Genomic DNA, 288358 nt, shown 5'->3' with positions numbered 1-288358 from the left:
CGGAAGTAAATCTGGGAAGGCTTCACTGTAAGGATTAGTTTTGTTTTGTTTCTGTTTGGGGTTTCTTTTTTTTTTTTTTTTGCAGATGCATACGAGTTCACAGGTAGGAAGAAGTGGAGGGATACTTTCTAGAAGTATGCAAAGCAAAACCAGCATAACACATTTGGGAAATGAAAACATAGGAGAATCTAGCTGGGTGCAGTGGCTCACACCTGTAATCCCAGCATTCTGGGAGGCCGAGGCGGGCAGATTGCTTGAGGCCAGGAGTTTGAGACTAGCCTGGGCAACGTGGCAAAACCTCATCTCTACCACAAAAGTACAAAAAATTAGCTGGGCATGGTGGCACACGCCTGTAATCCCAGCTACTTGAGAGGCTAAGGTAGAAGATCGCTTGAACCCAGGAGGCAAAGGTTGCAGTGAGCAGAGATCCCACCACTACAGTCTAGCCTGGGTGACAGAGCGAGACCCTGTGACACAAAAAAGAAAAGAAAATATAGGAGAATGAGGCCAGTCGTGGTGACTCATACCTGTAATCCCAGCACTTTGGAAGGCTGAGGCAGGCGGATCACTTGAGGCCAGGAGTTCGAGACCAGCCTGGCCAACATGGAGAATTCTTGTCTCTACTAAAAATACAGAAATTAGCTGGGCATGGTGGCAGGTGCCTGTAATCCCAGATACTCAGAAGGCTGAAGCACAGGAATCGTTTGAACCGGGGAGGCAGAGATTGAAGTGAGCTGAGATCGCACCCCTGCACTCCAGCCTGGGCGACTGTCTCAAAAAAAAAAAAAGAAAGAAAGAAAAGAAAAGAAAAAGAAAGAAAGTAAAAGAAAATATAGGAGAATGAAATCAGAATACGAAGGGTATAATATGACATGTCCTTTGATATTGCAGACCATTGGTCTGCTAACTACAACCAGTTTTATAAATAAAGCTTTACTAGAACACAGCCATGCCATTCGTTTACATATTGCCTATGGCTGCTTTCACACTACAGTGACACAGCTGAGTAGTTACAGTAGAGACCCTTGACCACAAAGCCCAGAGTATTTACCATCTGGTCCTTTACAGAAAAAGTTTGCCAACCCTTGAAATAATGCAGAACAACATAATGGTTGTAAGAGAGAGCACAAAGGCATAAATCCCTGTTCGCCCTCTTTTCCCTACACTGTGCCATTCATTCATGGCGTCAAACATATCGTACATATTGGGCAACTTCTATCCATTAAAAAAGATTACCTAATTTCTGTAGAAAAATATGGTTTCTTCATAAGAGTTGCTTGAGATTTTCAAGGATCTTTCCATGTAAGTCCTGAATGATAAACACAAGGGTTTCTGTTTGTTTATTTAAAGTACAGGCAGAAGTCTCCCTATGTTACCCAGGCTGATAGGCATCAGCCACCACACCCAACCCACAAGTTGGTCTTAATTACCTTTATTCTTGTTTTCTTTTTTCTTTTTCTTTTTTTTTTTTTGTGATAGAGGTGACAGCTTGCTGGCAGCCCTCACAGCCCTTGCTCGCTCTCGGCGCCTCCTCGGCCTTGGTGCCCACTCTGGCGGCGCTTGAGAAGTCCTTCAGCCCGCCGCTGCACTGTGGGAGCCCCTTTCTGGGCTGGCCAAGGCCGGAGCCGGCTCCCTCAGCTTGCGGAGAGGGGTGGAGGGAGAGGCGCGGGCGGGAACCCGGGCTGCGCGCCGCGCTTACTGGCCACCGCGAGTTCTGGGTGGGCGTGGACTCGGCAGGCCCTGCACTGGGAGCCACTCGGAGTGGCCGGCCGGCCCCGCCGGCCCCGGGCAGTGAGGGGCTTAGCACCTGGGCCAGCAGCTGCTGTGCTCGACTTCTTGCCGGGCCTTAGCTGCCTCCTCGCGGGGCAGGGCTCAGGACCTGCAGCCCACCAAGCCTGAGCCTCCCCCCACCCCGCCATGGGCTCCTGCGCGGCCCGAGCCTCCCTGACAAGCTCCGCCCCCTGCTTCACGGCGCCCAGTCCCATCGACCACCCAAGGGCTGAGGAGTGCAGGCTCATGGAGCGGGACTGGCAGGCAGCTCCACCTGCGGCCCCAGTGCGGGAACCACTGGGTGAAGCCAGCTGGGCTCCTGAGTCTGGTGGGGACTTGGAGAATCTTTATGTCTAGCTAAGGGATTGTAAATACACCAATTGGCATTCTGTATCTAGCTCAAGGTTTGTAAACACACCAATCAGCACCCTGTGTCTAGCTCAGGGTTTGTGAATGCACCAATCGACACTCTGTATCTAGCTACTCTGGTGGGGACTTGGAGAACCTTTGTGTCTAGCTCAGGGCTTGTAAATGCACCAATCAGTGCCCTGTCAAAACAGACCACTCTGCTCTCTGTAAAATGGATCAATCAGCAGGATGTGGGTGGGGGCAGATAAGAGAATAAAAGCAGGCTGCCCGAGCCAGCAGTGGGAACCCGCTAGGGTCCTCTTCCACGCTGTGGAAGCTTTGTTCTTTCACTCTTTGCAATAAATCTTGCTGCTGCTCACTCTTTGGGTCCACACTGCCTTTATGAGCTGTAACACTCACCACAAAGGTCTGCAGCTTCACTCCTGAAGCCAGCGAGACCACGAACCCACCAGAAGGAAGAAACTCCGAACACATCCGAACATCAGAAGGAACAAACTCTGGACACGCTTCCTTTAAGAACTGAACACTCACCGCGGTGGTCCGCGGCTTCATTCTTGAAGTCAGTGAGACCAAGAACCCACCAATTCCAGACACAATACAGTCTCTGTCACCCAGGCTGAAACTCAGTGGCATGATTACTGCACACTGCAGCCTCGAACTCCCCAGGCTCAGATGATCCTCCCACCTCAGCCTCCCAAGTAGCTGGGACTACAGGCATGTGCCACTAAGCCCACTTAATTGCAACTTTTTGTAGAGATAGGGTTTTGCCACTTTGCCCAGGTTGGTCTTGAACTCCTGGACTCAAGCAGTCTGCCCACCTCAACCTCCCAAAGTGCTGGGATTACAGTAATGAGCCACTGCGCCCTAATTATCTTCATTCTTAATCTGACTGGGGCCTCTGTGGATTCTAAATATTCGAAGTCTTTTTGTTTCAAATCAATCCAACTTTGGTCTTTAGCTCAATATCAGTTATCAGTAAATAAGAAATATTTTAAAACACAGTTTTCTCTGGACATTAAAAATATCATATTTTGCTACACGAAGCTTATTCCAAAGTTCTTATAATAATTGTTAAAAAGCCAAATGACCAGGCTAGGTGTGGTGGCTCACATCTGTAATCCCAGCACTTTGGGAGGCTGAGGCAGGAGGAATGTTTGAGTTCAGGAGTCAAAGAACAGCCTAGGCAACATAGCGAGACCCTGTCTCAACAAATAAACTTTTTAAAAATTAGCCGGGCGTGGTCGTGCATGACTGTAATCCCAGCTACTCAGGAGGCTGAAGTGGAAAGGATCACTTGAGCCCAGGAGGTTGAGGCTTCAGTGAGCCGTGTTCGTGCCATTGCACTCCAGCCTGGGTGACAGAGCAAGATCCCGTCTCAAAAAAAAAAAAGAAAAACTAAAAGACCAATTGACAGAAACAAGTATTTAAGTTCTCATTTATAATAATCCTTTTATAGTTCATTTCTTTTTTAAATTATTTTTTGTCTTCTTTCCTTTTGTAGTTTATAAGTGTGTTAATTATTTACACACATGTGTGAGCTGTGCCTCCCTCAAACCTTGTTATGATGTCTACATATTTATTTATCACATCAGACACCTGTGTGATAGGTGTCTATCACATCAGACACCTGTCTGATGTGATAAATAAATAATAAATTCTCAGCCGGGTGAGGTGGCTCATGCCTATAATTCCAGAACTTTGGGAGGCCGAGGCCAGTGGATCACCTAAGGTCAGTTCAAGAGCAGCCTGGCCAACATGGCAAAACCCCGTCTCTACTAAAAATATAAAAAAATTAGCTGGGCGTAGTGGCAGGCACCTGTAATCCCAGCTACTTGGGAGGCTAGGGCAAGAGAATTACTTGCAGCCGGGAGACAGAGGTTGCACTGAGCTGAGATCATGCCATTACACTCCAGCCTGGGTGACAGAGCGAGACTTTGTCTTAAATTAATTAATTCTCATTTATTGTTTCAATTTAATAAATAATTGAATAATAGCTAATATTAAATAAGTGTCTGTGTGCCAAGTCCTGAGCAAAGCACTTTATGAAGATTATTTTATGTTATCCTCACAGTAACCCCATGTGGTAGGTCTTATTAGCATTTCCATTTTTCATAGTCTGTCTGCATTAGGGCTTATGTATTCAGATCAATAAACATTTCTAGTGCACATGTTATGTGCAAGGCACTGTCCTAGGCATTTTGTAAAGACTGCAACAAAAGTGATGATATCACAAGATAGTAAAGAGTTATGAGATATCACAGGAGAAATACAATTGCCTTGGTAGCTCCAAGACAGGAGTGACCACATCTCTAAGGGAATCTGGAAGGCTTCACTAATCAGATGATAATACATTTGGGCTTTAAAACCAAGGAAGCATCTCTCCTTTCTTCCCTTCTCCATGCAAACCACAGGGGCTCTGCCACCGGCCTTTAACAGAGACACTGCTGCAGCAGAATGCTGCCCACACAACTCACAAAAAAAAAAAAAAAAAGACCACACAAAAAAAAAGACCACACACACACACACACACAAAAAAAAAAACTTGCACAGGAATCAGCAGAATTTTCCAAGGTCCCATCCAAACCACTATGTACATATGCATAATCTGAGTATCAGAATTCCCTTTCTTCTGTTGATCACCCTTTTGTTTTGTTTTGTTGAGACAGAAACTCTGTTGTCTAAGCTGGAGTGCAGTGGCGTGATCTTGGCTCTCTGCAACCTCTGCCTCCTGGGTTCAAGTGATTCCCGTGCCCCAGCCTTTTGAGTAGCTGGGATTACAGGCACATGCCACTACATCCGGCTAATTTTTGTATTTTTAGTAGAGACGGGGTTTCTCCATCTTGACCAGGCTGGTCTTGAACTTCTAGGCTCAAGCGAGCCTCCTGCCTCAGTCTCCCAAAGTGCTGGGATTATAGGCGTGAGCCACGTCGCCCCACCTGATCACCGTTTTCTTTTTGTGGCCATTAGAAGCTACCAATGAGACAACTCAGAAGATGTCATGTTCAGAGAGCTAATTAGAATGAACTTTGCTACTCTTTGACTTACTTGAAGAAGCCTACCTTGGGCAAGAAGTTTCGGAGAATGGGAAATGATTCCATGAGCAACATGTCAGAATTTCCTCTAACTCCATTCGTGTCTCTTCCTGGGCATGATCAACTCACAGGGAAGTAAAACAAAGGCTGATCCGGTAATAGTGGGCATTGAGAAGTCTGTAATGAAAGTATTCTCTCCTCATCCTCATCACTTAGGGAGACCGTATGGTCTAATGGAGCGATCAGTAAACTCAAAATAGAAAGATTTGAGACCAAGTTAGCCATTAAATTATCATAAGACTCACCTAAGTTAATCCTGCAGTTTCTTCCTCTGTAAAATGGGTGGGGAGTGAGGTACATGATCTCTGAGATTCCCTTGTGGTTTTAACATTCTCTGACTAGGTTACTTTGCATTCTAGACAGGCTTGTTCTCTTTTTTTTTTTTTTTTTTCTCGAGATGGAGTTTTGCTCTTGTCACCCCGGCGGAAGTGCAATGGCATGATCTTGGCTCACTGCAACCTCCACCTCCCGGGTTCAAGTGATTCTCCTGCCTCAGCCTCCTGAGTAGCTGGGATTACAGGTGCCCGCCACCATACCCGGCAATATTTTTTTTTCTTTTGTATTTTTGGTAGAGACGGGGTTTCACCATATTGGCCAGGCTGCTCTCGAACTCCTGACCTCATGTGATCCGCCGCCTCAGCCTCGCAAAGTGCTGGAATTATAGGCGTGAGCCACTGCCCCATGCTAGACATGCTTATTCTCTTATGCTACCCATCAGGTTGGCTTCCCTCTGTACAGTGGAAGAAATTCTTAGAAAGGCAGAAGTTAGATTTTAGGTCAAAGTCTTTAGTAAAGATTAGATTTTTCTCTCTGTGGTCTAAGATAAGACAAGTACCACCTCTCAATTTGACAGGGACAAATTGACTTTCTCCATGATGACCTCAAATCAAACTCATAATGTGCTTATCAGGTGCCAGATAATGACGCCTACTGCAAGCTACCCAAGCCTCTCCTTGTTTATTCACAGGTTACTTTCCTAAATGAGGCCTTCCCTGGCCACCCTATCTAACAATACATGCCCAGAGGCCCTAGCCTCACCTTGGCTTTATTTTTCTCTTGAACACTTGTCATCATGTAACATATGATATATTTTATTTTATTTATTTATTTATTTTTTTTTTTTTAGATGGAGTTTTGCTCTTGTTGCCCAGGCTGGAGTGCAATGGCATGATCTCGGCTCACCGCAACCTCCGTCTCCTGGGTTCAAGTGATTTTCCTGCCTCAGCCTCCCAAGTACCTGGGATTACAGGCATGCGCCACCACACCCGGCTAATTCTGTATTTTTTTTAGTACAGACGAGGTTTCACCATGTTGGTCAGGCTGGTCTGACTCCTGACCTCAAGGGATCCGCCTGCCTTGGCCTTCCAAAGTGCTGGAATTATAGGCATGAGCCACCGCGCTGGGCCAATAATTGCTATTTTTAAGAGTAGCACAAAAGCTGGGCACGGTGGCTCACGCCTGTAATCCCAGCAGTTTGGGCGGCCAAGGCAGGCGGATCGTCTGAGGTCAGGAGTTGGAGATCAGCCTGACCAACATGGAGAAATCCCATCTCTACTAAAAATACAAAAATAGCCAGGCATTGTGGCACATGCTTATAATCCGAGCTACTCAGGAGGCTGAGGCAGGAGAATCACTTGAACCTGGGAGGCAGAAGTTGTGGTGAGCCGAGATCGCGCCATTGCCCTCTAGCCTGGGCAACAAGATCAAAACTCCATCTCAAAAAAAAAAAAAAAGAGTAGCACATATTAGGCTATCTGGCTGGCTTCGTGTCCACTTAGCCTCATCCCAACTGACACTATATTTTCTCTTTTGTTGTGAGACAGTCTTGCTCTGTCTTGACCAGGCTGGAGGACAGTGGCACAATCTCGGCTCACTGCAGCCTCTGCCTCCTGGTTTCAGGTGATTCTCCTGTCTCAGCCTCCCGAGTAGCTGGGATTACAGGCGTGTACCACCACACCTGGCTAATTTTGTATTTTTAGTAGAGATGGGGGGGTTCCACGATGTTGGCCAGGCTGGTCTCGAACTCCTGATCTCAAGTGATCCAACTGCCTTGGCCTCCCAAAGTGCTGGGATTACAGGCTTGAGCCAGCACGCCTGGCCTTATTTTTTCTTTTCATGGAAACAGGCTCTCACTATGTTGCCCAGGCTGCTCTCCTGGGCTCCTGGGCTCAAGTGATCCTCCTGACTCAGCCTTCCAAGTAGCTGGGACTACACATGGGTGTCACCATGCCTGACTCCAAGTGTCACTATTCTACTCCAAGCTGACATCTTCTGTTACCTGACATTTTGCCACAGTTTCTTAACTACTCTCCTTTCTTCCCCACCTCCTCACAATCTATTCTCTATATTGCATCCAGAATGGTTTTTCTAAATCATAGATATAATCTAACTTTTTAAAATGGGCTTCCTGAGTCCCTGTTGTCTTAAGGATAAAGATCAAATTTTTGGCCAGGCATGGTGGCTCACACCTGTAACCCCAGCACTTTGGCGGGCCAAATTGGGCAGATCACCTGAGGTTAGGAGTTTGAGACCAGCCTGGCCAACATGGTGAAACTCAGTCTCTACTAAAATACAAAAATTAGCTGGGCATGGTGGCGGGCACCCGTAATCCCACCTACTAGGGAGGCTGAGGCAGGACAATCACTTGAACCCAGGAGGCAGAGGTTTCAGTGAGCCGAGATCATGCCACTGTACTCCAGCCTGGGCGACAGAGCAAGACTCCCTCTCAAAAAAAAAAAAAAAAAAAGTACAAAAAATTTATTGGGGGCCAGGTGCAGTGGCTCACACCTGTAATCCCAGCACATTGGGAGGCGGGCAATCCCTTGAGACCAGGAGTTCAAGATCAGCCTGGCCAACATGGCGAAACCTCATCTCTACTAAAAATACAAAAATTAGCCCAGTGTGGTGGTATGCACCTGTAATCCCAGCTACTCAGGAGGCTGAGGCATAAGAATCACTTGAACCTGGGAGGCAGAGGTTGTAGTGAGCTGAGATTGTGCCACTGTACTCCAGCCTGGGGACAAAGGGTCAATAATTAATAAATAAATAAATAAATAAATAAATAAAATGTACTGGAGAGTAACACCTGTGAAGAAAATGGAGAAGAAGCCAGATAGGCAGAAGGAGATGTCAGGCTGAGATGTGCACCTGACATTCTCTCTGCCAGCTCATCAGGGAGAATGAAGCAAAGAAGGCCCATTAAAGGAACCCCACCTTGGGGAAGAACACTGGACCACATAGGCCTTTTGTTTAGTCATTGTCTGGAAACCATTCCAAAAGTTTGACCCCAACTCCAAAGCTGAGGCTGGCTCTGACCAAGTCCACCACTGGAGCTATCAGAGAATGGAACTCCACCCCTGGCAGCTGGATGACCAGCCTTTTCTTGAAGATGTATCTGAGCAGCACCTGTCAGAGTCTACCACACCAATGAAGCTATACAGAAGGGTTTGCCTGGGGCTTTGAAAGCAGTATCAAAAGATGGGTTCCAAAAATAGTTTGAGCACTGACAGCATCATTGCATTAAGTAAGCTTCTCCCAAGATAATCATTTTTGAGGAAAGGGTACTTATTTGAATACATTGGCCTGGCCCATTTGATTTTCAAAATTTAAGCCATATTACTTCAGAATCATTACTGCTACGTGTACAAGATGTTGAATTCTTTTTTCATTTTATCAACAGAAATTACTAGAATTCCTGAATGGACCATTTTTGACCTAATATTTGTGAGGCTTATAAGGTCTTTTTCTTTTTAGTTATTTCTGCACAGAAATTTTTAACATCTTGCATAAAAATAGGAATAGGTAAATTTTTATCATAATATGCTAATATAATCTAATTTGAATTCATGCCAACCAGACTGTGCAAAACATAGATTATTTAATGGTAATAGTTTGATAAACGAGTAGAATAAAGTGGCTGGGCACGATAGCTCACGTCTGTAATCTCAGCACTTTGGGAGGCCTAGGCGAGTGGATCACCTGAGGTCAGTTCAAGACCAGCCCGGCCAACATGGTGAAACGCTGTGCTGTCTCTACTAAAAATACAAAAATTAACCGGGTGTGGTGGCGCATGCCTGTAGCTCCAGCTGCTCAGGAGGCTGAGGCAGGATAATCGCTTGAACCCAGGAGGCAGAGGTTGCAGTAAGTAGAGATTGTGCCATTGCACTCCAGCCTGAGCAAGAGAGCAAGCCTCCATCTCAAAAAAAAAAAAGAGAGATTTACTAGAAAATTCAAGCATTTTTGTTTTTGGCATTTTATGTATATATTCGACTTGGTAACTGAAAATGTAAAAATAAGGGTTAGCTGGGCACAGAGGCTCACACCTGTAATCCTAACACTTTGGGAGGCCAAGGCATGAGGATAGCTTGAGCCCCGGAGTTCAAGGCTGCAGTGAGCTAGGATTGCACCACTGCCCTACAGCCTCGGTGACAGTGCAAGACCTTATCTCTGTTTGTTTGTTGTTTATTTTTGTTTTTTTGTTTTATTTTTTAAAAGCCAATAACATCTAAAATAAGTTTTGCTAAATTTTTGGAAACTGTAGGCAATAGAAATAACCACAAATATTTCAGAAAATCAATATTCTTTTTTATTTTTTTTGAGACGGAGTCTCACTCTGTTGTCAAGCTGAAGTGCAGTGGTGCGATCTTGGCTCACCACAACCAGGTTCAAGCCATTCTCCCACCTCAGCCTCCCGGGTAGCTGGGACTAGTGCGCCACCACACCCAGCTAATTTTTGTATTTTTAGTAGAGACATGATTTCATCATGTTGGCCAAGATGGTCTCGATCTCTTGACCTCGTGATCTACCCGCCTCGGCCTCCCAAAGTGCTGGGATTACAGGCATTAGCCACTGCGCTTGGCAGAAAAATCAATATTCTAAGTGAGTTGTTTCATGGGACCTACATTAGAAGATTCCATTTTAAACATTTTGTGTGGAAACACTATGTTCATATTAAGTTAACAGTTTCAATAACCTTTAAAACTTATATAGCAAAATAGTTTAACTATTGCCAGAATTTTATTTCCACATCATTAAGTATTTTGCAGTTTCCCTCCTAAATTAATTATCTTTGTAATTTGTTTAGTCCTTTTTTTAAAATTTTTTAATTCTTGGCTTTTTCTACTCCCTATACACATTCTCAAACCTCATTTTCTTTTTTAATTGAGACAGGGTCTCGCTCTGTCACCCAGGCTAGAGCACAGTGGTGCAACCATGGCTCACTTACAGCCTCAACATCCCAGGCTCAAGCAATCCTCCCAAGCAGCTGGGACTACAGGTCCATGCCACCATGCCCAGCTAATTGTTTTTATTTTTTGTAGAGACAAGGTCTCACTATGTTGCCCAGGCTGGTCTCAAGCAATCCTCTTGTTTCAGCCTCCCAAAGTGTTGGGATTACAGGTGTGAGCCGCTGCACCAGATCTCAAACCTTATTTCTAAAAGAATAGATTCTACATCTTCCCTCACAAGAAAAGGGTTCTGTGGCTTGTCTATATTTGTCTTGGTTGGTTTGTTTTTTGTAGAGGTGGGGTCTCACTATGTTGACCAGGCTGATCTTGAACTCCTGAACTCAAGAGATCCTCCTGCTTCAGCCTCCCAGAGTGCTAGGATTATAGGCACGAGCCACTACATCTGTAATCCATCTATATTTGGAAAACAAAAATTGTCTAGGGGAGATGAGCAAAATTGATTAAGCCAAACAAGCATGTGCTGAACCTGACTCTATACAGAACTCTGAGGTATGGAATACCCGGATGCACAGACTAGCATCTGGCCTCTAGCAGCTTGCAATTTAGTGAAGGAGAGAAAGACACATATGAAACTTAAAATACACCTTTATAGAAAACTGAAAATGCCTGTGGTATAAACATGAGCCTATCAGAAAAAAGAAGAGGAGATTTTAACTTTAAATATGGGCCTTTTAAAATAAATGGCCCATGCAGTGGCTCACACCTATAATCCCAGCACTTTGGGAGGCCGAGGTGGGAGGATCACCTGAGGTCAGGAGTTCGAGACCAGCCTGGCCAACGTGGCAAAACCCCATCTCTACTAAAAAAACAAAAAATAGCAAGGCATGCTGGCAGGTGCCTGTAATCCCAGCTACTCAGGAGGCTGAGGCAGAAGAATCGCTTGAACCCGGGAGGCAGAGGTTGCAGTGAGCCGAGATCGCGCCGTTGCACTCCAGCCTGGGCAACAAGAGCAAAACTCCATCTCAAAAAATAAATAAATAAAATAAAAATAAAATAAATGGCCCTAAATTACAAAAAATAGAAAACAGATGACTTTTGAAGGTGTGGTTGCAAAATGAATCTTATTATCATCATCATCACCATCTTCATCATCAAAAAATGATCACTATGTGGCTATCAGTCCATGATTATTTTACAAGGTTCCCTGGGTTTTTCCCTGATTATTTTACAACCCCTGCAGAGGTTGCAGTGAGCAGTTGTTCACACTTTTGGAAGTCCTAGGCCTCAGAAGTCATATCATCTCTTTCAGATGTGTAAATTCACTCTAGATTAGCACATTTCAAATAGTTCTCCACATAATGGTTAACCTCCTTCTAAAGCTGTGGTTCCTGTCTCAGGAGAACATTATTCATTCAATCACCATTTACTGAAAGCCTACATGGTGTCAGGCCCTCAAGAAAAAAAGTCATATCAATTCTCAGGGAGTTCTTCTTTTCTTCCACAGTACAAAGCCCAGTTTGCAATTAAATGTGTTTGTGGCCAGGCATGGTGGCTCACGCCTGTAATCGCAGCACTCTGGAAGGCCAAGGTGGGTGGATCACCTAATGTCAGGAGTTTGAGGCCAGCCTGACCAACATGGTGAAACCCCGTCTCTACTAAAAATACAAAAATTAGCCAGGCGTGGTGGTACATGTCTGTAATCTCAGCTACTCAGAGGGCTGAGGCCGGAGAATCACTTGAACCCGGGAGGCGGAGGTTGCAGTGAGCCAAAATCGCGCCATTGCACTCCAGTCTGGACAACAAGAGCAAAACTCCACCTCAAAAATTAATTAATTAATTAACTAAAACAAATATGTGTTTGTGGAGTGATTATTTATTTGAAGTCTGCCTCCCTCATCACACTGTAACTACCTTGAGGCAATATACTAACTTACAGTACTGTGAAATCATACTGCCTGGGTTCAAACCCTAGCTTTGCCACTTACTTGCTCTGTGACTTTGGACAAGTTACTCAGCCTCTCAGCACTTCAGTTTCTTTTTTTTTTTTTTTTTCTTTTTTATTGATCATTCTTGGGTGTTTCTCGCAGAGGGGGATTTGGCAGGGTCACAGGACAATAGTGGAGGGAAGGTCAGCAGATAAACAAGTGAACAAAGTTCTCTGGTTTTCCTAGGCAGAGGACCCTGCGGCCTTCCGCAGTGTTTGTGTCCCTGGGTACTTGAGATTAAGGAGTGGTGATGACTCTTAACGAACATGCTGCCTTCAAGCATCTGTTTAACAAAGCACATCTTGCACCGCCCTTAATCCATTCAACCCTGAGTGGATACAGCACATGTTTCAGAGAGCACAGGGTTGGGGGTAAGGTCACAGATCAACAGGATCCCAAGGCAGAAGAATTTTTCTTAGTACAGAACAAAATGAAAAGTCTCCCATGTCTACCTCTTTCTACACAGACACAGCAACCATCCGATTTCTCAATCTTTTCCCCACCTTTCCCCCCTTTCTATTCCACAAAACCGCCATTGTCTTCATGGCCCGTTCTCAATGAGCTGTTGAGTACACCTCCCAGATGGGGTGGTGGCCGGGCAGAGGAGCTCCTCACTTCCCAGTAGGGGCGGCCGGGCAGAGGCGCCCCTCACCTCCCGGACGGGGCGGCTGGCCGGGCGGGGGGCTGACCCCCCCCACCTCCCTCCCGGACAGGGCGGCTGGCCGGGCAGAGGGGCTCCTCACTTCCCAGTAGGGGCGGCCGGGCAGAGGCGCCCCTCACTTCCCCGACGGGGCGGCTGGCCCGGCGGGGGGCTGACCCCCCCACCTCCCTCCCGGAGGGGGCGGCAGGCCGGGCAGAGGGGCTCCTCACTTCCCGGTAGGGGCGGCCGGGCAGAGGCGCCCCTCACCTCCCGGACAGGGCGGCTGGCCGGGCGGGGGGCTGATCCCCCCACCTCCCTCCCGGACGGGGCGGCTGGCCGGGCGGGGGGCTGACCCCCCCACCTCCCTCCCGGGCGGGGCGGCTGGCCGGGCGGGGGGCTGACCCCCCACCTCCCTCCCGGACGGGGCGGCTGGCCGGGCGGGGGGCTGACCCCCCCACCTCCCTCCCGGACGGGGCGGCTGGCCAGGCAGAGGGGCTCCTCACTTCCCAGAAGGGGCGGCCGGGCAGAGGTGCCCCTCACCTCCCGGATGGGGCGGCTGGCCAGGCGGGGGGCTGACCCCCCCACCTCCCTCCCGGACGGGGCGGCTGGCCGGGCCGGGGGCTGACCCCCCCACCTCCCTCCCAGACAGAGCGGCTGGCCGGGCAGAGGGGCTCCTCACTTCCCAGTAGGGGCGGCCGGGCAGAGGCGCCCCCCCCACCTCCTGGACAGGGCGGCTGGCCGGGCAGGGGGCTGATCCCCCCACCTCCCTCCCGGACGAGGCGGCTGGCCAGGCGGGGGGCTGATCCCCCCACCTCCCTCCCGGACGGGGCGGCTGGCCGGGCGGGGGGCTGACCCCCCCCACCTCCCTCCCGGATGGGGCGGCTGGCCGGGAGGGGGGCTGACCCCCCCACCTCCCTCCCAGAGGGGGCGGCTGGCCGGGCAGAGGGGCTCCTCACTTCCCAGTAGGGGCGGCCAGGCAGAGGCACCCCTCGCCTCCCGGACGGGGCGGCTGGCCAGGCGGGGGGCTGACCCCCCCACCTCCCTCCCGGACGAGGCGGCTGGCCGGGCAGAGGGGCTCCTCACTTCCCGGTAGGGGCGGCCGGGCAGAGGTGCCCCTCACCTCCCGGACGGGGCGGCTGGCCGGGCGGGGGGCTGACCCCCCCACCTCCCTCCCAGACGAGGAGGGAGGACGCTCCTCACTTCTCAGACGGGGTGGCTGCCGGGCGGAGGGGCTCCTCACTTCTCAGACGGGGCGGTTGCCAGGCAGAGGGTCTCCTCACTTCTCAGACAGGGCGGCCAGGCAGAGACACTCCTCACATCCCGGACGGGGCGGCAGGGCAGAGGTGCTCCCCACATCTCAGACGATGGGCGGCCGGGCAGAGACGCTCCTCACTTCCCAGATGTGATGGCGGCCGGGAAGAGGCGCTCCTCACTTCCTAGATGGGATGGCGGCCGGGCAGAGACGCTCCTCACTTTCCAGACTGGGCAGCCAGGCAGAGGGGCTCCTCACATCCCAGACGATGGGCAGTCAGGCGGAGACGCTCCTCACTTCCCAGACGGGGTGGCTGCCAGGCAGAGGCTGCAATCTCGGCACTTAGGGAGGCCAAGGCAGGTGGCTGGGAGGTGGTTGTAGCGAGCCGAGATCACGCCACTGCACTCCAGCCTGGGCGCCATTGAGCACTGAGTTAACGAGACTCCGTCTGCAATCCCGGCACCTCGGGAGGCCGAGGCTGGCGGATCACTCGCGGTTAGGAGCTGGAGACCAGCCCAGCCGACACATCGAAACCCCGTCTCCACCAAAAAAATACGAAAACCAGTCAGGCGTGGCGGCGCACGCCTGCAATCGCAGGCACTCGGCAGGCTGAGGCAGGAGAATCGGGCAGGGAGGTTGCAGTGAGCTGAGATGGCAGCAGTACCGTCCAGCTTCGGCTCGGCATCAGAGGGAGACCGTGGAAAGAGGGGAGAGGGGAGAGGGGAGAGGGGGGAGGGGGGAGGGGGGAGGGGGAGGGGAGAGGGGAGAGGGGAGAGGGAGCTCTATCTACCACACAGTCCTTCTCTGAATCCTTCTCTGGAGCCCTTCTCTGGAGCCCTTCTGGAGTCCTTCTCTCAGCACTTCAGTTTCATCATCTGCAAAGTGATACTAGTACCTACCTCTTAGGGTAATTGCAAGGTTTAAACAAAATATGATCCATGGCCGAGCGCGGTGGCTCACGCCTGTAATCCCAGCACTTTGGGAGGCCGAAGCAGGTGGATCACCTGAGGTCAGGAATTCGAGACCAGCCTAGCCAACATGGTGAAACCCTGTCTCTACTGAAAATACAAAAAGTTAGCCAGGGGTGGTAGCAGGCACCTGTAATCCCAGCTACTCAGGAGGCTGAGGCAGGAGAATCACTTGAACCTGGGAGGCAGAGGTTGCAGTGAGCCAAGGTCTCGCCATTGCACTCCAGCCTGGGCAACAAGAGTGAAACTCTGTGTAAAAAAAAAAAAAAAAAAAAAAAAAAGGCTGGGCGCGGTGGCTCACAGCTGTGATCCTGGCACTTTGGGAGGCCGAGGCAGATGGATCATGAGGTCAGGAGTCCGAGGCCAGCCCGGCCAAGATGGTGAAACCCCGTCTCTACAAAAGATACAAAAATTAGCTCGGCGTGGTGGCTGGCGCCTGTAATCCCAGCTACTCAGAAGGCTGAGGCAGGAGAATCGCTTGAACCCAGGAGGCGGAGGTTGCAGTGAGCAGAGATCGCACCACTGCACTCTAGCCTGGGCAACAGAGCAAGACTCTGTCTCAAAAAAAAAAAACAAAAAAAAAAAAAAAAAAAGAAAACCCCATAAAGCCCTTAGTGTAGTGCCTGCCATATAGAAATGCTTAATAAAAGGTATTTTTAGGGCAGGAAGCTTTCATCTTTGCTTACTAGTATAGTCCTTGTGACTGGCACCCACAGGTGCTAAATGTTCATTTTGGTCACGTAAGAGGACATAGAGTAGCTACAGAAATCACTGTCAAATTCCTTAATTCAGTCAACCAAAATTTGAGTGCTTACTATATGCCAGGCACTGTTCCAGGCACTGGGGGTACAGCAGTCAATAAAACAGTCAAAGATCCCCGTTCTTGTGGAGCTTATAATATAATGGAAGAAAGGCCACAAACATAATGTATATATTAGGTTGGTGCAAAAGTAGTAGCAGTTTCTGCCATTAAAATTTGCAAAAAACAGCCAGGCATGGTGGCTCACACCTGCAATCCCAGTACTTTGGGAGGCCAAGGTGGGTGGATCACCTGAGGTCAGAGTTCGAGACCAGCCTGGCCAAAATGGTGAAACCCCATCTCTACTAAGAATACAAAAATTAGCTGGGTGTGGTGATACACCCCTGTAATCCCAGCTAGTTGGGAGGCTGAGGCAGGAGAATCGCTTGAACCTGGGAGGAGGAGGTTGCAGTGAGCTGAGATCACGCCACTGCTCTCCAGCCTGGATGACAGAGTGAGACCCCCATCTCAAAAAAAAAAAAAATTGCAAAAACTGCAATTACTTTTGTACCAACCTAATAGAAAAGCTATAGTTGGCTGGGCACAGTGGCTCATGCCTATAATCCCAACACTTTGGGAGGCCAAGGCAGATGGATGGCCTGAGCTCAGGAGTTCAAGACCAGCCTGGGCAACATGGTGAAACCCTGTCTCTACCAAAAATACAAAAAAATTGATGGCACACACCTGTAATCCCAGCTATTTGGGAGGCGGGAGCATGAGAATCTCTTGAATCCAAGAGGCAGAGGTTGCAGTGAGCCAAGATTGCCCCACTGCACTCCAGTTTGAGCAACAGAGCAACTCTGTCTCAAAAAAAAGAAAGAATTAGCCAGGCATGGTCGCACCTGTAGTCCCAATTACCGGGGAGGTTGAAGTGGGAGTATTGCTCGAGCCTGGGAGGTGGAGGTTGCAGTGAGCTGACATTGTGCCACCACACTCCATACTGGATGACTCTGTCTCAGAAAAAAGAAAGAAAGAAAGAAAGAAAGAAATGCGCCAGGCACAGTGGCTCACACCTGTAATCCCAGCACTTTAGGAGGCTGAGGCAGGCGGATCACAAGGTCAGCAGTTCAAGACCAACCTGGCCAACATGGTGAAACCCCGTCTCTACCAAAAATACAAAAATTAGCTGGGTATGGTGGTACGCGCCTGTAATCCCAGCTACTCAGGAGACTTGAGGCAGGAGAATCACTTGAATCCGAGAGGGGGAAGTTGCAGTGAGCTGAGATCGCACTGCTGCACTCCAGCCTGGGCAACAGAGGGAGAAATAAATGGTACAGTTGTTTCTTGTTTTGTTTCGTTTTGTTTTTGGAGTCAGAGTCTTGCTCTGTTACTGAGGCTGGAGCGCAGTGGTGTGATTATAGCTCACCGAAGCCTCAAACTCTGAGGCTCAAGCAATGCTCCTACCGCAGCCTCCCAAAGTACAGAATTACAGGCATGAGCCACAGTGCCCAGTAAAATGCTATAGAATGTTTGACAGTGACAGATGCTAAAGGACAAAACAGCATAGGGTAAGGAGGATTGGAAGTGTAGGGGAATGGCTTGCAAGTTTAAATAGGGTGGTAAGGGTAAACCTCCTTGACAAGGTGCTATCTGAGCAAAGAGTTAAAGGAGGTGAAAGAGCAAATCATGCAATCATCTAGGTAGGGAATAGCCAACGCAAGGGACCTGGAGCAGGAGGATGTCCAGCCAAAGAGCAGCCAAGGGGACAGTGGCTTGAATAAGAAAGATGGCAAGGCGTACAAGATGAGATGAGAGAGTTAAAGGTAGGGTGAAGGAGAGGCAAAAATCAAGTAGGTCCCTGTAGATACAGACCATTGTGAAAGCCTTGGCTTTTACTAGGTGAAATGGGAGCCCCTGCTGAGCAGAAGAATGACATGTTCTGTCATATATAGAGATGCAGATATATAGATGTATATTTAAGAATCCATTCAGTTGTTTTCCTGATAATAAATTGGTAAGGAAAGGAGACCAGTTAGGCAACTATTATTTAAAATAAAAATGTTTAAAAAACAGATGGAAGATGATGGTAATATGTACCAGAGATGATGGTAAGTACTCAGATTCCAGGTGTATTTGGAAGGTAGAGTCATCAGGATGTCCTGACAGATTAGTGTGAGTTATAAGGGGAAGAGAATGAGAAGGACGTCACCGACTGAAAGGATGAGGTTGGCATCAACCCAAGTAGAGAAGTCTGTGAGTGGACAGAATTGAGGTGGGGAGGAGTGGGTGGTCCTGAGATCAGTTTTGGGCATGTGAAGTGGGGGCTATTAGATATTCAAGTAGAGAAGCTGAGCAGGCATTTTGCAGTAGAGAAGCTAAGCAGGCATTTTGCAGTATACAGGAGAGTTCACGTGGAACTTGTAAAAGTGGAGGGAAAGATGGAGGAAAAAATAAAATCGTGAATGTTATAGGATATGAGCAAAATGCTACCAGAGCTCAGAATAATAAATGAACTCTGCCAAGGAGGGATGAGGGAGCTTTAAGATCTTGCAGAATGAGCAGGATTCCTGAGTGAAGAAGGGAGAAAGGGCGTTCCTGAAAGAGGGAAGAGCCAGGAGTCAGGAAGGGGACAGGGAATGGTGAGAAGCTTCCATGGTTGAAGCCTCGACAAAGGAAGGCAGCAAGGGCCAGGGAGAAGATATGAGTGAAGATTTTAGCCAGATTATAAAGGGATAAACCAAGTTAAGGGAGGAAAAAAATGTCAAAAAACTAACATGAAGATCTATGTTCCTGGTGCTCTGTTTTTTGCTTTATATGTCATTTAATTTTCGTTGTTTATGATCATTTAAAATAACACTTCAGACCAGGCACTGTGGCTGACGCCTGTAATCCCAGCCCTTTGGGAGGCTGAGGCAGGAGGATCAATTGAGCCCAGGAGTTTGAGGCCAGCCTGGGCAGCATAGAAAGACCCTGTCTCTTAAAAAAAAAAAAATAGGCAGGCACCGTGGCACATACTTATAGTCCCAGCTACTCAGGAGGCTGAGGTGGGAGGATCACTTGAGCCCAGGAGCTCAAAGCTGGAGTAAGCCATGTTCATGCCACTGCACTCCAGCCTGGGCAAAAAGTAAGACCCCTCTCAAAAATAAATAGATAAAATAAAATAATGCTTCAGTTCTTCCTGATAAAAAACAATGAAAGAAAAAAATTAAAATAATGCTAAGGATTGACATTTCTAATGAAATCAAATATCCAAGAGGGCAAACAATTTTATTCACTCCTGATTTGGTGAATTTTCGCCCATAACTTAAATATAAGAACAAACATTCTTTACCACTCAGCTCATTTGTCCTTCTATAGTAAAAGTAGAAAAGAGGTTTTCTTGAAAGGAGATTAAAAAAAAAAAAGAAAAGAAAAAACATGGTCGCAGACACCTGTAATCCCAGCTGCTCGGGGGCTGAGGCAGAGAATTGCTTGAACCCAGGAGGCGGAGGTTGCAGTGAGCCAAGATTGCGCCACTGCACTCCAGCCTGGGCGACCGAGTGAGACTCCATCTCAAAAAAAAAAAAAGAAAGAAAGAAAGAAAAAAAGGAGAAAAGCAGTCTATAGTAGGCCACCTCTGTGAGTCGGTCAGAATTCTCTCAGGGTTGTCTTTCTTGAAGGAGAAAATCACATAGAGGAGGAATTAGAGGAAGGCTGTCTTTTAGATTTTTCTACCATTAATTTATTCAGCTGATGTTTATTTTATTGAGGGCCCTTTACTGCTAGGTATTATTGAAAGTATTCATACAAATGCAAAGAAGAAAAAGTCTGCATGCATGAGGCAAATTTAATATTCTTCAACGCTATGAGTATGCAAAATGATCCATTCAAAGGCTGGAAATCCAAAGCCAGGCACGATGGTTTACGCCTGTAATCCCAACTACTCCTGAGGCTGAGACACAGGAATCTCTGGAACCCAGGAGGCAGAGGTTGCAGTGAGCCGAGGGAGACTCCATCTCAAAAAAAAAAAAAAAAATTAACTTAAAAAATAAATAAATAAAACAAAGCCTAGAAATCCGAGCATTCCCAAGGGTTAGTTAGAAATAAGTGATCTGTTTTTTTAAAAAAATCTATTTTGTAGCCCGGCGCGGTGGCTCACGCCTGTAATCCCAGCACTTTGGGAGGCTGAAGCGGGTGGACCACGAGGTCAGGAGATCGAGACCATCCTGCCTAACATGATGAAACCCCGTCTCTACTAAAAATACAAAAAATTAGCCGGGCGTGGCGGCATGCGCCTGTAGTACCAGCTACTAGGGAGGCTGAGGCAGGAGAATCGCTTGAACCTGGGAGGCGGAGGTTGCAGTGAGCCAAGATCGCGCCACTGCACTCTAGCCTGGGAGACAGAGCGAGACTCCGTCTCAAATAATAATAAATAATAATAATAATAATAAACATTAAAATTAAAAATCTATTTTGTTTGTTCATTAGTCCCATTTAAAATTACCCAGTGCAGAATGTGAACCACCTAGTCAATTTGACTGCTTTCCTGAGCATCAAACGAAATCAAGACAGAAGATAATTCTCATAAAAATTCCCTCCCTAGGGAACTCCCGGAAAGAAATTGTCAGAACATGAGTTTTCTAGTTAAAAGGAAACAATGTTGCAACTAACTCAAATCAATAAATGACTACCTCCATCATCCCTGTAGCCACGTGTGTGGAAATATGCTGGCAGCACAGCCAGTATTTGTGCTAACATTAGCACACTCAAGGAAAATCAAACTGTGCTCCTTAAGGCTGTCAGGCCCTCTTAAAAGCTTTCCCCTCCCACCATCTCTTAGATGAGACTGACATCTATGCAGAGTAATGGAAGAACACAAAGTCCTTTTTCATCTCCAAGGACTATGGCTAATAATGGCTACTCCCCAGATAATTGTATATAGTATCTGCCTAGATTAACAAACAGGAGATTGAGTAAAATCGAGGAAATCCAGTAGATGACACAGCCAACCTTTCCGGAATCAGGATCTTTTACACTTAGTGTTCCCTCTGCCTGAAACACAGTTTTCCCCACATATTTACATAGCCAGCTGCTTCTCACTGAAGCTCCCTGGTGGGGCCTTCCCTGACCACTCCTTCTAAAGCAAGATCCACACGCCCCCAGACTCTCTGCCTTCCACAGTGATGTAACCACCCATCTGATAATAACCACACGCTTCTAAAAATCTTGATTCTTTCTTTTTGCTCTCTATCCCACTTGAATATAAATCCCACGAGAGCAAGCACCTAGTTTGTCTAGTTCCCTGCTGCAGGACCAGGTCTCAGATAGTGCCTGGCAGGAGGTGGGTGCCCAGTAAATATTTGTGATCTAATGAGCAAATGCAGGACCTGAGTAACCCGAGGCAGCGGGCCTACAGTGCCTGAAGTCTGAAGACCATTTCTCAATTGCTTCTTTTTTTTTTTTTTTTTGAGACGGAGTTTTGCTCTTGCTGCCCAGGCTGGAGTGCAATGGCGCAATCTCAGCTCACTGCAACCTCTGCCTCCCGGGTTCAAGCGATTCTCCTGCCTCAACCTCTCAAAGAGCTGGAATTACAGGTGCCCACAACCACACCTGGCTAATTTTTTTGTGTCTTTAGTAGAGACGGGGCTTCACCATGTTGGCCAGGCTGATCTCAAACTCCTGCCTCAGCCTCCCAAAGTGCTGGGATTACTGGCGTGAGCCACCGCGCCCGGCTGCTCCATTTCAATGGGTTAAATCCCCCATAAGCAAGTTAAAAGCAAGTATTGTGGCAATTAACTAGAGAATTCAGATGCAAAAAAAAAAAAAAAACCACTTCGACCTCAAATATCTGTTTCAAGAGAACGTTAATCTTTCAGTTCCTTAAATTCTTGACTTTACTTTGTATGTGTAAATCTGGCTAGAAGCAGCTTCTTTTCTACTGACAGTGAGCAAAAGATTTTTTTCTCCTTCCTCAATAATTGGGGAATTTTCAAGGCCGGGTGTGGTGGCTCACACCTGTAATCCCAGCACTTTGGGAAGCCAAGGCGGGCAGATCACTTGAGGTCAGGAATTCGAGACCAGCCTGGCCAACATGGCGAAACCCTGTCTCTACTAAAAATACAAAAAATTAGCCAGGCGTGGTGGCACGTGCCTGTAGTCCCAGCTACTCAGGAGGCTGAGGCAGGAGAATCGCTTGAAGCCAGGAGGCAAAGGTTGCAGTGAGCCGAGATCACTCCACTGCACTCTAGCCTGGGCAACAGAGTGAGACCCTGTCTCAAAAAAATAAAGTAAAACAATAATAATAATAAACATTGAATGTAAAGAGAAAAAAAAAGAGCAGGAAAGAGAGAGAACCAAAAATGTAAAAATTAATCCTATCTGAATCCATTAGCTGAGTTTCCCTAAAAGTGCTAGTGTCCTTACGAGAGGTGTACAATAAACATAACATCATGAGATGTAGTATTCACCTTGAAACTCAACTTTAAATACTTCCTGAAAGAGCTTCTTTCTTTATGACGTCCCAGAATCTTAGAAATAAGGCATTTGATCAAAAGAAGGCATTATAGACTCCAAGTTCCAATGGCTTAGGGGTACCATAGGAAAACAATGTGTCAAGCCTCTGCAGGACAATAGGGTCCTGCTGGCCACAGGTGATGTAATTTAGCTTCAATAGCCTTTGCAGATCCGAGGCCCACGGGAGAACACTGGCCGGCAGCCCATGTGTGAGCATGCGGGCTTTTCCTCTTGAATATATTGCATGATTATGGAACAGTCCCTGGAGGATTGAGACTTTATAAACAACAAAAATAATTTTGACAGCTGGCGACAGAAATAATCACTTCTCTTTGTATTTCATTAGTATCAATGTCCACTTTGTTTGTTAATGTTCTTTCAAAACAGAAAATCTGCATGACTCAACTCAGCAAGTATATGTTATACTTTTTTCTCTGGTTAGCAACTGACTATTCAGAGTTTGAAGGTGGAAAAGATGGTCACAGTTGTCTCAAAAATACTCCACTTTCCCAGATGGAAGAAATTTGGAAAAATTCAACAGAATGTCAAAATGTTTATAAGAAGTCTGAGATGAGAGAACTTTGTGACACAGAACAGATAGACAAAATAAACAAATGCAGTCCTTTGCCACCTCTTAGGTCTCATTACAAACCCCCTGAGTCCCTGAACTGTGTGCCTGAATTTTCTCAACCAGGGAGAGAGTGGAGGTGAACCAAAAACTAACACCAAAAATGTAAGGAAAACCTCATCCTGACTGAGATCTAACCTGCTGCCTCCAGCTGTTGGGTTTCCAGGGACCTCTGCATCAGCTTGCCAAATGTTGAACTGTAAGTGCCCAGGTGGCAGGAAATAGAAGCACTGTAACTTGCTTTGCAGAGTAAAACACTGACATATGTGACTATTTGACAAATAGAACTTGGTGAGTGAAGGACACATCATGGCTGAGATGATATATTTTAAGGTATATTTGAAAGATGACAACCCAGTTAACAAATAACAGAAATACAATTTTTAGGCTACCACTAGTCAAACTATTTCTTCTTTTTTGGACAGGGTCTCACTCTGCCGCCCAGGCTGGAGTGCAGTGGCGTGATCTCTGCTCACTGCAAGCTCTGCCTCCCGGGTTCACGCCATTCTTCTGCCTCAGCCTCCTGAGTAGCTAGGACTACAGGCACCTGCCCACACGCTCGGCTAATTTTTTTTTTTTTTGTATTTTTAGTAGAGACGGGGTTTCACCGTGTTTCGATCTCCTGACCTCGTGATCCACCCATCTCTGCCTCCCAAACTGCTGGGATTACAGGCGTGAGCCACTGCGCCCTGCCTAGTCAAATTATTTCTAAGAGTACGGTTTTAAAGAAGCAGAGATGAGCTTTTAGGCCAGGCGCAGTGGCTCACATCTATAATCCCAGCATTTTGAGAGGCCGAGGTGGGTGGATCACTTGAGCCCAGGAGTTCAAGACCAGGCTGGGCAACATCATGGTAAAACCCCGTCTCTACCAAAAATACAAAAAAAAAAAACACCACAAAAAAAATTAGCCAGGCATGATGGTGCACGCCTGCAGGAGAATGGCTTGAAACCGGGAGGTGGAGATTGCAGTGAGCCGAGATCGTGCCACTGCACTCCAGCCTGGGCAACAGAGCAAGACCCTGTCTCAAAAAAAAAAAAAAAAAAAAAAAAAGCAGAGATGAGCTTTTAAATTACAGATTAAAAAATTAGGCCACATCTGTATAGTGGCTCACACCTGTAATTCCGCACTTTGGGAGGCCATTGTGAGAAGATCGCTTGAGGCCAGGAGTTGGAGACCAGCCTGGGCAACATGGTAAATCCTGACCCTACACAAAAATTTTTAAACATGTAAAAATTAGCCAGGCATGGTGGCACATGCCTATAGTCCCAGCTACTCAGGAGACTGAAGTTGCAGTGAGCCATGATCCCACCATTGCACTCCAGCATGGGCGTCAGAGCAAGACCTTGTCTCAAAAAAAATTAAAATAAAATAAAAGTTCACCTTGGTTATCTCAATTTAATTTTTTTCTTTGTACAGGTATCTGGTTAATTTAAGTTGTGATCTTCCTGAGAAACAAATCGAAGTCAGTGCAGACCAGCATTGTCCAACAAACAGAACTTTCTGGCATGATGGAATAGCCCATAGCTGCACTGTCCCCTCATGTGGCTATTTGAGCACTTGAAATGTGTCTAGTGTGACAGAGAAACTCAGGTTTTAATCTTAATTTAAATTTGTTTAAATAGCCACATGTATTTAGTGGCTACCATACTGGACAGTGCATGTCTAGACCAGTGGTTCACAATTGAGGGCAATTTTTAGTCCTCAAAAGCAGTCCTCAAGGGGTCAGAGTCGTGTTGCAGGAGTAAGGGGAATCACAGCCTGTCTTCAGCTGGTGGACAACCCCTCCAGCCATCCAAGCTCCCGTTTTCCCACTACACATGGGCCTACCTGTGTAGACCTGTGTAATTTAAATTTTAATTTAAATTTTTAAGAGAAAGAAACCTATATAGATCTATTAGTTTCTCGTGTTTTCTTTCTTTCTTTTTCTTTCTTCTCTCTTTCTTTCTCTCTCTTCCCTCCTCCTTTCCTTTCCTTTCCTCTTTTCTTTTCTTTCTGACAGGGCCTCGCTCTGTCACCCAGGCCAAGTGCAGTAGTGTGACCACCGCTCACTGCAGCCTCAACCTCCTGGGCTCAAGTGATCCTCCCACCTTAGCCTCCGAGTAGTGGGGACTACAGGCATAAGCCACTGCACCAGATTATTTTATTTTTATTTTTTTGTAGAGACAGAGTCTCACTATGTTGCCCAAGCTGGTCTCGAACTCCTGGATGCAAGCAATCTGCCAGCCTTGACTTCCCAAGGTGCTGGGGTTACAGGCTATTTTTACTGTCTCTTTTAGGGCAGTGAAATTACTTTGTTAGTATATGATGTTATACAGGTGGATACCTGTCACATTTGTCCAAACCCACAGAATGTACACCACCAAGAGTGAACCCTGGTATAACCTATGTTTGCGTAATAATGATGCATCAATGTTGGTTCATCAATTGATTAAAAGGCTTTTTTTTTTTTAAGAGCAGCTTTAGGTTCACAGCAAAATTGAGTAAGTACAGAGATTTCTCATATACCTTTTTCCCTCACACCTGCACAGCTTTCCCATTATTAATATCCCCCACCAGAGTGGTACATTTGTTACAATCAATGAACCAACATTGAGGCATCATTATTACGCAAACATAGTTTATACCAGTGTTCACTCTTGGTGTTGTACATTCTGTGGGTTTGGACAAATGTAACAGGTATCCACCTGTATAGCATCATACGCAGTAGTTTCACTGCCCTAAAAGTCCTCTGTGTTTCACCTTTCTTGTGTTCTTAAAAATCCAAATGAACCTCTCACTGTTATCCTGCTCAAGAAAAAAACAGGGCAAAGTTACAATGAATCTAAAATGATATCTAGCTTTCAATTTCAAAGAGCTGTTGAATAAGATTAATGAGTGAATAAACTTAGTTTTCCTTTCGTTACTCAGGGGAAAAGTCTGGTATTTAAGGCTATTTGTAGTTAGACTCAAATTTCCTTCCTCTAATCTTCTCTGCACCAGCCTATCTTAGCTAAATTGATGCTGCTTCAGCACATTTTATTCTTCCATGTCCCTTTATTTTCTCTATTTTTATTTTTGTAGACAGGGTCTCACTCTGTTGCCCAGGTTGGGGTGCAGTGATCTTAGCTCACTGCAGCCTTGAACTCTTGGGCTCAAGTGATCCTCCCACCTAGGCCTCTTGAGCAGCTAGGACTACAGGTGCACACCACCACACCCAGCTAATTTTTTATTTTATTTTATTTTTTTATAGAGATGGGTCCTGCTATGTTGCCCAGGCTGGTCTCAAACTCCTGGCCTCAAGTGATCACCCCACCTTGGCCTCTCAAAGCACTGGGTTTCAGGCATGAGCCACCATGCCTGGCCTCCTTTATGCTTCTTCTTTTTTTTTTTTGAGGTGGAGTTTTGCTCTTGTTGCCCCAGGCTAGAGTGCAATGGCATGATCTCGGCTCACCGCAACCTCCACCTCTCGGGTTCAAGCGATTCTCCTGCCTCAGCCTCCCGAGTAGCTGGGATTACAGGCATGTGCCACCACGCCTGGCTAATTTTGTATTTTTAGTAGAAACGGGGTTTCTCCTTGTTGGTCAGGCTGGTCTCGAACTGCTCACCTCAGGTGATCCACCCATCTCGGCCTCCCAATGAGCTGGGATTACAGGCGTGAGCCACAGCACCGGGCCCTGGCTTCCTTTATGCTTCTTTAGACTACTTCTCACCTGAATGCTCTCCATTCTTCCCTCCTCCCCACTCATTTATCTTTTAAGAGCCCGTTGTGTCCAGCCTCACCTAGGAAGCTGCTACTGATTCCTCCAATCCACAGTGATGCCCCTCCCTGTGTTCTCTGAACTCTCACTGTTCCATCATTTGGTTCCAGTTTATAAACTAGTTTTTACTGCTAGTTAAATTTTCATATGTGTAAGTCTTGTTTCTCCAGCTGAATTGTAAACATCTAAAACACAGGGGCTCTGTTCTCCTCTCAAAGGAGGTCACAGTTTCATGCAAAGAGATGTAGCTCACTAAATTCTTGGCACTTTTGACTAAATGGCATCTACCTGAGTCCATGGTATTTCCACTATAAGAAAAGTAGGAAAGCGGCTGGGCAGAGGCTCATGCCTGTAATCCCAGCACGTTGGGAGGCCGAGGCAGGCGGATCACTTGAGCCTAGGAGTTCAAGACCAGCCTGGCCAATATGGCAAGACCCCATCTCTACTGAAAACACAAAAAAATTAGCCAGGCATGGTGGCAGGCACCTGTAATCCCAGCTAATTCGGAGCCTGAGGCAGGAGAATCATTTGAACACAGGAGGCAGAGGTTGCTGTGAGCCGAGATCGCACCACTGCACTCCAGCCTGGGTGACAGAGCAAGACTGTCTCAAAAAAAAAAAAGAAAGAAAAGAAAAGTAAGTAACCTGGACAAGTGCAGTGGTGTACACCTGTCCTCCTAGCTCCTCAGGATGCTGAAGTAGAAGAATTGCCTGAGACCAGGAATTCGAGTACAGCCTAGGGAACATAGCAAGACCCCCATCTCTTAAAAAAAGAAAAAAGAAAAAAAAGGTAGATAAGCACAGGAGACCATGAAGACCATCCCTTTATGCTTCAGCTGAACTCGAACAGAGCCAAAAAGCTGGATCACATCAATTCACTATGGCTAATCCAGACTTATCTCCAAACAAAGCTTCCCAACTGAGATCTAAACACACTAATTCTAGCTTCACTAGGTGATTAAATGACCTACAGCTACCCAGGCTAGCCTTCCCTCAACAACACATCCAGCTGGTTTACCATGTTCTACAAACAGATTATTGGAACTGTATATGGAGGACAAATGATCAGCACTAGGGCAAATTTCCTCTGACACCAACCTGCCCTGACAAGCTTTAATGAAAGCCAGCTCTTGGTTGTTCTAGAAAATAAGTACTTTTATACTATTTTACACTATTTTTGTACAAACAAATATATATATATATATATATTTTAGATGGAGTTTCGCTCTTGTTGCACAGGCTGGAGTGCAGTGGCACAATCTCGGCAACCTCCACCTTCCAGGTTCAAGCGATTCTCCTGCCTCACCCTCCTGAGTAGCTGGGATTACAGGCATCCGACACCACACCCAGCTAATTTTTTTGTATTTTTAGTAGAGACAGGGTATTGTCATGTTGGCCAGGCCGGTCTCGAACTCCTGGCCTCAGGTGATCTGTCCACCTTGGCCTCCCAAAGTGTTGGGATTACAGGCGTGAGCCACCACAACATGCCACAAATATATTTTTGGTATAATCTCTCATGAAGCTCTATAGATGTGGAAACAATTGTAACATAAAAGGATTCAATTGAAGAAGGTGTTTGTTTAATGAGAACCTGTCTTGGTTGACATAAGGCCACTTTCTGCTTAAAAGCTGTTTTAGTGCAGTTGTGAGAAACCCCCTCTTCTTGTTCAAGCCCATTCCTTAGAAGAAAAGAAAATATGGTTGGTGATCATTAGCCAGTTTTATTTTATTTACTAAGATAGGATTTATAGCTTTCAAGTAAAACTAAACTCCTGTGCACTACCCACAATTACCTTGTGACAGAGAATAAGGATGCCAAGCTTCGCTGTAAAAGCTGGACTCTTTCAAGACAGTGAAAATTCCTGGACACCACTGGCTCTAATGACTGAAAAGAGATGTCTAAATCACAGTTCATTACTGAATATAACAGTTGCATAACAGAAGGTAGCGTTTGAAAAATAAATTATCATAAAACAACAGAAAAAGGAAGATTGGGGCACATGTTCTCAGGATCTCCTGAGGGCTGTGTCATGGGCCATCGTCACTCATATTTGGCTTAGAATAAATTTCTTCAAATATTTTACAGAGTTTGACTCTTTTCATAGACAACTTTAATAATCATTAGTAAAGATAATTTTGTTATTAATAAAATTTTTTAAATCTTCAAAACAATGTAGACATTTAGTCACTTTATTAGTCAGATAGGTCAAGTACTGTATTTACTAAATATTTTAAGGCCATAAACTATTACTTCTGTAATATTTCTAATAATTGTTTGGCTTGTTTATGAACTTATATTTTAGAGCCATGAGATTTTAGGCTCTAAACCAGGGGTGTCCAATCTTTTGGCTTCCCTGGGCCACACTGGAAGAAGAATTGTCTTGAGCCACACATAAAATACACTAACGATAGGTGATGAGCTAAAAAAAAAAAAAAAAAAATTTGCAAAAAAACTCATAAAATTTTAAGAAAGTTTATGAATTTGTGTTGGGCCGCATTCAAAGCCATCCTGGGCCGCATGTGGCACACGCTCTAAACACATGGCTGTGATAAGGCCTGGGGACATATAAGATCTTACCTGGCCCAGCTGTGCCTCCTGGCTGTACTAAAAAAAGTCTGATATTATCTCTACAGCTTTGTCCTTTGTCCTGGGCTCCACATCTAATAGATAATCACAATTACTTACTTCCTAGGTTTTCACTAAAAATAAGGATTACTGGCCAGGCATGGTGGCTCATGCCTGTAATCCCAGCACTTTGGCAAGCCAAGGCAGGCAGATCACTTGAGGTCAAGAGTTTGAGAACAGCCTGGTCAACATGGCAAAACCCCCTCTACTAAAAATACAAAAATTAGCTGGGCGTGAATGACACGTGCCTGTAATCCCAGCTACTTGGGAGGCTGAGGCACGAGAATTGCTTGAGCCCGGGAGGCAGAGGTTGCAGTGAGCCAAGATCGCACCACTGCACTCCAGCCTGGGCAACAGAGTGAAACCCTGTCTCAAATAAGTAAATAAAGGTGTTTGCTTTTTTAAAAAAGAAAAAGAACTATTATCTTCAAATGGCATTAAGATAACTAGATAATTCGGTGGATAGGAGAAAAGACAATGATTTATCTTACTATGAAAAATCAGACACCAAAATAGGATACTTAAAATAGTTTTAAATCCTTAAAAATTAGCAGAAAACCAAGCTGGGCACAGTGGCTCACACCTGTAATCCCAGCACTTTGGGAGGACAAGACGGGCAGATCACCTGATGTCAGGAGTTTGAGAACAATCTGACCAACATAGTGAAACTCTGTTTCTACCGAAAATACAAAATTAGCCAGACATAGTGGTGGGCGCCTGTAATCCCAGTTACTGGGGAGGCTGAGGCAGGAGAATTGCTTTAACCTGGGAGGCAGAGGTTGCAGTGAACTGAGGTCATGCCACTGCACTCCAGCCTGGGCAATAGTGCAAGACTCTGTCTAAAAAAAGAAAAAATTAGCAGAAAACCAAACACATATGATGATAATAAGTTCCTCGGATCTGATGAAATAGAAGAAAATAGAAATGACAGAAAATGAAATCAAATAAAATATTTAAATTTCTAGATAATAAAAAGTTCAAGATTAGAAGAAAATCAGATAAATCTCAAAACAAGGAGTGTTATCAATATCTCATCTTAATGTTTAAGAATAATAAATGTCCACTTTGGGAGGCCGAGGCAGGTGGATCACTTGAGGTCAGGAGTTCGAGACCAGCCTGGCCAACATGGTGAAACCCTGTCTCTACTAAAACTACAAAAATTAGCTGGGTGTGGTGGCAGGCACCAGGCTTTGAGACTCCATCTCAAAAAAAAAAAAAAAGAATAACAAATGGCCAGACATGGTGGCTCATGCCTGTAATCTCAGCACTTTGGGAAGCCAAGGTGGGTGGATCATTTGAGCTCAGGAGTTTGAGACCATCCTGGGCAACATGGCAAAACCTCGTCTCTACAGAAAATACAAAAATGAGCTGGGTGTGGTGGCATTCGCCTGTAGTCCCAGCTACTCAGAAGGTTGACATGAGAGGGTGGCTTGAGCCTGATAGGCAGAGGTTGCAGTGAGCTGAGATCTCACCACTGCACTCAAGCCTGAGCAACAAAGACAGACCCTGTCTCAAGATAAAATAAAATGAAATTTAAAAAGAGTAACAAATAAGAGTTAGCTATTGAGGAGGCTGAGGTGGGAACCTCACTTGAGCTCAAGAGTTTAAGGCTGTAGCTGGGCGTGGTGGTTCATGCCTGTAATTCCAGCACTTTGTGGGGTTGAGGCAGGTGGAACACCTGAGGTCAGGAGTTTGAGACAAGCCTGACCAATATGGTGAAACTCTGTCTCTACTAAAAATACAAAAATTAGCTGGGCGTGGTGGGGGGCGCCTGTAGTCCCAGCTACTTGGGAGGCTGAGGCAGAAGAATTGCATGAACCCGGGAGGCTGAGGTTGCAGTGAGCCAAGATCCTGCCACTGCACTCCAGTCTGGGTGACAGCGCAAGACTCCATCTCAAAACAAAACAAAACAACAACAACAACAACAACAAAAAAGAGTTTAAGGCTGTGGTGTGTTATGATTGTGCTTATAAATATTCACTGCAAGCTAGTCTGGGCAACATAGCAAGGCTCTGTCTTTTTTTTTTTTTTTTTTTTGAGACAAAGTCTCACTCTGTCACCCAGGCTGAAGTGCAGTGGCTCCATCTCAGCTCACCGCAACCTCTGCTTCCCGGGCTCAAGAGATTCTCATGTCTCAGCCTCCTGAGTAGCTGGGATTACAGGCACCCACCAACATGCCCGACTAATTTTTGTATTTTTAGTAGAGATGAGGTTTCACCATGTTGGCCAGAAAGGTCTCCATCTGTTGACCTCGTGATCCGCCCACCTTGAACTCCCAAAGTGCTGGGATTACAGGCATAAGCCAGTGCACCCAGCCTATTTATTTATTTTTGAGACAGGATCTTGCTCTGTCAACCAGGCTGGATGGAGGGCAGTGGTGCAATCATGGCTCACCGCAGCCTCAATTTCTGGGCTTAAGTGATCCTCCTGCCTCAGCCTTCCAGGTAGCTGGGACTATAGGCATGCACCATCATTCCTAGCTAATTTTTTATTCTTTATTTTTGTAGAGATGAGGGTCTTGCTTTGTTGCCTGGGCTGGTCTCCACTTCCTGGCCTCAAGTGATCCTCTACCTGGCCTCCTAAAATGCCGGGATTATAGGCCTGAGCCACCAGGCCCACCGTGCCCTACTTTAAATTTAAATAGCTAATGGCTATCGTATTGGACAGTACACATTTAAAGAATTTTTATTCATTGCTAGATTGAGTACTTGTTATCTTTTCACACTTGAGCTTCTCATCTCCAGAACTAAAAAAATTATCTTTATTAAACATATACATATTAAAACAACCTCACTGGCCGGGCACAATGGCTCATGTCTGTAATTTTAGCACTTTGGGAGGCCAAGGCAGGTGGATCCCTTGAGCCCAGGGAGTTTAAGACCAGCCTGGGCAACAGAGGGAGACCCTGTCTCTACAAAAAGGTATTTTTATTTTTTAATTTTTATTTATTTATTTATTTATTTTGAGATGGAGTTTCCCTCTTGTTGCCCAGGCTGGAGTGCAGTGGCGCTATCTCAGCTCACCGCAACCTCTGCCTCCCAGGTTCAAGTGTTCTCCTGCTTCAGCCTCCCGAGTAGCTGGTATTACAGGCATGTGCCACCACGCCCAGCTAATTTTGTATTTTTAGTAGAGACAGGGTTTCTCTATGGTGGTCAGGCTTATCTCAAACTCCCGACCTCAGGTGATCCGCCTGCCTCGGCCTCCCAAAGTGCTGGGATTACAGGCATGAGCCACTGTGCCCAGCCCCAAAAAATCACTTTTAAAAAAATTAGCTGAACACAATGGCACGTGCCTGTAGTCGCTGCTACTCAGGAAGCTGAGGTGGGAGGATGACTTGAGCCTCGGAGGGGTGAGGCTGCACTGAACCACGATTGTGCCACTGCACTCCAGCCTGGGTGACAGAGTGAGACCCTGTCTCAAAAAAAAAAAAAAAAAAAAAAAGGTAGGACTTATCTGTCATACCCATTACTCACAGCACTTGGCACAGTGATAAACACACCAGAGGCTGGGCACAGTGGCTCACACCTGTAATCCCTGCACTTTGGGAGGCCAAGGCAGGCAGATCACTTGAGGTCAGGAGTTCAAGACCAGCCTGGCCAACATGGCAAAACCCTGTCTCTACTAAAAATACAAAAATTAGCCGGGACTGGTGGTGCGTGCCTGTAATCCCAGCTACTCGGGAGGCTGAGCCAGGAGAATTGATTGCTTGAACCCGGGAGGCGGAGGTTGCAGTGAGCCGAGATTGTCCATTGTACTCCAGCCTGGGAGACAGAGCAAGACTCTGTCTCACAAAAACAACAACAACAACAACAAAACAAACAAACAAAAAACAACAAAAAAACCCACAGGAGACACTCTACAGAATACTTATGGGATCAATTGGTTCTTTAAAAAAAACAAATTATTGGCCAGGTGCAGTGGCTCACGCCTGTAATCCCAGCACTTTGGGAGGCTGAGGCGGGTGGATCACCTGAGGTCGGGAGTTCAAGACCAGCCTGACCAACATGGAGAAACCCCATCTCCACTAAAAACACAAAATTAGCTGGGGTGGTGGCACACGCCTATAATCCCAGCTACTCAGGAGGCTGAGGCAGGAGAATCGCTTGAACCCAGGAGGCAGAGGTTGCGGTGAGCTGAGATCGTGCCATTGCACTCCAGCCTGGGCAACAACAGTGAAACTCCATCTCAAAAATAAAAAAATTATTTACAGCTGGGCATGCTGGTTTATGCCTATAATTCTAGCACTTTGGAAGTCCAAGGTGGGAGGAATACTTGAGGCCGGGAGTTCAAGACCAACCTGGCCAAAATAGTGAGATCCCCTCTCTATTAAAAAAAAAAATTCTGTTTATAAAAAGAAAAAAAAATTTTTTTTTCAGAGACAGGGTTTCACACTGTTGACCAGGCTGGAGTGCAGTAGCGCAATCATGGATCACTGCAGCCTCAATCTCCTGGGCTCAAGCAATCCTCCCATCAGCCTCTGGAGTAGCTGGGACTACAGGCATGGACCAGTATGCCTAATTAATTTTTTTTTGGAGACAGCATCTTGCTCTGTTGCCCAGGCTGCAGTGCAGTGGCATGACCTCAGTTCAATGTAATCTCTGCCTCCTGGGTTCAAGCAATTCTCCTGGCTCAGCCTCTCAAATAGCTGGGACTACAGGTGCCCACCACCACACCTGGCTAATTTTTATATTTTTAGTAGAGATGGGGGTTTCACCATCTTGGCCAGGCTGGTCTCGAACTCCTGACCTTAAGTGATCTGCCCACTTCAGCCTCCAACAGTGTTGGATTACAGGCATGAGCCACCATGACTGGCCTTTTTAAAAATTTTGTGTAGAGACAGGATCTCACTGTCACCCAGGTTGGTCTCAAACTCCTGGGCTCAAGCAGTCTTCCCACCTTGGCCTCCCAGAGTGCTAGGACTGCAAGCATGAGCCATAGTGCCCTGTGAAAAAACATGTTTTGAAGTATTTCACTGCTAGTATTAATTGATGCATCACTGAAATATGGCTCCTTAGTTGCCTAGTTAGCATCAAAGTAATATAAAATGACTTTATTTATTTATTTATTTATTTATTTATTAAGACTGAGTTTCACTCTTGTTGCCCAGGCTGGAGTGCAATGGTGGCGTGATCTTGGCTCATTGCAACCTCTGCCTCCCGGGTTCAAGTGATTCTTCTGCCTCAGCCTCCTGAGTAGCTGGGATTACAGGCACCCTCCACCATGCCCAGCTAATTTTTGTATTTTTAGTAGAGTTGGAATTTCACCATGTTGGCCAAGCTAGTCTCGAACTCCTGACATTGTGATCCACCCGCCTTGGCCTCCCAAAGTGCTAGGATTACAGGCGTGAGCCACTGCGCCCGGTCAGAAAAGTGACTTTATAGTCAAGAGATGCAGGAAAACCTAGACATTTTCTCACACATCTACCGCAATGCCTGTTGCAGGAGTTAAAGAATAATTCCCACTTTTTAAAAGTCAAGGGTACAACACATGAGTTGTCATTATGATTTTAGTCTGTAGGCAAAGCTATGAAGGCAGATTTTTACTGGGTACAGACTGCTGGGGATGTCCGACTAAGTCAGAGTACTCTTTATAATATTGTTATTATTACTGATAACTATGAGAGTGAATGTTTCTTGATCATTGTTCTATGCCAGACATAGTTACACAAGTGTTAAATCGAGTAATTTTCACGGCTTCACAATATTCCTGTAAGGTAAGTACAGCTAGAGCACCCCTAATCCAAAAATCCAAAATGCACCCAAATTTGAAACTTTCTTTTTTGAGACAGAGTGTTGCTCTTGTCGCCCAGGCTGAAGTGCAATGGCTGGATTTCGGCTCACTGCAACCTCTGCCTCCTGGGTTCAAGCAATTCTCCTGCCTCAACCTCCCAAGTAGCTGGGATTACAGGTGCCTGCCACCATGCCCAGCTAATTTTTTTTTTTTTTTTTTTTTTTTTTGAGATAGAGTTTCGCTCTTGTTGTCCAGGCTGGAGTACAATGCTGAGATCTCGGCTCACTGCAACCTCCACCTCCCAGGTTCAAGTGATTCTCCTGCCTCAGCCTCCTGAGTAGCTGGGACTACAGGCATGCGCCACCATGCCCAGCTATTTTGTATTTTTAGTAGAGACGGGGTTTCTCCATGTTGGCCAGGCTGGTCTCGAATTCCGGACCTCAGGTGATCTGCATGCTGTGGCCTCCCAAAGTGCTGGAATAACAGGTGTAAGCCACCGCGTCCAGCCTAATTTTTGTATTTTTAGTAGAGATGGGGTTTCACCATGTTGGCCAGGCTGGTCTCAAACTCCTAACTTCAAGTGATCCACCCGCCTTGACCTCCCAAAGTGCTAGGATTACAGGCGTGAGCCACCATGCCTGGCCAAATTTGAAACTTTTTGAGTGCCAGTGTCATGCTACAAGTGGAAAATTCTACAACTGACTTCATGTGATGAGGTTGTAGTCAAAACACAGACAAAACTTTGTTTAATGAATAAAATTATTTAAAATATTGCATAAAATTATTTTCAGGCTATGTGTATAAGGTATATATGAAACATAACTACGCTTTGTGTTTAGACTTTAATCTTGTCCCCAAGATATTTCATTTTATATATATATATACACACAAATATTCCAAAACTTTTTTAAAAATCTGAAATCTGAAACACTTCTGGTCCAAAGCATTTCAGATAAAGACTACTTAACCTGTATTGCTATTATGTCATTTTACACATGAGGAAAGAGAAGCTCAGAGATGCTAAGCAATTTACCTGAGACCACACAGCTAGTAATCAGGCAGTCTGGTTCTAGGGCCAGAGCTTCACATTCTGAAAAGCACAACATTTGAGAGAGAATGGGGCACAGAGGAAGCTGAAAGCAGAGATAAAGCTTGACCTACCCTCAATTTCCTCAGAATTTTGTTTAGGACAGAATTTTTAGCTATGATTTATTCCCTCAGGGTCAGCCCTAAGATAGATAAAGCCATGTGATGAGAGGAAGTCAGGTCTTTCCAGAATGTGCTATAGGTTTTTTGTTTGTTTTTGTTTTCTTGAGACAGGGTCTCACTCTGTCTCCCTGGCTGGAGTACATTGGTGCCATCATGGCTCACTGCAGCCTCAGCCTCCCGAGCTCAAGCAATCCTGCCACCTCAGCCTTCTGAGTAGCTGGGACCACAGACATGCACCATCATGCCCAACTAATTTCTGTATTTTCTGTAAAGATGGGGTTTCACCATGTTGCCCAGGCTGGTCTTGAACTCCTGGGCTCAAGTGATCTGCCTGCCTCAGCCTCCCAAAGTGTTGGGATTACAGGCATGAGCCACTCCATCCAGCCTTATATTTTTTATTAATAACAGTGTTTTTGCTGGTGGAAGTATTGGTTGAGTATCTCTTACCTGAAATGCTTGGGACCAGGAGTGTTTCAAAATTTTTGGATTTATTTCAGATTTTGGAATATTTGCATTATATACTTACTAGTTAAGCATTCCTAATCTGAAAATCTGAAATCCAAAATTCTCCAATGAGCATTTCCTTTGAGTGTCAAGTTGGCACTTACAAAGTTTCGGATTTTGGAGCATTTCGGATTTTTTATTTTTGGATTACAGATGCTCAACCTATAGCAGTAAATGACCCAAAGGAGAAGATTCTAATTCCATTTCTCAACCCATAGTCCCCCCAGCAGATACAGCAGGAAAAAGACAAAATGAACTAAATGTTTAAGTAGCAAACATATAGTCATTTCAGTTGGGGATGGAAATTCCATGTGTAGGAAGCTTAACTGAAGCAAAGTTGAAGGTAGCAGTTCATAACACTCTTTACTACTGTAACTGCTCAACTTCATATAATAATAACCAGAAAACTTGCCAAATGAATCAGATTTCTGGATATTTTTCCTTCTCTTTATTTCATTTTTCTTTTCTTGTTTTTTGAGACAGAGTCTCGCTCTGTCGCCTAGGCTGGAGTGCAGCGGCACGATCTCGGCTCACTGCAACCTCCGACTCCCTGGTTCAAGCGATTCTCCTACCTCAGCCTCCTGAGTAGCTGGGACTACAGGCGTGCACCACCACGCCCAGCTAATTTTTGTATTTTTAGTAGAGACAGGGTTTCACCATGTTGGCCAGGATGGTCTCTATCTCCTGACCTTGTGATCCGCTCACCTAGGCCTCCCAAAGTGCTGGGATTACAGGCGTAAGCCACCGTGCCCAGCCTTCATTTTTATTTTCTACTCCTAAACATGAAATCCACCCTGAAGTGTTTAAGACAATCAGGTGAATTCATTCATCTGCTCTAAATTTTTCACTTAAAATCATACCAATTTTGGCCAGGTGTGATGGCTCATGCCTGTAATCCCAGCACTTTGAGAGGCTGAGGCAGGAGGATCACCTGAGCCCAGGACTTCAAGACCAGCCTAGGCAACATAGTGACACCCCATCTCTACAAAAAAATTAAAAATTAGCTGAGCATGATGGTGCTGCCTATGGTTTCAGCTACTCAGAGGGCTGAGGTGGGAGGATCACTTGAGCCGAGGAAGTCGAGGCTGCAGTGAGCCATGATCTCGCCACTGCACTCCAGCCTGAGTGACAAACTGGGAACTTGTCTGAAAAAACAAAACAAACAAAAACCCAGGTTTTCCCAAACCACAAATGAGATCAGTTCAAATTTCAGCACAACTGTGTATGAGGTGCTATGCATTCAAGAGGCTGCAAAGAATTACAAGCCATGGACCCTTTGCTCCTGAAATTCACAAATAGCACAGGCTTTCTTAAGGAATTCAATTTTAAATATACAAGAATAAATAAGAATACAAAAGAATAACAAAATGGCACATTATATACTTCATTGCTAGATGAGAGGCACAGACAATAAAGTTGACAAAACAGTAATGAAGTATATTAAATAATTTAATCAAAAGCAGCTCATGTATTTGTGAATCAGAGATTTAGCTCTGAAAACAATTACTGGGGAAAAGCCTCATGACTCAGAGAGTAAAGTCAGGTTTGAAACCAATAGACTGTGGCTTTTGCTAACTTCTAGATGGTGCCGAACCTATCACTTAGTCTCACTGTGTTTCTATTTCTTGATCTGAAGACTGAGCTCAGTAGGTTAAGCCAGCCTATATAGACACTGAAAAATAATTTATGTATTAGAAAGACAGAAAAAGGCTTTTCTAACATTAAAGAAAAAAATTGACACTATGCCATGAGTTCAAGTGATTCAAAACAGGATGCGGAAATTAAACTCCATGAAAAAATAAAAATTAGTAACTATGAAAGACCCCAAACTGGCTACTATGTTAGCCACTGTGCCCAGCCGACTGATAGCGTTTCATAAAGCAATCCAAGTAAGAGTCAGTTCACTACTCCAATGAGATAATCCTTTTATTTTACATTAAATCTTTTTAAAATTAGTTAAGCACCCAGGCATTATCTAGATTGTAGAGCTTACTAGAAAGCTACTTTTTTTTCTTCTGTCACTCAATTAAAAAAATGGAAGAGAAAATTCATCGAAGTAATTATGAATCTAAGTGGGCAGGGTTTCGGTTACTCTCTTTAGTCCTTTCTATCACTTGAGAAAATAATGTATCCTTTGTAGCTTGTAACTTTCTCAAGGACCTCTAGTAAGGGTCCTGGAAATAGGTACCTAACATCAAATGATGCCTTAATAGACACCAAGTATTGAGACAGATTGAGATTTTCCTCAATGAGTACAAGGAATTGTCACAATTTAAATTTATTTTCAGCCAAACCGACTTAGGAATGCATTATGTTTTTCAGGGACACTGGAATGTCAACTAAACAGTGTTATCTGACATAGTCAGGTCAAGGCAAATTATCTGCTTGGTCTAGGGGCATCCTAACCATCAACTCCCAGGTCCTTAATAACCGAGTTCAACTGAGTCCTTTTCTTGTTTCCTCTAAGCAACCAGTAGAAGCCTATATAATTCTCATCTTATAAAAGAATTCATTTAAAGGCGGTTTGAAAGTTAATGGTTAAACCCATTGTTTGTGGTTCCATGAATATAGGTCACAATAGTAACAAGCCTTTAGACAGAAAGTACATAAAGAGGTAGTGAACAGTTCAGGACCTTATTACAACATGTCTATCAAGCCCAAAGGGGCAAACAATGTGTCTGATTGATTTTTTTTAAAGGGGGGAATCTCACAGACAGCTCAGCTCTCATTATTCCACTAGCCTCTAAACCTTGCCCCAAATTAAGACTGGAAGTTGAAGCAAAAGCTTTCTTGATTCAACTCCCCAGGACAAAAGTCACAGTTACATTCAAGGTTCTCATCCTTCCTCCCATAGGTTCAGCTGCTTGAGATCTAGAAATGTCGATGTGTAAATTATCCCAAGGATGGGTAGACTTAGGGAGAATAAAACAAGACCCACCTACTGTGCCCCCAGCAACACAATTCTATATTTATTTATTTATTTGATTTTTTTGTTTGTTTGTTTTGAGACCAAGTTCGCTCTGTAGCTCAGGCTGGAGTGCAGTGGCATGATCTCAGCTCACCGCGACCTCTGCCTCCCTGGTTCAAGTGATTCTCCTGCCTCAGCCTCCAGAGTAGCTGGGATCATAGGTGCATACCACTGTACCTGGCTAATTTCTTGTATTCTTAGTAGAGATAGGGTTTCACTATGTTGGCCAGGCTGGTCTTGAACTCCCAACCCCGGGTAATCCCCCCACCTCAGCCTCCCAAATTGCTAGGATTATAGGCGTGAACCACCGCGCCCAGTGGAAAAATATTTTTTTTTAGAGACAGGGTCTTGCTGTGTTGCTCAGGCTGGAGTACATGGTTATTTGCAGGTGTAATCATAGCTCACTGTAGCTTCAAACTCCTGGGCTCAAGCAATCCTCCCATCTCAGCCTCCTAAGTAGCTGGGACTACAGGTGCCCACCACCACCCTCAGCTAATTTTAAGAATTGTTTTGTAGAGATCAGGTGTGGTGGCTCACTCCTGTAATCCCAGCACTTTGGGAGGCCGAGGTGGGTGGATCACGTGAGGTCAGGAGCTGGAGACCAGCCTGGCCAACATGGTGAAACCCCATCTCTACAAAAATACAAAAAGCAGAGCGTGGTGGTGGACACCTGTAATCTCAGCTACTCAGGAGGCTGAGGCAGGAGAATCGCTTAAACCCAGGGGGCAGAGGTTGCAGTGAGTCGAGATCGTGCCACTGCACTCCAGCCTGGGCAACAGAGCGAGACTGTCTCAAAAAAAAAAAAAAAATTGTTTTGAGAGATTGGGTCCCACTATGTTGCCCAGGATAGTCTCAAACTCCTGTCCTCAAGTGATCACCCTGCCTCGTATGCACTCACACAACTGTGCCTGGCTATATATTTTAAAAGAGATTAAATCCTCTCAAGTTTACTCATTTTAATCATATTTTAAATTTTAAATCATATTTTAAATTTTTATTTATCTTTTCAGTTAACCATTAATCAAAGGGAATCATTCACATTTAAAGAAACAGTATAGGCCAGGTGTGGTGGTGCATGCCTGTAATTCTAGCACTTCGGGAGGCCTAGGTGGGCAGATCACTTGAGGCCAGGAGCTTGAGACCAGCCTGGTCAGCATGGTAAAACCTCATCTCTACTAAAAATACAAAAATTAGCCAGGTGTGGTGGCACATGCTTGTAATCTCAGCTACTCCAGAGGCTGAGGAACAAGAATCACTTGAGCCTGGGAGGCAGAGGTTGCAGTAAGCCAAGATCAAACCACTGCACTCCAGCCTGGGCGACAGAGCAAGACTCTCTCAAAAACAAACAAACAAACAAAAAAATAAGAATCAGTGTAACAAATATTTAGATAGGGATATGTTCATAGGACTAGATGCAAGTTATATTTTTAAATATAGTAGACTGATCACTCAGCTTATGCTCCGACTAGCTGTGTCTAAACCAGCCCAGCCTGCGAGATGTTAATCGAATGCACAGTTACTGAGCACCTCTTGTATGACACATACTGAATGTAGTCCTGAGGACAGGAAGAGCAAGGGTTAGTTATGTGGTTATGTGGGAGACAACAATATGATGATACAAGCCACTATTGTATTACCAATGGGCTTCAGAGAATCCAAATGGCTGGTATTGAGTGACTTTAGGTGTAATATTAGTTTGGGAAATAAAATTACAGCATCAGGATCAGGCGTGGTGGTTTGAGCCTGTGATCCCAGCACTTTGGGAAGCCAAGGTGGGAGAATCACTTGATCCCAGAAGTTCAAGACCAGCCTGAGCAACATAGTGAGACCCCATGTGTACAAAAAACACCAAAATTAGCTGAGTGTGGTGGTGCACGCCTGTAGTCCCAAGTACTCTGGAGGCTAAGGTAGGAGGATTGCTCGAGCTGGGAGGTTGAAGCTGCAGTGAGCCAAGATCGCACCACTGCACTCAAACCTGGGTGACAGAGCAAGACCCTGTCTCAAAATCAAATAAATAAGTCTGGGCAAAAAAGCGAGACTCTGTCTAAAAAAAAAAAAAAAAAAAAAAAAAAAATTCTTCAAACACAGAGATCCTTACTGTGATGCTTTGTGGTGGTGATAAACTATAAGGATTGATGGTCAGGTGAGGGTAATGCTCTCAAAGATGCTCCTGTGGCATGAGTGCATCTTGGTTTCCATTTTGCTTACAGCATCTTGCACAAATTAGAGTACTTGGGCCAGGCACAGTGGCTTATGCCTGTAATCCCAGCACTTTGGAAGGCCGACGCGGGCAGATCACCTGAGGTCAGGAGTTCAAGACCAGCCTGGCCAACTTAGTAGAGACAGGGTTTAGCTCTGTCTCTACTAAAATACAAAAAAATAATCCGGGTGTGGTGGTGGGTGCCTGTAATCCCAGCTAATCGGGAGGCTGAGGCAGGAGAATCACTTGAACCTGGGAGGCAGAGGTTGCGGTGAGCCGAGATTGCTGCCATTGCACTCCAGCCTGGGCGACAAGAGCAAAATTCTGTCTCAAAAAAAAAAAAAAAAAAAAAAATTAGCTAGGCGTGGTGGCAGGCGCCTGTAATTCCACCTACTAGGGAGGCTGAGGCAGGAGAATCACTTGAACCCAGGAGGCGGAGGTTGCAGTGAGCCGAGATCACTCCATTGCACTCCAGCCTGGGCAACAAGAGCGAAACTCTGTCTCAAAAATAATAAATAAATAAATAAACCCAGAAACATGTGGAGGAGGAAAGTCAGGGAGCTATTGATATTTTGTCAAAAATATGAGAGAATAGTAGAGAGATTTAAAAAAATTGAGAATTATTTTTTTGTCCTGGATTATACTTTCTAGCCTTTCGTTTTAAAATAAATCAGAAATAATAATTTTATGAGCAATTTTAATTAAGCCTAATACACTTTTCTGTTTCTAAAATTACAAGAATGCTTTGATCTTAAAAAATTTTATACTACTATACCTATTTTTCTTTTTTTAAATTTATTTATTTATTTATTTATTTATTTATTTATTTATTTATTTATTTTGAGACGGAGTCTCACTCTGTCACCAGGCTGGAGTGCAGTGGCACGATCTTGGCTCACTGCAACATCTGCCTCCCGGGTTCAAGCGATTCTCCTGCCTTAGCCTCCCGAGTACCTGGGACCACAGGTGTCCACCACAACACCCAGCTAATTTTTGTATTTTTAGTAGAGATGGGGTTTCAGCATGTTGGTCAGGATGGTCTCCATCTCTTGACCTCATGATCTGCCCGCCTCGGCCTCCCAAAATGCTGGGATTACAGGCATGAGCCACCACGCCCAGCCTTTTATTTATTTTTTTTGAGACAGAGTCTCACTCTGTCACCCAGGCTGGAGTACAGTGGCACAATTTCGGCTCATTGCAGCTTCCCTTCCCGGGTTTAAGCAATTCTTGTGCCTCAGCCTCCTGAGTAGCTGGAATTACAGCAGTGCACTCCCTCACCCAGCTAATTTTTGTATTTTTAGTAGAGATGGGGTTTCCCCGTGTTGGCCAGGCTGCTCTCAAACTCCTGGCTCCAAGTGATCCAGCCACCTTGGCCTTGCAAATTGCTGGGATTATAGGCATGAGCCACTGCACCCAGCCCTATGCCCATTTTTCTAAAATGCTAGGGTTTTTCTTTTTATGCACAATGGTATTTTTAGTAGAGACGGTGGCTTAAAAATTCTGGATATTTTATCTGTCAGTTTTTTGACTACTCAGGTCAAACTCAAGATATTGTAGAGATTGAAACCCAGGCAGGCTGGGAGCAGTGGCTCATGCTTGTAATCCTAGGACTTTGGGAGGCTGAGATGGGGGGATCACTTGAGCCCAGGAGTTCGAGACTAGCCTGGGCAACATGGTAAAACCTCATCTCTATAAAAAAAATGCAAAAACTAGCCAGTCGTGGTGGCACACACCTGTAGTCCCAGCTACTCAGGAGACAGAGGTGGGAGGATTCATTGAGCCCAGGAGATCAAGGCTGTATGCAGTGAGCCATGTTCTTGCCACCGCACTCTGGCCTGGGCAACACAGTCTCAAGGAAAAGAAAGGAAGAAAGAAAGAAATAAAAGAAAAAAGGAAGGAAGGAAGGGAGGGACGGAGGGAGGGAGGGAGGAAGGAAGGAAGGAAGGAAGGAGGGAAGGAAGGAAGGAAGGGAAAAGAAAAAACCACAGGCAGCTGGATGTGCCATGTGATGGGCTTTCTTTCTCTTCTGGACAGGCAACAAAAATTGGGACCAACTTGGCCGTATCTCAGGGAGAAAATGGGCCTTGTTGTTAGCCAGTCCCAAATGCCAAAAGATTCATTCAGGTCCTGAAGACATAGGGCAGACACAATGGTCTTCTCTTTTCTGTGGTTTCTCTTAACAATAGAAAAAGAAAAAGAAGAAATCTTAAACCTGGTGCAACTAAATGGAAAACCTTGCAAATCTCCTGATAAAATGATTTGGGGACTCTGGGACAATGAAGATCTCTTTAACAAATCATAGTGGACTTTCCCAAAAGCCTGATACTCAGCAATATCTTGAACAAGATTTTAGAAGATTTGAGGCAGAGATACAAACATGTTTCCACTAAGAGAAACGTTGAGCTGTTTAAATGTGTTGTTGCTGCAAGAGAATTTTGTTTTAATGTGACAGTTTTAGCAAAAAAGATTTGATGGGAGCTGTTTGCTCTTTGAAAGCCATTAGGGGAGAATCTACACCTGCTGGTTTTCAGAGATGAAACGGCAAGAAATAACCAAGTTCTTAACATTAAGCCAGTGTAAAAACTCAGCCAAATCAATTTCAGGGTACGAGCTTTTCCTGCAGTATGGTGAAGGCAAGCCTTCTCCGGGAGGCGACGCCTTTGGAGAGGCCTACCCAGATGCCGGGGCAGAGATAGCTGAGGATGGCCATTCCCCTGTGAGGTCATCACCCACTCAATCTCAGCTCTGTTGTTGATTTGTTACTCTGACTTTTACAACATCACCACTCATGCCTGAGTTTTTCTACTCATTAAGTGGAGGTAATAATATTTGTCTTTTCTGCCTAGTACAATGAGGAGTATAAGCAAATGGAAGGGAGGTTTTGAAATCCTGGCAATCTAAAGGATATTCTTCAGGCTCCCTAGAACACATCTGAGTAGAAAATGTGTAAAATATACATAAACCAAATCAAGTCATCCAGAGCAACATTAGGTAAGATTTTCATTCCCAAATTAAAAATAGAAAAGAAAAGCAATGATAAAAATTAAACACTAGCTATTTTGCAAAGTTACAAAACTGTAAAATTCCAAGAGAGTATATTAAATGTTTTTAACACATGTATGTGGGGGGGCACATGCTAGCCATAGAGACAGATCTTAAGGTAAGCCAAGAAGAGGAAAATATTTAATGTAGATTACAAGAGCTATAAAGAAAAATTCTCTAAAGTTATAAAGCATAAAACATTTTATTTTGGATGTAGAAAAGTATTAAATATTCCATAAAGGGCTTTAGAATCATTTTTCTCTATTATCCTTTCAGAGATCTGATAAGGCAGATTTATAACTGCAATCAGTTACACATAAGGTAACTCAAGTTGAATACAGGAAAAAATATCATTGTGAAAAGAATTCAAACAAGCTTTTGAATTCTATTTCTCAGTCTCTGGGTATAACAAATGAAATTTACTTTCAATCTTGCCAATTTATTGCAAATTCAAATAAGAGACTAGATATTTAGAACCCGGTTTAGAAATGATTTTAAACACTATTTTTTAAGAAGCTTCACTTGAAGCAAATTATATGTAATGAAGTATTTTGAAAGTGTTAACACAATAGCAATTACCATAAAACTTTAAAAGTTGTCAGCACAATAGGTCTCTTGTGCCTCTTAGTGACTTTAGGACTAACACAGATCATTGTAGCAATTCAAAATTGTCCAACTTGGTGTGGCACGGTGGCTCACGCCTGTAATCCTAGCACTTTGGGAGGCCAAAGCAGGCAGATCACTTGAGGCCAGGAGTTCAAGTGCAGCCTGGGCAACATGGCAAAACACTGTCTCTACTAAAACTACGAAAATTAGCCAGGCATAGTGGCATGTGTCTGCAGTCCCAGCTGTTTGGGAGGCTGAGGTGGGAGGATCGCTTGAAACCAGGAGCTGGAAGTTGCAGTGAGACCAGATAGTGCCATTGCACTCCAGCCTGGGTGACAGAGTGAGACGCTGTCTCAAAAATAAAAAAAAATTGTCCAGCCATCTTCTAGAACAATGACAGCTATCAAACTGAGGATTAAGATGAGGTACAAAGTACTTTGAATCCCTAAATTGGGCCAACTTTTGATAATGCTTTTACTGATGTCAGATAAGATGCATACAAAACACCTCATTTGTTATCAAACTACTTTGAAACCCACTCTTTAGGAAAATAACTTTAGTCTCCTAAGTCGTTTCACATGTGCAAGCATTTCCTGCAGACTGGTTGCCTTTCACCTTCCACTTTTACACTTAGACAAATCTCACATGCCTTCACTGATCAAATAATTAATGGATGGGTACTTTCTATAGAAAATATAACTTCAGGCCGGGCAAGCCGGGTGCAGTGGCTCACCCCTGTAATCCTAGCACTTTGGGAGGCCAAGGCAGGTGGATCACGAGGTCAGGAGTTCGAGACCAGCCTGGTCAACATGGTGAAATCTCATCTCTACTAAAAATACAAAAATTAGCCAGGCATGGTGGCATGCGCCTGTAGTCCCAGCTACTCGGGAGGCTGAGGCAAGAGAATCACTTGAACCTGGGGGGTGGAGTTTGTGGTTAGCTGAGATCATGCCACTGCACTCCCACCTGGGCAACAGAGCGAGATTCCATTTAAAAAAAAAAAAAAAAGAAAAGAGAAAGAAAATAAAACTTCAGGCTGGGCTCAGTGGCTCACATCTGTAATCCCAGCACTTTGGGAGGCTGAGGCGGGTGGATCACGAGATCAGGAGTTCGAGACCAGTGTGACCAACACGGTGAAACCCCATCTTTACTAAAAATACAAAAATGAGTCAGATGTCATGGCATGGACCTGTAATCCCAACTACTTAGGAGGCTGAGGCAGGAGAATCGCTTGAACCCGGGATGGAGAGGTTGCAGTGAGCCGAGGTAGCACCACTGCACTCCAGCCTGAGCGACAGAGCGAGACTCCATCTCAAAAAAAAAAAAGAAAAAGAAAATATAACTTCAGTGTTTGTAGATGAGAGATACATGTATAGCCCAGAGTACATGAGGATGCCTACTATGCTTTGCCAACCACACCTACTTCTCACAAGCTGAGGCCAAGTCTGTGAAGTCAGTGACAATCTCCAGACTCTAAAAAAAAATCCCAGTATACACTGTCCTCCATCACCAGCCCACTCTCTATATTTCATTTTATGCTGTATCAACTTGATATCAAGACAAGAACTGCAAAATGGTCTTTACCAAAATTGTCTTTTCCACAATTCTTCCCAAGCAAATATTAGGGTTTTTTTTCCTATTAAAACATATGTAGGTTTAAAATAAATAAACTATTGCTTAAATCAACTTCAATCAATAGTTTTCTGGCTCTAGTAAAAAAAACGTTCACCTTAGGATACATAAGTAGTGTGCAAACAATGGGGAGAAAGTAATGACTAACATTCACTGATACTATGTGCTAGGCTTTTGATAAAATTAACTCGCTTGATCCTCACAACTCTAGGACATAGGTACAATTACTATCCTTATTTTGCAAAGAAATTGAGGCACGGAGCAGTTAAGTAACTTGCCCAAGGTCATTCAACAAAGCTTAGCTTAAATCAATGCAGCAGCCCTCCAGAGCCAGCCTCCTGAACCCAGGCACTATTTGTACACACACACACAGAGAGAGAGAGAGAGAGAGAGAGTTCTTCAACTCCAAACTAGCACTCTCTTTTCTGTTTGATACTGGGAATGTAACTTCTTTGTGGACATGCAGGGGACAATGTGATCTAAACACACAAAACACAAGTAGAGACAAAGTTAATTAATATATACTATAGGGCTGAGTGCAGCGGCTCATGCCTATAATCCCAGCACTTCGAGAAGCCGAGGCAGGAAGATCTCTTGAGCCCAGGAAGTAGCGACTGCAGTGAGTTATGACTACACCACTGCACTCCAGGCTGGGTGATGGAGTGAGACCCCTGTCTCTAAAAAGATATAGATATAGGGCTGAGCATCATGGTTCATGCCTAAATACCAGCATTTTGGGAGGCCAAGATGGGAGGATTGCTTGAGGTCAGGAGTTCAAGACCAGCCTGGTCAACATAGCAAGAGCCCCATCTCTAAAAAAATTAAATTAAATTAAATTAAAATACAGACATAGATATAGAATAACCCCAGCATTTCCTTGGTCATGAGGAACTGGCCATTTTCTCCTAGAGCAAATGTGTTTGGTTCCTTGACAGATTCCCTCATAATCTCTCCTTACTACACAGTCTTAGATTATTGAGAAGAAAACACCAGAGGGGGTGTTTACAGTCCAGTGCTCTGATTAAAGATGGGTTTATATGGCTATATGCTAATGACATATGGATGACACATCACAGCTGATGGGTCGTAATGGAGCACTCAGAACTTCGGCATCTCATTTAATCATCACCACCATCCGTCCAGTGAGCTCAGCATTATTATACTTGGTGTACAGACAGGCCATATTGTCCAGTACACAGAAAAACTGGGATTCCTATCTTCTACCTCCAAAGTGGGTTCTTCCCCTCACCACAGGACCTACTGCGACAGAAAACGAAAAACCAAAACCATGTAACCAAACAACTTGGAGCATCTGTTCTGCCCATGTTTTTAATCTGTCCACATATTCCTCTTCTGAATTCCATGAAAAATGACTGGTTTTCAATTCATTTGGAAGTTAGCTATATATGGCCTTGGTATACCACCTCTTTTATTGCAACTTAATTTGCATATGGGTATATTATTCCCCTTTCAGTAATAAGTAACACACCATTCCTCACTTGGCTTTGTCCTGTTTTCACCCATCCCACAAGACTCAGGTCTTGCATTACTTACTCCCAGAAGGCTTCCTTGCCTCATCCCCACCTTGAATTTGTGTTTGGTGCACTTCCTGGGCCTCCACAGCCGCCTGAGTTCATCCTCATAAGGCCAGGCACAGTGGTTCATGCCTGTAATCCCAGCACTTTGGGAGGCCAAGATGGGTCGATCATTTGAGCACAGGAGTTTGAGACCAGCCTGGCCAACATGGCAAAACTCATGTTTGTTTGTTTGTTTGTTTTGTAAAGAATATTTTTACAGTCCTTTTTTGATATCAAGTTGACACAGCATAAAATGAAATATAGAGAGTGGTCTGGTGAAGGAGGACAGTGTATCTTGGGATTTTTTTTGGGGGGTGCCTTGGGGAGTGTCACTGATTTCGCAGACTTGGCCTCAACTTGTGACAGAAACCCGTCTCTACTAAAAATACAAAAAGTAGCTGGATGTGGTGGCACACGCCTGTAGTCCCAGCTACTTGGGAGGCTGAAGTAGGAGATCACTTGAACCTGGGAGGTTGAGGTCACAGTGAGCCGTGATCACTCAACCGTACTCCAGCCTGGGTGACAGAACAAGACTCTGTCTCAAAAACAAAATAGGCTGGGTGTGGTGGCTAAGACCTGTAATCCAAGCACTTTGGGAGGCCGAGGTGGGCGGATCACTTGAGGTCAGGAGTTTGAGACCAGCCTGGTGAACATGATGACACCCCGTATCTACTAAAAATACAAAAACTAGCCAGGCATGGTGGCACAAGCCTATAATCCCAGCTACTCTGGAGGCTGACGTGGGAGAATCGCTTGAACCTGGGAGATGGAGGTTGCAGTGAGCCGAGATCGCACCACTGCACTCCCGCCTGGGCGACAGAGCAAGGCTCCATCTCAAAAGATAAAAATAAAAACCGTAAAATGACAACAATAAAAAAAACCCCACTGCACTGATTTCACTTGCCTCCTGTTTTCCCCAGAAGGGAAAGTCCTTACCTTTCTCCCGGAAGGCTTTTATTTCTGAACCTCCAGTGCCCTACACAGTGCATGCCATGAAGCAAACGCCTAAGTATGTTCCTGTAATCAGGTAATAAATAACCATGTGAGAGTCCAGAGCTGCAGGCTCCACTCCTGGCTCTGTGACCACATGTGGGCTTTTCAGTGAGGCCCTACACACCTCTGGTTATCAGGTTCTTTAACTCTAAATCAAGGAGGCTGAACTGAAACTATGATGACCCTTTCAGCTCCAAAGTCCCACTGCTCTGTCATTCTGATTCTTTGTGTCTCCCACAAAATCTAGGACAACTGTGGAAGGACACAGTAGGTTCTCAATGAATGTCTATTCATTTGACTGTAGTAATCCTGGATAGTGGATGATAGACTTAAAAAAAAAAAACCAGCCCAACGCTAAAATTTTCTGTAGCTGCTGGGAGTCCAGCTAGATATTCTGGATAACAGACACAGTGGGGACCAAATACCCTGAGAGCAAGGAAGTAAGATGTGACTGCAGATTTGCTTTTGTTGCAGTTTGAGTTTTTTGTTTTTTGTTTTTTGTTTTGAGATGGAGTCTCTCTCTGTCACCCAGGCTGGAGTGTAATGGTGCAATCTTGGCTCACTGCAACCTCTGCCTCCCAGGCTCAAGGAATTCTCCTGCCTCAGCCTCCGGAGTAGCTGGGATTACAGAGATGCCCCACCGTGCCCAGCTAATTTTAGTATTTTTAGTAGAGATGGGTTTTCACCATGTTCCCCAGGCTGGTCTTGAACTCCTGACCTTACGTTATCCACCCACCACTGCCTCCCAAAGTGCTGGGATTACAGGTGTGAGCCACTGCACCCAGCCTAATAATTTTAAAAATATGGCCCAAAGGCTTCAGATTTATGGCAATCAATCTTAGGTAACTTATTTGGATATGCACTTTGTTCAAGTAAGTGAGCGAACACACAAAAAAAGTTGGAGAGGGATAGAAAATGAGAGGAGAAAAGAGGAGAAAGGATTCAAAGTTGCAAACTTTAAGACAAATCAATCAGAAAGTAGATATCAACACTGCAGAAGGATTTTCCATTTTACACAAGGAATACAAGCTTGCATTGAACAGTAAATAGGATGTTTTTATTTTGCTAAATTTGGCTTACATCTAAATTTTTAAAAACAAATCCATCAAATAAAGCAAAGTATGTATTTGATTACATTTGCAAAAGTTTATCTGAATCATTTCCAGTTGTTGAAATAGCTACCATGAGTCCCATGCCATAGCTCCATTGTATTGCTAGATCACTTAAAAATTGAGGTTGACCTTTTGTGTGTTTTGAGGGGTATTTTATTTATTTATTTTTTCAATTTGACCATCATTTTATTTATTTATCTTTTTTTTTTTTTTTTTTTTTGAGATAGGGTCTTGCTCTGTCACCCAGGTTGGAGTGCAGTGGCACAATTATAGCTCACTGCAGCCCCAAACTCCTGGGCTCAAGCAATCCTCCTGCCTCAGCCTCCTGGGTAGTTGGTACTACAGGCATGTGCCACCATACCTGGCTAATTAAAAAAAATTTTTTTTTTAGATATGGGGTCTCTTTATACCACCCAGGCTGGTCTCAAACTCCTGGCTTTAAGCAATCCTCATGCCTCAACCTCCCAAGGTAGTGGAATTACAGGTGTGAGCCACTGCTGTCTACCTATTTTTTTATCTTTAAAAATGTATATTAAAAAATTTTAATAAATATGAGACACTTCACAAATTTGTGTGTCATCCTTGCACAGGCGCCATGCTAATCTGCTCTGTATTGTTCCAGCTTTTAGTATATGAGAACTATTTTTTTTTTGTTTTTCTGAGACAGTCTCACTTCACCACCCAGGCTGGTGTGCAGTGGTAGAATCTTGGCTCATTGCAACCTCCACCTCCCGAGTTCAAGTGATTCTCATGCCTCAGCCTCCCAAGTAGCTGGAATTACGGGTGTGCACCACCACACCTGGCTAATTTTTGTATTTTTAGTAGAGATGGGGTTTCGCGATGTTGGCCAGGCTGGTCTTGAACTCCTGACCTCAAAAGATCCACTCTCCTTGGCCTCCCAAAGTGCTGAGATTACAGGCATAAGCCACCACACCTGGCCTGAGCACTATTTTTTAATTGATACATATTAGAGATTCATATTTCGGAGTACATGGGATAACTTGATACATTTACACAATCAAATCAGGATAATTGGGATATTCATCACCTTAACTAGGAGCATTCAAGTTATTCTCTTCTAGCTATTTTAATTATTCTATCCTGGCCAGGTGTGATGGCTCACCCCTGTTATCCCAGCACTTTGAGAGGCCGAGGGGGCAGATCACTTGAGCCCAGGAGTTTGAGACCAGCCTGGGCAACATGGTGAAACTCCTCTACAAAAAAATACAGAAATTAGCCAGGCTTGGTGGTGCACACCTGTAGTCCCAGCTATTTGGGAGGCTGAGGCTGGAAAATTGCTTGAGTGCAGCAAGTTGAGGCTGCAGTGAGGCCTGATTGTGCCACTGGACTGCAGCCTGCGTGACAGAGGGAGACCCTGTCTCAAACAGAAACAAAAACAAACATAAAATGTGCAGTCAATTAATGTTAACTGTAGTTACTCTACTGATCTATCAAACACCAGGTCTTATTTCTTTTAAGTGTGTATTTGTACCCATTAATCGACCTCTCTTCATCCCCCTATCCCTGCTACCCTTCCCAGCCTCTGGTAACCACCAATCTACTCTCTATCTTTATAAGAGCTACTTTTTTAGCTCCCTTGTATGAGTGAGAACATGAGCTATTTGTCTCCCTATGCCTGCCTTATTTCACTTAACATAATGACCTCTAGTTCCATCCATGTTGCTGCAAATAACACAACTTCACTCTTTTTTTTTTTTTTGAGATGGAGTCTCGCTCTGTCACCCAGGCTGGAGTGCAGTGGTGTGATCTCCGCTCACGGCAACCTCAGCCTCCTGGGTTCAAGCAATTCTCCCACCTCAGCCTCCCGAGTAGCTGGAATTACAGGTGCCCACCACTACGCCCGGCTAATTTTTGTATTTTTAGTAGAGACAGGGTTTCTCCATGTTGGCCAGGCTGGTCTCGAACTCTTGACCTCAGGCAATCTGCCCACCTCAGCCTCCCAAAGTGCTGGGATTACAGGCATGAGCCACCACACACGGCCAACTTCACTCTTTTTAATGGCTGGATAATATTCCATTGCGTATATAGGCCATATTTTGTTCATTCATCCATTGATGAACAGACCTTTTCTAATTAAACATTTTTAGAGTATAAGAATAAAGGCTGGGCACGGTGGCTCATGCCTGTAATCCCAGCACTTTGGGAGGCCGAGGCGGGCAGATCACAAGGTCAGGAGATTGAGACCATCCTGGATAACACAGTGAAACCCCGTCTCTACTAAAAATACAAAACAAAATTAGCTGGGTGTGGTGGCGGGCGCCTGTAGTCCCAGCTACTCGGGAGGCTGAGGCAGCAGAATGGTGTGAACCCGGGAGGAGGAGCTTGCAGTGAGCCGAGATTGTACCACTGCACTCCAACCTAGGTGGCAGAGCCAGACTCCATCTCAAAAAAAAAAAAAAAAAAAAAAAGAATATAAGAATAAAAGACCTAATTATGTGTTTAAAGGTATTCTAGAAAAACAGTGACTTGCACATTCAAATATAATTATCATTGCCTCTAAGATTATTTATTGTCACAGTAGAAAGTCCCCCGTAACATACACACACACACAAATAATGTATGATTTCTAGCTCTATGTTTGTCAGTGGTGTTAACTGAAGTCTTGCTTGAATTTTCTATTTAAACTTAGAGAATGTTGTTAAACACAAAACAATCATTAAAAAAAACTAGTAAGAAAACTAATGGTCAAAGAATTATTTAACATGCTCGTATAGTATAACATTCTTTACTAGAGTTAAGTGAAATAACTTGTTAAGGCAAAAGCTTATCAAAGTGGCATCTTTGACAGGCTCAAGCTTCCTAAAAGAAGCCATAGGGAATAGTGGCTAGGGGCAAAAAATAAATAATGGAGTCTCCGTTTCTTCCACTTACGATCTCTTCACAATCTCTCTGTGCCTCAATTTTTTTTTTTTTTTTTTTTTTTTTTTTTTTTTTTTTTTTTTGAGACAGGGTCTTGCTCTGTTGCCTAGGCTGGAGTGCAGTGGCATGATCTCAGCTCACCACAGTCTCTGTCTCCTGGGTTCAAGCGATTCTCATGCCTCAGCCTCCCTAATAGCTGGGACCACAGGCACGCACCACCATGCTCGGCTAATTTTTGTATTTTTAGTAGAGATGGGGTTTCACAATGTTGGCCAGGTTGGTCTCAAACTCTTGACCTCAAGTGATCTGCCCACCTCGGCCTCCCAAAGTGCTGGGATTACAGGCGTAAGCGACTATGACTGGCTGTTCCTCAGTTCTTCCTTCATTTTTAAAATGGGAGTGATGATAATAGTAGTACCTCACAGTGTTGTTGAACAAATTAGTTAATATAAAGTGTGTAGGACAGCGTCAGGTCCCCAGTAATTCCTATTTAAATGTTTGCTTTTTTTTTTTTTTTTTTTGAGACAGAGTCTCACTCTGTCTCCCAAGCTGGTGTGCAATGGTACGATCCTGACTCACTGCAACCTCCGCCTCCTGGGTTCAAGTGATTCTCCTGTCTCAGCCTCCTGAGTAGCTTGGACTACAGGCGCACACCACCACGCCCAGCTAATTTTTTTATTTTTAGTAGAGACAGGGTTTCACCGTGCTGGCCAGGATGGTCTCGATCTCCTGACCTCGTGATCCACCCGCCTCAGCCTCCCAAAGTGCTGGGATTATAGGCGTGAGCCACCATACCCAGCCACCAATTTTGTTTCCTTTCTGCAATTTCTCTGTGCATTATGACAATGACTGCCCAGGTCATTATGGTGCCCTGGTCAGTTGGTGGCAGTTTTTACAGCTTCTGTATTGCTGGCATAAAATCCTAGGGAAATACAGGCTTTCTAAGCTTTTTGTATGACTTCAGGTTTATTTCTGGTTACCAGGGCTTTCGCCTGTTGTACATCATATTTTAACACAGTTGGTTAAGAAATGGTGGTTCGTTGATAGGTGTGAACTCAAGCTAACCCACCTCAATGATCCACATACATTTCTCTTGCCTCATTGCATGTAAGCCTCCTTTCTGCCTCAGGATGTTAAGTCCTCCACAAACAGACTGTCCCATTCCAACTCTGCAAACTCTGTCCTGCCTACTTATGTGAAATTAATGATTGCTAAAATGTCATAGGTGTTACCGAGGGCAAGAGAAAAATATTTAAGGGACATGGCACACAGTATTGATTGCTTACCCCAACCTATTCTCTTTCTTCCTTGCCAACAGACACCCAATTTTCCCTCTCTAGAAAAGTAACCCTATAAGGCCAGGCAGGCGTGGTGGCTCATGCCTGTAATCCCAGCACCTTGGGAGGCTGGGGGGGGGGGGTGGATCATCTGAGGTCAGGAGTTCGAGACCAGCCTGACCAATGTGGTCTAACCCCTCTACTAAAAATACAAAAATTATCTAGGCATAGTGGCGTGTGCCTGTAGTCCCAGCTACTCACGAGGCTGAGACAGGAGAACAGCTTGAACCCACGAGGCGGAAGCTGCAGTGAGCCAAGATTGCACCACTGCACTCCAGCCTGGGCAACAAAGCAAGACTCCGTCACAAAAAAAAAAAAAAAAAAAGGAAAAAAAAATGGAAAAGGAAAAGAAAAAGAAAAGTAACCCTATAGTGAGCTCAGCTCAGGGATAAGTCCTGTATATTCTAATGGCCATTCCATTCCCCTTCCCAGTGACTGGTTTATGGGGTGAGCATGTGACTAGTATCTCATCAATGACATAGAGAGGAACCTGGCTGGGCGTGGTGACTCACCGCTGTAATCCTAACACTTTGGGAGGCCAAGGCAGGTGGATCACTTGAGGTCAGGAGTTTGAAACCAGCCTGGCCAACATGGTGAAACCCCAACTCTCCTAAAAATACAAAAAAATCAGCCAGGCATGGTGGCAGACACCTGTAATCCCAGCTACTCAGGAGTCTGAGGCAGGAGAATTGCTTGAACCTGGGAGGCAGAGGTTGCAATGAGCTGAGATTGCGCCACTGCACTCTAGCCTGGGTGACAGAGCGAGCCTCCATCTCAAAAAAAAAAAAAAAGGAATCTTCCAGGGGGTTTATTTGGAGTATTTCTTTTCTGGACTGAAAAAAGAGGGCCAGACACGGTGGCTCATGCCTGTAATCCCAGCACTTTGGGAGACTGAGGTGAGTGGATCACAAGGTCAGGAGATCAAGACCATCCTGGCCAACATGGTGAAACCCCACCTCTACTAAAATACAAAAAAATTAGTTGGGCATGGTGGTGCATGCCTGTAGACCCAGCTACTCAGGAGGCTGAGACAGGGGAATCGTTTGAACCTGGGAGGCGGAGGTTGCAGTGAGCCGAGATTGTGCCATTGCACTCCAGCCTGGTGACAGAGCAAGACTCTGTCTCAAAAAAAAAAAAAAAGAAAGAAAGAAAAAAAGAAAAAGATAAAACAGAATACCGAATACCCTAATTTCTTGCATTGGATATTGTTTTTGTTGTTGTTGTTCCAATGTGATTCCTAGAATTGCTGCAGCCACTCCGCAACAACGAAAGCTATCAGAGGATAAGTCAACATGTTGACAACGGCAGCGACAGAAAGAAATAGGGTCCTGATGAGGTCACTGAGCCATGGATTAAGCAGCACTGGGGCTGCCCCACTTTTGAACCTCTTATTGAGTGAGGGAGAGTATATTTTTCTTATTGTTGAAGACAGTTGTCTGGGCTTTCTGTTACTTGAAACTTAAGAAAACCAAGGGCGACTGAGCAGAGTGGTTCATGAGGATAATTGCAGCACTTTGGGAGGCAGAGGCAGGCAGATCGTCTGAGTTCAAGAGATTGAGACCAGCCTGGGGAACATGGTGAAACTCGATCTCTACAAAAAAATACAAAAATTAGTCAGACATGGTGGTGCGCGCCTGTAGCCCAGCTACTAGGCAGGCTGAGGTGGGAGGATTACCTGAACTCAGAGGTTGAGCCAAGATTGCACCACTGCACTCCAAACTGGGCAACAGGAGTGAGGCCCTGTCTCAAAAAGAAAACCAAAACAAAATTGATGTCTTCAAGAGGAAAATAACCTAATGATATGCCTGCAGAGTAAGACAGAGAGAGAACATGAGCTGCTTAATGATGGATTCAAGATATATATTTTTTTAAAATTTAAATATACATTTTAAACTAAAAAATTTTAACAAAAAAAGAGAAGGAGTTTCATCATGTTGCCCAGGCTGGTCTAGAATTTCTGAGCTCAAGCAATCGGCCTGCTCCAGCCCCCCAGAGTGATAGGATTACAGGTGTGTGCCACCACACCTGGCCAGATTCAGGATATATTTTAATCTATTGGGGTTTTTGTGTGTGTGTGTGTGTGTTTCTTTTAATTTTTAAAATATGGAACGCTTCATGAAGTTGTATGTCATCCTTGCGCAGGAGCCATGCTGATCTTCTCTGTATTGTTCCAATTTTGGTATATGTGCTGCTGGAGTGAGCACTTAATCTATTGTTTTAATTGAAAAAATAACCTGTCCAGGCGAGGTGGCTCACACTTGTAATCTCAGCACTTTGGGAGGCTGAGGTAGGCGGATCATTTGAGATTGGGAGTTCAACACCAGTCTGGCCAACATGGTGAAACCCCGTTTCTACTAAAAATGCAAAAAGTAGCTGGGTGTGATGGCATGCACCTGTAATCCCAGCTACTTGGGAGGTTGAGGTGAGAGGATTGCTTAAGCCCAGGAGTTCAAGGCTGTAGTGGGCTATGATTCTGCCACTGCACTCCAGCCTGGGCGACAGAGTGAGACTCCATCAAAAAGAAAGGAAAGAAAAGGAAGAAAGGAAGAAAGAAAGGAAGAAACGGAAAGGAAAGGAAGGAAGGAAGGAAGAAAGAGAGGAGGAGAGGGAGGGAAGGAGGGAGGGAAGAAAGAGAGAAGGAATAACCTGCCCGGGCACAGTGGCTCACGCCTGTAATCTCAGAACTTTGGGAGGCCGAGGTGGGCGGATTACCTAAGATCAGGAGTTTGAAACTAGCCTGGCCAACATGGTGAAACCCCCGTCTCTACTAAAAATACAGAAACTAGCCAGGCATGGTGGCAGGCACCTGTAATCCCAACTACTCAGGAGGCTGAGGCAGGAGAATTGCTTCAATCCCAAAGGCGGAGATTGCACCATTGCACTCCAGCCTGAGTGACAAGAGCAAAACTCCATCTCAGAAAAAAGAAAGAGAGAGAGAGAGAGAAAGAAAGAAAGAAAGAATAACCTCTCCTTTTACTTACATAAAGGCTGATTTTTAAAAATAATCTCTCAATAAACTGTGTAAAGAATATTTAGTGCTGCACTGAATACAAAACTGAGGACTTTATTCAAAGATGGTGTAGACCAAAGTCACATTAATTTTTTTGTTAAATGCCTCTAATTCATCAGATAGCCAAATCAGAAGTCAAATCTGGCATCCATCCTTTATCATAAAGGCATGGAGCTTACCTTAGGCGTTACTATGAAAAGAAATTCAGTGTCAATTGTTCGAATAACTAGCCCATTAACTGACACCCCAAATCTGATACAATGATTAGCTGCAGACAAGCCTAACTAACCGCAGTACTGAGACTGGATTTGGGAAAGAATGCAAAAGTGTGTTTACTTTTAATGAACTAACTAAAGGGAAAGCATTCCTTAAACCTCCCTCCAGTTGGGCAACCACTTTATAAAAATTAAAATTTCATCATATCAGAACAAAGAAATGCAGAATCAGGGCCAGCAAGAATGTGCAGTTATTTGTCATTCTGCTCTAATTCCTCTACCAAAATGGACTACTCATGGCCATTTTACTAGAACTGTGATTAGAAAGCTTGGGCATCTCAGTTAAAAAGTGCACATTAGCCAGGTGCAGTGGCTCTCACCTGTAATCCCAGCAATTTGGGAGGCCAAGGCAAGAGGATAACTTGAGGCCAGGGGTTCAAGACCAGCCTGGGCAACATAGTGAGACCCCCCCCAAATCTGTACAAAAATAAAAAAAAATTAGCCAGATGTGTTGTTTGCTTGCTTGTAGTAGGAGGCTGAGGCAAGAGGATTGCTCGAGGCCAGGAATTCGAGGCTGCAGTGAGCTGTGATCATGCTACTGCACTCCAGTCTGGGTAACAAAGTGAGACCTTGCCTCTAAAAAAGAAAAAAGAAAAAGCTCATGTCTTTAAAGTAGTTTGCTCCTGGCAGTCTAGGTTGTGGTTCTCTTGAAGCCTATACATTTGGGATTGTACAAAATATATTCTCAAGCATTTTAACTTTTAGCCTGTCAACTGTTGGAGTTTCAGGATTCACATCTCTTATTTAAAAATAAAATAGGTTTCAGTGTTGTCATGTACCTGGTTAATGTCACCTGCCTGTTTAATGGACACTGTACTTCCTTTCCACCATTTATTATAGAAAATCCCACCCCTTGTCCCCTGTGTCTACTGATTGTCCTCAATTTTCTGTTCACTGATGATTCAGAAGCAAAGAGATGATGGATGTAACTCTCAGACAGCCTAAGCCTCACAACTGGGGAGGAAAAAGGGCATGACCACTTCATATCTTTAGCTTGGTACACAGAAACCAGGTTCTTTCTACTGACTCTCAAAGGACGTTCTGACCTTTTTGATTTGGTTTCCTACTACAGGATTTGTCTAAGATCACCGTATAGTACTACAAGAATGTCAATAACCATCTGCCAAACTATAAAAGGAGAAAATACTAGGAGCCAAACTGGCTATGTAATTTACCATGGTGAGTGACAGGACACACTGACCTTATTTGACAAACCCTGAAGCCAGATCTGGTCCCAGCTCAATAAAGAAGAGAGTACAGCAGAGTGATGAGCACTTGAGCTCTAGGACTAGATAGACCCATGAATCTCAGCCCCAGTCCCTCCTAGCCAGTGGACCTTGGGGAAATAATTTAATTTAAAACTCTTTGCTTTTCTTGTCCCTTTTTTTTTTTTCTGAGACGGAGTCTCACTCTGTCACCTAGGCTAGGGTGCAGTAGCACAATCATAGCTCACTACAGCTCGAACTCCTGGGCTCAAGCAATTCTCCCAACCACAGCCTCCTGAGTAGCTGGGCCTACAGGTGTGCACCACCACACCTGGCTAATTTTTGTATTTTTAATAGAGACAGGGTTTCACCATGTTGGCTAGGCTGGTCTCAAACTCCTGACCTCAAATGATCTGCCTGCCTTGGCCTCCCAAAGTACTGGGATTACAGGTGTGAACCAGCATGCTCAGCCTAAAATTTCTTTAATAGAGAGGAGCTCTCTCTCTGTTGCCCAGGCTGGTCTCAAACTTCTGGGCTCAAGTGATCCTCCTGCCTCAGTTTCCCAAAGTGCTAGGATTAGAGACATGAGCCATCCAACCCAGCCACGGTAACTGTTTTAAACAGCGGGATATAAAACAATATACACAATATGTTATAGTTTTGTCTATATTTAATTTAGGGTTTTGCTTTTGTTTTTTGTTTTGAGACAACATCTCACTCTGTCACCTAGGCTAGAATGCAGTGGAGAGAACAGGGCTCACTGCAGCCTCAACCTCCCAGGCTCAAAAAATCTTCCTGCCTTACGCCCCTGCCTAGCTGGGACCACAGGTTCATGCCATCACACCTGGTTAACTTTTTTAGTTTTTGTAGAGATGGGGTCTCATTTTGCTGTTCAGGCTGCTCTTGAATTCCTGGGTTCAAGTGGTCGTCCTGCTTTGGCCTCCCAAAGTGCTGGAATTACACGACCAGCCAATATTTAAATATTTAAATACATAGATATCTCCTAGAAGAAAATACTTTAAAACATGATCTCAGAATGTCAGGATTACAGGTGATTCATGTATCTTTCCTTTTGCTTGTCCACTAAATTGTTTTAATCTCTTTTTTTGCATACAGACTTTTATATAAATGCATAAATGTGATCATAAATTTATACTTTATTTTCTCCTTTTTTGCTTGATTCTTTCACTCATATAGTTGCTTGATTGCTCATGCAACAATAAATTATTCCCATGAATACTTCACTTTTTTTCCTTCTAGAATATGAATCCTGATGTTTCACTCTTTTTTTTGTTCCAACACAAGGTCTCAATGTCCCCCAGGCTGGAGTACAGTGGCATAATCACTGTACTCACTGTAGCTCACTGTAGCCTCGAACTCTTGGGCTCAAGTGATCCTCCCACCTCAGCCTCCCAAAGTGCTGAGATTACAGACATGAGGCACTGTACTCGGCCTATTATTCTTTTTTTTTTTTTTTAAGTGGCATTCAAAATGAAAAATATCTGGCCAGGCATGGTGGCTCACACCTGTAATCCGAGCACTTTCGGAGGCTAAGGCAGGTGGATCACCTGAGGTCAAAAGTTCGAGACCAGCCTGCCCAACATGGTGAAACCCTGTCTCTACTAAAAATACAAAAAAATTAGCTGGTTGTGGTGGCAAGAGCCTGTAATCCTAGTTACTCGGGAGGCTGAGGCAGGACAATCATTTGAACCTGGGAGGCAGAGGTTGCAGTGAGCTGAAATCGTGCCATTGCCCTCCAGCCTGGGCAACAAGAGGGAGACCCCGTCTCAAAAAGAAAAAAAAAAGAAAATGAATGAGTTTCATTTGGGGCATTATGCATATGTTTACTGAAGGACATATATAAGGACACAGTGCATTACCAACTCTGTTTACAGTTCTTTGAGTTTCTCCAGTGTATACCAGCAATATTAATATTGATAGCAAATGTATTGGCTGCCATGTTCCAGGCATACATATCATTAAATTCACAAAATAATTTGTCAAGCATTATAATAGCATTTCAAGCAATATAATAGCATTGAAGTCAGACATGGATTTGAGTCCAGCTCTATCAATCATATACCATCTGTGTAGCATTGGTCAAATTACTTAAAATTTTCAAGCATTAATTTTTCTCATATATAAAATAGAGGTAAATAAATTTTTTTAAACTAAGTGATAGAACGTATGTAAAGCACTTAAAAGAGCGTCTGGCATAATTATGTGCTCAATAAGTGTAGAAATGGCCAGGCACAGTGGCTCATACCTGTAATTTTAGCACTTTGGGAGGCTGAGATGGGAGGATCACTTGAGGTCAGGAGTTCGAGACCAGCCTGGGCAACATAGTGAGACCCTCATCTCTATTTTTGAAAAAGGCAAAAAGAAAAAATGAAGATAAAAAAGTGTGGAAATAATATGTGAGTGTACAGATGTAAAGAAGGCTTGAAAATGTAGTCAAAAATCACATTTCTATTTACAGAGCTGTTCCATTTCTAATGTATCCTAATATTAGTATAAGTAAAATAAAGTTTTAAGATCATTTAGTATGATCTTAAAGCTTGAGATTATACTAAATGGTCTTAAAGCAAAAAGGCACATTTTTTTTTTTTTTTTTTTTGAGACAGAGTTTCACTCGTTTCCCAGGCTGGAGTGCAATGGCACGATCTTGGCTCACTGCAACCTCTGCCTCCCGGGTTCAAGCGATTCTCCTGCCTCAGACTGCCAAGTAGCTGGGATTACAGGCATGTGCCACCACGCCCAGCTAATTTTGTACTTTTAGTAGAGATGAGTTTTCTCCATGTTGGTCAGGCTGGTCTCAAACTCCCGACTCAGGTGATCTGCCCGCCTCGGCCTCCCAAAGTGCTAGGATTACAGGCATGAGCCACCACATAAGCCTCTTTTTAAAAAAATTATTAGGTAAATATAGAAAAACTGGATAGGTCGTGACCTTCTGAAAAATGCAAACGGATCAGGAAAATCTAAAATGCTAAAATTTAGTATCAAAATAATGCTTGAGGGTATAAGTTGTCAGATTCATGGAAATAAATAAGGTAGAAAGTGAGCCTATATTTTTGAAACTCTTTTTGGTTTTACAATTTCATATAGTATAAAGTGACCTTTTTAAGTATCCTCAGTGTCTTTTAATTAACTCTTTCTTTCTTTTTCTTTTCTTTTTTTTTTTTTTTGAGATGCTTTGTCACCCAGGCTGGAGTGCAGTGACCACATCCGCCTCCTGTGTTCAAGCAATTCTCGTGCCTCAGCCTCCCAAATGGCTGGGATTATAGGTGCACGCCACCACACCTAGCTAATTTTTGTATTTTTAGTAGAGCCAGGGTTTCACCATGTAAAACGCTGGCACACACCTGTGCCACACACCTGTAGATCTGTGATTAGTCAAAATAGCATAAATGCAGATATGTTATATGTTCTATTATATTTAAGAAAGAAAGGATAAAACCAAAAAGGAAAGAGTTAATTGGCTGGGCGTGTTGGCTCACGCCTGTTATCCAGCACTTTGGGAGCCGAGGCCGGTGGATTACTTGAGGTCAAGAGTTTGAGACCAGCCTGGCCAACATGGTGTGTGCCACCATATAGCTAATTTTGTTTATTTTTTATAGAGATGAGGTCTCATTATGTTGTTCAGGCTGGTCTTGAACTTTTGGGCTCAAGTTATTCTCCTGCCTAAGCCTCCCAAAGTGCTGGGATTACAGGTGTGAGCCATCATGCCCAGATACATTTTTTTTATTAAAAATAATATTATTTGTATTTTCTTATTTCGCAAAAGACTGAGAGGGCAAAAAAAAAGTCGATTAAAATCACTGAAACATAAATCAAAATTGAGTTATATAGCCCCATGTAAGTTTCACCCATATGAAATATTTCACTCTAGAGGAAAATCTATTATTTGAATGATTGTTTTATTTATGTAGTCTGCCAGACTATTAGGTAATATATAACATCCAATTTCATGAATTAAGAGTGCCTGAGATGGCTGGGTGTGGTGGCTCATGCCTGTAATCCCAGCACTTTGGGAGGCCAAGGCAGGTGGATAACCTGAGGTCAGGAGTTTGAGACCAGCTTGGCCAACATGGCAAAACCCTATCTCTACGAAAAATACAAAAATTAGCCGGGTATGGTGACATGTGCCTGCAGTCCCAGCTACTTGGGAAACTGAGGCAGGGGAATAGGTTGAACCCAGGAGATGGAGGTTGCAGTGAGCCGAGATTGTGCGGCTGCACTGTAGCCTGGACAACAGAACAAGACTTTGTCTCAAAAAAAAAAAAAAAAAAAAGCTTGAGATCTGTAGCTTTGTGTTTTAATAATAATTATGCTGTGATTCCTAGGGAAATCACTTTGGATATGCTACAGTTTCCTCTTTTAAAAACAATTTAGATCATTTAGTTGTTTGCTTAAATGTCTTTAAAGGCCTTAAATTGAAACAAAATGATATTGAGTTTATTTCTTGTACTCTAAATAAAGATATGAACTATGAGCCATCAGACACAGATCATAGATTGTGATAAACGTGGGGAACTCAGCACAAGCCTACAAGAGAGTAAAGTCTTAAACATTCAATTGCCAAAAGATTGACTAAGGCTCTGTTTAATTATTAGTGTTATAAAAAGTGAGTAATATTTACCTGGCCATAATCATATTGTGTAAAAGTCACTTATCTTTCCTGCCAGGTGCCACATTTCTCACAGTTATTTAAAAGAATGAGAAGAAATCTTTACTCAGTCACTCCTTTCCAAAATGTACCGTTCCATCATCTTATATAATTTGGCAGAGGAGAGGATTATTAAGAAAGTTGATAAAAAATAAAAAGTGCCAACCCTAGCTCAGGTTCTGTACAAAATCAGTGACAAATGCCTATGTTAGCAAAGGGTACAAGCAAAAATGCACTATTAAGCAATGGTTTGGCAGTAACTAACTGGTTCAGTACTTATAAGACTTCTGTTAAAAACTCCTCCATATCTGATGCAATCAGTCTATTTGAATGATGAAAATTTTAAGGTGTTTGTTGTTAATAAACCCATATTATAAACATACTGAAAGGGCCTTTCTAGTTTGTTCATGCAAGGGGTTAATGATAAATCCAATTTTGCAGGAATATCAATTCCTAATAGATATGTCATAATGTCTTGGAATAGTGTTGTCAGGAAGTTTACAGTGACTGTAATTCATTAACTAAACTTTAACATCATCATGCAATATGGGTTCAGGTGACATTGTTGAATACTTTTTGGATTTTGGCAAAGATGCCTTAGAGTCATTAGTTATCTGTCAATAATTTACGAATCCTTTCTGAAATCTGTTAGCAAATATTTTTTATCATTATAAACATATTCTTGTAAATGTGAGTCATTATAAGTATTCCATTTTGTGGTATCGAATGAGTTCAATGGGGTAGTGAAGGTGTTTAAAACAGAATGTTGTAACGGAAAATGCCCACACTTGCCAAATGGAAAGGGTCAGATGATACCTTGATTGAGAAAAAATAAATACAAAAACTGAGGGTGTGATTTGTTTTGTGTCCTCCCCCCAGCATGGCCAGAACATAAATTGCTTGTTAACTGTCACTGAGGCTGAGTCCCAAGCATCTGTTATTTGTACCACATGTGAACATTACTCTAGCCTCACTTTCAGAAAAATATGTTCATTTCTCACAAAGTACTGAGTACGTATTTCTATTCAATCAGCCTGATGGATAAGCTTCAAAGGACCAAAGTAACTCATTAATATAATGTTTCCTCAACAAGCCAGTGAGTTTTGTAGGAAAGCAAGAGAGTGACAAATCGCAAATAGTGTCTTTTAAAGATTCTGTTAGGAGTTATTAGGCAAGCTGGTAATACTACCACCCCCAATTTTTTGTACATTCTTAAAAATAATTATGTCTGATTAGAGGCAGACAGTATAGCATGAAATTCAATCTTTGTGCTGTTACATGCTTTGTTAACCATGTACAATAAGGATGAGAAAAAAAGCAAATCACTTTATTTTTGGATTTATTATTATTAATAATTATTTATTCCTTATTCCTCATTATTTATTATTTCATTTATTATTTAAGAGATAGAGTGTCACTATATTGCGCAGGCTGGTCTCAAACTCGTGCCCTCAAGTGATCCTCTTGCTTCAGCCTTTCAAAGTGCTAGGATTTCAGGTGTTAAGCCACCGTGCCCAGCCACAAATCACTTTATGATGCTGTTTAATTATATGAATCCTATGAGGTCTTCTATAAGGTCTCTAATAGTGTATGTGACTAGGATAGAACTGGTGTCAGAAACAAAACCCAAAAACAGAAACTTTAGTATGTCTTCTAAAATTCCACTAAGGAAGATGTGTCTTTCACTTAAGATCCCAAGTCACAAAGCCCATAATCACTTTTTTTTTTTTTTTTTTGAGATGGAGTGTCACTTTGTCACCCAGGCTGGAGTGCAGTGGCACGATCTTGGCTCACTGCAACCTCTGTCTCCTGGGTTCAAGCAATTCTCCTGCCTCAGCCTCCGGAGTAGCTGGGATTACAGGCGTGTACCACCTTGCCCGGTTAATTTTTTGTATTTTTAGTAGAGACAGGGTTTCACCATGTTGGCCAGGCTGGTCTTGAACTCCTGATGTCAAGTGATCCACCTGCCTCAGCCTCCCAAAGTGCTGGGATTACAGGTGTGAGCCACTGCGCCCAACCTCCATATTCACTTTTGATGACACGTTGAGTACTTTCTTTCTCTGACATGATACTGAGTACTTTATTTCTCATTTACATCTTACCACAAAAACTACTGGATTTCATCATTTTTGTCATTTTTACTTATGAGGAATTCAAGCCTTAAAAAAGCCAAGCATTACTTTGCCACCAAGAAGGAGGCAAAGTACAAATGGAAGCCCTGAGCTTTCTGACCTCAAATCCTAGGCTCTTAACCACCCTGTTACCCTGCCTTCATTCTTACCATGATCTCATAATTTGTGCTTATATAGGCTGCATTCAGCAACCCAAACTGACTGGTTTCCTCAGGAAAACTGTTAGAGCTACAACCAGTGCATTAAGAGGATCCGATGGACTATGTAATTTTATGGACTGAATGATATGAAAGGCCTCAGGAAATGTGTATCCAACACTTTGGCAGGTGTAAAAGAAGACCTACATATTTCAAAGCAGTTACAGATGCAAAATACGTCCATAGAAATATATGTTCCATATACTTGGAAGGCCAAGGCAGGAGGATCGCTTGAGCCCAGGAGTTCGACACCAGCCTGGGCAACATGGTGATATACTGTCCCTACAAAAAAATACAAAAATTAGCTGGGCCTCATGGCTCACACCTGTAATCCCAGCACTCTGGGAGGTCGAGGTGGGTGGATCACCTGAGGTCAGGAGTTTGAGACCATCCTGGCCAACATGGTGAAACTCCATCTTTACTAAAAATACAAAAATTAGCTGGGCGTGATGGTGGGTGCCTGTAATCCCAGCTACTTGGGAGGCTGACATAGAAGAATCACTTGAACCCGGGAGGTGGAGGTTGCAGTGAACCGAGATCGTGCCACTGCACTCCAGCCTGGGCGACAGAGTGAGACCTTGTCAAGAAAGAAAGAAGAAAGAAAAGAGAAAGAAGGAAAGAAGGAAAGGAAGGAAGAAAGGAAGGAAGGAAGGAGAGGGGAAGGGAGGGGAGGGGCGAGGGGAGGGGCGAGGGGAGGGGAGGAGGGGAGGGGAGAGGAGAAGAGAGGAGAGGAGAGGAGAGGGAGAAAAAGAGAGAGAGAGAGAAAGCGAGAGAGAGAGAAGATGGGGAAGGCCCCTTCTGGGTTTCCATCTAAAATCAAAGAAGAAATCATTGGTTTCAATAATAATATTTTAAAATCCACCCTATGATTTTTTTTTCTTTAAAAGAAAAATATCAATCTAAGAAAATAATACCTAACATGGTGTTAATGAAAAGTAGGTTGGATTGGTTATGTGTACATAAGAACTTAAAGCTCAAAGGAAAAACAGCACATATACCAGCATGTTGACCTGGCTCTGCTGACAGCCAGGATTACCAGTTATTTCACTTGGTGTGTACCAGTGCTACTTGGAAACTACCCACCTTCCATGAGCAGGTCTACTCAATAAAATCTTACTTTCATGAGGCTGTGAGGATATCCAAATGGGGACATTTCTTATACTCAGAAGACTACAAGTCACGAATGTGGCCACTTCTGATTCTGACTTCAGGGGTCACCCAGACCCCAAGCCACCCCAACCCGATAAAGGCAAGTTCACCTTGGGCAAAGTTCAGAGCCAGCAGCACAGCTGAAAGGCAGTGGACAGCACTTTCAGATGCTGTATTCCAACATTTCAACTGACATGAAGTGAGGCAAGAGGGGAAATAACTAACAGTAATCTGATTAAAAAACAAAACAGAAAAAAAAAGGGCCGGGTGTGGTGGCTCATGCCTGTAATCCCAGCACTTTGGGAGGCCGAGGCGGGTGAATCACCTGAGGTCAGGAGTTCGAGACCAGCCTGGCCAACATGGCAAAACCCCATCTCTACTAAAAATACAAAAATTAGCCGGGCATGGTGGCACGTACCTGTAATCCCAGCTACTAGGGGGGCTGAGGCAGGAGGATCGCTTGAACCTGGGAGGCGGAGGTTGCAGTGAGCCAAGATTGTGCCACTGCAGTCCAGCCTGGGCAATGGAGCAAGACTCTGTCATAAAAAAAAAAAAAAAAAAAAAGGACTGGCCTGGGTTTACAGGTAGCTCACACCTGTAATCCCAGCACTTGGGGAGGCTGAGGCAGGAGGACTGCTTGAACCCAGGAGACCAACCTGGGCAATACAGCAACACACTGTCTCTACAAAACATTTAAAAAATTAGCTGGGTGTGGTGGTACACATCTGTAGTCCTAGTTACTCAGGAGGCTGAGGCAGGAGGATTGCTTAAGTCCATGAGTCTGAGGTTGCAGTGAGCTATGACTGTGCCACTCCATTCCAGCCTGGGTGACAGAGTGAGATCCCATCTCTAAATAAATTAATAGACCATAAATTCTGTAATGTGAATCTTTAGACAAAGACTACTAAATCTATCATCTGATATATGAAGTTTTGTTACAAATGTTTATATATTGAGTTAAAAATTATCTGTACCCATACACACAACCTGCATTTACTTAATTTAAAAGGAGTGTCAATATTAAAATTGAGGGTTTTGGCCAGGTGCGGTGGCTCACGCCTATAATTCCAGCACTTTGGGAGGCTGGGTAGATCATCTGAGGTCACAAGTTTGAGACCAGCCTGGCCAACACGGTGAAACCCCGTCTCGACTAAAAATGCAAAAATTAGCCGGGCATGGTGGTGTGCCCCTGTAATCCAAGCTACTCAGGAGGCTGAGGTGGGAGAATTGCTTGAACCCGGGAGACAGAGGCTGCAGTGAGCCAAGATCGTGCCACTGCACTCCAGCCTGGGCAACAGAGCGAGAACCCATCTCAAAAAAAAAAAAAATTGTTATTTTGTTATTATTGTTGTTTTTGAAGACAGAGTCTCACTCTGTTGCCCAGGCTGGAGTGCAGTGGCATGATCTTGGACTGTGTTCTTCCAGGGTTGCAGAGAGAAGTGCAACAGCGTCTCATTGCAACCTCTGCCTCCCAGGTTCAAGCAATTCTCCCGCCTCAGCCTCCCAAGTAGCTGGGATTACAGGGGTGCACCATCACACCCAGCTAATTTTTGCATTTTTAGTAGAGATGGAGGTTTCACCATGTTGGCCAGGCTGGTCTCGAACTCCTGACCTCAGGTGATCCGCCTGCCTTGGCTTCCCAAAGTGCTGGGATTACAGGTGTGAGCCACCATGCCCAGCCTAAGAATAATAACTTTATAACTATGAAAAATGTGTTACATATTCACCATTTTGCCAGCATTAATCTCAAAGCATAAGTTTTACTTTTTGGGGATAAAGAGATAGATTGTGTTTTAGCCATATGACCAATGTAGAAACAAGCTGAGGTTAACTCCTCATCTAATGAATAGGCCCGATAAAAAAGTTGGTTGACCACAACATGAATAAATAAATAACCATAAGCTTGGAAATGCTACCTGTAGTATTTCAGAGTGTCGATCACATTTGTAGTCATCACTTAAAGAATTAATGTCTGCCAATGTTATCATCTAAAATGTATTTACAGAGGTCAGAAGAGCTATGTCTGTCCTCCTCTATGCAAAGAGGTGATGACATCAAGGGGTATGTCACAAGCCAAAGTTTAGTTAGCCTAAGTTAGTTAGCTGGTTTGCAGTTTTATCCACTAAGTCTGATCTTCTGACCCCTCAGTTTTACAACTTTCCACTCTCTGTGCTGCATAGCACCTCTCCACTTCTGAGTTAATCATTTCTTTGCCATTATCTGGCAAGAATTCTTATCTCTTTTGCTGTCACTTTATAACAGGGTCCTCTTATCAACCTGCATAGAGTCATGTGATGAGTCAAAGCCTATCAAAAGTTTCCATTCTTCTGATTAGAAACCATCATGAAACTGGATACATGGTTTACAGCAGGTCACTAATGTTGGAAAAAGTACAGAGTCCAGGGAAAGACTTGCTTGTAACTTTATGAATTCTGGATTTTTTTTTTCCTTTGCTTTTTCTTAACTTTCACTAAGGGTTACTGTAGTCTGATGTGTCCTTCCCAAGGCCACGAAATTTGACAAGCTGCACTTTTCTTTTGCTCAATGATTTCTGCTTTAAGCCAAAGAACTGCCTATAATTTCACTAAGAATGTCTTCTAATTCAGATACTGGGGATTTACAAGAGTCTTTAAAGCACGGACTTACACCTATTGGTAAGTAGGAGTTTCTCTATTGATCATCTATTTATTCTGCTACTACATACATATAATTTAATCTTGTTGATGGATTTTGCATTTTAAGTCATGGCTTTTCCTATTATGTTTATTAAAAGCACACAATAAGCCTATGTATATATATCGCACATTTATCTTTCTTGCAGTTCAAAAAAAGCAAATGGATATTTCAACATATGAATATTATTCATTATATCTAGTGTTTACTGGTGTCATTCTAATACCCTAATCAGCCAGAAAATATAATTTATACTTTATCAATTTCAACTTTAATATTTTCTGATAATTTTTAATCAGAAATAATAAGCTAAAATTTGAACAATTTGAAACAAGTTAATCATATTGAGTGATCATTGATCAAACTTTAACAGATAGCTGTCAAGTATTTGTTACTTTTCAACCCACACAAAAGTATGGTGTCTTATTCTCTGCTTATACCGTAAAAAATTTTCATTTTATTTTCCTGGGGAATGAAAGTCATGCCCCCACCTCCAAAAAAAAAAAAAAAAACAAAAACAAAAAAACTAGACCATCATTAGTAAAGGATTTGAAGTTAAGAGCTACTGTTTCTCGCAACAATTAGTATATTTTGTTTTTACAAACAGAAATAAGTAAATAAAGCTACTATTCATTTAAAAAATAGAGTTACAAACTTGTGAATTTTATAGCAAGACTACATTCAATTAATTCTAAAAGTAAAGGACTGAAGGGAAGTGATTCCCAGTGGTCTGTAATTATTTGTCTGTTGGAAGTCAGGCCCTTCTGCCTTTCCCCAGTTTTTGAAGGACCTGTGCCTTTTCTGGCAGCATTTGCCTAGGCTTTCAGACTGGAATTTCCCTCCGAATTTGCAGGGGCCTGTCATGAGCTCTCTGAGTCTCAGCTCCATTATAACAAGAAAGAAAATCAAGGCTTGAGTTTTTCCTCTTTTTTCCTTCCTAGTCAGCTGACTCCACAGAATGCAGTGGAGTCACAGATTGCTTTTTTTATGGGCCAACTACACCCTAAAGTATATCACTTGAGGAAATGTTTACCAAAAATGTTCTATACTTACGAAAAAGAAAACATGGGGAAGGTAAGCAGGGTGTAACACACAATCAATTGTTCTGCAGATAACACAGAAAATACAGGCACAAGAAAGATGAGAGAGAAGCACACAACCATTTCGCATCTTTTTCGTCGGGCAGAACCGCCGCGGTGCGCAGGCAAGGAGTCCTTCCCGGCAGCTCCGCGCAGCTCCGGTTCCGCGTCCGGGGCCGCAGCTAGAGCGCGCTCGGGCCGGAGACGCGGACTGCGCGCGCACGGGGGACGCGCGCTCGGGGGCTCGCGCCCGCGCGGGCGGTCTTGGGCTCCTGCTGCGCGCAGCCCCAGCTGGCCGCTGCCAAAATAGAGTTGAGCTGGGTCGGGAGACCACACACGCCGATCCCTCACAGTCTCCCCCAGACCCCATGGGTGAATTAAAGAGGGTAAGGTAGGGGAAAGAGACGCTGTTGCACTTTTCTCTGCAACCCTGGAAGAACTGTGTTTCCAGCCACCGCACGCGCAACTCACATCGCAAGGGACCGAGGCGGGTACACTCTGAGCGTAAACAGAGAACACCTGCAGCTCTGGAATCGGTCCCACCGCAGAGGGCTGGGAACCGGAGGACTGTCGGTCCAGCCCATAAGGGGCTGCTGGGGACTAAACCTCAAGAAAAGTACCGAAGAAGGCTCTCCCCTGGCCTCAGCGAGACTACCCCAACATCCTAAACCTGTGCAGGCACTTCCGGGCGCCGGATTCCGGGATAACAAAATTCCAGTCAATTTGCCGGTAAAAGAGACCTCTTTCAGGATCTTGTTCGCAGCCACCCGCCCCTTCCCAACCCAAGCACATCCCCTCTGCCTCCTGGTATTGCAGCCCCGCAGGTGGTTGTGAGGTATCCGCACCTGCAACATCTTAGTGACCCTGAGGCGGCTGTGGCACCGGGAGACAATCTGTTTACCTCGTAGCCTCCACGAGGGTGCTAACGGTCGTTCCCAGGGTGAATGGCTGGACGGAGCCATCCAAAGGGCTGAGGGAGAGGAACAGAGGGCGGTGAGGAGCCTTCGGACTGAACTGTTGGATTGAAGGGCCTGACCCGATTCCTGAGGGAGAGATGCCCCTTGAATGGGTCTTTCTGATTGCCCAGGGTAGCCCCACTGGGAAGAACCCACGGGTGCAGCTGTAGAGAGTGTCTGAGGGTCTCGAGGGTAGCTTTCAGATGGCAAATTGCAAGTTGGGCTGTGTTGAGTGGTTCTCAAAACCGAGCCCGGTGTATGTAGACATCAGTCAGGGTTTACAATTCTATATTTAATTCAGTTGTGTTGTACTAGGAAATGAGCCTCCTTTTGTTTAAAAAGCTGTCTCCATGGTTTTTAACTAGGGGCTACATCTTGTATGCACACTGATGGTTACATGAAAGTTTTGTATAGATGTCTGTGCTTGTATAGAAAAGCAGAATTAAGATAAAGTTGTTCCTTCTGCCTACCTGCAAGATAATCATTCATTGTAGTGTAAAAGCAGCACACTCAGGTTATAACTAGATTGTTCCCTTAAAGTTAACTAACTCTGGGACACTGGCCAGACTCTTGGTTTCTGGTCTCAGTTTACTTCTTTCTTCCAAGTGGGATGATTCCATTGAATAATATGCAGTACTAACTTTAGAGGCTTTTTATACTTACCTATATCAAGAAAAGAGCCATATCTGTGTGGTAGGAAATATGTTATGCATAAAACAAATATTTATTGACCACTCCCACAGTGCCTAATATTATGCTTTGATTCATATTAAATTTCCATAATTCTTCAAATTAACTGCATTTGCAGAATATTTTATGCACTCAGTATAATATTGCATATTATCCACAGAAGGTTATGTCTGCATACTTAGGGGTACATGATACACAGTGCAAACACTGTATTGAGTCTGTAATGTGAGTCTTGCTATCTGGTCCCCTGAACACTCTGAGTCTGATTTTATTTCAGTGATAACCTCCAGCAAGCTCTGTGCTCATAAGGATCTCTGAAAGTAGACGTTTCATCAGCGGAAAGTGTGATAGCCATTATGTCACCCTAACCTCCAGCGAGCTTTATTTAGAATGCCAGCCACACAAGCCCATGTTCTGATTCTCATAGTTGGGGCTTAGGCTGCCAGTTTCTTCTATGAAGCTAAACTCTAGAGCCTCCCTTCTTTCCATGCCTGAGTCCATCTCCAAAACAGTGCTTCTCAGATTCCTCTTTTCTGGCCTGGATCCACAGGTAGTGACCAGAGTTAACAGAGTTCTTGGGCCAGGCACAGCGTCTCAAACTGGTAATCCCAACACTTTGGGAGACTGAGGATGGAGGATCACTTGGGCCCAGGAGATCCAGACCAGCCTAGGCAACATAGTGAGACCCAGTCTCTACAAAAAATAAAAAAATAAATAATTAGTTGGGTGTGGGTGTGGTGGCATGTGCCTGTAGTCCCAGTGACTAGGGCTTGGGGGTTGAGGTAGGAAGATCACTTGAGCCAGGGAGGTTGAGGATGCTGTGATTGTGCCATTGAACTCCTGAACTCCAGCCTGGGCAACAAAGTGAGACCCTATCTCAACAAAACAAAACAAAACAAAACAAAAAAAGGATTTCTTTTTCTTTAACACTTTTTTTTTTTTTTTTTTTTTTTTTTGAGGCAGAGTTTCACTCTTGTTGCCCAAGCTGGAGTGCAATGGCATGATCTTGGCTCACTGCAGCCTCATCCTTCTGGGTTCAAGAGATTCTCCTGCTTCAGCCTCCCAGGCAGCTGGGATTACAGGTGCACGCCACCATGCCTGGCTAATTTTTTGTATTTTTAGTAGAAATGGGGTTTCACCATGTTAGCCAGGCTGGTCCCGAAATCCTGACCTCAGGTGATCCACCCACCTCAGCCTCCCAAAGTACTGGGATTACAAATGTGAGCCACCACACCTGGCATCTTTAACACCTCTTCTAACAAACCAAGAGAGATTTATAGAGGAAGGGAGAACAGAGGCTTGTTAATGCTTCTCTCCTTTACTTGACCCCTCTACCAGACACAATGTCTAGGATTATCTTGGATTCAGCCTTGAGCATAAGTTGAGCTAGAGAAGGGCACATTGTCAGACTTCCACCTACAGGCCCAACCCAATCCCCACCCCCAGGGATGCACTAGGCAGGCAAGACAACTTCACTCCACAGCTCTAGAGTCTACCTTAGGATAGAACTAGTTCTTTGAGTTGCACTTCCTCACGCTTCACCTTATTGGAACAGACTTCTTGGAAAAATCCAGTTGGCTTCAAGGAACTTCAGGAGGGCATTGTGCTCTGGGGAGGCCCTGGGGAAGTGTTGAAATATGACCAATATGATCTTGAGAGATCAAGCTTGAGAAAACCATGTGAACTGGAACTGACCAGGCAAGTTGATAAAGGTTGTCTCTTCTTTAGTCTTTTGGGAAGCTGTTATGTATGTTTTTGTGTGGTTGATAAGTAAGAAAAGATATTTGGAGTGTAACTTTTAAACACCAAATAACCTGAATGCAGATGACCATGAGCACTTATATGAGCAGTTTTATCTGGTGATAATGTAATTGTCCCCAAGGACTTTGTCAAGCCCTGCAAGACAATCAAGTTAGCAAGCACATCCCACTGGAAGGTGATCCTAGAATGGTTAGTGATTCCCTTTTTAGTTTTCTTACAGAATGATGAGTTTGAGTGAAGCTAAGGGGAAAGACAAAGGGGAACTGATATATATATATATATCCAGCATAATATATTTCTTTCCTGGCACTGTCTCATTTAACTATAAAGTTTACTTTGTTAACCCAATTTTACTGATTAAAAAATGGAATCAGAGGTCAAGCAATTTACTCAGCTTGTCAAGAGAATGAACTGTAAATAGAACCCAAGAAATATTCTGAAATACATACTCTTTCTCCAAAGTGGTAACCACTTGTTCTTGTTGATATAAAGGAATTATGATTTAATACAATGTTGGTCTATGCAGACTTTCCTCCAAGAGACATTTCGAGCTTAAGAAACATATTTGTAAGTGGCTTTTTAATCTTCATTTCCATTCCACAGTAGAAACCATATTTGGATCCTTCTAGAATTCAGAAGGGTGGCACAGGGAGTGGTGTATGGAAAGCAGAGTGGAAATCACATCTGGGAGGACTGAGGTCTGAGTGGGGTGGGACAAAGGCACTTCTGGTCCCCTACTCTGGAGTTTCCTGGAAAGGATCTCTGGAGTTTGGATGAAGTTTAGCTTGTGAATTTGTGGCGTATGGTAGCAACTCGCAGGGTTACCAACAGATGGTGAGAAGGAACTGAGAGGAGATTCAGAGCATGTACTTGTTATAGAGTCAGTGAGTATGAGGAGGGCAGGGAAATCACTCAAACTGAGTGACTGAATTAGATAGCATAAACAAACATACTGTTGTACCATGAGAGGAGGGGATAGGGAAAGACAATTTAGGTGTCAATTAAAAAAAAAAGCACTTTTGACAAACCCAGCTGTGCCTCTTGCAGTGAGATATGCTAGTCCCACACCCATGCTAGCATTTTTCATGGTAAGTGCTGGATTCCTTGCTCAGGGTTTGGATGCCTGCAGCCTCTGCTTCCTGGCCTTCTGCAAGCTCCATCTGCTCCAGCGGCCTCTACAGGAATGGAAAGAAAATTGGTCGGAATCCACTGCTGGTTCCTGGAATCAACTTCCCAGTTTCCAGACAAGAAACTCTGGAGAAAACAAGTGAATCTCTCTCAAGCCTTGGCACATACTGTACACCATCTCTTAATCGCGAAAGTTATCTCCATGTTGGAAAAGCCCACGCCCTTCTAATTGTGCAACCTCTGTAACTGCCCAGACCATAACACTTTCCCTAGTTCCACGCCCCATGCTTGAGTGTGACGGTACCACTGTTAAGTCTTGCCTTCCCAAGCTCCCACTTTCTTTGCTGACCAAGTGAGACCCAAATTGCTGCACTCCGCACCTCTGCGGTCCCGGCACTCTTTGACCTTAAGAATCAGAAGCTCAGGCAGGGGCTTTTCTGAAGGAAGAAGTTTGGTTGGATCCATCCCCTCGCTGCAAAAGCCGAGGAATTCTGAAGCAATGCAGGATGTTACCACTTCCATCAAGAAGTTTCCAGTATCGCCGAATACATTTAAATGGCAGCCTAGAATAATCTCGTGCTAAGGATTTTGTTCCTGACCCAGGTTGAAGCGGAGGAGAGGGTGTAAAGGATGCAACTGCAAGTGTTCAGCTAGTTTCACAAGGTGCTTTGTGGCCTACTAGCGCCGGGATCGTCGTTCTGTTGGCCCCGAGGCTGGACAGAATTGATTCCAATGGATGAAGTCTCAATAGTTTTGAACTGGAACTGGCTCAAATTTCCATTTCAATTACAGAGAGGAAGAGATAGATTAGACTAGACCACCTACCCGAGATTATTTCCCCTGCCCCACTCCTTTCTTAAGACCGGATCTCCCTGTTACATTCTTCTAAGGGCCTGGCGGGGCACTCCAGGACCCCTGGGTTGGGACAACGTGCTGCAAAGAAAATAAGTGAAAAGGTTCTTCAGTGAACTCTTTTTATACAAAGAGCCGTAGATTCCGATATCCAGGCCAAACCCTCCAAAAAGCCCTCCTTTCCTCTGGGGCAAGGGTGGGAGGTTGCCCAGGGGGGTGGGTGGGGGGTAGGTTGGATTACCCAGATAATTGCTTCGGCTTTCGTTTTCCTCCGCGATAAAAACCGCGCCACGCCAGATCGAGATACTCTCATAGTGATTGTGAATCAATCGCCATCCTGCTCTAGGGGCTGATGTTGATGTCTTAAGTAGTTATTCACACGTGCAGCAGAAAGGCTTTTTTTTTTTTTTTTTTTTTTTAACAAGGCACGACTGCTCACCTATTCAGGTTTGCTTTTTTAAAGCTTCGATCAACACGACGCTCCCTGGTAATTCCTATGGCTGTACTGAAATTTAACCCGTCTGTTTCTAATACAAAGCGCTCGGGATGAGGGCGGGTGGAGCCTACGGGCGTGGGCGGGTAGCCCAGCCCTCTGAGCCAGGGAATGAAACTGGAGTTGTGGCTAAACTTTTCGGAGAAAGGCAAAAGCAGCTTCTGATGGGTTTTTCGGCTGGGAGGGGCGGAAAAATTAGGCAGACCCGGAGCTCCCGTAGGCTGAAAAACTTGCTCCTCTTCCCCCTCGGGCTATCCTGGCCTAGTAATGGAGATCTGAAAAAAATCTAGACTTCTTTCGGGGTCTAAAAGGTAGATATGTGGGACGAAAAAAGTAATTGTCCTGGTTTCTTAAAAAGCACCAAAAAGTGGGAATGGAAGAGAAGACGGGAGAAATTGTTTCGAAGGAGGAAGGTATTGCAAGTTTTGTGCAAGTTTGGGTGGGTCATCTACCCAGGCGCGCGGGGAAAGGTGTGTCTGCCACATCTTTTGCGAGCCCAGGAAACCTGAACCGCTCCTGAAAATCCTGATATTTTTTCCCGCTGCAGCCCGCACGGGTCAAGCGCGCGGGGGCTGACCAACACTTTCCAGGTCAGGTCGAGTTGATTGCTCCCAGCTCACGCTCCGAAATGCGGTGCTGAACCACGGGAAGGAGGAGGTGGGGAGGAGGGCAGGCAGTTGCATCCTCGCGAGTGGGGAGTGCGAGGCCTCCTCAGCTCCAGCCAGCTGGGTGAATGGGGCGCGCACGGCCCCTTAACGCCGAGCGTGGATAAAATATGCTAGGACTGCGCTTCTCGGGCTCATCAAGGCTGCGGGAGCCTCCCCGAGCCATCATCCTTCGTAATTGCAACCGTCAATCAACACTTTAAGACAGTCAGAACCGGGAAGGGCGAGCCCTGGAGACCTGTCTCGTCGGAAAGAAGGAGGTGGAGGGGAGGTGGGGGAAAAGGAGAGAAGTTTGCCAGAAGTTGGCAGAGGGAGTGCAAAGAAATTGAGAACGCGCAAGGTAGTTGAGCAGAGCTGTCCCCCGTTGCCACCACAGACTCCCAGGCCTCCCGGGTTCTAGTCTCTGGTCTCCGCCACCAGTTACAATTCCCGCAGCGGTAAGTACGGGGTGGGTTCCTAAGTGTGCTTGCACTACGAGGTACAGTGGCAGTTGCTAAGATGTCCCCGGCGGAGGATGAGATGCGTCTGTCCACCCGCGGTAGGTGTATTTATGGGTCAGTGCAGACCACCGCTGGCGCCGGCGTTTAAACCACACAGACCCGGTTCCACCTACTTACATCTCAACTGCTTTGCCTTCCCGCAGCCACTTGGCTGTCTTCATATTGCGGCCTCGGGAACCCAGAACCATTCCCAAATAACCCATCTTAGACACCGCGAACTCGGGTTCCTCCTCCCACAGCTTCCTTTCGGAGAGGGCTTTCTGGGGGACGCCCAGATCCGTCCAAGGTCACTGAGCTAGCGGGTCCCCGGCTTCAACAGGGGTCCCTTGCCCAGCAGAATTGAAGGGTCAAAGGACCAGAGTGAGTGCTCAGAGGGAGGAGGGAGTTCTGAGGGAGAAGAAAGGGTGCACTTGGAGGGCAGTAATGAGCTTGACGCTGGAAGCCTGGTGCCGCCGCCCCTGCCTCTGCCTCTTGGATGGAGAGCCAGCTGCTTCCTTAAATCCCTTGCGGAGCGACCTGAGGAAGGTTTGTGTGCCCTCGGGTCTCTGGCAAGAATCAATTCCAGTGGAAGATTCCTTGCCTCGTCCACTGCTGACGGGGATCTTGACATCCTTCCAGGGGATCTGAAATAGGGCTGCCCCCAGGGAGCGTTTCCCATCGTCGAGTTAAAGGCCTGGAGCGCCGAGGGCTTAGGCTTCTGAGCTAGGAGTTCCCTTGGTTCTTAGGAAAGGTCGTTTTCTCTCGCTCGAGACTTTCTGCTCTTTCAGTACCCCTCCATTTCGCTGCTACGCTTAGGTTTTGGCCTGGACTAGACTTTCAAAGCAAAGGAAAGGGCTTCCCTCCGTGATACAAGCTCCTCCGTTAATTTTTTAAAGCATGGATTTTTAAAACCCAGTCCCCAGCCACTATTCCCTCCCGCACCCCTCCCATTTTGTGAGGATTTTTCTTTCCTGGAAAGTCCACCTGTGGAGAGATAAATGAGTGCCAGCTGGCCTTTTGCCACCACCACTCTCCATCTTTTGGGGATGTGGTGGGAGGGTAGACTGGCATGGACCAAGAAGTCGCTAGTGTGGCCTAAGCAAGTCCCTTCTGGCCCTGGCAGCTGGCGTTATGAGCATGGTCACAAAGCTTGTCTCACTAGGTCAGCCTCAGCCTCAGTTTCAGCCTCAAGCCAAGGCAGGGTTTCTTGATACACTACAATTTCAAGGTCCTGTCAGACCCTCTTTCAACTTCTTTCAACTCTCCTAACTTCCCCCGGCTTCACCAAGCAGAGGTGAAATCACCACCACACACTAGGGATTGGAGGTTTCCTCTTAGGACCAAGGGTTTGGAGTCCTGCATCCTTGCCAGGCTAGGGTCTGGGAAAGGTGCTGTATCGTAAGTGCCCCCATAAATTCTTCGCATTGCTGTGGGAGGAGGTTCTTCTTAATTAAGGCTTTGAAATAAACTGATTTTCAAAGTTCACGAGCAAAGCAGGGCAACCACTGCAGTGAGCTCTGAAACTGACTCCCTTTCTTTATTTTCTTAGTTCTCAGTGATACTTAAAACAACTAGGAATACTGAAATGTAGTGACAGTGATACTTGATACTATCACAAAAATTGGAGCTTTTGGCAACTTCAGCCCACTTCTCCATACAAACTAATGGACAGGCCTTCATAAGTTTAAATGTTTCCATGAAACCTGAAGTTGCTACTAAAGCTGAAGTCTAAATAACTTTGAAGAGCAAAATGACAAATCAATTAAGAGTCAGTAGTACCTGAATTGCCAGGTGTGGGTGGGTGATGAACAACCCATTTTATATACATTATGCACTGCAAAGGTTGGAATAATTTCCAATTCACCAAATACCGGATTGGGCAGTTTCAATGTGTAATCTCTATACCATTCAAATAGAATAAACTTAGATCTTTTGAGATTCAAATTCACCCCCTTGTGGGTGGACTCTGATAATTACTTCGTTGCACAGCAGACCCTAAATATGAGGCATTTCGCATGCAGTCAGGAGGCTGGAAAGAATGTTTTTCATCTTGTTGGGAGGAGATCTGAAAGCTTTGAAGATGCGGCTGGGCTGGTGATCGAAGAGCTTGCATAACAGATGGTTCTTTAAAACATTTTTTAAATGCTGGGCCTCGGCCTCAAGTGGATGGTCCCATCAGACAACAGAATGAAAAAGTACAGCCTGGACTGATCCTTGTATTCCGTGTGGAAACACAGGTCACTAAAACTGGAAAGTCTGTCGCTTAGATGATCTTGGGCTCCAGTCGAGGGTCTTTTAAAAGTGAACGAAGGGACTAGGGAGCAGACTGGGGAAAGAGGAGTCGCTGCCCCTTCCTCTAATTCTATGAGTGAGCTCTTGGCTTGTGGCCCGCCTCTCATTGAGCGGACCCTCGGCCCCTTCAGGGCGCCGGGGCCCACGTGTCGCCTCTTCAGGGTCTCAGTGCCCTGGGGAGTTGAAGCTGGAGGACCCTTGACCGCAGACCAACTCTGCATGTAAGAACGGTCAGCTAAATTTTCTCCTTTCAATGGTTTAAATGGGTGTTTAACTCCCTTCATCTCCTCATCCGACACACTAGCAAGGGCACACGCCCACCCGCGCCCCCATCCCTTCTTCTTGCTTCCCCTCAGATCGAGGAAATTGCCGCTCTGGCTGCTTCTCCTTCGCCGCCACGCTCAGACAGAGGTCGCTTCTGACTAGCTGTAAGACCCGGCTGCATTTACATCCCCCCGCCCCGGGCCAGGGTGGGGTGGGAGGGGGTGAGGCGGGGTGAAGAGGTTGGGGCAGGCCGGGGGACTGGAGCCTGAGCCTCATCCTTATTGGCTGGCGGCTAGTGTCCGACCTGAGTCCGGAACCCGCGTCCGCATTCACTGTCTTCACCCCTCAACCCAGCCTTCCCCCAACCCCTGGCCCTACTTACCTCCTTCTCCCCCTCGTCTTCCCCCCTGTCCTTCCCAGCACCGTCACCCTCGGGGCTGGGAAGGGCCGTTCTCGGTCCCGCGCGGGGAGTGGACCAGGCAGGAGAGGGAGGTTGGAACTTCACAACTCCACACTTGCGATAGTGAGCAAGAGGGAGGCAGAGAGAGATAGGGGGAAGGGGCGGAGAGGAGGGGAGACAGAAGGGAGGCGAGAGAAAGAGGAGAGAGACCCCTGCCGATCCTGAGCCAGAGGGCGGTGGAGGGAGGGGAAGGAGTCGCCCGAGCCGTCCGGGAGCAGTGGCAGCGGCACAGCCGGGGCGGCAATAGCAGCCCCGCGGTCGCCTCCGCTGCCCGCCGGGAGCTCTGCGGTTCACGGCTCCGCGCCCCGGGCAGCTGCGTCCTCGCCACCGCCGCCGCCTGCGCCCTTGCGGAGCCGAACCAGAGGGCCGGGACGCTGTCTTCCTCGCCTCCTTTTTTAACCCTGACCTCCTCCTCGCAGCTTGGGGGCGGCTCCGGAGCTGCGAGACCGGACAGGGCTCAGAGGTCCTGCCCGGCAGCCCCGAGGAGGCGGAGGCACGCTCCGGCGAGGCGAGAGGGTTGGGTTAGCAGGCACCCCGGTCGCCCCTTCCTTCTTTTCGCCGGAGTTGAATCTGTGCTGCCCGTGTCCAGGTGCTGGGCTTCCGGACCGACACGGATCCCCCATCCCCGCCCGCGGTCGCCTTGTCATGCTGCCCAAAGTGGAGACGGAAGCCCTGGGACTGGCTCGATCGCATGGGGAACAGGGCCAGATGCCGGAAAACATGCAAGGTAAGGAGGCGCCGCGCGGTGCTCCGGCTCCCGCTGCTTCCCCACCCCCGGGCTCGCCCTGCAGGCTTCAGCCTCCCGCCCCGCGCGGGCGCGGGAGTAGCCCCGCTGGGCGCTCGCAGCCGCGGGAGTCAAGCCCCCTCCCCAGGTGCAGACATGAAAGTTTATGGCTCTTGAACAATGCGGGGCAGAGGTTTTTCCAAGCAGCGTCTAATTGGCCGCTTCTAATTAAGGAAAGAGAGGCTTCCAGCTCTATGGCAACCCAAGCAGGGCAGCTTCAGGCTAAAGGTACTTTAGAATAATAAGATCATTCTAAGAAATGGCATGTCTCACTGGACACCCGAACAGGTTCTCTGTCATTGGAATTGGTGTGTACTGTACTTCAACCAGTACTCTTGTGTGGAGGGAGGCGACCCAGTCTAGGAAAGTCAACTACAGAAAGAGGTGACCTCCGAAAGGATTGTCTTAGCGCTATCAGAATACATGTGACCACACCAAAAGCCCAGGCGGACACCCGCAGCCAGCTCGGATTTGGACAATTCAACATTGCTGGCAGAACTGAAGGGAAAAAGTTACCCCAACCCCATCCCCTGTACGCGTAGTGCTGAGTGAGTTGGGGGTGGGGGGACAGCGGTTCGTTTATTGCCCCCTTTTAAAATCTGAGATCTGAAAATATGGAGGTCCCATTCGTTTTCCCAGCTCTTGATTGCCAACAAAAAAAACAAATCCCACTGGCTACATTTTCTCCTCATTCCAAAATAGCAACCCTAGATCTGGCTTGTATTAAGCCCTTCAGAAGTTTATCTCATTTGCTCTGGGCCAGGGAGGGAACAATGCTAGGAAAAGTCACCGGTGCTCTTCCATCCTCGCCCCTTCCAGGGTGCAGGATGTGCGGGCCGGCGGGCCTGTGATCCCGGAACGCTTCCTGCCATCCCCTTGCGCGAACTTGAAAGGGCTGGGAGGTGTTGAGAGCAGAGTTCAGGGCTGGTGCACTCTGCGGTGCTGAGTGGGCGGCGCGCCCGGGAGCTCAGGCCGGGGGACCTGTAGTCGTCCTACCGCGGAGGGGAAAATACGTAGCTGGAGGGCGTGCGCCGTGCGGGTTGTGATCCGTTACCCCATCGGTCATCCTGGGGTCTCTCCAAGCCTCTAGGTAGGGCTGTGAGAGTCCCCTAGAGCTGAAGCCCCGGAGGCTGACCTGTGGGTCTGGCTGCTATGGGAACCCGGTTGGTCCAAAGAAGCCTTTCTTCCGGGCACCTGGAATTCCAGTTTAGTGTGGGGCATCGGGGAAGTGGCGCTGGGGGGCTGGGTTGGGGGACCTCAGCCGGCAGCTCCGGAGAGGGCCTACCCTTGGGGTCGCTGGGTGAGGCCGGCACGATTCTTGGCTCCAAAAGGAAAGTTTCTGCTTCTCGTTCTGGCGCGAGAAGCCAAAGACTTATTTTGAGAGCGGAGAGAGAAATGTTATTGGTAACGTTTTCTTTGGAAAGTTCGAGAGGGGTCTTCTGGACACACTACCTAGTGCCCCCAAACCAGAGAAGTAGTTTTTCTTTGGTGCCTGGGCTCAGAAGTCGCCACTCAGCCCATGGTTCGAAATCAGCATGGGAAGCGCCGGGGCAAGGCTTCGTCGGAGACTAGAGGCCTGCCTGTAGGGAGGAGCCCCTGGGGATGGGGACCCCATTCTCCTGCTTGCTCTGGTTCCCACGTGGGACGCCTCCGTAGGAGCCCAGAAAGACGATCCACTACATGGCCCCGGGACAGAGCAGCGCGCCCAACTTTGAGGGAACTTTGTGCGCCTCTCTGAGGCCCTAGCTTTCCAAGGCACCGCCGTCCGTTCTTTTTTCTCTAGACCGAAACTGGGGAAGAGTGTGGGCGCTTCTTTGGCCCGATGGGTTCGCCTCCCCAAACGCCTACTTCGGCTGCACCAGAGCATCTGGGAAACTCTGAAAGGTGCCCAGGCCTCACACAGCAGCGTCTCCCTACTCAGCCTCTGTCTTTGGGTTTTTTCAAGAGGGTCTCTACCTCATGCCTCGGTCTTTCTTCGATGTCGGGTCCCCGAGGTAGGCACGGAGTCCCTCTGAAAGCAGTTGCCTATCTGTGCCCCTTTGGTGTAAAGTTAGAGTTTACTTTGTTGGGGGAAGGGGAGGTAGAAAAGATCACAGTTGGGAAAGTGCGCTTTTCGCCTTGTTCCTAAAACATGCCCCAAGACTGTCATCGCGATTGTTAGGAGAGCTATCAACGTCTAGGGGCTATAAAGGAATTTCTGAACCCTCGGCCTTTCCCAAACCCCCAGGTTCCTAAAACCCTAGTGGGGGTCTCTTGCGGCTGGGATTCAGGCTGGCACCGCTGGGAGGACCTCGCCTAGCATCCCTTTATTAATATTTCACGAAGGCAGGCTCCTGCCTCCTCTGGAGCCTCTTTTCTCAGAATGGTCCCAAACTCTGGCTAACTCACTCCCCTGTGAGCCAACCTAGGGCTCTGTGGCCCGGGAAGAGACGCGTCAACTCCGCGGGTCTGCGCGCAGTCCTTAGCCGCAAAGTGCTGCAAGTGACCCCCCTGACGGCCCTTTCCGACCGAAGAGCTCGGGAACCAAAGAGAAAAAAAATAACTTTATTTTCAAAAGAACAAGTCATCACTGCGGCGATACTGTGGCGGAGGACTTTGGCGATGGGGTGGGGGCTATTTCTCTTTCCTTTTTGGTAAACAAATCAGAGGAAACTTCTGCCCGGCCGTGGGTTTCCATCCCCCACCTGCCCCACCCCCTGCAAACGCCACTGATTAACTTAAAACAAACTCGGCTCCGTGTTTGTGCGCCGTTGGGTAGCAGGAGGTAGAGCCTAGGCGAGAGCCTGGTGCGCCCACGGGTTTCGCCGAAGAGTGCCCGGGGGAGTGCGGGCAGGGTCCCGGCTGCGCAGACCTGCGGGTGCCCGCCCACCCGCGCCCCGCGCTCCCATACTTGACCTGTGTGGATGTGGAGTCTCCGGGAAATACCGGATCAGGCACTTCCTGGGGTCTCCTGGTCACTGCCCTTCCTGTGCATAGTTTGTCATCTTTTAGCTGCGAAGACGCCTTCGTGGGTCTGCGTCCGGAGCAAGGCGGTTACCCGATCCCGGCAGTGAGCCGCGCCGCGCGTCGTGGCGGCCTGATTTCTGTTTAACTTTAATAGGGCGATCTCGAGGTGTTTATATTTTGCTATGATGATCGGAAACATGTGAGGTTCATTACAGGGCTTCAATACTTTGAAACCAAAACCCTTCTGTGTGTCTTTTACTCTTCTGGTATTTTTCCCCGTACAGGCGTCCTCTATTTTCTTTTTCCTTCTTTTTATTTTCACAGATTTTCAAACGTGAGGAGATGAAAGTATCCAGAATAGAAAAGTACTGTCAATACGGAACTGAATGTTTCGATTATCTAACAGATCTGAAAGTTGGGAGCCTCAGGCTGTTTAGTTAAAGTGGGCTGCTGCTGAGAAGCGGGTTTCTGGGGCTTCAGTTTCTCTGTCGACAGAGTTTGCAAATTGGTGCTGCTGTCCCTGTAAGCAAGGTGCACTTGCAGCAAACCACTTCAAGAGGGAGGGAATAAAGCCTGCGCTTGTTTCTCTACCTTAGGCGAAGGTGATATTTTGGAATTTAACTTCATAGGGATTTAAAAGAAATTCTAAACTGTCACCTTATGCAATTCATGTCTCTATTTGTTGCTTTGTGGAGTTATGAGACTTGTGTTTAAAAGCGGTCAGTTTAAAATGTTAACAAAAGAAGTTGGAATTGTTTGTGGCACATGGAATTATATGAGGTCCATGCTTATTGATGACAAAAGATGTTTTACTTGTAAAAATAGTTCAGTAAGACCTTGCTAAAAATTGTTTTTATTTTATATTTTACCATGTGATATTTGCCCAGCAATCACCAAAATGCTTTTTGTTGCAGGATTAACACCTACATGTAAATTAATTGAATATGTGTATACATTTCTCTTTTTGTTTCAGTGTCTCAATTTAAAATGGTGAATTACTCCTATGATGAAGATCTGGAAGAGCTTTGTCCCGTGTGTGGAGATAAAGTGTCTGGGTACCATTATGGGCTCCTCACCTGTGAAAGCTGCAAGGTTTGCTCACACATTGCTACCTGAAAAATATAATGTCCAACACCAAAATAAACCGGTGGATTACTTCTTTTAAGCTAAATTTAGGCTCCTTTTTTAAAGACTCAACTAAAAATGAGGGAGAAAGAGAGAGTCTTAGGGAGATGATTCTTAGAAGTGTGTGTCTGATTTAGTTCAAAAGGCAAAGAAATTTATGCTGTTTAGAAAACTTTGCCAGTCTCATGGTTCTAAAATACTTTATTGTAGTAAAGTGATATAGCTGTAGAAAGACTTCCATTTCTAACAGTCCTAAATATTGATTTTGCTTGACTTATATATATTTAAAGCATCGTTGTTCTTGAAAGGGAATATGACAAAGTATTTCCCAAATACATTTTAACTTCAGAGTATTTCTGTGCTATAAGTCTAAACATTCTTTATCCACAGACATAAAAGCCTAAATTCCCAACTGTGTGATTTCATCTTGATTTATTCCAAAATAATTTTAAGGATTTTTTGAAATTTATATCATAAAGACCAAGAAATCAGATTTTAGTTTTTAATATAATAATTTTTATAAATATATCATATGACCTATTTAAGTGCATGGATTTTAATATGTAAAATATGCTATATTGTTACCAAAAATATAAATTATACTTTAAGAATTTATCTCAGGACTTTTTAATACATTCCCAGTAAATTCAATATTCACTATTTTTCAAAGTTTTTTTTGTTTGTTTGTTTTTGTTTTTAAGTGGAAAACTCAGTACAATTACTTAAACCACCACCAGGAAAATCCCTCCATTCTCTATAACAAAGTAAGAATGTTTCTCTTTGTGGCAAGTGGGTTAAATATGAATACTATCCTGGTAAATCTCTTATTATATTATAAAGCTACACATTTTATTTTTGATTAATTCTTTTATATAAAATATAAGGAAAGCTCATACCCTGTGTGCTACAATTCAGCTATCTGTGATACATGCTTTTTCCTTCCATTAGTTTTGCCTTTTTAAGAACAGTTCCCATACTTGAATGTATTCCAGTGGAATTATGAGCATTTTCCCATTTTGCTCTTTAAATCCTTTTACTTTTAACTATCCAGTGTTGACATTTGTTAAAAAAAAAAAAAAAATTCTGAGGTGTTTTGCTATTCAGTTTTTTTCCACTGGCATTTTGCAATGGTTTATCACTGAAATTATATCAGACTACTTAAAAACAATGCCAGGACTTCATGAGTACCTCTATCAGGAACATGGGGAAAATAGGAAAATAGATTTAAAAAAATTTATCTATATAGAATGTATTTTTTCTGACTGTTGGGATAAAATGGTGTGTAGCCAAATCTCCCCAGGATTTGACGTAATTCTTCAAGAATAAAACTGATGCCAGAAAAATCTCCACCATGGCCTGGCACAGTTTGGGAAGGTTGATGTTGCTGAAATGTAAAATAAACCACAGAACCACATAAGGGCTCAAATAGTGCAATGAAAGGATTTACTGGTGATTTTCTTAAAATGAAACAATGGAAAAGACGGGTGTTAGATTTATAATACGTCTCACTATTTTCTCTGTCTTATAGGGATTTTTTAAGCGAACAGTCCAAAATAATAAAAGGTACACATGTATAGAAAACCAGAACTGCCAAATTGACAAAACACAGAGAAAGCGTTGTCCTTACTGTCGTTTTCAAAAATGTCTAAGTGTTGGAATGAAGCTAGAAGGTAAGATTCTTCTAAAGACTACTGCCTATTAAAACTCTCCAAGGACATGGACTTTAAAACAACATTGTACTTATAGCATGGTAACATTATTTTCCCAGCATTTTAACACTACCGACAATACTGTAAGATCTTTCTATGTTTCATCTGCAGAATAGTCTGAGTCTCATTTAATCACGGTGAAATCTACTAGGAAAAAAATTTAAAATATTAGTTGTCTTTCCCCTGCCCACCCCCTTTTTTTTAGTCTGGGGAGCAGATGCATTAGACACAAAAAAGGGAAAAAGATCAGGTTATGAAAATAAGACTAAAGCAATCCAACTGAAAACAAGAATAATTTGTAAAACTATTAAAAGTAAAATATTCTTTGAGTTTTTAAATCAAGATACCCTAGGAAAAGTTTGATTTCAATTCTTTTTAAAAGAGGTGTGCTTGTCATAAGTGTTAACTACTAATTTCATGATTCTTAAGAGTTAAAGCCTTTAATGGTGAAAAGGAGTTTCTCACGTAGGATATTATCTTTGATAGTGTAGAAATGTATTTTTTTAAAAGATAATGATTGAGGCTGCAAAATAAAAAATTGAGAATCAGGAAACATGAAAAATAATGAACTATTAAATCATTAGCAAAGGTCTGAAAAGAACAAGAAAGTGGCTCCTGAAAAGCCACACTTGAACTTTGTTGAAAGAGCAGACCCTATACTACAATGTACAGATTGGCAGGCAGTAAAGTTAATATGTGACTGCTGTAAATAATTTGTAGTTCATGGACTACTATGGTATGTTGCTGCTTTCTAGCCTCTGACCTGCTTGCTTTCCATGGATTAAATATACTGCAAATAAAGCAATAACAGGGATACATATCACCGATGGTGCTAGATACAAGAGTGCATTTTATTTGATCAATGAGGCACAGGCTATTTTTATTTGGAACTTTTCTGTTATATGGAACTCATACTTGATAGAAATACTAAAAAAAAAAATCATATAAATCTGCTGAATAGCTAACACGCTTCTTCCGAACAGAGGTAGCCACTTTGGTTATTATAAGGACTGTTAATGTCAGTATCATTTTTAAGAGATCATGAAAGGAAATAATTGATGCTTATTAATTTTCTTATTACCAATCACTATTATTTCCCAAATAGCAAAATATTGTGGTAGACGCTTACTACATACAGTAAGAGACTCAGAAGATAAGTAAATGTTGTGATTTTGCATGATGCCATTTAATTCCTTTTCAACAAAAATAATAAGGCTGCATTTCTTTACCTTAAATAATTAAACTTTCTTTCTTTTTTTTAAGTTAAGCTTTCACAATTGTAAATCACTTGTGGTACATGCTCATGCTTCCTTAGGAGTGATATGAAACAACTGAATATTCAATAAATTATCATCCAGATGAAAAACTCTTTATAATCTTGTGCAATATTCTGTATACCTAGAATTTACAATAAATTTTTAATGTGATACTAATCCTAAGATAAAAAGCTCAAAAACTTAACCTCCAGCAAGTTCAATATGTCACAAGCTATCAGAGGTCTCTAGTTTCTGTCTAATTGCCATTGGCCACTATGGACTTAGAGGGAACTGCTAACTAACTTATTAGTCATGGCCGCAGACTCCACACACCACTGTGGCAGAAGACTCTCTTGACAGCTTCTGAAATGAATTTGTTTTTATTATGTCCAATTCTACTTAAATTAAAAGCAGTAACTGGTGGTCATCTGATGTGGGCTCATCAAGTCCAGGTGAAAATGATTTTCCAAGAACATGTCCCCACCCCTTTTGTTATTGCAACAAGGTGGCCAAAATGGCTTTCAGGGAGGAAGGTATCTTGGGGGAAAGTATTCACAATTTAATCCAAAATTGGGTAACTCAGTTCCACACCCCCGCAAAAGAAAACCCCAAAGCAGTTTGGGTTTCCATAAGGAACTGGCATAATAAAAGCATATACTCTTAGTAGAACGACTGATACTCTTTCTTAGCAATGTGAAATATTTCTTTTCTTTTTTTTTTTTTGAGACAGGGGTTTCGCTCTTGTTGCCCAGGCTGGAGTGCAGTGGTGTGATCTTGGCTCACTGCAACCTCCACTTCCCGGGTTCAAGCGATTCTCCTGTCTCAGCCTCCTGAATAGCTGGGATTACAGGCACCCACCACTACGCCTGGCTACTTTTTTATATCTTTAGTAGAGATGGGGTTTCATCATGTTGGCCAGGCTGGTCTCGAACTCCTGACCTCAGGTGATCCACCCGCCTTGGCCTCCCAAAGTGCAGGGATTACAGGTGTGAGCCACCGTACCACGCCTATGTGAAATATTTCTATGTCTAACAAAAATTATGAACTCTCCTCCATCCACAAAAGGGTTAATATGTCCCTATGTGGCCAAAATATTTTTTTGGTGACGACACACACTTGGAGGAAGGAATTCATAAATAAAGAGGACATGGTTTTTTGGGAAATCTTTGTGGGCTATTGTAACGAAAACAACCACACACATACCACTTCTTGTCGATTTACATTTCTAAATATCTGAAGAATGCTAATAATTTGCACCTTATTTATACCTTTCCTTCCTTCCCCCCACCCCACCCCCAACAGCCGTAAGGGCCGACCGAATGCGTGGAGGAAGGAATAAGTTTGGGCCAATGTACAAGAGAGACAGGGCCCTGAAGCAACAGAAAAAAGCCCTCATCCGAGCCAATGGACTTAAGCTAGAAGCCATGTCTCAGGTGATCCAAGCTATGCCCTCTGACCTGACCATTTCCTCTGCAATTCAAAACATCCACTCTGCCTCCAAAGGCCTACCTCTGAACCATGCTGCCTTGCCTCCTACAGACTATGACAGAAGTCCCTTTGTAACATCCCCCATTAGCATGACAATGCCCCCTCACGGCAGCCTGCAAGGTTACCAAACATATGGCCACTTTCCTAGCCGGGCCATCAAGTCTGAGTACCCAGACCCCTATACCAGCTCACCTGAGTCCATAATGGGCTATTCATATATGGATAGTTACCAGACGAGCTCTCCAGCAAGCATCCCACATCTGATACTGGAACTTTTGAAGTGTGAGCCAGATGAGCCTCAAGTCCAGGCTAAAATCATGGCCTATTTGCAGCAAGAGCAGGCTAACCGAAGCAAGCACGAAAAGCTGAGCACCTTTGGGCTTATGTGCAAAATGGCAGATCAAACTCTCTTCTCCATTGTCGAGTGGGCCAGGAGTAGTATCTTCTTCAGAGAACTTAAGGTATGCCACCAGCTATTACAACTTACAGCACCCCTTTTAAGAGAGACCTAACTATGTTCCTAATTAATACATTCTTGGTGCTGAAAATATGTGTTCCTTAATTTTCTACTTTGTATGATTTACAGAGTAGACGTAATTTTATTACCTTGACTTCAGGACTGTGGCAGCTTAAATTTATGGGGCTTTGATTTTGTGTAGCTCTTAGTTTGGGGGGGATGGCATTTAACATAAAGTATAGGAAACTCGGGCTTTTTTTTTCTAAATAGTAGAATATCTGTATTCCTTTTAATTCAGATGGTTTGTGGCTTAAAACATTTCAAGTCAATGTGAAATAGCGCCTAGTAAACTATTTTTCTTGAAAATTACCATGTAAAGAGCTATATTATAATGGTGTCATCTTGAAGGTTTCTTTTGAAGGAAAAAATGCCAACATTTAGTAGTGTTTAGACTCTAAGGAATGAAAATGATACCACTGGTTAGTAGTATCAAGTAGGTATTTACTACTGTTTGCCTTGACATTAGGTTGGTAAAGCCTTTGTTTTCGTAGCAGATTCCAATAGGATGTTTACTGTCATTGGATGGGGAATGGGCAAATGGTGAGTGCTAGTTTACTTGGTTTGGGTTGTAGTTCTCATAATCTATGTCTTGTTGATTTTAGTGGACTGGTACATTGTAAACATAGTACTTGTTTGTATAGGGATCTATGTTTAAATTAATAATTATTTTATTTCCTGAAACTTAAGTCTGAATTAATGTGGGAAAGTTATTTAGAAGTTTGGAATCTAAGAGGGGCTACCAAAACACATTTGGTAGTCAGTGGTTTCATTCCTATTTTAAAAGTGAGTCTTGAATTTGATTTCCAAGTATATTTTGTCACAAAATCAATTTCTTCCTTTTGCTGTCACGGGGAGAGATGTGGCTGCTAAATATCTGTGACTTGTGATTACCTAGGACAGGAGATTGATTGTAAAATTTCTGAGAGAAGGAAAATGCAAAGCCGACTTTTAATTTTAAGAGTTACTGTTAAAAATCGTCTGTGTAAGTAGATGGTCTGGGGAATGTGGAAGCCACATGCAAATGGAAAATAATGCTTTCATAGCAGTCTACATTAAGCACTGTTCTTTGTACATGGAAGCAAAAAAGTTACCTGAACAGACCTAAATAAGTTGATAAAATTCCATCAGCACGCTGTTAAGACTGTGGACACATCCAGCTCTTTATTTCCACGTCCTTTATTGCTACACTTAAAAATGGCTGAAGGATATCTCAGGCTGCAAAGGGCAAGCAGAATGCACTGCGTTAGCACAATTAGGCCAGATATTTTCCGAGTGTGTGTTAGGGTTTGTAACCACTCTATGATAATCAGAGCATTTTTCATGAAAAAACAAACCATGCAAACACTTTCCTGATATTCTTACATTCAAAACTGTGTCCTTAATAGAACAGGTAAAGTATTTGAAAATGAAAATTAAAATGATAATTTTAGATACTGTCGAAAGGTTAGATAATGTAAAAATGAGGAAAACACAGACTTTTTACAATCAAATGAACTGCTTAATAATTATGTCTTCATAGGCAGGTTGTTAGACTCTCTGAGCCTTGGTTTTTCTCATGTGTAACTTGTATATGTGGTGTTTGTGGAGGAGTATTGGGAGCACAGATTTAACTACTTATATTGAGGAGGTTTTCAAAGGAAAATGAGAATATGCAGATAAAGCACCCAGTACCGGGAGTCTGGCGTATACTACATACTCGGTAAAGTGTGGTGCTGTTTTAAATTGATATTACTGGGGCCGGGTGCAGTGGCTCATGCCTGTAATCCCAGCACTTTGGGAGGCCAAGGCGGGCGGATCACCTGAGGTCAGGAGTACGAGACCAGCCTGACCAATATGGAGAAACCCCGTCTCTACTAAAAATACAAAAAAATTAGCCGGGCTTGGTGGCACATGCCTGTAATCCCAGCTTCTAGGGAGGCTGAGACAGGAGAATTGCTGGAACCTGGGAGGCGGAGGTTGCGGTGAGCCGAGATCTTGCCATTGCACTCCAGCCTGGGTGACAAGAGCAAAACTCCATCTCAAAAATAAATAAATAAATAAATTGATGTTATCACTGTTGTTTTATGAAAAATGTGCAGAATCTACATAATTTTTATATTTAGGATCAAAACCATGCAATTATAGTCTCTTAGTTTAACATTGGCAAAAACTATTACATGTGTTATAGAGTAGTATGATTTTATTATAATTAACAGTTATTAATCAGTACTAATTAAGGACCTAAAATTGGCCAAGGGGTAAGTTGGGTATAAGGTAAAAACAACGTTGAATAAAACAACATGTTTCCTCTCAGAGTTTATAATAAGACAGTTTCATAAATAATTATTTTAAAAAATAAAGACAGCCGCAGAGAATAAAAATATATTTTACAAATCAACAAGGAAAGAAATAATGCATATTATTTTCATGTAAAAAAGGAAACATTATGAAGTAAATACAGCTAGCGGCTGTAAGGCATTAAGAAGGCTGGGAAAACTTTTTCCACTATTCCTCTCTTTTCCCTCCTCTGCGGATAAATTTTACAGTGACTTCTTTATATAGCATGAGGTTAAATATTTGGCTAAAACATAAATATCTTTGAGAATGGGGCATATAAAAGCATTTTTCAATCAATTACGGTGTTGTTTAATGCATTTATCAGTCTTTCATAGAATACGAAAAAAGGAAAAGGGAAAAAAGTACAAACGCGAGGGTCATCTACAAGGGGTGGGAGATGTTCCCAGAAGAGAAAGATAATTTTGACCCACTTCACAGTTTGCCTTGGGCTTACTTTGACCAGGAGTGATTCAAGTATTTTTTAGTGAACAAAGAGTAGAATTCAGAAAAACTTAAGGATAGTTTCAGTAGAGAGTTGGGAGGTGACTATTGACATTTGGAAGAATTCCTTTTCCTTTCGTTTATAAATTTACTTTGTCAGAAAGCAAACCAACTCATTTGAAGCCAGGATTGAGACATCTCTAGGGCTGTGGCTTTCAATTTTTTTAATCATGACCCACAGTAGGAAATGTATTTTACGGCAGGACATAGTGTACCAAACACATCACACGGGCGCACACACACAGAGATGCACAAACATACAAACACGTACACACAACTAAACCAAAGTTTCACCAGATAGTACATAACCTACAAGCCACGCACTCTGATATTTTCTATCTATTCTACTTTAGTCTAATTTATTTTATGTTTTTAAAAAAATTCTGGTCACGACTCACTAAATTGATTTCACGGCCCAGTAATGAGGCATGACCTGCAATTCAGGACACCTTGCTGCTCTAGAGGAGGTTTTATCAGCCATCCATTGGCGTTGCCTACCTGCTACAATTAAGGATAATAACTCCGGAAAAAGGTCTCTTCTTCCTGGCGTGGCCTATAAGACATCCTTGAAACCCACAGCCTGAGTCCCCCACCCTATCTTTCTGTAAAGGTTGTAATTTTAAAATACCATTTGGGAAGATAAATGCTCTTTTTTATTCAATTTGATTTTAATTATTTTTGTAGAGACAGGGGTCTCACTCTGCTGCCCAGGCTAGTCTCAAACTCCTAGGCTCAAGCAATCCTCCTGCCTTGGCCTCCTGAAGTGCTGGGATTACAGACAGGAGCCATTGTGCCTGTTTTATTCATTAAATATCTGTCCTTTTCTTGGTAACTGCACAGCAAATTACCTATCAAGTGATATACTTATTGGACAGATTTTTTATACCTCTAAAACCCAAAGATGAAAACTCACATATTTGCTTCTAATTAGGCAATTTTGAAATGACCTCTTGCTCACTCTCTTTTTTTTTTTTTTTTGAGACGGAGTCTTGCTTTGTCGCCCAGGTTGGAGTGCAGTGGTGCGATCTCGGCTCATTGCAAGCTCCGCCTCTTGGGTTCACGCCATTCTCCTGCCTCAGCCTCCTGAGTAGCTGGGACTACAGGTGCCCGCCACCACGCCGGCTAATTTTTTGTATTTTTAGTAGAGACGGTGTTTCACCGTGTTAGCCAGGATGGTCTTGATCTCCTGACCTTGTGATCCGCCCGCCTCGGCCTCCCAAAGTGCTGGGATTATAGGCATGAGCCACCGCACCCGGCCTACCTCTTGCTCACTCTCTCAGGACAAATTACACTCTCTACCACATAGGAAAAAAAGAGAATTTCATTTGTTTACTAGTTAAGGGAACAGAAGGGCCAGGAAATTTGGTAGGTTGTTTTGTTTTTCTATACATCTACAAGGTGCAAAAAAAGGTATTCTGGTTTTCATTCAAAAGATTGGAATGAAAAAGAAATTACAACTCCCCAACTCTCACAGAAACCGTGGAATTTCAGAGCTGGAAGATGAAAGGGAAAAGGGCTAGAGGACACATATAAGTGAGCTGCTTTGTTTTTTTAACACACTTGTAAAGGACAATTCTGGTCTTCATCCAAAATAATGGCTTGAGAAAGATGAAATTAATACTCTGAAACTTGTAGCTTTTGCAACAACAGATGTGCATCAAAAGATACTCATTGCCTAGAAATCACAAGGTTTTTCAGAGCTAGAAGAGATCACTGAGATCATTTGACCCTACCTCTTTTTACATATGAAGAAACTGAGGCAGAAGGGAATGTAATCTGCCCAAGATTATCCAGCTACTGAATGGCAGAACTGGGACTGGTAGATTCAGGTTCAAAGAAGCAGTCCTCTTGTATGCATTCCCTCATCCCCCCCAGCGCACACACACACACACACACACACACACACACACACACACACAAAGAGGCAGTGTAATCTTTGACTCCAAAGAAAACAGTCCTTTGCCAGTGAAGCTAAAGCAAATCTCTAGGTTATCAGAAGCCCATCACTACCATCCAATTACCAAATCACTAATAATCAGTTAGACAGATTTTCCCTGAGTCCAGATGACCCCCTGGGAGTGAATGAGTCACTTTAAAAAGCTACAATAATTCTTTCAGGCCACTGGGGTATCATTCAGTACAGTGGATTCAGCACTTCTGGGCCTTGAAAGAGTTTCTGAAGCATTCTCTAGTGCCCTACCCTCTGTGGATAGTTTACTCTCCGGGTGAATCTGGTTCAGTGACGGCATATGGGCTGTGCTCTGCAGTTAAAGCGGCCAAACACGATTATATCCTGTGCTCTACTAGAAGCTAGGCATGTTCAGTATGGGTTTCTTGTTACGTATGCTTGTTGAGATAGCAGAAAAAGAATGCAGGGAGCTCACTTTGGCAGCATATACAATAAAATTGGAAAGATACAGAGATTAGCATGACCCCCTGCACAAAGATGACACACGCATTCATGAAACTGTCCATAAAAAAGAGAACACAGGATTGTAACCGGGTGATAGGTGAGCCACTAATAAAATTTTCTGATCTTTAAACCAAATCTGTTAAGTGACCTATGCTCTTAACTGTTTCCTTGTGTTTTTAGAAGTTAAGAGCTAATTCGAGACTTTTGTATTCTGCTGAAAGAGCTGTCCTTGTGAGTCAAGAAGATTGGCTTTTTTTTTCAGTTATTTTTTTTTCACCTGTGTCTTGAATAGCTCACAAACACAAGAGCAGTGAGAAAATAATTCCCACTTTGTTAAACAACTAATGAATCTGGAGGATCTATTTGATCTTCTAATGAGACCAGATGTCTTAAGAGAATTCTGGGAATGGATATATAAGAACTTCCCCTCGGTGAATGATTCTGATACATGTACGTATCAAAAAAAATCTAAATTAATCCTGACTGAAACTCCCAACTAGCATTTCTGTGGAAAATAGGTCTCAGAGACTCAGGGAGTTTGTGCCAAAGGAATTTAGCCATGCTGAAGTTGGTTTTTAAGTATAGCTTTATCTAAAGCGAGGGCACGAGGGGAGGAGCAAACCTTCTTTTTTCTCTAGCCAATTATGGAAGCTATCTGAGCAGCGTTATTTATTTATTTTTAACATTCTAGATCCTTTTTCCTAAATCACAGTTACCTTTCCCAATGCAGGCCTATAATCTCAGACTTTATTGAATCTGCCCCAATTTTAAGCTATATTCTTTAGTAAATTTACTTAGGCCTACTTTTTTTTTTTTTTAAGACAGGGTCTCTCTCTGTTGCCCAGGCTGGAGTGCAGTGGCATGATCATGGCTCACTGCAGCCTTGACCTTGTGGCCTCAAGACATCTTCCCACTTTAGCTTCCCAAATAGCTGGGACCACAGGCGCATGCAACCACGCTAGCTAATTTTTTATTTTTTGTGGAGATGGGATCTTGCGACGTTGCCCAGGCTGGTCTGGAACTCCTGGGTTCAAGCAGTCCTCCCACCTTGGCCTCCCAAAGTGCTGGAATTAAGGCATAACCCACTGTGCCTGGCAGCCCTACTTTTTTGTGTGTGTGTGACGGAGTTTCACTCTTGTTGCCCAGGCTGGAGTGCAATGGTGCGATCTCAGCTCACTGCAACCTCTGCCTCCTAGGTTCAAGTGATTCTCCTGCCTCAGCCTCCCGAGTAGCTGGGATTATAGCGCCTGCCACCACGCCTGGTTTATTTTTGTATATTTTAGTAGAGATGGGGTTTCTCCATGTTGGTCAGGCTGGTCTCAAACTCCTGACCTCAGGTGATCCACTAGCCTCGGCATCCCAAAGTTTACAGGCGTGAACCACTGTGCCCAGCCAGCCCTACTTTTCTATGGGAGAGAAAGAGAAACTGAGAGAGAGGATCCTGCTCGGTGTCTACCACATTTACTTGCCATATGGCTGTTCTTTGCCTTCTGAGAGTTGGGGTCAGGAATCATGGGTCCAACACCAGCACTCCTCATTGCCATGTGATGTCACAGAGCAATAGCCACTTTACTTACCTTTGTTTTCACTTCTCTGGATGCAAAGTAGCTAATCTGGGAAGCTCAAGGATGACACAAAGAAAATAAACATTAAAGTTTGTTTTCCAGTCAAATTTTTCAATGAAAATTTTCCAATCAAAATTTGATCTCAAGGCACATTAAGCCATCTATTGCCAGTTCTCATACTCATCACAAAGTTGCCAGAATGAAATAAATCGAACCTGCATAGGTTTACAAGGAAATGATAAAACTGGTTTTTCTTCCGCTGAAGGTAGATATGAAAGTGTTCTGTCTTTGTGAATTTGGAGAGAATGTTGGAATCAGCAGGTTTGATTCATGGTCTCTAAGGTCTCTTCAGGTGTTAAGCATCTGCTTTTATATCTTTTTCCAAGCAGACCTGAAACAGAAGGCTTTGGTGTGGCTGATAGTGTTGGATGAGAATTTATGTTATTTCAGCCTTTCTTGCTTATATACGTATATTGCATGTGTCTATTGTAGACTCAGAAAGCCATTATCTTTCTTCTTGCTTTCTTCTGAGCTTTCTTCTTGCTCACAATTCACTGAAAGAATCAGCTCTTCTCAGTCAATGCCTGTTTGTGCTATGGCCAACTCACTGTGGGGCAGTGGAACATGCCCACTTACTGTGGGGATGTGTATTGTTCTTTACTGGGATATCTTGAAAGTACACCAGTCACCTCAAAACTCCCATGCATTAGTTACTTCTACTAAGGTAAAATTTACTCTCCCTAAAATTTACTGTTTTTAATGTACAAATAATAAAACAGCTCTTTCACACTTTAAAATTCTCTTGTGTCCCTTTGTAATAAACTCCTCTCCCCACCCCAGTCCCTACCAATCCTGATCTGTTTTTGTCCTTAGAGTTTTTTTTTTTTGTTACTTTTAAAAAGAAGTAAATTTGCTTTATTCATTGAGTATACATTTATAAACTGTAAACTCAGTTTAAGCTCCCTGAAACTTATGGTTTCAGCATAGTTGAGCACTAATAGTTTCCATGGAAACATATCCTCCATGGGGTGCTGGGATATTTGGTAAGAGAGTAGTGATGATCATAACTTCACACTGGGTCTGCTTGTTCACATGTCTTATGAGCGTCCTGTTCGTATTAACCTGTATGTTATCTACTGGAACCATGGGGAGAACATGAGAATAGCGAGGCACACCCAAGAAATCCATGTTTAACTAGCTTGGCCATCGTCAGGTGTCTGAATCTGAACAGTGAGAGTAGGACCACACTGCTACCGCATACCTGACTGCCTCATTCTGTGTCCCTCCAGCTCGATATAGTCTGGTTTTGCAAACTGAGGCTTAAGCCTCGGCAGCCAAGAGCAAGCCCTTGTTCCTGTTCTGATGAGGATGTACTGAATTATTTTGTATTCAGTTTCCTATGATGACCTTCTCTAATTACACAAAAGAAAACATAATGAATTTACATATCTTTGGGTCAATTTATGAAAAACCATTCTTTTCAGTAATACAAGTCCTTTAAGACCTGTTGGAAAATGGTACAGACGTGAGCATTTTCCTTGCTCTGCTCTAGGTCATATGGTAAAGGAGAAGAGAAGTAACTTTTCTTGGGTACCCACTAAGCACCTACTCTAGTGCTAGGTGCTTTCAGGCCATTTTCTAGTTTGATCTTTAGGACAGTCCAGTGATGAGAGCACAGTGTATGGTCATTTGGTCAGAGTGGGAGTAAAAGACCATCGCTCTCGTATAACATGTTCTCTGTAGAGGATACGTCCGTCAGTCATAATGACTCATAGAGATGTCAAGTTAATTGATTCGTAAAAGTTTGCTAAATCAATTTTTTTTCTTTTTTTTTGAGACAGGGTCTCACTCTGTCGCCCAGTCTGGAGTGCAGTGGCACGATCTTGGCTCATGGCAACCTCCGCCTCCTGCATTCAAGTGATTCGCCTGCCTCAGCCTCCCGAGTAGCTGGGATTACAGGCGTGCACCACAACACCCATCTAATTTTTGTATTTTTAGTAGAGATGGGGTTTCGCCATGTTGGCCAGGCTGGTCTCAAAACTCCTGACCTCAGGGTATCTGCCTGCCTCGTCCTCCCAAAGTGCTGGGATTATGGGCATGAGCCACTGCGCCTGGCCATAATTGTACTTTTTTTTCCTTTTTTCTTTTTTTGAGATGGAGTTTCACTCTTGTTGCCTGGGCTGGGGTGCAATGGCACAATCTCGGCTCACTGCAACCTCCACCTCCTGGGTTCCAGCAATTCTCCTGCCTCAGCCTCCCGAGTAGCTGGGATTACAGGCATGCGCCACCATGCCTAGCTAATTTTCGTATTATTAGTAGAAACAAGGTTTCACCATGTCAGCCAGGCTGGTCTCAAACTCCTGACCTCAGATGATCCACCCGCCTTGGCCTCCCAAAGTGCTGGGATTACAGATGTGAGCCACCATGCTCAGCCAAATTGTACTTTCAGTAAAGTACTTTACTGTTTACAAAGAACTTCCATATACATTTTTTTGGTCCTGGTCTCTGTCTTTCATTTTGGGAGCATGGATGTAACTGGCCTTTCATCAATGGTTCAGTAGTGTTGTTTTTTAAAGCCTACAACAGAACCATCTCCTATGAATTGACTATCACCTGTCTAAATGCCTTGTTTACAGCATGTTGTACCTGCAAGAGCAGGATATTTAAAGTACTTTATAATTGATAATTGCCATTATCAATATGCTCACCTCTTTACCATATTCCAACAGGTCTTAAAGGACTTGTATTATTTTTTACCGAAGAGAGTGGTTTTTCGTAAGTTTACCCGAAGATACATACATTTATTATGTTGGTTTTTTGTTTTTTTTGTTTTTGTTTTTGAGACAGAGTCGCACTCTGTTGCCCGGGCTGGAATGCAGTGTCGCGATCTCAGCTCACTGCAGCCTCCACCTTCCGGGTTCAAGCGATTCTCCTGCGTCAACCTCCCGAGTAGCTGAGATCAGGCACACGCCACCATGCCCTGCTAATTTTTGTATTTTTAGTAGAGACGGGGTTTCACCACGTTGGCCAGGCTGGTCTCAAACTCTTGACTTCAGGTGATCCACCTGCCTCGGCCTCCCAAAGTGCTGGGATTACAAGCATGAACCACTGCGCTGGGCTGGGTTTTGTTTTTTGTTTTTGTTTTTTTTTCATATTAGAGGAGGCCCAGACAGGTGCGGTGGCTCATGCCTGTGATCCCAGCACTTTAGGAGGCCGAGGTGGGAGGATCACCTGAGGTCAGGAGTTCGAGACCAGCCTGGCCAACATGGTGAAACCCCTTCTCTACAAAAATTATGAAAATTAGCTCGGCGTGGTGGCACCTGCCTATAATCCCAGCTACTTGGGAGGCTGAGGTAGGAGAATCACTTGACCTCAGGAGGCGGAGGTTGCAGTAAGCCAAGATCACACTACTGCACTCCAGCCTGGGCGGCAGAGTGAGACTTTGTCTTAAAAATAATAATAATAATTAGAGGAGACCATCGTAGGAAACTGAAGACAAAATAATTCAGTATGTCCCCATCAGAACAGGAACAGGGTCTTGTTGGTTGCAGAGACTTCAGCCTCATTTTGCAAAACCAGGCTATATATAATTGGAGGGGCACAGAATGAGGCAGTCAGGTATGCATTAGCAGTGAGGTCCTCCCCAGCTTGTGAATACCTGGGTAGGCTTACCTTATCTCCCAACCTCCCAGTGCTCGGCACTGGTTCCTACTGAACAATCGGTAGAAGCAATTTTGTCAGCTTGTCTGCCTAGAAGTAGCCACATGCTTGTTTGCTGAGAATAATTAGGGTCCCTGCTTATTCCAGTACTTATGCTTTTCCAGCAGGCACACAGATTGCTCACAGATCTTATGGAAAGGCTGCCAGTGTTACTTCCTCAGTGTTGGGGAGGTAGAGCCCACTAAGCCTGAGCCCCCTGTTCCCTGTCTGCACACTGTCATACAAAGTCACAGAATAAGTTAAACACATACACACACACACACACAAACACACACAGAAAACATGACTCATATGTGACATCCCTCAACACACTTTTGAAGGACTTTGCCCTCTGAACCTATATGGTAAAATAGATCTTTTTTATTTTCCAGGATAAATAAAGAATGATTTTGCTCTGACCTATTCTTCTGCAGCTTGGGAAGTAGATCATACAAATCTTTGAGAGTTCAACATCCATTTGCAGAATGGCTCCATGGAAATTGGCCATTTAAACTATTCTTCACGTTAAAGACATTAAGCTCTAACCCAAGAAAACCACCCACAGCCAAGAACAACAAAAATGACATAAACCACGTCACCTAACCCAGCAGTTAGGTATTTCTTGAATATCTGATACTTAAAACTTAACTCCCCTCTACACCTGTGTCCTCTCCATACAGTAGGCTAACATCAGGCAGCCAGTGGCATGGGCGCCCTGGCTGGCTTCATGGGGCACACTAACCTTGCACATCATTTTCTTTATCTTCTCCTCTCTCCTCCTTGTCCACTTTTCTTCTGTCCCAATTCGCTTTTTCTTTTCTTACTTCATTAACTCTTTTTCCTTTCCTTCTTATACCTCAGGAAGCACGCTTAGGCATTACCTTGTCCTCAGCTGCATCTTCATTTACCCTTCAGGTGAAATGTGGTTGAGCAAGGAAGGCAACTCGTTCCCTACAAGTCTGAGAATGGGTGGAGCAGGCAAGAGAAACGGTTAAATAGACCCCAGAGATGGGCTGCAGTTAATGATAATAGGATTTCTATCTGTCCTTCCACTGTACCAAGTGACTTCCACACAGTGGCATTTTCCAAGGGTGAGTGCAGAGGGAGTAGCTGCTCAGCTTGGATGGGTATGGGCAAGAGAGGTTACTGAGGCTGCAGGCTTAGCAAGGTGAGTATGCATGGATCCCACGAAGTCAATGCAAAAGCAATTTGAAAATCCCTGCTTTTCAAATAGGTGTAAGGGTTTCTGTCCATGACAAGGCTGTTCTACTTCAGTCTTTTAACCATGTATCCACACAGTCCCACAGATGGTCACTAGTGTCTTCCTCACCTTTAACTTCCTCCTTGGAAATAATTTTCACATGCTATGTTCTTGACCTACCAGGACAAATTCTATGAATTCTTCACGTATGTGTCCTGGGAAGGAATAGCCAAAAGCTTTGACAAGAATAACTAAGTCTGGGCCGGGTGCGATGGCTCATGCCTGTAATCCCAACACTTTGGGAGGCCAAGGCAGGTGGATCACGAGGTCAGGAGTTCGAGACCATCCTGGCCAAGATGGTGAAACCCCATCTCTACTAAAAAAAAAAAAAAAAAAAAAATACAAAAATTAGCCTGGCATGGCAGCGGGCACCTGTAATCCCAGCTATTCAGGAGGCTGAGGCAGGATAATTGGTCCAACCCAGGAGGCGAAGGTTGCAGTGAGCCAAGATTTGCGCCACTGTGCTCTAGCCTGGCCAACAGAGCAAAACTCCGTCTCAAAAAAAAAAAAAAAAATTAAGTCTGAAGTACCCAGGACTTGTTGAAATGCTGCCTGATCATTTCTCTCAGAAAACTAACAGAAAACCACATTATTTTGAATATTTGGAAATGTCAATGTCACTCAGAGTGCACAACATTCGGGATTAACCCTGTTCAAGCGATTCTCCTGCTTCAGCCTCCAAAGTAGTTGGAATTACAGGCGTATACCACCATGCCTGGCTAATTTTGTATTTTTAGTAGAGACAAGACTTCTCCATATTGGTCAGGCTGGTCTTGAACTCCCGACCTCAGGTGATCCGCCCACCTCCGCCTCCCAAAGTGCTGGGATTACAGGCTTGAGCCACTGCGCCCGACCTGGGATTAACTTTACAACCAAACTTGATCCAACTTCTAATTCTGTAAGAATACCATTTCTTTACATGACAGATGGAATAATTGGCCAATAGGTCTAAAGTCTGTCCTTTATTGTGCAATAAGAGCCTCGCAAAGGTGGAATGCAACCTGAGATCTTAAGGTCCTGGTCTCTGTCTTTCATTTTTGGGAGCACAGATGTAACTGGCCTTTCATCAATGGTTTAGTAGTGTTCGTTATTAAATTCTATAACAGAACCACCTCCTATGAATTGACTGTCACATGTCTAAATGCCCTGTTTATAGCATGTTTTACCTGAGAGAGCAGGATAATTACTTCATTTAAATTAAAAACATATTTTTATGGGAATGACCCATGGCAGACACTGGATACATGTTGAATTAATGTGCTCAAGACATAACGGACAGATACAGATTTCTCAATGGTAAAGGCAATATGTAGACATCTTTGCTTTACTTTTAAGCAACATTCCATAGATATTGTCAATAACCTGAAAATTCCCAGAATAATGTTTTAAATGACTTCTTAATTAGTGTTCCTTATTTTCATACAGGCACACTCATATTCATTTGCTAAAAACAATTATCTGCATGCACAAGTTCGGGGTCCCAAATAATTCTCCCTGGCAGATTTTGTGTGTGTGTGTGTGTGTGTGTGTATCTGTGTCCATGTGTGTATCACAGTGTTTTGAGTGCATATCCTGTTTTCACACACGTTCTCTGAAATGTTGGCTCATTCTAAGGGCTGTTGTTTCATTTTGATCACTGTATCCTGTGGACTCTGAAACTGCTACAAATGCTTCTTTACCACACATCTTATCAGCACAGTTGTGTGCCTTTTTGATCTAAAGTTGTGATGAATAAGAGGCTTTACTTGTTGTCTAATTTTTAAAAAACTTACTAAATATTACATTTCCCCTTATAAAATAATGATATAGATTAGTGTTTGTGCAGAAGTGTTGGCAACAGAATTCTTCAAAAGTTTTCCGTTGGGTGATGAAAAGCTGTTATATTATTTTGACTAGCTAATCAAACGTAATTGGGGAGCTTGAAGTGCCTTAGATTTTCCTTGTACAGTTATCAAAGCAGGAAATGTAACTCGCAGAGCTGATGAAAGGCATCTCTCATGGTATTCTTTCAATTATAGATCTTACAGAGCAAATGAAAGAAAAGCTCTACTGCTAAAAACTCAGAGGCTTGAAATGCCCCTTAATGTTAACTGCTGTATTAGCTAGTTAACACATTATTATGTACTTTAATTGATTCTTGCTCCAGCTTTGGAGAAAAAAATTATGGATCTGTTTGGCACGTAAATTAAGGTGGGGGGAAGACACCTGAGTGCAATAACAGCAATATTGCTATTAACACTTGGTTCAAGTAACATCAGATACCTGCAGTGTAAACAATGGCCCTGGTTCACTTTGGCGTGTTTTTTTTTTTTTTTTTTTTGAGATGGAGTCTCGTTCTGTCACCCAGGCTGGAGTGCAGTGTCGCGATCTCGGCTCACTGCAACCCCTGCCTCCCAGTTCAAGCAATTCTCCTGCCTCAGCCTCCTGAGTAGCTGGGATTACAGGCGCATGCCACCACACCCAGCTAATTTTTGTTTTTTTTAGTGGAGACAGTGTTTCACCATGTTGGTCAGGCTGGTCTCGAGCTCCTGACCTCATGATCCACCTCCCTCGGCCTCGCAAAGTGCTGGGATTACAGATGTGAGCCACCGCACCCGGCCTAATTTTTGTACTTTTAGTAGAGACGGGGTTTCACCATTTTAGTCAGGCTGGTCTCGAACTCCTGACCTCGTGATCCACCCACTTTGGCCTCCCAAAGTGCTGTAATTACAGGTGTGAGCCACCCCGCCCGGCCTAAAAGCATTACTATGTTGCACTCATCTGTTGGTATTCCTGCTGATGAGTGTTATTGAAGGAGTTTTATTTGACCATTGAGAATTGCTTTTATGATTTTATCAATGAAGTGTTATAATCTAGTAAACATAACTTCATTTCAGTCATATTTGGAAGGGTCCAGCTGAGATTTTTAGCTTTTGAAAGGATCAAACCGCATTACACCTGCTTTTTACTGGGGTGTAGTATTTTTCTTTATTGTTGAATCACACTCTTAAAGCTGCCCCTAAAACATTTCAGCCATAAATGGGTAGTCCTGACCTAGGATCAGGCCAAATTCAAATTTTATTCACATATTCATTTATTCACTCACACATTCATCAAACATTTATCAAGTTTGTACTGTGTGTCAATCCCTATGCTAAATTGCTGGAGACATGACAGAAGCAAGTGCTGTAATCCCAGCACTTTGGGAGGCTAAGGCAGGAGGATCACCTGAGTTCAGTTCAAGACCAGCCTGGCCAACATGGCAAAACCCCGTCTCTACTAAAAATACAAAAAGTAGCTGGGTATGGTGGCTTATGCCTATAATCCCAGCAACTCAGGAGTCTGAGGCAGGAGAATTGCTTGAACCTGGGAGGTGGAGGTTACAGTGAGCCAAGATCGCACCATCGCGCTCCAGCCTGGGCGACAGAGCAAGACTCCATCTCAAAAAAAAAAAAACAAGATGAGAGCTGTCTTCACTTTACAAGTTAAGTCTTCACGGCAGTTTTCTCAATTAAAGTAGAACCCCTCCTGACATTGATGTGGCACTAAACACAATGGCAAACTCTGACCCTGAAATCTTGTGCAAGTACTTGGTTATGACAGCACACTAATAACCCCAGCCCTGTTTACACCAATGTTTAAGATTATGTTTGAACTGGAAAGGACAACTTAATTCCCATAGGCAACAAGGTGGGAGTAAGGGAGGGTTCAGGGCGGCATCACTAGGAGAGAACAGCTCGTGTAAAAATACAGAGGCATTGGCATAGCACTTCTTGGAAACTTCAAGTAATTCCTATGGCTGGAAGGACAAGGATAGGGAAGGGGCAAGGGGTAAAGCTGGACAGGTGAGCAGGTCATTTATACATACGGTTCTAATATGGATTTTATTCAAAGCAAAGGGGAGCCACTGGAAAAACTTAAGCATCGGGGGCCAGAAGGATTGAAAATGTACCAGGGACATATGCCCACCACATAATGTCATGATTTCGGTCCTGGTATAGGATTTTCCTTAATTGCCAGCATTTAGCTTAAAGTGCATTTAAATATTGTTTTGTTTTTAATTTACTATCTAAACTTGTACTAAAGGAGTTGGTATCTTTTATGTCCTTAGTTATTTTTGTTATTGTCTCCAACAGACCGTTTTCCTCTAGGTAAATTTTGGTTATTGATGACATGTATGTATTTGAGGTCCTGGTCCTTGTTTCATATTTAATTTAAACAAATGTAAGGTTTTAAAAATTATTTATTTATTTATTGTAGATATGGGGCCTAGCTATGTTGCCCAGGCTGGTCTCAAACTCCTAGGCTCAAGCAATTCTTCTGCCTCAGCCTCCCGAAGTGTTGGGGTTACAGGCTTGATCCACCATGCCCAGCCTTCAGATTTCTTCAGTATAACATTCTTTTTGACCAGAAAGTTTTCTTTTTCTTTTTTAGTTTTAATTTTTTTATTGTTTTGAGACAGAGTCTCACTCTGTCACACAGGCTGGAGTGCAGTGGTGAGATCTTGGCTCACTGCAACCTCTGCCTGGGTTCAAGTGATTCTCTAGCCTCAGCTTCCTGAGAAGCTGGCACTACAGGTGTGCACCACCACATGCAGTTAACTTTTGTATTTTTAGGAGAGACAGGGTTTCACCATGTTAGCCAGGCTGGTCTCTAACTCCTGACCTCAGGTGATCCACCACCTCGGCCTCCCAAAATGTTGGGATTACAGGCGTGAGCCACCATGCCCAGCCAAGTTTTTCTTTTTAACCTTGAACTGATTTATTGCTGATTATTTCATAGTTATTATTTTAATGACACCAAATCATCCTTCCAGTATATGCACACATCGAGGGGGCAATCTAGCCCAGTGTGCCTAAAGTGATTCCACACTGGCTTTTTAAAATTACATATTCCCAAATTCTACCCCAGACCTGATGAATTGCTCATCCATTCATATATTTATTAATTCAACATACATTAATTAAGTATCCAGTATGTGTCAAGCCCTGTTCTAGAAGTGGGAAGAAACAAGTGAGGAGGGAGGGAGCAGTTAGAGGGGTTCAGAGAAGACCAATGTGAAGAGCTGACATTTCAGCTGAAATCCAAATAACAAGAAAGAAAACAGCCTGGATAAATCTGGACACACAGCGCTACAGGCACAGGAATAGCATATGCAAAAATCCTGACGTAGAAGCTAGCTTAATATTTTCAAGAAAATAAAGGAAGGTCACTACCTAAAAATCAATGATTGTGGGGGAAATAGGGCTCTTGAAAAAGTCAAACAGTTTGACAAGGTCCAGCTCCTGGCGGGCTTGGATTTTATTGTTTGGAATAGGAAGCCATAGGAGGATTTTAAGCAATGGAGTGATTTCATCGAATTCTCAGTAGAAAAACTATTGCACTGGCTGCAGATGGGAAAAAAGTTGAAGGGAAGCAAGAGAGTATAGAGGAGGTCCATCACCCCAGGGGAGAGATGGAGAGATGGTGGCTTAGATCAGGGCAGGAGAATGGAGATGGGGGAGAAGTTAATGGACCAAGGATATATGTTGAGGTAAAGCTGATAGAATTTGCCAAAAAGACTTTGAGAGAAGATGAGGCAGGCAGGACTCAGGTTTTTGGCTTAAGCCTTTGGGAGCCATTTGTGGAGAAGGGGAACCAGACCATCTAGGGGAAAATCCTGCACATGTTCTAAAACTTCCCTAAACAGATAGATCCAGGTGCCAGAGCCAGTTCTCAGATGTCACCTTTGGGAACTATTCATTTATTCTAATCCTTATTTTTATTCAAGAAGGCACAGCTAGACCACTCCACGCGGATATAAATTCAAGCTCTTCCCAAAGATTTCTCAGGGGTGGGGATCCTCTATACGTTCTCTGCCATCTATTTAATTAATTATCTTTTTTTTGTTGTTTTTTGAGAGGGAGTCTCACTCTGTCACCCAGGCTGGAGTGCAATGGCACGATCTCGGCTCACAGCAACCTCTGCCTCCTGGGGTCAAGTGATCCTCCTGCCCCAGCCTCCTGAGTAGCAGGAATTACAAGCGCCCACCACCATGCCCAGCTAATTTTTGTATTTTTAGTAGAGACAGGGTTTCACCATGTTGGTCAGGCTGGTCTCGAACTTCTGACCTCCAGTGATCTGCCTGCCTCGGCCTCGGGATTACAGGCGTGAGCCACCAGGCCTGGCCCCTGCCATCTGTTTTAAAGTTTGGCAGTAGTCAAGACATTATTTTATGTACAACTTAAATCCTTCCTTCTGCATCACGTGTCATTCCCTGTGGACCTGTCAATAGAGATGGAACACGTGGCTACCCCTTGCTTCATCATAACCCTTTACATCATGACTTGCTGAATTGCAGCTATGTGAACACCTAAAAAATTTAGACATTAGGGAATCTAAATTTATTTCAGTAATTAAGACAGAGGGGTATAACTAAGACTGATCACCTATTTATGCAGCCATAAAAAAGAACGAGATCATGTCTTTTGCAGGAACATGGGTGGGGCTGGAGGTCATTATCCTTAGCAAATGAATGCAGGAACAGAAAACCAAATACCGCATATTCTCACTTATAAGTGGGAGCTGGCTGAGCGCAGTGGCTCACGCCTGTAATCCCAGCACTTTGGGAGGCCAAGGCGGGGAGATCACTTGAGGTCGGGAGTTCGAGACCAGCCTAACCAACATGGAGAAACCCCGTCTCTACTAAAAATACAAAATTAGCCTGGCGGGGTGGCAGGTGCCTGTAATCCCAGCTACTCACGAGGCTGAGGCAGGACAATTGCTTGAACCTGGGAGGTGGAGGTTGCTGTGAGCCGTGATCGTGCCATTGCACTCCAGCCTGGACAACAAGAGTGAAACTCTGTCTCAAAAAAAAGTGGGAGCTAAATGATGAGAACTCACGAACACAAGGGAACAACAGACACGAGTCTGCTTGGGGCTGGAGGGTGGGAGGAGGGAGACAGCAGAAAAGATAACTATGGGGTGCTGGACTTAATACCTGGGTGATAAAATAATCTGTACAACAGACCCCCATGACAGGAGTTCACCGAGGTAACAAACCTTCACATGTACCCCCGAACCTGAAATGTTTAAAAACACACAAAAAAGACTAAGCGCCTATGCAGACACCAGTGTGCAAATTCAGTTGGCTACGTATGCAGAGAAATAATGGCTGAGAACATTTAGTGCTTCCTCCCTTGAAGTTCCTGATTCTGAGGTTGGCTCTGAGCTCAGGAAACTTTGCACTCCTTGTATTTAAAGTGTGAAATATTACCTTTAAAGGTATTTTTCTCCTTCAGTATGAAACCTATAGATGAATTTCATCCGATGTTTGCATCAGTGCCTTGGCATAGACCCAATTTGTTTTCCTCTGTTGTCCTTTTTATGAGGGTAAAGTTGCTAGTTATTTTAAATATTTTTTGTAAGCTTTATCTTCAATTCTTTAATGATCTTTGTTGCTTTTTAAAGAACTCTTTCAACTTTCTTTTCTATAGTAGCACAAGAATCCAAGCTATAGTCTTTCCAAGGCTTCTCTCCTCCTGGGGCAGAGCAGTGTCAGGGTTTGGATTAGAAAACAAATCCAGGGATTTATCTACAAAATTACAGATGAGCATAAATATGTCATACATATCAGAATCAATAACCCTGCTAATAGCAATGAGTGTTTCATCTATTATAATTCTTCAGTCTCCCAATATTCCAACAGGACTTAGTTTCCCACTACTTCGAAACTTACTTAACTTACTTCTAGTCATTTGAAAAAAAAAATGATAATATTTTGTCTGATATCTTTGAAGTTGAAAAGGCTTCTTGCCAGTTTACTTATTAGCCCAAGTCAGTGGTCCCTTGCAGCAGAGATTAATCCCAGCTTTGCGGACCCTAAATTTTATACAATTTAGGAAGCTCTCAGTGAAAAAGACCACAAAAATCTCTCTCTTTTGCACATTTTACAAAAACATTAGACCTGGAGCATACACATTGCTTGAGTCCCTCAAAAAGCCATGGAATTTTCTGTGCAAGTAAAGGCTGCTGCAGCTGAAGCTCATTAGTTTCAGGTAAATCTGCTTCCGATTTGCAGTTCTGCTAAGGTATTTCTTGTGTAGAATATCATTTGGGCTAGGAGGAGGTAGAAATAAAGATAGAAATCTACACAGATGATGATATTTTAAAATTTGATAAAATAGGATTTAAGTCTATACTACCCAAACTAACTGAAAATAAATATTAACCCCAGACATCTGTAGTGAGTTTTTCTTTCTAAAAATAATTTCTCATTGACCCAGGGACTATCAAGAAAGTCATGCCTGGAGACTAAAGAAGCAATTTTTCTCTGAGCTAAGTTCAGCATTTATAGCCTCATTAGACACTCTGTGGTTATTGAGTCTTAAGCATTCCACCTTCTCCTAAGCTCACCTAGACTAGCTGATACCAGGCATAGTCCCATTAGTTCAATTTCACTCTCCTTACCCTAATAAATTTTTAATATGTATATCAAACAAATTTAAATGGAAAATGCTGTAAGTTCTCTTTTAGTTCTGATGAAGAATTTATAAACAATTCATATTCTTTTTTTTTTCTTTTGAGATGTAGTTTTGTTCTTGTCACCCAGGCTGGAGTGCAATGGCATGATCTCAGCTCACTGCAACCTCCGCCTCCTGAGTTCAAGCAATTCTCCTGCCTCAGCCTCCTGAGTAACACGGATTATAGGCATGCACCACCACGCTTGGCTAATTTTTGTATTTTTAGTAGAGACGGAGTTTCACCATATTGGTCAGGCCAGTCTCAAACCTCAAATGATCCACCCACCTCAGCCTTCCAAAGTGCTGGGATTACAGGCGTGAGCCACCACACTTGGCCAAACAATTCATATTCTACAATAGCAATAGTATTGCATATAGATACAAGTTTTACTATTATCTAATTAGGAAACTGTGGGGTTTCCTATGGTAAGATTATAAAGTATGTCGTAAAGGTTTTGGAGGTCCTCATACTGCAGAAATTTAATTTTTCTATTTGTAAAAGGAATCACATTAAAAACTACTAAATTATCTTACATTTCCTATTTGATTTTATTTACCCAGTCTTGCCCTTCATGCCAAAGTAAAAAGATTAGAATTCTTAAGTGACTAATTAAGAGGAACATTGGAAAACATAATCTCTAATTATGTCTCAATATTACACATGTGTTCATGAATAGTTATCTCTAAGAAGAACTCTATTTGGCTTTAAAATAGGATGTTAGAGATATTTTTATGAAAAGTTTGCTCTCCAGAGCTGTAAGTTCAACATAAATTTGGAAGGCTAAGGGAAAATTTTTTTTTTTTTAAGTTGTCTTTATTCACTTCTAATTTTGCCCGAAAAATAAAGTGACATTCTTAAGTACTTTTCATTTGTGAGGTAGTTTGACCGATATAAATTGTACAGGGTAGTAGTTTTGTACACAGTTGGTTTTAGGTAATTTTTCCCAGGCATCTACTTTCCTGTTCATAATAAGCTGTCAGTATATGTTAGTTAAATGAATGGATGGCAGAGCCCCTTTGTGCATTTGCTGTGGGCTCTGGCTTTCTCGGTATTTTGGTTTGAGGAATAGTTAAGGCACACAGAGAAGGTAGCCTAGCAAATCTTATAAGCCAGTCATATTTGGGAGTGTCCGAGGATTTTAATTTTTAAATCATCTACAAGTCAAGAATATGTATTTTAAATGAAATGATCAGCCAGGTGCTATGGCTCACACCTGTAATCCCAGCACTTTGGGATGCCGAATTAGGAGGATCACTTGAGCCTAAGACAAGGAGTCTCAGCATAGTGACCCTGTCTCTACAAAAAATTTAAAAATTAGCCAGGTATAGTTGCATGCATCTGAGGTTTTAGTTACTTGGGAGGCTGAGGCAGGATGATCGCTTGAGCTGAGGAGATCCAGGCTATAGTAAGCCGAGATTGCACCACTGCACTCCAGCCTAGGTGACAGAGTGAGACTCTGTCTCAAAAAAAAAAAAAATCACTCACTGTTCCCGCATAATAACGTTTAATCAAAAATCTGTTCCAACCCCCCAGCCCCATCCCCCCCACCAAATATATACACAAACCTGATTTAGAGCTGGTTTAAGTGGCTGGCTTTTGCTCTGTGTCAGTGTGCCACGCCTGTGTATGTACCTGAGCAGTTAGGATGCATAGCAGAGTTTCAGTTTATATGTGCAGGCTCTCAGGTAAAAGGGAGAATTCTGGAAGAATCTGCAGGGAATACTAGAAACGTGTTGGCAATACTTTATGAGAGAGTAAAAATGAATTTATCTTTTGAAATGGGAGCAAAGCTACCTATTTTTCCAGATATATACGTCCTTTTACAAGACGTCCTTTTTAGAGCAATTGACTTCTTTGGTTTGAAATTATTTACCCAGATGGCTGCCTAACGAGAATTTGAGATTAGGTCAAATCATTTGTAGGACTATTTTGATTAATGTTCTTCGATTTCTAAATCAAATGTACCAGACCAAACACTTTCAAAGAGAGGAATTAATATCCACAAAATATTATTTCATATGCTTTTGCTCTAGGTTTTTCCACAGCTTTCAGCCCTGTCTCATTTCACCTTAGGAGGTAGAGATAAATAACTAACACATCAATAATTAGTTTAGACCTGAAAACACTCTGCTGCACAGCTGTAATGTTTCACAATGGTTTCTGAGCTAAGAGGTGTTTATGTAGCATCAACTTTATCGAAACAAAACCCTAGGTAAAAACACATTGAAATGGCACTTAAAACAACAACAGTGCCCCAAATCTGTTGTTTCATTACACTTGAGTATAAGGCAAATCTAGAAGTTAAATTGTCCCATATTGAGAATAACTGAATAAGTGTTTACATAATTGCTCTCACTTTTGCTGAATCTTTTGGTTTGATCAGGTTTAGAGCAGAGGAGTAAAAAATACATTTATTAAAAGAGAGCTTTTGAGATTGAATGCTCTAATTAACTGCTAATTACTTCTCTAACTAGGCTATTTTAGATTAAAAACCTAATTGTCTCAATTCTAGTGGATTTTGAGATTGTGATGAAGAGCAGAGCCGATATTCGGTGGGACCACAGGATCCAGCACTGCCTGTGTTACTCAGTATTTCTCTGCTCAGAGACAGAACCAATTATAATATTTAGCAGATTTTTTTTATTGGAAAGTCTTAAAAATTGATCAGTTTTAAAATAGATGCACACAAACTACCTTGAGCTTTACTTTCTGATGAAAACAATCTATACTATGTGATAAAGAACAGATAGATATGGAATGCTGGTTCAAGCTGACAAAATATGCACTTTTGTTGTCTTAGATCTAGTGAGGAAATTGATTTATGTTTGGTATGACTATCTTCACAAGGAATTGCTTATAAAGAGGTAGGGCCTAACTCATTTATATAAATCGAGGTAAAGGAATACCAGGAGTAAATCTAGGAAAATTAATTTTTCTGTTTTTGGGTGCTTCTAATACTGGGAAACCCTATTGGTTTCAAAGGGAACTTCTAGGTGGGACCATTTTTAGAGAACTTGTATTCCAGCAAGCAATTTTTTATGGAGCAGAGGAAACATTTTTAATTATTATATATTCTAACCATATTATATAATAATCAGATAAATTTAAAGTTACAGTCTGTTGATTAATAAATTCATGGTGGGTTGGCTATAATAGCAATTTTGCTTCAGTATCTAAGACAAAATTTGAATGATTTGAGAATGCATGATTAACCTCATAATGTGACACCCTTTTAATCAAAACACCTGAAGGCCAAATAATTAGATCTTGTATAAAACTTGGAAAGAAAACACCGTTGTATACCCCTACCCACCATTGAAATCTGTTTTTAGTTAATAAGGAAGTGGGAGTAAAATATTTGAGTGAGCCTATATATAGGCTCTCATGTATTAAAAGAAAAGCTATTTACAACTGATTTGTTGCTAAATAAAATCTTGGATGAACACTTTTAATTACTAAAAAGGTAAGGTTACAATAAACACAGGAAATATAAATGAATAAAGTGTGCACAGAGTCATGCTGCTTTCAGGACTATAAATAGCACCTCCATCTCTGCTACTATTATTAGCAAGTATGAACAAAAGAAGATGTCCAGAAATAGAAAGGGGAAGAGCATCTCCATGAGCCTTGTATTCCATGGCATAGGAAATGTTTCTAGCAAGCCCGTGAATTTAGAGGGTTAATTGATTTTTAGAAAGGACATTTCCATGCTGTCAATTTGCCAAGGAAATTCTTTTACCAGCATGTTTGTAAAATTGGCAGGCTGATGTTTCCTCTAGGTGACACAAGATGTGATGAAGAATTTTATCTTTACTTCCTTACGAAAATCAGCGTTGATTGCTTGCCTTTTTGTTAACTTATTTGGTTACTATTAGTTTGCATCTACAGAGGATCAGTTAACATAGTTGAAACTGGAAGAACTAGTGCATCGTGAACAGCCCTGAACCAAAAGTCAGGTTTCAGTTTCACCTGAGCCTATGTGCTCTATGACTTTGGTCAAAGCGTTTACATATATATATATATATTCCCCTTCCTCTCTCTCTCTCTCTCTTTCTCTCTGTCTCTCTCTCTGTCTCTCTCTCTCTCTCTCTCTCTCTATATATATATATATATATGCACACATACTGCTGTCCCTTGATATCTGTGGGGGATTGGTTCCAGGACCTTCCACAGATACTAACATCTGAGAATGTTCAAGTCTCTGGTATAAAAATGGCACAGTATTTACATATAACCTCCCATGTACTTTAAATCATCTTAAAATTATCATACCTAAGAGAGTATAAGTAGTTGTTACACTGTATTGTTTAGGGAATAATGACAAAAAAGTCTGTACATGTTTAGTACAGACACAATTTGTTTTCCCCAAATACTTTTGATCCATGGTTGAATCCACGGATGTAGAAGATACAGAATCACAGATACGTAGGCCCCACTGAAACACACACACACACACCACACACACACATATGCACACACATCTTCTCTGAGCCACAGTTTCTTGATTAATTAATATAGCAAACATATATGGAGCGCCTCAATATGCCAGGCACATTGCTAAGCAGCAGGGATACGAAGTCGGTTAAGATACCCAGTCCTTGCTTACTAGCCTCGCACTGCTGGGAGACAGACTTTTGAACCTGTAATTAGAATTGGCAATGGGTGTATAACAGAGACGATAGCTGTTATAAGAACACAGGGCAGAGCTTTTCTGTCTGTGGAGGGGCACCAGGGAAAACTTTGCAGAGATGGTGCCATTTGAATCAACTCAATCTTAAAGAATTCCTCTTGAATTTTTCTTCAAGACTGATTTGGATGAAAATGGCTATACTTGGTCCTCGTGAGGAATCAATGACATAATAAAAGTATGCTAAAAAGCATAAAAAACAATATAAATAGTCTATTAGTAATGAAATGATTCATGGGCATGAATATTACAGATCTAGTTCTAATTTTTGATTGCCTGTTTATTAATGTTTTTTTCTTTTTGATAACGAATTATGAGTGCAGTTATTTGAGAACTGATTGTAAGACTGTAGTTAAAAGTGGGAGAGGCCAGGCACAGTGGCTCACACCTGAAATCCTAGCACTTTGGGAGGCTGAGGTGGGAGGATTCAAGACCAACATAGCAAGACCCTGTCTTTAATCTAAAAGAAAAGAAAAAGAAAAAGAAAAAAAAACAAGAGAGAAAGAAAGAAAGAAAAAAGAAAAAGGGCCGGGTGCAGTGGGTCACGTCTGTAATCCCAGCACTTTGGGAGGCCGAGGCGGGCAGATCACAAGGTCAGGAGATCGAGACCATCCTGGCTAACACAGTGAAACTCCGTCTCTACTAAAAATACAAAAAATTAGCCCGGTGTGGTGGCAGGTGCCTGTAGTCCCAGCTACTTGGGAGACTGAGGCAGGAGAATGGTGTGAACCCGGGAGGTGGAGCCTGCAGTGAGCTGAGATCACACCACTGCACTCCAGCCTGGGCGACAGGGCGAGACTCCATCTCAAAAAAAAAAAAAGAAAAAAAACATGAGAGAAACACAAATCTCAAACACTTTAATTTTTTTTTTTAAATCACTATGGACTGGAATTAAAAAAAAAACTTCTCCAAATATGGATATATTTTCCCATAAGTAGTCATGATAGACTGAATGATTATTTTTTAAATAGTTACATTTTTAGGGGTTTACACGTGAAATTATGAAGATATGGAATTTAGTAATAGTTCTTTTTAAAAACATGTATTACTTATTTATAAACTATATGTGTATTCTGGTGAAAGATCGTCCTCTAGGAAAAATCAGTCTTAGAATTATTTCTCTCCAGTAGGAATTTATTATTGTCCTATCTTCAGCCAGACAGCTCTGTGGTAATTTCATTTGGTGATCTCTTTAAGAAATATTTTTTTGAGTGCCTATTTTGTGTGATGCCAAATGAAGTAAACAGTGTTTTATGTAATATGTTCCAATATATATTTTTTAGAATGAACCATTTACCAAGTATACATAAGTCAGACATTGACTGCATATCCCACTGAACATTTCCATTAATATAAGTGGAAAAAGGAAAGCCGCTTTGCAAAAAAAGGAGGCTTTTTTGCTTCAGCAATATGCAAATTAATTTGAAGCATGCCAGTAGTTTTAATATAGGTTGATTCAGAATTACCATTGTGAATAACATTCACTTCTATTACTGCTTTTGTTAAAACTAAGCGCCAAAAAAGGAAGCCTCTTTGCTTCAGCAATATGCAAATTAATTTGGAGCATGCAAATAGTTGCAGCATGCAAGTAGTTTAGAATTAGACTTTCATTAAAACTAAGTGCCACACAGAGAAGAGGTGTAAAACAGAGTAGTAATCTGTTGCGTGCACTTGAAGGGTTCTTGAAAGACGTGCATAAACCATTACCGTTGTAGCACAAGTTGAGCAGCAAAGGCCAAAGTCGCACATCTGTGTCTTGTCGCCACCTCTCCACTTATCCACTCATGCTGGCTTTTCTCCCAGCAGCTCTTTGCCCTCCTCCTTTTAACACTGTGGGCTGAGGTGAGGATGTTCTAGTCAAGAGTCTTTATGAGCCTTATGTCGCCAGGCTTTCAGAAAATGTGAAGCATGGTAGTGTGAATTTAGAAAAAATAAAAGTGTATATAAAAGCTCTTCTGTTTTCTTTTCTTTTCTTTTTTTTTTTTTGTTAAGAAACAATAGTGTTTATTTATCATGTTTTGCTTAGAATTCCTTTGGTATTCTGTTCTCTTGATTTTAACAAGAAGCTAAACTCAATAACATCTTTTAAAAACAAAACAATTTTCGGTTGAGGGTGGGTGAGGAAGTTATATGAAGATTGAGTGGGAACCTCAACCCAAGGACATAATAGACAAGAAACAGTTTTTTTCCTCCCCTTTCTTCAGAAGTAGTCTTCCGCATGGTTTAATGTGCTAACATAACCCCGGTTCCAATATTTCAAAAGATACAGAACTTCCCAGCATGATGATAAAGTTTTCCTGTGTTCCAATAATAAAACCTCAACGTACCAGTGATTTCCAGTTCCTTTGTGGCTCAGCAACTTGTGAAGACCAACTAAGTCCTAAGTACCCAGCCTGCAGTATCAGTGTGGGAGTCGGAAACAGATGTTCACGGGACAATGCCATTTGTTGTCACTGTCGATACTATGTGGCAACTTTCCCAAATGAAATTGTTTGTGGATGGAAAAGAATGTAAGCAGTGATTCATGCCCAGGAATTTTTTTTTTTTTTTTTTTTGTCTGCAGGCTAACCGTATCTTATTTGTTTTAAATCGCAGAGCATTAGTGGATTAAAAATTTTAGGTTAACTTACTATTATAGTATCTTTTTCATTTTTTGTCCTGTACTTCTAAAAGGGGTGACTAATTTAGGTAGCTTACTGAGAATAGTAAATACCTTACTTGATTTGAGAATTCAAAAGCAGCTGACATCTTTTCAGATTTAGTGTTTTTACTATTGAGTAGGTACAGAGTTGCCATTTAAATGAACAGCATGACTTGCTTAGCATTTTTGTTAATAATTTGGAGGTTTGGAGAATTCAAAATAAACATTAAGTAGAAACATATTATTTGGTAATAGGTGGCATTGCATGATCTTGGTTTGAGATTTTCATAAATATTACAAAGGAACATCCACTAACTCACTCACTGTTAGAGATAATGGATTAATTTGTATAAATTAAATATTAATTATAGAGAAGTTTAAAATGTACTTAAAATGAATTTGATACAACAAAGCTACTTAAAAGTTAGGTAGACCATGTCATGTGACATGTATACAAACTATCCTTTTTCAAGAAAAAACCTAACAAGCGTTTAAGGCATAATATCTACTACTTTAGTGCCGTTTTTATAAAACATAAATTTTAATCTACAAATGAAAGTCTTTTAAACATTTATTCATACCAACAGATGCCTAAGGCCAGAATTATGAAATGTTTTGTGTTGTTTTAAAAACATATGTATTTCTCATAATTAGGTTTCGGCATCACAGAAAAATTATTTTAAGGGTCATACAACAAAATCTGACTTTTAAACAACAGCCAAAGGAAAGATTGGTATCACATGTAGAGGAAGAGGTCCTGAATTAAGAAGCAAATTCTGGAGTTTCAGTAACTCATTTTCACTAGCTAATGTTTAATAAATTGTATTAGGTTAGTGCAAAATTAATTGCGGTTTTTGCCATTAAAACCACAATTAGGTTGGGCTGGGTGGCTCAAGCCTGTAATCCCAGCACATTGGGAGGCCAAGGCGGGTGGATCACCTAAGGTCGGGAGTTCAAGACCAGCCTGGCCAACATAGTGAAACCTCGTCTCTGCTAAAAATACAAAAATTAGCCAGGCATGGTGGTGGGTGCCTGTAATCCCAGCTACTCGGGAGGCTGAGGCAGGAGAATCGCTTGAACCTGGGAGGTGGAGGTTGCAGTGAGCCAAGATAGTGCTACTGCACTCCAGCCTGGGTGACAGAGCAAGACTTGGTCTCAAACAGAAACAAAAACACAAACAAACCGGCAATTAATTTTGCATCAACTTAATAGTTGTGTGGTTCCCTCTTCCTCGGACTTCTTTTTCTCATTTGCAAGATGGTACGTCAGTCTGGATGACCTTTAGGGCTCTTGCAGTTTTTGATTCTAGTTTAGGGCTTTGAATTCTGTTCTCTAGCAGTCACTGTTAACATTATTTGAGTATCTGATGATAGCTTGTACTAATTTTCCCAGAAAAATGCATAAAACAGAAATTTTGCATGCAATCCCAGGGCTTCATGGACCCATTGAAGCCTAGTGATAGTCCCAGGTAAAGAAGCTAGTTAAAGAAAGTTAGTATCCTCACGTTTCTGTGAAGATTCAAGCAAGCATTTCAAATTGCTCCAAACGTGGGCATCAGAACTTTCTGATTATTAAACAAAGTTGATTGTTTTTATTTTCTAACATATCTACGTTAGAAATTTGGCATTGATACCAGCACACTTGGAGAAGGCAAAAACACATGAGTTGGTCCACTAAAGACTTCAATAGCACTTGGAAGGAGATACTCGTGTGTGTTATGTATGGCATCTCAAGGGAAGTTACCTACATCCCAGCTACCTTGCTTTAGAACAGGAAAGGAATGAACTAAGGTGCACTTGCCTGTCTCAACCAGTGAATCAAGACTGATTGTTTGTAGTTATTTTAATTTATGAAAAATTCAAAATTTAATGCTACAGAAAAGACAATGGGCCTAGGGAGGACTATGTTAAAGTCTTGTTCATTTTCTAGACCCAACAGAGAATACCTGAATGCACAGAACAACTGAGGAAAATCATACTTTAAGTAACAAATACAAACTAGAAATTAATTCTTTCATAATTAAGACTATTTCAACTATTAATTTTCTTCCAATATACCCCTCTACTTTTTTTAGCCATTTATGGGTCATTCTACATTTTCTTAAGTTCTAATATGATCTGGAGAATGTCTTGGACTTCTTTAAAGTAACTTCATGCATGTGCTCTCATTAGATCCTTTATTTACTACCTTACTTTAATGTTATACATAATACATAATAAACATGTGAAATTCATTTTAATGAATAGTGTAAGCCTCAAAAAATTTACTTAACCACTTCTTTGACCTAGCAAATTTATAAGTGATAGTAAAACTTTCCTTTTACCTTTACAATAATAGCTTTTAAGTACTCAGGCTGACAAATTCTTCATGGACTCACTTTTATGTTTTTCAATTTCTATTAATTTCTCTGTGTTAAAGTTGAATTAGATGGATTTATGTTGCCTATTCCTGGCATTCATAGCAACTATAAGGCATGATCAAGAAAACAGAAATTCTAATCCTCATGTTACAGAAATGGCCCCAATTCTACTTGACAGAAATGATTTCAATTAGGGAGTCTCTGGGCTACCTTTTCTGTTTCACCAGAACAAATGTTATTGATATAAGGGGAAATCCTTGGATACCATATAACCTGCTCACTCTATGGAGCAGAGTTACTTAGAGTGCTCCGAATCCCATCTTTGATCTCTGGCGATATTTTTCTCTGTTATGTCACTGAGGTCACCTGGCTCATGTGTGACAAACTGCCTGCATAAGTCACAGTGCCAGTGGCAGAGATTTGTAACCATGCCCCTGGTCCATTGCCTTTGAATTATTTCACAGGCCCGCTGCTTTACATTTACACTCTGTCGGAAGATGAACAGGGGAAGGGAGTAAAATCAAGGGCAGGGTCTCATCCTGAAGGACAAGGGGAAACAGGTGGAAGGTTAATGGCCCTGGAGCGATTCCACAAGCCTCTCAGGCTTGATATATGGGCCTCGGGCCTAAAACGGGCATTGGCTTTCAAAGATATATTATTTCATTTGAGGAGAGACATTCTGGAGTTCCTGCATTTGTCTGCTGATAGATGATCCTCTGTCCACAATTGGTTATGGCGTGTGAGTTTTCCTTGGGCCTGCTCCCGTACATAAAAATTTTGCTGAGCTCTCCAACCTTTTGCATGCCTTTAGGAATGGAACCGGTGCAAGCCCGCTGGCAGGCTGTTGGATTTTTGTTGCTGCTATTTTAGTAGTTCCTTTTGAACCGTGAGGCAAGTGGGGAATGAAAGACACTTCTGTTCATTCATACATGACTTGATAAGGGTGGCCTTGTTAAAAAAAATTAAAAAAATGGTGAAAGGGATGTTAGGAATCAAACATATGTGTCATTTTGGGAAGACAGACTCAGTCCAAAATTTAGTCATTTGGGTTTCAAAAAGTTGCTTACATAAAAGCTAGATACTATCAAATAACTTTTGACTTTATTACTGTTTTGCACTCCCAGGCTTTTAGCAAATGGCTTACTCTATTTTTCTTTATTATTTCCAAAAAGTTTGAGGTGATTTGGAGAAAGAAGGAGAACAGACAGTTGGAAAAAGGTGCTTTACACAGAGATGCATGATTAATTTGCCTAACAAGAACCATCAGGCAATGCTACCAAGAAATATGTCTAATGGCTCAAATGTTACAATCGAATAGAACTGGTCACTAGATTAATGGAACCAGTCACCCGAATTAACCTTGTGTGGCCTCTCAAAGTTGTACTATAGAGTCTAAGACTGCAAAAATCATTTGCCTCAGCCTCTTAATGTTCATAGACTTAATATTCATGAAAATATTTGGATTCTAATATGCTTTGATTTATAGTATTTTGAAATTTAATTATTAACTCTGGTTTGAGAGATATATATATATATAATCTTTGATTTTATAGTTCCTGGTAATTGTGATACTAGCTTTGTCAGAGGGAGAATGCTTATTTTATGGCAAGCATTAAGGAAAAATGAGCTCTGTAAACTCACTATCTAAACAAAAGGCGATTTTTCTTTCCAGCTCTTTTGTGTTCCATTACCCTTGTGTTTGGTGAATTCTCACACCACTGTATGAAATATCAAAATCCTATTTGTGGACATTTTATCTCGAATAGCTTTGTCAAAAACAAATTCTTCACCTGGAGAAACTTTCCATTATCATCACAGATACACTGGCATTTAACTATAAGAAGTTAATATTGGACAAATGATCAGATAATATCTGAGTATCAATAGGAATTTCATTCTTGGATGAGAGGCAACAAATTGCAAATACTTTTCACATATATTTACAAGGGATCCTTATCACAATCCCTATTCATATTGCCCTCAGTAGAAACATGCAGCATCTGGCCATTGGCCCCTGTTAATAATGATTACACAGATGTCCTTTTCTTTTCCTCTGGAATATTGCAAAGTAGAGGTTAGACCAGAAGCAAGAAGACTGGAGAGGCATGTTTAGTACCTGCAAGAAGATATTTAATAACTTTCTTAGAGGAAAGATTCAGAATCACCAATTACATTGAGTTGAATGAGGAGCATTAGCCGTCAAAAGAATCTGTTTTTCCACTTGTTGCTTGGATAAATGGATAAAAGCCTGCCAAGGACTTCAGTCCACCAGCTGAGGGTACCATAGCTAAAATACTCCCAACAGAAGGGCAGGTCCCAAACCACACAGGCATGCTTTTCAATCACAGAATAAAATGTAGTTGTTTTCGTCGTTTCAGCTTGTGATCTAAATGCCTCATTTTCATGTTTGAAAAGTTACCAACTTTATTTCAGTCCTATTTCCCTTCCTCTGTGGTATTTCCCAGTCAGTAGACCACAGTCCTGTGGGTTATATCAATGCCTAAAGCAGAGATCAAATCAAAGCATACCACATAACTGGTTAAAATGAAAGCTCATTCCGAATTAGTAAATAATGCCCGCCTGTCTTCCACATCTGTCAAAGTCTCCCAGCTCAGATGGACACCTCCATAAGCTGATCCATAGGAAGCCAAATACTTGCAAACAGCCTCTTAATTGCTCATTTGCAGTTGGACAAAATGCTAAATGCAGAAAGACTTCAAAGGCAATGGAATCTGCATTGAAAACAGGATCTCAATACACATAGTCGCTTATTGTTGCAAAATTAGAATAACAAATGTTCCCAGCATGAAGCCAACATAAACTTGCCTGAGTATTATTCAACCTGAAACATAGTCTACCTTTTTTTTTTTTAACAGCAATAGAAGAGGCATACTTAGCACTTTGTTTGTTATTCTATACTGTTCATTTTAATGATATATTTAGGTCTCCATAACACTTTGTATTTTTACGTGTAATTACCCATATTAAAAAAAAAAACACTCATTAGTGTTCTGTTCTACTGACTTAATTATGCCCCTTAATTAAATCTCAGCTAACAGGGGGTCACCGCAGTGTCAGTGGGATTTGTCACTGTTTGTCAGCAGGTGTCTGGTTGCATCTATTTCTGGTTTTCCTATGGTTTGAATCTATTTAAGAACTTGCTACAACCCCGTCCTCCCCTCCACACCAACCCCAAATGCCAGAGACAGCACTCTCATTGGAGGGAAGAAGCAGTATCTATTTGACAGGCAACTGCTTCCCAAAAGCTTGTTTGTAAGAGGAAATTTTTGTTTTCATTACTCTAGAAAAAATCTCCTGATTAGGGGAAAGATGCTTAAAACAGACTTGGATAAAACAGGTGCACTATTTAAAAGATGAATAGGTTTACATTCTAAAAATTATGATCATATTTTTGTATACAATTCTAAAAGTTCCTTGAAGAACAAAAAATATATTTTGTTGCTGCTGTTATGAGAAGAACATCACATTAGGTGTTTTGCATCATCTGGCCATTGGTGTCTTTGTACAGAGTACTTTGTATCAATTATTTGGTTCACGTTTTTCATTTTAAGAATATAAAACAAATTACAAACATATGAGTCAAACTGAAAAAAATGTCTTTTGTGTGACTAATGTAGGGTCAATAGGAATTTAATTCTTGAATGAGAGGCAACAAATTATAAATGCTTATTATTTGGAATGAGTCTTAGTATTAAGACTTATGTGTCTTCACATTTCACATTAGAATGTTTTAAACTCATGATTTTAGTATATTAATTAAGGGAGATATAATTCCCATGTTTCTGTATATAATAGGCATCTAATGTTGATCTGAATAATTGATTAGTCCAGTCAGGCTTTTATAATTAGTTGTCAGCTTTTCAGTGTAAAGCCCTCAAAACACCTGCTGTGCATCTACAAAGGTCTTACATATTTATTACTGTTTCTAATCTAAAAAGGCATGCAACCTACCTGAAAAGCATTTAATTTTTTTTCTGGAACTAAGATGACCCTTCCAACATATGCCCTAAGAAACTAAGACTATATGTCTCTGAGTTTTTCAGTCTAGAAGATTTTGGACTGAAATTCTGATTTTTAAAAATCATAACACTTATCTTTATTTAAAGATAAAAATGTCACAGTTTTTCTATGGAAGTTTTTCAGAACTCACATTTCTAATAGTAAGGTTAAGCAAGACAATGGGTTACAGATATCAAACTATCAACAATGTAAAGTAGTTTTGAGACTTCACTGTCATTATTGTATAAGCAATTTTACTTTTCTGGGTTTACCTACAAATGTGGTAGGCACAGAAGAAGAAAAATAATTTAAAGAAAAATTTATAATACTCAGCTTATTTATTTCTGAAATTCAAATCAATTCATTTCATCCTAAAAAGTTAACTCCAACTGGCTTTTCTTAAGTAACAAATGTCATCATTTGCTGTCCAAGTAATTTTCAATACAATGCTCATTTGATGTTGCCTCTAAAGTTCTTATCACACAAGTAATAAGTAATCCATACATTACATATATGTGTACATTTTAAAAACCATTTCAAATGGTGAGATAAGAATTTTTATGCATTTTATGGATTCCTGTACAGCCTCCTCATTGTCATTAGATACTGAAAGGCTTTGCCATGTGTGCATCGTAAAGACCTACTAAGCAATATGAACTCTCCAGATTGCCTTACATTTACACAGTTGAAGTATATATATGTACAGTATTGTACAGTATTGTACAGCAATATTGTATAGCAATGTACAGTATTGCTGGGCACAGTGGCTCATGCCTGTAACCCCAACACTTTGGGAGGCTGAGGCAGGTGGATACCTGAGGCCGGGAGCTCAAGACCAGCATGACAAACATGGAGAAACCCCATCTCTACTAAAATACAAAATTAGCCGGGCATGGTGGCTCATGCCTGTAATCCCAGCTACTTGGGAGGCTGAGGCAGGAGAATCACTTGAACCTGGGAGGTGGAGGTTGCAGTGAGCTGAGATTGCACCATTGCATTCCAGCCTGGGCAACAAGAGCGAAACTCCATCTCAAAATAATAATAATAATAATAATAAAGTACAGTTTAAATACCATAGGGTAGGTCAGATATTCTTAAGATTCCTTCTTTCATTCAGTAAATACTTATCAAGTATTAGTTGTATGCCAGGTAACATTATAGGACTTAGAGATTCAACATGAAGAGCATAGACAAAAATCCCTGCTTTTGAGGATCATATTTATTGTATATCTATTTTAGTGACTAAGAGCATTTATTTAAGACAATTGCACTCATGTAATTAAAAAGCACTTATAATCTGGCAAGCTAGCCTAATCTTAGCAATGGAATGTTTCTGCTCTCCTTCTGTTTAAGCCTTCAGGAGATCATACCAGTTTTCCCAACTGGCATATGGTGAGTTCAAGTACATTTCCCACATATGCTCAGGGATTATCTTAATTGTATTCCTTTCTGAAGCTTGGAATCAAGGGAAAAAAAGAACAATAATGATTTACAGAAAAATAATTTTTTAAAGGTAAATTTATAGTTAGTAACTTTATATAGGTGAACTGATCACAGAGAAGGGTGTAAATCATCTGAATAAACAATGGATTTTCACACTTACTAGAATCTCTAAGAATAATTTTTTCCATATTACGGCTAAATGAGACCCATTATGTATGCTTTCAGATAAACTCACAAAGCTCTTACCCATGTAAATCTCATAGATCTGCCATTATTCGTAATGAATAACAAGTTTTATCATGCATTTTCATTAAAAATGCATTAATCCCTTTGTAGTAACCTCTCCCTAATTCATTGATTCGATAATACAAGAACAGTAAACATTTCTGGCATAACAAAAATGTGGTATCAAAGCATACTGTGTCCATAAATACAAAATGTAACAGGAAAACAAATACATTTGTCAAAGGAGGATCAGGTTTTCCAGCCACTAAATAATGCTATGGTTGAATACTGTTACAGTCTAATACATTAAAAACTCAATCATAGTGCTGCATTGTGAGCCGTTTGTACCAGATCTGATTGTTCCAGATTAAATGACTTGTTGAAACTTGAAGATGAGAGACAGGCAGAAGTATCCGGGGCTCTACCCTCAGGAGGCTCCAGGGTGGGTTACTGCCAGTGGGGGACTAATGCTTCTGTCTAGTGGAGATAGGAGGAGGAGGATCAGAAGTGACACGTATGTACCCTTTTTTACTTGTAGATTATTTACTTAGCTCGTTTTAGGCTCGGTGTCCTCATCTGTAAAACATGGCATTACCTCTTTCAGGTATTTTACTGGGGATTAAATGACTTAACACAAATTAAGTCCTTGGTAGATAGTATATATTCAAGAAAAGTCAATTTCCTCCTTCCTTTATTGATGCTTAAAAGCCCCTGGTGCTGTATTTGATTGATTCAACAAATACTTGGGCTTGGCACAAGGCACTGGCTATACAGTTACTTCCCTCTTATCATCACCATAGAGGCCTCCTGATATGGAAATTAGGCAGGCCTTGGAGTCACACTTGGCTTCAAATCCCCTTCCATTTGCTTCCCATAAGCTCAGCATGTAACTTCACTGTCCTTCTCTAAAAATAGGGGTAATGTATAACTTACGTGGTTATCTAAAAAATTAAATATTTGTAGAGTGCAGTGTGCTAGAATATCTGGATACACAGAGATGGATTAGAGATGGTGTCTAGAGCACAACAGAATGAAGACCTATCTCAAAAAAACAAAAAAAGAAAGAAAAGAAAGAAAGAAACGGTCTTTACCTTTAAAGAGGGGGATACACATGTACAAAACTGTGAATCCCAATGCGATTTTTGTGGGGAATGTGTTCGAATGCTGTTCCTGAACATGTATCTCAGCATTTCCAAAACAAAAATTACATTTCAGAAACTCAATAGATAAGAAACATCTGCAAAAGACCAACACAATTTATCGTTCAAACTAACAAATGTGTTGATCTATGTGCATTTGATATCTCTATACTTATATAGGATGCTAGGAGACAATTTTTTTAAGTCTGTGTGGTGCTCATTTTCTTTGCGCCTAATGTAAGAGCTGTTTGGTCCATAGTCACCTCTGTCCATTCTAGAATAGAGGGTGGTGAGATGGGGGTGGTGTTTTTACTCGTGAGTCGTTTGGAGATTATCAGGCTAACTACGTGATAAAAGATGCTGAAACACTGGTTTGAGTTAGGGTGGAGAAAATGTGCCCAACTCCAAGAGTCCAGTATGATTCACTTACTGTTGTTAAGACTTTCTGCCTTCCTTTAATTACTATGTCAAACAAGCCTTATTTATGCCAAACAATTAAGTCTATTATTAATGGAGAGGTAAGAGGGTGGGGAGAGAATGAGTTCCGGAAACTTTTTTTTTTTTTTATTTTGAGACGGAGTTTTGCTCTTGTTGCCCAGGCTGGAGTGCAGTGGCACAATCTCAGCTCACCGCAACCTCTGCCTCCTGGGTTCAAGCGATTCTCCTGCCTCAGCTTCCCGAGTAGCTGGGATTACAGGCATGCACCACCATACCCAGCTTATTTTGTATTTTTATTAGAGACGGGGTTTCTCCATGTTGGTCAGGCTGGTCTTGAACTGCCAACCTCAGGTGATCCTCCCACCTCAGCACTCCAAAGTGCTGGGATTGCAGGCATGAGCCATCGAGCCGGCCTGACTTCCGGAAACTTTTTTAGAAATAAAAGACTCAGCTAATTAGACTACAATATGTTGAGTGCAGTGATAGAAGTTCCCTAAGGAGAGTAAAATCTCAACAAATGTGAGCCCTCTTTTTCTCTGCAATCCTGACCTGGGCTAAAATTGGGGACAAGGCCGGGCAAGGTGGCTCACGCCTCTAATTCCAGCACTTTGGGAGGCCAAGGCGGCTAGATCAACTGAGGTATGGAGTTCAAGACCAGCCTGACCTACATGGTGAAACCCCTTCTCTACTAAAAATACAAAAATTAGCTGGGAATGGTGGCACATGCCTGTAATCCCAGCTACTCAGGAGGCTGAGGCAGGAAAATCACTTGAACCTGGGAGGTGGAGGTTGCCGTGAGCCGAGATGGTGCCACTGCACTCCAGCCTGGGATATAGAGTGAGACTCCTCAAAAATAAAAATAAAAAACTGGGGACAATATCAGGTAGACAAATTTTAGTTTCTAAAGTAGCTGAAGGGTCTTTATTCAGGTGGTTTCTGCCTTTCAGCTTTGACCTTTATCTGCCTTGTTGCAGCCCATGCATACTCTTCCTCTTCCAATATTCATACACCCACAAATGTCCCTCTCCCTTCAACACATACACCCTTCTTCACCAACACACACACACACACACACACACACACACACACCCTTCCTCTTAAAGCTTATTCTCAAGAAAGGTTTAAGTTTGTCCTTTCAGTTCAATAGCCATCTTTCCTCATGGAGTTTGTCAGGTCCCTTCTTTTGTAATTCTCCTACTTGTACTCTCCATCCACTTTATTTCCCTTTTTTTTTTTTTTTTTTTTTTTTTTGAGACGGAGTCTCGCTCTGTCTCCCATGCTGGAGTACAGTGGTGTGATCTTGGCTCACTGCAACCTCCGCCTCCTGGGTTCAGGCCATTCTCCTGCCTCAGCCTCCTAAGTAGCTGGGACTACAGGCACGCACCACCACACCTGGCTAATTTTTTTTGTATTTTCAGTAGAGACAGAGTTTCACCATGTTAGCTAGGATGGTCTCGATCTCTTGACCTCGTGATCTGCCTGCCTCGGCCTCTCAAAGTGCTGGGATTACAGGCGTGAGCCACCGCGCCTGGCTTTATTTCCCTTTTATCTGTTCTTTCATCCCTTAGTAACATTTTATTTTTTTATTTTTATTTTTATATATTTTTTGAGATGGAGTCTTGCTCTGTCTCCCAGGCTGGAGTGCAATGGTGTGATCTCGGATCACTGCAACCTCCACCTCCTGGGTTCAAGCAATTCTCCCACCTCAGCCTCCTGAGTAGCTGGGACTACAGGCACCCACCATCATGCTCAGCTAATTTTTATATTTTTGTAGAGACGGAGTTTCACCATGTTGGCCAGGCCAGTCTTGAACTCCTGATCGTAGGTGATCTGCCCACCTGGGCCTCACAAAATGCTGGGATTACACGTATGAACCACCATGCCCAGCCCCTTGCTAACATTTTAATTTTGTTTGTTTATTGTAATTAGAGATGGAGTCTCACGTGTGGCCCAGGCTGGTCTTGAACTCCTAGCCTCAAGCAGTCCTCCCACATTGGCCTCCCAAAGTGTTGGCATTAGAGGCGTGAGCCATGGTGCCCAGCCCCTTGTTTTTTTGTTGTTGTTGTTGTTGTTGTTTTTGTTTTTGTTTTTTTATTGAAACAATAAAAAACTCCTCTCCATCTCATCCCACTTGCTCTTGTTGCCCAGGCTGGAGTGCAGTGGCGCGATCTTGGCTCACTGCAACCTCTACCTCCCGGGTTCAAGTGATTCTCCTGCCTCCGCCTCCTGAGTAGCTGGGATTACAGGCATGTGCCACCATGCCCAGTTAATTTTGTATTTTTAGTAGTGACGGGGTTTCTCCATGTTGCTCAGGCTGGTCTTGAACTCCCGACCTCAGGTGATCTGCCCACGGCCTCCCAAAGTGCTGGGATTACAGGCGTGAGCCACCACGCCTGACCGCCCAGCCCCTTGTTATTTAAATCTTTCCTCTTCCACTGGCTCTCATCAGTCCACATGTATGTGCAAAGCTCCCCTCCTGAAAATAACACAGAACACCACATTACATGGGTCTCCCTGTCTGTCACCGTCCTACCTTTTCTCATCATGACACCTTTGCCCTTTTCTCCACCTCTTCTTTTTGGTGTTACCACAGCCAATACTGTAGGACTGCAGTGCTAAAGCCGGTCAGCAAGCTCACTGCATTTGCACTTCTGCATGGGAAATGCCTCTTGTGAATCTTAAGCATCATCAAGGACCTTAGCCACATCTTCTCGGCCCTCATCCTCTCTCCCCATTTTAATCCTTGGCCATCCTTGAAATTCCTTCTGGCCCAGACTTCTTGGTCACTACTCAGTACTCCTCTCTGAGTGCACCTTGCTAGGTTTCTTCACTAGCTCCTCTCCCTCTACCCAACCTTAAAGAATATTTTTTCTAGTTTTCTCTTATTGGTTTCCTTACTTTCTCATCCACACATTCTTAGTGATTTCTCCCACAAACACAATTATGCCATACTTTCTCTCGCAAACTCCACAGCAGCATCGTGAATTGCTTGCTGAAACATAAATGATCATCACCTCCAATAAGCCTCATTTAGTTCTGCAACTTTGGGTTTTGTTTTGTTTTGTTTGTTTTGTTTTTTGAGACAGAGTCTTGCACTGTCACCCAGGCTGGAGTGCAGTGGCACCATCTCGGCTCACTGCAACCTCCACCTCCTGGGTTCAAGAGATTCTCATGTTACAGCCTCCTGAGTAGAGACTGGGTTTCGCCACGTTGGGCAGACTGGTCTTGAACTCCTGTCCTCAAGTGATCCGCCTCAGCCTCCCAAAATGCTGGGATTACAAGCATGAGCCACCACACCTGGCCTGCAACTTTGTACAACTTTCTTTCTTTTGAGAAGGAATCACACTCTGACGCCCAGGATGGAGTGCAGTGGCACCACCTCGGCTCACTGCAGCCTGCACCCCCAGGTTCAAGCTACTCTTGTGCCTCAGCCTCCTGAGTAGCTGAGACTATAGGCACGTGCCACCAAGCCCAGCTACTTCTTGTATTTTTAGTAGAGATGGGGTTTTGCCATGTTGCCCAGGCTGGTCTTGAACTCCTGGGCTCAAGGGATCCATCCTCCTCAGCCTCCCAAAGTGCTGGGATTATAGGTGTGAGTCACTGCACCTGGCCCTGTTTCTTTCTTGCACTGTCAAACAACACATTCTCTGCAGTTATTATCCTGGGTTGTCTGGTTTGATCATATCACTCACAACTTTCTATTGCATATGCAGAAAAAATTAGAATTCCTCAACCAGGTATCTCACCATCCCTGTCTTCCTCTCCATCTCATCTCACCTGCCAAACTCAAAGCCATTGATTTGACTAGTCTAAATGTAGGCCTGGACGTATTTGACATGGGGACTATTTGAAATGGGGACTATCTGGCAAAATCTGGGATGGGATGTATGATGATCGCAATTGCACACTCACTCCTAGCCTGGTTTCTGTTAGTTATATGTCTACCCCCTCAACTCTTTCCAACCTCTTTCTTGTCACTGTTCCCTCTCACAAACTCTAGCACAGAGTTTTTAATTTGGTAGTTACACCACAAAATTTTTAACTTGTCAGAAATTCATTTATGATTATATGCAAATGACTTGTGTTGATTTAAAGCAGTAGTTCCCACACCTTTTGGTCTCAGGACGCTTTGCACTTCTGAAAATGAGGACTATGGAGACCTTTAGTTTATATAATGTATTGGGAGTTAAAAACAGAGAAATGGTTACAAATCAAGCATCCACAAATACACATTCCATTTGTCACCAGAGTGATGATGTCATTACATCCTGTAGCCTCTGCACACTCCTGACAAGTGGAGGGTGAAAAGGGTGAATAACATCTTGGTGTAATTGGAAAAATAGTTGTAACCTCTTGACTCCCTGGACCATACTCCTAAAGCCACTGATTTAAATACTATCACTCCTGTGGGTGTCTACTCTTTCATTGGGATTAAAGATTGATGCCAAATGAATACATTTTCCAACCTTGAATTTTCAAATCAGTAAGTAAGATCAGGGACATCCAGGGGAACAAAAACCCTTCTCAGTGTCCTGGGATTTCTCTCCCAGTGGCTGTGAGACTGTACTCCTGGAGGTAGGGGGCATCAGTGAGACCAGGGCCAGTTTGAGGACAGCACAGATGTCTCTAGGTAACTGACAAACAGACACAGGTTTCCCTGAGTGTCAGCCTCTGCCCCCTCCCTAACGCACACTCACATTCACGTACACAATAAATCACCCTGGAGTGCGATGGAAATTCCAAGAACTTCAGCATTGTCTTAACCTGTGTTCTGGTGCCATCCTGAGCCTTGACCACATTGACTGGCTTTTAAAGTAGGTGCCATTGCATTCATTCTTCTGAGATCAATATCCCTCTGGGTCTCCCCAGCAGCTATGGTCTCTTTCTGCTTGGCCCCAAGACAATTAAGAGAATTAATGGGGAGACCATGTCCAAATAAAAGACTGGAGTTGTTGCTTTAACGTGCAGCAACTCCAGTATTTGCATTAAATTATTATTTGCTTTGTAATATTTGATCAAGCTAGGGTTAGGGACTAGACTGACTTTTATAGAAGAGTGATGCACTCTAACAGTGACTACTATTTATTGAGTTCAAGCCTTAAGTTCTATTCATGTATTAGCTCAATAAGCCCTTACAACAAGGGGAGTGGGGAGGGTCAATATTAATTAGAATTTGACTGCAGCCAGAATAAACTAAAGCTCAGGGGGTTTAGTTATTTGCCTGAGTTCACACTGATCTGCTGGCCACTGGTGGAGCCTGTTTCTGTACCAGACCTGTCTGATTTTGCACCTCCTTACCCTTTGCCATCTTTTTTTTTTTTTTTTTGAGACAGAGTCTTGCTCTGTCACCCAGGCGGGAGTGCAGTGGCGTGATCCCGGCTCACTGCAACCTCCACCTCCCGGGTTCAAGCGATTCTCCTGCCTCAGCCTCCTGAGTAGCTGGGACTACAGGTGTACACCACCATGCCCAGCTAATTTTTGTATTTTTAATAGAGACGGGGTTTCACCATGTTGGTGAGGATGGTCTCGATCTCCTGACCTCGTGATCCACTCGCCTCAGCCTCCCGAAGTGCTGGGATTACAGGCGTGAGCCACTGCACCTGGCCCCCTTTGCCATCTTAGTTATTGTTCTCATCCCATATTCCTGTGTCTAACATTTTGGTGTGTGAGTGTGTGTGGAGGACTGATGTGCACATGTGGAGTGGGGAGCATTGGTTTGCTAGAATTTTCTAGAGCTTTTTATTCAAAGTGTGGTACATGAACCACCAGCATTGGTTTCATTAGTCAGCTTGTTAGACATGTAGAATCACAGTCCCCCGAACTGCTGGATCACTGTGTATTTTAACAGGACCCCCAGGTGAACTCTAAGTGTGTTCAAGTTTGAGAAACATGGATCTTGAGCACAGTTGTATCTCTCTGAACTTTTTTGAGAGAATTAAGTGAAGCCATTAGTAGGGTTTCCTGCATAGACACATATTCAACACCTTTAGTAAAAAACAAAAAGCCCGCTTCTTAAAAGAATATGCTTTACTTTGAAAGTTTGCATTTATGCTATCTTGTCTATTTAATGCTATATAATTTCAGACATAATATAGTAACTCTACAAGACCTCCTTCCCTGTATAAAAAGACGCACTATAAGTTTTTGTAGTCATCTTTGAGGTCTGTCTGCAGTGTGCTTTATTAAAAGCGAGCAAATACTGAAGGATCCCATTTAAGTATGTGGTCTGCGGTGGAGTCTAATTTGTACCACTAGGCAAAGGTCACACAGAGGAGCTCGTTAATGCACTTACTCCGGGATGAAATCAATCTCCATACTTCACCATATTGATCTGATAGTTCATTGGCGCTTCCCTCCATGCTGGTTAGCTCATGTGTGAATGGAGAGAGAGAGATAGCTTTCTGGGCCTGAGAATTCTAGCTGGGGTGCCATCCAGGGCAAAAGGTGGATGTTTTTACATCCTCATTTGGGTGGCCCTTTTGGTTTCTGGTGTTAGGCTCTTGTGCTGGTATATCAGTTAGTCAGAAAAAAAAAGGTTTTAAAATAAATAAGTTGCTTTTCTACCATGGGTTTATTCTTTTTCTTCTGTAGTTTTTATGAATCATGTGTGCTCAAAAGTATGGATCACATTTATCTGAATACAGGCAGATGACTTGCTTTAAAGTGTAACATTGATATTACTAAAAGACAGGTCTTTTTTTTTTTTGAGATGGAGTCTCACTCTGTCGCCCAGGCTGGAGTGCAGTGGCACAATCTTGGCTCACTGCAACCTCCGCTACCCAGGTTCAAGCGATTCTCCTGCCTCAGCCTCCTGAGTAGCTGGGATTACAGGCACATGCTACCACACCCAGCTAATTTTTGTATTTCGTATTTTTAGTACAATTAGACTTCCTTGTAGTTTTAGGGATTTCACCATGTTGGTCAGGCTGGTCTTGAACACCTGACCTTGTGATCCACCCACCTCAGTATCCCAAAGTGCTGGGATTACAGGCATGAGCCACCACACCCGGCCAACATAGGTCATTTCTTAATGAAAAGATACCTGCTCAGTGCAATCTTCAGGACTCAAGAGTCTCCCCTATGTTCCTTTTTGTCAAAACTCAATGCTATTGATGTATATATGTGGTCATTTAATTGCAGAAACACCGAGGAAGTAGGGCTTGGTGAATCCGGCTCATAAAACACACACATGGGTACTAATTCCTTGAAGAAATGGGCCAAAATAATTCTAGAAATGAGGTGGAAACAAGCCAACAAGCCAAATATTTCCAATTTTTGAAAGATGTATAGATTCCAGATGCAAACTGGATAAAAGCAGACTCAGATCCCTTCTAACTTTGAGACACGGTTTTCCAGAGAAACTATGAATATTGAGAAAACAGCAGCCTCCAAAGCCCCCAAGACTCGATATTTTCATTACACTTGGTTACAAGCTCGTTGAAAAGTGTTTCCTGTTCATCCTTGACTCTCTTCCAATCTAAGCACAATGCTGTGCACATGAGCAGGTGGCTTCGTAGTCTATAGACTCCTCCTAGACTTCCTTTTCCTAGATTTTAAGTCAAATTTTGCCTCGAGGAAGAGTTTGAAGCTCGAGTCTGAGGCAAGTATCTAGCCCAAACTTTCGCAAAATTGAATTAACCTCATTCTTTGGATGAGTATTTCTAAATTTTTAAAAATTTCTTGGCCGGGCACAGTGGCCCACGCCTGTAATCCCAGCACTTTGGGAGGCTGAGGCGGGCGGATCACGAGGTTAGGAGTTCAAGACCAGCCTGGCCAATATGGTGAAACTCCGTCTCTACTAAAAATACAAAAATAAAAATACAAAAATTAGCTGGTCGTGGTGGCACATGCCTGTAGTCCCAGCTACTCAGGAGGCCGAGGCAGGAGAATCACTTGAACCCGGGAGGCGGAGGTTGCAGTGAACAAAGATCATGCCACTGCACTCCAGCCTGGGCAACAGAGTGAGACGCTGTCTTTAAAAAAAAAAAATTGTTTTTTTTTTCTCTTTTTTTGGAGACAGAGTGTTGATCTGTTGCCCAGGCTGGAGTGCAGTGACGCCATCTCTGTTCACTGCAACCTTTAAGCAAGGGGTTTAAGTGAGTCTCGTGTCTCAGCCTCCAGAGTAGCTGGGGTTACAGGCGCGGGCTACCACACCTGCCTGATTTTTGTGTTTTTAGTAGAGATGGAGTTTCACCATGTTGCCCAGGCTGGTCTTGAACTGCTGGACTCAAGCAGTCCATTTTTTGCAACCTCCGAAAGTACTAGGATTACAGATGTGAGCCACCACGCCCAGCCTGGATGGGTATTTCTAAAATACACATCTATTAAATGCCACTTTTTTTTTTTTTTTTTTTTTTTTTTGAGAAGGAGTCTCGCTCTGTTGCCCAGGCTGGAGTGCAGTGGTTCGATCTCGGCTGACTGCAAGCTCTGCCTCCTGGGTTCACGCCATTCTCCTGCCTCAGCCTCCCGAGTAGCTGGGACTACAGGTGCCTGACACCACGCCTGACTTATTTTTTGTATTTTTAGTAGAGACGGGGTTTCGCTATGCTAGCCAGGATGGTGTCGATCTCCTGACCTTGTGATCTGCCCGCCTCGGCCTCCCAAAGTGCTGGGATTACAGGCGTGAGCCACCGCGCCCGGCCAAATGCCACTTTGAATGTCAAAATATAACTGTTCTTCAGATGAAAAAATAGCCTTTTTAGACACCAGGCACCAAAATAACTTTCAGAAAAAGTAGTGTTCTTCTAGAGTTCTCATAGATAGAAAAGAACATAAAGGAATATGTTAAACATAACAAGAAGACTGGACATATTTGTAAGATTCCAAATCTTAGGATATAATTCTGTCCCCAGCCTTTGTGAAGGCAGATGGTCACAATGAGGAAGAGGGTATAGTTTACCCTTCAATCAGGCTCCATCTGACCTCCTTTTTAATAAAAAGAAAAAAAAAAAAGATCTCACTATGTTTCCCGGGCTGGAGTGCAGTGGTATACTCATAGCTCACTGCATCCTCAAACTCCTATCCTCAAGCAACTCTCCCACATCAGCCTCCTGAGTAGCTGGGACTATAGGCATGTGCCATCATGCCTGGCTGAGCTCTTTTTGAGTAATTGAAATAGCAATGAGATGCCCAGAGTCCTCAATTTGAACTGCTGTGTTCAGCCTAGTGAGAAATACATAGGCACTTCAGATAAAGTGGCATGAGACTTCAGGGAACAAATATAGAACAATGCTGCACAAATTCACCTGACCTTGAGCACCTGGCTGGATGTCCATTGGTGAATGTTGTTAGATACTGTCTCCTACGAGTGGGTTATGATTACTACTTGGTATCTTCTAAGTAAAGGTCCTTAACCATCACCAAGTAATATTTTTTTTTTTGAGATGGAGTCTCACACTCTCGCCCAGGCTGGAGTGCAGTGGTGCCATCTCAGCTCACTCCAAGCTCCACCTCCTGGGTTCACGCCATCCTCCTGCCTCAGCCTCCTGAGTAGCTGGGACTACAGGCACCCGCCACCATGCCCAGCTAATTTTTTGTATTTTAGTAGAGACAGGGTTTTACCACGTTAGCCAGGATGGTGTCGATCTCCTGACCTTGTGATCTGCCCGCCTTGGCCTCCCAAAGTGCTGGGATTACAGGTGTGAGCCCCCACGCCCGGCCAGCAAGTAATATTTTTAAAAAAAAATTTTGGCAGTGAAAAGTCTAATGAGACATAAAGAAATAATAGGAAAAGTACTACTAGATGGGCCTGGAAATGCTTTAGTTCTCTAACTTGTGTGTAATGGCCAACATCATTAAAACAAGGACATGTGACAGACTAATTTTGAAAATTTATTCTCATGTTACTGCATTTTTGTTATTCTAGTTATCAATCTACACCCATACCACAATGCTGCTTTATTTTGTTTGTTTGTTTTTGAGGTGGAGTCTGTCGCCCAGGCTGGAGTGCACTATCTTAGCTCATGGCAACCTTTGCCTCTGGGGTTCAAGTGATTCTCCTGCCTCAGCCTCCTGAGTAGCTAGGACTACAGGTGTGCGCCACCATGCCTGACTAATTTTTGTATTTTGAATAGAGATGGGGTTTCACCATATTGGCCAGGCTGGTCTTGAACTCCTGACCTCAGGTGATCTACCTATGTCAGCCTCCCAAAGTGCTGAGATTACAGGCGTGAGCCACTGTGCCCGGCCTGTGCTGCCTTCCTGACACTCAAACACAACAGGGTATGAGTTGTATGATCAGCTATGGAAAACAGACTGTGGTATGTATGTATGACTGATACGTGGTAACAACCCTTCTCTAGGCCTGTATCTTTCTACACAAGCAGAAACTGTTGGTCAGTTCAATTAAAAAATTAACTGATTTAATGAGTTGGCTGAATTACCTTCTTGTTTGACATGAGTCAACCAGCCCACTCCAGCAAAACAGCCAACCAACTCAGTCACTCTGTAGAAGCAGCGTGTCATTGAACAACCAAACACACAGTACATCGTGCACAGCATAACGATGCTTCATAAATGATGGACTGCATATATGATGGTGGTCCCAACATATTATAATAATGTATTTTTACTGCCCATTTTCTAGTTACACAAATACTTACCATTATAAGTATTGTAGTGTAGAATAGTAACATGCTGTACAGGTTTGTAGCCCAGGAGCGATAGACTATTCCATATAGCCTGGGTTCATGGTAGGTGCTACCATCTAGGTTTGTGTAGGTTCACTCTCTGCTGTTCACACAAGGATGAAATCACCTAATGATGCATTTCTCAGAACATGTCCCCATCATTAAGCGAAGCATGACCTGCATGCATGAGTAAGCATGTGTGTGAGAAGCCATGAGAATACCTCTAGAAACACAGTTCTTCTTTCTCTGAAAAATGCTTTCCCTCAAAGAACAGTGCATGCTCATGGAAAATGTAAACAATTTCTTTCTATAAATATCAAACCCATTTTCTGTGTGATTCATATTTCAAATAAAACACACACAAGATCAACACTTAAATTGGGTATTCTTTTTTTAAAATAAACCTTTGTCAGAATATTATTTCTTCTTTTTTTTCTTTTTATTGCCACTCCTCCTCTCCAGAATATTATTCCTACTGTGTGAAATCCAAAGGCAATGGGAAGGGATACAGTTCTGTCTTTCTCCCTTCTTACAAGGGAGACAAAAGAACTCCCTTCGTCACTCACCTCTGTTAGAAATGCATTCCTTTAATACAAAGAGTATTTCTCCCATTTTATGATGAGAATAATTGGGAAAAAGAAATTCAATACTTTATCTTTCACTTCTCAGCCACCTTTGGGGAACTTATATTTTGTATATCAGGATGGCTGTGCTATGCATAACTTCTTACAGATCTTGATATGCTATCTTTCATCATTATATTCAGATATAAACCCAATAGTTGTAGAGATTACTAACAGTGAGTAAAGGAAAGGCTATCTAGAAATATGGAAGACATAAAGGGATTGTCTTGGGACTGACCTACAGAGTCCTTGCCTCATGGGGACAGATTCAACAGGGCAATGCTGACGTCTTAGGAAGGGAGTGTGTAGGCGGTGTGTATGTTGGGTGGGAATGGGAGAGGCAGTATAGTATCATAGCCTGCATATTCTTCTCCTTTAATCTAGAATAGGAAGAATATGAAAGTAGAGGTAATAAGAAATATGCCATAAGACACACCCTCTTCAGACAGTGCAAAAGAGCTAGGTGTGGTTTTGCTAAAAATCTAGCTAATGTGATTCTGATTTCAAAATCATTACCTTGCAGCTTGTGTAGAATGTTTTCCCCCGTTTAACCGGCCAGGACAAGGAAACTAAAATATTGGTCAAAACTTGTGCCTTACAATGTTGTAAATGATGTTTCCATGTCCCTCCTTTTGAGATTTAAGCTATCTAGTGGGAGTGGGTGCCTATACTCCACTCTGCCGAGCTGTAAGCAATTGTAAGAGGGGCCACTGACAACTTCACCTCTGAGTCTTCTGGGACTGAGACCCAGAATAAATGCTAGGCCTCAGTTCATCTCCCAACCAGAATCACTTTCTCTTGTCTTTCCCCCAAATTGGAAGGAGTGTCTATCTAGATTTTATGTCCAGATAATTCCAAGGTTCTATCATTTGGTATCTATGGTTTTGTATTTTGTAAACTTCCAAAGGACTTCATTTCCCAAATCACAAATTTCTTTACATTTGAAATAGAGAAATCAAATTACCATTAATGTATTTCTTTGCAGGAAAGAAACTGGGCAATATTATATTTAAAAAAATAACTTACAGAAAAAAATAGGAAGATTGTTCTTTATTCTTATATGAAAGAGGCATAGTGAAAGAGCACTGGGCTTGGATTCAGAACACCTGGATTCCCATCCTGTTTCTGGCACCTGAGTAGCCTTATATAAACCACAGCCCACCTAGCCTGAGTTTCCTCTTCTATAAAATGATGTAGTTGAACGAAATGTAGCTATCAGATACTTTCAGCATTGATTCAGCAAACATTAATTAAGCACCTGCTGTGAGCCTAGTACCAGGGTGTGATTCAGCATGTAACAGGATGGGGGTGTCCCCAGTCCAGGTAATGAAAGGGGAGACCATTCACAGTGTCAAAGACAGAAAATTAGATAGGACCTATTACTGTTAGCATGCTATGTTTAGGGCACTGGCATAAATATTTCCCACTAAATATTCTACACTATTAAGAAATTTTTAACAAAGCAAAAATTGTTTTGTTTACCTAGACTTAATCTTTCTGTAGTTTAGGGCCAAACTTCGACTGTTGGAGCTCCATCTTCAATTGCTACTACTTTCTATGAATCCATTTCTGGGAATCTCTGAAGGCACAGACTGACTGTACACTTAGCACTGTGACATTAAGGGGAAATTTAAATTGTGTGAAGGGACAAGTCCTCTACTTGTCCCTGGGGAACTGAGCAGAGGAATTCTCCCAGGAGCCTTTGTACCCAGAGAATTCCCATCACTGAACAGTCCTTAGGGACCTCTCCTTTACCTCTGCCCTAATTTCGGTTGTACTTTTGGTGAGTAATATTTAGGCCACTCGAATTCTTTTCTCCTTTCTTTGGCCAACTGCCTGATGGAAGCAGCCAGCCAAAAAGGACCCAAGGACATTTTAGCCTCTATAAGCCTTTTTTTTTTTTTTTTTTTCCTGGCTTTGTAAAGCAACCTATGAAGGAAGAAGTTGCATTAAATGACCTCAAGGGAGCCACGGAGCATGCCCTCTGGAATATCCCTCACCTTCTCCCTTTCTTCTTAACCCTACTATGCCAAGGACCTTCATTGTGCATCTATTTTACAAGCTGGAGGGCAACCAGAATCTTCCTTAATTTATGCCATAATCACTGATATCCAGATGATGGGTCTGCTGCACACCTGGAATTCTTTTATTTTATTTTATTTTTTGAGATGGAATCTTGCTCTGTCGCCCGGGCTGGAGTGCAGAGGCGCTATCTCAGCTCACTGCAACCTCTGCCTCCCAGGTTCAAGTGATTCTCCTGCCTCAGCCTCCCAAATAGCTGGGACTACAGGCACGTGCCACCATGCCCGGCTAATTTTTGTATTTTTAGTAGAGACGGAGTTTCACCGTGTTAGCCAGGATGATCCTGATCTCCTGACCTCGTGATCCACCCACCTCGGCCTCCCAAAGTGCTGAGATTATAGGCATGAGCCACCGCGCCTGGCCACACCTGGAATTCTTTTTTGGCTGATGGCATTGTTGCCTTTAAGGCGGTGTCTGGAAAATGAGAATTACAAACATAACCTCATTATGCTATTAGAAAAATGACCATCATATTCACAACTGCCTTCTTGACATTCCAAGCAACCCAGAGGAAAATATATCAAGCTGAGAAGGATTCTGTTCTCATTACTTGAATATTATCTGCCAGGTTAGACATGTGAGAACATTGCTTTAATTATACATAAGAGATTTCTAAACTGGAGAACAGGAAACAGGTAGTGGTCATAAATGAAACAATACCCAGAAAGAGAAGGCACTGGAAAATATTTCTCATTAATCTACTTTAAAATATTTCTTTTCTAGTTCATGAACATTTTGCATCACCTGAAATATTTTCCTTCGTACTTCATTTAGCATCTTTCATATTTTGCCTTTATTTATTTATTTATTTGGATTTCAGTTTAAGTATTTTTAACAGGATGTCTGCTATGTGGTGTTTTTAATAGGGTGTCTGTTAAGTTTTAGTTCTTTGCCCAAAGTTACCTGGTTAGTGAGAATACCAAGATGGGTGCCCAGGTCTCTGAGCTCCAAAGCTATGCATTTCCTTATAGTGTTTAGCAGCCCTGGCATCTGCTATAATGGAGCCTAAAATATATGCATTCTCTCCATTTCTGTGTTGTCTTGGTTTATCTTTGTAATAAAACAGACCATTAGAAAGTTGTGCTCTAGGACCAAATCGTCTTGGCTCTTCTTAACATTGCCATCAGCGTACACTGAGGGCATTCAAAGGAACACTCTCTGTGAGGCTAAATATTGTATCTACTGTGGGGATATTGTTAGAGCCCTGTTTACATAATCTGGAATTCTCTGTCTTGGAAAAACCCACAAATTTTGCTCAGGAGTCCAGTAGTAGGAGAAGATGTTTTGCAAAAAAGTGCTTTGATTGTTATCTCATGTACAAATAGAAATCATGTCAGTAATGGTGCTCTGGCTACAAGGAACCAAATTGTGGCTCATTTCCAACAACTGAAACAACCCTTATGGAGCTGATTTTGGGGCTGATCCTGATCCTTGGCTTTGACTTATTTTCCTGCCTTTATTTCCCTTTATCCTCATGTCTTCATTTATCCCATTCATCTTATATGTGAGTTTATTCATCTCACATGTAAACTGCTTCCAAATCTTTTCTTAAGGATGTGACATTATCCATATCTATATATGCATACATACAGATATTTACTGTTGAATTATTGGTTCCACAGAGTGTAATACTTTGTATGCTTCCTGATGCACTAAGTATTTTGCAGGGCTATGTCTTGTTGGTCCAATTCATTTATAAGTTCCTTGAGGATAACAACTAGGTGTTATATTCATTCAAGTCTTGAGAGTCCCCAGCACTAATATATGTTGTTCGCTTTATTGTTGATTGGAGTATATCCGCAATCTGAGAAGATAAATGATTCCTAGGTTAAACATGCCCTTGTACAAATCATCCTTTTTCATACCAGTGTCAAAAAATCAGGGGCTAGGTAGGCTATGAAGTTTGTCAATACACGAATTGCTATGTTCTTTACTTTGCAACTTCATGAAAGAGTCACCCTACTGCACTAGCTGAATCATCATGTTGAGCACAACTCTTAAGGGAAGTATGGGAAAGCTAACCCAGGAGTGGCAGAGACCTCCTTTTCCTCCTCTATCTTAACATGTGTACATGCTTTGACTTTGAAGCAATGGAATGTGATTGATTCCATAAGCCACTTGCAAAAATAGTCCCATTACCTGTTAGTGCTCACCTTAATCAGATCATATAAATTATATGTGGCTATATATGGAAACTTAAGAAACAGAAAAGTCTACCAGGACTGCGGTGACAAAATTCCTGAGTCCCCAGATATGATGAACTTATCATTAGTTTGTAATTAATTGATATTTCAACAAGAAGCTTTTTGAAACGTGGTTAAGAGGAAGAATAAAAGCTGGCCAAACTTTGTCCTTTGGTTTGACAAATTCTGAGAATGTAGCTATAATTCTATGCAAAAGAAGCAGACTAAATTACATTATATACCCTGGTGATTATATGTTTCCTCACAGTGCTGTTTAACATTTACATACAATACTGTAAACCTCAAAGATGTCTCTCACTTATGTAATTACCTCACAGTTATATAAATGAAAAACCTGACATTTAATAAGTGACACTAGCATATCTTTATATAAAGTAGTGTTACATTTAACATCCCTGGGGACTAGGTATATCGTGTATACCATGCGGATGGATGTTCTGGATGAATGAAACTTAACTTTGGAAACATTGCACTTTGAAAGAATTTTTAAAATTTTTGATAAAGACTCTCTAATACAAATCGCACCATTCCATGACTTTTTAAACAGAGGATTTGATAAGCCTGTTCCCAATGACTTGTCACGGTTGTGAATGCTCACTGTTGGACCCTAGGTTACAGAGTGGTTCCTTCAGCGGTTCCTGAAGTCTAGGCCTCTGACTTCCTGTACTGAGTGACTCTGGATTGAGCTGTTCAAGAAGCAGAGGACCAGCCTGTTTTGTTTTCTGTCTACCCCCTCTGCTGACAGCTATCATGTTCATTTCCCAACTGCTGTGCTACTCGTTCACTTTACACCTAAACATGTGAACGTTGGGCAGGACCGAGGAGGCCCTGCTTCCGTGGAGATTAAGGATGTCAGCAGAATGACAGCCACTAACCTTCACCTCTACCTCTGCTTTACTTCCAATTTTACTTCCCTTTACTCCCATTCCCAATTTATGAAGTTCCCAAAATCTGGCCCCAAGACAATGAAAGCTTATTTTGTACAATTTAATTTTCAGTCTATATGCACTCAAGTTTTGAACCGCTTACTCTAAGAATTTTGCACAATCCAAATCCATTAATGCAGGTTAACATATTACAAAAGGTTACATGAATATAGGAATGATAGTATGGGATGGAGTTGATCAGGGAAGACTTCCTGAAGGAGGCGCCTTTTAGAATGGTTTCTCAATGCATTGATGGATATTTTAGGTAAGGTATAATGCTATATGCCTTGTTGCTAGGACCATGAACTCTTCAGATATTGGCTCTGCTGCTTATTTGCTGTGTGACATTTGGAAAGTTACTTAACTTTTCTACTCAGTTTCCTCATTGGTAAAATGAGGATTATAATAAGTTCTGCTTCACTGAGTTGTTGTGAAGATTAAATGAGTTCATGCATGTAAAACTCTTTTTTTTTTTTTTGAGTTGGAGTCTCACTCTGTCACCCAGGCTGGAGTGCAATGGAGTGGTCTCGGCTCATTGTAACTTCTGCTTCCCAGGTTCAAGCAATTCTCCTGCCTCAGCCTCCCAAGTAGCTGGGATTACAGGCACATGCCACCACGCCAGGCTAATTTTTTGTATTTTTGGTAGAGAGGGGATTTCACCATGTTGGCCAGGCCGGTCTCAAACTCCTGACCTGATCCACCCGCCTTGGCCTCCCAAAGTGCTGTAATTACGGATGTGAGCCACCGTGCCTGGCCTGCATGTAAAGCTTTTAGGACAGTGCCTGAGAGTACAATGTAAGGGTTTCCCAATAGTGGTAGTAGAAGTAACAAGTCATAAGCAAGATGCCTACAGCAAAGAGGCAATGCTTACCAAAGAACTAGGATGTAATAAGAGCTGAAGTTGACATGGGAAAGGACATTTAAAGAAAAACTTCTCCATCTTTTTCATTATATGGCTCATATTTAAAAAATAATATTTACATGTCACAGCAGTATCAACAAAGCGGGTTGCTCGCAGTCTGAGGCAACTGCCCTCAGTTTCTGGCTGCCGCAGGCCAACCTAGGCTAGAGGAGAAGGAGGCATACGCATAATCTATTCCCAGCGTACACTGATTAGGGAGATCTGGTTTAGTGAAGATTTTCGAAGAGAAGTCTAGGGAATTTGGAAGAGGTGATTGTCCAAAGGAACAGTGTGACCAAAAGAGATAGTTGTAGTAACTGTATATGATAAAACAGAACAAGAGGGAGAAGTATGGAGATGGTGTAGGTCCAGATTCTGGGGGACTATTGGGCGTGATGTACATGGGAGATGAAATGAATGAAAACTGGGGTTTGGTGGGAATAGAAAAGAGAGAGTCCAGATCTGGCAAAAGGAGGTTAGGGGGAGGTCCTTTGTGCTGCATTGGAGAAACATGGAAAGGGGCCAGCATAGCTCAGTTATCCAAGGAAGTGTTGATAGATAGGACTTTGTATTATGGAACAGCAGCAGCACAATTAGAAAGCACATTGGAATCACCCCCAGTTATCTCTGAGCAGGGAAGAACTTCTGGTTATAAATCTATTGAGTATTGCAACAATTGACTAGGGCGTTTTACTGGCTCTTAGTTCTCTTATACAGTAGTGGTTTTAGTGCTTGTTTAATCATTGTTAATGTGAAATCATTTTTTCTTGGACTTTGTAGCAGTTTATTATAGAGGTTGCAGATAATCATCAGTGTTTTTTATGAAAACAGTAAAGGATTAATGCAGTTGTGTGTCTGTCCTGCCCAGAGCAGGTTCTCATTAAGATATGGTAAGTTGATTTTGATTTGTCTGGGTTTTAATTTTTCTCCCCGTCTTCAGAACAAACTTCTATAAATGTCATCATTGTTACAAAAAGAGATGGAAATTCATCTTTAGGGATTTTTTTTTTTCTTTTTGCCAGAAAGAAAAAAAGAAGGAATAATAGCTGGACTTAATTTGTAATGATTCTGAAGCATCTTCAAAATCATTTTCTTTCCTTTCTATTTTTTTTTGAGACAGAGTTTCACTCTCTCACCCAGGCTGGAGCGCAGTGGCGCGATCTCGGCTCACTGCAACCTCCGCCTTCCGGGTTCAAGCAATTCTGTCTCAGCCTCCCGAGTAGCTGGAATTACAGGCACGTGCCACTATGTCTGGCTAATTTTTGTATTTTTAGTGGAGATGGAATTTCACCATGTTGGCCAGGCTGGTCTCGAATTCCTAACCTCAAGTAGTCTGCCTGCCTTGGCCTCCCAAAATGCTGGCATTACAGGCGTGAACCACCATGCCTGGCCTTTTTTTTTCTTTTTTGAGACAGGGTTTTGCTCTGTTGCCCAGACTGAGTGCAGTGGCGTGGTCATGGCTTACTGCAATCTTTACCTCCTGGGCTCAAGTGATCCTCCAGCCTCAGCCTCCTGAGTAGCTTGAACCATATGCGTGTGCCACCATGCCTGGCTTTTTATTTTATTGTTTTGTAGAGATAGGATCTTACTATGTTGCCCAGGTTGGTCTTGAATTCCTGGATGCAAGTGATCCTCCTATCTCAGCCTCCCAAATTGTTGGGATTACAGGCATGTGGGCCACCTTGCCCAGCCTCATTTTTTTTCCTACATTATACTTTGTTCCAAGAGCATTCTAACAGGAAACACTGAGAGAGAGAGAAAAAAAAAAGTGATTCTACAAGTTAAAACCTGCTTCAGCACATCCTTCTCTGACCCCTAGGAAGCCTCCCCAAGAAATGGAATGGTATAAACTACTCCCGTTTTCCTTGTGCGTATGGCATTATAATAATGGATTCACACTTCTATCTCCTCTCATTGGAGTGTGAGTTTCATGAAGGCAGGGATTGTATTTTAATAATCTGTTTTCCCTCAAGTTTCTAACACAAGACCTGACACACCAAAATTAATGATCAGAAATAAGAAATTAGTTCATATCTACTTAAAACTACCAGTCCATATTGTAGAATGTTTTCTTTAAAAATCTCTTTCTTAAAGTTTAGTCACTGGCCAGGCTCCGGGGCTCATACCCATAGTCCCAGCACTTTGGAACACCAAGGCAGGAGGATACCTTGAGTCTAGGAGTTCAAAACCAGGCTGGGCAACATACTGAGACCTCGTCTCTACAAAAAAGAAAAAAAATTAGCTGGCATGGTGGTGAGTTCTGGTGGTCCTAGCTACTCAAGAGGCTGAGATGGGAGAATTGCTTGAGCCCAGGAGGTCAAGGATCTATGACGTCAATTTTAAAAAGCCTCTGCAATAAAGAAAGTAAAATAACAGCTCACTTGCTGGACTATTAAAAGGGAAATGAGAGGGGGCCACAAAAAGGTTTTGATAGGCTAAATGTGGGCTTGACAAAGATCTACACATTTTTCTTCTAATTGTTGGCCAGATTCACTCTTTTTTTTTTTTTTTTTTTTTGAGACAGAGTCTTGCTGTGTGGCCCAGGCTGGAGTGCAGTGGTGCCATCTCGGCTCATTGCAACCTCTGCCCTCCTGGGTTCCAGTGATTCTCCTGCCTCAGCCTCCTAAATAGCTGGGATTACAGGCACCCACCACCATGCCCAGCTAATTTTTTGTATTTTTAGTAGAGACGGGGTTTCACTATGTTGGCCAGGCTGGTCTCAAACTCCTGACCTTGTGATCTGCCTGCCTTGGCCTCCCAAAGTGCTGGGATTACAGGCGTGAGCCACCATGCCCGGCCTAGATTCACTCTTCTTATGAAGAAGTACAAGTTTCTAATGATTAACTTTCTGGGTTATGGGAAGTTGTGCTTCATAACAATATGGGACTTGTATTCCTTTACACTCTCATCTATAATATCAATATAAATAGTTTCTCTGATAAGTAACTAGGTTTCTGAGATAAGCCCTTCCTTTTATTGTAGCTGATAACACAAGATTATATGAGGTGGTATTGCTAACCACTAGTGAGAGGTTTTGCTATATAATGTGGAACTTAAACTTCTTTGGTCTTCTTCCCAGAACTGCCTAGATGCCACTCTAAATTGTTTATTGACAGCATTAATACCTGGAGAATTTGCTTAAAAGAAGTAGATTATTTTTCTCCCCTTCCTTTTTCTACCCACACCCCCATAACTCTGTTTTTCTTAAAAAATAAAAAATCTTCAAAATTGTCAACATTGCTCAATTGTTGAGAACAAGGGAACAAGCCAGGCATCACATTTACCCTATTCTTTTACTCATAGAGCTGCGTAAAAACTATGTTATCCAAAGCACCGTGAAGCTGCACACTCACCAATTTCAAGATAATATAAAATACCACATAATCAATTATGGAAAATAATGAAATGGAATGTTGGCATAGAAAACCTCCTTGGAGAGTATTAAAACAAGGAATCAATTGCTCGAGTGGCGGGGGGGTTGGGTGTTAAAATTAACAATCAGTCAAGTCTTTACCAAGGGCCAGCTGTGGGTGCAGACCTGCAGGGCACGTGTGAGAAGGGTCAGAGGCAAGTTGCTGAGGTAGTCCCTGCCCTGTAAAGATTGTCATTAATTCTACAAACAATGAAAGAGTTGTTTGCTTATGTTGTGGGCTAGGTGCACAAGATACACAGAAAACTGCAGAAGTGAAAGTAATTCAGTCATTTGTTCCTTCATTTAGCAAGCATTTATTAAGTGGCTTTTTTTTTTTTTTTTGCCAGGCACCAGGGAAGACACTTGGGAGCTGTAGCTTCAGAATCCGTCCCTGCCCTCAGGGAAGGCAGAACAATAAGCAAACAATCATAATACTTTGCGAAAGCAGGGAGATTATAGGAGATGCCGTGTTAGACACAAAGGAAGACAGGATAATGTGAACAGCGCAGAATATAAAACAAAAATGAAGTACTAATTACAGAAAACAGACAGGCTCAATTTCACCTATTCCTGCAATTTTTAGAGAAGCAGAGGAACAGAGGATATGCAGATTTTGAAGTGTGTCCTCAGCATCCTAAAAGAAAAGAAATCTAGGAAAAGTCAGACTGTTTTTTGCTTGTTTTGAGACAGAGTCTTGTTCTGTCACCCAGGCTGAAGTGCAGTGACACGATCTCGGCTCACTGCAACCTCTGCCCTCTGGGTTCAAGCAATTCTCCTGTCTCAGCCTCCCGAGTAGCTGGGATTACAGGCGCCTGCCACCAGACCTGGCTAGTTTTTTAAGAGACGGGGTTTCACCATGTTGGCCAGACTGGTCTCGAATTCCTGGCCTCAAGGGATCCGCCTGCCTCGGCCTCCCAAAGTGCTGGGATTACAGGCATAAGACATGGCACCCGGCCTCAGATTGTTGTCTTACAATTTTAGTATGGCTTAATTGTGGCAAGGTCTTGTTACCATAACTATTTCTGTCAAGTTATATATGAAGGACAGGAACCATCAAATGCAAATGAAGAGGAAGACCCCTTGATGAGATGGCTCTAGAAGACATACGTGTGTGTGTGTGTGTGTGTGTGTGTCAGGGTCTTGCTCTGTCACCCAGCCTGGAATGCAGTGGCACAGTCATGTCTTACTTCAGCCTCAACCTCCTGGGTTCAAGCAGTCCTCCCACCTCAGCCTCCAGAGTAGCAGGTGTGTGCCACCACACTTGGCTAATTTTTACATTTTTTGGTAATCTCCCTATGTTGCCCAGTCTGGTCTTGAACTCCTGCACTCAAGTGATCCTCCCACCTCGGCCTCCCAAAGTGTTGGGATTGTGGCTGTGAGCCACCACACCTGGCTGACATACTTCTCTTAATTTTCACCCACCTTTTCTCCTTTTGCTCATGGCCAGCAGATAGTCTCAGTTCTTCCATTTTTCCACCTGCAAAATGGGAATAATAAATTTTCTTGTTGTATAAATAGGTTCTTGAGCTGGAATCCTTTTTAGGTGTCCATAAATAGACTTTGGGGATTCTACAGTCCCCCACCCACTTAGAAATTTGATGCAACATTAACATGTATGGTAATTGTTTCTGGGGAGCCAATTTCAAAGTAAAGTATCTTGGGCTTCCCTGAAATAAGTGCTAAATAAACAACTAATACTTCACATCACAGAATAACAACATAACAAAACCAAATTACCATCATAGACTAATAAATCTGAAATAAGATGCTGATAGTGTATGAGAATATAATAAAACCCAGAGAGAGCAAAGTACACCTGGCTTTGAAATCACTCCTTAGCACCTGAGGGGATCAGTTCCTGGAATCTGCTGTGTGTGCAATGACATGCATATTGCTAGGACGTTAGGCCACAGCTCCTTGGGTCAGCTGTTGGCAGGGAACATTTGGGCAGATCTGCATAAGCTGCTGCCCACCACCTGGATTGTAAAACCACATGCCATTCTGGAGACTTTCCTTCAAAGAAAAATGTGAACTCTCACTGTCCACTAAACCACTAAATACTGTTTGGGTGAACATTCTCCCGCACCAGAATCATTTTCAAAAAGGCAGTGACTGCGTTTATCTTGTCCACCCTTATATGCTAGGGCCTGGCACTTATAACCACCAAAGAATTGGCTCTCAACAATAGCTATTTACTTAATGAATGTAACTGTTTTGGTCAGAACGTACTTACTGGTTTGAAACATTTCTGATGGAGATGTGCTGGGGGATGCCTTTTCCTGATCACAGAGCTTGATTATAGCTTCAATTTCTGTAAGTAATTTCTTTTTCTCTTCTAAACAGCACTTACATGATCCTCCAGTTGGGAGCCTTCTGTTAGTTGTTATTTCTGCATTTGTGTGTTGCTTTACACTTCACAAAGGGCTTTCCCATCCATTATCTCATTGCATCTTCACAAGACTTGCCCCATATATTTTTAGCTGAGAAAATATAAGGCTGGAGAATTAAGTAGCTTGGCCAAGCTCTCATAGCTAGAAAGTGTGGAACTGTGCCTCCAATCCTTGTTTTTGCTCTATGTTTGGTGCTTTCTTGAGCTCACTGTGTCCTGAACTTGCGGAAATAAAGTTAGCCAGAAACTCTTATCACTACTAATATATCAGTGACAGCTATTCAGAGTCTTATGGAATGGCCACATAAAAATGAATTTGATAAAGTGAATTAAATGTATTTGTTTTATAAAATCCTAGAGCCTCTTGATATAATTTGGAGACAGCCTAGATTGTGAGAGGGAGAATGAGAATTCTTATTTTGAGATGGAATCTTGCTCTGTCACCCAGGCTGGAGTGCAGTGGCATGATCTCTGCTCACTGCAATCTCTGCCTCCCAGATTCAAGTGATTCTCCTGCCTCAGCCTCCCAAGTAGCTGGGATTACAGGTGTGCACAACGATGCCCAGCTAATTTTTGTATTTTTAGTAGAGACAGGGTTTCACCATGTTGGCCAGGATGGTCTCAAACTCCTGACCTCAAGTCATCTGCCTGCCTCAGCCTCCCAAAGTGCTAGGATTACAGGCATGAGCCATTGTGCCTAGCCAATAAGTCTTTAGACATACCCCTGAACCTCTCTGACACCCCTGTTTTCTCATCTGAAAAAATGGGTACCAGTTCTGCTAACTTCAAAGGCATGTTTTGCACGTCAAATCTAAAATACACAAAACTCTTAAAAATATTACACAACATATAAATGGCAGTTGCTTTTTCAATAATGTATAGTGTATGTCTAAATATGGCCATTGCATTTGGGTACACCAAGGTTTTTGTCCAGTAAACATCACAAAACAAAAAGTAAACTGATACAAATAGCTATAGAAATGGATAAATATGCTGTCCATATTTAAATACGAGGACTGGACATGAGACAGATGTGCATTTATCATTGAAGAATGCAGTTCCCTGGCGGGGAAGGTGGAACATGCATAAGATCCCTGTTATAATGTAGCACTTTTCATTGTAATCCTCATAGCAACCTTGTCAGGAAGATACTTACTGTTCTTGGGCCCGTTTTTCAGATCAGAAAACTGAAGTTTAGAGAGTTTGTGGCAAAATTGTCCAAATTATAAAAGAAATTCCAGTTAGCACCGACATCATGCTTGGTGAGTGTTCTCTTCAGTCCAGCACAATTGGACTTTCAGTTAACACTGGTTACAAAACGGGCTGTGTGTCTTTGTCTCCAAAAGTCCTATGGGCTGTAATGCTAATTTTCTTTTATATGAATTCTTTTGGCTTGGCAGTTTGCTAATATCTGTGTACTATTTCAGCTTCACTTTAATGTACTGTATTCACTTTTAGATACATAAGCATAGGCAATCTGGGGTCATTCTAATGGAGCCTACTCAGGACAACCTGAGGCACCTGGACCTAACTCTAATAGCTCTATTAATGTTAGGTAGACCAATTTAATGGAGTGCATTCTCCTAGCAGTTCATTGATTATAAATACTTAGCTTAAGTACCTACGTGTGTCCTAAAAAAACTATTTGTCCAAATGAAAATCCTGATTTTCAGGAGCAGTGATATGAATTCTGGGCACCTGCGCTTCAGTGACCATGGGTGGAGACTTTCTTGTTTATATGTAGTCCTCTTATGTTGAAAATTACACAAAAACAAAAAAGTAGTGAATAACAGTGTCATTTTTTTGTTTTTTTTGTTTGTTTGTTTCTATTTCTTTTGCAGGTTGATGACCAAATGAAGCTGCTTCAGAACTGCTGGAGTGAGCTCTTAATCCTCGACCACATTTACCGACAAGTGGTACATGGAAAGGAAGGATCCATCTTCCTGGTTACTGGGCAACAAGTGAGTGTAGAGACCAAAAAAAAAAAAGCATCTTTTTATTAAGCATGTTCAGAATGGCCGGAATTTAACTAGGTCAGAAGCACTCTTGTGCTTTGAAAGGGAGAGATTGGCTGCCAATAATTTAGAAAAGATGACTTGGTGCACTCTGTTCCTGCTCTGATGATTATAGTTAAACTTGTAAAAGCAAACATAATCATGAACATTCTGCTGCTTCCAGTCTGCTGGGACTGAAAGTCCTGCTTACAAGGGTCCGAAGAACTGGTAAATGAAACGTAATGATTAGTACCCAGGTTTTCTTTTTCCTCGAGCTTCTGCTTTAACCCAAGACACTTGTTTGTCAGCTGTTTTAAAACCTTATAACTTGTGGAGTCCTTACTATTTTGGAACAATATTGGTGAACGAGATGGATTTGGGTGTCATGAATAATTGAAATAGTTGGTATAAAGGCAAATGAGAAGGGAGGGGAATTTCAGTTTTCAAGATCCAGTCATTCAAATGAAAGATAGAAAAAAATTACTGTTAGGTCCTACACCTTTCTGAACAGATGTTTGTTCGATCAACAAATATTTATTGAGCATCCTACTCTGTGCTAGTTACTTTTTGGGGGCTTTGGTGTATATTAGTGAACAAAATAAAAAGGTTCCTGCCCCTGCGGAACTTAATGTTGTAGCAGGGAGAAGCTGACATTAAACAATAATCCTAAGAAACAAGCCTGTAATATGTTAAAGGTCAAAGTGCTACTGAAGAAAAAAAAAAAAAAAGGAAAGAACCAATGAAAAGAAAATCAACACTCATCCACAGACGTGTGTTGCAGTGTGACCCATAAGTTGCACTGTGAAATAGGAATGGTTGGTTTGGCTTTATTGGAAATGTAACATTTGAGCAAAGTCTTAAAGGAGGAGAGACAGCTTTGTGAATGTCTTTGGAGAGAGTCTACTTAATAGACCTAACTGCAACTTTACAGGAATTTAGGCAAGTCTCTCCAGTTTCTTAACCCTCCGTTCTACAACTGATGTGCTATTTAAATAAATGTGTGGGACACAGTGATTCCTTCAATCCTTTGGGTCATACCTATTCAGGGTCCCACTGCATTGTTCAGCAATGGTGACTTCAGTACTCAGGCACCATGATCTTTTATGTTCAGCCATAAATGTTTATGTGCTGTGAAACCACAGCAATGCTATTTGGAAATGAAGGGCTGTCTCCACATCATTTGCTGTATTATTAATAAATCAAAAATTCCCAATCAAATTAAAAGCAAGCACTATTTCAGAGTTTTTGCAAATTGGGTCAATTCAAGCATCTCCATCACTATCTGGTCCTTGCTATCTGCACCTCTCAGGAGAAAAGCGTTGCAGAGGAGAAAATAAAGTCTCAATGGGTTTGACTTCCTGTGCTTTCAAATTTTTTTTGGCATTTTCATTCTGGGACCCAAGTCTTTGGAGAAAATGTACCCATTTTCAGAGTCTAATCATTGGGTGTGCCTCCCACCTTCACCGAACTAGGAGCTGCATTGGAAGTACAAGACTGGGCCCACTAATTAATTTGATTTCATTTCCTTCTGAGTTTCAGAAATGAAATGGGTTTGTGCCGTTCTTTTTCTCAAAGCACTTCCATTCCTGCTCTTTAGAAATATTTCTTATTTCACATTTCATTTTGCCTTAAGTGCTGCCCGTGGGTGAGGGTAATTACTATTTAAAAAATAGAGAAAAGTGCATTTCTTGCTGTCTGATTTTCAAAACCAAGAACAATCAAGGAATGGATGGTATTATAGTTTTTTGGATCAATTACTGGTGCTTTGTGTTTTGTCATCAGAACTGAATGAGGAACTCCATGGTGGAGAAATAGTTATTTCCTTATATGTTTCCTGCAGCCTGGATTCTTCCAGCTCCCCTCCCCACCCTTTAAATATGTTTCCTGCAGCCTGGATTCTTCCAGCTCCCCTCCCCACCCTTTAAAGTGTGCCACAGGTCTGTCGGTCTGTCAGAACCCCTCCCTTCACTTTTTTCATCCAGTCCAGTGACTACCCTAGTAATGATTAATTGTAATCAGACATTCTCATTTATGGCAATTATGGTAGACATGTTTATTTTCTTTTGCGGAATATCTAGACAAAACATTTTGAATTTATCTCTGTGCTTCTTGCGTTTCATAGGATGGAAGCAAAAGTGCTGCAAAGGAAGACTTCAAAAGCCTATAACCTCTCTATCAGAATGAGACAGATATCTTAAAGCTGGGTCATATACATGTACTTCTTTTATATCCTCACAGTACCTAGCACAAAGCTGAATATGTTGGGCACATGATACATATTACCTGATTGAACTAAATGAGAACTATTGTATCTCTCCTGGTTGCTTGATTAAAACAAATTAAGTATAATTTTTTTGAGAATTATAAATACTTCCCTGAGTGTAAAAATGGGAAAATTAGATTTTTGCTACAACAACATTACTTTGTGTACACAAATTTTAAGAAGGTAGTTAAAATAATGATGAGTGGAAGGAAAGGAATATATTAAGTATAAGAGTAAAGCAATATGCTAGAGGAAAAGAGGATTTATAAAAAAGAAAAGAGGCTGGGCACAGTGGCTCACGCCTGTAATCCCAGCGCTTTGGGAGGCTGAGGTGGGTGGGTCACTTGAGGTCAGGGGTTCGAGACCAGCCTGGCGAACATGGTGAAGCCCCATCTCCACTAAAAATACAAAAAAATTAGCCTGGCATGGTGGCATGCATCTGTGGTCCCAGCTACTTGAGAGGCTGAGGCAGGAGAATCGCTTGAACCCGGGAGGCAGAGGCTACAGTGAGCCAAGATCGTGCCACTGCACTCCAGCCTTGGCAACAGAGCAAGACGCCATCTCAAAAAAAATTAAAAATAGAAAAGAGGTGGAAGCTAGAAGATATATATATATATATATATATACACACACATACACACAAATATATCTACATATATACATATATATACACATATATATACACACACATATATATGATATGAAAGTAGTTGAAGGAGGCAGAAAAAAAAGAAAAAAAGAACTGCTTCCTGTTATGTTTATAATCCAATAACAATTGAGCTGTGGTTAGAGTATATTTTCTTTACTAGTGCAGACCATGTGCTCTCTGGTGTGTGTGTGTAAAATTCACACATACAGGTGTAATTTAGAATTGGAACAACCTGTTTTCGTGTCTCCATTCCAAAACTTCCTGGCTATGTCATATTTAGCAAGTCGCTTTACCTTTTGAGGTTCAGTGTCCTCGCCTGTCCAGTGGCAACTATGATGTTATCTACCAGAGAGAATTGCAGTAGGAATTACAGGAAGTGTTCTGTGAAATGCTGACACAAAAATTAGAAGTCATCAAAACTAGGCCAGCCCAAGGGTGACATTTATGGAGTCAACAACCCCACGAAGAAAGGACTATTATCCCTCTTTGGCAGATGAGGAACCAAGGCAAAGAAAGATGAAGTGGTTGATTCAAGGTCAAGACCCATCTAGTAAGTGGCAGAACAGATGGTCATATCGAGGCCAACTAGTGCTAGAGTTTGTGTTCTTTACCAACATGCCATACCGTTTATCTGATTAACTCACAGATGCTGCAGAGCTTGCCTTCACGCCGGCATTTAATATGCTCTTCATGTGTAATTCCAGTGCATGACAGACTCTATGGAAATTCCAAGCAAAACAAATTCATTTCCTTTTTTATTGAGACTAAATGGATATGCTTTTTTTTGTGGTTTAGTTAGTTAGTAGTTTGTTTTTGGGGGAATTTTCTATATGGCATTGTAAGCACATTGTTACAGTAGATTTAAGTTATTCACAAGCAATTTTAATGTGATTGTTGCTTAGTGTTATGAAATTATTTTAATATTAAGAAAAAACTAAAACTATGAAAAAATCACTCATAATGCCACCAGTTGAATCAACTTTTTGTTGAATTCTCTTCCAATCTTTGGGGGAAAACATGTATCTTAAAAGAGGATTTTTCTCATTTTTCTAAATAACTCGCCTGCCCCAGAGACATATTGACCTGCTATCATGGATTTGTGTGGAATGTGAACTTTCAAACACTGCTAGAAGTGTGTTTCCATGAAGCACTGTATTGAGGCCATGTTGTTGATATCATGGGAAAAAGTAAATGGTATTACCCCAATACAGCATGCAAAATTCCCCTAAAGGCAGCTTGGTACTCACTTGTAGGAGATAAATACATTTTTTAATTTAGTTAAAACAAATGCTTCTGATGGCCTGATAAATGAAGCGAAATCAAAGATGTAAGGGGAAAAACATTAGACACAGCTCTGCAGCCAATAGTGATAAGAGGCGTAATTCATCCACCTAATTAATGACTGCCCTTTGCATAGTGCTTTTCACTGTGTACTTTCACAGGTAAGCCCCATTACACAGGGTCAGAGAAAGTGTGGGGAAATTTCAGAGGAGGAAGTGCAAAGAGAATAAGACGGGTGTTCTAAGCTGTCCAGATGATTCAGCTTCTATAAGGAAGTGCCTTACCCCTAAAGTGAGGATATTTGATTGTACTCTCCTTTGTAAGTTGAGGAAGACACCATTGCTTAAAATCCTTCTAGGTCAGAGGAACAGTGACAAGCAATTACTAGATGAAACTTTAACTAAACTCGCCACCTTTTTCAGCCTCAGCCAGAAGAAATACAATTCACTCACTATAGATTTCCAGGTTTACTTACAGTATTTTCTCAACTGCCCTGTTGAGAAAATGATTACGTCTGAAACAAATGAAAATGTTTATACTGAGTATTTTGAGATTGGCAAATAGGAATATTAAATATGCCTCAGTCCACAATATCAGGAATGAAGTCCCAACACAAAGGGAACACCAGACAGTGATTTTGTTTCACCTTGAAAGCATGTATGTCATGTCTACACATTGCTTTATAGTGACCCTTTGGACAGACAGAGGAATGCAAGACCCCAGGTGTTCCATAGCCCAATCTTCTGGCTTTTTCTTACTAAACACAGCTCACTGTAAATAATGTGGTGAATTTGTCATCGCAGAGAAAAAAGAAAAAGACTAGCCTGGATTTTAAAAAATGAGTGACTATCCAGGAAATTGCTCCTGGGAGCTTGAAAAGAGAAGAAAAATAAAATAGCACAGCCTTTCTCTTAAGCCCAGTGGCTCACAAGTTTGCTTAATAAATGTTTGCAGAATTGAACTATGTCTGTTCATAGTTCATTCAGAACTAGAGAAACTACAATAGCCCCACTGCAAAGAGCAGCCCAGGACACCAGTACATTGTATATTGAAATGAGGATTCAGTGTTTCGCTTAACCCTGTAAGTTAGCTATTATGTTTTAATTGCGTCTTTGAATCAGGCATCTACATAAATGTATATTAAATAGCCTTGTTAAGCAAAAAGGAAATTATGATTATCAATAATATTAAGCACTTCAAATGTTCTATATAGTCGTAACTTAGTTATGAAAAGAATTATTTCCTATCCAATATTTTTAAAACTACACACGCATATATGCACACATATATCTATGTATGTATAAAATAATAATGTACTTTGAAGTGGGGTCAGGTTTTAGTATTTGCATATTGTTGCTAATTAACAGCCACTGTAACATCATCCTAAGGGAAAGGTCTACTGGCAACTTATTATCTTCTATTATTGTGTATCATATTAAAATGACAGGCATCTTATACAAGTCATCAAAATTTCAGGGATTAGAATTAAAAGGAATTTAGCTAAAACTGTTTCTACTTTTTCATGATGAGTGAAATTTATCTAAAGGGGACATCAGTTTAGAGTATTTCTTCAATATCTCCCTTGAATTTAATGACACAAAGATTACATGTAAGAGAGCAAAAAATTAATTTTACTAAGTACATAAAAGACAAGGCCAGCTGCTCCTGAAATGGGCACAAACTCTGCATTCAACAATGAAAATATAATTATGTTTGTAATAAAATGTAAGGAAGTTGGAGATCTGAATGTTGTTTCAAGAATAAATCACCTATCCTTCTTTAGAGCTGTGCAATTTGATAAATATCCTTGAAAGAAATGTTTTCTAAGCCCCCATTTAATAAGCATGTTTGAGCTTTCAAATTAGCATGTAAATAAATGTATAGTTATAAATTTGTTGGTAAACCAATTGATTTTTTGAGGTCCATCTCACTAAAGGTCTCTCACTAAATATATAATCCTATGAAACAAATTAGATTCCTTTCCGTTATAGTGTACTACATTTTCACATATGAAATTCTAGTATTTGAACTTATTATTATACACCTGTTAGAACTATACACAACAGTATTAACTCCATCTTAATAATGGAAAATTAATACCAACATATTTGTGTTTCATTTTAGTATGGTCTTCCTGATTCAGGCCTTAACTAGTGATTTTTTTTTCTTTTTTTTTTTTGAGAGAAGTCTTGCTCTTGTCCCCCAGGCTGGAGTGCAATGGCGCAATCTCGGCTCACTGCAACCTCCGCCTCCTGGGTTCAAACGATTCTCCAGCCTCAGCCTCCCAAGTAGCTGGGATTACAGGCACTTGCCACCACGCCTGGCTAATTTTTGTATTTTTAGTAGAGATGGGGTTTCACCATGTTGGCCAGGCTGGTCTCGAACTCCCGACCTCAGGTGATCCACCCGTCTCGGCCTCCCAAAGTGCTGGGATTAGAGGCGTGAGCCGCCGCGCCTCGCCTTTTTCTTTTTTTTTTTTTTTTTGAGACAGTCTCACTCTGTTGCCCAGGTTGGAGTGCAGTGGTGCAATCTCAGTTCACTGCAACATCTGCCTCCTGGGTTCAAGTGATTCTCCTGCCTCAGCCTCCTGAGTAGCTGGGATTACAGGCATGTACCACCACGCCCAGCTAATTTCTGTATTTTTTAGCACAGATGGGGTTTCACCATGTTGGCCAGGCTGGTCTTGAAGTCCCGACCTCAGGTGATCCACCCACCTCGGCCTCCCAAAGCGCTGGGATTACAGGAGTGAGCCACTGCACCCGGATCTAAACTAGTGGTATTTACTACAATATACTTTGTATATATTAAGCTACAGCTACAGTGCATTCCGTTGATTCCAAGCTTAAATTGTTAATCTTGTCCCATCTATGATTCTTGATAATCATAGAAGTGAGAGGTACCTTATTATCATCACCTAACTTAACTGCCTTACTTAAAGATAAGGACACCAAGGGATGGAGATTTATACATATTTGTCCAAGGATCTTGGTTTGTAAGAGGCAGCATTGGCTCGGGTCTCTTACCTAGTCTCAGGCTTTTGCCACCACTGTTGTACCATCAGGCCTTCCTGCTCTCATTCACTCATCTATCCCATTAGTCTCAGTAAAATTTGTATTATTATTATCTGAAGTAGTTGACTATGTGCAGTTTTTAAAGAATTTATAGCATAGGCACCTTTTTAAAGTAAGGACTTTCCTTGAAGTAGAAAGTTCCCCTGTAAGAGAACTGGCAAAATGATAGTTGAGACGTCACTTTGTGTGCTCTGCAAATAATCCCAATGTGCCCCACAGAGTTCAACAGCGTGTCCTGCCTCCTTCCAGCTCAGGGTTCAGGTTGCCCAGGTACTGACCCTTCTTTCACACATTCTGAAACAGAAACCACAGGAGTTCTTACAACACTGGATGTTTAAATTTAGTGCGTAGATGCCAGCACCTGGCTAAAGCAGGTAGACAGTGCTGTACATGATGCAAGAGCTTTCCTCTAACACACATTAACTGTGGCTTTTTCATGCATAGTTGACTCTATATAAACTGATTGACACCTTTGGGGGTCATCTTTCCACTGACTCATAATTTTTCTCACTCTTGAAAAAGGTTTCTGTACACCCAGTATTCTCTAGTTAAAGCTGAAAATTCAACTCATCATATTTACACAATAAAAAAAATCCATTCTGCCTTGTTTTTAATTGCAAATTCTACTCAAGGGACTAGTTCTCCTGCTTAGGAGGCAGCCCTGTGCCTTCTCCTAGAGAAGCAAGTGCAGTCAATTATGGTAATGAAATGTCAATAAATATAAAAATTTAATACAGTCTGCTCTGGGTGAGTGGCAGATGAGGACTTGCCTCCCAGACAAATTTGCTGCTGCTGCAAATATTAAATGCACCTAAAAGAGTATCTGGTTGCCTGAGAGCTCTCCAGTAAAAAAAGGATGGGAGCATCAGGTACCAGCTGGGCTTTCCCATTATGCTGTAATCGCAGCAGCAAAGCCAGTGCTATCACTGACAGCCATCCCAACATCTTAACTTGTTATAAATTGAACTTCTTATGTCCCCATGAATAATCTAAGATTGGTGCCTAGCAACACTTTTTTTTTTTTTTTTGAGACGGAGTCTGGCTTCTTCCTCCAGGCTGGAGTGCAATGGCACGATCTTGGCTCACTGCAACCTCCGCCTCCCAGGTTCAAGCAATTCTCCTGCCTCAGCCTCGCCAGTAGCTGGGATTACAGGCACATGCCACCACGCCCAGCCAATTTTTGTATTTTTAGTAGAGATGGGGTTTCACCATGTTGGGCCAGGCTGGCCTCGAACTCCTGGCCTCAAGCAATCCGCCCACCTCGGCCTCCCAAAGTGCTGGGATTACAGGCATGAGCCACCGTGCCCGGCCAGCACTTTTTTTTTTTAGTGAAAAGGGAAATAAGCCTTTTCTTTTTTTGCTTCCAGACAACGGAATTATTCTCCTAAATAAAGTTATTGCTGTCTTTAGAGGGAAACACATTAATCTGATGTAATCTAATGTAATCATCTGAGAATAGCAGTTTTATGTCATGCTTTTTAGGAAACAGAAAACTAAAGAATAATTTATTTGTATTTATTTTCAATTTTTAAATTAACACTTCTGCTGTTCTATAAAGAGTAATTTAAATGTGATTCTTTCATCATCCACAAATATCCAATCTTGAACTATGATTACTTTAAAATGTAGTCTCATAATACAAGTAGAAATATATCTGCCTCTATTTTCCTCATGCACTAGTTAATATTGTATATACATAGAACACTCTCCTGGATTCACTTTTCATGGACAGTATGTTTTTCTTTCACCTTATTCATGAGAGTTAAAATTTTTTATCTTATGTGATGATGTAATTTCATAATATAAAAAAGGCATATATACTTGAAAAATTTAGGTAGCCAAAACCTGTTTCCTACAAAGCTTATCAAAAGTGATTATATTTATCAGACATAGTAATTCTGATGCATTTTAGAATCATGGAATGTGTCTCAAACTACTTTCATGGGGAAAATCTCTTCTGTTATCAATCTGTATTGCGGCCAGGCACGGTGGCTTGGGCCTGCAATCCCAGCACTTTGGGAGGCCAAGGCCAGAGGATCACTTCAGCTCAGGAGTTCAAGACCAGTCTGGTCAAATAGTGAGACCCCACATCTCTATTCTATTTTAAAAACCTGTATTGCAATCTGATTTTACCCATAGTTCTTACGACTCAGGTGAAATATATATTGCTGATTCTGATAGTCCTTAAAACTGTGATTCTGTATTGCAGGTGGACTATTCCATAATAGCATCACAAGCCGGAGCCACCCTCAACAACCTCATGAGTCATGCACAGGAGTTAGTGGCAAAACTTCGTTCTCTCCAGTTTGATCAACGAGAGTTCGTATGTCTGAAATTCTTGGTGCTCTTTAGTTTAGGTAAGAAATCCTTTTCTCATGCTGTGCTCAACCAACGATTGCTAAATGATGTTGAAGTTCAAATATCTTGTGGTCCATGTATGTTTTTGTTCTATCAATATAATGCCCTTCCTGTCAAATTATGAAATCTTCAAACGTGAATATATTTTCATATATATTTCTGCATGATGCATAGCCCTTCAGTGGATAGGTTGGGGAATGGAAAATGAGTTATTCAGTTGACTCATTCAAATGAGTCCTGGTTTTTCTTCCATAATATACAGATAAGCAATAACCAAATAAAGCTATGACAAAGGTTTAAAACAGACAGCTTAGGAAAGATGTATGGTATCAAATTTTAGCCATCTTTCTCCCATTGATAATTTCTATGTGCCTTTCGTTTCAACTTGCTACTTACTTCTGTTTTTATTCTTCTAAAATATGAATCGTAATTAAAAACCTGTATTTAAATCTCTATCGGGATTAACTAGAGAATGTTTATAACCAGATGCACCACTATGCAAGTACAAAAGATGACAGTTGTCAAGGGGAAAGGATGATTCTTTAGGAAAGCTTTGGAAAAGAAAGATAACTAAGTAAGACAGATTAGCTAAATCAAGGTTCTCAGTGAGTCAGTTGAGAAAAATCACCACTGCTTGGAATAAAAAAAGGATTAAGGAGATGGATTTTTATTGACTTCAAAGGAACAGATTTTCCTGTCTGTCCCTTACTTGATTTCTGTATTTTGTTGGCTTAATAAAGCCAACTTAAATAAACTTTTTGCCAAGTCCATTTATTACTTATTGGCAGACAGCTGAGGGAGGCAACTTCCCTTGAATGAAAAAAAATGCAGAAATCAGATTCACCAACATATGTTTTTTCTTTAGTCTTCAGTTATAAGATAGTTGTGAATTCATATTCTAAGGAATAAAACAATAAAACAAACTGCAAAGTAAAACAGATGTGTCTACTCTCCAAATTTGGTACTTTATTTTTAAAATTCTTCTTGACAGGACTGCACAACTGTTGCTAATAAAGGGGTAGTTTGAAGTAATAGAACCAGAGTTAATTTTTCATGTATAGTCAACATTTAAAATAAAAAGAGCATTTTCATATTTTGGAAAATGTGATAAATACAGCAAAAAGAAATGTTACTGAAAATTTAAACGGACAATAGAATTTCATGGATGTAACGTTCAAAGGTTTACAATGCCAAGACTGGATCCTGTGTGGTTTCTGTATTAACCACAATAAAAAGGAAAGTTCTGTTCAAGTAAGTCTGCATCTTTTACCCGAGAACAGTGTTTAGAATGTTAAAAAGGAAGATAGCAAGCATAGGCCTGCTTGCTGTAATCGCACAAATTATTCTGGTTTATGTTAAGATCTTAGTCTTTTAAACTAGTGCATTTGATCACTAATTAAATGGAAAATGTGGTAATATATGTATAAGAAACCGTATAGCATCTTAGTGATAAAATATTTAGAGGGTCATCTCATTTCAATGGTATTTTAAATTACTTGAAGAAATGTATTACATTTGAAGATGTACATATTAACCATGAGCCATCTTTAGTTTTCAGCACTTTTAACTTTGCTTCATCATTTTCCAAAATTATTATATTCTCTGCTAATACTATTAGGAGGGGGTTGGGCTAGATCTGAGATGCTTTCAACTTTTGAACCTCAAAAATTATCTTCCTGAACAACTGGGCCATGTATTTACCAGAACTGTAGTCATACACTCTGATGTTTAATGAGCACTTCGATTGTTTCAGGAGCCCAGTACACCAGTGAATAGCTGGCCTAAATGTCCATTAAATCCATGTCTATTTGTTGCTTAAGGAAGAAAGGAAAGCATGGCTTTCAGATCAGAGGCAAATAGAATTCTGGCCGAGAGTCTATTTTTTTAGAGAAGCAGGAGAAAAGTAACCAGTAGTAAAATTCAAGTAGTTTCTGATTTATGAGTGGAAAAACTTTTTACTCTGTAGAAACAGTGGCTAATCAATTTTTTGAATTTCACCTTTATTGAGGTATATAGATAATTAACTTTAGGTGCCTCAGCTAGCCCCAAATGCTGGTTTTACCTGTGATTAAGGGTGAAATCATACCAGAGTCACTCTTGAAAGTTAAGGCCAAGTCCTAATCTGGTACCTGCTGTCCCAGATGCTCCTCCTGAGCCTCGAGTCCCCTGAGTCTGAAGCCTGCTATGTTTTTGTCTCAGCCCAGCCTTGAGACTCTTTGGTCCTGGAGAAAAATGAAGATTTTGTGGACTAGTCAGAGGCCTGTTCTGAGAGATGACTGCAGCAGTATTCTCCTGTGAGAGATGAAACAGTGTTTTCCAGATAGATTTGGTGAGAGAAGGTGGGATGTGGTCCCAAGCGGGTGCAGCGTTCCAAGCTAGAAGCACTGCCAGTGTGAAAGCTTAAAGGCAAGAGAGAGCAAAATGAGTTTGGGGAACTGTTAGTTGATGGATACAGCTTGAGGGAAGCAGCAGATGTGGCTGGAGACATAGACAGGAGCCTGGACATGGACATGAAAGCCACAGGTGCATTCAACACATACTCATTGAGTGCTTACTATGTGTCCGGCACTGAAGAAGGCACTGGGGCTATAGTGGCAAGAAGAAGTAAGTGCCATGGCTTTCATTCTCTAGACAATTAGGAAGTATAGCAGTGTTCTTAAGGGGACGGGGATGCGGTGAATAACTTAAGTCGATTTGCCTTTCTGGTAGCAGCATGGAAAGTGGACTGGACCAAGAACAGTGCTAGAAACCCTGTTTTCAGAAGTTTTATTTTTATTTTACTTAATTTTTTTTTTTTTTTAAAGAGGAAAATAATCTTTTTTTTTTTTATTTTTTTTAAAGTAGTCTTTTTTTTTTTTTTTCTTTTTTATTGATCATTCTTGGGTGTTTCTCGCAGAGGGGGATTTGGCAGGGTCACAGGACAATAGTGGAGGGAAGGTCAGCAGATAAACAAGTGAACAAAGTTCTCTGGTTTTCCTAGGCAGAGGACCCTGCGGCCTTCCGCAGTGTTTGTGTCCCTGGGTACTTGAGATTAAGGAGTGGTGATGACTCTTAACGAACATGCTGCCTTCAAGCATCTGTTTAACAAAGCACATCTTGCACCGCCCTTAATCCATTCAACCCTGAGTGGATACAGCACATGTTTCAGAGAGCACAGGGTTGGGGGTAAGGTCACAGATCAACAGGATCCCAAGGCAGAAGAATTTTTCTTAGTACAGAACAAAATGAAAAGTCTCCCATGTCTACCTCTTTCTACACAGACACAGCAACCATCCGATTTCTCAATCTTTTCCCCACCTTTCCCCCCTTTCTATTCCACAAAACCGCCATTGTCTTCATGGCCCGTTCTCAATGAGCTGTTGAGTACACCTCCCAGATGGGGTGGTGGCCGGGCAGAGGAGCTCCTCACTTCCCAGTAGGGGCGGCCGGGCAGAAGCGCCCCTCACCTCCCGGATGGGGCGGCTGGCCGGGTGGGGGGCTGACCCCCCCCACCTCCCTCCCGGACGGGGCGGCTGGCCGGGCAGAGGGGCTCCTCACTTCCCAGTAGGGGCGGCCGGGCAGAGGCGCCCCTCACTTCCCCGACGGGGCGGCTGGCCCGGCGGGGGGCTGACCCCCCCACCTCCCTCCCGGAGGGGGCGGCTGGCCGGGCAGAGGGGCTCCTCACTTCCCGGTAGGGGCGGCCGGGCAGAGGCGCCCCTCACCTCCCGGACAGGGCGGCTGGCCGGGCGGGGGGCTGATCCCCCCACCTCCCTCCCGGACGGGGCGGCTGGCCGGGTGGGGGGCTGACCCCCCTACCTCCCTCCCGGACGGGGCGGCTGGCCGGGCGGGGGGCTGACCCCCCACCTCCCTCCTGGACGGGGCAGCTGGCCGGGCGGGGGGCTGACCCCCCCACCTCCCTCCCGGAGGGAGGTAGCAGCATGGAAAGTGGACTGGACCAAGAACAGTGCTAGAAACCCTGTTTTCAGAAGTTTTATTTTTATTTTACTTAATTTTTTTTTTTGCTTTTATTCCTGGCATGCTGTGATTTATTTTTAGAGGTAGTTTTTTTTTTTGAAACGGAGTTTCACTCTTGGTGCCCAGGCGGGAGTGCAATGGCATGATCTCAGCTCACCACAACCTCCGCCTCCTGGGTTCAAGTGATTCTCCTGCCTCAGCCTCCTGAGTAGCTGGGATTACAGGTGCCTGCCACCACACCTGGCTAATTTTTTTGTATTTTTAGTAGAGACGGGGTTTCTCCATGTTAGCCAGGCTGGTCTCGAACTCCTGACCTCAGGTGATCCACCTGCCTTGGCCTCTCAAAGTGCTGGGATTACAGGTGTGACCCACCACGCCTGGCCTAGAGGTGGTTTTAATACTCCATGTGGTTGGACTGAGATGAAGGATACAAACCAGTTATAGGTTTCAAGCCACAAGATGTGGCAGAGTTGAGAGGGAAAAGTCTAGGGTGTGTTTGGGGTTTCTGGATGTCTAGCTGGAATAGAAACATCTACAGGAACAGTAACTGATCAGTTGATTCAAAGCGGGTCCCAATAGCAGTCATCCACTTTCTAATCTAAAAGTCATTCTTCACTAAAGTTTGTTACTGCTGACACAAAAAGCTCATGACAGGACTCAAAAGAAAAGTACAGTGGACTCAAGTCCTTCTAGTTTGCTCTCTGACGTTCCCCCCCTCAGATTGTATCCATGAGCAGACATCAGTTGGGTAAGCTGGTCAAGAAAGGAAATAAGTCAAAAATGCACTCTCAGCACATTTCTCTGTGTATAACATAATAGATTCTGTAGGCCCAATCTCTGTTAGTTGTTAGTTTTAATGTTTTCTTTACATTTCTAGCACAATGCTTGGTACATAGTAGGGATTTACAAAATGTTTACTGATAAAAATAAATAAATGGGCCAGGTTTGGTGGCTCACACCTGTAATCTCAGCACTTTGGAGGCCAAGGTGAGAGAACTGATTGAGCCCCAGGGGTTTGAGACCAGCCTGGGCAACATAGTGAGACCCCATCTCTACAAAATAATTAGCCAGGTGTGGTGGCAGACACCTGTGGTTTCAGCTACTTGGGAGGATGAGGTGGGAGGATCAGCCAAGATCGTACTACTTCACTCCAGCCTGGGCAACGGATTAAGATCCTGTCTTAGAAAATTAAAAAATAAAAATAAACAAATAGTTTGAAACTTAAAGCAAAGCCTTTACCGAAGCAACTCGTGATAGGTAATAGGAGGTGGTTTAGCTAAAAGCCGTATTCAAATACAGGTTATTTTTCAGAGACCAGTTTTTCCAAAGAACTCTCTAATAAATATCTCCTCAAAATTAAATTATTTCTGTTATCAGTTTGCATTCTCCCAGTTTATGAGAGGAGATGTTTATTCATAAGCTCTTTGGGAAAGCTAACGTGAAGAAAAATTAGAAAGAATATTACTGACTAAAACCAGGTGGCAAATGCATTTCTGTTCCAAGCAAATTCAAGATGATAGGCTTTCAGCCCATGTTAGGTAATAGTAGTTAAGACAATGTTGTACAATTCTTTCTTGGCATTGATACAATCCTGTTTCCAGCAAAATGAATGGAGAAAATATTATATTTGTTCATCATGATAACTCTTTGCTTCATACTAAATTTCCAAATTTTGAATGTGACATTTGATTATACACATCCCAGGTAAGTTTTGTCCTCATGGAGACAAACACCCCAGGGAAGATGGGTTATGGTTGCCTCAGGGGATGGCTCAACTGGCCCAGACAGAAAAGCTACTGCCTGCTAAATGTCCTCACCAGCCTGTCACCTGATCCTCATCTGCAGAGAAGCAACGGGCATAATTCAAGAACAAAACTGATTGAAGAGTTGCTTGTTTCATCTGCAGGTTCAGTTCAGGCATTCTATAGTGTCTAGTCACGATTTCTTTATCTTAAAAAAATTAAGAACATTATCTTAAATTATAAAAGGTCATCTAAGCAAGTATTATAATGTCTCAGAATAAACAGTATTGTTTATTAATAAACAATGTGACTTGAACACAAGTTGAAAGGGATTTTCAAAATGGATGGGTAAGACCTTCAGGGCTTGAAAGAACTTTATTTTATTATTTATTCTTCTTAATTTTAGAGACAGGGTCCTGCTCTGTTGCCCAGGCTGGAGTGTAGTGGCATGATCATAACTTTCTGCAGCTTGTAACTCCTAGGCTCAAATGATCCTCTCGCCTCAGCTTCCTGAGTAGCTGGGGCTACAGGTCACACTCATTGCCTGGCTAATTTTTTAATTTTTTTATAGAGACAGGGTCTCACTATGTTGCCCAGGCTGGTCTCAAACTCCTGGCCTCAAGCAATCCTCTCTCCTTGGCCTCTCAAAGTGCTGGGATTGCAGCCATGAGTCACAACATCTGGCCCTCCCTTGAAAGACCTTTAAAATCATAATTTGGAAGGAAAAAAACAGTATTTCTAAGGCAGAGCAGAACATTTTTCTCTTTGTTGTGGCTACTTTAAACTGTATAAGTCTGACCCCAAACAAAGTTGGGGGCAGGGCTCTATGGTTGTTCTGGTTTTCTTTTTCTATTCTTTTATTTTTTATGTGCTAAGTGAAATGTTCTTGTTTTCTTAGTGAAGCAAAGTTCTTTTATCTGTCAAATTAATAAACTGTAAGGTCCATGAACACAGTGTATGTTTTACTCCTCATGCACTGCCTGGCATATAGGCTTTTAATAAATATTGCTTTCATGAATGAAAGAATGCCTTTCCTCCCAACTTCTAGATTAAAAAGAAAAAAATAATGGGAATTGAAAATAATTAGCTAAAAAAAATGCAAGCACAAAATTTGAAGAAAGAGAGACTAGAAAACGGATTCTATGGATAACTATTAGAGGATTTGGCATCTTTTCCCCTTTAGAAAGTAGGGAGATAAGTCTTCACATTATGAAGGGGATTTTTTTTTTTTTTTAATTTTTAGTACAGACGAGGTCTCGCTATGTTGCCCAGGCTGAACTCCTCAAGTGATTTGCCTGCCTCAGCCTCCCAAAGTGCTGGGATTATAGGCATGAGCCACTGTGCCTGGCCTATGAAGGGGATTAGTATAAGTAATGTAGAGACTAAACTGAGTCCCTCCTCTTTGCAAATAAAATAATAAATGAAATTAATTACTGATGATCAGCATTTAGGTTCTATTTGAAGTTGTAACACTAACAGTGTCAAACACCAAAATGAGCCATAGAAGGAAGTGGTGGTGATGCTTTTCTTTGGTAATGTTAATAATAAAATGTCCTCAGGTGAATAAATCACTTAGTTTCTCTCTTACAGAATGAAGAGACCTAAGAGAACATTCTCCTCCAATTTTGTAATTAAAAAAACAAAACTAGATGATTTATCCAACATTTTAGGTTCAGATCCAGGTCTAGAACTAATAACCCCAAATGACAGTCAGTACTTTTTCTGATTCAGCCTACTTTCCTCTTCGGAGACATTGGATCTCATCAATGAGCATATTAAAAATACTGTGTAAAGAAGACCTTTGAAGACACAGGTTTGAACTGTGTGGGTCCACTTCTGCTCAAAAATTTTTTTTTCAATAAATAAAGTCAGCCCTCTGTATCTGCAGGTTCTGTGTACAAATGCAAGTCCAAAATACAGTATCCAAAAGGCCGGGTACAGTGGCTCATGCCTGTAATCCTAGCACTTTGGGAGGCCAGGGCGGGTGGATCACCTGAGGTCAAGAGTTTGAAACCAGCCTGGTCAACATGGTGAAACCTCGTCTGTACTAAAAATACAAAAATTACCCAGGTGTGGTGGTGGGCACCTGTAATCCCAGCTATTTTGGAGGCTGAGGCAGGAGAATCACTTCAACCCAGGGGGCAGAGGTTGCAGTGAGCTGAGATTGTGCCATTGCACTCCAGCCTGGGCTTCACAGAAAGACTCTGTCTCAAAAAAAAAAAAAAAAAAAAATATATATATATATATATATATACATATATATATATATATATAGTATCCATCAGTTGCAAAATCCACATATACAGAGGGCTGACTTTTCAGATCTGAAGGTTTCACAGGGTAGATGGCAGGACTTGAGTATTTGCAGATTTGAGTATAGGCAGGGGTCCTGGAACTGATCCCCCTTGTATACCAAGGGAGGACTGTACTTACTAAGACACTATTTATTTATTTATTTATTTATTAAGGCAAAATGATATAAGAAATTAGGACAGTCATCTGAAGAATGTGGACAAAAAGAAAAGCAATATCTATTGGTAGAAGCAGAGAAATACTTCACCTGAATTTCCAATTTTTATTGAATATGCTAAGTAATTATATAGCTCTTAATTCACTCAGTTTCTAAATACTGTCATCCCTCAGTATATGCAGGGAATCAGTTCCAGGACCCCTGTTTATACCAAAATCTGCACACACTCAAGTCCCGCAGTCGGCCCTGCAGAACCCGAGCATACAAAACATTGGTCCTCCATACAGGCAGGTTTCGTATCTGTGAATACTGTGTTCTTATCTGTGTTTGGCTGAGAAAAGTCTGCATAAGATGTGGACCCACGCAGTTCAAACCTGTGTCGTGCAAGGGTCAACTGGATATTGTCAGTTTTGTTTTTCTCTATGTGAACTCTGGGTTTCAGAGCTCCAGCAAGCTCCCAGAATGCATTTGCCTCACAGCTTTGGTACCTCTTTCTTAAAGACTTCCTCCTTGTAGCTGATTGTCACCTCTTAGGTATGATGTTTTCTTTGGACCATTCACTAGACATTAGGAAAGCCAAATGATCATAGCTTTCGTTATATATATGTCTATTTTAGGATGTATTTTAACTGCTTGTGATGGTAAAAGGAAAAATAATAACAAAACAAATAGTCATTCTTTTCCCCTCTGGCAGTCACTGGCATTAAAAATCCTAAAATAGCCAATTGCATCTCTAAGATTTAGGTGGACGAGCTCCCTGGGGCAGGGCAGGGTGGAGTAGGGGTGGTGGGCAGGCAGAGAGGAGTGTAGTAAGTTTGTACATTCTGTTTTCAAGTACAGCCGTCCGCTTTCCTGAAGGGTTCAACCATAACTCTGCTCTTGCAATATGACACTGACATTGTTAATAGTAAATAAAATGTTTACTAGCTGAAAGATTTGGATAAAAGTCTTTTAGATAGGGAAATTTATTTGCAGTGGTTAGTTTTCCAATAGTCTCTAGTTTCTGATATAGGAATGTTTTTCTTATTTGAATTTTGTCCATTATTTCTTCTGCTTTGACATTTAAAGAAATATCTAATGCTTCTTTTCCCTTTACTTAAGGGTGTGCCATTTGTCTTCTGGCATTCAATATCAGAACCTGGCAGAGGTTTGCTGTCTAAGCTCCCTATAGAGTGGTTGGTAAGGCAAAATGCAAATAGGGAGACTGGCCCCATACCCCAGGCCCAGTCAGGACCTCTGCACAGAGCTTTTAACTCCAGCACAAGCCATCATATATGGGAACTCTGTCTCATCACTTTTGAGACTCACTCTCTCTCTGAATATATACACACACATACATACACACACACACTTCATTTGAAAATGAAGGCTTTATAAACAAGCCAAGAACTGCAGAGCAACTACTGATCTCACATCTCACTTAAGAGACAACAGAGATTTGTAGGAATAGCAAACATTCAGCCATTAAGTGAGGCATACAAAAGGCTGCTGTGTTAACATAGCCCAGAAAACCACGGCACTTCAATCAGAACGTCCTTCTCCTTGTCTGTTTTTCTTTAAAAGACGACCCTTCTTTTTTGTCCGATAGGAAGTACTATTCTGAATCTACCAGCAAGGCTGGCATGTGCTCTCTTATAAAAGGAAAAGACTTCACCGTGCATAGCCTCTTCACCCTAACTGCTCAGTTGTTTGCTACCCCTGGCAAGGATGTTCTAATTGTGCAGTGGAGGGTGTGAACTCGTTGCTTTAACTGCAGTTCCATTAGCTAATCCGAGTCCTGATGTCAGTGTGACATTGTGGTGTAAATCATGAAGGGGTTTTTCTGCCACTTCCTGTGGAGAGAAAACAGTTTTGCAGGATCACCTGATGATTGGCCATTGTGGGGTTGTCTTTTTGAAAAAGAAAAGTTGTTCTGACCTGGGCTGTGCTCAGGATGCCTGCATTTTGCCTTTGCTAAGCGATGAACCCCCCAGAAAGGAAGTGTATGGGGGGCACTGTTGGAGTCCGAGTGCTCCCTTCCCTCAGCACTTCTGGAGAAGCCTGGAAATACTGTAGACACAGTTTTGGAGAAGAGAATTCAAAGGGCTTACAAAAGGAGAGTACTTTTTTGTCCACTTCTCTAGAAGAGGCACAGCAACTTGTTGAGTTTGTGTTGTGTTGTGTTGTTTTTCTGCCACAAAATTAGGTGTTCCTATTGTGTGGAAGGTGAAAAAGAGAGCACAAATCTATTAATAAGTAAAGCAACTGAAACAAAGGGAAAAATGAATCCCCATTTTGCTTTTTTGCAACATTACATCCAGTTAATAAAAGAGGCTTACAAATCCAACAGAGATCTGCTTGCAGGAACTAACTAGGAAGAAGAAGAAGAAGAAAAAAAAAATCCAACAGAGAAATTTGATCACTGATTTAAATTGTGTTTGCAGTGCCTAAAGCAAGATGAACGATTCATTCACTGTAAGTCAGAAGGTGACAGTACCAGGTGTACCATTTGCTATATAGCAAATCTACAGCTGCTCTAGAAAGTGAAATAGCAGTGCCTGTTCTTATCCCTTAGTTGACTACCTCATCACTGGAAGTGCTGTAAGAGCTTCAGAAGGGTGGAAAACTAGTAAAAAATGTCCAATTGTGCATCAAAATTTATGCTTATTAATTCTGAAATAAGCATTATAGTCTAAACATCATAAAATTCTTTTTACTTGGTAGCTGCATAAAAGTTGGTTTTGAAACAGCAAAACCTGATTTTCCTATTATGTGGCAATTCTCCTTCCTGAAACTGGTCACAATATTTGCTTTATTGCTGGCTTCCTCTAAATATGATTACATACTCACCCACACACACACTGCCACTGGCTGGACTGCAAAGCCTAGTGAAGCAGAACATTTACCTCACATCTTTACCCAAGAGCATTGGTTAAATTGTTCTTCATGAAGTCAGATAAGCAAAAGAAATATCCCAGGGTTCTTTGTACAATTAGCATTCATTCTCAGTGTTTACCTTTTCATATGTAATATTCTAATTTAGAAAAACACTCACTAGACACTTGTCAAATAACTGCACATATCTTCATACTAATGCCTTGTTGATATATATGCACCTGAGGGTAATGCTGGCAAATAAGCATTTCCTAAAATTTATGTAATCATTTGAAATTCAGAAAGGATTGATTAGCATTCAAGAGATGCCACTGTTCAATATTTACACCATAGAGATTTGGCAGAAGCAAATAATGGCACATAAAGTTGATGCTTGTCTTAATTAAATGCAGTATAATAGGTGTCGTGGATTTTTTTTTTTCTTCCAGTGAGCAAAGCAGTTTAGCAGTGACCAGATGTAATTCATTTTGGAGTTCTAAGTTTGAACTTAATCAATATGAACTTACAGCCATGGAAGAAGTGATTATCATTTGTTATTTGCTGGCACAAGAATATAATTGCCTAAATAGCATTTATTTAAGCATATTTCTGAATACCTTATGCCTAAAAATATTTGTCATATTTTAGCTGTTAATGCTAATCTTGTCATTTTGCTAACTACTGCTATTTAGTGAGATGATTTTTCAGAGACATATTGGCCAGGCAAGCTAGGAATAACCAGCAAGAAAAATCAAGTGAGAATGCCATGTGCTCTTGGTTGATGTTTCTCGCTGCTTTAGCTGTGTCAGCCACTCTGTTCAAATCTCAGAATAGAGTGGCTGTCTTAGTACCAGCTCAGAAGAGGGTAGTTGGTTAATGTGGTTAGCCCAGATGCTGCACTCTAGTGGACTCTGGACACCCCAGGGCCTCAGGTCTGTTCTACAATGGACCAAATCAGTGACTCACATCTGAGTCTTGCATTAGATCTTCTTTCTAGTTTACTGATAAAAATCTGATAAGTCTTATCTTGAGTTGTGGCTGTGTTTGGTTAAGAAGGTTAAATTTCAAACAGACCAATCCAAAGCCAGGAGATAAGAACAAATAGAAGTACAAGGCCTCTCATCAGTATTGAAACATTAAATCACACAAAATATATTGAGTGGCCACTATGCAGAACCATTGTACTAGGCAAGCTATGAAATGACAACATAGAGTCTTTTTTTTGTTTGAGATGGAGTCTCACTCTCTCCAGCTGGAGTGCAGTGGTGCAATTTTGGCTCACCGCAACCTCCGCCTCCTGGGTTTGAGTGATTCTCCTGCCTCAGCCGCCTGAGTAGCTAGGATTACAAGTGCCTGCCACCACCCCCGGCTAATTTTTCTATTTTTAGTAGAGATGGGATTTCACCATGTTGGCCAGGCTGGTCTCAAACTCCTGACCTCAAGTGATCTGCCCACCTTGGCCTCCCAAAGTGCTGGGATTACAGGTGTGAGCCAATGTGCCTGGCAAGAACTGGCAATATATAGTCTTTCCAAAGAGAAGGAAACTCCTATGATACAGAGCTGCATTTTGGATCCCCAGGACACTGTTCTGAATAAGGCGTGGTACACCAAGCGAAGAGTCCAAAACATGCCATGCCATCAGCAACGCTGCATGCATCTCTTGTCTTTCTTTCTGTTCCTTGTTTTCACTGAACTAATGCACGTTCCACACACATGCTATTCTCCTTGATTACATTTTATCAATCAGAAAGCCTTTGTCAACCCCCATGTTACATAAATCTCACAGCAATCAGAGGCTTCATGCCTCTTCAGTTCCCCAACTCCTCTGAAAGGAGATGATTTTTCAGAGACATATTGGCCAGGCAAGCTAGGAATAACCAGCAAGAAAAATCAAGTAAGAATGCCATGTGCTCTTGGTTGATGTTTCTTGCTGCTTTAGCTGTGTCAACCACTCTGTTCAACTCCTCTGAAAGGAGTTGGGAAACTGTGTGGGATCACCTCCAGGAGCCTTAGCAAGGGGCACTGTCCCTAACACCCACATCCCAAGTTACCCAGATTTTGGACAGCACCAATGTGGCCTCAGCCCTGGAGGAACTGAGTCCCAGAACATCAGCATGGAAAAGAACCTATGCTATTGCTGAGTACAAACACGTCTTATTTCTGAGTAAGAAAATTTAAGCTAATGGAGATTAAGTGACTTGTACACAGTCATGTAGAGTCAGGATTTGAACTGAAATTTTTGAACTCCACACGCAGGAAAAGAGCACAGATATGGATTTCCATATTACAGAAATAGTGCTTTTGCATTTGTTTCAAAATTAGACCTACTATTTCTTGGCCATCCTTTTCAACTAAATCTAAAATTTTCATTGTGAAGTGTAAAAGTGATTTCCCAGAAACGTGGGGAATGTACATTGCCTTTTGCTGCCTTAGGACTCAGCTGTGCATGCTGCATGCTGGGTACCCTGAACTTTGGAGGGCAGAATCTCTCCTACAGTCACTCACACTTTGACTCTCTCCACTTTACTCTGGGTACATGGAGCTCTGTGCCATCCATAAAGGTCAGTGTGTCCTGAGTGGCCATGCTGGACTCAAATTGGGCAATTCTGCCTAATCCCTCAGCAGGAATGATCATATTCATTTTGTCCTATCTTGGTTATACAGTCAAGCGTTATATAATGATGTTTTGGTCACTGATGGACTATATATATACACACACACACACACACACGCGTGCGTATATATGTACATATATACATTATATATATATGGTCATATATATGATAGAAGACTATAATGGAGGTGAAAAATTCCTATTGCCTAGTATTTACCCTACTATATACTTTAAAGTTATTTTAGAGCATATTCTTTATACCTATGTATATAAAAGAAAACTTACTATAAAGTAGCCTCAGGCAGGTCCCTCTGGGGGTATCCAGAAGAAGGTATTGTTATAGGAGATGACAGCTCTATGTGTGTTATTGCCCCTGAAGACCTTCCAATGGGACAAGATATGGAGGTGGAAGACAGTGATATTGATGATCCTGACCTTGTATAGGCTTAGAGGCTAATGTGTGTGTTTGTGTCTTCATCTTTAACAAAAAAAGTTTAAAAAGTAAATAAATAAATTTAAAAATAGAAAAAAGCTTATCGAATAAGCATATAAAGAAAATTTTCATACAGCTGTACAATGTATTTGTGTTTTAAGCTGTGTTATTACAAAGAGTCAAAAAGCTTAAAGAAATTGAAAAGTTTATAAAGTAACAAAGGTATAGTAAGCTATGGTTAATTTATTACTGAAGAAAGAAAAATATTTTTTATAAATTTAATGTAGCCTATGTGTACACTGTTTATAAAGTCTGCAGTAGTCTACAGGAATGTCCTGTACCTTCCCATTCACTCACCACTCACTCACTGACTCACCCAGAGCAACTTCCAGTCCTGCAGTCTCCACCTATGATAAGTGCTCCATACAGGTGTGCTATTTTTTTATCTCATAGACTGTATTTTTACTATACCTTGTTTTCTATGATTAGATGCACAAATACTCACTGTGTTACAACTGCCTTCGATATTCAGTACAGTGACACACTGTATAGGTTTGTAGCCTAGGAGCAATAGGCTTTACCACATATCCCGGGTGTGTAGTAAGTTTGTGTAAGTACACTCTATGATGATCGCGCAACGAAATCACCTATCAGTGCACTTCTCAGAATGTATCCTTGTCATTAAGCAACACATGACTGTGTATATAAGAATTGATAGCACACCTGAAATAATCCTTTCTCTGTACCATTTATCCTAAGAGAAAGTAATTATTATAGTAGTGTTAATACTGCTAACATCTATGTAGGAATTTTTAAGTGCAGATTTATTTAATTTTTAATTTTTAAAATTGTGATAAAATCTACATAACATGAGATTTACCATTTTAACAATTTTTAAGTATGCAGTTTAGGGGCATTAAGTCCACACACATTGCAACTGTTATCACCATTTGTCTCTAGAACTTCCTGTCTTCCAAAATTAAAACTGTGCTTATGAAACAGTAAATCCCCAATTCACCCACTGCTCAGCCCCTGCAGCCGTCATTCTGTTTTCTGTGGAGAACATTTTATTTACAAAGTACCCTATTCTTATAACATCCTTTACACATAACATAACATTGAAAGTTTAGTGATTTTGTAATACAAAATGTGACTGGACTCAGCATGGCTAACGTGCTCATGACCACGCAGCTAGGCATCTGAGAGAACCCATGCTCCAAGCCAGGGCCACTGATTCCAGATCTGCTGTCGTCACTCACAGGCAAGGAAGTCTTTTGACTTGGGGCCTGAAATAATAAAGCATGAGGCCAGGTGCAGCGGCTCACGCCTGTAATCCCAGCACTTTGGGAGGCCGAGGCAGGTGGATCACCTGAGGTCGGGAGTTCGAGACCAGCCTAGCCAACATGGTGAAACCCCGTCTCTACTAAAAATACAAAAATTAGCCGGGTGTGGTGGCATGTGCCTGTAATCCCAACTACTAGGGAGGCTGAGACAGGAGAATCGCTTGAACCTGGGAGGTGGAGGTTGCGGCAAGCCAAGATTGCGCCCCTGCTCTTCTCCAGCCTGGGCAACAGAGCAAAACTTCATCTCCAAAAAAAAAAAAAAAAAAAGGAAGAAGAAGAAGAAGAATGCATGAATGAGGAAAAAGAGAGGCGTTCATGACAAGTTTCTTACTATTGAGGTGATATGGCCTAATGGTAATGACTGCAAACTTGAATTCAGATTCTTGTTCTATTGTATCCTTAGGAACGTGTATCACCTCACTTTTTTCCATCTGTAAACTTAAAATAATAATGATCTACCTGAAGCATCACTGTGATGGTTACATGCAATAATTATTAGGAAGAACTTACCATAATGCCTGGCACATAGTATTAATAAGTGATTATTACTCAAAACATCTGTGAAAGTCATAGAAATGAAGGCTGCTTATCGGGAAATGCCTCTTCTCAGATACAATCTTTGGTATACAGATTCTGTGAAAAAGATCTTTCTCACGTCAGCAATAACTGATACATTAATTCAGTACCAAGCCATAGTTTGAAATCTTTGATCTACTAACCAAAGGCATCATTATTATCCTTGATGTTTTGGGATATGTCAGAGTAAGCAGACTCAAGCCACTTCACTTTAATTCATCTATCATAAATCCCAAAATCAAGCCAAGGTCTAATAATAAACAATTAGGCCTCTTCCTAGGTTGGTGCAGGCCCTAGATGATGAGAAAGTGGAATGGCTAGGCTCACACCTGCCCTCTGGGAATGCCTATGCTAGGAAACTCTTCACTTTTTTCTTTCTTTCTTTTTTTTTGGAGATGGAATCTCACTCTGTCACCCAGGCTGGAGTGCAGTGGTGCAATCTCTGCTTACCGCAACCTCCGCTTCCTGGGTTCAGGCGATTTGAACACACACAAGAAAGAGCACAGATAAGGATTTCACTTAACATCATGCCTGGAATACAGTTCATATTAAAAAACAATACTCAGTATGTTCAATTATAATAGCTACATCTTATTGTCCTGTATGAGCAGAGTACATTATACCTGTTGTTTCTAATCTTCATAAGCAAGCCTTCGATGAAAGTATCATTTGCCATTCCTGTTTTACTGTCTTTCCCTAAGATCAGAGAAGTCAAACAACTATACAAAATTGCTGAGCTAGTAAGTAATAGAACTGGGATTTGCACACTTTAGACATCAAAGTCTAGGTTTTCTCCACTATTCACTGCTACTTTTCTGGTTCATTGATTAAGTATGTAGATCAGAAGGCACTATACCAGTGCTTGTCATTTATGATGAAGCTAACCCATTCTAAATCTGATCCTTCTAGATCCTACTTGAAAGTACAAGGGCTGAGTAACAATCCTACCTTCTTAAATGCTTAATAATTCCCCCTCATCAACATGCCATGGTTTCAGTCAGAGCTGCTTTCTATTGATCGGTTTCAAGAAGTATCACAGCTTTTATCACCACGGTCAGAAGCACTGCTGAAATTATAGGGTATTTAATCCCTTATGCTGGCCTACTGACTCTAAGCAGATTTTCTTTTCTTTATCTTTTTTTGAGACAGAGCCTCACTCTGTTACCCAGGCTGGAATGCAGTGGTGTGATCCTGGCTCACTGCAGCCTTAACCTCCCTTGTTCAAGCAGTCCGCCAGCCTCAGCCACCCAAAGTGCTGGAATTACAGGCATGAGCCACTGTGCCTGGCCAGATTTTATCTTATTTATTTATTTATTTATTTATTTATTTATTTTTGAGACAGAGTCTTGCTCTGTTACCTAGGCTGGAGTGTAGTAGCACAATCTCGGCTCTCTGCAACCTCTGTCTCCCAGGTTCAAGCAGTTCTCCTGCCTCAGCCTCCCGAATAGCTGATATCACAGGTGCACACCACCACACCTGGCTAATTTTTTTTTTTTTTTTTTTTATGTTTTTGGTAGAGACGAGGTTTCACCATGTTGGCCAAGCTGGGCTCGAACTCCTGACCTGAAGTGATCTGCCCACCTTGGCCTCCCAAAGTGCTGGGATTACAGGCGTGAGCCACCACACCTGGCCCAGATTTTACTTTTAATATGAAGAAACATCTGCTGTCTAAATTCCTATCCTCTTACAAATATTTACTGTGAACAGAATTTGATAATTGATTGAAAATCATTACCAGATTATTAGCCTAGATTATTAGCAGATTCTCCCTTTCCTAATATTGCCAGCATCAAACTCAATGGAGTGAAAGAAGAAGGAATGAAGATTAAAACATGAATTTGTGTACGTTTTTAAGTATTTTAAGAATACCAAAATAAAAGTGTCATATGAATTTCTTAGTATGTTTCTGATATAGACAGGATAGAGTTTAGTAATTAGCAATTTCTTCTAATTTTTTTTTTAAAAAAGCTTATTGTTGTTACTTGCTACAAGAAATTATGGGACAAATTGGATAACCACATGTGCTGGCATTTGTCCAGGACAGCCCATATCAAAAGGGATTGGGGTCCATGATACTGTAACAGTATCATTTCTAATTATAACTTCAAGGAAATTCCTCTCTCAAAGAGGTAGCTGAGAAACTTATTCTTGTCTTACAAAAGAATAGGGTTTTTAGGATTTAAAAACAGCTTGATGTGCCATTTTTCCTCCAACTTATGTATTTTAGATTCTATTTTGATTTTCACTGATCCATGGTATTTCGTTATATAATGTACCCCACAGTTTATTGATTCATTCTCCGATTGGTGGATATTTATTACAAACAATGTTAAAAGAACATTTTCCTCCATGTCTTCCTGTAATATATTGTTGGACAATCACTCTATTGTTGGACAATTACTTGCAACTCTAGAAACTGTCAAAGTGTTCTCCAAAGTAGCTGTATCAAATTACATTTCTAGGCGTAGTAAATGAGAGCTTCTATTTTTCCATGTCATCACCAGCACTATAATACAGACGCTGTCATTATTCTGTTTTAATTTGTATTTCTGATTACCAGTGATATTGAACATCTTTCTGTTTCTTCGAAGTACCTGTTTATCAATGTTTTTCCATATAATTTTTGCTTTTTAAATTTTCTTAAGAAATCCTTCCCAACCTTGGAGGTCTTAAAGTACATTCTCCTTTAATTTTTTTCCAAGTGTATTAAGGCCTTGCTTTTCTTAATATGCATCTTTAATGTCCAGAATTTAATTTTGTGTATGGTGTGAGGGGGAGATCTAGTTTTTATTTTATTTTTCTTAAGGGTAGTCAGTTTTTCCCACACTGCTTACTGAATCGCTTGTCTTTCCCACTGTTTTTAATGCCACCTCTTTTATGTGTTCAAGATCTGTATATGTGTGGGTCTCTTTCTGGACTTTCTACTTTGTTCCTTTGGCCTATTTGATTATCTCAGTGCTAATCTCACATGTTTTATGCATTTTTATAATAAATCTTGATATCTGCTTGAGTAGTCCTTCCACCTTTTATTTCAAAATAGTCTTAATTAGTCTTAGGCTTTTGCTTTTCCACATGAATTTTAGGTTTGGCTTGCTGTTGTTCCACAAAGAACCCAGTGGGGTCTTGAGTAAAATTGCATTGTATTTAGAGATAATTTGGAGAAAAATTATTTTCTTGGGAGTATTGAGACTTTCCTGTTCATGAATGTAGTTCATCTTTCCTTTAGTCAGGTGTACTCTGATGTCCTTCAATAAAGTCATACAATTTTCTCCACAGAGGTATTGTACATCATTTGTTACTAATTTATTCTAGCTATTATATAGAGTTGGTTTTTATAATGCAAACCTTTTCTGTAGTTAATATCCATGTGGCTGGATATTTTTATATTGCATTTTTATTTAACAAATCTACTAAATGCCCTTATTATTTGAAATGGCTTTTCTGTAATTTATCTTCAACCTTCTGTGTAGACATTCATAGTCTGAAAATAAATACAGATTTATCTTTTGCTTTTCTGGATTCCATTTCTGATCTTATTTTGTTGGTTAGACAATATTGACTTGGTGTGATAAGAGGTACTCTTGCCTTATTTCAGTCTTTTATAGGAATCATTCTAAAGTCGAATGACTTGATATGAAAAGTGTTGTCTATTTTAGTAGTCTTCTTTTTAGTAGAAAAAAGAGAAGAAGCTATTGATCTTGGAGAGAGATCCAACAGCTATTTTTTCTTTGCCTTTTATTTCAACAAATTATTCTCTTTTGTTATTTTATTGTTCTGGTTCTAGCTTCTTCAGTTGACGATTTTGTTCATCTAATTTTCAGCCATACATTTTCATTGTTCTTTTGTTTTGTTTTGTTTTGTTTCTCATTTGATGAAAGCATTTAGTATTAGCAAGTTGCCTCTTGGCACAGCCATAGTTGTATTTGTGGAAGTTTTGATGTTGGAGACGGACATTCAAGGCTGCTGTGGGTTTATGCAAGTCACTGTACAGAACTCTAGGGGGCACCACTCACACTATAGTATATATCAATGCATCCCTAAGAGTTGTGTGGTACACAACACCAGTAGCCCTATCTGGTAGCCCTACGTCCAGTGCTAAATATTTTGTCATCTCGATTGTAATCAAGATTTATTTCACAATGGGTTTTAAAATTTCCAAACAAATGGAGGTTTTGATTATCTTTTTATTTTTGGATTATAAGATGATTTCACTATGAGGTTATGCATATTACTGAAACTTTCTTTTGATGTGATATTTAATTTTAATAAATATGGCATATATGACACAGTCTCAATTTTAGATGTCAATATTTATTTCTTTATATCATTATTGATAAATTTGTTATATCTTCTGTGTAGATCATTTCTTTTATTATTATCGTGTGCTTCTTATTTTCTTTCTTTCTTTTCTTTTTATAGAGACAAGGTCCCACTATGTTGCCCAGGCTGGTCTCAAACTCCTGAGCTCAAGTGATCCTCTCGCCTCAGCCTCCCAAAGTGCTGGGATCACAGGCGAGCACCACCACACCTCACCACTTATTTTCTTTTAATGTTTTGATCTTTTAAATCTGCTTTGTCTGATATTAAGAATGTTTTATCAGCTTTTTAAAATTAAGATTGACATCTTTTTTCCCATTCTCCTTGTTTTCTCCTGTTCAGTTGATTTAGTGGTGTTTCTTGTGTTTCTGTGATTTAGGTGGTTTTCCTGTAAGCAGCAGATGTCTATATTTTATGTGGCTTTTCTTTAATCTAGCCTACAATCCCTTTAAACTTTTAAATTTGAGATCATTTTAAATCTACAGGAAGTTGGATGTTAAGATACATATAGGGGAGTCCCAAGTACCCTTCATCCAATTTCTCCAATGGCAACATCTCACATAACTATCCTCAATCTAAAAATCAGGAAAGGCAGGGCGCAGTGGCTAACGCCTATAATCCCAGCACTTTGGGAGGCCAAGGTGCATGGATCACCTGAGGTCGGGAGTTTGAGACCAGCCTGACCAACATGCAGAAACCCTGTCTTTACTAAAAATACAAAAATTAGCCGGGCGTGGTGGCACATGCCTATAATCCCAGCTACTTGGAAGGCTGAGGCAGGAGAATTGCTTGAACCTGGGAGGTGGAGGTTGCAGTGAGCTGAGATCATGCCATTGCACTCCAGCCTGGGCAACAAGAGATAACTCCATCTCTAAACAAACAAACAAACAAACAAAACCAGGAAAATGGCATTGGTATAGTCTGTGGAGTTTACCAATTATTCAGTTTGCATATTTCACCAGTTTAAATGCACTCGTTTGTGTGTTTGTATGTGTTGGGGGGTGGGTTCTGGCAATGTTATCACATGTAGGTTCATGTTACTACCAACATAATCATGATACAGAACTTTTTCATCACCACAAGTTTCCTTTGTGCTAGCCCTTTTATAGCACCCACCCCTCCCTCCATTCTTAACACCTGACAATCACTAATCTCTTCTCCATCTCTGTGATTTAGATATTTCAAGAATGTTATATAAGTATATAGTATGTAACCCTTTGGAATTGGCATCTTTCACTCAGCAATATTCCCCTAAGATTCATCCATAAGTGTATCAATAGTTTGTTCGTTTTTATGATTGTGTAGTGTTCTTTGGTATGGATATACCACAGTTTGCTTAACCCTTCACTTATTGAAAGACATTTGAGTTGTATACATTCAGTTTTGGGGTACTACAAATAAGCTGCTATGAATATCATGTATGGGTTTTTATGTAAATATAAGTTTTCATTTCTCTTGGATAAATGCCCAAGAATGCACTTGTTGGGTCATATGGCAAACATAGGTCTATAATCTATTTTTTAAGAGGTGAGTTTGATCTATTTACTAATAAACCATCCTAGTTTTTGTATGTAGGAAATGTTTTAAATTTGGCCACTTCTTGGAAGATAGTTTAGGTGAATATAAAACTTGAAGTTGACAATATAGTCTCTTAACACTTGGGAAGTCTTTTGGAAGTCTACTGTCTTTTCTTTTTGATAATTTTTAAGGTTTTTTTTTATTGCCAGTGTCTTATATACTTTTACTACAAGGTGTCTGAGTATACCGGAAGTGCACATCCAATTAGAGGGCACTGAAGAATTCTGCTATTCTCTTTTCATATGTCACTTCTATGCAAATCCCTCTGCTAACTCCTATCAGGCATATGTTGGAGCCTCACAGTCTACTGTGTCTTCTAGTTTTTAAGCTTTTTTCCCCCTTTTATCTCACTGTGCTGCTTTTTGCATAATTCCCTCTTCAACTATATCCAGTCTAGCACATATACCATCAACTTAGTTTTGTATTTGAATAATTGTTTTTTGTTTTAAAGACTTCTTCTTTTTTTTTTTTTTTTAAGATGGAGCCTTGCTCTGTTGCCCAGGCTAGAGTGCAGTGACACGATCTCGGCTCACTGCGACCTCTGCCTCCCGGGTTCAAGTGATTCTCCTGCCTCAGCCTCCTGAGTAGCTGATATTACAGGTGCCTGCCACCACGCCCGGCTAATTTTTGTATTTTTATAGAGATGGGGTTTCCCATCTTGGCCAGGTTGGTCTCGAACTGCTGACCTCATGATCTACCCGCCTCGGCCTCCCAAAGTGCTGGGATTATAGGCGTGAGCCACTGCGCCCAGCCTAAAGACTTCTTTTTTAAAAAAAATATTATTATTATCATTATTATTTTTAGAGACAGGGTCTCACTCTGTTACCCAGCCTAGAATGCTATGGCACGATCATGGCTCACTGCAGCCTCAAACTTCTGGGCTCAAGCAATCCTCCCACCTCTGCCTCCCACATAGCTGGGACTGCAAGTGCATGCCACCATGTCTGTCTTGCTTTAAAGATTTCTAATAGACCAGTTTTCCCATTAATGTTTAAATTTGGCTTCTATTGTTTCATTACGTATCTTTTAAATTTTTTCATTTTTTCCTTTTTAATTAATCAATTTATTTATTAAGATTTTTTTCTTCTTGCCTTGTCTTACGGCACTGATATCTTTCTTTTTAGATGAATAATATCTCTATTTCTCTCTTAAACACCTCAAGCAAACTGATTTTGAGGTTTTTGTCAGATTCTTCCATAGAAATAATTTCTTCTGGAGTGAGTTGATGTTTTATTTTTGCTGACTTTTTCCTTAGCAATATATATCTTGCTGTATATGCTGTATGTAAAAAGTGTGTGTGTGTGTGTGTGTTTGTGTGTGTGGTTTTTCACATTATTAGTTGCAGACTTACTTTGAGTAAGACTTTTGGTGGCTGCTCTTGTTTCCGTCTCTTTCTCCTGTCTTGTGTTTTCTTTGCTACACACACTGTGCTCACTCCTCTGTATTTAGCATTTCTGTATTAGCTTCTGTCTGACTCTATGAGATCCTGAGTCCAGAGGCAAGTCCTATATGGTGTTTAGGCTTCTGCACTGTGGTCATACTGAAGATACTTTAGATCCAGTCACAGAGGCAGTGGGGGCCCTGCTTTAACTCCCAGTCCGGGGATATATTTTTGCCCTGCTACCTTGCCTAGTTCCACAGCTTACCAAATCTATAGCTTGGGCAGTAAATTAGGATTAGTTTTTTTTTTTTTCCCCCTTCTTTCATTCCTTCTGATAGCCTCCTTTTACAAAAGGAGTGGAAGTGTGGAACTCCTGCCCCAGCCCTGCGCCATGCTTTACTTTAAGCAAGACCTAGCTCTGGTTGCCACATGCATGGTTGCCACACTTTAGGCCCCAACACCCTTCAGAAGCTGGACTCCAGCTACTGTTCACTGGACTCCAGCTATTGTTCATAATTTTTTTTTTTTTTTTTGAGATGGAGTCTCACTCTGTTGCCCAGGCTGGAGTGCAGTGGTGCGATCTCGGCTCCTGCAACCTCCGCCTCCCGAGTTCAAGCGATTCTCCTGTCTCAGCCTCCCGAGTAGCTGGGATTACAGGCGCATGCCACCAGGCCTGGCTAATTTTTGTATTTTTAGTAGAGACAGGTTTCACCATGTTGGTCAGGCTGGTCTCAAACTCCTGACCTCGTGATCCACCCACCTTGGCCTCCCAAAGTGTTGGGATTACAGGCATGAGCCAACATGCCCAGCTACTGTTCACTGTTTAAATCCTGGCCACTGCTCTGCATTTCTGCTCTGTTTGTGACAGAGATGTTGACATCGTTTGAGCCTAGCTATGTCCTTTTCTCTCCCTTTGTATTTTTCTGTCATTGATATGTTTGTAACAGGAAGAGTGCACCAAAATGAGAATTCACCGCAATATTTTGACTAGAAGCACAGCATAACTCTTCTGTTTCCATAAGAGCCTGAAATGTTTGAATCCTCCCATCACCACCAACCACCACCGCCACCATCATCCCACCACTGTTTCTCTCTCTCTCTCTCTCTCACACACACACACACATATACAGAACAACACTCAAGGCCAGGATCTCCTAAAGCCTTGTGCCGTGGGTCTCCGGTCTGCCTTTCCAAGTTTATGTCTCACCATTCTCCTTGCCCATGTCAGCACACTGTTGCCCAACAAACTGAGCAATTTGATCTTCCTGGAGCCTATTCTATATCTTACTACTTTGGGGCTAGTTTGTGTTCTGCCTCTCTTCTTGAAATGCCATTCAAAACAACCCCCAGTCTTTCAAGCTCAAACTCTTCCTCTATGGAAAGACTCTACGAAATCTGCCATTTGGGAAAGAATTTCCCTCTTCTATTAACCCATTACATTGTTTCCAATTTTTATTACATTTGCCATGATCAAAATACCATTTTAAAACATCTTACCCAGCCTCAAACACTTAACATAGTCTTATATTGAAGATGTTAACTGTTTATTAAGAAACTCTTGTGTACTAGATGCTGTCCAAGGCCTTTTTAGATACATTGTTGTCTCATTTAATTCCTTCACCAATTACGGTATGAGGTGAAATTTGCTCATTTTACAGATAAGGAAATTGAGCGTGAGTAAGTCTTACCCTGGTCCTTATGAAACTAGCAGATTCCTAAGACCTCTCTGAGACCTACTAAATAGGAATTGCTAAGGACAGGGCCCAGGAATCTGCATTTTAACCACCTCTTTATATGATGCTCTAGCACTCCTAGTGTTTAAACCTCGTTGCTCATCAGAATCATCTGGGGGTTGAGGGAGGTGGCTTAAAAATATTCAGAACTGGGCGGGTGCAGTGGCTCACACCTGTAATCCCAGCACTTTGGGAGGCTGAGGCAGGCGGATCACAAGGTCAGGAGTTCAAGACCAGCATGACCAATATGGTGAAACCCCATCTCTACTAAAAATACAAAAATTAGCCGGGCGTGGTGTCACGTGTCTGTAGTCCCAGCTACTCAGGAGGCTGAGGCAGGAGAATCGCCTGAACCCGGGAGGCGAAGGTTGCAGTGAGCTGAGACTGAGACACTGCACTCCAGCCTAGGTGACAGAGCAGGACTGTCTCAAAAAAAAATTTTTTTTAGAACTACCAAATTGGAATTTCCAGAGTAATGGCAATTTTTTTTACCAGTTTCTCAGATGAGTATGAAGCAGGTGGTTCACCAATTCCTGTGTGAAATATACCTAGGCAAATGTCAGAAACTGGTAGGCCATTGATAGAATTTGGGTATGTGTGTGTGTGTGTGTGTTATAAAGGTGACTCAACATTTAAAATCAAGAGAATCCACATAAAATATGAATTCCAGTTTCTTTCTAAAAAATTAGAAGGTCGGGTTACACTAGGTTCTTATGTTGCAGGTTTGTTTATTTTTTAAAGGCAGGGTCTTGCTCTGTTGTCCAGGCTGGAGTGCAGTGGCAATGGCCATAGCTCACTGCAGCCTTGAACCCCTGAGCTCAGGCAATCAGCCTCAGCCTCCTGAGTAGCTGGGACTACAGGTGCATGCCACCACACCTATAGGCTATCATGTTGCAGGTTTCTAGGTGCCTTGATACTTTGATGTCCCTAATAATGAAAGTAACTGCAAGAAGGGCAGTCAGTTTATGCCTGAACATAAGGAAAAATTCATATATTAGAAGAACACTGTACACAGATATAAGTACACCAGATAAATGAATATAAGCTTTACTAAAGATTCATTACCAAATACAATTTTACTCTTCAAAAATTTTACTTATCAAAAATTTATTGAAGATACCTCATATATAATCTCTTCCCTTTAATAAAAATTAAAATATAAATGAAATAAAATTATAGGATTCCTAAATATTAAAGACTACTAAGTACAAGAAACAAGATTAGTAAATATTAACAAGGTTACTAAATTATCAACCATGAGATTCTTGAGTTTCTAATTTGCCATTCACTTGCAGAAGTTCACCTGTGAGTTTTGCATTGGTAGATAAAGAAATTCATCTACCTGCTACAATTGGCCTCAGATTCTAGGTGAATCTGATCTGTCTACAGCACTCCAAATATAAAGAAGAAATAATGATAGTTTCACTTTCTGTAACCCTACTCAGTGGATTCTGTTGCTCTACTTGTTTAGCTGTAACCACTGTCAGAAATTTTCTGTGGAGGCCAACACAGGATAGTCGGTTTTTTAACGTGATACAGTTGTGATTGTAACAGGCTGTATAAATAGCCATCAGTAGGTACCATGGAAACCACCTGGAATTCTTTATCTCTGTCCTAGAAAGTACTGGAGCTTTTGTACAGCAACTGAAGACATATTTAAGATCTTTCCAAGTAATAAAAAAGGTCTTTGTGCATTTTAAACATTAAATAAAATTAAATCACAAATAATTATTAAATAGCAAATTACTAGGTTAGGCCCTTTCTCTAGCTCTCTGGGAATCATGGTTTTCAGACCTATGGTTCTCAAACTGGGGCTGGAAGTCAAAATTAATGAACAAATTACCCCAAATATTCTTAGTACTTTCAAAACTTTATTTGGAAATTACACATTTGTCTGCTATAAAGTTGCAAAGGCTAAATAAGTTTTTACTGATCAAAAATTTACATAATAATTTACTTATCAAAAAATTACATAATATGACTCATATTCCCTTGTAAGGATACATAAGGATAGAGAACGGAAAATGTATCCTTATGTATGTATCCTTATCCTTGTATCCTTTTTTTTTTTTTCTGGTTCCACTTTGTTTTTATTCACTGAAACCAATAAAAGAGTTGAACACAACAAAACTTGGAACAACAAGGAATTAACTGGGTGGCAGCAAAGGGCACCAAAAGAAAAGATAAATTGCCCAAAATAAATAAGGGCTGGTGAGGAAAATAAAAAATGTTTCCGAAAAAAGTGGGCTGTGATGCAAGGTACTGTGAGATAAAGAAGCAATTGTTTCACGCAAAAAATAGAGGGGGCACCTCGCTGAAGCCAGCGAGGCCGCTGGACCACGTGGTGTCAGGAGACCTTAGCAATGGCCCAGGTTCGCTGGCTGCATCTGCTGTGCCAGGCGCCTACTGTGCACTCCTCTCCTAATCCAGCAAAGCTCGGCCTACATGGAGGTTTGCTGACTCCCCCAGGCCACCTTAGTTCCTCTTGGAGTCTGTATGGGTCTGGGAGAGATGCAGGCAGCTTATCTGTTTATGGGGCTGCCTCCTCCAGTACATGGAGAGCTCTTTGAGGCAAGGGACAATTTGATCTGTTTCTTCATCCTTAAAATTTCTGCTGCTTTTGCTGTTTCTGTGATTTCCTTGGTTCCTCCATTGGTGTGCTTAAAGCGATCTCCTCTACACGAACGCTAGGGCAGAGCACATTTTCGCACAGGCAGCGCCGCAGCTTGCCCTGGATTTTGTCGATTGAGTTGAAGTCGGACACGTGGAAGACATGGGTGGACTTGGGCTCCGAGGCGATCTCCTCCAGCTCCTCCCTGAGCGCCTCTCCCACGTCCACGGTGAAGACGCGGATGCCGGCACGGTGGGCAGCCGCCGTGGCGTCCAGCACCAGGTCCTGGCTGCAGCCATTGGTGAGCAGTATGGCCACCTGCTTGTAGGCGCAGTCCCCGGGGCAGCGGCCGGCGCGCGGGGAGAAGCTGCGGGCTGTGATGTGGTGCAGTACTTCGCCGGTGTTGGTGTTGCCCTGTGGTAGGCGATGCACCGGGCGGCCGCCTTGACCTCCCGCGAGCCGAAAACACCCAGTTCGAAGGCCACGTTGGGCAGGTCGCTGGAGCGCACGGTCCCCATGCAGTCGGGGCCCACCTCGAAGGTATCCACCAGGTTGACTACCCACTGCTGCACCTTCTCAAAGTCCTCCTTGCCCACGCTGGAGGAGGTGTCCAAGAGGAAGACCAGATTGTAGTGGACGCTTTTGCAACCTGTCCATTGGGCCTGTCAGCCGCCGCCCCGACTCCACAGCAGCAGCATCCAAAGGAAGCCGGCCACAGCATTCCCTCGGAGGGCAGCCATGGCTCTCCTGTTCTTGGGGACAGGCTTTTCTTGGCCAGTTAGGTCAAGAAAGACGCAGTTAGGGCCTACTGCAGCATGGCCTAGCAGGGAGGCACTCGGGCTGCCAGCAGGAGTCCAATCCTGGGCCCAGGCCCACTGGAAGCAGCAGGTGGGAGAAGACACCAGCCCCAGGCAGCCCCCTCCTGGGGGTCACCTGCCAGCAACTCGCCCACTCTCCCCCCAATAATCTCACAAACTCAGACTCTAGACAAGACTTGCAGTAAGTCTGGAGGCTTTCCCCAGGCCAGGGGGCCAGAGAGGATACATACATAAGGATATGTAGGGGAAAATTAGTCAAAAATGAAGTTAAGTGAAGGGCAAATTTGAGGGAAAAAAACTTTTAAATAAAAATCTCCCTGGTAAACTTCAAATTCACTAAAATCATTTCTATGTGGATGATTTTCTCTTCAATATATTTTAGTAGCTAAATAATCTACACAAATGAGATTTAAAAATTGATCTCCAGACAAATGGAAACGTGAAGGATCCTATGAGCATTTCCTGTCCTTATAAGGGTGGAGGTTTTTTCTTCTTCATCTTTTTGTCTCCAACTCCTAGCCCAGTCTTTGGCATGCGGTACTTTTTTTTTTTTTCCTTTGAAACCAAGTCTCTCTCTGTCACCACGCTGGAGTGCAGTGGCACAATCTCAACTTAACCAACAACTCTTGGGTTCAATTCAATTCTCCTGCCTCGACCTCCCGAGTAGCTGGGATTACAGGCACCTGCCACCATGCGCAACTAATTTTTGTATTTTTAGTAGAGACAGGGTTTCACCATGTTGGTGAGACTGGTCTCAAACTCCTGACCTCAGGTGATCCATTTGCCTCGGCCTCCCAAAGGGCTGGGATTACAGGCATGAGCCACCTCGCCCGGCCGCACGCAGTACACTTTTAGACAGAGTCTACTTTGCACTTCTTGGTGCTGTTTACTGGCACACATATTCAAAAGAGTGACCATGGCTGATGAGTGTGGGTCGCAATAACTGACGCGTGGCCAAAGGTGTTTCCCACAACAGTTGGCTTTGATTCACTGTGTATCTTCTGCACTGGCTACCGTGTAGTTATGCCTTGCCCTTCCTGGGTCCTGGGATTACTTGACTGCTGCCGAGGCTAACAGCCTCTTTTTTATTCTGATTGTGACCCATTACATTAGTCTGTTGGCCACTGACTCACTAGTACTTGGAAGCAACCCACAGCTATGTTGTCACATCCACGTATTCCCCTCAACACGCAGCAAATTGGGGTGAGACCAAGGCAAGGCCCATGCACAAAGGAACCTGACAGCTGTCAGCAGTAGCACCTGAGGCCAATTGTAGGAGGTAATAGCACACACTCAGAAAACCATACGCCAGCAGAGTGTGTGCATCACAATGCCGGGAGTGCACATATTGTGGGCTCCTCATCAACAGGGAACTCATCCTGCATTGCTTTTATATCCCAACTGTACTTAGCACAAGACTAACCATACAGTAGGTATCTGTGCCTATAATGATTTCACCAATATTTCTACATATGAACTACTATTCATCATTTAGGGTCTCACTAAATGTTGCTTCTTTGAAGATATTTTCTTGAATCCCCTATGGCATTTTGTAGTTACCTCCATGCAGTAATGATAATATCCAAGTCATTCATTCCAGAGTTTATATCACTTATGTAAAGCGTATAACTCCAAAGCTTTGCAATAGGTGTTCAAGCAGCATATAATGGATGGATGGATGGATGGATGGATGGATGGATGGATGGATGATTGGTTGGATGGATAAACATTAATTGCTTAGAAGCCAAGTGGAGCAATTTGAAGGAGCACTCTCTCCTATACTTCTTGTTTTGTTATGTCAATTCATGAAATCCCCAGAATGACACATAAAAGGAAACCAAAATCAAATTAAAACTTATGAACCTAAACCATCTTGTGTCATCTTTGGTAGACATTTAGTGGAGGAAATATGAAATTGTACTATTCATTCAAGGAGTTAATAGGTAAACCAGTTTATCCATCACTAACTTGTTTTTATAGCATCAACATGGTGTAAAGACAAAAACAATCTTGAACTCTAGTAACTATCATCTATATTTAATGCCTCTATGCTACAGCAGTAAGACTCTGGATGATTATCAGTACCACTTAGAATTAGAGCTTCTTGTTAAATAATTCATACATTTGATGGGGAAGAGCTTCAAACAATGCTCAAAGCTCCAGTAATTAATGGGCTAATTACGAGATGCTTGTAAAATGGCTTAAACACTGAAAGTTCAGTGTAGGTATAATTGTTTTAGAGTTAACCCTGTGTATTTAAATGTCAAAAAAAATATTCAGTGAAGATGAGTAGAGGGTTGGGAGAGAGAAGAGAGATCATAAGATATCACACCAGTTTAGAAGTCTTCCTATTGATTTAAGATTTCTAAAAAGGCTCTGGAAAGGCAGAATGCAGGCCTTCCTAATGCCCCAGGCATTTTCCAACCATGTCTCTAATCACATAAGAAGAACATCACCCATGAGTCATAGGACTCTGGGTACTCTTAGAAGTCAGAAACCGCTGCAGTGCAAGTCCTTTCAGCCTAGTCGCCTCTTCACTAGCAACGCCCAGGTTCCACAAGAGTGCTCTGTTTCATTCCAGGACCCATGGGAGTTAAGAATTGAAGGTAGTTGATTTTTTGGTTGGTTCATTTGTTTGCTTTTCCTCCCTGTTGTTTGCTGTTCTCAGAAATGACCTGCTCTCTGAGCTTTCTTGGAGTGTAAGGCATTTCAATTCTAGAAAGGTGGGGCTGGGAGGAAAATGGTCTCCTTGACTGCAAACCATCTAGCTGAAATGTCTTCCACTCATCCCACTGGAAGGGGAAAAAAAAAGCCTTCTTTAGAAGATGAAACATTGTCTTGTGTCTTTTAGCATCGTTCTGGGCAGTCAGTCTGTTAGGACATATTGGGCGATTATAGGACTGTCTTTTGAGAGAAAGCCATGGGTTTCAAGTTAGCAGGAACCATCTATCAATTCTTAAGATTATGCCATGATTTACTGTCAGAGCATCATGTATTCTCTGATTTTCTGCCTCCCATGAAACATTGTGCTTTCCTTTTCTATTGATGTATCAACTATAATAGTTACAAGCAGCTACAGAAAAATCAATAGCGAGCTTTCATTACTGTGTACATCAAGTAAAGAGCCCCCCGCTGCAAGAGCACACCTTGTTAGATGCTCACCATGGAAGGTGTACAACACTCAACTGTTTTTTTCCCAGACTGCATTAGAAAAATCAGCTATAGAAAAATTATAAAATAGTATCATATTCTACATGGAAGCACAGAGACCCTATAAAATCTCTCAAAGGGCATGGACAGGAGACATTATCATGTTTCAAAATGAGCACAGCATTTCCAAAGTGAATATAAAGGTATTTAATGCGATTCCTACGTGGTTTTTGTTTCTGGTTTTCTTTTGCATTTGTCTTCTTAAGGTCATCAGGATAGTGGGAGGAAATACTGAATTAGTATTTACTAGATTGACTGCGTAAGCACAAAGTCACCACTGGCTGAAGTGCATGCTGCAATAGTCATGCGCTCAACACCCAGCCAAGCAATGAGGACCCTAAGAACTGTGTGAATACAGAGTAATATTACCAGGGGTCTTAATCAGATCCAGGAGTCCCAGACATACATATGCAAAGTTTTATTCTCTTTCCAAGCACATGTTGGAAAAAGAAAAAGACTTAGGATTTTAAAGCAACAAATACCTTTATTTGTCTTTGGGAGCACATTAGCTACCAATTAGTGCATGTAAATTGAGACTGCTGAAAAAGAGAATGCATGCACTGATAGTCTGGGGGGGGGGGCACTCTCAAGGCCTCAGAAGTTCTCTAGCATTTCAGCATCAATTTGGGCAACATAAAGAGATTTCCAAAACAAATCCTAACAAGTCCTGAATCTGAACCATGTACAAATCATAAATCCCATGGAATTCCCAATCTTAACATGTGCAATGAATGTATTCAGATCTATATATTTAAGTGATTAGTTCATTACTTTCTGATAGTTATGATCTACATAAAGGTTTTCCATATGTTACTGTTATGATCCAAGTCCAAACTCCAGTTATTTTTTATCTTTAGAGATAATATATTTAGCAAGAAGGCAAAAACGTGCCTGATAATTTTTATGTTCATATAAGAATGTTAAGAAACTACAAAAATGTGTTTTGAAATATTACAGTAACAAACAGGAAACAAACTAAAACCTTGAGTACCAGGTTAACTTCCCCAAAATACCATTTTAAAATACTGATGAATTTGAACAAGTGGTTTGATTTTTGGGCATCTGTTTTGTTTTAGGGGGAAGGGAGGAATATTTAAATGATAAAATTTTCAAATATCCCATTTTTTTCATAGTTTTCCCAACTTTTGTGGATTTTTTTTTCTATTTCATTTTTCTATGCACCCTAAAATTATGTGAGAATTTTGCATTTGCCTTTGACATTCTAACAACAGAATGAACTGCCATTCAGCTATGGTCACTACATTGAGAGTTTAATGCTCCAAAAGGTATGCTCTGCAAGGACTGTGAAAAGATTAATTAGTCTTTGCTGGTTTCATCAGAGGATGCTGAGAAACTGGCAACAGGCTCTCTCCTGCACCACAGCCCAAGAGGAAGATCCTCTTTTCCCCAGCAAACCAGGTAGCAATGACATCTGCAAGGTTAGCCTTTCTATTTGCCAGTGTCCCTGACAATTAAAACAGTGAAAATAATTCATGCATTGCCAATCTTAATTACATTCTTGCTTTCATTTATTCCTTTTGCTACTTTCCTGGCTGGTGTTTTGCATGTTACTTATATGCAGTAGTACTTATCTAAAGCCTACTTTAGAGTAGTTGTCCTTGCAAGAAATGGAAGTCTAAGTAGAGTGGAATAGCATTTGGATGATTACAGATTCTCTGTGAATTCAGCTAACACTTTCCTCAAGGTAGCACTCATGCTCCTGTTAAAAGTACACTCTTTCCACATGCTTTTTTCACATAGTTAAAAAGAAATCCTTCCATGACATACTGAACCCTAATACCAAATAAGCTGGTGCTTCCCCTGAGCCACATAGGAGAATGTTGGCTCTGAGAATGTTGCAGCATCCCTGCACTGCTGTGATGTGCAGTCAACAGAGGGTACGAGCTCTGGCAGAAAACCCAGAACAGGATATTATGCACAGTAGGGGCTTTCCAACCCAGCTGTTCCAAGCCCTATAGGGTCAAAATGATGGGGAAATCCAGAATGACAGTAATTATGCCATCAACCTTACGGCTCCCTGCCAGAGAGGTTGCTGGTTAGACATCTATACATCTAGTAGCTGTTTAATACATTTTTAAAAACAGGTATAGTGAAAGAATGCATTTTAAGCAGGAATTGAAAATGTACTAAGAATGAGACAATAATGTATGAGCAAGTACTTACTTTGTTTCTTACTTTAAGTAAGAAAAAATAAAAGGAAGGAGGAAAGGTATGGAGGGGGAGATAGAGGGATGGAGGGAAAAGGAAAGAGAAGTAGATAGAAAATCAAACACAGATGAAAGCAAAGACAATTATGATTATAATTATTTCATTCCCTAATCATGTAAGATTTGAATTTTCTAATTAAGAAAAAAGAATAAAATCAGTTCATATGTCAAAAAGAGGATTCTAAAATTGCACTGACATAAATGTTATTCTGTGATCCAGTTGCATTCTTAAATTGGTGTGTTATTTATGCAAATTATGGTAAGAAAAATAATTTTGGATATTTTTGTTTTACAAATATATTTTTCACTTTCACCACATTATTTCCAGAAGTATCTTTCCTTCCACAGGGGTTCCCTGTCTGCTCTTGCTTCCTCCAGCTCCTCAATATATGTACCTTTCAGGGTTGTTTCAGCAGTCCTGAAGTTGTGTGTGTGTGTGTAAGCATGATTAAGAGTACTTGTGTGGGCGTGTGCTATTGCCAGCCTCACAGATGGTGTTATTTCCTGTGCTAGACTTCCTACTTACTGATAGCTGGGCTCACACTTGACATCCTCTCTTAACTGCCTCTAGACCAAAACATGCAAAGTCTTGCACCGTGGGAGGGAACCTGTGGCTGTGCATTGGGTTCAGTTGATAACAATAATCACCAGCCCTGATGAGTCACCAGAGAGCAATGGGGTGATACTCAAGTACCAGAGAGATGGTGGTGGTCTCTGGTGGCCCCACCACTGTCCACCACTTGCAAGTAGATAAACTGGTCATTAAAGGAGCTGTGGAGAGCCAGACGCAGTGGCACATGCCTGTAGCCCCAGCTACTGCAGAGGCTGAGGCGGGAGGAACACCCAAGGCCAAGAGTTTGAATCTGACCTGGGCAACATAGTGAGACCCCTATCTTTAAAAATAAATAAATAAGTAAATTTTTAAAAAGAAAGGCATTATGAGAGTTTCAGCAGAACATTTAGGAAGGGTCTTCTAGAGATAATGATGGACAAGTCAGTAAGCTGCTTGTTCACACACTAATGTCCAGTTCATGTTGACTGCTATCTACCCACGTCTCCTCTTCTGGCACCTGCCTTAGTGGCTGGAAGCTCTCTCAGAAGCTTAAAAAGATGCTTTTATTTTACCTACCCAACAAGGTTTCTACGCATTCCAGCCTCCAAGGAGGGGTGGTTCCCCTTTGTGAACTGAGATTTAGGAATATCTGTTTACAACTCCGGGACTAAGATTCAATAAAGCTTCAGGAGGGTGGAAGTGCAGCTTGTGAGGGCAAAACTTTAGAATCCAGTGGACTTCTTAAGGTCATCTGAACAGTGAGAGTAAGTACTAGGCTCTTATCCCACTTCCACCACCAACCAATGCAGAAGTGGGATTAAGATTGATAATCCTGAGATAGCATTAAATGTTTTGATACAGGCATGCAATCCATAATAATCACATCAGATAAGCAGTTGTTCTGTGCACACAATCTAACATTTATGCATTTTTTCTTTAAAAAACCTTTCTGCATCCAAATGGCACGTTCATTACGTTTAAAATGAAGCATAAAAGATAGAGATAAAATGAAGCAACTCTATCTTTATAATTATATAAATTATAAATCTTACTGTAATAATTATACAGTAGACTTGGAGAAAGACAGGGCTTTCAAGAATTGGTTTTTAGAGATGTATCTAATGCCTTAAAGAAGTGTTTGCTTTAAAATCTTGAAAAAGCCTCATATAGAAGTGAGATGTTGTAAAGTCATCATTGGCTTTGGCCACTGCCAGATCGACTACCAGTTTGCTATTTGTGATGTATTTCACTGTTTTGGAACTTATAAAGCTATTCCTGATTTCCTTCTGTTAATGGAGGATTAACAACAATGCTAAATCCACAGATAATATAAAAATAGAAAAATTTTTTTTTTTTGGACAGTCTCACTCTGTCACCCAGGCTGTAGTGCAATGGTGCGATCTTGGCTCACTGCAACCTCCGCCTTTTGGGTTCAAGCGATTCTCCTGCCTCAGCCTCCCAAGTAGCTGGGATTGCAGGTGCCAGCCACCATGCCCAGCTAATATTTGTATTTTTAGTAGAGACGGGGTTTCGCCACATTGGCCAGGCTGGTCTCGAACTCCTGACCTCAAGTGATCCACCCGCTTAGTCTCCCCAAGTGCTGGGATTACAGAGGTGAGCCACCGCACCCGGCCCAAAAATCAGATTTTCAACAGTTACTTAAATCCACTACTTCCCAAGATGAAAGCTTTATTACCAACTGAAACTTAGAGAACTATGAGTGGTCCTGGGCTGCCTCTGAACTTGCTGTGGGTATATTTACTGAGCCACCATGGGGCTCATGTGAAGAGTCTAGGGTTTTGTTTTACATCCTTAACACTTCAGTTTTGAAAATCCCCATAAGACAGTAATAGTTCTATAGGGTAAACTCCACGGAAGGCTTCTGTAGGGGGCATAGGAGTGGCACCCAGAGTTGTGGGAACGTCAGCAAACCTGCATCCTCTCTCAGGGGAGAGGTCAGAGCAACTCAGAATATTATGACTACTGAAACAACTTTTTGACTTCACGATGGTGCAAAGCAATCCACATCCAGTAGAAACCATACTTCAAGTACCCATACAACCATTCTGGTTTTTCTGAGACGGAGTCTCGCTCTGTCACCCAGGCTGGAGTGCAGTGGCGCGATCTCTGCTCACTGCAACCTCTGCCTCCCGGGTTCAAGCAATTCTCCTGCCTCAGCCTCCCAAGTAGCTGGGATTACAGGCGCCCCCACCCCCCCCCCACCACACCCGGCTAATTTTTGTATTTTTAGTAGAGAGGGGGTTTCACCATCTTGGCCAGGCTGGTCTTGAACTCCTGACCTCGTGATCCACCCGCCTCGGCCTCCCAAAGTGCTGGGATTACAGGTGTGAGCCACCGCACCTGGCCCATTCTGTTTTTTAGTTTCAGTACAGTATTCAATAAATTACATGAGATACTCAACACTTTATTATAAAATAAGTTTTTGGTTAGATGATTTTGTCCAACTGTGGGCTAATGTAAGTGTTCTGAGCACATTTAAGGCAGGCTAGGCTAAGCTATGATGTTCAGAAGGTTAGGTGTAGTAAATGAATTTGTGATAATATTTTCAACTTACAACGGGCTTATTGAGACATAACCCCATTGTAAGTTGGAGCATCTATATTGCCGACATCTTAACAGAGCCGCTCTCTGTATATGCTGACTGATACATTAGGCTTGGGATAAATCATATCTGACCTTTCCTTATAATAGCACTGGGTGGACTTCAAAGGTGGAAGAGATATTTCTTGTTCAATTAAGTCATCATTGCAGAAAGATGAAACAGATGATACTTTATAAGCCAGGCACTGTCCTACCTTGTGGTAATTCCTATTAAAACACATTTAAAAGATGAGGAAACTGAAACTTAGAGCAATTTACTAATTTCAATGTCTTATGGCCAGTGCAGTGTTCACGGATTTAAAATCACTTCCTTTTTCATTCTTTGGAGCTGTGGAAATGCAAGTATCAATAATTCTGCTAAATAATCAGGAGTTGACTATAATTAAGCTGCAAAAACCAAACAATTTTCCACACTTGAATTAGTGATTTCTGGGTGTGAAAGGGAATGGTCACCACATATTCTTAGTTTCCTTCCATGCAAGCCTTAGAATTGAGCATAGCACTTACGAAACCAATATGATCAGATAATAAGATATCTTACTATTATCACTGTCTTAGCAAAATCTATCATTACACTGAAAAAAAAATAGGATAGCTTCTTTTGCAAAATGTTTCAAGCTCCAAAAGTTCTTAGAATAATCTTTCTTGTTATTTTCTCTGCCACATGGTTACACAAATACAAAACAAATTGGAAATATGGATTTTCTGTCTTTCATATACAAATACATATCCCTGAGCAATTGAATGAATTATTAATTTGTTTTGTCCAAAAATGGATAAGTATTTGGCTTTAATGATCTTGTTAGGTAACTAGTTTCCCTTCCCTTATAGTTCTCAACTCCAGAGACCCTCTCTTTTCATTTTTCAAGCAAATAATTCAGAATCAGTTTTGATCCACTGCATGATTTTTCCCCCTTCATTTCAACCTCCGATCTTACTGAGCAGAATTTTAATAGCTAAGGGAAATGATGTAATAATAAGTAACAAGTATATCTAGCTCTTAAAGAGTAGCTTTAATTTAACTCTACAAACTCATAAAATATTGGATATTTAGAATGAATGTAGATAGTAACAGTTCTCATATGGGCATAAAATTGCAAGAATTTTACTGATTGTGATGTATTATTTTTAGCACAAATAGAAATAGAATGTACCAAGTACAATAAACTTCACTAATTCAGGACATTTCAACTTGGCAACAAAAAGCTCAATTTATATGTACTTAAAGAAATGCAATTTTAGTAAACTCAGTCTAATGCTTTATTTAAAGTAACATGTTAACACAGTGGGGCACAATTAAAAAGGAGTTGGGAGCATCAGATATAATATTAAAATACCTAGTTTTTTTCCAATCCAATTAATCTATTTTGTGTGTCTGTCTCAGAAAGGATAGTACCAGACCTGCCAAAGGTGTTGGTGGGAGTGAGATAAAGTAGATGCAAGGGGTTTAATAAAAACCCAAAGAATGACATAAATATAAAGTATTATTCTCAGAAATTACAATTCACAATTAGCCTGCATTTTATAAAATACCTCTAAAACATCTTCAACATTTAAAAATTGGGTGTTAAAATTGGTGATACATTAATAATACTCTTCATTCCTTGAATTTCTGATTCTGTTGCTGACTTTAGATAGAATTTATTTTTCATCAGTTACATACTCAAAGGCTAAAACAGGAAGGCATTCTTTTTTGAGACAGAGTCTCACTATGTCACCCAGGCTGGAGTGCAGTGGCGTGATCTCAGCTCTCTGCAACCTCCACAGAAAGGCATTCCTTAAACTTCTTATCCAAAATAAACCCAAATACAATTTCCAAAGTAGCATAGAGTTCAAGTTGCTGAGTCTTAGTGAACCATCAGCCAACACTGTAGAACATCATGGTGCTGCCATATAGTGTATTTCTTGCTGTTAGGAAAGCAAAATTCCCTATCCTATTCTGCATTCTGGTATTGACCTGACCTTAATATGTTTGATTCTTTTTTTTTTTCCTAATAGGGACAGGGTCTCTGTCACCCAGGCTAGAATGGCCCGATCACAGTTCATTGCAGCCTCAAACTCCTGAGCTTAAGCAATCCCCCCGCCTCAGATTCCTGAGAAGCTGCATGCCACCACACCCAGCTAATTTTTTTTTTAATTTTTAAATTTTTTGTCAAAATGGGATCTCACTATATCAGACTGGTCTCCAACTCCTGGCCTCAAGCGATCCTCCTGCCTCAGCTTCCCAAAGTGCTAGGATTACGGGTGTGAGCCACTCACTGTGTCTGGCCATGTATTTGATTTTTTTAAAATCATGAATACTTGTTCTTTCAAACAACAAATATATTATAGTCATATCTTGGTTTCCAATTTCTGTTTAAATTAACAAGATGAGAATTGAGGCCCAGGGAATCAGAGGTTCTCCAGATGTTTCCCTTCATTCACATCTAATCCTACCCCTCCACAGGAGGTATGAAACCAACTAATTCCAAAGATGTCACCCAGGGCCACATCACCCAGGGATACTGGGGTTGGGTGAGAGCACAACGGGACAGTAGAGACCTCGCCTGTGTCTTTCTGGCAGCAGACAGTCCTATCATAACTTTGCCTTCGTGCTTGAGCACTAAGTTCAAGCAAACGTTTTATGAAGTTTCCTGCCCAGTCAACTGCTGAGTAATATACATTATACCAAATAAACTGGTTATTTTGTAGAGATTGTTGAATGCTTTCGTTCAACATTTTCATTTTGAAAAGATTTTTTAAATTTATTATTATTATAATTATTTTTGAGACAGAGTCTCGCTCTGTCCTCTAGGCTGGAGTGCAGTGGTGCCATCTCGGCTCACTGCAACCTCCACCTCCCAGGTTTAAGTGATTCTCATGCCCTAGCCTTCCAAGTAGGTGGAATTACAGGCGCAAGCCACCAGCACCCGGCTAATTTTTGTATTTTTAGTAAAGACGGGGTTTCACCATGTTGCCCAAGCTGGTCTCGAACTCCTGACCTCAGGTAATCCTCCCGCCTCAGCCTCCCAAAGTGCTGGGATTAGAGGCATAAGCCACCATGCCTGGTCTGAGAAGATTTTTTTAAGAGTGTTCTGCTGCTCTTTAGTTTCATGTAAACTTATTTTCCCCATGGCACCCTCCTCACTGTCATCCATGTCCCTTTTCTGCGTGAGCTGGTATCCCTTGCTACCCTCTAAGACCTAGGGGATAGAAAACAATGGGCTCTAGCCTGCCTTCTGCAGGGAACAAAGCCTAGAAACAGGAAGCTGCTACAAGCAATCCCAACTGCACTGTGTCCATGGAGTATCATGAATAGTTTACACGAAGAGGATTTCTTTAAAATGCTGAATTATGAAGGAGTATTGATTGTGTGAGTAGAAATATCTAGAAGACTACATCTTTTGTCTTCTAGTCTAATACTCTGACATGGAGAAGTGTTTCCAGTCAACGGTTTATTCTGAAGATAGCACCTTGTCCACTAAATGCACATTACATTCTCAAATTTACCTTTTTAAAGATTCTCTTTGAAATAATCTCTCCAAAAGTCAGTAAGAAACATGTCGAGCACTACCAAAGCTGAGAAAGTGGAGCTGAATCGGGCTCTTAGCCTCACTCACACAAAATAATATTTTAATTGGCTAAGCTAATATTTGATCCAAGTTCATAAAAGTTTGAAATCAAATAATTAAATGCAAATACAGTCTTCATCCCAAAGACGATAAGAATGCCTTTAAGCTAATATTTTTAACAAGAACTGTTCCACAGCGCTCTCTTGTAAATTTTATCATACCTGAGGCAGTTTTCCTCATTCGATTAGCTGGAAAGCTGAATTTATCCCGAGGCAAACCAGACATCTAGTATGGGCTAAATTCAACAACTGGAGCTTAAATTTGGCTTAATATATCCCCACTTGGATCTGCCTGTTTAATTCTCTTTCATATGATAACGTTGGTTTATTCATAGTCTTGACTTGCCACCTGAACAAACTGAACCTCTTATCTTATTCTAAGAGAATAAAACTTTGCAAAAACCACCAAAGTTTCTGAATGGAAATCAAATACAAAGTGATGCTCAAAAACTGTTTCAGGACCTGAGTACAAAAAAAAAAAAAAAATAGTGAAGAGGTTTTCTCTGAGGGAGGGCTGCTCTTTACTAATGTGGATGTTTCCTATGCTTTGGGAGCAAATGGTCTTTAGCAGGATAAGGACTAAGACCTCCAAGACCAGCCAAGGCAGCTGCAATTGTGTCTCAAGCTTGAAATTCTGCATGCTACCTATTTTATCAAACACCGTATTTGGCCTTATTGTTAAATCTATTTTAAATACAACTTTATTTGAGGTTTAGGGGCAAACTAGGAAATTGCCTCATCCTATATCCCTTTAAATTCTGTTTCCTGGCTCAGAATATCCCATCGATTTCCAGCCAGAGGCCTTATTTTTCTTTGATTTTCCGTATATTTTAATGTAGTTTTCACTATCATCTGATATGCAGAAGTTGATACAATGTACGATCTGTTTCATAAACCCCTTTAGTATAGCATTCTGTCCTCATTTTTATCCCTAAGAATTCTAGAAAGCAAATTGCAAATGTGTATACAGAGGGAAAATGGAAGTGCTCTATGCCCGTGATGTGGTCCCTAACACAGCACACAGCCCCAAAATACAGGTTTCCTGAAAATACTCAGATTACCACTTCACAACATCAAACATATCAAATGTTTTTCCTTCTACTCATTGAGCTCAATTACTTCAATTTTGAATCAAATTACACTTTTTCTAGAGATACATTATAGGAAAAGAGCTTTGTTATATTTGAAATTGGTTAGGAATTTAACAAGGTGAGGAACTTTAAAATTGCTTAAGAGTCTAATAGCTGGGGGTATTGATACATAGAAAGTGCTCAATATATTTTTATTGAATTAATTTGCATATGCTTTGTATTCATGGGCACTGAATACAAATTAGCCAATTCAATAATAAATGCATTGGTTGTCTTTTATGTGTGTGGTGCTATACCTGTGTGGTGTAGGAAATAAGAAACATAAGTCAGAATCTCTGCCTTCTGAGAGAATGCAGTCTAGCAGGAGAGGCAAGGCATAAACCAGTAACCAGAGAATCCAGAAAAGCTTGGCTGGGAAGATGCGATTGCAAATATGTGGAAGATGTTCCACAGACAAGCAAGCAAGAAGACTGGCATGTGAAACAAAACGGATTCTCTTATTCGACAAATGTGAACTGAGCTCCTCCTTTGTCCAGACATTATGCTAGGCCTGGGAAAGGTTATAATTAACAAGATAGACATATCCCTGTCCTCATAATTGACAGTGAAATTACCATGTAATATCCAATGCCCTGCATGATGGGCAAGTAGAGTGTGCTGTAGACTCACAGCAGAGAGGACTTCAAGGAGGCTTCCTGGACGTAATGATATCTGCGCTGAGGCCCAGGAGATTGGTCAAAATTATCCAAATAAAGGTTAGGGGAAGAAAGTTCCAGGTACTGGCCCAGGCACATTCAAGAAACTGAAAGAAGTTGGTGGGTGGGGTGAAATAAAACGGGATAGATAAACAGGCCAGATAAATGTGTTTAATCTTTAACCCAGGGTAGTGGGGTGCCATTGAATGATTTTAAGCAGAGGGTACTAGAGGACATAATTGGATTCACATTTAAAGTTATCACTCATGCTGTTGTGAGGAAAATGCATTTGGAGGCGGGGACAATATTGGAGGAATCAGTTATAAGGAACAGAGGCGAGTTACGGTTGCAGCAATGGAGAATAAAGGACAGATTCAAGACGCAATTAGAAAGCAGAGGCAGCAACTCGGTGATGGCTGGATTGGAAAAGAAGAGGACAGGGAGGAGTCATGAATGAATCTGGGTCTCAGGCTTGAAATCCCAGGTAGATATTGGGTAACGGGATGGATTCTTAGTCCAATCATTGGTATAAGAAAAGCAGGAGAAGGAGCAGGTTTAGAAAGCCAGACAGATTGAGCTACATTTTAGACACTGTGAGTTTGAGATGTCCCCTAGCTATCAGGTAGAGACATCTAGTAAATAGTAAACAGTCATATGTATAGAACCAAATAAAGTTATATGCTGCAGTCTTCCACATGGGTCACTGAGTGAGCTGGTGAAAGCATTGAACACACTGAAATAAAATGTTCAACACATGGAAAAGTCCAAAGGATTTGAGAAAAACAAGCAGGCTTGGCACTACAAGCCAAAGCACCCAGCCAAAAAGTCCTCTTTGAATCCATTTCCCAAGAAAGTACAATCTATAATGGAGTTTGTGCTTTTCACTTGCTGTTATAAAACAATTCTACACAAAATAAAAATAAAGTTGGCCATGAATTTGATATGGAAGAATAGCAGCATGTCAAAGGCAAAAAAAAAAAAAAAAAGAAGAAGAAAGAAAAGAAAAATGTTGGTTTAGGGCAAGAATTTAAACAAAAAAAGCTTATTCTCATATTTCCTGAGGATCTCCTCTGTGCTGAGCACTGGCCAGGCACTAGGAATACAGCTGCACATAAGACCAAGTCTCTGCCTACACGGCTTTCATTCTAGCATTCTAGTGGGGGGTGACGGGCAATTTTGTTTATTGTTTTTTTTTTTTTTGAGACAAGATCTCACTCTGTTTCCCAGGCTGGAGTGCAGTGGCACTATCTTGCTTCACTGCAGCCCCAACTTCCTGGGGTCAAGTGATTCTCCCACCTCAGCCTCCCAAGTAGCTGAGACTATAGGCGCAGACCATCACACTCACTAATTTTTGTATTTTTGTAGAGACAGGGTTTTTCCATGTTGGCCAGGCTGGTCTTGAACTCCTGGGCTCAAGAGATCCTCCAGCCTTGGCCTGCCAAAGTGCTGGGATTACAAGCATGAGCCACTGCACCCAGCTTGGCAGTTTTTAAAATTAGACAAATGTATGCATAATGTAAGGTCAGTCATGAACAAGCAATAATAAGAACACATCATTTAGGGATATAAGAAAACAGGTGATATTGTTTGGATCCTTGTCCCTGCCCAAATCTCATGTCGAACTGTAATCCCCGATGCTGGAGGTGGGGCCTGGTAGGATGTCTTTGGATCATGGGGTCATGACCCAAAACACCAGGTCCCTCAGGGCCTGGTGTTGTCTTGGTGATAGTGAGTTCTTGCCAGATCTGGTAATTTAGAAACGTGTATCACCTCCCTACACATACTCTCTCTCTCTGGCTCCTGCCTTCACCATGTGATGTGCCTGCTCCGCCCTCACCCGCCACCATGATTTTAATCTTCTTGAGACCTCCCCAGAAGCTGAGCAGCTGCCAACACCATGCTTCCTGTAAAGCCTGCAGGTTCATGAGCCAATTAAACCTCTTTTCTTTATAAATTACCCAGTCTTAGGTATTTCTTTATAGCAGTGCAAGAACGGCCTAGCGGAAATACAGAATTCTGGATTATGATCACCTCTGGGGCATCAGGAATTCGTTCTTGGGAGGAACACACAGATAGCCTGAAGGGCTCTGACCATGTTCTGGTCTTCCTGATGAGTGGTGGATTCATAGGTATTCACTATACTATGTTTAAAAACTGACATATACATTACATTTAAAACATTAATTATAGTAAAATATGCACAATGTAAAATTTACCATCTTAACCACTTTTCCATAGATTTTAATAGACTTTTTTTTTTTTTTGAGACAGAGTCTTGCTCTGTTGTCCAGGCTTGAGTGCAGTGGCACGATCTCAGCTCACTGCAGCCTCCGCCTCGTGGGTTCAAGTGATTCTCCTGTCTCAGCCTCCTGAGTAGCTGGGATTACAGGTGCCAGCCACCACACCCGGCTAATTTTTGTATTTTTAGAAGAGATGGAGTTTCTACATGTTGGCCAGGCTGGTCTTAAACTCCTGACCTCAAGTGATCCACCCGCCTTGGCCTCTCAAAGTGCTAGGATTACAGGCATGAGTCACCGCACCTGGCCAACTTTATTTTTTAGAGCAGTTTTTTTTTTTTTTTTTAGACGGAGACTCACTCTTGTCACCCAGGCTGGAGTGCAATGGCACAATCTCAGCTCACTGCAACCTCCAACTCCCGGATTCAAGTGATTCTCCTGCCTCAGCCTCCCGAGTAGCTGGGATTACAGGCATGCACCACCACACCCAGCTAATTTTTATATTTTTAGTAGAGACAGGGTTTCACCATGTTGACCAGGCTGGTCTCAAACTCCTGACCTCAGGTGATCTGCCCGCCTCGGCCTCCCAAAGTGCTGGGATTACAGGCGTGAACCACCGTGCCCAGCCCTGGAGTAGTTTTAAGTTCACCACAAAATTGAGCAAAAGGTACAGAGACTCCCCACATAACCCCTGTCCCCCTACTGTCAGCATTCCCCTACCAGCACAAGCCTCCCCTACTGTCAGCATTCCACACTGGAGTGAAACCTTTACAATGAATGCCGCTACATTGACACATCCTCATCACCCAAAGTCCGCTGTTCACATTAGGTAGGTAGGGCTCGCTGTTGATGTTGTTCATTCTATGGATTTGGACACACGTAATGACATGTATCCACCATTACAGTATCATACAGAGTAGTGTCACTGCCCTAGAAGTCCTCTGTGCTCTGCCCAGTCATCCCTCCTTCTACCAACTACTGGCAACCACCCATCTTTTTATTGTCTCCATAGTTTTGTCTTTTCCAAAATGTCACACAGCTGGAATCATACAATATAGAGCCTTTTCAAAGTGGCTTCTTTCATTTAGTAATACACATTTACGTTTCCTCCACGTCTTTTCATGGGCCAACAGCTCGTTTCTTTTTAGTGTTGTGTAATATTTCATGGTCTGGATACACCACAGTCTAACCATTCACATACTAAAGGACATTTTGGTTACTTTCAAGTTTGGGCAATTATGAATAAAGCTGCTATAAACATCCCTATGCATGTTTTTGTGCAGACATACATTTTCTTCATAACCATTTAAACGTATACAGTTCAGTAGTGTTAAGTTCATTTGCATTGTTATACAACCAATATCCAAAATTCTTATCTGACAAACTGAAACTCTATACCCATCAAACAACAACCTCTGTTCCTCATTCCTGCCAACCACCATTCTATTTTCTGTGCCTATGAATTTGACACAGGTGCCTCTAGGTACCTCTTATAAGTGGACTCATAAGTGTTTTCTTTTTGTGACTGGCTTATTTCACTTAGCATAATGTCTTCAGTGTGACAGAGACCAGAGTAGCCCACCATTCCCTTTGAACATTGGTATTGTACCACAAAATCAAGTGGTTTTCAAACATTTTTGATCCGTGGGACCTTTTTTTCTAAACCATGTATACAAAAAAAGTCAAAAGTGGAGAAATTCTTATTTCTTAGCCTTGGCACCTGTACAATACAATTGGAAGGGGTTGGGGTGGGGCTTGTCCAGAGAAGTCCCCACAAAGGTGCCCCATAACACTAGACTGTGCTCAGTCTCCATCGTGAGACTATTATTTATAATAGTGATTTGTGGCATTTAAGATGTGAAATTTCCTTCAAAATCTCAAACGTTAAGTTGTGTTACATGCCAATTTAAATGTCAAATGTATATTATTTCATTCAAATTATCTGAAAACCATTCATTCGCATATCATGAGACCCTTTAGAAACGGAACTACTTGACTAACCAGCACTTCCCATTCTCCAACTCCAGCAAGTGACAGAAACTTGCAGGCATTGACACAATAGGGGGAAAAAAACTCCAGGACTTTAAAATAATGAGCCCTGCAGGGTTCAGATTCCTGCTCCGCCAGAGGGAAGTCTCATGGTAGAGCATACAAGGACTTTAGAGTGAGACAGGCCTGGTCATAAATTCAAGATCTTCTTACCAGCATTAAAATCCTAGATGAGTTTCTCAACCCCTTTAAGCCTCCTTTTTTCCACTGGGAAAATGATATTAATAATAACTTCCCCATAAGATTCTTAAGAGGATTAAATGAGAAAACATATGTTAAAGACACTTGTCACATTAATTGGTGTTTGGTAAATGTTATTTCCTCCCTCATTCTTACTAACTTTGAGATCCTGGGAAAGCCATTTAATCCCTCTCATTCTTAATTTCATAATACCTATAACACCTTCTAGGATAGAATCCTTTACAATTTAGCTTATCCTAAATCCCACTCCTAGGCCAGTTTTCTACATACTCTCACTAACTCCTGGGATTTCACCCATCACCCATCAGCTGTACACTGATAAGTCCCAAATCTATACCTCCAGCCCAAGCCTTTCTCTTGAGGTCTAGACCTTTATGTCTGGCCATTTCCTGGACATCTTCACCCAATATTCCATGTGCCCCTTAAATTCAACATGGCCATACCTAGACTCCTTAAATATTGCTTCTCAAATCTGCTGCTCCTCTTGCCTTGGTGATGGCCACCACCTTCTTCCCTTAACAGACACCTGGAAGCCATCCAGGACCCTCACTCTTTCTCTCTGTCTCTCCTACTTTTTATTAACCCAAGGCCAGCAAACCCTGTTGCATCAACCATCTTGATGCCTTTCAAGTCCCTCCCCACCTCCTTGGCCGCCATATTTCTCATCTGTGTTCCTGCAGCAGGCTCCTGGCTGGTCTCCCTCCATGAGCCTGCTCTCCCCTCACCCTCCTGCACACACTAGTCCCTTCTACACAGTTCTGGCAGAATGCTTTTTTTAAATCAGAAAGCTGACCATTTCCCTCTTTCCTAAAACCATTCAGTGTTTCTGCCTTGCTTTCGGAACAAAATCCAGACCATCTGACATGCAGCACTCTTCACAGTCTTAAACCTTAGGGCCCATCTTCATCTTGCCCACCTATTCCTTCTCCACAAAGGCTGAGCTGTTTAACAGTGTACCAAAGACCTCTCTGTTCTTTCCTTCTCTAGGGTTTGCATATAGGCCACTGTCTGCTAGGATGTGCGTTCTCTTCCACGCGTTGCTCAGCTCATTCTAACTCATCTTTCAAAACTCCTCAGGTGTCACCTTCCCCAGGGACCCCTCTTTTCTCTTGAACCCTGTGTTAGCTGCCCATCCTGTAAGGGCACTGCTTATCTGTATCACATTAATTGAGCTACTGTACACAGAGACTGTGCCTTTTATTTCCGTATCTCCAACACCCAGACCAGAGCTGTTAAGACTGAATGAATGAATGAATGAATGTATGTGTATACATTGTGTATGCACAAAGGTATGAAATAATAAATAAAGCATGTTAAGAATGTTTTGTAAACTACAAAGCACCAATCAGTTGTAAGGGCCTGTTATTTCTGTGTACATACATAGTATATACACTTTATATCTACTTTTTTTTTTTTTTTTAAGAGACAGGGTCTCACTCTGTTGCCCAGGCTGGAGTGCAGTGGCACAATTACAGCCTACTGCAACCTTGAACTCCTGGGCTCAAATGATGCTCCTACTTCAGCCTCTCAAGTAGCTGAGACTACAGGCACACACCACGTCCAGCCAACTTTTTATTTTTATTTCTGGGGGGAGACAAGGGTCTTGCTGTGGTGCCTAGGCTGGTCTCAAACTCCTGGGCTGAAGTGATCCTCCATTTTTGTAGACAGCTCCTGCCAAGGGCAGCATTTTCTTATTATTAATTTGCCTGTGAAAGCACAAAATTATACGTTCTAGTTGGTAAAAATAACTCTTGGGTTAGTGTGTGTGCATGTGTGTGTGTGTACACACCTATATTATTCTAAGGGACTTATGGGAATGAATTTAAAATCTTGAGTTTCAGATTTTGCTGGAAAGTGGAGATAGAATCTAAGTTTAGGTGTCAGCACCAAAATTATCCTGCCCTCCCCTCCCCAATCCCTAAACAGCCCTGATTTCTTTTTAAAAGTGAACTTTGTTCGTATGAAAAGAACGAACATGTTCTGCAACTTCCAGAAGTTCTTACAAAATTAGTTATGCAGATTATCCATATTTAGCCCTTTAAAAAATAATTATGAACATTAGCTCCTTACAGAAAATCTATTTTCTTTCTCCTTTTCTAGCGGAAAGGGCCTTCTGAGGGCAAATCGTGTGACAGTTTATAGATTGTCATCTCTCTAAAGACCTCAAGGAAAAGAAGTATTTTCTATGTGCAAAACGGTACCTCTTTTTTCCTCCTTTATGTCCTTTAAAAGATTAGATAAGCCAGCTCGCAACTGTAATTAATCCCAGATAACTCCCAGTTACTGGGACCGGGAGTAGCTGAGGCCGGAGGATCGCTCAAGCCCAGGAGTTCAAGGCTACAGTGAGCTACGATGTCACCACTGCATTTCTGCCTGGGTGACAGAACGAGACTCTGTCCCTATTTATTAAAAAAAAAAAAAATCAGGCAACAATATTAGTAATTTAAAAAAAATAAAAAATATTTAAAATCTTTAAAAAGACAAAAAAGACTAAGGAATTTTTTCCCACTTTTGAAAAATTAACAAAGATAATTACCTTATCAGCAAAAGTCAACACACTCCATTTGAGCCTCACAGCCCCCAGCCCCCTGGCTCAGCCGAGGACCCATTTCTGAAAAAGTGTGTTGAATGACAAGGTTTATAGGCTGCACCATTATGGCAGCTACCAGGGAGGCAGAGATGAGTATCTTCCTCTTCAGAGAGAGCCTGAATGTTGTGTGTGACTGAAAAGTCAGTACCATAATATATTCAAGAAGACCTAAGTGTTTACTTTCCAATAAGGATGGAAAAAATCTGAGCACCCCACTGTGAGCTTATCATAATGCTGCTTCATATAAAAAGTTGGTAATTAGTCCCTGAGTGAATAAAGTAGAATAGATGATAACAGATTGATACTAAGAGAAGCACAAAATGCTCTTGCCAGTCATCAAAATTTAAAGGCTATAGAGAAAGGGTTGGGGATGCCTCTGTCTGTTTACATACTATTTCCAACTCAGAATTTGTAATGATAGGGTTTATTAACTGGTGCTTCTAAATTGTATGAAAATGAAGCTTATATAAATTTCAAAGGAACGCACAGAGTGCCAAATGCAGGAGCCTTTGCAATCCAGCCTAAAATACCACAGAAAAACTGGTGGAAATTTTTATCTCATATCCATCTCTTTTCCTCCAGCTGGGGGTCTTTTGCTAAAATCCAGATGTGGGACAATGCTATTTAATATGAGAACCAAACAGCACATTTCAAAAACATGTATTTCTGGGAACTCCAGAACACGTAATCATTTGTCTAGATTTTGGTTTTTTTCATATAATTTAATATCAATTCACTTGTATATTTCTGTTGTTAGAGACTCCTGCTATAGATGAGTTCAGACTCCCAAGTTGCCAGCTACTATTCATTACTTAAGATGGAATAGGACTTGATTTTTATTGGAGGGACATTCCAGAGAAAATGGAAATCAGGACAATTTCAGTGTTTACATTTGGGCCATAGCTTTGCGTTAAACATGCTTCCCCTTTCCATCCCCAAGTTCTGAGAATTTAGATTTCTATTTATATGGGATTCATGTTTTAATTTTCATGAAAAAGTATGCATTTTCATCAAAACTAATTCCATGAGTACTGAGGAAACACACTTAAGTTTCTAAACTCTTCCTAAAAAGTAAATACAAGTGAACCACATAAATGAGTGAAAATTCCAGGTCTTCTGGGAGGTGGTATCATTTGTATTTTGGCACTTAATCTCTTCCATTGCTTTTAGGTCCTTGTGAACTGTCTGTGAACTACCTCAATTACAGTGGAAAATCCAGGGTCTACCTGTCTGTCAGATCCAGTCCGCAGCATCCCGGGGACTGATTCCAATCCAAATGAGAACATAAGCACGTTTCCCTTAACACAAAACTGACCAGTGAAAATCCTCATTTGCAAAACATGTAAATTAGAACTTGATTATTCAGATCACAAAAGGATTCATCAGAGGACTTTTTGAATAGAAAACACTATTACATGTAAAGTACAGTATTTTATTTCAGGGAGAGATCCATTACATATGTGCCAAATTTTTGAAAATCAGTTTCTAGTTAGAAAAAGAAAGGAAATTGGCTTTTGAAATAATTTAACAGGTCAAATTCACAATTGTATCAATCTTGGACAAATGCACCAATAATGTGAAGCAAGGAGTTACCGGTGTATTCCCTGGGGATGGCTGAACTAAAGCATATCCCTTATCCCCAGTAGCTTACGGTCTGCATAGGGAAATGGACAGTTAAATAGACAGAAGCCAGCATCAAGGCAGGCAGCAGAGCAATGATCCTGGAATGGCATGGTCAGTAAATGAGAGGAATTCACTCAGAAGTTCTTCAGGATCACTGCCATGTGTATAGATATAGAAACAAAATAGACATTCGGCAAGTAAGAATCTTTGGGACAATTAGCAGCATATGTTTTATTATTTCATGATAACATTCATCAAAATAGCTTAATGGGATAATTAATTCAGGCGTGTGGATTCAATTCTGATCAGCTTTAGCAAAAAATAGTATATTTAGCCAAAATATGAGACACCTATATATTTTCCTGCCAGAAGGAAAATTGCACATATTTCCAAAGTTTTGGGGGAAAAGGGTGTCAGTTTGGACCAGTATTCATAGAAATTAACCATCGAGGCTGGACGCAGTAGCTCACGCCTGTAATCCCAGCACTTTGGGAGGCCAAGGTGGGTGGATCACTGGAAGTCAGGAATTCGAGACCACCCTAGTCAACATGGTGAAACCCCGTCTCTACTAAAAATATAAAAATTAGCTGGGCGTGGTGACACAAGTCTGTAACCCCAGCTACTCAGGAGGCTGACGCAGGAGGATTGCTTGAACTCAGGAGGTGGAGGTTGCAGTGAGCCGAGATCGCACCACTGCACTACAGCCTGGCAACAGAGCAAGACTCTGTCTCAAAATAAAAAAAAGAAAGAAGTTAACCATTGAATGCTGAGCTGAAGACTCTAAATTATCATTCTATAATAGTAAGTGGATAAACCAAAACTTATGATCTAGCCTTTGTTTTATGTTTGTTGGTAGTTTTCTTTCTTTTTGTTTTTCCTTAACAGAGCAGCATAGTTTATCACAGAATGTTAAAACTGGTTCTCAAAAAAATACAATTATCAAAAAAGGAAAGTTTCAAACAACTTTCTAAAAAGGGTATTCTTCATTTTTCTTACATTTTACATTCATTCTATGCAAATTTCTACATCCTCTCTATTAATCTCTGACTGTTACTAGCTTTGCTTGCTGGTGAGAGTATTTTTCACTGTAGCGTAAAATAATACTGCATTTCAAATTTTTAATAGTCATGTTTTAATCACTATAATGCAAAACGAATGTAGATTTTTCTATCATGTACCAAGGTAGGACATATTGAAGGTATTTCTGATTGTTTATATTTTGTAATTTTGAACCAAGTATGACCCTGGATACATAGTCATACTTATAAATATTTTTAAGTAACTTAAAATCATTTTTAAAATATATTAAATAAGACAGGTGGAATATGCTTTACTAACTGTAAAGTACTGCATGGGTAAAATGTCCAGAGCACACCAATGTGGTTGCCAATTTAAATGCCACCGGAAGACTCAGAGCTCCTTATTGTGTAGTATTTATCTGTTTGTACAACTCATCAATGAATAATCAAATATGTTTGAGTCTCCCATCTCACTTTGAAAGAGATGTGGTACCAACTCACTACATAACTATTTCAGTACTAATTCCTCACTGTTTTTAATTTGGGTCAGAGACTTGGGGATGGAAAGGGGAAGCATGTTTAATGCAAAGCTATGGCCCAAAAAATGTAAACGCTGAAATCGTCCTGAACACACTTCAACAGCGAATGTATGACAGCCCAGTGTAAAGCCATTTAGAAATAACAAGATGGACATGTACACATATGTAGGTTAAGTTCAACAGTATATAATGCCCAAAACAGTATATAGTGGGTATGAATTACTTGAACCGAGTTTAGTATCTTTATCCTTTCAGTCATAGTACTGTGTGGTTTTCTCCATATTCTCTTATTTATTTTTGTCCAATTAGAAAATAAAGCAGGGCAGGGTGGCTGCATCTGTTTACTTTCTGAGCATGGGTGTATGTAAACACACACACGTATGTGTCTATTTTTTCCAGAGGCTTCTATGTACACATCATATAAAAGTCATACTGTTAACATAAATCAACCCCAGAAGAGAAATTCCAGCATACCATTTTCCCTTGCCTATTGTCTGTGTGTGTGTTTGTATGTCAGTCTGTCTTTTTTTATTCTGGCTTTCTCTCTTATTCAGTATTTATAAGGACCTTTAGGGCAGATGTCTAAAAACAACTGCATAGTCATCAGGAGTTAGGCGGAATGAAATGCCTTTGCTCATCTTCTCTACATGAGTGACCAGAAGAAAAAAAGAAACACAGAGTATCAGACTTTAGAAACCACATGCAGGTTAAAGGGCACCGACCATCCTGGCTTGTGTTCTGCCTAAAGGACAAGGCTCTCATTTGATAAAGATCATTAGTCACCAAGATATATATTTTAGAGAGTTCCCAGTAGCGAATATTCTGTTGGCAGTCACTGGAGTGTACCAGATGGTTCATTAGCATAGGCTAGACAAGTCAAAGACTTTCAGAATCATTTAGAAAATGTCAAACAGAAACAAGAATCCTGTCACTTTTTATTAGAATTAACTACATCATACCCTGGACACAGATTTCACCTTGGGTCAGAAAAATTAATACAGAATTATATGAATTGTGTAATATACTGGGTTAAGATAGGTCTTTCTCCAGGGACTCATTTGCTGGCAATATATTAAGATCCCTCTACTTTAGGAATCCACAAACCTTTCCTTTTGTAAGATGTGAAAAGAGTTGACCTTGCTCAAAATCCATTGGTGTCTAATTGATTTGAGGTATATGCAGAATTTCAACAAGACATTCTTCTAAAGCTCTTTTGTGATCCTTTTCCCAGGAAGCTTGGTGAGTGGGGTTTACTGAATATTCAGCAGCATGTAAAGTATGTTTATGTCAAAAGGAAAATACATCCATTAATTGAACACATTGCTTTAGTAAACAGGAATTGAAATGCGATTGAAATGTTGCTTTCTTTTTTTTTTTTTAATGCAGATGTCAAAAACCTTGAAAACTTCCAGCTGGTAGAAGGTGTCCAGGAACAAGTCAATGCCGCCCTGCTGGACTACACAATGTGTAACTACCCGCAGCAGACAGAGAAATTTGGACAGCTACTTCTTCGACTACCCGAAATCCGGGCCATCAGTATGCAGGCTGAAGAATACCTCTACTACAAGCACCTGAACGGGGATGTGCCCTATAATAACCTTCTCATTGAAATGTTGCATGCCAAAAGAGCATAAGTTACAACCCCTAGGAGCTCTGCTTTCAAAACAAAAAGAGATTGGGGGAGTGGGGAGGGGGAAGAAGAACAGGAAGAAAAAAAGTACTCTGAACTGCTCCAAGCAACGCTAATTAAAAACTTGCTTTAAAGATATTGAATTTAAAAAGGCATAATAATCAAATACTTAATAGCAAATAAATGATGTATCAGGGTATTTGTATTGCAAACTGTGAATCAAAGGCTTCACAGCCCCAGAGGATTCCATGTAAAAGACATTGTAATGGAGTGGATTGAACTCACAGATGGATACCAACACGGTCAGAAGAAAAACGGACAGAACGGTTCTTGTATATTTAAACTGATCTCCGCTATGAAGAAATTTAGGAACTAATCTTATTAATTAGGCTTATACAGCGGGGGATTTGAGCTTACTGGATTCCTCCATGGTAAAGCTGAACTGAAACAATTCTCAAGAATGCATCAGCTGTACCTACAATAGCCCCTCCCTCTTCCTTTGAAGGCCCCGGCACCTCTGCCCTGTGGTCACCGAATCTGTACTAAGGACCTGTGTTCAGCCACACCCAGTAGTGGCTCCACCAAATCATGAACAGCCTAATTTTGAGTGTCTGTGTCTTAGACCTGCAAACAGCTAATAGGAAATTCTATTAATATGTTAGCTTGCCATTTTAAATATGTTCTGAGGGTTGTTTTGTCACGTGTTCATGATGTTAAGAAAATGCCGGCAGTATCCCTCATCTTATATAAGTGTTAATTAATATTAAGGGAAATGACTACAAACTTTCAAAGCAAATGCTCCATAGCTAAAGCAACTTAGACCTTATTTCTGCTACTGTTGCTGAAATGTGGCTTTGGCATTGTTGGAGTTCATAAAAAATTTCTGGCAGGAAGTCTTGTTAGTATACATCAGTCTTTTTCATCATCCAAGTTTGTAGTTCATTTAAAAATAAAACATTAAACACATTTTGCTAGGATGTCAAATAGTCACAGTTCTAAGTAGTTGGAAACAAAATTGACGCATGTTAATCTATGCAAAGAGAAAGGAAAGGATGAGGTGATGTATTGACTCAAGGTTCATTCTTGCTGCAATTGAACATCCTCAAGAGTTGGGATGGAAATGGTGATTTTTACATGTGTCCTGGAAAGATATTAAAGTAATTCAAATCTTCCCCAAAGGGAAAAGGAAGAGAGTGATACTGACCTTTCTAAGTCATAGACCAAAGTCTGCTGTAGAACAAATATGGGAGGACAAAGAATCGCAAATTCTTCAAATGACTATTATCAGTATTATTAACATGCGATGCCACAGGTATGAAAGTCTTGCCTTATTTCACAATTTTAAAAGGTAGTTGTGCAGATGTGGATCAACATTTGTTTAAAATAAAGTATTAATACTTTAAAGTCAAATAAGATACAGTGTTTACATTCTTTAGGTCCTGAGGGGCAGGGGGATCTGTGATATAACAAAATAGCAAAAGCGGTAATTTCCTTAATGTTATTTTTCTGATTGGTAATTATTTTTAACAGTACTTAATTATTCTATGTCGTGAGACACTAAAATCAAAAACGGGAATCTCATTTAGACTTTAATTTTTTTGAGATTATCGGCGGCACAATCACTTTGTAGAAACTGTAAAAAATAAAAGTATCTCCTAGTCGCTTAATTTTTTCATAAATGTTTCTGGCTTTTGAGTAGTGTATTTATATTGTATATCATACTTTCAACTGTAGACAATTATGATGCTAATTTATTGTTTCTTGGTTTCACCTTTGTATAAGATATAGCCAAGACTGAAGAGACCAAATATATGTGTTTACTGTAGCATGTCTTCAAGTTAGTGGAACTTAGTTCAGGGACACAGAAGAGTCTTAATGAATTAAAATCATTCACTTGATTAAATGTCTGTAAATCTTCATCATTCCTACTGTAGTTTATTTAATATCTATTGTAAATTATGTGACTTGTAGCTTCCTCTGGTCTTCAAGTAAACTTAACAAGGTGGAGTCTTACCTGGTTTTCCTTTCCAAGCATTGTAAATTGTATACCAAAGATATTAGTTATTACTTCTGTGTGTACAAAGAGGATTATTTTATTATGTTTATTAATCACCTCTACTACTCATCCACATGAAGGGTACACATTAGGTAAGCTGGGCGTTGACTCATGCGCAGTCTCAGTCACCCGTGTTATCTTCATGGCTCAAAGGACAATGCAAAATCGCTGATCAGAGCTCATACCCAAAGCATTACAGAGAACAGCAGCATCATTGCCCTCCCCAGCTGAAAAACAAGTTGGCTAGAAGATACATGGAGAGGAATGGTGTTGTCAACAGTTAATGAAACGGTTCTATCATGCATGTGTAATGTGGATGGAGACAATTAAAAGATTTGACTATAACTATTTGGAGGGTCTTTAACATTGCCAAAAAAACAAATATGTTGATTTTTATTTTATTTTATTTTTTATTTTAAGAGGCAGGATCTTGATCTCACATGTTGCCCAGGCTGGCCTTGAACTCCTGGGCTCAAGCATTCCTCCCGCCTCAGCCTCCCCGGTAGCTGGGACTAGGGGTGCATGCCAGCATACCTGGCTACGTTGACTCTTAAAATCTATGTTCTCTTATTTTAAAGATACAGTACTCCCCACTGAAAATTAAACCTAAAAAATGTCACATATTGGTATGTTGTTAACCTGGTAGATTAAATCATGAGAATGATTAGAAAGACGGGCAACACAGTGGGTTACATCCACACTGCTGATCACACCAACGACAGGAGCTGATAAGCAAGAAAGCGTCACAGCCAGCGTCTGTTCACCCAAGGTTGACAAGTGAAGTTTCTCTAATGTTGATTGTTAGCCGATTTGTAACCTGGCATTTACTTAGCAACTGCCTTATCAATTACAGGATTTACCGGTAAAAGCAGACTCAAATATAAAGGTTTTTGGCTTAACTTGGTTTATTATAGTTGCTCTATGTTTGTAAACAGACAATCTCTAATGTCTGATTATTTGTATCACAGATCTGCAGCTGCCTTGGACTTGAATCCATGCAATGTTTAGAGTGTAAAGTCAGTTACTTGTTGATGTTTTCTTACTGTATCAATGAAATACATATTGTCATGTCAGTTCTTGCCAGGAACTTCTCAACAAAATGGAATTTTTTTTTCAGTATTTCAATAAATATTGATATGCCCAGCCTGATAATTTTTAAAAGTTTTTGTGTTGTCCTCATTCTATTGGATACTAAAGCTTCTAAGTAAGAGACTTGACTAAGAGTGAAATCAAAAGAATCCCACAGGAATAGATACTTTTCCCTTCAGATAACTTCTAGAGTGGTTGACTGTCCTTCCATGGATACCTGAAGCATTAAATTCAATCTGCGCATCATCTCTACACGTGAAACAAAGTATTTTATATCATTTACTGTTATAATCAATAAGCAGAAAAATCTTAATAGCATCTCACTTTTTTGTAGAGCTTATGTTGTCCTGATAACTTTCCCAAGTGCTTTCTTAATTCTGGTCCTCAGAACAGATCCAGGAGGTATTATTATTCTCATATTAAAGCCCCTTGCACAAAAGGATTCGATACACTAGTCAGAGGAGTAGTGGGAATTTGAACCTTGGCAGTTTGACTCCAGAATCAACACTCTTAAACACTACACCATTCTGTCTCTAGACCAGGAGGACACTTCAGATTTGCTTCAAAAGGCAAAGATAGGCCGGGCGCGGTGGCTCACTCCTGTAATCCCAGCACTTTGGGAGGCCGAGGTGGGCAGATCACCTGAGGTTGGGAGTTCAAGACCAGCCTGACCAACATGGAGAAACCTCGTCTCTACTGAAAATACAAAATTAACCGGGCATGGTGGCACATGCCTGTAGTTTCAGCTATTTGGGAGGCTGAGGCAGGAGAATCCCTTGAACTCGGGAGGCAGAGGTTGCGGTGAGCTGAGATCGCGCCATTGCACTCCAGCCTGGGCAAGAAGAGCAAAACTCCATCAAAAAAAAAAAAAAAAGGCAAAGATACTGGAGAAAATCAGACATCAGGTCACCTCAAAGTATATAGATATTTATCAATAACCCAAACATAAAGCCTTTATACTTTATGGATGTTAAGCCTAAAAAGTAAGATGCCCATGTTCTAGAAATTAGCCTCCTTCAGTACCATTGTGGCTTTGCAGATGTTTAAGGCAATAAAATAACTATGAAATCCATTTTCAAAATTAATAAAACCTCTATTACAAAATAGTGTAAAAGCCACAAAACACTTAACAATGTTTAGGAAACATTACGGTCCAGCCTCCCACTTCACACTCCACCCTTCCCATCCCTACTCTGGGCCAAGATAAGCAGGAAGTGCTCATTCTTTCCCAAGCAGATGCCAATTTTTCTTAGGATCCTACAAAAAGATACCATGGAGTCCAACCTAAAATACTGCACTTACAGTCTAGTGAGTATGAAACTTAAACTTATTTTATTTTTATTTTTATTTTTGCCCAGGCTGGAGTGCAGTGGCACGATCTCAGTTCATCAACCTCTGCCTCCAAAGCTCAAGCAATTCTCCCACCTCCACCTCCCGAGTAGCTGGAACCACAGGCATGCACCACCACACTCAGCTAATTTTTTATTTTTTGTAGAGATGAGGTCTTCTTATATTGCCCAGGTTGGTCTCGAACTCCTGGGCTCAAGTGATCCTTCTGCCTTGGCCTCCCAAAGTGCTGGGATGACAGGCATGAGCCACTGTCCCTGGCCAAAACTAAGATTTTTAAGCAACCAAATAGCGGGCTACAAAACGCATCCCCCTTTTCAACCTGTAACTAGAAAGAACTTTTTAAATTATTCTTGCTGACATTCCATGAAATATGAAAATACATATTCATATTTAAATGAACTATAATTATCATACAGAACAGTGTAGAATTTGATAAATATTTACATATGTATACATCCAGGTAATCATCACACAGGTCAAGCAAGATAAAGCACATGGATTTTAAAAAATGTTTTTATAAGCGGTTATATACTTAAAAAAAAGAAAAATTGGTGGAGAGAGCGTTTCTCCAAAGCCCAACCTGGCAATTGGCAGGGCTCATTCTGATGAGTGCAGAGGCCTCCCTTCCACGCACTGAGATGCTAAATCCATCAGCATGAGGCAGCCTCTAAGAAAAACCAGCCCATGCTGATATGCATTTGATTGTTATATCTGATATTCAAAATAACTTTGAAGAGGTTCATACTTTTAACTAAGTTTGACATTCAGTTTGAAGCCATCTCTGATGTATATTTTTATGAGAAACATGTGGAAAGTTTGTTCAACATAACGCAGGTCAAAATGCTACAATACTTAGTGATTTTGACATTTCCCTGGAATAATAAAGACCAATTTTCCTTAACACTGAACAGGAAGTGTATAGTTTAGTCACTCAAAATAAATATTCTTGCAATGCTTTATTGCTGTTTCATGTAGGCATTTGTTTTATGTTAAGTTAGGAATTAATAATTCAGTGACTAACAGACTGTGATTGTGGTTTTGTTTGTAGAAAAGCTAAGAACCAATCTAAGAAACATTGTATGTTTGTTGCTGGAAAAGAGAGAAAGGGGCAAAGGGGGATGAAATTAGACTAATTGCTGAGTATTCCCTTGAGTGAGTTTGAAACTAAACTATCAAGAAGAGAGGAGGCTTGAAAGCACTGGAGCCTCCATGCGCTTCCTGAGTTGATGGGAGCACAGATCAGACCTGAGTCGGCCCCAGAAGGCACTGGGGATCCTGGTCCAGGCTCCTTAGACACTAGATCAGATCCCAGACTGTTCTTAGGATCATGTTAGTCACAGCCAAGGAGAGACAGGAGTTGTCCTTCCAAGGAGACAAGGTGTGGACGCCTGATTCGTGTCTAACTTTTACTTTGCAGAGCACGCCCACTCTCTCGTCTCACCTGACCCAGCAGCAGCCCCCTGTCCTCGGTGGGCTTGGGCACCCTACCCCTCAGAGTGTGAAGCCCAGCCCAGGGAGCTATGCCTGGGCTGGGGCCTCTCAGTACTTTAGTAACAGGAATTGAAGTCCCTCCCGCTCCCCTGCCACCATGGACATCTCCTGCATGGAAGCTGTCACAGGCTGTTCTTCCTCACCTCTCCTTCTTCCCACATGGCCTCAGTATCCAAGCCCTACCAGTTACTTTTCCTATTTTTCTCCCCAATCAGTCTCCCCCTTCCTTCCTTGCAGATTTGGAGCAGGCCTTTGGCATTTCTTGCCTTGAATTATGCACTAGCCTTCAGGCTGATCTGCTATCAATCTGAACATACCCCAAACCTCACTCCATAGAGCACCCAGAGCCATCTCCCTAATTCAAAGCTGATAATGTCATTCTCTCACTTACAGTCCTCCAATGCCTGGTATTTTCAGGAAAAAGTCAACTCCTACTATGGCATCCAGGTCTTTCCTGGCACAGCCTCTGCCTACCTTCCCAGCCTCTGCCTGCCTTCCCAGCCTCCCCTTCCAGCCTCCTTTCCAGGCCCACTGGTGTATCAACCACACCATGAGCACAGCCTGCTCCTTCCTGTTCACTGTTCTCTAATGGTCTAGCCAAAAAAAACCAGGCTTAGAGAAGCCAAGACAACGAGGCTGCCCCTCCCCATCCAGTACACCTCCGTCTCTGGGGCCCCCAGATGTCTGATGTTCATTATGCTCTGGTCTCATTGTGTTTGTTTCCCAGGGTGGCCCTTCTAAACTGTGAGCGAAAGGTCAAGAGCAGTGACTCAGTCATTTATAAACCACTGGCCCAGTGCCTGGCATAGAGCAGGCACAGCACATGATTTCCACAAAAGAATCGAAGTTTCCCGAGTTGTGGACCATATTGCTCCCCAGTGGTCTCCTTGACTTGACCATGTACATCTTCATGGGGCCCAGACTGGGATAATCCAGTGTCCACCCAATATGCTCTTCTATCTCACCCTGTATCACAAACATATTTTATGTTTGCTTCAGGGGTGATTCACATGTGTGACTGCATGTCAGCTCCCACTCTAAGTATGTTGTTCATCCAAAAACTAGACAGTGAAAGTGGCATCACGCCATTCATATGAAGTGTTTAGCGTCATTACACAACATCAGAAGAAAGAGCTGCAAAGGGGATTAGAACTGTGCTTTGTGGCTCAGAGAGTAGAAACCCATAGTAGTAAGGTAGGTAAATATTTTGAAGGGGAAGATTTTGACACAATGTGGAAAAAGAAAGCTTAATGGTCAAAGCTGTCCAAAAATGGAACTAACTATATTAGAGGCTGGTGACCTCCTAGGAACTGCGCCACCTAAGGCTGGACCTGACAACAGTGCTGGGGATGTGACTCCTACATGGAGTGGCTGGGTAATGTTTAATGACGCTCCAGAACTGACAGTCCAAGATTCCAGCAGGGCCAACAAAACAGACAGGTCTAAACCTTCAGGAAGGTCCTCTTTCCTCACTTCTCCCTGCAGGGAAGATTTGCTTGTGCTATTAGAGTCTGCTAGAATGGCGAGATACTGAGAGGCACAATCCAACCAACTCCAGACACCTAAGTATATAAGAGAGAAATTCACGAAGCTTGTTTTGGTATTTATTTATGATGCATGAGAAAAATCACAGCCTGCCAAACATGTTAGACCAATTCATGTTTACAAACAGGAAAGAGTTAGCATTCTGAAAATGTGTCTACCTTTTGGAAAAATTGTATTCCTATCTTTGCCTCTGCTTCTCCAGTATCTGATATGTAGTGGGAAGAAGCTCATGGTCAAGGTGCTGGTTCCCACATGCATATACCTCCTCTGTGTGAGGGTCAAAAACATTCTCTGGTTAGATGATGTCACCTAGGAACATTGCTGGTGCTTGTCCTCCCAGCCCTTCCTCACAGCTCACCCCACCATCTGATGAAAGACAGCCAATTGAAAAAGTTGCACTGGGCTGGGCGCGGTGGCTCATGCCTGTAATCCTAGCACTTTGGGAGGCTGAGGAGGGTGGATTACCTAGAGTCAAGAGTTTGAGACCAGCCTGACCAATATGGTGAAACCTCATCTATACTAAAAATACAAAAATTAACCAGGCATGGTGGCATGCACCGGTAGTCCCAGCTACTGGAGAGGCTGAGACAGGAGAATTGCTCGAACCCAGCAGGCAGAGACTGCAGTGAGCCGAGATCGCGCCACTGCACTCCAGTCTGGGCAACAGTGCAAGACTCCATCTCAAAAAAAAAAAAGAAAAGAAAAGAAAAGAAAAAGTTGCACTGGAGAAACCCAGAACATCCATAAAAATGTCTTAATATTTTTATTAATTTTATTTGTATTAATTAGTTGAATAAAAACAATGTATCCCATATCCAATATTTCTCACTTGAGAAATATTAATTGTTCCAGGCAATGATCTAGTTGAGGAAATGACCCAAAGAACACATACTAGAGAGATTTCATGAAAATAATAGCATCTATGTTTAAGCACTACGTGCTGAGTTTTGAGTGCAATATGCTATGGCAGACAGTTATCTCCCCAAAACGTATCCTCTCTTTTTTTCCTGGACACACAGCTGCCCAGCTGAAGACTATATTTTCCGGCTTCCTTTGTAGTGAGTCACGACCAAGTGAGTAAGATGGGGCTGTGGCAATGGGATGTGAGCTGAAGTGACAAGCATACCTTCTCAGTCTTCTCCATCAGTAAAAGCAAGTCACTTTCCTTAGTCGTTGGCACCTAGCCCTTTCCCTGGCTGGACCCGAGGTGCAGACAGCAATCCAAGATGACCAGTGATTGAAGAGCAACAAGAAAGCGGTAACCTTGGGTCCCTGAATGGCCTGGTAGTGTCCACAGACCAGCCTCAGGTGACAGAGAAATAAACTGCTCTCTTATTTAAGCCACTATATCTTGGGGTCTCTTTATTTCCAAAGCTTAGCATTTACCTTAATATGCAAACATGATTTCATTTAATTCTCATAACGACCCCTTCTTGTGACTATGAAAACTGAAACTTACAGACGTACTTAACTTGTTCAAAGTCCTGCAGCTAGAAAGTGACAGAGTGAGGGTTCAAAAACAGTTCTGATTCTAAACCTCAGGAGTTCGGAACCTGAACCACTTAGCTACAGTGTCTTCCTGAAAGCACACACCAAGGTGTCCTGTAGAGTCAACATTCACTCCAACAACTGAGCATTTTCTTTAGGACCGAAAAGAAGCAGGCTGGGCATGGTGGTTCATGCCTGTAACCCCAGAACTTTGGGAGGCTGAGGTGGGCAGATTACCTGAGGTCAGGAGTTCGAGACCAGCCTGGCCAACATGGCAAGACCCCATCTCTACTAAAAACACAAAAATTAGCCAGGTGTGGTGGCACATGCCTGTAATCCCAGATACTTGGGAGACTAAGGCAGGAGAATCACTTGAACCCAGCAGGCGGAGGTTGCAGTGAGCCAAGATCACACCACTGCACTCCACCCTGGGCAACAGAGTGAGACTCTGTCTCAAAAAAATAATAATAACAAATTAAAAAGAAAAGAAGCAATAGTGACAGATACATTTCTAATAATTGCAACACCAAATAACTAGAAATTTTCTTGACCTTAACAAGAGCCTAGACAAGCACAGTTATAACCACAGACATCCAAAACAAGGGTCAGCTGCTCAGTGCCGTGGGAGCATTGACAACACAGACATTCTTTGAGTCTTACATAAATGAGAATTTTGAGGTGGTGACCTTTATTTTCTATACCACCTCAACGGGAAACATTGGCATAACCACCACTTATTAGCCCTGACTATGTTGTAACTATAAGAGCTATACTAATTTTTATACCTTGGTTTGATTAGGGGTTTCCCTGTTTATTTTATCACAAAATCACTTGAGCCATGTTCTCTATACATTAATTATTAGAGACTACACAAATAGAAAGCAATTATGTTAGAAGAGAAAACATGTTGTGTCGATCATTTCTGCTCACATTACTTTGCCATCAGTGCAGTTAGCAAGGTACTGGCTGTTTAAAAAAATTTTGTCCCAAAGATTTTCCCCAGAAGTAAATTAAGACTGCCAAAAGGTCTCTGCCATAGAGGTGGAACAAGCTTCTATAAATAAGTGTGGAAACACGTGTTACATTCCCCCTGAGTGTTGCTGTAACAGGTTTTATTTCGCCTCTGCTCTTGCCTTGGGGCCTTGTGTTATTTGAGTGTCAAATGTTCCTGCAACTATTGTGTGGCCTGGATTCCAGCCAAGCTCCTTGGGCAATACCCGATCAGTGCTCACTCATCCCCTCTACTTCCCTTAAAGAAGACTTAAAGTGGCACAACCACCTGGGGAGAGAGAGAAAGCCTGTCATCTCTCTCTCTCTCTTTTTTTTTTTTTTTTTTTTTTGAGACAAGGTCTTTCTCTGTTGCTCAGACTGGAGTGCAATAGCATGATCATGGCTCACTGCAGACTTGACCTCCCACGCTCAAGTAGTTCTCCCACCTTTGCCCCCTGAATAGATGGGACCACAGGTGTGCACCACCATGCACAGATAACATTTTGTTTTGTTTTGTTTTCTGTAGAGACAGGGTCTCCCTGTGTTGCCCAGGCTGGTCTCAACCTCCTGTGCTCAAGAGATCCTCCTGCCTCAGTCTCCCAAAGTGCAAGGATTACAAGCATGTAATGGATTAATGCAGAATCTAGGAAACAAAACATAGAAGAGATGGATTGTTAAACTCCACCTCTCCCTTTTCGTTTCATCATCTGATTTTGGGGAAGAACCTTCCTTTCCTCAACCTACCAGTAAAAGAAAAGGCAATAAAACACACCATTATCATGGGTTTATTTCACATCTTTAAAAATAATCATATTGGCTAAACTAAGCAAAAAGTAAAAGTGGCATGACAGTGGTTTCTGCTTTTTGTGCTTCTTTTCTGTTTTTGCTTTGTTTCATTTTAATGTAAAGGAAAATCAAATGAGGAGCTTGTTTGTCTTCAACGCTAACATTCAGGCTCTTTATCCAGCCATATTTGTGCCTGAAGTGTTATTAGCCAAAGATAATTTTACAGAAGGTACAAGATTTAAATGTGGATGCTGCTTACAAAGGCATAAAAGGCTGAATAACAGATGACTGCTGGTACATGAGAAGCGAGAATCAGAAAGCCAAGGGCCACCCACAGATAGAGAAAAGAAGACACGGCAGGGGAGGGGGGTGTGAGGGGTGGAGCCAAGATAGCCGAATAGGAACAGCTCCAGTCTACAGCTCCCAGCATGAGCAATGCAGAAGACGGGTGATTTCTGCATTTCCAACTGAGGTACCGGGTTCATCTCGCTGGGGAGTGCCTAACAGTGGGTGCAGGACAGTGGGTGCAGCACAGCGTGCGTGAGCCGAAGCAGGGTGAGGCATCGCATCACCTGAGAAGCTCAAGGGGTCAGGGAATTACCTTTCCTAGTCAAAGAAAGGGGTGACAGACAGCACCTGGAAAATCGAGTCACTCCCACCCTAATACTGCGCTCTTCCAACAGGCTTAACAAACGGCACACCAGGAGATTATATCCCGCACATGGCTCGGAGGGTCCTACACCCATGGAGCCTTGCTCATTGCTAGCACAGCAGTCTGAGGTCAAACTGCAAGGTGGCAGCGAGGCTGGGGGAGGGGCGTCCGCCATTGCTCAGGCTTGAGTAGGTAAACAAAGCAGCTGGGAAGCCCTAACTGGGTGGAGCCCACCACAGCTCAAGGAGGCCTGCCTGCCTCTGTAGGCTCCACCTCTGAGGGCAGGGCACAGACAAACAAAAGACAGCAATAACCTCTACAGACTTAAATGTCCCTGTCTGACAGCTTTGAAGAGAGTAGTGCTTCTCCCAGCACGCAGCTTGAGATCTGAGAAAGGGCAGACTGCCTCCTCAAGTGGGTCCCTGACTCCCGAGTAGCCTAACTGGGAGGCATCCCCCAGTAGGGGCAGACTGACACCTCACACGGCCAGGTAATCCTCTGAGACAAAACTTCCAGAGGAACAATCAGGCAGCAGCATTTGCGGCTCACCAATATATGCTGTTCTGCAGCCACCGCTGCTGATACCCAGGCAAACAGGGTCTGGAGTGGACCTCCAGTAAACTCCAACAGACCTGCAGCTGAGGGTCCTGACTGTTAGAAGGAAAACTAACAAACAGAAAGGACATCCACACCAAAAATCCATCTGTACGTCACCATCATCAAAGACCAAAGGTAGATAAAACCACAAAGATGGGGAAAAAGCAGAGCAGAAAAACCGGAAACTCTAAAAATCAGAGCGCCTCTCCTCCTCCAAAGGAATGCAGCTCCTCACCAGCAATGGAACAAAGCTGGACAGAGAATGACTTTGATGAGTTGAGAGAAGAAGGCTTCAGAAGATCAAATTACTCCGAGCTAAAGGAGGAAGTTCGAACCAATGGCAAAGAAGTTAAAAACTTCGAAAAAAAATTAGATGAATGGGTAACTAGAATAATCAATGCAGAGAAGTCCTTAAAGGACCTGATGGAGCTGAAAACCATGGCACAAAAGCTATGTGACAAATGCACAAGCCTCAGTAACCGATGCAATCAACTGGAAGAAAGGGTATCAGCGATGGAAGACGAAATGAATGAAATGAAGCGAGAAGGGAAGTTTAGAGAAAAAAGAATAAAAAGAAATGAACAAAGCCTCCAAGAAATATGGGACTATGTGAAAAGACCAAATCTATGTCTGATTGGTGTACCTGAAAGTGACGGGGAGAATGGAACCAAGTTGGAAAACACTCTGCAGGATATTATCCAGGAGAACTTCCCCAATCTAGCAAGGCAGGCCAACATTCAAATTCAGGAAATACAGAGAATGCCACAAAGATACTCCTCGAGAAGAGCAACTCCAAGACACATAATTGTCAGATTCACCAAAGTTGAAATGAAGGAAAAAATGTTAAGGGCAGCCAGAGAGAAAGGTCGGGTTACCCACAAAGGGAAGCCCATCAGACTAACAGCAGATCTCTTGGCAGGAACTCAACAAGCCAGAAGAGAGTGGGGGCCAATATTCAACATTCTTAAAGGAAAGAATTTTCAACCCAGAATTTCATATCCAGCCAAACTAAGCTTCATAAGTGAAGGAGAAATAAAATACTTTACAGACAAGCAAATGCTGAGAGATTTTGTTACCACCAGGCCTGCCCTAAAAGCGCTCCTGAAGGAAGCACTAAACATGGAAAGGAACAACCGGTACCAGCCACTGCAAAAACACACCAAATTGTAAAGACCATCAAGGCTAGGAAGAAACTGCATCAACTAATGAGCAAAATAACCAGCTAACATCATAATGACAGGATCAAATTCACACATAACAATAATAACCTTAAATGTAAATGGGCTAAATGCTCCAATTAAAAGGCACAGACTGGCAAACTGGATAAAGAGTCAAGACCCATCAGTGTGCTGTATTCAGGAAACCCATCTCATGTGCAAAGACACAAATAGGCTCAAAATAAAGGGATGCAGGAAGATATACCAAGCAAATGGAAAACAAAAAAAGGCAGGGGTTGCAATCCTAGTTTCTGATAAAACAGACTTTAAACCAACAAAGATCAAAAGAGACAAAGAAGGCCATTACATAATGGTAAAGGGATCAATTCAACAAGGAGAACTAACTATCCTAAATATATATGCACCCAATACAGGAGCACCCAGATTCATAAAGCAAGTCCTTAGTGACCTACAAAGAGACTTAGACTCCCACACAATAATAATGGGAGACTTTAACACCCCACTGTCAACATTAGACAGATCAACGAGACAGAAAGTTAACAAGGATATCCAGGAATTGAACTCAGCTCTGCACCAAGCAGACCTAATAGACATCTACAGAACTCTCCACCCCAAATCAACAGAATATACATTCTTTTCAGCACCACACCACACCTATTCCAAAATTGACCACATAGTTGGAAGTAAAGCACTCCTCAGCAAATGTAAAAGAACAGAAATTATAACAAACTGTCTCTCAGACCACAGTGCAATCAAACTAGAACTCAGGATTAAGAAACTCACTCAAAACTGCTCAACTACCTGGAAACTGAACAACCTGCTCCTGAATGACTACTGGGTACATAACGAAATGAAGGCAGAAATACAGATGTTCTTTGAAACCAATGAGAACAAAGACACAACATACCAGAATCTCTGGGACACATTCAAAGCAGTGTGTAGAGGGAAATTTATAGCACTAAATGCCCACAAAAGAAAGCAGGAAAGATCTAAAATTGACACCCTAACATCACAATTAAAAGAACTAGAAAAGCAAGAGCAAACACATTCAAAAGCTAGCAGAAGGCAAGAATAACTAAGATCAGAGCAGAACTGAAGGAGATAGAGACACAAAAAACCCTTCAAAAAATCAATGAATCCAGGAGCTGGTTTTTTGAAAAGATCAACAAAATTGACAGACTGCTAGCAAGACTAATAAAGAAGAAAAGAGAGAAGAATCAAAGAGATGCAATAAAAAATGATAAAGGGGATATCACCACCAATCCCAAAGAAATACAAACTACCATCAGAGAATACTATAAACACCTCTATGCAAATAAACTAGAAAATCTAGAAGAAATGGATAAATTCCTCGACACATACACTCTCCCAAGACTAAACCAGGAAGAAATTGAATCTCTGAATAGACCGATAACAAGCTCTGAAATTGAGGCAATAATTAATAGCTTACCCACCAAAAAAAGTCCAGGACCAGATGGATTCACAGCCGAATTCTACCAGAGGTAAAAGGAGGAACTGGTACCATTCCTTCTGAAACTATTCCAATCAATAGAAAAAGAGGGAATCCTCCCTAACTCATTTTATGAGGCCAGCATCATCCTGATACCAAAGCCTGGCAGAGACACAACAAAAAAAAGAGAATTTTAGACCAATATCCTTGATGAACATTGATGCAAAAATCCTCAATAAAATACTGGCAAACCGAATCCAGCAACACATCAAAAAGTTTATCCACCATGATCAAGTGGGCTTCATCCCTGGGATGCAAGGCTGGTTCAACATACGAAAATCAATAAATGTAATCCAGCATATAAACAGAACCAAAGACAAAAACCGCCTGATTATCTCAATAGATGCAGAAAAGGCCTTTGACAAAATTCAACAACCCTTCATGCTAAAAACTCTCAATAAATTAGGTATTGATGGGACGTATCTCAAAATAATAAGAGCTATCTATGACAAACCCACAGCCAATATCATACTGAATGGGCAAAAACTGGAAGCACTCCCTTTGAAAACTGGCACAAGACAGGGATGCCCTCTCTCACCACTCCTATTCAACACAGTGTTGGAAGTTCTGGCCAGGGCAATCAGGCAGGAGAAGGAAATAAAGGGCATTCAATTAGGAAAAGAGGAAGTCAAATTGTCCCTGTCTGCAGATGACATGATTTTATACCTAGAAAACCCCATAGTCTCACCCCAAAATCTCCTTGAACTGATAAGCAATTTCAGCAAAGTCTCAGGATACAAAATCAATGTACAAAAATCACAAGCATTCTTATATACCAATAACAGACAAACAGAGAGCCAAATCATGAGTGAACTCCCATTCACAATTGCTTCAAAGAGAATAAAATACCTAGGAATCCAACTTGCAAGGGGTGTGAAGGACCTCTTCAAGGAGAACTACAAACCACTGCTCAATGAAATAAAAGAGGATACAAACAAATGGAAGAACATTCCATGCTCATGGGTAGGAAAAATCAATATTGTGAAAATGGCCATACTGCCCAAAGTAATTTATAGATTCAATGCCATCCCCATCAAGCTACCAATGACTTTCTTCACAGAATTGGAAAATACTACTTTAAAGTTCATATGGAACCAAAAAAGAGCCCACATTGCCAAGTCAATCCTAAGCCAAAAGAACAAAGCTGGAGGCATCACGCTACCTGACTTCAAACTATACTACAAGGCTACAGTAACCAAAACAGCATGGTACTGGTACCAAAACAGAGATATAGACCAATGGAATGGAACAGAGCCCTCAGAAATAATGCCGCATATCTAATAATATCTGATCTTTGACAAACCTGAGAAAAACAAGCAATGGGGAAAGGATTCCCTATTTAATAAATGGTGCTGGGAAAACTGGCTAGCCATATGTAGAAAGTTGAAACTGGATCCCTTCCTTACACCTTATACAAAAATAAATTCAAGATGGATTAAAGACTTAAATGTTAGACCTAAAACCATAAAAACCCTAGAAGAAAACCTAGGCAATAACATTCAGGACATAGGCATGGGCAAGTACTTCATGTCTAAAACACCAAAAGCAATGGCAACAAAAGACAAAATTGACAAATGGGATCTAATTAAACTAAAGAGCTTCTGCACAGCAAAAGAAACCACCATCAGAGTGAACAGACAACCTACAGAATGGGAGAAAATTTTTGCAACCTACTCATCTGACAAAGGGCTAATATCCAGAATCTACAATGAACTCAAACAAATTTATAAGAAAAAAAACAAACAACCCCATCAAAAAGTGGGCGAAGGATATGAACAGACACTTTTCAGAAGAAGACATTTATGCAGCCAAAAAACACATGAAAAAATGCTCATCATCACTGGCCATCAGAGAAATGCAAATCAAAACCACAATGAGATACCACCTCACACAAGTTAGAATGGCGATCATTAAAAAGTCAGGAAACAACAGGTGCTGGAGAGGACGTGGACAAATAGGAACACTTTTACACTGTTGGTGGGACTGTAAACTAGTTCAACCATTGTGCAAGACAGTGTGGCAATTCCTCAGGGATCTAGAACTAGAAATACCATTTGACCCAGCCATCCCATTACTGGGTATATACCCAAAGGATTATAAATCATGCTGCTATAAAGACACATGCACATGTATGTTTATTGAGGCACTATTCACAATAGCAAAGACTTGGAACCAACCCAAATGTCCAACAATGACAGACTGGATTAAGAAATTGTGGCACATATACACCATGGAATACTATGCAGTCATAAAAAATGATGAGTTCATGTCCTTTGTAGGGACATGGATGAAGCTGGAAACCATCATTCTCAGCAAACTATCACAAGGACAAAAAACCAAACACCGCATATTCTCACTCATAGGTGGGAACTGAACAATGAGAACACATGGACACAGGAAGGGGAACATCACATACCAGGGACTGTTGTGGGGTAGGGGGAGGGGGGAGGGATAGCATTAGGAGATACACCTAATGCTAAATGACGAGTTAATGGGTGCAGCACACCAACATGGCACATGCATACATATGTAACAAACCTGCACGTTGTGCACATGTATCCTAAAACTTAAAGTATAATAAAAATAAAAAATAAAATAAATAAATAAATAAAAAAAAGAAGAGACCAGAAGACAAGGACATAGAAGGGGCAAGAGAATGAGCTGAAAGCATGCAGGGCTTAAAAAAAAAAAAAAAAAAGAAAGAAAGAAATGTAATGATAAGGCTGCAACATTGAAACACCCTAGCCAGGTGCGGTGGCTCATGCCTGTAATCCCAGCACTTTCGGAGGCCAAGGCAAGTGGATCACCTGAGGTCAGGAGTTTGAGACCAGCCTGGCCAACATGATGAAACCCTGTTTCTACTAAAAACACAAAAATTAGCCAGGCATCGAGGTGGGTGCCTGTAATCCCAGCTACTCAAGAGGCTGAGGCAGGAGAATCACTTGAACCTGGGAGGTGGAGGTTGCAGTGAGCCAGGATCTGGGCCACTGCACTCCAGCCTGGATGACAGAGTGAAACTCTAACTCAAAAAAAAAAAGAAAGAAAGAAAGAAAAAAAACACCTGTGAGCTAGGATCCACCAGGGACAATAAGAAATATAATTTTTTTCCTAAGATTAAAACTGTCCTTGTATTAATTACCTCATCCTGTGGAAAACTCTGTGGCCAGATAAGGTATCAGTGTGTTGGGAGCTGATATTAAATGATTACGTATCTTTATATTTAACTCGACTGAAGCATCCTCAGAATGTTTGCATTTATTTTCATAAAGTGCAGTTAGAGCTTTGCACTTCAGATCCGGATACTATTAACTACCAGAGTCAAAGGAAGGGGTTTTCCATCTACACTTCGATTTACAATCCACAGAGATGTCAATGTCCTGTGTTTCAAGCACAGCAGAAAACTTTCCCAAATATAATGTGACATGCAACAAAGTCTCAGAGCAGAAGCAAAGATATGAGAGAGGACCTAAAACACAATGGTAGGGGCTCACCGTTGTAGTCTCAAGAAAGGGACTTCAGGCCGGACACGGTGACTCACACCTGTAATCCCAGCACTTTGGGAGGCCGAGGCGGGCAGATCACCTGAAGTCAGGAGTTCAAGACCAGCCTGACCAACATGGAAAAATCCTGTCTCTACTAAAAATACAAAATTAGCTGGGGGTGGTGGCACATGTCTGTAATCCCAGCTACTCCGGAGGCTGAGGCAGGAGAATCACTTGAACCCAGGAGGCAGATATTGTGGTGAGCTGAGACCACGCCACTGCACTCCAGCCTGGGCAACAAGAGCAAAACTCCATCTCAAAAAAAAAAGAAAAAGAAAAAGAAAAGGACTTCAGGGGAACGTGGGACTACAAACATTTTTATATGTTTGAACACAATTCATTGTGATTACATAGGAATAGGGAAAGCCAAAAACTACTAATTTTGTTATCGGTTAGTAAAATACCCGTTATTAATAACCTGTTTGCTTCTGAGCTCTCCAAACAGAATAAAGCCATGTGCCCTTCCGTCTGTCCATCCATCAGGTGTTTGGGAATGGAAAACAGCTCCAATCATCCATCCCATCAGTGCCTACACGGGGGTGGAATGGTGGGTTGTGGCATCAGCAGCTCAGGTGGTCAAGGCCTCCTTCAGCCCTTGGTTGGGAGTGTGGAAGATGGGAGTGACAGTGGCTTTATAAACATGGAGGAGAGGCATCTGCCACTTGTATATCTGGGAACACCCCAGAGAAACCATCCGGCTCCCAGGGATGGAGAGTGAGAGGAAGGAGAGGGCAACAGGGAAGGCTCTCCTCTTCCCCTGCCCTCCACTGTGTTGCCAGCCATCCTGAAATCAGTTTATTATGCCCCCCAAATCAAGTACCCTGCCGATTCCCAGGTTGCCAAATCCTACTCTGTGTCTTCGCTTAGACAATTTCAGATATCTACTGTTCTTGGTCAGAGGAAAGTAAACGGGTATTTACCCATCTATGGTCAGGAAATTAAGACCTGGCCCAGATGCCCAAAAGCAGTAATCCTTCCTTCCTTCTCTCACCCCTGAGTTCTCCCTTATTTTCTAATGAATCACTTTGCTTTCAGAGAGAGAGAGACAGAGCCAAGCTTACAAAATATGTCACCAATCTCCTAGCATAAATAAGATGCACATCTCAGTAGTGTAATGTGTCAGCACATGGGAAGAATCAAAAGGGAATTAGAGGTCTACTGAATGTCCTCTGTTTCTTCCATCATGAAGTTTTAGGGAGCCGGGCACTCCACCAGGGATCCTAAACCTGCTCCCAGCTTTAACTTCTTTTAACTTGATACCTACTCAGAATGGATGCTCAAAAAACATTTCTCAGATTGAATCAAATATTTAAGTGCTTTTATCCTGTTTTAATGTGTATTTGAAAGCAAATAATTTGAAAAGCAGTATTAATGATCTCTGTCACCATGAAAAAGGAAGATTCCTTTTTCGTGTCACGATGAAAAGATCTGATTCGTATTAAAATCTTCCTCTTTACCTTTCTTATAACTACTTTAAAAGAGAATGTAATCATTTAAAATTATATTTTCGCTGATAATTTCTGGGCCAGTAAATTCTTGATTATCTAGGATAAAGCAGATAAGACTTGAAAAATAATTCTTAAAGCCACTAAGGTCCAACACATGGAAACCTCCTTTTCATTGTCTATCCGTTCACCATGAAAGTCTATATTGCTTGAAAGATAGAGTGAGCAAGAGCCTTTGCACCTAGATCCAGACACTATTACCTTCATCAGCCCTGGAGATTACTACATCACAGACAGCATAGTTCTTTCTTAGTTGGACATTTTGTTTGGTCACTTGTTAATCTGAAAATCCAAGTGAGAAATACCTTATTTCCTCAAATCTAAGATGCCAACAATTGTGAGACACACCATTATCTTATGCACCACTGAAAAGGAAACGTGTTTCTGATATCATTGAAAGGTATACAATATATCCTGACTTGAAGGAAGTTAAACAGTGAGAAATGTGTCTTAGGAGTGGTGAGATGAAGCATTACTTCCCTGGCTACAAGTTCTTCACAGCCACTTTCCGGAAGCCCGAATGCTCAGGCCATGGCAGGATCACGGCACCAACCATTCCAACCATGACTAACAGTATCTAAAATTACCAATGGATTTCTTAGGGTGTGTCTATTTATTTCCTTATTCAACAGATATTTCTTTGTACCTAGCATACATGTTAGACACTGTCGTACCCTAAGGGTTCACAGTCTAGAGATGTATGACTTTGATTTAGGCCAGGGATCAGCTAACCATGGCCCATGTGCCAACTCCAGCAGACCTGTTTTTGTAAGCTATTGTAACAAAACCACACCCGTATGTTTAAGTAGTGCCTGTGTCTGCTTTTACAGTACAATGGCAGCGTTGTCACCACGAAAACTACATGTTACCTGCAAAGCCTGAAATATTTTCGATCTGACCTCTTACAGAAAAAGTTTGCTGATCTTTGGTTTAGGCTAATAGTCTGGGACTATAGTTGGGTCACTTTAAAAACCTTCAATTTAAAACAAATATCCTATCCATTCAAAGTGGAACAGACTGTTTAAAAAGATAAACTGGGCTGGGTGCAGTGGCTCATGCCTGTAATCCCAGCACTTTGGGAGGCCAAGGCTCCTGAGGTACCTCCTCACCTGAGGTCAGGAGTTCGAGACCAGCCTGGCCAACATGGTGAAACCCCATCTCTACTAAAAGTACAAAACTTAGCCAGGCATGGTGGCGGGCACCTGTAATCCCAGCTACTGGGAAGGCTGAGGCAGGAGAATCACTTGAACACGGGAGACGGAGGTTGTATTGAGCCAAGATCGTACCACTGCACTTCAGCCTAGCCGACAAGAGCAAGACTCCATCTCAAAAATAAAATTAAATTAAATTAAAAGGTAAACTAGGCAGGAAAGAGAATAAACAAGGAGGATAGGACACACAGAGACTAAGCACTAGGGATTATTTAAGACCTTTTCTTTCTTTCCCTTTGCCTCTCACATATAGTCTTCTGAGTATTATATGACATTGATAAGGACAGAAAGATCTGTTAACCTGACAATATTGCAATTTATTAGCAACTCCGGTATTCAGGTTTACAAAGAAAGAATTGAACACTTGTAGGTAACATCTGATGTAGTGGCAATGGACTTGAGCCATTCTCCACTAATCTTCATTGGTGACATCCTCTCAACACCGACCCTCTGTGCTGTCATTCATGGCTTTATTCAACCAATATTTATTAAGCAATTACTATATGCAAGGCTGTTCTGGGCACTGGGGATAAAACAGTGAATAAGACAAATCCCCTACTTTACGGAGTTTGAATTTTAGTGGAAAGATACAAAAATAGATAAAATAACTAAGTACTATATCAGATGATGGTGATAACTGCCATGATAAAATATAAAGCAGGATCAAGAGATAAAAAGTGACAGTGGAGGGGTAGGTGAAAGGGGTGGCAGGAGACCAGGGAAGGACTCTCTGCCATTTGAGGGAAACCTGAAGAAGGAGGAAATAGGCCATTAGGATATCTGGAATGCTTTCTGGCAGTGGAATGAATCCATGCAAAGGCCTTGAGACAGAAGCATTGCTGGCCAGGCTTGAGAAACGTCCAGGAAGCCTGTGTGCAAGCACAAAAGAGACAGACAGTAAGGCGGGGCCAGGAGCAGTGGCTCATGCCTGTAATCTTGGCACTTTGGGAGGCCAAGCCGGGCAGATCACCTGAGGTCAGGAGTTCAAGACCAGCCTGCCCAACATGGTGAAACCCGTCTCTATTAAAAATACAAAAATTAGCTGGGTGTGGTGGAGGGTGCCTGTAACTCCAGCTACTCGGGGATCTGAGGCAGGAGAATCACTTGAACCCAGGAGGCAGAAGTTGCAGTGACCCGAGATCACACTACTGCACTCCAGCCTGGGCGACAAAGCGAGACTCCAACTTGGAAAAAGGAAGGAAGGAAGGAAGGAAGGAAGGAAAACAAGGGGAAAGAAGAGGATAAAGTTGGAGGGGGTTGGAGGCCAGGCCATGGAAGACTCTGTGGTCCTCAGCAAGGGTCTTAGTGTCCTTTAGTGTAAGAGGGGAAGCCATTGGATGGTTTTGGGCAGAGGAGGGCATGATCTGGCAACTGAGTGGGGAAGAGACTGTCGGGAAGTCGGGTGGAAGGAGGAAAACAAGAGGAGGCTAGTGTAATAATTCAGGCAAGAGATAAAGGTGGCTTGGTGTAGAGTGATCATGAGAAAAATAGAAAAAAGCAGTCACATTCTGGGTGCATTCCAAAGGTAATGCCTAGAGGATCTGCTAATGAATCAGATGTAGAGTTTCACAGTAAAAGAGGTGAGGAAGTTAACTCATTCTTTGTTATGGGCAATTGACATTTGCTCATTTCTATATAAGATGTGGATAAATTCATGTTTAGAAAAATTGTATACGAACTTGGTAACATAATCTAAGCAAAAATGCATGCTTGTCATACAGATTCAACTTCAAGGCCAATTGTTCAACCTGCTCTTCCAAACACATGGCCTTCCCTAAGCCCCTTCCTCTATGAGGAAATTCTGGAGATCCTAGAAATTCTGGGAATTTTGTTATTAGGCATATTTCACTCATCCTCGCGGGCTTTATTGCACTTTTATGAGCAAAAATTTCCTGTATCTGCAGTAGTATCAAATGTAAATGACAGTTTGTATTTTTCATTACAAATTACTCCTAAAATTAGCATACTAGAGTTTTAATAAACTTTTAAAATTGCCTTAGACTACTTTAATATTCAGAAAAGGCATTAAAAATCGAATGACTAGGTTGGTCGCTGTGGTGCACGCCTGTAATCCCAGCACCTTGGGAGGCTGAAGCAGGCAGATCACTTGAGGCCAGGACTTCGAGACCAGTCTTGCCAACATGGCCAAAACCCCATCTCTACTAAAAACACAAAAATTAGCTGGTCGTAGTGGTGAGCACCTGTAATCCTAGCCCCTTGGGAGGCTGAGGCAGGAGAATCACTTGAACCCAGGAGGCAGAAGTTGCAGTGACCCGAGATCACACTACTGCACTCCAGCCTGGGCGACAAAGCGAGACTCCAACTTGGAAAAAGGAAGGAAGGAAGGAAGGAAGGAAGGAAAACAAGGGGAAAGAAGAGGATAAAGTTGGAGGGGGTTGGAGGCCAGGCCATGGAAGACTCTGTGGTCCTCAGCAAGGGTCTTAGTGTCCTTTAGTGTAAGAGGGGAAGCCATTGGATGGTTTTGGGCAGAGGAGGGCATGATCTGGCAACTGAGTGGGGAAGAGACTGTCGGGAAGTCGGGTGGAAGGAGGAAAACAAGAGGAGGCTAGTGTAATAATTCAGGCAAGAGATAAAGGTGGCTTGGTGTAGAGTGATCATGAGAAAAATAGAAAAAAGCAGTCACATTCTGGGTGCATTCCAAAGGTAATGCCTAGAGGATCTGCTAATGAATCAGATGTAGAGTTTCACAGTAAAAGAGGTGAGGAAGTTAACTCATTCTTTGTTATGGGCAATTGACATTTGCTCATTTCTATATAAGATGTGGATAAATTCATGTTTAGAAAAATTGTATACGAACTTGGTAACATAATCTAAGCAAAAATGCATGCTTGTCATACAGATTCAACTTCAAGGCCAATTGTTCAACCTGCTCTTCCAAACACATGGCCTTCCCTAAGCCCCTTCCTCTATGAGGAAATTCTGGAGATCCTAGAAATTCTGGGAATTTTGTTATTAGGCATATTTCACTCATCCTCGCGGGCTTTATTGCACTTTTATGAGCAAAAATTTCCTGTATCTGCAGTAGTATCAAATGTAAATGACAGTTTGTATTTTTCATTACAAATTACTCCTAAAATTAGCATACTAGAGTTTTAATAAACTTTTAAAATTGCCTTAGACTACTTTAATATTCAGAAAAGGCATTAAAAATCGAATGACTAGGTTGGTCGCTGTGGTGCACGCCTGTAATCCCAGCACCTTGGGAGGCTGAAGCAGGCAGATCACTTGAGGCCAGGACTTCGAGACCAGTCTTGCCAACATGGCCAAAACCCCATCTCTACTAAAAACACAAAAATTAGCTGGTCGTAGTGGTGAGCACCTGTAATCCTAGCCCCTTGGGAGGCTGAGGCAGGAGAATCACTTGAACCCAGGAGGCAGAAGTTGCAGTGACCCGAGATCACACTACTGCACTCCAGCCTGGGCGACAAAGCGAGACTCCAACTTGGAAAAAGGAAGGAAGGAAGGAAGGAAGGAAGGAAAACAAGGGGAAAGAAGAGGATAAAGTTGGAGGGGGTTGGAGGCCAGGCCATGGAAGACTCTGTGGTCCTCAGCAAGGGTCTTAGTGTCCTTTAGTGTAAGAGGGGAAGCCATTGGATGGTTTTGGGCAGAGGAGGGCATGATCTGGCAACTGAGTGGGGAAGAGACTGTCGGGAAGTCGGGTGGAAGGAGGAAAACAAGAGGAGGCTAGTGTAATAATTCAGGCAAGAGATAAAGGTGGCTTGGTGTAGAGTGATCATGAGAAAAATAGAAAAAAGCAGTCACATTCTGGGTGCATTCCAAAGGTAATGCCTAGAGGATCTGCTAATGAATCAGATGTAGAGTTTCACAGTAAAAGAGGTGAGGAAGTTAACTCATTCTTTGTTATGGGCAATTGACATTTGCTCATTTCTATATAAGATGTGGATAAATTCATGTTTAGAAAAATTGTATACGAACTTGGTAACATAATCTAAGCAAAAATGCATGCTTGTCATACAGATTCAACTTCAAGGCCAATTGTTCAACCTGCTCTTCCAAACACATGGCCTTCCCTAAGCCCCTTCCTCTATGAGGAAATTCTGGAGATCCTAGAAATTCTGGGAATTTTGTTATTAGGCATATTTCACTCATCCTCGCGGGCTTTATTGCACTTTTATGAGCAAAAATTTCCTGTATCTGCAGTAGTATCAAATGTAAATGACAATTTGTATTTTTCATTACAAATTACTCCTAAAATTAGCATACTAGAGTTTTAATAAACTTTTAAAATTGCCTTAGACTACTTTAATATTCAGAAAAGGCATTAAAAATCGAATGACTAGGTCGGTTGCTGTGGTGCACGCCTGTAATCCCAGCACCTTGGGAGGCTGAAGCAGGCAGATCACTTGAGGCCAGGACTTCGAGACCAGTCTTGCCAACATGGCCAAAACCCCATCTCTACTAAAAACACAAAAATTAGCTGGTCGTAGTGGTGAGCACCTGTAATCCTAGCCCCTTGGGAGGCTGAGACAGGAGAATTGCTTGAACCCGGGAGGCAGAGGTTGCAGTGAGCAGAGATTGTGCCACTGTACTCTAGCCTGGGCAATGGAATGAGAATCTGTATTAAAAAAAAAAAAAAAAGACTAAATTATTGTTTTTATTTTTTTTGAGATGGAGTCTCGCTGCAACGCCCAGGCTGGAATGCAATGGTGCGATCTCAGCTCACTGCAACATCCGCCTCCCAGGTTCAAGCCATTCTCCTGCCTCAGCCTCCTGAATAGCTGGAACTATAAGTGCTCACCACCACGCCTGGCTAATTTTTGTATTTTTAGTAGAGATGGGATTTCACCATGTTGGCCAGGCTGGTCTCGAACTCCTGACCTCAAGTGATCCACCTGCCTCGGCCTCCCAAAGCGCTGGGATTACAGGCGTGAGCCACCATGCCTGGCTAAAATAAAATTGCATTCCTTTTAGTTACCTCTAGTGGTGCTTTTCAAACCTGAAGGTGGGCACAGATCACCTGGAGACCTTATTAAGATGCAGATTCTGATGAGCAGGTCTGGGGTGGGGCCAACATTCTGCATTTTTCACAGGTTCCCAGGTGATGCTGATGCTGCTGGTTCTCAAACTACGCTTTAACAAGCAGAGACATATAAGTGAAGGCTAAGAAGAGACACTTTTTTTTTTTTATGAAACAGTTTAGTAAATAGTTAAGAACCATTTATTCAAGGAATATTTATTGAGTACCTGTTAAGAGTCACAACATGTGATAGATGCTGGGCTTTCTCCCTCTGAGAGAGAAACTTCATTAAAAAACAATTATAGCAGCCATGGGTGCCAGGATAGATAGGCTCCTGGGGGACCAAAGAAAGGGTGGGGCAGGATGAGGTGCATAACTAGAAAGACCATCCTGAAAAAAATGGCATGTGAGTTGTGCCTTGAAACACAGGAGGAAGGGGCCACAGAAGGGAAAGATGTTTCTTATGTAGAGAGCTGCAGGAGCACAGGCACAGCTCTGAGAGCTCATAAATCCCTCTGTAATTGCAGGTTGTTCAGCCAGACTGGAAGGCAAGTGCCTGGGGGGGAGGGTGGAAAATGAGGCAGACGGTGGGCAGCAAGGAGGACTGAGAGGCTGGAGGCACCTGAAGGTGGTGAAACAACCCTGAACGATTTTTTTTCCAGAAGAGAATCAGGTTTGTATCTTGGAAAGGCCACTCTGGCCACAATCTAGGATAAGGGAGTAAAGGAGAGGGGCAGATGCTCTAAGAACCATTGAAACACTGGAGCCTTGTATCTCACTCACAAGATAAAACATACACATTTTAAAACAAGTAAGCAGCTTATATGACCTTACTTGCATAAATAGTATACCCAGTACCTGGTATGGAATTAACATATCAATGATTTCCAAATACTCATCTACTAGCGCTTGAGGAAAAAAGGTTTATTCTATAAAGACAAAAATGTTTAACCCAATACAATTAATTTGCTTTGTAAAGCTTTAAGAGTAGAATTCAAGACAATCTCTGCCCTAAAAATCACAAATTCCAAATGGATACATCAAATCAAGCATGATGCAAATGATAACTTCCTGCCTGCTCTTCATACTGCTGTGTCGAGACATTGTGTGTAAGCAGGTGCTAGGGTGGATGGATGCACGGTTTGCTCTTAGCACTAAGAGCCTGCAGCATCAGCTAAAGATTGCAAGCAGCTCAGGTAACTGTGGGGCCAATGAAACCATATTAACACTTATGTTACTGTTTGAATTCCTGTGAACTTTCAGTGTAATGAATTTAGAGGAGGGTAAATAATTCCAAGACTGAAATTTGCCTCCCAAATTGGAAGCGATAGACAAATTCTGCCTCCTGAACCAAGAGAGAATAAAAGGAATCCGCAGACAAATGGTCAATATCCTGAGGCAGTGCAATTTGTCCGCAGCAGACAGGAGCAGCCTTGGGACAGGGAGGCCCAGAGGCTCAATCAGAAACCACTGTGTGGCCCTCGCGTCAAAAAGCCTGGCCACCCTGGGCTTTAATCCAACAGGGTGAGAATCAAACTGTGGAGAGAAAATCTAAATAAACATTAGACTGATTAAAAAAATCAGACATCTAAATCAATGATAAGCAATTTTTAATATGGAAAGACCCAAGCACTACTCCATGCATTCTGTTTTCCCTTGTGTTGAGGTCACATTAAAATTCCAAATTGCATTTTGATTCTATGAAAATAAGGAGAATAATAATAAAAGTAGCAAGAACTGTTGTAATAGCAACCATTGCTCCCATTTGCCAGTATTTTAAACTCTTCTAATGGATTAATTTTATCAGTTAATTTGATATATTCCTGAGAATAATCTAGAATAATCCAGGCAGGAGTGATTCTCCACCCATTTTACAGAGAAGAAAACTGGCACTCAGGAGGCTGAAGTAGAAGGATTACTTGAGCTCAGGGGTTCGAGACCAGCTTGGACCCTGTCTCTAAAAACAAACAAACAAACAAATAAATAAAAAAATTAAAGTTGGGGTTTAAAGACAAGAAATTTGCACCAAATCTATTATGCTAACAGACTTTTTTTATTCCCCACTCTGTGTGACATTTAGTTCTTGAGAAATTATAGAGCAAACCTTCATTCCTTCTAAGCAAGTTTGTGCTTTTCAAGTATAAACATTTATACCACCAAAAGTATTGGCAATTTTTACTTCTGTATTCCCACAGGTGGCAATTCCTGCTTAGATTGATTGGCTTCCACACTCCTGAAAGCCATTTCCTTTCTGAATCACAGCATAGTTGGCAATAGTTAATAAACAATTTAGAATGCCATATAAAAACACAGCCGTCTGTGCTAGAAAATCAGCATTGCAGAATTATGAGTCCAGCCTAATAGACATGATGAGGGCAGTGGTAGATGGGGGGTGGCATGGCACGGGGCACTATTGATACAGACAGGAGACATGGAAATACTGAGTAGAAGAGGGCGGTTCCTCAGCAAAAGCCCCACCCTCAAGCCTGGAAACCCATGGCCCTAAGTGGGAACAGGCATTCCTATTTTGCACCCAGGAGTTGCCTTTTCTCCTGCCACATCCCCCTATCCTGTACTCATATAAACCCCAAACCCCAGGCTCCATGGGCAGACAGGCAGACAGGCAGATGAACAGAAGAGCAGAAGAGTGGCAAGATGGTGCAGCTGAGAGGAGAGAAGAGAAGGAGCATCTGAACGTTGAGAGGAGTTCTGCTGGGGACAGTCAGAGAGGAAATCAGCCACTGGATGGCCAAACTTCAAGGGAAGATCATCTTCCCACTCCATCTCCTTTCCAGCTCTCCATCCATCCAACTGAGAGCCACCTCCACCACTGAGTAAAACCCCTGCATTCAATATCCTTCAAGTCCATGTGTGACCTGATTCTTCCTGGATGCTGGACAAGAACCTGGGTGCCAAGAGGGCACTGAGCTGGTTAACACTTAAGCCATCTGTGGACAGCAGAGCTAAAAGAGCACTGTAGCATGCCCACTAGGGAGTCACAGCGATCCACCTCTAGACACTATTATGGGGCCCGGAGTCCAAAAAGCGCTGTCCCCAGTTCCTGCACCTGCCCATCTGCATGCTCCCTCTCCTCTAAGGGGTTTGAGCATGCACAGAAACTGAACAGTGAGCCACACCCCTGTTGCACGTCCTTCAAGGGGGGGTCAGGGAACTCTCCATTTCACTATGTCCAGAGAAGAATCCCCTGAAGACAGGCAAGACCTCAGAGAAGGCAGGCTGGACTTCAGCCCACCTGCAGGTATGAAGATGAAGTGGGGAGCCTGGACACACTTTTTTCTCCATAGCCATTGTGATGGCTTGGAATGGAGGTTCCATTGCAACCCCTTTTCCTTCCCTAGTCTTCAGTTTTCACTGAGTTCACAGATCCTTCCACTAGGCTTTCTGGAACTGTTAATCCTTACCTGGCACACTCCCTGAATCCTCAAACTTAGCAGAATGTTCTCCCCTCCCACTGGTCTTCAATGGAACCTTGAGGTCAAGAGTTCCACCTCCCCACAGCCACCACAGTTCCTGTGTTTGTTAGTTTCATGTGTCAACTTGGCTAGGCTGTAGTGTCCAGGTACTTAGTAACATTGATCTAAGTGTTTCTGTGAAGGTATTTTGTAGATGTGGTAAACATCTACAATCAATTGACTTCATGTAAAGAAATTACCCTCAATCATGTGGGTGGGACTTGTCATATCAGTTGGAAGGCCTTAACAGCAAAAACGGAGGCTTCCCAGAAAAATAAGAAATTCTGCCTCAAGACTGTCATATCAACTCCTGCCTGAGCTTGTTGGCTTACCCTACACATTTTAGATTTGCCAGCTCCAAGTGCATGAGCAATTCCTTAAAATAAATCTTTTGGGGTGTGTGTGCGTGCACGCGTGTGTGTGTGTGTGTATGAGTGTCTGTTCCTCGTGGTCACTTTCAGACCTTTACTTATTCATCCTTTTGCCAAGCCACAAAAAGACATCAAAGACAAACACCTATTCCTCCAGGGCTAGTCCTTCACCCCTGCCATGCACCTGCTTGCAGAGGAGCTGCTATCCTCTACCAGCTTCTCAGTCACTCCCCAGCTCTCAGGAAAGAAGATTCTGGCTCCTGGATCACAAGCTTCTGCAGCAGCACCAATGATCTACAGGTGTATTAGGTTGGTGCAAACATAATTGTGACTTTTGCCATTACTTTCAATGGGAAAAACTGCAATTACGTTTGCAAGCGCATGTTTTGTTCACCAGTCCTGGTCCAACGCCAAATGCCTACTTGACTCCTTTCTTGAATGTTACCTCTTGAACACCTCAAATGCAGTTTGTTCAGATTCAATGGGCATAGTCTTCCCTCTACTCCCAGTTCTCTTCAAGGGTTCCCAAGTTCAACATATGGCACATCCACCTATTAAGTTATGAAAGCCCAAACATGGAAGCCTTTAAGCTTCCTCTCCCTCATCCCCTTATTTCTGACTCATCACCAAGTCTCATGGATTTTATTTCATAAATACCTCTCAAATATATCTAAATGGCTTCATCTCCCCACCAACAACCTAGTCTAGGCTACCATTCACTCTGACTTAGACTTCTGCATTGGCCTCTCAAAATGGCGCCTTTGCTACATGGGTGCCCAGATAATCTTTTCAAAATGCAAGTCTGATCATCTTCTCTAATGAACATCCTTAAAAGATTTTGCTGATAGGATAAAGTGAAAAATCCTTGCCTGTGGGGTGTGGTCTTGCCTCCTCTTCCAGCTTTATTCACAACCTGCCCTCCCTCCACTCACTCGACTTCAACACACTGGCGTCTCTCAGTCCCCCGAGGTCATCATGTGCTCCTCTCTACGTGGACTTCTCAGACCCCCCTCTTTACCTGTGTAAATCCTATTCATCCTATAGGCCTGCTAGTTCACATCCTCTAGGAAGTGGAGGCCAAGATGGATTTAGAAGTGCAGGAGAATTAGCAGGGAAAACTTCTTTGAAGGATGAAGGGGAGGGAGCTGGCATAAACCAAGAGAGCCTTTGAGCATGATGAAGGTCTGATGCTTGGGAAAGGAAAGAAGGGAGGAAAGAGGGCTGGATACAAAGAGCAGCAAACTGCTCTGAGAAAGTCTCAGCCAGGTTGATGGCTACCAGCATCCGTGTGGCCTCGGCCTGAATGTTGTGCTGGATCCCAAACGTGCAGCAGCTGGAGGCTGCCGGCCAACTCACTTCCCTCACCAGGTCCTCTTGTGTGACACCTCCATGCCTGCCACAAGACCTCAGCTCAAACTTTGTGTGTATTTGAAAAAAAAGTTTTTCTGTGTTTAAAGTTGATTCCTTAGATTACTATAGATTATCACATCAAGATGTAGAAGCATTTTAAAGATTCTTAATACATATTATCAAAATTCTCAATCATTGACAAAAGACTAAATTACTTTGCTGTGTCACCCAGTCTGGAGTGCAGTGATGCGATCTCGGCTCACTGCAACCTCCATCTCCCAGGTTCAAGAGATTCTCTTGCCTCAGCATCCCAAGTAGCTGGGACTACAGCCACCCACCACCACACCCAGCTAATTTTTGTATTTTTAGTAGAGACGGGGTTTCACCATATTGGCCAGGCTAGTCTTGAACTCTTAACCTCAGGTGATCTGCCCGCCTCAGCCTCCCAAAGTGCTGGGATTATAGGCGTGAACCACTGCACCCGGCCACTGGGCTACATTTAAAATGACAGTTAAAAGGAAGGGTGGGCTCGCATTTATTGGGATGGCTATTATCAAAAAGACAACAGGTAACAAGTGTTGGCAAGGGTGTGGAGAAAAGGGACCCTTGCATGCTGTTGGTGGGAATGTAGACTAGTGTCATTGGTGGAAATAGTGGAAAATGGTATGGATTCCTAAAGAAAGTACAAATAGAGCTACCATATGACCCAGCAATCCTACTTCAGGGCATAGTCCCAAAGGAAATGAAATCACCACCATTTCAAGGTACCTGCACTCCCGTGTTCATTGCAGCTTTATTCACAGAAGCCAAAATATGGAAACTAGCAAAATGTCCATCAATGGATGAATGAATAAGAAACTGTGGGGTATGTGTGTAATATATGTGTATATATATGTAATACATATGTATTACATATCTATAATGGAATATTATTCAGCTTTTAAAAAGGAGATCCTGCCATTTGCCAAGTGTATGAACTTACAAAACATTATGCTAAGTGAAGTAAACCAGACACAGAAGGAGAAATACTGCATAATCTCACTTATATGTGGAATCTTTTTTTAAATGTTAAGTATGCAAAAACAGATAATAAAACAGTGGTTAACTGGGGTGACTGGAGGGAGAGGGAGGAAATGGGGGAAATGCAGGTCAAAGGATACAAAATAGTACATGTGTAGGATACGGAGGTCTAGAAGTCTAATGTACAACATGAGGACTATGGATGATAACATTGTATTGTATTAAATGTTTACTAAATGAATATATTTTATCTGCTCTTGTCACAAAATATAGGTAACTGTGAGATGATGGATATGCTAATTTGCTTCACTACAGTAGCCATTTTACTATCTTCCTGTATCTTATAACATTATATTGAATAACTTAAATGTATACAATAAAATTTTATTTTTATTTTTAAAATATAATACCATTTTTAAATGAACGGTTGGAGAGGGGATTTTGGAGTTGAGAAAAAAATTCAGATTATATCCCATTTTCTAAATATTCTTTTAAAAATCTCAGTTTTATAGAAAGATGGGAATTATAAATATGTGTGCTTGCTGTTAAGCAGAACTCAACCCTTTCGTTCAGTTTGCCTTGTAACTAACAAACTTCAAACTAGAGATTGAGGTTTACTTAAGATATGATTCTCCTGCCTTTTCTAACAACTCTTATTTTAAGTCTCCGAAAAGGAAGTAAAATCAAAGATGAAATCAAAGGTGAAGGGGTAAATATAATATAGTTCCTGCCCCTGAGGAGCTTAGAGCTTAACCAGAGAAAAAGACATGTAAATAGCTAACCATATACCACAACACAAGGAGTATTATTATAAGGTGAATAAAGAGCTAATGGAACATAGATAAAAGAGGAATTCATTCAGCCAACACAGAAAGGGAGAGGAAGAGGAAACAGAAAGAGTCACAGAAACGACATGCAAGCTGGACTTTGAAGAATGAAAAATTCACCAGGCGGAAGGCATCACCGACCCAGAAATCAGTGTGCACAAAGGCATGGAGGAATGACAAGTGTGAAAAGCCACAAGGGAGTGGCTGGAGGCAAGGTTGGAAAGGTAACTAAAGACACAGAAAGTTTTGCTCTGGTACACTAACAAACTGTGCATTCTCCTCTACAAGCAATATGAGTCTTTAGAGGTTTTGAGTAGGGAAGGGACATGTTGAGAGCTGTGTTTTAGAAAGATCATGCTGGCAGCAGTATGGAGGATGGAATGAAGTGGGCTGAGACTAGAGGCAGAGAGACCAGTTAAGCTATTGCTATTGCAACAGTCAAGGTCAAGAAGAGTTAAGAGGATTGAATTAAATCAGAGAGCAGTGATCATTGGAAAACACAAAAATAGATTCAAGAAACCTTTTGTATATGAGGTTGGGTCTTAAGAATCAACAGAAAGCATAACTCCGGTTTTAGATTCAGTGGCCAAATCCGTAAATGGACTGGCTGCACACAGCCAGTGTTTCTGGAAACAAGGCCTTGAGAATCTTTTTCCAGAGATATGGTGGAAGCATTTTAAAGCTTGTCATTTGCTAGTTCAGACCCTAAGGACTTAAAGAGTTAATGACATCTTCCTGGTTGACACCAGTATAATCTCAAATCTCACAATGGTTCATTAAACATTGGGTTTATAGTATGAAATCTTTTTAATGACTTGGGATAAGATTCATGCCATTTTTATAAGCAGAAATTTGGCTGAGGGGTGTTATAATAGGGAGAGTAAGACATAGACACGATCATTCCAGAATGCGGACCGTCTGGTGCTTAAGCAGGGCCAGCAAGTTAACAACCACACTCTCTTTTTGCTCAAATAATATTTCTTTCTCATTTAGGTAAATAACTGAGATTTAGTTGCTTCACTACTTTCAAGAAGAACGAAATGATCTATTTATTCCAAAAATGGGATCTGAAAATGAAATAATAGTCCAGAACCAAGTATGAATGTAGATTTCAGTTAAACTTGACCAGTTATTGGGTTCACTGGGGTCAAGTGAATTGGATGGGTGGCATGGACACTCTGTAAGAGGCAGTCTCTTACAAAGCACAACAAAAATCAAAGATCTGGACTAAAGGTTTTGGTATATTGTCCACCATTGGCTTTGAGAGGCTTTTTATGGATAATTGAGAGACATGTGCCATTTTACCACACACTCATATTTGTGATGGCCTGACAGACACCTCTTCTCTGGATGTGTCACTGACCTCTCAAAGACAACACCTTATCCTATTACACCAGGGGCCAACTCTTCCTCCAACCTCCCCATAGCGATTGCTGGCCTGTCATTTGTTGCCCTCGCCCATCTTGGATTTTTCCCTTCCCCATCATACATATGAGTCAGTTACCCAGTTACTCTATGATTTTTCCCTTCCCCATCATACATATGAGTCAGTTACCCAGTTACTCTATGAATTCTTCCTCGTCTGTGACTCATTTGCCTTCCTACTGTCTCTACCTAGTTTTTATTCCTGATTCCTCTCCCCTAGATAATAGTTCTCTAGCAAGCTCTTAACCCTTCAATCTCCTCACATTCCTATCCACTAGGCATTCTACCACAAATTAACCTTAAATTATTTTCTAATTCTCTAACTTTTATACAAAGAGCAGAGCTTTAGAAAGTTCAAAAATAGTTTTATGTTTCATCTCTTCTACCAAATAAATTCTAGACCCCTAACTCAGATAGTTTAAAACCCTACAAATCTGGCTTAATGTTTTGTAGGGCATTAAACCAACCAAGTCAATGGTCTAGAATTTATGGCCCTTCACCCTAAATGCCAGCCCAAATTGCACCACTCCTCCTGAGTCAGACCTTACAATCCTTCTGTGGCCATGATCCTGTGCAAACTAATCCTCTGCCAAAAATCTCTCTGCCCTCCCCACCCCTCAAAATCCGTGGTCTATTTCCATCATGTTACACTGAGTAAAAAAAACCCAGGAAACAAAAATGAATATGTGAGTACAATGGTAGAATCCTGCTTCTTCCTTCTTGCTTTCTCCATCTATCTACCCATCAATCTATCTGAAATAAAGAAAACTGGATTTTAAAAGATATACGCCAAGTTGTTAAAAGGAGATTTCTCTTGATGGCACAATTCTGAGTGTCTTTTTTCATTTTATTATCTAATTCTCTAATTTTTATACAAAGAACACATTTACTTTTATAGTAAGAAAAATTCTTCCTTGTTTTGGACAAAGTGTGATAAAAAGAAAAAAATTGTTAAAAAGTAAAAAAAAAGAAAAATGTGTATTAAGTTTTTAAACAATTATAATTTAAATTGAAAAAAAGCGTGTCCATCCTTCAAAGCTCTACTCACATGGAGAGCTGCTTTGCTAAACCTGTTTTTTTGAGATGGAGTTTCACTCTTGTTCCCCAGGCTGTAGTGCAATGGCACGGTCTTGGCTCACTGCAACCTCCACCTCCCAGGTTCAAGCGATTCTCCTGCCTCAGCCTCCCAAGTAGCTGGGATTACAAGCATGCGCCACCACACCCAGCCAATTTTTGTATTTTTAGTAGAGACAGGGTTTCGCCATGTTGGCCAGGCTGATCTCAAACTCCTGACCTCAGGTGATCCGCCCGCCTCAGCCTCCCAAAGTGCTAGGATTACAAGCATGAGTCATCATGCCTGGCCTAAACCTTTCTTGATGATTAAAGATGTGCTTAAATTCCCTTTCCTTCAACCTCCTTAGTAGCTTCACACACACACAAGTAGTAACTGTAATGTTGTTAAGACCACAGGCTTTGAAATCAGACACACACCATGTAAAATCACTTTCACTGTTGTTATGGGCTGAATTATGTTGCCCCCAAAACTCGTATGTTGAAACCCTAACCTCCAAAACCGCAGAATATGACTATATTTGGAGCTAGGGGCTTTACAGAGGTAGTTAAGGTTAAATAAGGTCATTTGGCAGGCCCTAGTTCACTCTGACTGGTGTTCTTTTTTTTTTTTTTTTTTTTTTTTGCAAGTTTAAGGATTCAGTTTTAAAATAAACGAAAACAGAACTAGAATGTAGTATTACAAAATTTCTCACAAGCTGACTGGTGTTCTTATAAGAAGAAATTTGAACACACGAGAGACATGAGGGATGTGCATGCACAGAGGGATGACCATGTGAAGAAGAAGCAAGAAGGCGGCCATCTCCAATCCAAAGAGAGAGGCCTCAGAAGGAAACCAACCCTGTCAGCACCTTGACTAAGCATTCTCTTAGGCCAAAACATTCTAAATTCCCCCAACTCCCAGGTCGGCTCTTTGCTGCTCTACCCCAGTCAAAAGCAGCACCCTAGGACACTAGTGTGCACCCCCTTGCTCCATCCTCCCTGAACCTCTGTGTTAGAAATCAGTTCTCCCCAAATACATAGTTAACATAACCCATTTTTTGCTATTATTTTCACAGAAAGTTAACTTCCGAAAGCTGGAACATTTTTATGAGTATCTAATAAGCCACTTCCAAATTGCATTTAGCTGAAATTGAAAGTACAATCCAATTTATTTAAACACAATTTCTTATGAATGTACTTGAAGAGAAGGCCAGTAAAATAGGGCTGGAAGAATTTCCCTTGGATCCATTATGCTTCCCTTTGCCTACCCAGAAGTCAGGAACTTTTGAGTATTAAGGACAGAATGTTCAGCATTCTAATAATTAACTGAACATAATCTGGAAATGAAAAAGCGGGGGAAATTTTTTTTAAACTCTCTCGGAAAACAGAAATAGTGCACTTAGGTCCTTCAGCACAGATTCACAGCTGAACTGCAGTTACCTGCATATACTCGGCTGAAAAAGAAAAAAGTTAAAGACCATGTACTAAAGCATTTTCTATTAATTACAGCATTTAGAAGATACATATCCCCTATTTTAAAATTTAAATCTATTTTTCATTTTTATTAATCTATTTGGGGTTTTTTGGTTTCCTAACATGGATGATGTGGCAACAGATAGCTTAACTCTTACATTGCCAGTTATTTTTGTTTCTCTCGATTCTTTTCTTCAAAATCTTATGTCTTTTCCATCATTTGGGAAGTTCTATCAATAACTTTATAGTTGAGCCTGGTGCGGTGGCTTACACCTATAATCCCAACACATTGGGAGGCCAAGGTGGGAGGATTGCTTTGAGACCTGGAGTTTGAGACCAGTCTGAGTAACACAGTGAGACCCTGTCTCTAAAAAATATACAAAAATTAGCCAGGCATGGTGGCACATGCCTGTAGTCCCAGCTATTCAGGGGGCTGAGGTGGGAGGATCACTTGAGCCCAAGAAGGTCGAGGTTGCAGTGAGCTGTGATGGCACCACTGCACTCCACCCTGGGAGAGAGAGACCCTGTCTCAAAACAACAACAACAACAATAACAACAAACAAACAACAGCAAGAAAAAACAGTTAGATATTCTTTAAATATTTTCTTAAAAACTAAATTTTGAGAAGACACAGATGTACCTAAATTATAAGCATAATAAAGAGTCTTGGTGTTTTCATAGGGAAGAAAAGCCAACATGATAGTGTAGAGACAGTGAAGGCTGGGACCCCTGCACTTAGGGCTCCCTGGATTAAAGCCTGTGACAAAGCAATTCTCATCTTTAAAGTTCCCTAATGACTAATGTGGATTTTAGTAATTATTTAAGGGCCCCGTAAGGAGTGTAAGAAAGATAAAACCCTAATTCCAAGACTGAAATTAAATGGGTATCATTTCATGAGGAATTTCAAAAAGCTCTTTGAAAGTATGAGAATGTAATATGGAGGTATTGAATTTCTTCCCTGTGACTATTTCATTATATTAATCCATAAAAACTGTAAGTAATGGCAGAGCTGAGACTACTGATTTTTCTCGCTTGATTTGTCCTGAGTTCGCGTTGACTGAGCATAAGAAACTCCCGTTCCCTGAATTGGGCACTGCCATGCAGAAAGTTTTACTGCAGCAGTTGAAGAGGAGTTTTAACACGTTGCACAGACGTCCAGTCTCTGGGACTGCTGAATAAACTACACCATTAAGTGAAACATTGGATGGAGAAGCTGGCTCATTGGGTCGGCGGTTACAGTTATAAGTAGCTCCTTGGGATGCTAATAGATTAAGATGAGTGGTTTAAACTTCCAAGACAGACCTCCCGCTTTAGTAAACAGCAGAGTAACAGACTTACATAATATCTCAGGCAGTGTGCGTTCTGGTATTGGCCCAGCCTCTAATTGTGTGACCTTGGACAGCTAATTTTGCTTCCCTAGACACCCCAGTTCCTTCATCTGAAAATAAGAACATATCATGGGATCATCTCAAGTGTATCTAGAGCTCTACTGTTCTAGGATTCAACGACTGGTAAATCTACAAATATAATATTACATGATCAGGATTAAATGAACTCTAATGGGCAAAATGCATGATGTAGTCATCCAAATGCTAACATTGTAATGTGGATAGAAAGAACAGATTTTAAGTTCACCAAAAATGAAATCAAAATGGACCAGACATATTAATAGGAGCTCAACTTCATTTGTAATTTTAAAATGCAAATAAATACAATGAAATACCATTTTCACCTATCAGATTAGCAACAATGTAAAGTTTAAAGATATTCAGTGGTGACTGAGTGTGGGGAAACTGGTACTTTTAATGCTGTTTATATGAATGGAAATTGGTGGTCTTCTCAAAGGTCAACTTGTTAATATGTATCCAAAGTTAAAATACAGTCACGCTCACATAACAACGAGGATATATCTGAGAGATACATCCTTGTGCGATTTCATCATTGTATGAACATCATAGTGTACTTACACAAGCCTAAATGATACAGCTTACTATATATTATATACATATAGGCTGTATTGTATAACTTATTCCTCTTAGGCTACAGACCTGTGCAGCATGTTACTGTATTAATATTGCAGGCAATTATAAGTATTTCTATATCTAAAAATAGAAAATATACAGTAAAAAAATACAGTGTAAAAGATTAAAAACGGAGGCCGGGCGCAGTGGCTCATGCCTGTAATCCCAGCACTTTGGGAGGCCAAGGCAGGTGGATCACCTGAGGTCAGGAGTTCAAGACCAGCCTGGCCAACATGATGAAACCCCATCTCTACTAAAAATACAAAAATTAGCCAGGCATGTTGGCGCTTGCCTGTAATCCCAGCTACTCGGAAGGCTGAAGCAGGAGAATCACTTGAATCCAGGAGGCTGAGGTTACAGTGAGCCAAGATCGCGCCATTGCACTCCAGCCTGGGTGACACAGTGAGACTCCATCTAAATTAAAAAAAAAAAAAATTAAAAATGGTACGTCTGTATAGCATAGGGCACTTATCAGGAGTGGAGCTTGCAGGACTAGAAGTTACTCTGGGTGAGTCGATGAGTGAGTGGTGAGTGAATGTGAAGGCCTAGGACATTACTGTACACTGCTGTACGTTTTATAAACACTGTATACTTATGTTACACTAAATTGATTTTTTAAATGTTCTTTCTTCGATAATAAATTAACCTTAGCTTACTATCACTTTTACTTTATAAATTTTACTTTTTTTCAAACATTTGACTCTTTGTAATAACACTTAGCTTAAAACACAAGTTACACAGCTATACAAAAATATTTTCTCTATATCTTTATATACTTTTTTCTGTTTCTAGAAATTTTAATTATTTTTTACTTCTTAAACTTTTTGTTGTTTTGTTTTGTTTTAGCTACAGGGTCTGCTCTGTCATCCAGGCTGGAATGCAAGTGGCACAATCAAGGCTCACTGTAACCTCAAACTCCAAGGCTCAAGCAATCCTCTCACCTCAGCCTCCCAAGTAGCTAAGACTACAGTCATGAGCCACCATGCCTGCTTGATTTTTAAAAAAAAAAATTTTGTAAAGACAGAGTCTCACTTTGTTGCCCAGGCTGGTTTGAGCTGCTGTCCTCAAGCGATCCTCCTGCCTCAGCCTCCAAAAGTGCTGGGATTACAGGCGTGAGCCACCATGCCTGGCCAAATTTTTTGTTTAAAAATGAATACACCAACACACACATTAGCCTATGCCAACACAGGGTGAGGATCATCAATATCACCGTCTTCCACCTTTATATCTTATCCTACTAGATGAATTTCAGCGGGCAGTAACACAACACGGAGCTGTTGTCTCCTACGATAACAATGTCTTCTTCTGGATGCCTCCTGAAGGACCGATCTGAGACTGTTCTTAAGGAGGTATCACTCTTTTCAGAAAGATGCTCATGGTGGTTTGTTTCTTTTTTCATGTTAGATTTGTGTGAGTCTATCATGGGCTACATTATGAAGGCTGTGACTTCACCCAGCAATAGGAATATTTTTAGCTCCATTACAATCTTGTGGGATCACCCTTGTATATGAGGACTGTCATTGACCAAAACATTGTTATGCAGCGCATGATGGCAACCTATCCTTGAACACACAATTTCACTTCTGGGAATTTAGCTTATGGATATACTTGCAAAAGCACACTAAGCTATGTGTACATTCCTGTACATTTTCAAAGAGAAACTTTATATCATTTTGGTCATGTTAAAGACTTGGGACCGGTGGTTATATTCCTGTACACATACCATAGTGTGCTTTTGCAAGTATATCCATAAACTGACAGGACAGAATTGTTTGAAAAACAACCATGAATATAACATAAATGCTCATTAACAGAAAAGTGGTTAAATAAATTATAGTATATCATTTTATGAAATTTTTTTTTTTTTTTTTTTGAGACAGAGTCTTGCTCTGTCACCCAGGCTGGAGTGCAGTGGCGCGATCTCAGCTCATTGCAACCTCTGCCTCCCAAATTCAAGGGATTTTTGTGTCTCATCCTTCTGAGTAGCTGGGATTATAGGCATGCACCGCCATGTCTGGCTAATTTTTCTTTTCTGACGGCGTCTCGCTCTGTCGCCCAGGCTGGAGTGCAGTGGCGCGATCTCAGCTCACTGCAAGCTCCGCCTCCCGGGTTCACGCCATTCTCCTGCCTCAGCAACCTGACTAGCTGGGACTACAGGCGCCCGCCACCACCCCCGGCTAATTTTTCGTATTTTTAGTAGAGACGTGTTTTCACCGTGTTAGCCAGGATGGTCTAGATCTTCTGACCTCATGATCTTCCCACCTCAGCCTCCCAAAGTGCTGGGATTACAGCTGTGAGCCACTGCACCCGGCCTAATTTTTGTATTTTTAATAGAGACAGGGTTTCACCATGTTGGCCAGGGTGGTCTCAAATTCCTGGCCTCAAGTGATCCACCCGCATCAGCCTCCCAGAGTGTTGGGATTACAGGCGTGAGCCACCGTGCCTGGCCCATTTTATGGGATATTATGCAGCTGTTTTTTTGTTTTGTTTTGTTTTTTAACTTTGTGTGCTGATAGGGAATGATGCCAAGAATATTATTAAGTGAAAACTCATGTGGGAGAGCAATATGCATATGATACAACTTGTGAAAAAAAAAGAAAAGAAAAGAAAGGAAGGAAGAAAAAGGCCAGTCTGCGCCCCAGACCGACTCTCCTTCCGCCTGTACGACTCTCCTTCCGCCGGAGCCGCGGGGCCTCATGGAAGGCATGGAGGATGCCGGAGAGGGCGCCACAGCGCCGGAAGCCAGGGTGCACTTCCCCGTGGCGAGGTTCATCATGGAGGCAGGTGTCAAGCTAGGGATGCGGTCCATTCCCATTGCCACTGCTTGCACCATTTACCCTAAGTTCTTCTGCGAGACCATCGTGGACGCCTTTGACCCGTACCTGATTGCCATGTCTTCCATTTACTTGGCCGGCAAAGTGGAAGAGCAGCACCTGTGGGCTCATGACATCATCAATGTGTCCGACAGGTACTTCAACCCAAGCAGTGAGCCCCTGGAATTGGACTCCCGCCTCTGGGAGCTCCGGGACAGCATTGTGCAGTGTGAGCTTCTCATGCTGAGAGTTCTGCGCTTCCAGATCTCCTTCCAGCATCCACACAAGTACCTGCTCCACTACCTGGTTTCCCTCAAGAACTGGCTGAACTGCCACAGCTGGCAGCGGACCCCCGTTGCCGTCACTGCCTGGGCCCTGCTGCGGGACAGCTACCACGGGGGGCTGTGCCTCCGCTTCCAGGCCCAGCACATAGCTGTGGTGGTGCTCTACCTGGCCCTGCAGGTCTATGGAGTCGAGGTGCCCGCCGAGGTCGAGGCTGAGAAGCTGTGGTGGCAGGCGTTTAGTGACGACCTTACCAAGCCAATCATTGATAATATTGTGTCTGATCTCATTCAGATTTATACCATAGACACAGAGATCCCCTAAGGCCCTGGCCCAGGCCTGCCCAAAGAGAAGCCCAGGATGGTCAGCTGCCTGGGGACATTGCCACCACATCGCTATGATGGCTGGTCCCCAGAGGACCAGCTGGGAGGACTGGTTGTGCTGCTGGAGAAGGGCTGGTGCAGGCGATGACATGCTGCCGCTTTGACAGTCCCTAGCAGTCGCGGTCCAGATGATGATGGTAGCTGTGCCTCCAGCGGGCAGGCCGGGAGCACACTGGGTGCAGCTGACCCAAAGGAGCCACATCTGCTTTTGTCCTTTGAGAGGACTCTGACTACAATAGAGGCATGATGCCAATAAAAGGAAAATCATGTTATCGATGACACTGAATCCCTAGGGATTTTTTTTAAGCCAGATTTATAGCGAGAATGAATGTGCAATGTGGCTGAAATCTATTTTGTGTAAAAAAAAGGTGATGCAAGTCAAAAAATAAAAAAAGAAAGAAAGAAAGAAAAAAAGAAAAAGGCCAGGCGCGGTGGCTCATGCCTGTAATCCCAGCACTTGGGGAGCCGGAGGCGGGTGGATTACCTGAGGTCAGGAGTTCGGACCAGCCTAGCCAGCACGGTGAAACCCTGTCTCTACTAAAAATACAAAAATTAGCGGGGAATGGTGGCACATGTCTGTAATCCCAGCTACTAAGGGGGCTGAGGATGGATGGATGGATGGATGGATGATTGTTTTCAAAGAGAAATTTTCTAGAACTATTTACCATTTTGGTCATTTAAAGACTTGGGACTGGTGGTTAGAGGATGGGGGACATATCTTTTGTTTCTCATTTGATTATACTTTCTATTTGAATTTTTTTTACCATGATCATTTACATGAATAACCACATGCACTCTGATGCCTTGCGGGGGGGATGTTAGCCCTGAGGCCAGTCTGGACCCTGGCTGCCGGTGTGGCATACAGGAGATGATGAGACTCCGTGAACACAAGCACCACTGTGGTTTGAGTATGTCCCTCAGAGTGCATGTGCTGGAAATGTGGTCCCCAGTGTGGCAGTTGGAAAGGTAGGGACTTTAAGAGGTGATTAGGTCATTAAGAGGAATTAATGCTACTCTCCAGGGAATGCGTTATTTCTCATGAGAGTAAGTGAGCTCTCACTCTCTTTCAGGACTGGATTAGTTATCTCAACAGCACGTTGTTATAAAGTGAGATAGTCCCTATGTTCTGCCTCTGACTTTTTCCTTTCTGCCATGTGGTATGCTAATGCTGTGCTCTTGGACTTTACAGCCTCCAGAACTATGAGCCCAGTAAACTCTCCTTTATAAATTACCTAGTCTCAGGCATTCTGTTATAGCAACAGAAAACACACTAAGACCTCCCTTCTGGTGCACACCTTTTATTTTTTCCCTTCCCAGTATTCCTTTCCCCTTCTTTTAGTAACAGGACCCATTTTCCTTTCTGCAACTGCTTTTCTTCCACCCCTCAGTCCATGTTTCAGGTTGGGAACTGGACCTTGACCCCCAGTTCCAAAAGTGGGCCTTGACCTTGGGCTGGCCAGGGCACCACAGAACTATCACAATGGCTTCAAGGAGGGGCACTGGCTCAAGCATGACCAATAAGAACATCCTCCAGTACTTCAGCTAGTGCTCCTGGACCAAGGCTCTCCCCTTCCCTCTAAGTGCAGGAGTACTAGAACAAATGTCTGGAACTGCTTTGACCATTGTTGCCACAACTGGGTGGATATTTTCCTGAAAATAAAGCAAAACAGAGGAAAGCAGAGCTTATGTGATGAGAGACAGATTCCTGTGGACACAGAGCACCTGGATCCAGCCATGCAGAACCCTTCTTAATTGCTTTTCTGTTATCTTAAACTTTATATGAGCTAATAAATTCTCATTTTTCCTTGAGCTGGTTTGAATTATTCTATTAATTTCATCCAAGAGTCTCTATAAATGTAAGCACCTTAGTAATTTCTTCAACAGCCAGCAGAGCCCATAGTGCCTTTTTAAGCCTTTGCCCAACGGTGTGGACTCCCAAGCAGCAGCACTTACCGTAAATATTTTTCATCATTTTGCTTGTGGTTTCCTTATGCTCCCACCCAGTCCTAGTACAGGGTCGAGCAGAGAGCAGAAACTCCTTGAAATGTTTGTTGCATGGGGCAATCATTCTAATTTTCAATATCCTAACATTGCCTCTGTGTAAGACACAAATATGTCTTAAATATATGTAAGACATGAATACTTTTTGTGCCTATTTTTTTCTTACATTTTGGGTCTTTGCAGATATTAAAACTTTGGAATAGATGATGCAGAGCATAGATTCCTAAGCCTCAACTCTTCTTGCAAAACTTGAAGGACCAAGCTTTGCAAGAAGAGTTGAGGCTTAGGAACCTATGCTCTGCATCATCTATTCTGCTGCTCTGCCGCAGATCACACAAAGCCTTACTCAAACCTGCTACTCTAATGCTTGATGTCTGTATATTTATAAATTACTATAATAAGGCGAGAATTATAAGGACAGAAAAAACCTTTAAGTGAGCAGCCCAATTTATTTTTTCTTTTATTTCTCTCGTTCTTGATTTCTTTCTAGTTTGTTACCAAATTCTTAAACATTAGCAATTTAAAATATGTTCGAAATGGAAAAAATTGAAAATGGCCTGTTCTCTGAAAGTTCCTAGTTTGTAGTTGTAATAGCTGTTCAACATCTTCTTGTAGCCATAAGACAACTGCAGTTCCAGGCGTAGAAATCCTGATCCTGTTTCAGTGGTCAACGCTCACTAAATAGTCTCTTACTACCCAAGAAACTGCTGTATGTCACAGGGAAATTCAATAAACAAGGTACACATCAGTCCATTGCATCTGAAACAGCATATTCACTACTTATCACTCAAATGTGAATTTTTTTTCTTTTTTGGAGATGGAGTCTCACTCTGTCACTCAGGCTGGAGTGCAGTGGTGCAATCTCAGCTCACTGCAGCCTCCTTCTCCCAGGTTCAAGTGATCCTCCCACCTCACCCTCTCGAGTAGCTGGGATTACAGGTAGCCACCACCACACCTGGCTAATTTTTGTATTTTTAGTAGAGATGGGGTTTCACCATATTGGCCAGGCTAGTCTTGAACTCCTGGCCTCAAGTGATCCACCCACCTTGGCCTCCCAGAGTGCTGGAATTACAGGCGTGAGCCACTACACCCAGCCTCAAATGTGAATTTCTAACCCATATGCAAACACAACCATCCCAGAAACGTGACTGGCAGGAGGAACCCTCATCCCTCAGTGGAAGATGTTCCCATTTATCTCCTCACAGATGTCACCACCACATGCCCTACTTAGTGGCCAGGAGCTCAGTGAGACGCTGCTCACCACATTAATTCATCAAGCCCAGGGTCAGCGCTGGCTCTGGGCACCCTACACCCGCTCACTCTCTCACTGTGAAAGTTCACTGCCAGCCACCTCCTCAAACTGTCCATAAATCTTGGGAGATTTGGGGGCTCTGCCTGGGGCCCACCCTAAGGAGACACCACACTTCCTTGCCACACCTACCACAGACTCAGAGTCATCCAACAAGACCTGAAACAGAAACTGACAGTTACAACGAGACACCTTACGAGCGGGTGTGGTGTGTGCAGTGCACAGTGAAGAGGCATCTGTTAGTTCTGGACACACCTCTCATCCCTTTGCTGCAGGACAGGTTGGCTGTGACCCACAGCAAATATAGTATGTAACAGCAGCCCTAACTGTGTCTGGCTGTCATGACTTGCAGGAGTCCTGGGGACCAAAAAGGCTGTAGCCTTCGCCTTTCAGTGTTCGATCTTTTGGTATCAATAAAATCAAAGGCAGACACAAAAGGGAATTGGAAAACCCAAGAGGAAAATACCACTGATACATTTCACTCAGCTGTTCCTACGGCTCCATGCCTTGGTCCATTCAGGCTGCTGTAACAAAGTACCACAGACTGAGTGGCTTACGAATAACAATTTATTTCTCACAGTTCTGGAGGCTGAAAATCTGAGATCAGGGTGCCCTCATGGTAGGGTTCCGGGAGGGCCATCTTCCAGGTTGCAGAAAGCCGTCTTCTCATTGTATCCTCATATGGTAGTAAGAGGCTAGAGAGCTCTCTGGGATTTCTTTTATAAGGGCACTAATCCCATTCATGAAAGCTGCACCCTCATGACTTAAACTACCTCCCAAAGGCCCGACATCCTAATACTATCACTTTGGGGGTAATATTTCAAAAAAGAAATGGGAGGGGGGACACAAACATTCAGTCCATAACACTCCATGATACTTATACAAGGCAAAGCCTGGCCTTGGTGGCAGCCCAGTGGATTCCAGTTGTGTGTTCCCAGTGATGGCTGGAGAAAACACTGAACCCAAGAATAATGAAATGTTGGCCATGGTGGCCTACAAGGAAAAGCCACTGGCAATTGAGCCTTGATCCTGTTTTCAGGATCAAGATTTGAGAATTTTTTGTTAATGCTATTTAGCTCAAAGGTATGCTTTTCTCAGTTCTGCTCTGCATATAGTTTCTTGAATCCACTCCTCTTTCCCTCACTTGCGTTGCTGCACCCGCCCTCTGTGCTGTCAGTCCTTCCTTATTTAGGTCCACCCTGCACACCACCACCTCTACCTGAATAGCCCCTCATCTGAATACATGGAATCAGGCAGACCTGTATTTATTCATGTTACTCTCCTCAACCCATAAAATATGTTAGCATTATGGTCAGCAGGTCACCACCTGCTGAGATCACTTAAAAGTGTGTGTGCGTGTGCGTCTGTGTGTGTGTATGCATATAAAGAGTCTGTGTATATATATATATATTACAAAAACAGTACAGTATATATTGATCATATTATGTAACTGATTCTTCAGCATCTGCAGAAAAAACCTCAAAGTCCCTTGTCAACTCACTACCTGATTCTCCCTCATCACTCATGAAACCCCCATTCCACTGTACTGCAGCTCATACTACTCCATTTGCCCAGAAAGCCTCCTCTTTTTTATTTACCTCAGTACTGAACTGAAAGCACCTTGAAGGAAGGAATCATTTTATACCCATCTAACTTGATGTTTGAGAATAATAGGTGATTAATTCTTGGATTGACTGATTGATGACTTCTCTTCAGCCTTGTGATACACAGCTCAGAGTCCATTGCTTCCATAGGAGCTCATCGCCCACCTGCCTGCAGGGATCCCTTCCTCTTTTGAACTGGCACCTATTGGCTGTGCAATCCATTCAGCAACACACCATGAGATATCATTCTTTTGCTATTGTATTGTGCCTTTTAAATTAAAAAAAAAAATTGGAAAATTTTTGTGGGTATGTTCTATTTTTTATGAGTTTATGCTTAATCTCTTCAGGGACCATACAATTTTTTTTCCCTACCACCATCTCTAAAGTCTTAAATAGGTCTCACAAAAAGTACAAACAATATTCATCCACTATAATTTAGAATATTAGAATTATTAATTCTAGAATATTAGAATTAATTCTAATTATGCATATTGTTTAATTATAGGTAATTGATATTCATTATTAATTAAAACCAAATAGGTTTATTTTTACATGCTAGAATTTTGTAATTTCACATTTTTTTACACTGGAAAGTCAAGCTTTCTCTTTTCATCTTTTAGCAATTGTGAATGACACATGAAACATGACCTTTTGGTACTGAACTTAGTACTTTATAGTACTAAATTTATAATACTAATTATAGTACTATAAATAGTGCTAATTATAGTACTAATTTATTTCTAAATTGAGTACTTTATACACAATTTAGAAATTGAAGTGTAATTCCTAAGATTAGGAAAGATACGTCGTCTAATTGGTCTTTGATATCTGTCCATGTGCATATGAGGATGTATTATTTTGTGTCTCACCTTTTATGGTGGCCGGCCTTCAAGATGGCCCCCAGGGATTCTTGCCTCCTGGTACTCATGCTCCAAGTAGTCCATAGTCTCTTCCCACATTGAGTAGGGCTGGCCTGCATCGTCAATAAGGTATCGTACAAATGATGGAGTGTGATCTCCAAGGCCAGATCATAAAAGAAAAGACATTGCAGCTTCTCCCTTGCTCTCTCTTGGGCCACTCACTCTGGGGAGCTAGGTGCCATGTCATGAGGACACACAAATAGAGGGGTCCACAGGACAGGAAGTTGAGGCCTCTTGCCAACAGCCAGCACTGAATTGCCAACCATGTGAGCGAGCTACTTGGAAGCAGACCCTCCGCATCGGTGGATGTCAGCGGCCTCAACTGTACTTGACATCACTTTTTTTTTTTTTTTTGAGATGGAGTCTCACTCTGTCGCCCAGGCTGGAGTGCAGTGGTGTGATCTCAGCTCACTATAACCTCCGCCTCCAGGGTTCAAATGATTCTCCTGCCTCAGCCTCCCAAGTGGCTGGGATTACAGGCATCTGCCACCATGCCCAGCTCATTTTTGTATTTTTAGTAGAGACAGGGTTTTGCCATGTTGGCCAGGCTGGTCTCAAACTCTTGACCTCAGGTGATCTGCCCACCTCAGCCTCCCAAAGTGCTGGGATTATAGGTATGAGCCACCACGCCTGGTCAACATCACTTTGAAAGAACTGGAGCCAGAACCATTTGTGTTCCTAACCCACAGAATTGTATATTAAGCATGTTCACTATTATTTTAAACTACTAAGTTTTGGAGTAATTTGCTATATTTTACTATATGACTAATACATCTGAAGATAGAAATTTTTACTTAATGTAAATAATAAAAGAGAGTTTCTATGACAAACTAGAATGCTGTAAGTACAGATCAAAAGAGTCTTGTGAAAAGACAATCAGGGAAAAACGAGTTTCTTGTAGTGAGATGGATTGAGTGAACTTATATCTGAAATATGAAGAAAATACTTTAAAACTCAAGCAAAAAAAGAAAATAATATTGAAGACTTTATTATTTGAGGTCTTACTGATTTGTTTGGTTTGCGAAAAGAGTCCAGGATACACATAATGACCGTGACAGGTAACCACAAAAAGCTGAAGGGGTTGCCTGTGTCACTGCCCTAGTCCAAGGCAGTGTTCTCACCCAAGCCATGATACAGTAAGAGCCTCCCACTAGTCTTCCCACAACCTCTACCGCCACATGTCCACACTGAAGCCAGAAATGTCTTTTTAAAATTTTTTTTTTATTTTTTAGAGATGGGTTCTTGCTACATTGGCCAGGCTGGTCTCAAACTCCTGGCCTCAGGCAATCCTTCCATCTCGGCCTCCCAAAGTGCTGAGATTACAGACATGAGCCACCACGCCTGGCCCAGATATATCTTTTCGATGTCTGCTGAATGTCACCATTCCTTCAAAAAATATTCCCTTGCCCCTCAGATGAAGCCCTTGAGTAGGGTCTCAGGACTGCATGCTGTGGCCCTGCCTTCTCCCCCAGCTTCCGTGATCTCTCTGTGCCCTCTAGCTCTACAGGCTTTCTGGAAGTCCTCCAAGTTTGTCATGCTCCCTCCCACCTCTGGGCCTTTGCACATGCTATTCCCTCTGTCTGGTACACTCCCCAGGTCTCACCTCCAAACCACATCCTCCCCTTGAACTCTCCTCAGACTCTCATCTTTATCTCTCAAATCTCTGTGCCATGGGCAGCCTCTCAGGGAGCCCTTTGCTGATGCCCTTGTCCAGGCAAGGATCTCGGTCATAAGCTAGTAGGGACCTTAGACCTTTCCCTCCCAGCTTTGGCTGAGTGAGCAATTATTTGATTTTTGTGTCTCCCACAGCTGACTGTGGGCAGAGCCAACCCTACTGGGTTTGTGCCCTGCACAAAGGTGCCCAGCCCAGGTCACTGTCCAGTAAAGTCCTGCCTGGGCTCTGCCTGCCAAGCTCTGCCTAGGTCTGTGTCACACAGTTTTTGGTTTTTCTCTTGGGGAGATGAGGGGTGGGGATGGTAGTTTATACTGGATACTCCATGAGAACAGGGGTGGCTTCTGATTTAGGTCACCATTGAATCCCCAACAGTTAGCATAGGGAAGACACTCAGCAAATATTGCCTTAATTAGTTCATTTAGTAATTAAGGGCCAGTTCAGTCAGGACTTATCTTAATTTGAGGACTGTCTAAATTTTTCTTGCCTCTAAGTACCATGTTGCCCTAAATTACTTGTACTCCATTGCCATCCCTCGAGTATTCCCTAACCACAAATTCCTCTGGGAAGGGAAACACTAAATCAATAACATCTTAATGTGAGTTAATTTATCCAAGATTAAAAAGTCAATTGCTTTACAAGACCCCCAGAAAATAAGGTAAAGAACATATGAGTTGTAAAGGGGAAGAAAGTTCTAGAAACCTCCCAATATTTTCCAGGCTTTGAGCTTTTTCTCTGACAAGAAATAGTTATAATAAGTCATAAGCTATAATTCCTTTTCACTGTAAAATGAAATGGTTACTTAAAATTAATTAAGTTTCTACCATATAGATTGATCAAGATGTTAGCAACCATATTCCTTTTTCCCATTCTAACCTTTCCATAACATACTTTCAACCAGGAATGGATCTAAATTGGGGGGGGGCCTGAAACTAGTATAATTCAGGGATCTTGTTTAAGAAAAATGTATAAAAGTACAAATACAAAATGCCCGTGATGGTTGTGGGTACAAAATACCCACAGCTATCCCAAATCACCCAACATGGGAAGAAGTATGAGAGTGGAGTGGTATGGTTAAAATTTCTCACCAAATGTCACACAAATATATGACCACGTGAAAATAAATGTAATCACATACAACCATGTGACACACACACACCCTTCCCCCGGAGGCTCAGAATGGGCCATGCATGGAAGGAGCCCTGCAAAGTCTGCCTCGGCATTCACTAAATCCTAGTTCAGCTCTCTCTCAGTCTCTTCTAATTCCTGCGGAGAGGGCCCATTTCTTATTTTATACACATGTGTCAAACGTCTTTTTCAGACTCCTTTTGTATTATTTTCGATCTCATTTTTGTTTAGCTCTGTAACACCTTATGTTTGAATCTTCACTATGGTCAATCACACAATAAACAAGTCTTTTGTTTTTTAAATAAATAAGTCTTTGCTTTTAGTCATCTTTGTTGAGCCCCTCCTATGTACCAGGCTGTGGTAAGCCCTGGGGATACAGCCAGGAACACGAGGGGCAGGGTCCAAACTTTCCACTGGTAGTTGTAGGAGAAAGACAATAAACAGATAGATAAACTATCAAATATTAGGGAGTGAGAAGACGAGAACAGCAGGGAATGTGGTCAAGAGTGAACAGGTGATCTGGGACAGCCTCTCTGAAAAAGTGGCATTTCAGTGGCACCTGAGTGACAAGAAAGAAACAACCACACAAAGCTGGTCAATTTCATAGATTAGTGCAAAAGTCTGTTGATTTGTGCAAAAGCAACGAGCCTGTTCAAGGAGCAGAAAGACGACCAGTGAAGCCCCACAAGAAAGTCCAGGCTTTGGAGGCCAGGGTAATGAGTTTGGATTTTATTCTAAGTGCAGTGGGAAGTTTCTGAAAAGAACTAGGGAAAAATGATGACATGACAGTTTACATTTTTAAGTAATCACTCTGGCTACTGTGTAGAGGATGGATTTGTAGTGGGAGCAAGAGTGGAAGCAAGGAAGCTAGGGAGGAGGCCTTTCAATTGAACAATAGGGGAGCTTGGGGCAAAGGTATGCTTTTGGTCACCAGCAGAGTCCCCCCTACGAGGGGCCACTCCTCCCTCAACCACTGTTTAGGCATTTGGTAGGACCCTGAGAAAATACAAAAAACAACTGCCAAATACCTGTCTAGCATTGCCTATGTTTTTCCAGATCTACTTTTCCAAGTATCTTCTCTGCATATTGTATACCTAAAAGGATGGAGGATGAGGGAGGGTATGGGAGAAGACAGGAAGCCAGCTCACTCCCAAGTTTTTCTTTAAAGATAGCAAAAATAATTCCTAAATTGGGGGCACAAAATTAGAATGACCCCACCCAACCCAGCTCTAGAGTTAGGCAGACATAGACTCAAGTCCTGGCTCCACTAGTTATCAGCTATGAGACCTCACTTTACTTCTCTGCACCTCAGCTTCCTGATCTCTAAAATTGAGTTTGTTTATAGTATTTCAGTGGGGATTTAATGAAATCATGCAAGTAAACCACATTGTTTGTTGCTAGGTAAAACATAGGCATGTTCTTCTTCCCCCGCGTGAAAACTTGGCCCCAGGCACAGGTTGCTAATGCAGTCACAGCAGACGTCTTTGTTTCCCTTCACTGTGATTCAACCCCACCATTCTTGAGCAAGTCTTTGAAGCCCATCCAATCTTAACAGAACTGCTTTTGTGGGTGAGACATCTCTAAGAAGTTCAATTGTGTTTTGGACCAAAATCATTTGCCATTCTTCTGTTCCTAACACACGGGTCTCTGTGTGTTGATCTAACCAATTGGTAGTGTTTTGAGTAATACATCATGAGGCCAATGGCGCCTTAACGATGTATTACATTAATATATCATCAAAGCCATGGCATTGTTATGATATATTACTTTAATACATCATTGGAGTGCCACAGCTTTAATGATGTATTACTCAAGACCATAGTAACAGCTAGAAAGATCAAGATAAGTTTTGTATTTTTAAAACTTATTCTCAGTAAATATAATTTTTTTTTAAGTTTCCACAATAAAATATGTGTTCAAACGAAATACGAGGATGCAAGGCCTCTGATAAGTAAGCAACGAGATGCTTCCTTGGTCATCCTCCTCCCACTGTCTACTATGTACCTGGCTCCTAAGTTCATTTTAAACTACTTTATCCAAATCTCCTAAAAGTAATATTGCTACTGAATTTATGATTCTATAAGTATCCCAGGGATCTCCAATTTAATGTTACAGCTGCACATTTATAGAGCAGTTGTTTTTCCAATGGTAGCTTAAGCATTTTCTACCCACCTTTCCAAAGGATTCTACACTGTCCAGGCCAAAATGTCCTTCAAGAAACTCTTGGGCAAGTTTGATTTTTTGTATAAGATGTCTGAATCCCCTGTATCTCTAACTTCTCCTCCTTGTTGGCATATCAGTGTGTGTGAGAGAGAGAGAGTGTGTGTGTGTGTTGTATATAACATTGTATGTCCTCTCTGAGAGATTTCCAATATGTAAGACGGATTTAGAGATAGACCTAAATCTCAAATCTTCCATGTAACAGCCTTAAGCATTCACTATTTTTAGCACAATGAAAGTTGACCAAGAAATTAGATTACTGGAGTTGCACCAATTGCAACAGTATCAGTATCAATAAAAACAGGAAAATGTTTTAGTCCGTATCCTCATGACAAATCTTGACTGTCTAACAAGAGTTCCACTCACTTGAAAATGGTTTGAAGAGCAATCACATGCTTCCTGTGTGCGTGTGCATGCACACACACACACACATACACACACAAAATGGGAGAACAAGACATTGGGGCCAGAGATCTGACCTCAAAGCAAGCCTTCTTAAGAAGGCCCTAATATTCTAATACTCACACTCCCTTGAATTCAATTGTTAAAATTTAATTCTCCAGCCTGGGCACCACGGCAAAACCTCATCTCCACGAAAAATACAAAAATTAGCCAGGCATGGTGGCGCATGCCTGTAGTCCCAGCTACTTGGGAGGCTGAGGCAGGAGGATCACCTGAGCCTGAGGAGGTCAAGGCTGCAGTGAGCCAAGATTGTGCCACTGCACTCCAGCCTGGGTGACAGAGTGATACCTTGTCTCAAAAAAAAAAAAAAAGTTTAATTCTTCAGAAAATTCAGAATTCGTGTTATTTAGGGAGGGGTAATGCAGTTCTAGGCAGAGGTGACAGCCTGCTTCTGAAATTTCTAAGACATAGCTTTATACTGTCAGTGTTTTTCACGTTGTGAAATTTAGAAGCACTCAATCAACCACTCTGCAACACCCCGATTTCTCTATCCTGGTGTCTTTCACTCTTTTCACAGCTTTGGCTCAAATCTGTCATACCAGATTCCTCTGAACACCTCTCAGGCAGGAAAGCCTTTTCTCATTTCGAGTGCCTGACTTGGGAATTGAATTCTCTCACCCTCTTTTCTCTCTTCATCTAGGCTGAAGGACTGCAAGGGAGCCAGCTGCATGAGAATAGATTAGGCGAGAAATGATGATTCAGCACCCACGGCTTCCTGCCATGTGCTAAATGATCAGTTTAGTCTCAATCAGCAGATAAAGAAAAGGCCCGGGGAAGGGACAAGAAGATTCGCCCTGGCAAAGGGAAGAATGACAAAGATCTTCGCATCAGAAATGTGAGGTTTGCAATAAGATGGTACTGAAGAAAAAAATGTGTCAAATGGTTTTTGTCGTTTGTTCTTGAAGGAACCAGAGGCAGGAAGCCTTGTTGCTTATAAATCACAATTAACCACAGAGCTACAAGGGGCCTCTGAGATTAGACTCAATCCCCGATTTTACAAATGAGGCACAGGAAGTGCTGGGTAGCACCTGCGATTCCTGGAGCACCTTTAGAGAAGTTCACAAATTACATTCAGTGGCGATCAAACAGGAGCATATGTTTTTCTCTGCCCAGAAGGGCCACCCCATCCTCATCATCTGTACTTGACCCAAAATGCTCAGTCTAAGTCCCACCTTCTCCAGGAAGCCTTCCTGACTCACCCAAGCCTGTGATGACTTCCCCCTGCCTCTGATCCCCTATAGCTGACTGTCCCTTCATTTTCATTATCTGCTACTTTGTATTATCATTTTCCCTTTCTAAGATGTATTTGCCCAATAATTTCAAGTTCAGAAACTTTGGAAAGGGTACATGCACCTGCCCCGGGCAGGCAGAAGAGTGGTGGGAGCAGGTGAAGACACAGCCTTTGGGTTGCAGGAGCAGGCATGCTGCAACATGCTGTGTGCTTCTCTTGCACAGCACCTTCACAAAGCAGCTGTTTAATACAGGCTGTCCATAAAGTCAGGAAACAAACCATATAATACAATTCTTAGTAAAGATTGAAGATGTTCCTAATGCCATCCTGTATATTTGCCTGGGTCCAGACTTTGTGGACCACCTGACTATGTTGGTTATTTGTACAAATGAAGGAAGTTCTGACATAAGTTCCTGAAATCAGAGTGCAAAAGAAAACGTTTGTGTCCCAGAACTTCTGGCTCCTCTTTTCACCATTCTACTATAATCATTTCTTTTTAAAGTTCTAAGTTGAAATGGTGCCGTATCACTTTTATGTATAGTCAGGTATATGCAGATATAGTTAGATATATAGAGATACAAAACTGCAGTTTTATCTTTCATAAATAATAGTTTAAAATACACACTAAAATAAAGACTACAAAATACTTGGTAATTTTCATCTGGACTCTTCATAGAAAATTAGAAATCAATGGATTTTTCTGGAACTCTTATTGGGAAACAGATATTTCTATATGCAGTCTCCTAAGGAGACTTGTCTTTTTGTACACACATAAACGAGTAATTACTTCTAGTACACAAAAGTTCACACTCATCAACAGAAGACTCTGCCTTAATTCCAACTTTTCCTGCAAACCATTCAGATAATCATTCAGAGTCAACTGAATTTTCATAATATAAGAAAAGGCACATTCATTGCAAAGCATTCATCTTTAAATTTGTAAAACATGTCCTTGTGAGACGATATTTTCAAAAAGGATCTGCCAGCTACTCTGTTAATGTATTGCATATATTAACAGAAGACTAAATACCATAGTTTTCCAATCTAGCAAGACTACACAATGAATCAGTTTCATTAAACCTAATTCCATTCACCACACCGAATGTGTGCCTTCAGCCCTTGGAGTATTCCAACGCACTCAAATGCTTGACAAGAACAACACGAAAATTGAGTTTCCCGTCAGGGTCAGGATGTTGCATTTTTGCTTCACATACAATGAACAGATTCCTTTCCTTTTTCACTTTCCAATGATTGTGTGTGTCAGGCAGATACAAACAATAGAACTCTGTACTTCCGAAATCTCAGCATCAATGCATACATTAAATGGAACAAAGTGATGCCCACGTGACACTTTTCTGAGGCAAAACACTTCTCCCCAGGAAAAAAAAAAAAACGTCGTCAGGCATTATATGTTTCCCCAGTTACCCTCGTCTCTTCTTGACCTTCCTTCCTGCTGGTGCTATATCCTTTGTTACCAAGATAACTTGTTTATAAAAGTGCTGTATCAGTTACTGAAAACAAGTGACACATGATTTACCTGGGGTGTATTACAAAAGTAAATGCCAGGATCGAGCAAGAAACTAAAGAAGCCTCTCCTTTCTGAACATTGACTTCTATCATGAAGAAAATTTGAGCCTATAAAACTGTCACTAGGATACAAGAATTACCCCAGAGTAAAAGTTTGCTATGAAAACTACAAATATTTTAAATTTCTTTCCTCCTTTTATGCTCTGTAATCTCTCGTGATGATACACTGTTTCTGGAATTTAAAAATGGATTCATGGGCTGGGCACAGTGGCTCATGCCTATAATCCTGGGACTTTGGGAGGCCAAGATCACTTAAGGTCAGGAGTTCGAGACCAGCCTGGCCAACATAGTGAAACCTTGTCTCTACTAAAAATACAAAAATTAACAAGGCTTGGTGGCACACACCTGTAGTCCCAGCTACTCAAGAGGCTGAGGCATGAGAATCGCTTGAACCCAGGAGGTGGAGGTTGCAGTGAGCCGAGATGGCACCACTGCACTCCAGCCTGGGTGACTGAGTGAGGCTCTGTCTCAAAAACAAAACAAAACAAAACAAAACAAACAAACAAAAACAACAAAACAAATAAACAAACAAAAAAGGATCCATGTATTACATTATTAAGTGCAATTAACACATCTTGTAAAAACCCACCCCTTTACTCCATTCACACGGCACAATGCAATCCCCATAATAAGTTCTGTTCTCATTCAAATCCTGACCCTGGCTTAGGTGATTCCTCACCAAAATGCTGTCTTTTCATCCTTTGCCTCGCCAATTATTACTTGTACCTCAAGTCTCAAATTAGGCTTTGCTTACCCCAGGAAGCCTCTCTCAATAGTCCAGCGCTTGATGAGGGTAGATGATTTTCCTACAGCCCACTGCGCTTTTCCTTATCATACGATCTATCACCCTTCATTGTAAATGTCTGCTTCCTTCTCAAGCCCCCTCCCCAGGCTGAGGTTTCTTGGGGACAGGGACTCCATCTTTCTTACTACTATACACTCAGCACTTAACAGTGCTGGGCACATAGCAGACACACTCACTACATTTTTCTGGAATAAGTGAACATGATGTACTCAATTTTTAGTACATACAATGAGAGGAGTGGGGAATTATTCCTACACAAATAGCTGAACCTCGATTAAATTCTGCTCCCCGTCATCCAGCATGTTCCAGTTCCCTGTCCTCTCTCCATTCCTTAAAGAGACATGGCTGGCCTGGCGCGGAGGCTCACGCCTGTCATCCCAGCACTTTGGGAGGCCGAGGTAGGTGGATCACCTAAGGTCAGGAGTTCGAGACCAGCCTGGACAATATGCTGAAACCCTGCCTTTACTAAAAATAAAAAAATTAGCCGGGCATGGTGGCACGCACCTGTAGTCTCAGCTACTCGAGAGGCTGAGGCAGAAGAATCTCTTGAACATGGAAGGCAGAGGTTGCAGTGAGCCAAGATTGCACCACTGCACTCCAGCCTGGGAGACAGAGAAAGACTCCATCTCAAAAAAAAAAGAAAAAGAAAAAGAAAAAGAGAGACATGGCTCTTTCTTGCCTAAAATTTCATCCTCCAGGTCTTCATATGGCTGGATGTTTCTTGCCATTCATATCTCAGCTTAAAGGTCAGTGAGGCCTCCCCTGGCCTTTCAGTCTAAATGCGCTACCGAAGCATTGGGTATTGTTTCACCTGTCACACTTCTCTGCATGGCTCATATTACTACCTGATCTTTTATTTCTACATTTATTGTGTCACTCCACCATCATTAGAATGTTAGCTCAATGAGTGTGGAGGCTTCTCTGTCTTATTCACAGCCATGTCCCCAGAGCCTAAAACTTCATTGGCACATAGTAGACGCTGAATGAATGAATGAATGAAGGATTAAAGTATCTAAAAATTTAAACAATTAAAAATCATGACTCAGCACTGTCGGAGGCCGAGGCAGGTGGATCGCTTGAGCTCAGGAGTTTGAGACCATCGTGGGCAACATGGAGGAACCTCATCTCCATTAAAAAAAAAAAAAAAAAATCCCCCAGGCGTGGTGGCATGCACCCGTAGTCCCAGCTACTCAGAGGCTGAGGTGGGAGATTTGCTTGAGCCCAAGTTCAAGACTGCAGTGAGCTATGACTATGCCACTGCACTCCAGTCTGGGTGACAGAGTAACACCCTGTCTCAAAAAAAAAAAAAAATCATGAGGCCAGGTGTGGTGGCTTATGCCTATAATCCCAGCAGTCTGGGAGGCCAAGGCGGGAGGATCACTTGAGGCCAGGAGTTTGAGACCAACCAGGGCAATGAAGCAAGACCCCATTTCTACAAAAATTAAAATAATAAATAAAGTCATGAAAAATTCCAGACATGCTTAAAAATCAGCTAGAAAAACCACTAGGTTTACATGACACCTATTGATAATAACATTATTCACTTTGCATTCTTTTATACCCAAGTCACCCTGGAGTATACTAAGGCTGTTACACTCTGAAAGGATGGAATAAACTCTAGGTGACATTCAGCAGCTGTCCAGGTGATGGCTGAGGAGCTGACCTGGTAGAAGGGGAGCACTCCTTGGAGAAAGGATCTTCCACCTGTACCGGAGCACATAAAGAAGTGAGGATCTACCCAAAGCAGCAAAAAGGAATCTCAATTCCTGAAAAGGATCGATGTCTAGAATGGACAAGTTTCTTAGCAAGAAGAACTATGGAGAAGTTGAGTTCTTACAGGAGCCAAAAGGACTTGAGTTTTACCAGAGTATCACAAATCAACCAACAGGTTCAGAAATTTGTACTCCTAGGTATTTCCTGGATTTTGTGAGACATAAATGCAATATCTAGATACATATGCCTTCCACTAGGGAGACATTAGAAACCTTTCTCCTCTTGGAACCTGTCCACAGGTTCCAAGACTTGGAGCAGCACCCAGGAGACACAATGGCATGAAACTCCTGCTCTGAGGACAATCTTTGATCAAGATTACAAAACACATCAATTTTGGAGCTTAAGAGGAAACCTTCTATCCCTCCAAAAGCATCCAAAACCCTTGAAAGTTACAAGGCACAGGAAAAGTCACTGTCACACCCCTGAACTAGTAATGGTACAATTACAGTTACCCATCCCAAGCTGAAATGAGTGATACTGCATGGACTGACCTGGGTTTGAATCCAGACTCCTCCACTTACTGTGTGAACTTGGCCAAGTTCCTTAACCTCTCAGAGCTATTTTTTCCATCGGTTATAAAATAATGGAATAATACTCTTTCAGGGTTATTGGCAGGGCTAAGTGAGCCAAGATGTATCAGGCCCTTAGCAAAGAGAAAAGGCTTAATCATTGGTGACTATTGTAATTATTGCTGTCATTTGTAAATAAAAGTGGTTGTTATAGATACAAATATTGGAGACTAGAGAATTGTGGCTCAGAACTTTTAGTTATGTGAATCCATTTACAAAAGAGCTACCAAAGAATAGTTCAAAGTCCAAAGCTCAGATTGCTACATGCTAATTCTTTGCCATACCCCTTTTTGAGAAATCTCTTTGAAATTTTGGGTATATAAGCTAATATGGCATGTTATGAACAATATGTTATTGCTTCTTTAAAAGGAATTATATTGTATATCCGCAGGATGAGACTCACCACTCTTAGGCTATAATTAGTTCATGTCCATTAAATAGCAGTTGCACAACTTCCTAGTAATTTACTGGTAGCCTAAATTATAAGGCTGCTATTTGAAAATGTTTTTGCCTGAGTCATTTTTCCCTCTCAGTCTCACTTAAGTCTGGGTCTCTTAAACTAGAATAGGAATTAGCTGCTTTTTGCAGATCAGAGAACAGATTCTGAAATCATCCATATTACGATATCCTAAATTTCACCAACAAGGGAAAGAGAAAGTTTATGTGACAATCGAGAAAGAGTATGGCAAACAAATTCACATGGAACTGGCTTTAACAAACCTTTTTCATACCTCCTCAGAAACAACAGTTGTAAGAAATATCATTAGTTTGTGTGTGTAAGAAATATTATTAGTTGGTGCATGACATTTCATGTTAAATTGATTATAAAGACATCGATTAGGTACAGTGTACACTGTTGAGCAATAAAATTTAAATCAATGACAGACGCTATCCAACAATCTTTAAAGAGAGCAGCATCACTTTTTAATAATAAGAAAAAAAGGAATGCTAGGATTGATATCACTCTCAATGCCATTGCAAGAAAATACACTTTTGAAAATCTTAAAAAGACACATTAGGAAAGTGAAAAGCATAGCAATCGTTTAAAAAAGAAATAGTATCATATAAAAATGAAATGTATTTGCATTTATTCAGAGAATCTAAAGTAAATCAATACTACATCAATTACAGGTACTAGAAATTGAACAGTAGCTGGTTAACAAAAGAGCATTTACACTATTCTTTAACATGGCATTGGACAACATCACCACAAGCACAACCTGAAAACTGAGTGAAAAGCAACACACTGATTGTCCTATCTGATCTGCACCCATAAACTGTATCTGATGAATTTTAATGACATTAAAAAAACCGATGGGTAACAATATATTAACCCATCAGTGATAAGGGGCTGACTGGAGTCAAAGCCCCTGCACTTAAGGGTCAGACACCTGTTTAGACACTGAGATGGTCAAGAGGGGCCTTTTTCTCATTATTCTCCATCAACTCTGCCACACTTGTACAAGTTTCATTTACATTTTCTTATCCAATTACATCTTGCTCAATTCTTCACTACAATTTATAGCAAACTTTACAAAGCTTTTGACCTGTATCATCTTATTAAACTTTTATGAAAAATCAATGGAGTTCCATCATCTCACGAGGCTCTTCCTCACACAGTTGTCAGTGTGAGTGGAGAAGTCTATTTATCCCTAAATCTGGAAGAGAGGTACTTATTTACAAGCTAGGCTCCAGTACGTAGGAAATTATTTTATTTTTCTAAAATACAACATTTTAAGGAATTGCAACCTTGTAAAAATGAGCCTGAAAGGAAAACAAAAACAGCCAGTTTTTAATCTTCTGTCTTTCTTTAATGTGCTCACGGGCTCTCCCCAGAATAACACATCATTCTCTGGACCAAGAGAACTCAGGAAGCCGACATGCCGAGACAGCTGAGTCACTTGAGAAAAAGAGAGAGACCTGCCGATTGCCTCCAAGAAGAGAAAGAAACTGTCCTGGAGCCCAAGGGACACGCCATGCTGAGGAGCTCAGACACACACGCGCCTCCCCGCCTCACCCACCACTTCCTATGGAGGGCTTTTTTAAATGTTCGCATATTTAAAGAAGAAATGGCAGGCTGTTTCTTATTACTTTGCCAATCAACAACGTAAACCCTTCTCTTCCTCTGCTTCCTCTCCGAAAGGTACCGGATTGGGTTCCAGAAATTTTTAAACAGAAAATTCAAGGCAATTTAATAATTGAGTCAAGAACTAGTTGTAGAGGCCCAGCTTCTCATCCTGCCCAGATTCACTGAACAGCAAATACTCCGCACAGCACTGTTTTCCACCTGCTCCCCTGAGCCCAGGATCTGTGCATGAGGCCACCTCCGCCCGGACCCCTACACATGGCTGCCCTATGGGTTCCTCACACTCAGTTTGTCCAAACCTGACCTCGCCGTCATCTCCCCAGCCTCTCTCTACAGATAGTTCAGGGTTATTACTGCCATTCCCCTGGTAACTTGGGCCAGAAATCTGAAAGCCAGCCTAGAATCCTCTTACCTTCCAAATGTTGCATGAATCTGTAACCCTCTCTCCCCACCCTACTCCTGATCACCAATTCCATCTTTACAATCAGCACAATAGCCCCCAAAATCTCTCCTACACTATCACAAATTGCTTCCCAACTGCTCTTTCTGCCTGCCTTCTTGGCCATATAAATGCATAATAAACTCTGATAATCTGGCTAGAAAATGTAATTCTGACCATACACTCGTCTCCACTGCAATCCTTCTGAAACTCCATCAGTATCAGTCACATTCAGCACAAGGCCCAGCTTTTGTGGGAAGCCAAACTTCTCAGTCATGGGCCTACAGCTGCCATTTCCTGAAAGCTCTGTATATACCAGGCCATGGGTTTTTGGTTTTCCACATAAAATGCTTCCCCACAAACATAGGGAATCACAGACTCCTTGCAAAAATGCCTCCCTCTCGAATCCTAGGATTTGGAGACTTCAGTTTGGTTTCTGTTCAGATTGAAAATACAACAAATGACAAGGAACTCTGAAATCCACACAGTATCTTGCCTTTGCCAATAGTCTCTGCCTCCCCTTCAACTTTAAGAACTGTAGTGACCTATCAGAGGGAGAAGCAGAATGCCTAGAAACTCCACCAACATGTAAGCATCAACCTAAAGACTCTACAGGTGGCCAAGGCAAAGCCTCCAAGGAGATCAGAGAGTTAGGAAGACACAGCAGATCCTAAATAATGAGCTAATTTCCTCCTACAAAAATGCAGAAGAGCAGTGCTTAGGAACACATGTTGGTGGCAGTCAGACCTGGGTTCAAGTTCCCCTCTGCCATCTACTAAGTATGAGACCTTGAGCTACATAATCTGTGAGCCTTAGTCTTGTCACTTGTAAATGATGATGTTCCTAAGAGTGTAAAATTCTCAAAGGTTACTGGAAAGACTAAATAAGGACTTAACATCAAACCTAGCATAGAGAGCTCAATAAATGCTGGTATTACAAATATTGTAAACACATAAGCTCAATAAATGCAGTTATTACTCATATATTAGCACATGACCTAACAAGATTTCCTACAAGTTATCATGATTCGCTGTACTCAATAATACCCTTTTTTCTCGATGACCTATTTATGTTACTTTTCTTTTCTTTCTTTTCCTTTTTCTTTTTTTTTTTTTCTGAGACAGGATCTTGCTTTGTCACCCATGCTAGAGTGCAGTGGCTCACTGAAGCCTCAAACTCCAGGGCTCAAGGAATCCTCCCACCTCAGCCTCCCAAGTAGATGAGACCACAGGCATGCACCACCACAACCAGCTAATTTTTTAAATTTTCTGTAGAAAAGCAGTCTTCCTATGTTGCCCAGGCTGGTCTCCAACTCCTGGGCTCAAGCAATCCTCCCGCTTCAACCTCCCAAAGTGCTAGGATTATGGATGTGAGCCACCTCACCCAGCCCCTGTGTTGATTTTCTCAACCCACTCTGTAGCATGCAAAATAACCCTGCTTGATATAACCAGAGAGTCAAACAAAAGTTAAGGTGCATTTTCCAAATGACCCAAGAATCTTTCTTCAAACACCCCTGAAGCTTGACTCTTTTCTGGATTCAGTCCTAGCCCTTCTTTTCTTCTCATGCTTCACGGTGTCTTTGGGAAGCTCATCCACTTCCACAGTATGGTGTGCCTTGTGAGTTAGCTATCTTTTTCCTTTTCCTGACAGAATGTCAGTTCTCATTCAACCGTCCATCTCTCCCTCATGTGCCTAGAACAGTGGGCCCACCCAGAGCTTGGGAGGTGGGCCTGGTCTTAGGCTAATTTGTCTTCTTTGCCAGTGACAGGTTCAGGAACCGCAGTGATCTGTTGACCCAGGAAATTGATTCAGAAATGGGCATGGGACCCATGGTCAGTGTCCTGGAAAAGGCTTCTGTGCATTGTTCTTTTAAGAGAGACATTTCAAAATATGGTGTCTTTTCTGGGGGGCATTGTTGAATGCACCCATTGATGAGGCGTGGAGCTAATGGAACCATCAGCCCCCAGCCAGAGGAGAAGGCAACACAGAGAAGGCATGCAGAGGCCAGAGGACATCAGAAAAGCAAGGCTGGAGCCCCAAGTGAAATAAGACTGACCACCACCTTACCTCTGGTGCCCTTTAATTTTTCTGAGCTGATAAATCTCTTCTGTTTTTTGAGTTGTATTTCTGCAATTACTCGCGGTCCAAAGTACTCTGATGCATATGGCTTCAATTGCCACCTATAGCTGATGAATTCAAATTTATATCTCCAGCAAGAACCTTTTTCCTAAGCTTCAATCCCATATGCTAGATACTAAGTGACAAAGCACCAACACTTCAAAGAGAAACTGAGCTCAGTATCTTTCTTCAAAAACCTGCTCCCGCTCCTACATTCTCTATCTCAGTTGATTAACACCACCACCCACCCAGAAACCCTAGCCAGAATCCTAGGAGCCAGCTGTGACCCTTCCTCTCTTGCAGTAGATCTTCTCCCTGCCACCCCCCACCATGTCCAGTGGATCACCAGATCCTGCTGCTTGTACCTTCTACATCATTAATCCATCGTTACCATCTCTTCCCATCCTCATTGCCGTTGCCTTAGTAATATCCTCATCATTTCTCCCCTGGATTAATACAAAAGGGTAATCCATTTCCCCACCCCAGCTTCTCACCATCCAATCCAGAGTTATAACAACAGAATTCTTGAACATGTGTGCCAGGAACTATTAAAGTATTTTACATCTATTAACTCATTTAATCCCCACACCAGCCCTTCGAGTCAGTGTTATACCCTGTATACAAGTAGGAAAACAAAAGCATTTAATGTGACAGGCAGGGATAGGATTCGAACCCACATGGTTTAATTCTTAACTACGAACCTTCCCCTCTCAAATCACATCATCTGATCACCTAAAATCCTTCAGGGACTCCTTATTTTGCTGAAAGAGCCTTCACAATTCAAGCCCTGCCTTGCCGACTGAAGCCTTTTCTTCCTCTTCTCTCGCATGCACCATAGTTAGTTCTTTACATTGCACTCTTACCTTCATGCTTTTGTACAGGCTGCCTCTTCCGCCAGAAATTTTTATTCCATATTGTGCACACTCACATGACTAATTTTTACTGACTCAGTCAGGTTTCATTTCCTCCCCAACTCTTCCAGGTACAGGCTGAATATCCCTTACCTGAAATGCCTGGGATCAGAAGTGCTTCAGAATTCTGATTTCAGGATCCTATTTATTTATTTATTTATTTTGGGACCAGAGTCTTGCTCTGTCATCCAGGCTGGAGTGCAGTGGCACCATCTCAGCTCACTATAAACTCTGCCTGCTGGGTCCAAGCAATTCTCCTGCCTTATCCTCCCGAGTAGCTGGGATTACAGGCACCCACCACCACACCTGGCTAATTTTTGTACTTTTAGAAGAGACAGGGTTTTGCCATGTTAGCCAGGCTGGTCTCGAACTCCTGACCTCAGGTGACCCGCCTGCCTTGGCCTCTCAAAGTGCTGCGATTACAGGAGTGAGCCACCGCGCCCAGCCCAGAATGTTTTCATTACTCCAATGAGCATTTCCTTTGAGGATCATGTTGGAGATCAAAACGTTCTGGAGTGTCTCAGCCTTGGGATTTTCCGATTAGGGCTACTCAACCTGCACTAAAAGCCAGCACCTAGCACCTACTTGCTCCTCTTGCCTTCACACTGTAATGTGAATGTTGTTACCTCCCCTAATTAAACATTAGGCTCCCAAACTGTGACTTACTCCACTGTGCACTGTGTCCCTAATGAATGGCACATAATAGGTCTAAATAACTGTTCGTGGACTGAACAAATGTTCATGGCTTTCCAAAGGACAAGAAGTGTGAAGTGTCAAAAGCAAAGTTAGGAAAACTGGCCATTTCTAAGAATTGACCTGTGAACACTACAACTTATTTTACAGCTTCTAACATTTAAAGAATGAATTAAAATGATTTTAAAATACTAAAAATCTGTTGAAACTGTGAGCAATGAAGCAAATAAATCTTATAACAATCTTTTTAACAAGCAATTGAAAAAAGATAAATTGTAATAATAAGAGAAATATTTATTATACTCCTGCCTCCATGCTAAAGTTACTAGAAATCAAGGCTTGCTCGAGAAAAGAGTCAACAAACATCTTGGCAGTGAGTCGGGAAAGTCAAATTTAGTTAAAATGATATTATCATAAAAAAGAATTGGTCCAGCAGGCCAGTCTTCTGAAACTATTCAGCTCATCTTGATGTGCCCTCTGAAGGGAATACAATTTTTCTCTGACTTTAACCTTGATTACCATGGGGAAAAGCCTTAAATGGGATGCCCTTTTGATGATAGATAAAACATGTGTGCTGATGCGTCATGCAACATGAGTGTGATTCTCGAAGGATTTCAGTGTTTAGTCATTCTACGGCCAACAGAGCATCATACGCTATTTTTATGAAACTATGTTTATAAATATGGCTGATTGTGGAGTACTCATTGAGATACTGAATTTTTACTGCCTTCTAATCAATTAGCCATATAACACAGAATCATGACAATTCGTGAATAATTTTTTAGAAAAAAACAGACAGTAAGTAAGCAATACTGCCCAGTATTCTAAATGTAAATAGTTCTGAGCTGTAGATAATGGGGCAACCTTGGTACAATAAGGACTGTCAGAAAAAAGATCTACAGATGAGTGGGGAAGTAACTTGGGGGAAGTAGCCAAATGATACAGTATTAGAACTAGAAGACCCCTTACAGACCACAAGCCTTTGATTACTAAATACATTCTCAAGGCCCAGTAACAAGAGGGTACCATAATATTCTAGCCACAAGCTTTTTAATTCCATCAAATCTTATATTTGGACTTGGATGTGTTTCAGCCCTAATAAAATAAATGAGTGTTAGAATGTGTGGGAAAAGGCAAAGTAAAACAAAAAAAAAAATTTTAAGAAAGAGAAAAAGGATAAATAAGTGTTGCATTTTTAATTATTTGCAAAGCCACTAAATCTTTGGTGGGTTTTTTTTTTTTTTTTTGCAATTATATTGGGATATACTCTCTTGACTTTTTATTACATCTTTACTGTGATCACACCATATATCAGGTATGTTACAGGGAGACCTAGTGTCAGATTAATACAATCTTCCCAACTTTAATCTTGTGCTCTTTTATAAATCAGAGTGCAATGTGTTGAAAGATTTCTCCATCAATTACTACAAAGCAAAAATGTTTCTTAGTGTAATAATTAAGGCAGAAGCTGTAAATAAATATTGTGAATGTCATAGAATCAAAATCATTAATAAGCAACAATCTTCAATCAGAATGTTCATTTTACCCTGCTTTTTAATAACAGCCTATCAGCAAACATTTTACACACTTCATACTTTTTCATTCCCCAAATTTTTGAATGGCACATGTTACCCAAAACACCCTTGGTTGGCTCATAGGAGTAAGTGAAAAGGGAAAAATTGGAAACTGGGGTGATAATTCAACTTATTGTGGTACTTTTTAAAGAGTCAATAAAATTTAAAAGAAAATGTAACATTGATAAAAATGATTTTATGTAATTCAAAAAATGTTTGAAAAGAAGTAGTATGTTTTAGAAAGAATAAGTTAAAAAAATGGCAAACAAGGGACTCCTTCTTTTGAGATAGAATTAAGAAATGAGCCAGGTGAGGTGGTGCCCTCTGGAAGTCCCAGCTGCGCAGGAGGACTGCTTGAGGCCAGGAGTTCAAGTTAGCCTGGGCAGCATAGGGAGACCTCATCTCTAAAACAATAAAATAAATCAATAAATAAATAAATAAGAAATGAGGTCATCAGAAGATTTTCAGGGGGGAAAAACAGAAACCTCAAGTTTGTAGCTTCTCACTACATAAACATGTACTAAATTCTAAATTTGAATTTTTTTTAAGTGTGCCATACCATCTAATGAATGGAAGGCAATACAATGTAGACCTGGCTTTAAGGATCAATTTCAGGGGCTGATCTACGGGGGGGACTGATATACAGGGGTGCTAAGAAGTTTCTGCTTACCCTCAGAAATACCTCTCCTACCAAGCAAACTAACGCCTAAAATTTGAGAATTTTATTTTCTTAGCTTAGACTTTTGTCTTCTTTTAAAATACAAATATCCCTAGGAAAGGCTATTAAGCCAAGCATCATTTACACTGGGGTGTGAACTAGTTTATCTTAATCTCTCCACGTGTTGATGGGACAGAAATAACGAAGAACCTGGATACCTATGAGTTAGAAAGAGACAAGATGAACGAGGAGGATGCCAGGTAAATTTCAGCTAATTCAATATTTGGCCAAAGCCAAAGAGATTTCTACATTTTAAGCAATTGAGTAAAGACAAAGTGCTAGCATTTCTTCAAATAACTAGCCAGGTTTTAATTGCTGTTAACCCTAGGTTATATACCCAAGGGCCTGGAAGGCAATAAACTTGGCACGTGTCTTCTCTACTTCATAGACTCCCTGACCACATTTGTTTTGCAAAGGTCACTTAATTAGTACTCTGGGTAACAATTTTAAGTTAACATTATCTTCTCCTAGATAATGATAGCATTTTGCATGTGCTAAGTAAAACAGGAATTAACAAAATTCCAATGGCTTACTTAGATGATAAATAATGAGCCATTTTAAGGAAGAGCTCTCCTGGGGTGTGCGGAAAAACCTGCCGCTGAAGGCAAGCTCGCCCGGATGTGGAACTCTGCACAGGCATAAACAGGAAATGGAGCAGCTTGCGCTGGGACTGACAGACAGGCTCGGAATGGCTCGTCTGAAGTGGGCATAGTGCTTGACCCCCGGCAAAAGCTGAAGCTCTTGTTTTGTTACTTTTTATTTTCATATCTGTACGGTCCATATTTCCAAAATCCTAACCAATTGCTCTGAGACATTTGTGAAAAATACCACACATACCAACAACCAATACAAGTATCTCCCTAATCCAAATTATAGAGGTGCACATGATGTTTTCATAGCTTTCATGTTGCCTCTTGACACAGTATTTAACAAAATTATTGTCAGTGAAAAGTTCCCAACTCTTAAAAGCTCTCTAGAGAGGGCTGTGCTGTTCCTTGTGTATTAGTATCATTGTGTACGCGCCGTCTACTATACTAGGTTGGCTTTTTATAGACAATATGTTTTTCCCTAAACTTAAGCAAGGGATCTGAAACTTTGAATCTCATGTGATTATGCAAGGAAGGAGGCCTATAACCCTATAAAAAATACAGATCCAAACCCGTTCCTTACCAAATGTATGGAAATGATCCCATTTACCAGAACAACTGTGAAGACAGAAGTTTCCCCATGCAATAGAGATCAACCCACTTTTACTGAGCTCATAAGGAGCCCACATCAATCTTTCTTTGAGGACATACATATCATCAGTAAAATTCAGCTGTGTATCATGGCATATGACATTATTCAATATCCATCTTGATCTTAACTTAAAACAAAAGTTCATTTCTGGTGAAAATAAGGCCAACAAATAATATTTTCTTAAACGTTTGAGTTTAATCATTTATGAGATCACGTCTCTTTAAAAAGTCTTCATGGTAATAAAAAAGTATGGTAACCACAAAAATGACAACAAATGATATACAATTATTTTGGGGGTGTATAAAATTTAACACAAATGTAACATAAAATTGAGTTAAAATGATGTTTATATAGAAAATAATTATTTTAATTAATGAGCTTGCATGTATGAGGGTCTTTTCTATTTTGTTATACTATGATTTGTAGAGCAAATTAATAAATAGTATTCTTTTAGTATTTACTTATTCGTTTAGCTATGTTATGCCAAGAGGAATTGGTAGTGATTAATAAAGAGGGACAGTTTTTGTAGATTCTTCTTTAACCATAAATAAGCTGGACACCTTTTATATGAGTATTGTTATTAATGGCAACAACAAATCTTTAACAATGTAGGCAGTGTGTCTGGAATTTGTAAAAGAGATGCCATAAAGAGGTCAAAGGAAGAAGACAGAAAAAGTGTGGGTTTATCGCTCGTGTATATTAATCCCCAATAAGACAGGATCTGATATCGCCGCATCTTGGAGGAAGAAAACAAAACCATTACTGCGTAAACATCCCCACTGAGGAGCCAACGAGACTCAGAGGCCCTGTCTGCAGAAGCAGATAGCGGTCACCCATCCATCCATCCATGACACACCCCCATCAGAGGAGAGGGTCTGCTTTGTGTTTATTGGGTCTGGAGCTGAGGCTGCAATCGATGACCAATATAACAGAATGGGGGCAAATCACCTAAAATGTCTGAAATTGCATGACTAGTTGACATTATGCAACTTCCTAACTTACTAT

At 41.9% G+C, this 288358-nt stretch overlaps 2 protein-coding genes and 4 non-coding genes across 8 annotated transcripts; 4 read left to right on the top strand and 2 right to left on the bottom strand.

The window, feature by feature from the left end:
- Nucleotides 1-3628: 3628 nt before the first annotated feature.
- On the top strand, nt 3629-3734 carry LOC112438737 (small nucleolar RNA U13). Its single transcript, XR_003027102.1, has one exon. It is a non-coding gene; the product is annotated as a small nucleolar RNA U13 (small nucleolar RNA).
- A 47868-nt stretch (nt 3735-51602) lies between these two features.
- LOC112438317 (U6 spliceosomal RNA) lies at nt 51603-51706 on the bottom strand. Its single transcript, XR_003026771.1, has one exon. It is a non-coding gene; the product is annotated as a U6 spliceosomal RNA (small nuclear RNA).
- A 5665-nt stretch (nt 51707-57371) lies between these two features.
- Nucleotides 57372-57478, bottom strand: LOC112438273 (U6 spliceosomal RNA). The gene has a single exon (XR_003026728.1). It is a non-coding gene; the product is annotated as a U6 spliceosomal RNA (small nuclear RNA).
- Nucleotides 57479-70174: 12696 nt separating this feature from the next.
- On the top strand, nt 70175-221022 carry NR5A2 (nuclear receptor subfamily 5 group A member 2). Of its 3 annotated transcripts, none has more exons than XM_003823061.5 (8): nt 70175-70562; nt 82290-82427; nt 86404-86522; nt 88084-88225; nt 90823-91469; nt 153720-153839; nt 163346-163493; nt 217571-221022. In XM_003823061.5, exons 1-8 carry the CDS (start codon nt 70499-70501, stop codon nt 217816-217818), a joined length of 1626 nt encoding a protein of 541 aa, XP_003823109.1. In that variant the 5' UTR covers nt 70175-70498; the 3' UTR covers nt 217819-221022. The 3 variants fall into 3 exon arrangements, with proteins under 3 accessions (XP_003823109.1, XP_054966005.1, XP_054965997.1); XM_055110030.2 differs by lacking the exon at nt 70175-70562 and adding an exon at nt 81578-81763; XM_055110022.2 differs by lacking the exons at nt 70175-70562; nt 82290-82427 and adding an exon at nt 85500-85596.
- LOC112438365 (U6 spliceosomal RNA) lies at nt 96719-96823 on the top strand. Its single transcript, XR_003026804.1, has one exon. It is a non-coding gene; the product is annotated as a U6 spliceosomal RNA (small nuclear RNA).
- A 37043-nt stretch (nt 221023-258065) lies between the features above and the next one.
- Nucleotides 258066-260993, top strand: LOC100979740 (putative cyclin-related protein FAM58B). The gene has a single exon (XM_003823097.5). It carries the CDS (start codon nt 259513-259515, stop codon nt 260233-260235), a length of 723 nt encoding a protein of 240 aa, XP_003823145.5. The 5' UTR covers nt 258066-259512; the 3' UTR covers nt 260236-260993.
- Nucleotides 260994-288358: the final 27365 nt, after the last annotated feature.

The sequence above is a fragment of the Pan paniscus genome, chromosome 1, assembly GCF_029289425.2.
Source record: "Pan paniscus chromosome 1, NHGRI_mPanPan1-v2.0_pri, whole genome shotgun sequence".
Lineage (NCBI taxonomy): Eukaryota > Metazoa > Chordata > Mammalia > Primates > Hominidae > Pan > Pan paniscus.
The sequence above is the reverse complement of the archived record's forward strand: the minus strand, read 5'-3'. Positions and strand labels throughout refer to the sequence as shown.

Excerpts from the sequence above, each read along its gene's own strand:
- NR5A2 (XM_003823061.5), top strand. The coding sequence starts at position 70,499 with ATGTCTTCTAATTCAGATACTGGGGATTTACAAGAGTCTTTAAAGCAC. Across the intron at positions 70,563-82,289 it reads GCACGGACTTACACCTATTG|GTGCTGGGCTTCCGGACCGA; the intron begins GTAAGTAGGAGT and ends GCCCGTGTCCAG. Across the intron at positions 82,428-86,403 it reads GATGCCGGAAAACATGCAAG|TGTCTCAATTTAAAATGGTG; the intron begins GTAAGGAGGCGC and ends TTTTTGTTTCAG.
- LOC100979740 (XM_003823097.5), top strand. The coding sequence starts at position 259,513 with ATGGAAGGCATGGAGGATGCCGGAGAGGGCGCCACAGCGCCGGAAGCC.